The 242,528-nt window shown below is 38.5% G+C and overlaps 2 protein-coding genes across 2 annotated transcripts; one reads left to right on the forward strand and one right to left on the reverse strand.

Moving 5' to 3' along the window:
* Positions 1-11,729: 11,729 nt before the first annotated feature.
* TMEM117 (transmembrane protein 117) lies at positions 11,730-225,728 on the reverse strand. Its single transcript, XM_071549985.1, has 8 exons — positions 225,426-225,728; positions 223,212-223,516; positions 195,713-195,845; positions 138,121-138,220; positions 99,433-99,530; positions 62,015-62,174; positions 22,989-23,118; positions 11,730-13,901 (listed from the first exon to the last, which is right to left on the reverse strand). The coding sequence occupies exons 2-8, from the start codon at positions 223,486-223,488 to the stop codon at positions 13,264-13,266; spliced, it is 1,536 nt and encodes a 511-aa protein (XP_071406086.1). The 5' UTR covers positions 223,489-223,516; positions 225,426-225,728; the 3' UTR covers positions 11,730-13,263.
* Positions 198,586-207,728, forward strand: LOC139669189 (P2Y purinoceptor 1-like). The gene is made up of 3 exons (XM_071549636.1): positions 198,586-198,655; positions 203,357-204,374; positions 207,488-207,728. The coding sequence occupies exons 1-3, from the start codon at positions 198,586-198,588 to the stop codon at positions 207,726-207,728; spliced, it is 1,329 nt and encodes a 442-aa protein (XP_071405737.1).
* Positions 225,729-242,528: the final 16,800 nt, after the last annotated feature.

Genomic DNA, 242,528 nt, shown 5'->3' on the forward strand with positions numbered 1-242,528 from the left:
AAAGTGCTTTCATTAAAGACTAAAGTAAATAATTTTCGGCAGAGAGAAAGGACTTCACCAACAAGCTTATGAAGTTTATAGTGAAGACCTTTTATTACACAAAGCAGACAGTTTATATAGGGTTAGGACTACAGCTTATTGGCTAAAAGATTAACACACCACCACGCCAGATACTTCAATTGGTTAAAGCCTATCTCTCACAAGTCCCATGTTTATATTATTTCATCCTGGCTGTTTTCATGCCCCTGCAGAGTCCTGTGAATTCCTACTATGTGAATTCTTGGGGAGTAACCTCCTCCCTATCAGCCAGCAGCAGCTGAGCTCCTTGCTGCTTCTAGCTGATAGCTAAGTGTTACAGGGTTTTTCTATAGATCTGAATTGCTCACTTTTGATTTTACTGTAACAACAAAAGACCAGCTTTCTATTCTATCTATATTAATATTATCTCAATAGTTCTTTTCTCCCATTTTATGGAACACCAAGGAAGTATTGGGACATTCACACATAGGCCTGAAGGCATTTGTCCCTTCTGATGGGGCATAAAGAGTTCAGCTACATTGACATGAGAGGCAGCTGTCGTGTCTTAGAAGGCATCATAAACCATCACAAAGTGACTTCAGACTTATTTCTGAGGCCTTCCACCAGAGGACTGCCTGTGATCCAGTGTTGCAATAGACAGTGTAAAACTCCCCCACCAGGGTAGGTACAGTGGCATTCCCGTGCAAACCAAAGTGTATTGAACTTTGTGTTTTGTGGTCCTCCGCCACCCACAACGGATCAAGACGGCCACCATCACTTCCACCAACAGTCACTGAATTACAATAATCAAGTCTCATCGCTAGATGCACAGGTGGTGATATCTTTCTATTCTTATCCTTTCTTTCTCTTTCATTCTCTCTTTCTTCTCCTAACTTCTCCTCCAAACGTATTGTAAGCCAGGCTAAAAAATTCCAGCTAATGCCTTAGTAAGTGCATTGATGTGTCTGGATAAGTTAAAGTTGGCTAAGTTTAAGTTTGTTAAGTTAAAGTTTGTGAAATGCCTTGCTTTTTCTAGATGTTGTTTTAAAATTTGCCAAGAACCTTATTCTACCTTAATGTCCTAAAATTTGCAAGTAAAAGTTTGTTATCGAACCTCCTGTTAATTTTGTTGTTTCTCCCACATGCTGCCCAGAATGAATTGAACAACCTTCCCCCTACACTGCTGAGCAGACTGGGGCATAACACAGGGTCTGTTGGGAGCCCTGAAAATTTGGTTTACAGGTCATAGGTGATCACTGCCTTAGATGAGTTTAGCACTGAAGTTAGACTGTGCGAATATGTGAAAACTGTGCTTTTGAGCTACAAACTGCAGTGGTCAGGCTTCATTTCTTCTCTGACTTGGAGGGTGTACCTCATCCAAAGGTCGTTTTCCCTATACACATGCATTAGAGTTGTAGCCTTGATGCACTGCAGCATGCTGATGCTTCCTGTTGACTGCCAGATGTTACAGTTCTGACAGAAAAGAGGGAGAAAGGCTGAGTGCTGGAAAAATTACTTTTGTCATTATAAGAACAAGTACCTGTATAGCACCTCGGTTCAAGATCTTTTCAGCTGAAGTTCAAATCTGTATTGCCTAATGACACACTTGAATCGTATTTTGCCACCTACATGTATAGTCCTGTTCTCAAAAGAGCTGAGCACCTATGTCCATCTATACTTGCAGTATGCTTTTATAACAGGATTTTACTATGTTGACTCAGACATTTTCCTCCATTTCCAGAAGTGATTACATCTTACATCTCTGTAAGGTGCTCTAACAAGTCATAGTAAGCCATTTTAAAACATTAAAGAAGTTACAGACCTGACCCTTTTTGCTCCAAATGCTCTGTGCCCCTCTCTGCTATTTGAACAGATTGTTGCCGGTGTCAGCTTTTGACACTGCACTGCTAATACGCTCTTGATAGTGTGTTACTGTCTGGTATTTGATTCTACTACATGCTCTATTTGGGCCACATCTGATGTCTCTGTAGGAAGTGTATATACTTGGATCCAGGTACCTGCTGACATATTACCATGGTAAGTCCTAACACTGCACGAGGAACTCAGTGTGGTCACTCTGTGAGATAAAGACTGCTCAAGGAACCTAGTCCTGGCAGTTATGGAATATGACTGGTAACAATTTTAGGGTAATTAGATTGAGAAAAGAAAAAGATGAGTTTCTGTGCTACCAGGGATGACCAGCAGAAAGCCCCCTTAGAGCAAAACTAGAGCTCACAACACTCTAGGCAGTTTGAAACTCTTCACATTCTTCAACTCTTCAGTTTTGAAACTCTTCAAGCACTGCTGTGCATCTTCAATGACACCCCATGAAATCCTTTCTATCCTTCCTAGAAATGTTGACTCTCAAGTCACTCCTACTTTTGCACTTTTCCCAGGATTGCAGCCATCATCTCCCTTGCCGGGAAATGCAAGGTGTAACACTTTTTGAATTAGGTAACACAATAAATTATCTTGAATTGACTTAATTTTTCTGATGGGACTCAATTTCCCAGGTTCTGGTGAAAACCAAGCATTTTGTATCCCTGGGTGCCTCCTGTGAGCACCCTCCAACCCATACAGCTGCTCAGAAACTTTCTATGGTGAAATTAATTCTGTTGCATCATTTCAGAGGAATAAGGTTTTTGGAGCCTATGCGGAGGACAGTGCTCTTCTGCAATGGGGCTCACATCCAACAGCCATAGGAAGCTAGGGAAAGCAAATGCATCTTTGCTTCCACACTGAATTCAGGGACATTGCTTAAAGGGCATCATCCTCTTGAGTCCAAGGATCTGTGTGGAAAGTTAATCACATATTAGAGAGCAGGCACAATTCAAAGAAGTCTTTTTAGAAGTGATGCAAAACAAGCCAGAGGAAGTGGGATCAAAGCTGTACATAGAATGCAGTAAGTTCCTTTGTACCACAGCACCTATTTCAGCTCTGCACACAAAGTCATGTTGTCAGGCCATATCTGCAGGAAGGATTGAGAAATTTCAAATTTTCTGTAAATCCCTCCACTGTGTTTGGGCTGCAAGGCACATCTCTTACACCGGTCCCAATTGCAGACAATTCCGGGATTTTGGTCTTGATTTCTTTCAAGATCAGATTGTGAATCTGCTCACAGTTCAAAGTCCTACTTTCTACTACTACAAGACAGTGTCATATGAAGTAACCTCTTCAAGTTTCTACAAACTGTCAAAATAGAGAATGATTTTCTTATATTGCAGTTATCTAAGAGGCTGATGAGTTTTAGTTTCCTACCTTTTAGATTTTTTTTAGGTTTTTGCTATTTTTTCTTCAGAGTTACAACTCTGATTGAAAATGCTGTTATGCTAACTGGTAAATCTCCCATGCTGTGAGGAAAAAATATGCAGGCTTTATTGACAAGAATATCCAGTTTAGCTTATCAAAACTGGAGGCATCATTGAATTAATTTCCAAAAGTATTCAGTCAGCAGGACAAAATTCTAGCAGTCTCATATCATGTAACGTTGTTTAAGTAAAGTTTTGGCAAGATTTATGAGGAGGAAGAACAGCTTAAGTCTGTCTTATGCGTTTAGCTAGAAGTAGGCCTGAGACTATCAGCTGACTTAAGCTGGGCTGGGCCAGCTGACAGCTGACTACTACTGGCCAATGGTATTCCATACCATATTCTGACATCATCTCAAAATAAAAAAGCCAGAGTAGGAGCACCTTCTCAGTTGGCATCATGATTGCAGTAGAGACACAACATGCAGCTGCTGTCTTGCTGAAGTGAGCCTTGGCTGCTGCCTGCTGCTACTTCACATTTTGTTTTAGTTTGGGGAAGTAAACATTTTATTGTTATTCTTTCTTTCTGTTCCTTGCTAAGTGTCTTTTGAAGTGAAATCTAGAGTAGATGGAATCTTGTTTTGGTGAGAGGTAGAAAATTATTGTTATATCTAACTTGTGTGTATGTTATATTGTAGTTTTCTTTTATCTTTTCTGTATAAATGTATATAATTAAGTTTAAACCTGTTTTGAGTTTCCAGATTTTTCCTTTCTCCCTTTTCTCATCAGTAGAGGGGGAGAGACTGACACTATGCATTGGGCAGTTGGCATTTTGCCAGCTCAACCCAAGGCAGTCTGGAGGATAAAGCTGCCAGCAGATATATTTGTTTAAAAGAATTAAGTCTTGGATGAGGAAAAGAGTCAAGGTACTTGTCTTATCTGACCAAGGAGGCTAAACTTATCTTTGCATAGGTGGGACAGTCTTTCATTACAGTTAGCAGGACCCCACCCACACAGAACTGAATCTGATTAAGAGAAAGTGGCACAGAAGTAAAGACATTAGATGCAATGCAATGTAATTTTCTTTTCTTGCAGTTGTACAGAGAAAGTGTCAAATATTATTTTTGTTATGAGTAGGCTTTTTTGTACAGGTGAAGAAAAAGTTTCAGATCCTATTCACAGGTCTTGTAGCCAATGATAAAACAGCAGTGAGAGTTATTGCAACACTTTTTTTCCTAAAAGCCTGTGAGTGCCTATTTGTAAAGTGAAAAGCCTGTGGCATTCCTTTTTGATAAATGAAAATCCTAAACAGTTTGTGAGGAGCTGCAGGTTTGCTGACATTGTGTTAAAATGAGGCAGATTGGTGGTTCTCATGTCTGCTGTCTGGTAGTGGTCCATACATTCAGCAGCTGACCTGCAGAGGCAATGCACAGCCCACCCCATACCATGCCTTTATGGCACTTTGCACAATACCAGATGGTAAGGACACCTTGGATACTGTGTGAAACACCAAGAGATACTGTGAGAAACATCCATGCCAGCATCCTGCTCCTGCATCCTACTCCATGCATCCAGGTCCTCCTGCTTGCAGAGAGCCAAGCTTTCTTCTCCCACCCATGGAAATAGCTTAGCAATGGGATTACACTGCAGCAGCAGGTCTGTTAGCACTGACTTCTAATATGCTTTCAGCAGCAAATTGCCAGGCAGCCCCAGTTCAGGGTTTTGCACATCCACATCTATCTCTACAGCTGCCCAAGCATGTCGCTAGTGCTGTGAGGTATCACACATCAAAACAGTGCAGCATTTCTCCCACCACCTTCTTTTCACCATTTATTCTGTGATGACAGATTGATCTTGATTGGCTAAACATCCCAACCTGGCTGAGACAGAGTACATTACTTGTTACTTTCTGCTGCTCACATGCACTCTGACTGGGATAATGTTTTCTCTCATCTTGTCCCTAAAACCAGTATTTATCACTGTGACAGTGGCAGTACCCTTCTACATCTCAGAAGAGACTGTTTGTCAGGACTCTAGGTGCAGAATCTCACTACAAATAGATTGTTCTTTTGCAGGTCTCTCTGTTTCATCCTTCAAGCAAAAATTAATGCACTCACAGTGTACATGGCAGGAACATGCTGGAAGAACATATTTCACTGCTTGTCTTTTGAGCTTCCAGCATTGCTTCTCAGTGTCACTTGATACAGCTGAAGAAAAATCTGATACAAATTCTGCAGTTTCCATCACATGAACACTGGCAGTCCTTGAACTTACTATGAAAAAGAATTTAACTACTTCCTTTTTGCAAAGTATCATTTGCAAGGAAAGAATAGGATGTCACTGATTGAGGGAATAAAAGAGCAGCTTTGTAACTTCTTTGCATGTTACTTGCTGTGATTGGAAGCACTGTTGAAGTCTGTTTTACAGACTTACACTATCAGAAACCAGACTGGTTTCTTCCTGGGGAAACTGCAAAAAGCTGTTGAGGAAGAAGTGCAGTATTTCCACTTCCCATAGGAGTTATCCTGCAGGCAGTTTCATGGCATGAGGCAACAGGTGTCTGATGCTAACAAAACTGACTTCTCATTTGAAAAACTTAATTTCTCCAGCTGGAATATATGCCAGGGTGAAATATGCCTAATCCTGGTCCAGGAATATTTCATACAAAGAAAACATTTTGACAGCAGAAAGACAACTACAAAGACTGACATCCTAATAAAAGAGGCAAGCAAGAGGATACCTGACTTCTGGGAAGTTGAGCAAATTATTTAGCCTTTTTTCCTTTTAACCTTTTGCATCTCTTTTGTGTTGCAAATTCTTCAGACAGTTCCTTTCCAATCTCTGTAGTCTTGTTTGTCTGAGGGACTTACATACAATGGTGGTACAGTTAACAAGAGCAATATGAGAGTGGATAGTTTTAAGAAAATACGTTTTTCCAGTGACCACAGAAGATGGGGCAGAGAGATCTCTAGGAAAGGTCTTATAAACTGCCTAGTTCACTTCTCCACAGAGAGAGGAGATATTTTTCTGATGTAAATTTGGAGCCTTTGAAATACCAAGAAGGACATTTGGGCTATCTGTATTTATTCCTTCATGTGTGTTTTGAATGGCACTAAAATATGTCCAAAAAAACCATTGATGCTTTTGAAGTCTAGTAAGACCAGTATTACACTGTGTCTTTGAAATACTCATTAGAGCAATAGAACTAAGTGTTCAGGTGACCTAAAATAGCCATATAGTGTGCATGGACCTGAGCTTCTATCTTTGGATGGCCCTACATGAATTCCAATAACCTGTTGGCACAGACTGGTTGCCAACTAAGGACCCATCACTGTGCTCTCTTATCTGACAAAAGTATTGCCTGGGCTTGAAAACTGAAAAAACCCCACCCACACATTTCCATGGAGTTTTCATGAAATACTACATACTAAGCCTACCTGTAGTTGGTAAGTTCAACAAATAATTATATTGGCCCTTGCAGGCTGACTCGCTGTTAAAATGGCCCAGGAGGTTGCTGTCAGATTCTGCTGTATCTGCTCTAGTTGCTTTTATCTAAATAAAAAACTCCAAGACCTTGGAAAGAATTTTTTTTTTTTGAATGAATGAATGATGCCTGAAGTCTCTTCAGGACCCTGTAGAAAAGGGTTTGATCTCTGTTTCCTTTGGGATTATTTCTGAGGAGTAGCTTTGCTGCGGATCAGCAGGTCAAAAGTGATGGAAAGGGTGAAAAGAGTAAAGAGATGGTACAACAAAAGCATAAACAGCTATTTTGTCTATTTAATTTTAACCTTGCAAAAATTTTGAAAGACCTTCTGGTTTTTTATAGCTTCATGAAGCAAAAATAGAAATTTTTCCAGTAACCATGGAAACACAGAAATAATGATTACTTGAAATTATCTGTACTTGTGGGATCAGGTTTCTGTTATTATTGGATGACACAGAAGTTAAGCCACACATGTGTCCTCAGCAGTGCAATGCTGCCACAGCTGACAGGCAATGAACCTCACAAAGGTCCTCAAACATCTGAAGTAGCTGGAGCCACTGCAGTTCTGAAATATATTAATTCTGGCTGCTCTTGGCTCAAGCTATATCTACTTTCAGCAAGTGATTTTGTGAAGAATTAAATACTGAAACTGTAAGCATGTCAGAGTATGTGCTTTGTTGTCCAACAGACCTAGTAGCCACCAGCACATCAACAGCCTTTATGTCCTGCCAAATGTCTCAAAGGAAAGGTCAGGAAGGCATGCAGTGTCTCAGAAGCAGTCACTATCGACATTCACACCTGCTGAAAGGGAGGGAGAGAGATACAGATGGTACTGCAGTAACAGTAACAGCAATTATGGGTCTTTGGAGGATGACTTGCGGTTTAGGTCATTAACAATAAAAATCTACTGGAAATAAAAACAGAAGAATGAAATGAACTTGGGGAGGGGTGGGGGGAAGACAAAAAAAGGAAGAGAAGGAGGATTTAGGCTGGTGAAGGGACTGGAGCCTAAGTCCTGTGGGGAGAGGCTGAGGGACCTGGGATTGTTTAGCCTGGAGAAGAGGAGGCTCAGAGGTGACCTCATCACTCTCTATAACTTCCTGAAGGGAAGCTCTAGCCAGGTGGGGGTTGGTCTCTTCTTCCAGGCACTCAGCAATAGGACAAGGGGGCATGGGCTTAAGCTCTGCCAGGGGAAATTTAAGTTGGATATCAGAAAAAAATTCTTTACAGAGAGAGTAATCAGGCATTGGAATGGGCTGCCCAGAGAGGTGGTGGATTCACCATCCCTGGAGGTTTTTAAACTGAGATTGGACGTGGCACTGAGTGCCATGATCTAGTAAATAGACTGGAGTTGGACCAAGGGTTGGACTTTGATGATCTTGGAGGTCTTTTCCAACCCAATCGATTCTATGATTCTATGACTTCAGTATAATGAGAAGTGCTCCAGATATCACAAACAGCATGAGACCAAGGTCTGACACCTGCCTGCAGGAACCAGGTAAGCTGCTCTTCTGTGGACCCCAGATGCTACACATCAAAGGCAAAAGCCTGAGATCAAAAGTATCTCTGTGACTGTGTTGCTGATGTAAGATACATTTCTGAAAGAATCTGATTTTGATACTTCACTCCCCTTTGTAAAGCAGCTGGATTTATGCTTTTCCTCTCTCCAAGAAGCAGTTTGCTGTGGCGAGTACCAGACTCATGGATCTTCTACCTCATAATTTCTATCCTACTTCTTATTCAGAAAGCCACTCTTTTCCCCCAAACAGGGAAAAGCTGCTGACTTGTCCCATGCAGAGGAAGTGTTAGGAGGGAACAAAGATGGCATTGAAACCTAGTCACCCAGAAGAGCTACTCATCCAGAAGTCATCTGGAAGCTGAGAATTGTTTGTGAGTATTTGGGAACAGATACTTATGGTTTCTTTTTGAATATCTTCAGAGGGTGGAAAGGATTTTTAGTGATTTGCTGTCTCTCTATTTGTCCCTTTGTGTTCCTGTGGAAAAGGACTTCCATTTATAATAATTTGCCTCTGAAATGATCACATAAGCTATTCTTCTTCACCTCAAAGCTGTGAAACTCACAGACCAGACTTCCCTGTTTTACTTCTCCTTGGTTGTCCTATTTGGAATTGTATATTAGGCATCACAATGACATGCCATCACACTCAGAGAGCCCAGACTCCCCATAGGACAGTTTTAAGAGCACAGGTAAAGGAACAAATCCTTTCTCATTTGCACCTTAGAATGGATGGACAGGAGACAGACCATATGGCAAAAGAGCTGGTCTGTCTGGTGTTGGCAGTGGAATCTCTGTTGATAAAGGGACTGCGACTGTTAATAAATACAGTTTGAATCTTTGCATGTCACTGTCTGTAATCCCAAGCACAGGGTCACTCAAACATCTGAAAAATGTGTTTTCTCTCCATCTTGTGCTGGACAGCAAGAAGTGAATTGACTTCTTGTTCTTATTCTTAGTGTGGTCTAATTTTCATGGTTCTTGCAATTTGCTCAAAGTTTAAGCTGGTTACTTTTAATGCAACCTACGAAGTTGGAACACTATGCTTGCAGGTAACTACTTCAACTTTATAGCCTGAGATAAAAAGCCTCTCGTAGGAGGTTGTTAAAATTAAGGCCAGTGTATTAAAAATCTGTAACATCTTTAACTACTGAGTCATAACCTGTTCACTTGTGGAGAAATGAGCTTTCTAGTCTAGTAGGGAACTGAATTGCTGCCTTTCCAATCTTTGAGAGGGGTCTGCCCTTTGTTTCCAGGTGTTTGTCATGATGGATGCTATTCACTGCAGGAAAAGCAACAATATAACACATACTGTAATACAGTGCAGTAGCCCAAAGTATGATGATACTAGTTGGAGAGAACAGAAATCTTTTAAAGCTCACCAAATTTACTTTCTATGTGAATTAGAGAAAGACATTAATTTGTGGAAGAAGATAGTGTAATTAAATACTCTTTTTTTTTTGTTTTTATATTTACTTGGCAAAAGAAATGGAGGCAGAGAAAATGAAACAACCTGGAATAACTCACTCATGGAGCAATGTAGCATAAAAAGGGCAGTAGTAAAGTGTCTGCTGAAGAGACTCAGCAGTTTCCCCAACAGAATTAACTAATCTCTAGGCTCCTAACATACATACACATACGTATGTTATACACGTGGATTTTAGAGATCTCTCTTACACTTTCATGAGCATGAATATTATATTTAAGGTACTTTCTGCAAAACGTTTTACCTTCCATTTGCTCCATGTCATTTCCATCTCAGTAAAGGTAATTGTTGAGGATGCTAAGGCAATTTATAGGCACATGTGGGCTCATAAATCTTATATGCTTATCCTAAAATGTGTCTTCTGTGTACGCTATTTTAGGCAGTTTATATCATCCATCACTATACAATGTATCTATGATAGGGAAAAAAAAAGAGAGCTATTTTACCCAATCTGATCTCCAACAAAGCAGACACAAGCCAGCCCTGTAGTGATGGCAGCTTCAGGTTCATTATAGAGGACAGAATGGAGTGAAAAAACTGACACTTCCTCAAGTTTCTCCCCTTTTATGGGTTCTTCAACTTCCTCAGGAAAAGAAATAAAACCCTTTCAGGAGAAGATCAAACATCCATATTAAGGTCTCAGTTACAGGTACATGACTAGAAAGCATTTCAGACTGGGGTTAGTGAAATATTTCAGGATATTAAAAATGTAGAACAGTTGAGAACAATGAATGTGCTTAGAGAAGGAATATTTCCAATTTGGGAAGAAGACAGAGGATGACTCTGCTTTAGTAGCTCTGCTCAGGAATGCAGTCCTGATTGTGCCCACTTAGTCTCCCCTGTCTCAGATGGCATGGTCTCTCCATGTACTCCAGCCACTATCATTCAGTCCCTCTATTAGGACCAAGCAATAGCTAAAACTGATGTAAAGCCCTGAAATGCATAAACTGTGGGCACTGGGTCCTCAGCACCAACTTGTTTCACTCCACAAACCTATTCCCACTGAGTTGCACTACTCAGTAACGCAGATAAATTACTGAGTTAGGTACTGAATCACCTTCAGAGTGCTTAGCTCCCAAGTCTCAGCCTGTTTCAGATGGAGTTTGGGCTAAGACTAGCCACCTAATTCAGGCTTCTCAAACTTAACAGTGTGAGTGGAGAGTAGAAATACTCCTCTCTTTTCCTGTCTGTGTTTACAAATGAGACTCCCACACAACTCAGGAGTCCTTCCTCCTTTAATTAATTTAATGAGTTGACCATATTGAGTAGCTACACTGAATCTTTCAACTTCTTATAATTCATTATATAAGCAGTCTCTCTGCTTGACCATTAATTTAAATATTCATGCAAAATCCAGGATTATTTGATGCTTTTCTCTCTTTCATGAAGGATTACAATGACCTTAAAAGCATTAACTCAGTATGGGGTCACAGAATTATTTTAGCTGTGAATCGGTTGCCTAATAACAGTTTCCTCAGAGTCATGTAATCATGCAGGCTCAAGTAATCCTTTCATTTTTCTGCCTACATATTAATGTATTTAAGCACTACTCTGCACAAAAAGGAGAAATGAGTTAACAAGAGATTTTCAGTACTTGGGTTTACAGGGTCCAAAACATACATAGAAGCTTGTAACTATGAAATTAAACAGCTATTTCTGTAACTACTTGGGCGATCAATTGCTGTTTGAATTTGAAATACCAATATTATCACCTCTTATATAGTAAAAGTAGGAACTCACACTATTTTACCACTAGTAATTAGTAGCTTGTCTTTGACTATATCATGAGTCAACTAAGCAAGTTTACAGGCCACAGTAGGCAAAAGCTAATAGATTTGTTTTTAATAATAATTTTAATGGATAAAAATTTGGTATGATTATAAAGAAATTTCTCCTGATGAAATATTAAATGTTTCATAAACAAAATATTTGATTTTGACATTACTGTGATGTTATGTGTCTTTTTTAGAGTCAGAAATATTTATGAATTTAAATAGGGCAATGCATAGGTAAAATGTTTTAAAAATTGCAAAACTAACAGAATGTATTCCTGCCTCATAACAAACAATTGTTGAATGACGTTTATGAAACCTTGCTCTCAAGTGACAGTTAATAAATGCATAGTTCTATTATGCATGCTAAATTCAGCATTCTGAAAACTTAAAAGCAGATAGATCAAAAACAACAGAGATAAAAAAGTCACAAAGACAAAATACAGCAACACCAGGAAACGACAGGGAAATAATTCAGACTTAAAAATTACTTATTATTTAGTAACATGTAACAACAATTTACAGAACTAAATTAGAGGCAAATCAGAGTCTTTCTGATGTTTTAGATATGCAATTTCTCTAGTGCATTTAGTTTGATCATACAGCAGAGAAAGTCACATTATGATGTCCCCTTCAAAAAATTAAAAAACCCAGTTTCTCTCTATTTCTGATTCCCGGCTACAAATATTCACGGACAATGAATGAAGAAGAACAAAAAGGTTACAATTAAATTCAACAATTAATCTATTTTAATTAAAAACCTTAAACATTTTTTCAGTATTTGGAGAAGTTAGACAGTCAATATGCAGTGTATTTCTATGTATGTTTCACATATACCAAGACCATATCTGCACTGAATTGCAAAAATATTGGATTTAATGGGATTTGTGTCCTTTACTGTAATCACTCCATTGGCTCTTTGATGTTACATACGTTTGCAGTGATGATGGAAAGAGTTGCTTCAACCATAGATTTTCACCTTTGTTTCTAAAAGGTGAAGGGCAAAACTTTTAATCAAGGAGCAGTTTATCTTTAATTAGGAAAAACATAATTAGGCATTATCATCTAATTGCCATTACTGATGGAGAAACTCATATTTTCACAAGTAGTGACCCGTGCTGTATTATGTCTCTGCTGTTTACTGCATAATAAATCGGTATTTGTGTTTGGCAGCTAGCCAGCAAAATTAAAAGGTAATCAACGGGCCTCTCTGCAGTCTGGTCATCAAAGCCTCTGGCTTCAAAGATGAGCAAATAACAAAGTCAAGTTGTGAAGTTCTAACAGAAAATTTTCTTTGGGAATAACTATATTTATCTCTTCTGTCAAGACATCAAATGATACTTGAAACAACCGTATACAAAAAGCTTTGCAAAACAGATGAGAAGAACTGTGCTATACACCTGGTCTTGAGTTAAAAAACAGTTTAATGTCTCAAGGCACCACCACGGTAGAATTTTATACCTGCAAGTAATTATCTAGTACACTATTATACAGTTAAGGTAATGTATTAATAAATAGCTTGTGCAATTTTGGGAAGCAATCTATAAAGGAATGTTAGATATACAATAGGCACGTACTATAATACAAATAAAAACCAAAATTCCTAGAAAAAGCATGCTGAGCACCTCTTGGTATAGGCTGAGTTCTTATTCTAAACACTATGTAAATATTAACTTACAAAAGGTAAAACTGAAATCTTATAGTAACGGCTTATTTAAACTGATTTTCCTGGGTTTTTGCCTCTATGTCACAGGATTACTTTTAGGGACAGAGGACTCTGGTACTGGCTGTAAGGGGCTATCTTGTTCATTCAGCTGTGCATTCAAGTTTTCAGAAGTTAGGAGAGAAGAATTAAAAACTATTTCACTTAAGTCTGATTTTATGGATACCAGATGAGGTTCTTGAAAACTTAATGGTTCTTCTAACACCTGTGTATTTTCCCGTGTCATTCCCATATCTGATGGTGACTTCCGTTTCATTCTTGTGTATGATTTGTCTAAATTTTCCATGCCTTGGTCAGTTTTCTGAAATCGCCCAAAGAACCAGATGAAGAAACCAAATAAAGCAAAAGCCAGCAAACTTGGAATAAAAGCCAGGCATTTGACATCAAGGCTAGAGCCTGTAAATCTGCTGTGCAAGAACATGTCCCCTTCGGCATAGGTCCGGTTTGTCAGAGGGTTAGTGTTATTGGATCTCCACTCCCAAGATAATTTAGTTCTATTAAGGTCTTTCAAGCTTTCTGAGTCCTTCACGGTGTAGATCTTCTGTCCAGGACCGATATACTGTCCATATTCATGAGGTTTGTAAAATATTTGGTTCTTCCACATGTTCAAATCCAAGATTAAAACAAGGAAGATAATTCCATAGTTAAACCATTTGCCTGTTTGGAAAGAGAAAGTTTGGTCATCTGATACATCCATTTTAAAAGCAGTACAAACGCAGTCATATGTAAAAGCTACACAGACAAAAAGTCCTTTTTTATTAATCTGTAAAGCAAAGCTGTAAACAAATTTCCATCATAGTCAGATTTATGCTGAATATCCCTTAGTATTTTGCAATTAGGTCTGGTCACACAATAAAATAATGTTAAAACATAACCACAACAGTATATCAATTCAGTTGACATTACAGTTTGTAGGTGATCAGTTGATTAGACCACTAGATAATGTGGTATAGATCAATAAACCTAGAAAGCACGAATTACAGGGCATTAAAAATATTCATAGGGAAATTTTCCACAAAAAGGCCATATTTGATAGAACCATTTATATTTCAGAAATGACTGGAGTGACTGAACTTTCTGAGGTAGGTAATTATGCGATTTTAAGAGTATATACTTATGTTGTTTGATATACCAACCACGGTGTGCAGACATATTCAGAGGGGGGCAATCAGATAAACTGGGATTTAGAGATATCATGGCCTTGAGAAATAGCAAGGGCTGACTGCAGACTTCAGAGTCTAGTCAGCTTTTCTTATAGTCTGTGTGCTGAGAAACTCCTGCAAGGAGTGACTTGTAGCCTAACATGAAGCTTCTGCAATACTGGAGGAGGAAACCTGTCCCATTTTATTATTTAAAATTGGTCTTTTGCATGCTTCCTCCAGGTATCCAAAAGGCATTAAAGATAACTTTATGCAATTGCAAAGTTGGCCCTGCTTTGAGTAGGGTTTTTGGAAGAGATGAACACAAGGTTTTCCTTCTAACCTGCATTTTTCTATGCATAGACAAAACAAATTATACTATTTTCATAGTCAAAGCATGTCTAACATTCCAGCTGGACATACGCTAAGATCTTGCCTGTGCAGTGATGACTGCCCACCACCCAATAACCTGGCAAATCTACTTGTCAGTATTATGTGAAAAGATGTGCATGGAGGAATGTTCCTGCTGGTGATGAATGATATTAGTCTATGCTGGAATCATATTTAAGTATGTTTCCAGTGAAAAAGAAAATTAATGTATCAAAGGCCCTATTAAATCACTTAGGCTATTGACTTGCAAAGAATCAATCAATTAGAGTTCCTGAAAATCTGTGTGTTCAAACTGCATAACTAGAATTCTCCAGGAGCATAAGGAGAGCAACTTCTTTTACTTTAGCAATTATGTTTAATAGTTTTTTTCAGTTTAGCTTAAATAGATTGAAAATTAGCAAGAATATTCATGCTCTTGCATTATTGTCACTGTCCAGAAACCAAATTGCACTGAAAAGACATTGCAGTCAATCCCATAGTTTCTGAATAACTCCTCTATCAAAGCCAAGTTGGATGGGCCTTTGAGCAAATTGATCTAACGGAAACTATTCCTGCTCATGGCAGAGGGGTTGGAATCTTTAAGGTCTTTTCCAACTGAAACCATTCTATGATTGTTCCCTGGAATTTTTTCAATATCATAATTGACTTGTTAAAGAAATCTATCACTTTGGAAGATCAGCATGACATTTTATAATATCTAAGTTTCTTAAATCAACACCAAGACACTGAAAGTGATGCTAAAACATGAAATAAAACAATAAACAATAAAATGTATCTTCAGGTTTCCTGTGGATTTTTGCCCTGCATTTCATGTTTACATCAGAATAACTCTAGTTTCTCCATCATGTCTGTCTTTCTACAGAGAGACACAGGATGTATTCTGCATAGTGAGTGTTGATAGGCTGCTGGGACAGACATATTCACTGGTCAATGCCTGTTGTCAAACAATATAATGGCTGACTTCTTGCTTTATTCTCAGCTGGGCACTAACTTACATGATACTATACCTAAACAGCATTTCTTAGGACACAATGATAGTGTCACTATTCAGATTCCCACTGCCTGAAAATGTTTTGAAAATGGTCATGGGTTCAAAAGCTATCTGGTCCTGTGTGTTTGATAGAGAGAGTGAGACCAATCTACACAGAGAACGCAGTCACATAATTCTAATTTCCTTAGGAAAAATAGGCTAAACACAAATTACGATGAAAGAAATATTAGAAGCATTATTTTTTTATCTATGGCCAGTTTGCAAGAAAAATCAATTCCTTAAGCCATATACTTTTTCCAAGGAAAATGCATCCTAGGCCCATTCAAACAAACCCCTTCCACTTCTTTTGTTATTGGCATCTTCAAAATATTATATGTGGCACATTGTATTTCTGTAGAGCCAAGTGACTCCCAGAGAGATCTGCTAGACACCAGGGATAACACGAAGGGGGAAAACTCATGCAGGACCAGAACTGCTCTTTTCCTTCAGCTAGACATTATAAGAGTGAAGATTTGTAGGGAGAAAGATCAAAATATGAAGCATAATGAAATGGAGACATTATTGAGATGGTGTTTATAAAAGGCCAAAATGCACTGTTATGGTTTTCTTGATCATCAATTTCAGCTATGACTGACAAAAGAATACTTGCAATACTGAGTTATGACATAGATCCTCTTTAGGTATGATGACATCCACTGGATTACACAGCAATCTCCTGTGTGATCACATTGTTCTAAGTGTAATTTGTGTAAAGCAAGTCACATAAGGAGTAAGATCTGAAACAGCAGCCTGCTGCTGTGAAGTTGACTAAGAAGATAGTAGAAAGCACTAAAAATGCTGAATTGCCCGAGGTCATTGACAGGTGCTTGATCTCAGGTTTTATGTAGCCTCTGTTCTACACTGTGGTTTCATAATTGTGAATTTCATTTTAAAAATGCTTCACCCTTTAAACATTAAGAATTTAAGTTGCCCACCTGATCAAAGAGATATGTTATTCCTGTTCCATAAAAAGCAGGAACTTAAAACTCACTCACTCAGCTCCTAGTCAGAGCTAGGGATACAGAAGCACAGCCCTAAGCTCCACTATTGGGATTCTTGAGTCAGTGTGGACTATACAAACATCTTAGATCCTTCAGCCCATTTAACAAAGATGAACAGCAAGCTGTATGACTAAGTGGCAGCCAGTTGTCTGACAACTGCTGCTGTTCTGTTACTGTAGATTTTCTCATAACTCCTCAAATTTCTCATTTTTAGACAATTTTTTCATCTTCTGCATCACTGCCATGCTTTCCTTTTCTTCTGAATACTGTTGTCGTCAGAAGCAAATGCTGTGTATGAGTAACAGTCTGACTATCGCCATATATGAAAGCAATGACATCTTTCTGCTTCTACCCAGAAATCCCTGTGGCCAAGGGCTGAATTAATTCCCTCAGACACAAAATGACTGTGAGGTAGTGCTGACTTGGTTACTTAGAGAAAGTATTTTCCTCTTTTCTAGAATGCAGTGTCCTCTGCTGTCTATCCATTTTCAAGACATGTACTTTACTGCTGTACTAGCAGGCATGATAAGTCTAGTTAACCAAGTAATTTTCTAGAGCAGTGATGTATTAAAGCAGCCTGAAATAAGAGTTCTGATGATGAGACTTAATATATTAACCAAAATTTAACATTTTACATGTTGATAATCTGTGTATATTAAATGATTCCCTATTACAACTTAATTTTAGCTTTTTATAATGCTTTTTATATATATAATGCTTTTTATAGCAAACTTTAACTCATATATCAATCTCAAGCTTATCTAGGAAATAAGCTTGATGAACTAGAAATCAGTCATGAGCTTTCACCTTGCACATAAACAAGCTCAAGTCTGTAGTTTTCAAAGGGTCAGAATAAATATATGATGAAGCTATAGATATTAATTTTATTCTAAAATATTTCAAGTTTCATTCCAGATGAAAAGTGGTAAGGAAAAATGGAGCCCCACACTATGAAGTCATTTAACTTGCCTTTTTACCAGTTTCTGTAGGATCAGTATCACTTTTTCTTTAAGGCTGGCTCTACTCCTGTGAAATCTGTGTGGCCAAGAATGCTGGCATATACCTGGTCCCACTTAGCTGTTCTTGGGTGGAAGGTGTATTTCTCACAGATGAAATTTGAAATGGAAGGATACGGTAAGATCAGCTCTCAAGCCTGCAAGGCTAGTCAATCAGTTCAGCAAACTGAAAAGAATTATACTCAGCCTTCAATGAAATTGCCAATGAGAGAAATGATGGGGGAAAATAGGTTGTGTCATTCAGCCATGCACTACCTAAAAAAAGACCTGGTTAATAATTGGTTTTCACAGCACTGACATTCTTACATGCTACACATCATTTAGAGAGAGACAGGAATCTGGTTTGGTGTGTTTGGAAACATGGTGCAACACCAAATTTTGTGGCAATAAAGATTCTCCAAAGGAAAAATTTGAGGGGTGTAGATAGTCAAGATTATGGGTGTCCTTGTCAGGCTGTGATGCAAACTGTGAAATGTTTTTATAGGTATTGTAGCCTACAACCAATATTTGGGGATGGAAAGTCATTCCTGGTTTTCTGAGAAATCAGGGCTGTTGAAGAGGATTGTATCCTGCTGGCTAGGGCACTCACCAGAAGGGAAACCTCAACCCTACAACAACCTCACTTATGGCAGCGTGAAAGTGCACCACAGGTCCATGCTCTGAATACCAGTCTGTACAGAACTCTGCCCAGAAACAGTATCCCCTCCCTGCTGAAGCTGAACAACTGTGCACTGCAAATTAATGCCAGGGGCCTTCTCATGTTGAAAGAGGTATGGGGGTTTTTTTCCCTTTTTCCAGAAATTCACGTTTTCACCATCTGAACAAAATTTTTGGGCAATCCCATATGCAGCATTTGGAATATATCCCAATATTCCAAGCCAGCTGCTGATTCTAGACCAGTTTTATTTTTTATGTCCACTCTAGAACAGACCATTCATTTCCCCAAAAAATGGATCTCCTGTAGAAGCCACTTCTCAGCATCCTTCCTGAGGTCAAGAAGGAATGTGAAAATTCCACTTAATAAAGCTAGATGGAAGCACCCTTGTGCTGTGCAACCATAGTCAGAGGCTAGTGTAGGAAATATTGACTTTAGACTCTTACCTTAATTGTAATTTGTTGTCTAAAACCATTCAGAGACCTCTATAAAACATTTGAAATGTTTTTCATATCTTCTGTCACACTGGTGTTATTAGCTAGATACTTGCATACAGACAGACCACTCACAGCTGATCTAAGCTGCAAATCCTCTGAGGTTTTTTTCACATCTGTGTCCACCAACAGCCTGTTTTTACCTCTAACCTTTGTATTTTTGCCCACAGGCTCCCTCAGGCTACTCTGTGTAGGCAATGCTTGGGCTGAATCTAGATACACTGCTGGTTAACTCCATGACCATGCAATGCTAGGCACTCACCAGCTATGAAAGTGATGACTTCTCCTTTGGGTGGAAGGGCACTTGGACTAGATCAGCACCCAGAAATACACTGTAAACAGCCAGAAAAATCTACCATCTGTTCTGATACCCAAATCTTAACATTTCCTATTTGAAAGTTATCTGCATACTTGACATTAGATGCTCTTAGGTTCCAGTGCTGCTATTAAAGGGTACCAGCCAGGCCCCCTAGTGCCTTTTAACCATGAAAGAATATGAAGTAGCAAAATTTACTTTTAAGATTTACAAATTTCCCTGGGTATTACAGAAACTAGGATAGACTATGTATTTTCATAAACATCAGCCTAAAAAGGAAAACACACACTTTGCAATGAACCATCTGTCAAGGGAAATCCAGATGAGCTAAGCAGATGCAGGAATTAAAGTTATTTTTGATGTTCATAGAAAAAAGCAGCTACCAAAATAGGATGAAAACATTTACTACTCTGTGGATGCTTTCTGGGAGTTCCTAGATGCAAAGAAATGTGAGTAAAATGAGATACTCAGTTGCCAGTAAAAAAAAGATATGCTTTTCATAGTAAATTTAAAATTACAGTGAAGCATATTATCTATGGGTTGGAGATGTTAATTCAATATTACTGTCAACTTAAAACATCCAGAAATCACAAGTCAAACCTAAGAAAGCATGTTATTAGTTTAAAGTAGCAATATGGGTTGAAATAATATACTTCCTACTGTTGTATATATCTGTTTATCTGCCTTTTTAGAGATTGAATTATGCAGAAACCTTTAAATTTTTTTCTCTGCAATTATTTGCTTTATTTCATGAAAGCCAAAATTCCTATGTAGTCAATGTATTCAGGAGATAAGACTTTAAGACAAAATAGAAAAAAAACCCCAAAGAAATAAAATATCCCAGCTGTCTTGACTTGTGATAAAACCAGGAAAGTTGGCAACACAGTGCATGTAACTGTGAAATCCTTCATCTGCACAGAACTTGCACAAAGCCATTAAGCACAAACCAATAGAAAAATGGCTTGAAGACCTTCCTCATCTGAATATCCCTTTCCTTAGAACTGCTTTTTTGTGGGACCATTGCTTATTAGAATAACCAGTATTGCATCGGGCTGCTTTTATTTGCAACACTCAACAGTGACGAAAAAGACTGTAAAAGAACTAATGAAGAATAAAATTGGGCAGGAAAAAGACAGCAAATGGTATTTCAGCCATGCTTTCTTTCTCTTTGCTATTTGGGAGAAAACGGTTTACAGTTTCTAAAAAACAAAACACAGGTCATAGATTTACAGTCTGGCTTTATGTATATAGCTAGTATTAAAACAAACACTGTTCCGGCCTTAGTCTTCTTTTCCTGCTTGTTACTTAAAAGAAGTCCTATTGTTAATGTTAGCATTTTGGATTCCGCGCATTAAAAGGAGTTTAAATAGTGTAGGCTTTCTGCTGTTACCACTGTCCTACCTGCATGTCATCTGCTGCAGTTGCATTCATGCGCACCACTCTCTACTCTCATTTTATATGAGATTATATTAATCTTGTTATATATGTATATATATTGAACTAGTTCTTTCCTTTATTAGCTCCTTGATTTGAGTAGAATATTACAAGTATCTACACATCCACACAGTAACTAGAGCTTGAAAATGATCCAGGATGATGCCCTAACCTAAGACAAGAACTGATGGCAAGAACAGATGGTTCAGAAAAAACTTACCCAAAGGGATATTCTTGTGCCATGTGTTACGGCTGTTTATTAGATCTCCTAAAGGGTGGCGTAGCACTGAGATACAACAGGAACTCAGTAGACTGGGTACGTGATGTGCAGTCAAATGGATTGATTTGTTTAGTGAATCTAATAAATGGATCTTATTAATGCTGAGCAGGGAAAAATTTTTCTCATCCCTCCATTCATTATCTCATCCTCATTAAAAGAATGCCTTCTCACCAGAAAATCAGACAGGACTCCAGTTCTCTCTGCAGAAGACTCTACAATGCATAAATATTGATTTCTCTTGGTTGGCCTGTTTTCAAACAGCAGCACTGCTAGCAGTTGCATTTCTGTTCCCCAATTTATGTTCTTTGCTGTTGTATATTCTTTCTTCTTCCCTGATGATCATCAATGCAAAACTGTTCTTTGTGCTTCAAACCCTTTTCTACCACCCATTAATCATATCCTGAGTTTCTGATGGCACTGCCCAGCCCATCATACCTCAGTCATTGTTCCTGCTCCTCTGTGCATCCATTCCACTACTTTTCTTTACACAAGGGCATCTGGGAACCTTATGGGACTGAGCCCCTCCAAATTCATGCTCTAGTCTTGAGAAAAAAAAACTTTTTTGTTTTCCCTGAATATCATACATATAATTCACATAATATATTTGTTGCTTAAACTCTTTTTTTCCCACTCTCCTTCCCTTTTTACTCATTTGGGAGAGAAAAATGTGTCCATCACGTACACATCCCATCTCCTTTCACCCTATACCTTCTAGTCACCGATCAAGAGTACATTTATTTCATCCTGTTCCATAAACCACCACTGGCTCTGATGGTCTCACTCAGACATGTCCCAGCCCTTCTTTCTCCTTGCTGGCTGACTGCTGTCTCTCAGCATTTCAGCAGGGCACCTACATCAAAACGTGAAAAACCTTCTATCCCTCTGTCTGTATTTCCAACTGGCTCATTTGCCTCCCCTCATTCAATAGTGAACACTTAACTTCTGCACTAATTTTATCTTCTTTACTGATTTTTAAATCTCATTTCTACCTTCTCTGCTGAAAATACCTCTTCTGAGGCCTCATTCAGTCTATCTTGACACAGCACTGGATTGTTCATTCTTTCCTCCTCAGCACATTTTCTTCCCTTGACTTTTGCTGTCTGTTGAGCTTGTGACTCATCTGCTAGCTCTTGGACCTATCTTTGTATCATCTCTGAATGCTCCTTTTATCCCTGATCCACAGGAGTTTTATAATGCTCTGTCCTTGGATGCTCTCATCTGTCTTATTCCTGTGTGGTGTCATGTGCTGTGACTGTTTATTATTACAGTTAAAGACCCCTGCCAATTCACACCTGCATTGTTCTGCTATTCATTATTATCCATCTCGTCTCAACGTAGAGAGAGGACCTATGTTCCTTCTATATAGCTTGAGGGTAAAACCAAAATATTTATCCCTATTTAACCTTCTTCTCTTTTCCATTCACTATTGTTAAAATACTGAGCCACAGTATGCAAGGATCAGGTCCTTTTTATCTATACATATCATCCTTTGAATAACTGCAATTCTATTTCATTTGAGGTTATTGAACTGTCTGCTTCTGGTTAGATGACTGATGGATATATGTTTATGAGTGGCCTTTGCCAGATGAGAATGTCCAAAGTTATGAAAAGGTATTAGCATAAATCATAACAAAGGCATCTGAAAGCATAAGAGATCCGAAGATGAAATAAGCTGCTAATTCCCCTGGAGAGCAATTTTAGATAAAAAGATCTCTGATGCTACATTAGGTATTACTTAGTGTCACACAAAGTCACTGAAATCCATGAAAAATAGCAGGTTTCTGTGATTCATAGGATGTAGGTTCCTAATTTCCTCGAGATGTTTATATATGGATGATATGGATATGGACAGATGAAGAGAGAGAAAAAAAAATCTGGGACACACACAGAAGTATAGGTTAGGCACATGGTTAAGCACATGGTGGAATATATTTATTACACAGAAGCAGTTTACTGTATGACTGTGTCACATCCTGTAAGATTACATACCTGTTATATGTATGTGATATTCCTCTTTCAATATCTTTTGGAAATAAGGTACTTTGAACTGCATGTGTGCAGAGGGCAAGCCTGGAAGATTCACTTCAACATCACCCATAAAATGTGGAAACTCCCAGTCCTGTTAAAAAAAAAAGAAGAGCCTAAATATAAGATTTCACATATTAAATATTACAATATCACTTTTAACTCAGTTCCATGTAATTCTATATTTAAAATAAAAAGTTTACTTCAGAATCCCAATATTGAACCCACTGTACCAGCTGACAGTAAAAACCAGTCTAAGGATAATATTTAATCCATTTAATAGGTTAGTAAATAGATAATATCAAACCTATTTAAAACCTTACAATACTAAGAATACCTGTACAAACCCCAGTTAGAACTGTCTTAATTTGTAATTCGATGAACAGTTTACAGGTAAGAAATGGACAAAAAAGGCCTGAGCCTTTTAAACATTACATTTATCTGTATTCTGCTTATCAACTTATAGGGTGTGTTCTATATTTGGCCTTAATGTATTTAAATAAACACTTCCTGTAACTGTAGGCCCTTCACCATGAATTAATAGAAGCAAATTTTTCTCCATGGTTGTACTTCAGCTGACAAGGCAATCCTGGAAATGTGGAAGCTCTTACCTATCATTATGCATATTTTCGTAGTACGTGGTAACCCAGCTGAGGAAGAGATGCATTTAAAGGAATTTTTCGCTTGGTTATCTGCACCCACCACCCATTTGAAAATGGGTATGATAGCATGGCTCATTAGAGGCCAAACAAACTCTAGCAAAAGTGCTAGAATCAGTGCAAATTACTGTCAGTGTCATTACTCCGTGCTCTGCAGACTGTTGGTGATCTGCTGTTAAAAACACACTGCCCCTGTTCCCATGCATACCCCTGATTTGTACCTAACAAGCTAGTGCAAAAAGCACCAGAATTACTAAAAATAAAATAAAGGAATCTGGAATGTGAAGAGCTCTGAAAATCATCCCAGCATAGCCATCTCCCCACAAGAACTAATTCCACTTTTTTATTACCAGTTTTGTAGGTATGGAAAGTTTCTTTCCAGAGTAATGGAAAAAATAAATATTCAAAACTAAGAATAATCTACTAAAGTGGGAGGAGCTGTTGACTCCCTCAAAGGCAGAAGAGGCCCTGCAGACAGACTTTGGTAAATTAGAGGGCTGGACAAACACCATGAAGTTTGTTAAAGGCAAGTACTGGATTCTGCACCTGGGATGGGACAATCCTGGATGTTCTTACAGACTGAGACACTGGAGAGCAACACCACAGAAAGAGACCTGGAGGTCCTGGTCAATGGCAAGCTGAATATGAGTCAGCAGTGTCCTGGCAGCTAGGAGAGCCAACCATATCCTGGGAGCCATCAGGCAAAGCATCACCAGCTGGTCGACGGAGGGGATTGTCCCACTCTGCTGTGCACTGGGGTGGCCTCACCTTGAATATCGTGTGCAGTTTTGGGCACCACGATATAAGAAAGATATTAAGGTATTGGAGAGTGTCCAAAGGAAGGCAATGAAGATGGTGAAGGGCCTTGGAGGAGAAGCTACATGAGAAATGGCTGAGGTCGCTTTGTCTATTCAGCCTGGAAAAGAGGAGACTGAGGGGAGATCTCACTGCAGTTACAACTTCCTCGTGAGGAGAAGAGGAGGGGCAGGCACTGATCTCTTCTCTGTGGTGACCAGTGACAGGACGTGAGGTAATGGCCTGAAGCTGTGTCAGGGCAGGTTTAGGATGAATATTAGGAAAAGGTTCGTCATCCAGAGGGTTGTTGAACACTGGAACAGGCTCCCCAGGGAAGTGGTCAGAGCACCATGCCTTACAGAGTTCAAGAAGCATTTGGACAATGCACTCAGGCACATGATGGGACTCTTGGGGTTTTCCTGTGCAGGGCTAGGAGCTGGACTTGGATGATCCTTGTAGATCCCTTCAACTTCACAATAGTCTATGATTAGATGATCTCTGAAAGATAAATCACTATCTATAACTTCCAAGAACTGCTAAGCTCTCCAACACTGTCTAAAATGGAAATGAAATGGAAGAATTTTATCACAGGGAATAGAATGGCCCAAACACTAACAGCAGCTGATTTGTGCTAACTCTTGTGACACTGAGTAAAATGGATTAACAGGAGTGCAAGCAAATAAAAAAACCCTCATACTTTTTACCTGGCTCTTAATGTTCAGAGTGACACAGAAAGTGCCAATTTAGAGATGTTGCAGATAAGAGAAATAAGGATGCTCTCCTTTTGCCTTATCTCTAATGCAAGACATGCACTCCTGGTCATCACATATGGTAATACCTGCCCAGTTTCACAGTCCCTTACCCTGCATCTGCATCTGGCAGGTGCTAGACATTCAAAAAATGCCCAAAGATAAAAATTCTATGTGTGTACACTTTCAGTTCACAGTATCCAATATAACTCTCTCGACTGGTGTCTCATGATAAGTCATACATACTCTTACTTAGGAATAAATAGAAAGAAATACATTACATATTTCTGAAGATAAATGAAGGGAGAGCTGTGGACTCTGCATTGAAATAAGCAAACTTGGGACTATAAATCTGGCCTTCTGCTCCTGCCTTGCCCCAAGGCTCCTACTGTGCCTTTGGTTGATTTACAGATAAAATTCCACCATGCAGAATTTTGTATTGAACTGTGTCTTTGCATTTGAGTTTTTTATCAAAATGTTTTTTTCTGATCTGGATGAATTTTATCTGATAATAACATTTTCTACATGTATGCCCCACACTGTGTAAAGCACGCCTAAATTGTATCATGACCCCTATTACCCTGCAAGGCTGTAATAGGGTGTTGCCAATAACTATAGAGAGACAGGCACAGACTAGTGCTGGAGATCTCACAGCTATAAAAAACTCACTGGTGTTCAGCTAAAGAAATGCAGTTCTGGGCTGAGAAAAACTGCTTTTCAGGGTAACAAGAAGAGCAAACAAATATCTAACATATGTGAATGGCATTGTGTACAGTAAACTTGGCAGTAACATGGAGCTTCAGATTGAGGAAGAACCAGTAAGGTCTAAAAGTGTGTTAACACACATAAAAACGGCCCTAAGAAGATCCTAGTGTAAGGAAAAAGAACCCATCATGATGAACATCATATCCTTCCGAGCAAAGGACTCCAGATGACAATAACATGCCATAATGCCCCCACTGAAACCCACCAGACTGAAACTATCCATTTCAGGACCCACAGGAGCAGAGGAAGGGTGGGTAAAGAATCAGGAAAAGCTGTAGAAGCTAAGATGTGTCTGTACAGCAAGTTTTACAACATTATTATTATTATTATTATTATTATTATTATTAACATTTTTCTGCACAAAAGTCTTATTTTCTGTAATAATCAGATCTCAACTAACAATGATTCTTGGATTACACTGTTAAAATTTAATACTAATAATACATTCTTGGGTTTATATATAAAGGTGTTCCTTCCTTGCCCATAAATAACTTATTTGAATGTAACACCTTTACCAGTATGATTAGAAAATCTGTTCTTTAAGAACAGTTCCACTGAAATTACAGAAATAAAATTAAAAATTTTTAAAAACTCAACAAAATAAACCAAAACACAATAGAATGTATTGAAAATCAATTTTTGTTTTAAAAAAAGAAACTGAAATAATGAGTTAAACCTCCTGAATTCTGTGGAAGTCACTACAGCTGCAGCACTTAGGAGAATGAAGGTTCAAGTTAGGTGATTAAATAGTCTTCAGGCTTCATTTGACTCACAGCTTTAGTAAGTGTGAGTGATTACTGTCCATGCAGACACATAGCAATAGTATTACTATTGTGCTGCAGAAAAGCTGACTATTATCTTTTTGGGCTAATGCAGTATCAGGTTGTCAGATCCAAACCCAAAAATGTGGCCATTTTACTATCTAGATTGCAAAAAAATGTTAAAATCTTCAGGCTCTGTTAGAATTGATTTTTTCCTTACTGACAAGTAAAAGACAACTTAATTTCAGCAATATCCAGACAAACTGTTTTTCTGAGAAATCAAGGTGCCTATTGGTATGATCAACCTCATTTATTAATAGGTTCACTAATATTGCAAACGTACAAGCCCATAAATACAAACATTTCCCACTCTGGAACATAGCTCAGGCTTGCATCATTCTTCCCTACTCTGTGGTCTCTGATATCAGCCTGTGCTCACCTCTAGGACAAGAGTGCCAAGTGCTATGTTCTTTAAGTTCTCAGCTCATAATTATGCAAAGTTCACTTGAGCAGCTTTAGTCCTTATCACTGAGATGCCTGTACTCTGTCAATTTGGGGATCTCACTAGGAACTGGGCCAAAATACCATATTTAGAATGTATTCCTACTTGCAGAATTTGAAAAGCCCTGTAACCATACTGTTAGCTCATATATGTACCTCTCATACTGCATGAACAGATTGTTTCTTCTTTAAATCCATTAAGAATTAGATTTCTAATATTCATCTACTTCAGTGGTTTCCAACTGAGGGTGAGGGATGGCACTGCAGCACACATCTATGTATGTATGAAAAAGAAGTCAACCTGGAACCAGAAAGCTTAAATCAGCAGCACAGAGGTCTCTAACCTTACCAGTAAGCTCTGTGGCATGTGCAAATCAAATGAGGTTATTGCTTCATTTTACTCTAGTCATGAGGAAAGGGTAGCCAGGGGATGAACTGAACATCACTGAGGGATTCATCCTAGTGTCGCATTGGGCAAAGGGAGCACCTCTGAGTTCCATCAGCTGCCTCATTAAATGCAGAAGCACGATAAAAACCCGAGGAGGTCATGGTATTTTGATTCTCTTCCCTCTGCTTTTAGATACCCATGCCAAACAAGTGCATAATGCCAGGTGTTGGTTTAAGATCCTAAAATGGAGCTGGCAGCATCAATTTGGTATTTCTTTAAGTAAAGATATTTTTTAAAATGGTAACTGAGCACCAAAGCCAAACTTTCTGATATGATCTGGCCCTTTTCTGACATCATCTGAAGAAAAGAGAAGGCATTTTCTGGGCAGCCTGTCCTGACCCCAAGCCAGGACACACAGCTGCTCAGGGGCATGCTGGCAATGCCCACTGTCCTGGCTGGCTGCAGGATCGCTCCCTGGCAGTATTTGTTGCAGGTTCTGGGCCGTGCCTCCTAAGTCCAGAGGACCGGTACCAATAAGCCAGGATCCTTAGCAGTCTGGGAGGGGAGTGCTAGGCCCCAGCAAACCATATCCATTACTTTCATGTACACACAACTCTACCTCCCTTAGCCACCAGCCCCTTTCCACCCAGGGAAAAGTGCCACAGAGAAGGTAGGACTGCGATTTAAAAGCACTGATGACTTACGGTAGACAAACATGCCATATGTTCATCTCTCCTCCTGTTTGAATGTAGTTCATAGGGTGTTTGGTACACAGTAAATATGAAATAACACTAAAAATAATATAAACATCGTACAGATATAATCAGGAAAGACAACAAATGCACACTGAATATTTCTGCTTTAAGTAGTTATGATATATGCTACATTTAATGCTAGAAGCACACTTGTCCTTTAAATGTCTCAGAATAATAAATAAACAAAACCAGTGCAAGAACTGAGAAAATGCATATACGAATAGGTATATGTGTTTCAGGAACTACCTATAGCATTATTTATTTATTTATTAAAACCGTTGAGGTGAAGACTGCTTTCAGATATCTTTGCATCTCAGAACAGAGCAGAGAGGCAGACAGCTAGAGGAAATTTAAGGTGAGGCTATGGTTCTATATGCTTTTGAGTGTTTGAAGTAAGAAATGAACAGCTGGAATTCAGAGACAAAGGTTCCTCTGTGGTTATCTCTAACTTCATTGCAGTGCTGCAACTTGTAGTGATCTCTGCAGCTGAGATCTCTGCAGCTGTGAGCTGCTAAAGTGCAAACATGATTATAATGTTGCATTCAAAAATATATGAGAAGTCAGTAGCCATGACTAGACTCACTTTCATGCCTAAGAGATCAAACTTAGCACTCAGCTTCTGGCCTTCTGTTCTTTGCCAATACCTTATTTAAAGAGGAAGAAAGTTTGATAGACTTTGTTGGTTTTTGCCCTTGTTAAATGAAAAATATACATCTACTCTTAATATTACCACTTATAGACTTGAATGACTTCAGTGGGGCTATTTAGCTCCCGCAATGGAAGATAACATTCTTCAAAAGACTTCCTTCTTCATGTTTGTGCTATCAGTGCTAATCTATTCATAGTTTTCAAGTCCAGAAAATTTTATTTGATCTTCTCATGTGTTTTTGCTTCACCTGCCTGGACTGTTACCAGCAATAAAATCACAAAACCCCATCAAGAACCATGGCACCAAGTCCCTAACTGCAGACACTGCTTGACCTTTTATTGGTTAGTCTTGATTCAAAGAATTAAAAATATGGAAGAATCACTGTAATGGTGAAAAAATGCTTCCAGCTGAGCTCCAACCTGCTGAGGCAGAAGACTGAAAACACATTCCAGGATCAAACAATGATATAGAAAGGCTATGCCTCCACTATAAGGCATGAACATATAAACAATGCTATTGTCGTTCTCCATCATCTTTGTGCTCTTCCCTCTTCAGTCTTTGCTTAGCTTCTTCAAGCTCTTGGCTTTTCTCTAGAAAGACCACTGCAAATCTTGTTAATTTTCTCTCTTGTTTGAGAAAATTATAATAAGACAGCAATAACTCCCTCCTTGAAAGTGAAAGCAGTAATGCATGCTTGGCCTTGAATGACCCTTTCCATTAAAAAGTCATTACAGAATCCTTCAGGCTATTATCCATTTCTGGTTATTTAAATGCAACAATTCCCAGGCCACACAGGACCCAAACAAGCTTTTTGCACTCTGCACTCTTTCAATCTGAATTTAGACATTAATGCATTTTGAGCATAGACAAAGCTGTGCATGCCCATATTCTCCATACAGTGCCTCTTGTTACTGAACTATCTGAATTGGTATTTAGCCTTTTCACAAGAAGTTCAAAGTAATGTCAATATTTCAGTCTACCTAAAATAAGAATTGCTTGCATTTCATGGAAAGTCCCATATCCATGCCACTTACTGGCAGATTACTGATTCATGATAGATGGCACCTCCCGTCTCTCTCTCCTGTAACTATAGCTTGCGTATTTTGTTCTGTTCACTCCTTACAACCTCGTAGTGCCTTAATACTGTAGATCTGCTCTGCATAACATATCACAGATATGGAAATTTCTACCAAACCCCAAAGCTAAAATGTTTACCGAGGCTCCCATCATCTGCTGTTCAGTTACATCAGCACCCTTCCCTCTGGCCTTCACAAATGCAGTTAATCTCAAAAAATACAGAAATGATTCTGCAAAGATCATTCTCCTAGTCCATTTCTTTGACCATAACAATTTTCTCTTTCATCCAATAAAATACAGGCATGCCCTTTTATATTCAAATTCCTTCAGATCATTCAGTACTCTAGGTACAGACTGTCTTTATAACAGCTGCTCCTTCAATCAGTCTATAAATTCAGTCTATGATTTTTTTCTCTATTTAAAGAATTTTTCCCCTGAGCAGTTTCCCATCAGCTGCAGAGCTCTACACTTTCATTCTTTTTTATACTTCTTTTTTTGCTATGAGAAAACATTAGGATGTCATGCATTAGGTATCATGGATTACCAATCATCCTGACCAATAAAGTCACTATTGCTTGTACCCACCTGCTTAACCAGTCATAACTCTTAGATTTTCTTTAGCAATGAAATTCTCTAGGACCAGTGTTGTATTTTGGCTGTCTTTGAGCATCATCTAGCACAATACTGCTCCAGTCCTTAATGACCATTGCCAGTTTCTTGATAGGACAAATATTGCAAGTAGTGTGAAGAATTAATGGCTATCCATTTCTCCTCTTACATTAGGAACAAATAGTGTTTTAAAAAATCAAGCCAGCTCACAAGAAAGGATGGGCACTAGAAGATCTCACACCTTGAGACATGAGTGACCAGGAACAACAGTGATCACTGCTTCCTGCTGAGGGTATGAACTGTTCTGTCTTACAACTATCCTTTGAGTTCTAACTGCTTATAAGTGTCAACCAGAAGCAAGGTGAAACCACTTTATCCATTCCCAAGAAGCAGCAACCTTTGTGCATTCCCAGAATGTCCTAGGAGCACGTCTACCATCAGGCAAATGTGAGGTCTTATATATCTAAGTGACACTCTGAGGTTCCTCCTCATTGTAACTCACTCTCACTAGCTGAATAGCTATTCACAACTGCTGAAAATGCTGATATAAAAAAAACCAAACCCAAACTGCTCAAAAGTAAGTGTTCTTTGATTTTTTTCTCTGAGTTTCTCCAATTTTTGTAAGCTTTTACTGTCTCACTCATGTCTGACCTCAGTGGAGTTAAATAGCTATCAGGTAATTTGTCTGGATGAGAAACAGCAGTGAGAACTTTTCCAGTTAAATCCTCAGCCGGTTAAGCTGCTAAGTGAAGTGGCAATGTTACAATATTATGTATCTGTAAAAGATAAATCAGCTTCAGCAAAGCAACTTTTTCCCTACTTAAAACTTCCCTAAACCACCAGCAAGTAAGTTGTAATGGTTTTTCTAACTATCTCAATGACACACTTTATGAAAGCCAGTTCTGTGGTGAATAGGAGAAATGAATATTCACTAATAATAAACAATACTTATTTACAGATTTACCGAGACTACAGCCTGCTGTCAAGGGAAATCACTACACAAGAGCCAATCTTTCTGGTACCTTAGAAACCCAAACATCTGACTATGATATGGAGAATAAAAATAAATTTAAAATACATTGTTACATAACTATCTTCAACAATATGAGTACATTTCATCAGCACATGCATTAATACACATACCACTGCATTGTGGGAAATACACCCACATTGCATTTGAACAGTAATATGATATCTGGAGCATTTCAGGATTTGTAAACTGTAATGCCATTTGTACCTATTTGAGAACAGTAAGCTCTACTTAGAGTTCTGAAGTCATTTTGCATTAAGGCAACTGTTTCCAGCTAATTTCAGCTGCATTAAAATATATATTGCTCCTTCTCTTTCCAAATACCCACATACATGAATTTCCTTGTTGCTGATATTCAAATCTTAATGGTGTTTTTTAAGTAATGCCTAAATCCAGGAAGAGATATTGGCAGTAAAATACCTGAGCAGATATTTCCTTGCTGTAAGCTTTGTGACTTAATAACAACGGTGTTATAAAAATAAAGACTATGTGGAGCAAGTGGATTACTGTATGTTCCTCACTGTAGATGGAAAGTAAATCAGCTGCCTCAATGTTAGAACTGGATGACTGAGGACCATTCTGTTCTAGACAAAATTCCTTCCAATCATAAGTGCTCTGAAGAGTTTTACCATCACCTGTTTTGAATTCCCCAAATTTGGGTCAGGTTACAAACAAAACTATAATCTTGCCCTGAAGTGGCAGGTTTTGACCAACAGTCTCAGTTTGAAGCTTTCAACCAACTTGTTTTGGTTTAGCTGTAACTGTAAATTACACATGTGCTGTGATTAAGATAGTCAAAGAGCAATATTAATCTTCTACTGAAGAAAAAACTAGGATTATATGCTGCATTTGACTGATACTGAAAAAACCAAAAGATTAAGAGGAAGACATGAAGTAAAAACACTGGATGCATATGGAACACTGGGAAAAATGTGTCTCATGAACTTAAATGTGGGGTTTGTAAACTAATCAATATAAATTCCCTTTCCCCTAAAAAAGGTAGTAACTTTTTCCAAAATTATTTTCCTTCTTATGTCTTATGTTAATTAATATACCATTTTTAATATACAAGGAAAGATAAAGGAAACAGTGTGCAAATATTGAAAGAAGAAAGGCTGACTTTGCAAAATATGGCTATCTGGACTTGATTTTTTGTTTCAGGGACAAGAGTAATATGGAATATACTTGGTCTTCCCAGCTTCCTCTTTCATTTTTTAGTTGAAGTTCAAATAACTTTCTGTGTCCTGAGTTTTAGCCTGCTAATAGGATTAGCAGTGGTAGCATACTGTTAGCAAACAAAACCTAGTTTCCTGAAGGTAACTTATCCCATTCCTGAACCCCATCTCCAGGATTTGGGAAGGGTTCTCCCCACGTGGGTGTGCCCTTCCAGCCTGTGCAGTGGATTTTTTAGGTGGGGCACAGCATGTGCAGAACTGGCCCCACCATTTACTCCTGAGGTCCGAGCAAGCTTGGACAGTGATAGTGAAGTGCTCGGGACTGTCTCCAGCACCTGGTACTAACCAGGGCTGACCCTGTTGAGCATCCGAGATCTGACGGGATCGGATGGCAGGGAGACATTGAACTGCCAGGGGACGGTCTCCACTGAGACTTGAACTCACGACCTTGGGATTCGGAGTACGGAGTACTCTCCATTACACCATGGGACTGCCCCACGCATCTGGGTAGCAAATGAGGAAATACATAAAGCTTAGAAGGCATGCACGTGAAAATAAAATCATCTCTGCTGGCATATCAGTATTCTAGAATATCTTTTTTTCAAACACATCAATAATGTAGAAACTAAAAGAAAATGGATATATGCTATATGGGCATTTATTTTGCCCACACTTATTTACATTATAAATGCTTCCAAATCAGTCCTTACCATTTATTGTGTGGATTAGATTGCCATTCACCAGAATGGGAACGAGCACATATCTAGATCCCTCATAGCCACCTACTTTCAGGGGATCTGTGTTTCAAGCTGAAGAACACTTTGCGTGTTTTAGTTGAGTCCCACTCCAGAAGCCTGATGAGCAACTCCCACCTTGTCAGTACATGCTACAAAGCAGATGTCCTTTCTCACACTAAAGTTCTTCAGAAGCCCTAACTGGCAACAATGTCTGATCTGATATCCTCTGAATATCTTTTCTGTATTTGTCATGATTTACCTACTTTTTTTTCCATTAACCATAATTTTAATAACTACACGAGACAGTTTCTCTTGACCCTTTCACCTGGTCAGGAGGCTGAACAGCAGAACACTCCCCCAGTTGCTCTGGTGAGGTGCCTCCTCATCAAATGGGAGCATTGTCCTTTGTTCCCTCAAATTAAAATTTAGTACAAACTGATGCCGTGAGAGAACCCAAAAACAGGACTCCAAGCCAAGTTAATGTGGGATGGGATAAAAAGTTAGATTCTTTAATATCAGGCTAAGTGCCCACAGGAATACCAATATCTTTTTCAACAGAATTTGAATGGAATGACCCACTCTTCTCATAGAAATAGATTGGAAAAGTTCCAGAAAAGTACAAATCCATGAAAACAAAAGAAAGAAACCTTCTTAACTGTGCTGATATGAAATCCAGTCTCAGTTCAGTGCATGAGGCATAGACGAACAACACAGAGCTTCTAAATTCAGCAACAATGGACACAGAAAACTATGTTTGACCACAGAACTGAAACTGCCAGCTTTAGATCCTCAGCAGCTTGTGGTGCCCAGAGCAGGGTTTGCATTAAAGAAGAGACCAAGATGATGAACAGGAACTGGATCTTCATCAACCATCTAGATAAGGATAAAGGAATATGAAACAAAGGTGCTACCTCCAGTTTAGCACAAGAGACTGTGAAAGATAAAACAAGAGGTTCTCACACCAGTAGTGGTACCATCTTAGATGGTTTCTGGTGACTACAGAACGCAGCACTGGATCAAGGCCTCAGAGTCATGTGTAGTGTGTTTTTATAAATGAATCTAATATTAAATTCCAACTGTGTTATTCTATTACATTAAATAGTTTACCAATTTCTAAAAAAACCCCATTAATTACAAATAAATTTACTAAACCAGATACCAAACACACTCATTGTCATCAACACACAGAAGTAAAATTATAGGAAAATCCAGTTGTTCTGAACTGCTGTAAGATCTTTGTCATAAGACACCCTTATTTCATTGTATTGTACATCATTTGACTAAAGGGATGTTGAGAAGAATAAGAAAACAATAGTGTCCCTATGTAAGTACAGGTCTACTAGTTTTATTTTCAGTAATAGTAAGAGGCTACATAATACTAGTGTGCTGCTGACATTATTATACTCTGTCTTACTATAGTTCAGTGGCATGAAATATCCTCTTGTTAGAGAGAGTGTACGTCACTTAATAGTTGTAGAAAATATCTGCTTAAGCTCTTTCCTTCCCACCTGTCCTCCTCTCTCCAAAAATCCATTCATTTCTTATCCCTTGAGGAAATCATGCTAGTACTCTATGTTATACATACATAAATTACCTCCTTTATAGAAATGAACAAAATCATAACCCAAAAATATAGCCTTCAATGTGAATAAAAATTAGGGAAGATAACTCTTCTCTACAGACTCCTCTCTGACCCCAATGCAAAAGCTCACTTCCTGAGCATGGGAGAGGAAAAATGCAATTTCAGCTTTTTATACTAGAGCAATATATCTGCCTTTGCCAAGCACATGCAGAAAACATGAAGTTCATCCTAAAACGTTTTCAGTGTTTAGAAACCTCCTGGGAGAACTTGTCAAAAACACAGCGAACCAAGTTCTAATTGCACAAACTCACCCTGGTCTTGACAAACACAATTGCTTGGTCTGAATTTCAAAACTCTTCCTCTTAAAATCCTTGGGAGAGAAGAGAATGTTATTGTGGTGTCTTCTTAAATCTCAGACAAAATCAGAGGCTGGTGGTATGCAACAAATCAAAGTGTTCTGGTGAGATTCAAATCTAAATATAGCAACTATGCTGATCACTTGGAAAGGCTGAATTACTATTCAAAAAAGATGAGACAGGGTGGACAACCTCAAAAGATTTGAAAATTCAGTGTAGATAAGAAACCATTTATACAGAACTTGTCAGAAGCTTATCCAAACTAATAGATGCTTCTGAAGGATGCCCTCCTGCGACCGTTGCAGTCAGTCTTTACTTTTGATCTGCAAGAAATTTCCCCCCTTGCTGCTGATGCTACTTTTGGAAGACAACATGTTAATTTCCATCCACAGAGATTTTTCTTTGAGGAAAACTGCAAGTGCCTCATGAGTCCATCGTTTTGTAGGGGAAGGTGGTCTCATACTATCTGTTGCCTTAGAAATTTGGTGCTCTCACCCAATCACATAACCTTACATCTCTGTAAGCTTTGCCACCAACATTAGTACTTACATGCTTTTCCCCTTACTGTCTTTTCTTCCATAATTTTCTCCTTAATATCTACCAGTGATAGACCTAATTCAGAAGTTCATTTTTTTAATTTTAAAAACTTTCCTGACAAAATTTTTGGGAAATGATATGTTGCACTTTCTCAGAGACACTGTTATGAGGAGAGTAAGCAGATACAGTATCCTGCCTGCAGATAAATGCATTGCTTCCAAACTTCCAAGTGTAACTCCAAAACTATTAATTACTGCCATCAGTGAATGAAGGGACCTACATTACAGCAGCTGAGTGATTACTCTGTCACTGTGATTAATAGACCAGGTGGGATTTTAAAGAAAGGTTCTGCGTGTGTATATGCAGGCAGAGGAGAAGTAGATGCTTGTGGTTTTGGGGGGAGTTCCAGTTTAACTAGTCAAAGCCACATAATGGACACAGTTACTGAAACATTCTGGATGGGAAAATACAGAATTCCAGCATTGTTTTCAATAGTGTAAAGAAATGCTAAATCAATTTTCTCATCAGAGGAGCTGTTTTTAGAGCAATTCACCAAGTCAAGATAATGAATGAGCTAGTCTTTCACAGTGTTCCTCAAGGAGGAATTATCCCAAATGATATGGTTACTTAATACGAACATTTATAAAGGGACAGTCATTAAGTGAATTATTACATAACTTAATTCAACTTTCAGTTTATAGCGGCACTTCTATCTTTTTTCATTCAGTGATAAAAAAGGCATCAATTATAATTCTCCTAACATGTCTACAGAACAAATGTCTGCTACTAAAGTTGCTGTCCTCACTCAAACATATAATTATACATCTGAGGGCCCTGGGCAATCTACATTTACCAAAATAATGAATAGATAAAAACTGCACACTTAAATGTAGCAGTTTAGGTATATGAGAAATGCACTACAAAATATTGTCCTAGTTCAGCTGGAGGGACCAGCTAACCCTGTGTGGTGGTGATCAAACCTGTGTATTCCACCCCCTCTATTCATTCCCCAAGGACAATGGGCCATTAGCAGCAGCTGCCCAGGGAGCCATTATCACTTCACACCCAGCCTGAGGGGGGCGGAGCTGCTAATGGGCCATCAACAGCTCAACAACCCCTGGCTCCCAGAGTTAATCACCCATTGTGTGAGTCCCCGCCCAGGGGGAGGGACTGAGTGCTCCCTGAGGGCACATAAGTGGTGGGTAAGAAGACCTCAGAACCTTCTTGTCGGATCCAGAGCAGCAGCAGGACCTTGACAGGAGGAGATCACCGCTCTCGCCCAGACCACAGCCCTCGCCTGCACCAACAGGTTTTTCTTTTCCTTTTGCTCTGGACTTGGGGGAGCCACAGGGGTCTCAGCACAAGGGCAAACAAACCCCCTTGGGTTTGTGCCCCAGGACACTGGGTTATATTGCTGGGGTATTGTGAGTTGAAAGCAATTTCCCTTGTGTATCAGTGTTGTTATTGTAATATTATTATTAAATTTTAGCTCTGACTTATAATCTCTCTCGTGGTGAGTTCATTTTCCCTTGCTGGTTCACCTTCAAACCAGCACATCTTTTGGCGCCCAACGTGGGGCACGAGAGAGAAGTCAGAACTACAATTTCATTTTGTGTATTTGGGTACAGAAACTCCCTGACTACCATGTTGCTTGATGTATTCATGTGGATGGTGTATCTGGGCCTGTTCATATTTCGACACATGGGGAACCATGTGCCTGTTTTGATGCTCTCTTTAATACCAGGGAGAAGGATCAAAATTGCTTTATTAATATACTATGTTTATGTTGTCATAACATCAGAAGCAATGAATTTCATTGTGAATGTATGTTCAGTCTGGTCTGCCTGTCCTGGTTTGGGTTGTTACCTCTGGGGTCTCATTAAAAATAGCACCCAGACTGTGGGGAAAACAGGCGGAGATGGTTACTTCCACCTTTTCACCTCTGCTACAACAATCATTGAAAATATTGAGCTTCCTTTTGATGTTAGGGACAGCATAATCCTGCTGTTAGTGTTGCTTTGTCTCCTCTGTACTGTATACACCATGTTTAGGGTCAGAACTGGGCTCTCTAAGGAGACTTGCTGGAGGCCTGCCCTGGGAGTGGATGATGTTGAGTGGCACGGGAAGTGGGAAGATATGGGCCAGTATTTGGAGACCTTCTCTCCTCAAATGATCTGGAAATTCACCCCGGAACAACTGCAGGACCCTGCCAAAATGCTAAGCTATGTGAAAGGAAGATGCTCTGGTAGTCCCAGAGATGTGCAGCTCACAGCAACCTGCTGGGCCCTGGCCACTGCCTACCGCACACTGCTTGGTGTGGTACAGCATCATCAGGAGGAGGAGAAAAGGAGCAAATCCACAGGCACCATGTCCACCCAGACCATGACTGAGCCAGAGAGGAAGAGAGATACATCAACTAGCGCCATGTCCACCCAGACCATGACTGAGCCAGAGAGGAAGAGAGATACATCAACTAGCACCATGTCCACCCAGACCATGACTGAGCCAGAGAGGAAGAGAGATACATCAACTAGCGCCATGTCCACCCAGACCATGACTGAGCCAGAGAGGAAGAGAGATACATCAACTAGCGCCATGTCCACCCAGACCATGACTGAGCCAGAGAGGAAGAGAGATACATCAACCAGCACCATGTCCACACAAACCATGGAGGAGCCAGAAGGACAACAGAAACCGATAGCAGTTGCCCCTGTCCAGAAAAGAAAATCAAAGACCAAATCAGTTCGTATAGTGCATGACGAGGAAGAGTCAGGACCTTCATCTCAAGCAGAAGAAATGGAGCCAGAAATAATCACCCGGTCCCTATCCCTGGGAGAGCTGCGTGAGCTCCGGAGAGAGTTCACACGACAGGCAAATGAGTCCATCTTGACCTGGCTACTTCGAATCTGGGATGCTGCAGCCAATGATACAATTCTAGATGGGAGTGAGGCGAGGCAGCTGGGATCCCTTTCTCGAGATGTTGTCATTGATCAGGGCATTGGAAAGAGACAGGAAACTCTCAGCCTCTGGCGGCGACTGTTGTCAAGCGTGAGGGAGAGATATCTTTGTAAGGAGGACCTCCACGTACAGCAAGGACAGTGGAACACGATGGAACAAGGTATCCGGTGCTTAAGGGAATTAGCCGTACTGGAGATAATCTTTTCAGAGGATGAGAGATTCCCTAAAAGTCCAGATGGTGTCCAGTGCACATCCCAGATGTGGTTAAAATTTGCACGACTTGGGCCAGAAATGTATTCTCGCTACCTTGCAACATTGCAGTGGAGAGAGGGAGAAGACAAGGTGGGTGCACTGGTCAGCAAACTCAGGATTTATGAAGACACTGTCACTGCTCCATTACGAGCCCATGTCTCAGCTGTGGAAACAAAACTGGCTGAACTGGAAGAGAAGATTAAGGAAGGACTCTTCCATATCTCTCCAGAACAAACAAGAGTCTCCGCCATCAGAAGCAGGCGTCTTCCAGCTAAGGAGAAAGGGTACACTCCACGCGGCAATCTGTGGTTTTACCTCCATGAGCATGGAGAAGATATGAGGAAGTGGGATGGGAAACCCACCTCTTCCTTAGCAGCTCGGGTACGTGAATTGCAAAGAGGCACAACTAACACAGGGAATTCTTCAAGGTTGAAGGCTGCTCCGGTCTCTCGTGGGCAAGGCTCCAGACAGTATAGGAATGATGATGTTATGCCCGATCCTCTTGAAGGAACCTCCCGGTCATATTCACAGGGAGAGCGCAGTGAATACCATGACCAGAACTAGGGGGGCCCTGCCTCTAGCCAGGTAGAGGAGAGGGACAATCGGGTTTATTGGACTGTGTGGATTCGGTGGCCTGGCTCATCAGACCCACAGAAATACAAAGCTTTAGTGGACACTGGCGCACAATGCACGTTGATGCCATCAGGATACGTCGGGGCAGAATCCATCTCTATTTCTGGGGTAACAGGGGGATCCCAACAGCTGACTGTACTGGAAGCTGAAGTCAGCTTGACTGGCAAGGAATGGCATAGACACCCCATTGTGACTGGTCCAGAAGCCCCATGTATCCTTGGCATAGACTACCTGAGGAATGGATATTTCAAAGACCCAAAGGGACTGCGTTGGGCCTTTGGCATAGCTGCTGTGGAGACAGAGGAAATCAGACAGCTGAGCACCTTGCCTGGCCTCTCAGAGGACCCTTCTGCTGTAGGACTGCTGAAAGTTGAAGAACAATTGGTACCGCTGGCCACAGCCACAGTGCACCGTCGGCAATACTGCACTGACCGAGACTCTGTGACCCCCATACACAAGATGATTCGTGAGCTGGAGAGCCAAGGGGTGGTCAGCAAGACTCACTCACCCTTTAATAGCCCCATATGGCCAGTACGAAAGTCCAGTGGAGAGTGGAGGCTGACGGTGGATTACCGTGGTCTCAATGAGGTCACACCCCCCCTGAGTGCCGCTGTGCCGGACATGCTGGAGCTTCAGTATGAGCTGGAGTCCAAGGCAGCCAAGTGGTATGCCACCATCGACATTGCCAATGCCTTTTTCTCCATTCCGTTGGCAGCAGAGTGCAGGCCGCAGTTCACTTTCACCTGGAAGGGGGTGCAGTACACCTGGAATCGACTGCCCCAGGGGTGGAAACACAGTCCCACCATTTGCCATGGACTGATCCAGACTGCATTGGAAAAGGGTGAGGCTCCAGAACATCTACAGTACATCGATGATATCATTGTATGGGGGAACACAGCAGGGGAGGTTTTTGAGAAAGGAAAGAAGATAATCCAGATTCTCCTAAGAGCTGGTTTTGCCATTAAACGAAGTAAGGTCAAGGGACCTGCTCAGGAAATTCAGTTCCTAGGAGTGAAGTGGCAAGACGGGCGTCGTCAGATTCCAACAGAGGTGATCAACAAAATAGCAGCTATGTCCCCACCGACCAGCAAGAAGGAAACTCAGGCTTTCCTAGGTGCCGTGGGCTTTTGGAGGATGCATATCCCTGAGTACAGTCAGATTGTAAGCCCTCTCTACCTTGTGACACGGAAGAAAAATGATTTCCAGTGGGGCCCTGAACAAGAACAAGCCTTTGAGCAGATTAAACAGGAGATTACCCATGCAGTAGCCCTTGGGCCAGTCAGGACAGGACAGGATGTGAAGAATGTGCTCTACACTGCAGCCGGGGAGAATGGCCCATCCTGGAGCCTCTGGCAGAAAGTACCTGAGGAGACTCGAGGACGACCGCTGGGATTCTGGAGCCGGGGATACAAAGGATCTGAAGCCAGCTACACCCCAACTGAGAAAGAGATCCTGGCAGCTTATGAAGGAGTTCGAGCTGCCTCAGAAGTGATTGGCACTGAGGCACAGCTCATCCTGGCACCCCGACTACCAGTGTTGGGCTGGATGTTCAAAGGAAAAGCTCCTTCTACCCATCACGCCACTGATGCCACATGGAGTAAGTGGATTGCTCTGATCACGCAGCGAACCCGGATAGGGAATCCTAATCGCCCTGGGATTTTGGAAATCATCACCAACTGGCCGGAAGGTGAGAGTTTTGGATTGTCCTCTGAAGAAGAAGAGGAGCAGGTGACACGAGCTGAGGAGGCCCCACCATATAACCAGCTACCAGAAGAGGAGAAGCGATATGCTCTCTTCACAGATGGCTCTTGCCGCATTGTAGGGACAAGCCGGAAATGGAAAGCAGCTGTATGGAGTCCTACACGTTGAGTTGCAGAAGCAACTGAAGGACAAGGTGGATCAAGTCAGGTTGCAGAGCTGAAAGCTGTTCAGCTGGCTTTGGATATCGCCGAACGAGAGAAGTGGCCAAGACTCTACCTTTACACTGACTCGTGGATGGTGGCCAATGCTCTGTGGGGATGGCTGGAGCGCTGGAGAAAGGCCGGCTGGCAGCGCAAAGGGAAACCCATCTGGGCGGCTGAGATGTGGCAGGACATCGCTGCCCGGGTAGAGAAGCTGAGTGTGAAGGTCCGTCACGTAGATGCTCATGTACCCAAGAGCCGGGCTAATGAGGAGCATCGTAACAACGAGCAGGTGGATCGAGCTGCCAGGATTGAAGTCTCTCAGGTAGATCTGGATTGGCAGCATAAAGGTGAATTGTTTCTAGCCCGATGGGCCCATGATGCCTCTGGTCATCAAGGCAGAAATGCAACATACAGATGGGCTCGTGACCGAGGGGTGGATCTAACCATGGACAGTGTCTCACAGGTTATCCATGACTGTGACACATGTGCTGCCATCAAGCAGGCCAAGCGGGTGAAGCCTCTATGGTATGGTGGACGGTGGTCGAAATACAGGTATGGGGAAGCCTGGCAAGTTGACTACATCACACTTCCCCAAACACGCCAAGGCAAGCGCTACGTGCTGACCATGGTAGAGGCAACCACTGGATGGCTGGAGACATACCCCGTATCTCACGCCACTGCCCGGAATACCATCCTGGGCCTTGAGAAACAAGTCCTGTGGAGACACGGCACCCCAGAGAGAATAGAGTCTGACAACGGCACCCACTTCAAGAACAGCCTCATAGACACCTGGGCCAGAGAGCACGGCATTGAGTGGGTGTATCATATCCCCTACCATGCTCCAGCTGCCGGGAAAGTTGAGCGATGTAATGGACTGCTGAAAACAACCTTGAAGGCGTTGGGTGGGGGAACTTTCAAACACTGGGAGCTGCATTTGGCAAAGGCCACCTGGTTGGTCAACACCCGGGGCTCCATCAATCGAGCTGGCCCTGCCCAATCAGAACTCTTGAATACTGTAGATGGAGATAAAGTCCCTGTGGTCCATATGAGAGGTATGTTAGGAAAGACTGTTTGGGTTAGTCCCACCTCAAACAAAGGCAAACCCACCCGAGGGATTGTCTTTGCTCAAGGACCTGGTTGCACTTGGTGGGTAATGCAAAAAGATGGAGAAACACGTTGTGTACCACAAGGGGACCTAATTTTGAGCGAGAAGAGTTTGTAATGTTTCATTGTATACATGTGTATATATATGTATAGGTAAAAAGGGGGTTAATTTGGGAATGACTAGATGGAGTGGAATAAGGGGTGGATAATGTCCTAGTTCAGCTGGAGGGACCAGCTAACCCTGTGTGGTGGTGATCAAACCTGTGTATTCCACCCCCTCTATTCATTCCCCAAGGACAATGGGCCATTAGCAGCAGCTGCCCAGGGAGCCATTATCACTTCACACCCAGCCTGAGGGGGGCGGAGCTGCTAATGGGCCATCAACAGCTCAACAACCCCTGGCTCCCAGAGTTAATCACCCATTGTGTGAGTCCCCGCCCAGGGGGAGGGACTGAGTGCTCCCTGAGGGCACATAAGTGGTGGGTAAGAAGACCTCAGAACCTTCTTGTCGGATCCAGAGCAGCAGCAGGACCTTGACAGGAGGAGATCACCGCTCTCGCCCAGACCACAGCCCTCGCCTGCACCAACAGGTTTTTCTTTTCCTTTTGCTCTGGACTTGGGGGAGCCACAGGGGTCTCAGCACAAGGGCAAACAAACCCCCTTGGGTTTGTGCCCCAGGACACTGGGTTATATTGCTGGGGTATTGTGAGTTGAAAGCAATTTCCCTTGTGTATCAGTGTTGTTATTGTAATATTATTATTAAATTTTAGCTCTGACTTATAATCTCTCTCGTGGTGAGTTCATTTTCCCTTGCTGGTTCACCTTCAAACCAGCACAAATATATTTAGGGATGTGCTGGTTTGTAGCAGTGCTACCTACCATGTGGTGACTTGGCCATGCACTTCTGCTGTTAATTATGTAAATGCACTTAGAGCCCAGAGAACAGTATGCTTTTTGCCATGCTTTTAAAAGAAAATAGAGACCACTGCTTTGATGTCTACTTACACAGTATATTTTTACTGATGTTTATCCAGTTTGCATGTACAACGCATGGCTGCAAAGTATGCAAATATGAAAGGAATACGAGCAAACCAGATTATAAACAGTATTACTGCAATTTCAAAGATTCTATAATCCCAAGTGGAGAGGTATCATGAAGGAAAACAGTTTAGAACCACATCACAGGTTATTATTACAGGAATGTACTATCTAGAAATTAAAGACCACTGGGCTACTGGTCTGCATTTGCATTCCTGACAGCAAAGGTTGACCAAATATTCTGATCCACCCAAAATACAATTTTACTGGATTCTGCAAGCAGAAATTCAAAAGCTCATTTATTATTAAAGTAACATTTCTAATGTACTTTAGCAAAGACACTGCTAGATCTTGCAGATGCTGAAAAGATCCGAATGCTCCATCTCATAGTCTTTTTACTGCAAATCACATTCACCAAAGAGAGACTTCCCTAGCCTCGATGCTACAAAAACCATTCAACAGAACAAAACTTTTTTTTAAAACTATGACTCAGGTGAGCCATAGAGGATTAGAACCTGCTATAGTAACACAGCATGGGAAATCCATGATGCTTGAGGACACAAAGTTCATTTTAACATTTCCCTGTCTTCTTGTGCTCTTGATCAATATAAAGGTTGATCAAAGTACTGATTAATCCTTAACAGTCAGAGTGACCAATCCTTTTTTTAGAAACTCAAAGTAAGAAGTTCATGAAAGTGGTAGTAGGAATTAACTGCTCCTTCCTAAAACATTCTTGAATTTTCCCACTCTCATGTTATTTCCAGTTCTCTTCTGATTTTTTCTGCGGTCAGCTGACAAACTTCTTTCTTTAAAAGCTGAGTCAAAATGCAAAGAAAATATCTTTCATTTAACTCTCGTATAATTTGTAGCAACCATTTAAGAAGCATGCAGTCTATTCCCTTCTTGAGAAACATAGTAGTCCAGTCTATACTGCCTTATACCTAATTCTAAAGACTTAATTGTTTCCTATGATTTCGTACTAGATACATGGAAATCCTTATGTTAATAAAGAGAGAGTAAAGCCCCATGACACAGACTCTTTGACAGAAAACAGAGTTATTTTAGGCTTACTACTTAATCGGCACTAACGACAACATTCTACTTCCCTGAGAAAACACTGAAAGCTTTCATTGATTTCTATGGTGTAAAGGCAATTACTAAGCACATAACTGATCTCTGAAATTCTCTTTTTATAAGTATGATTCTGCACAAGGATTTCTACCAGAATGTGTTACCTTTCAGAGCTAAATCACTGAGGAAAAACAAGTGCATGTTCTCATTTTTACTTTAATATTATACAAATCTATAATTTCAACATAAAAAACAGTAATAATTTCAATTAATTTTCTTATAGAACCTGGAGGCCCATCTAGCTTGTACACCAGTATGGTTCTGTGAGGCTATCCCCAATGGAACCTGTGGTTTAGCTATTATCTTCTAAGACTCTCACTACTATTCTGCATTTTCAATCTGTATCTTATAAACAAAAAATACTACTAATTGATAGAGTAGATAAAATGTATTTTCTGGATAATATTGTCCTGACAGATAGTCCCTTCAGCAGTACTCACTGAAGTGCTCTTTACAGAAGAAACATCACAACTGTGTATATTTGTATTGGGGGACACTGAGAAAATTTATTTACCAGCTCTGTGTAGGGAATGAAAACTTCAGTTTTCAGATTTTTTTGAGAGTTCAGAGTTGCTTATACCTACAAGCACTATCTAAAGGAAAAGTGAGAGTATTATGGTTATAAAACTGAATACAAAAATGAGGTTGAGAAAGGTTACATGAGGTGGCTACGTAACAACTTTGCTGAGACTCAGAGCATCTCCAATATGAACTAGGCATTTTTGCTGCAAATTAACACACACTTGTGTCAAGTTGGAGTCACTGTCTGAGTGAAGGCTTAAAATGGAGCCAGGATGCTGGAACACAGGCCTGTAGAGCTGAAAAAAGCTTCAGCTCCATTGACCTGAAATTCAGCAGGTCAAGGGAGCAGATGCTGTTCTTCCTTCCAGACCCCTCCCACAGAGCGACAGGGTGAGAAAATTTATGGGAAACCTGGTGGGTTTTGCCCTTCTCAGTCCTTAAGCATAGTTTTATAAAAGCAAAAGAAATTCAACAATCTCTTTGTCCGATGAGAAGATATCCTTTTTGGGTTCATTTGGCTATGAAATGGCACCAGAGGAATTCATACAACCCATACCACAGGGCCACCCATTACCACTGTGGCAGGTGCCATATGGAACAGACAGAAATCACATCACTGCTGCCTATCATGCAAGTGTGCCTGTGCACAGTATACTGGTCTTATTTGCTTATAAATTTCCCAAATTTAACTACCTGGGTTGGACACAGCCCATGCCTGGTATCTGCCTCAGGTTGGTTTGTTTGTTTTTTTCCTATTTGGTTCTATGTTTCTGTTTTAGGGTTTTGACATTTCCAACTAGCACCATTCAATCCTGAGAGTGAGACCAAAGAGAAAATAAACTGGTTTACTTTGTAGAAATGTCTCATGCTTTGAAGTGGAGACACAGTTTAGCAAGGGAGTAACTTTGTGTCAGACATGTGCCTTTTGCTTCCCTGTGAATACCTGCCCCAGACTGGAAGAGTTTAAGGTACCTTTGAAAAGTCAGTAATTTTTGTACTTGCAAGAATTTAGCTAAAGGTTCAGAAAAAAGTTATCTTCACAAACTGTGCACCACTCAGGATGCCTAAGTATCTCTCAGCTCCTAGAGCTCACCATGCTGTGCCAACCTGAGAAAAGAGACAGAGCTTCCTCCATTCCACCTTTGCCTCCCACTCCCCTTGCTGCTTCTGGCTGGACTCCGAGCTGCTCTCAAACATGGACTGAGTCGGCCCTGCACTGCAGCCAAGGGATGGAGAACCAGCTTTCCTGTGATCACTAATCCCAAGTACTCTGTGTGCAGCTGGTGCTAGGCATCTGGAGCTGTGTGAGGATGCAAGCAGCAGGACTCTCAGCTCTGAGCCTGAGTCTGAGCCTAGCAGGGACTGTTTTTTAAAATTAATTTCTGTTTTTAATATTGCATAGAGCACAACACAGCAGTATGTGCTTAAACCTTGTGCTGGTTGCATCCAGCCAGGAGCACAACTTTGGACTACATGTACTGCAACAGGCTGCCCAGGGAAGTGGTTGACTCACTATCCGTGGACATATTTCAAAGATGTGTAGATGTGGTTCATAGGGACATGGTTTAGTGGTTGACTTGGCCCTGTTAGGTTAATGATTTGACTTCATCTTAAGGGTCTTATTTAACCTAAACTATTCTATGATAATTCTGTGATAAACCCTGTCCTCCTCTCTCCCCACCAGTCCTGTCTATGAGGTTGAGCAGAAGGCTTGGTGTGTCTTTGTGCTTCTACACCACCTGGGCCATGATGTGAAAGGAAATGACCACAGAGAAAGGTTTGAGAGGAAAATCAGAACAGACTACACAAAAGCAGTGGGAGGAGGGGAGGGTGTTGGAAGTGGTGGTGGGTATGAGAACAGGAGGTTGGTACTGGCTGGTTAAGCAAAAAGGGACTGAACTAGAGAGAGAGAGACAGGAGAAAAGGAGTGATTTTGAATTGAATAGAAGGTGCAGAGTAGGTATGTACAATCCACTGAATGTGAAGCCTACAAATGACAGACTTAAAGACTGAAAGCTGGAATTAGATGCAAGTAATGAGATATGTCACAGAACCAGACATGAGGAGGATCCAGGATGGGGGCAGAGAGGGAGACAAAGAGAGAGGATATGGAGATGACAGGAAGGAAAAAACCATGATTGGAGAAATGATCAGAAAGTGTCAATGCCTCTATGGCTCTGGAGTTTGAACTCGTCACCATGATTCTAATTATCACCACCCTCTGCTGTTCACAAGCAGATAGGTAGTCTAGAGGCAAAGTATGTTTCTTCTGTTTCTTCTGAAGTGGCTTACTGGAAGAAAAACCGCACACTGTTAGTAGCAGATCTTTGGAGAGGCTTTTGAAAGTGTTATCTATTTGTAAAAAATATTTGATATATGCACAAAGAAAGTTCTGCATTAAGGCAACTGCCTGAAGGTTTCAATGGTGAAGACTCAAGTTCTAGGAGATGTCAGGCTAAGGCTATCTGCACCTTGTGTAGGCATGGTACAGTCCTTCCTTAGTTGCTAGATCACACACAGTTTGTTGCAGAGAACACAACCCTTTTTCACTAACGACTATCTAACATGATTGTGAGGTGGGAACATATAGTGACAGAGAACGCTGTAGTTCTCCTGCACTCTCTCTCTGCTGCACAAGCTGAAAGGTGTGTGGTATAAATGCAAGAGACAGCAGCAGATGTGAAAATATTTGTCTCTTATTCCAGGGTCACTGCTACTAGGAGAAACTAAATTCAACCAACTCTGCTATGACACCTCTAAGAGATACTAAGCAGATTTCTGAAACCAAACTATTTACAAGCAGTTATAACTTGTTTGCCTTTTTTTTTTCCTATGTAATTGCCTCCACATCCCACCCAAGGTTAGGTTTGTTTAAGTGACAAGCACCCATGGCTGATATTGAACCCCATGAGAACTGCACCTGAATATATCATCACTGGGGAAGAATAAGATTTGACAAAATATCCATAGGGTAGCAAGAGTCCTGTAGTGCAGAGCACTACCGAGATAGGACTACACTGTACTCCTTGAAGATCAGCATAAACAGGAACTAGACTCTTTTTATGGAGCTGGATTAATATGTCAGTTTTCGCCATCATTCAAAACAAGCTAAGAAACTGCCTTTAAAACCATTTGTATTCTGTGAGAGAAGTAGGGCTGTCAGTGTAATAATATTTAAGATTACATCAAGTAAATATGTGGCACTGTCTCCTCCTAATATGCTAGACCCTCCTCTCTCAATTAGGTAACTTTTCAGATAAAAGATGGGTAATAATACACATTTTCATAAAAATGTCTTCAGACATCTCAAATTAGGGGCCCTTTGACTTTAATTTCTTTGTGCCTCAGTATAAAATGTGGACAATAATGGACAATAATATTCCTATTGCGAAGGCTATTGCAAAGATAAATATATTAATGTTTGAGAAGCCCTTAGGACGTACAGTGATGAGTGTCACAAAAAAAGTCCACAGGGAAATGAATGATTTCATCTTCATATCAAGGTTCCAATCATGTGCAGTAAGTAAGGCCTGGGGGCACAGGCTGAACAGAAAAGGTAAACCAAAATAGTGAATAGGTTCTCATTAAGTGAACACTGTTCATCCAGTGCAGCAAGTGAGACAGAGGTCCTATGGAAAAATGGGATGTGAATAGATAATTAAAGATTGTATCACAATGCATGCACATAATAGGGGTGAAAAGTTTATACTGGAGACTTAATTCTGGCAACTCCTAACTTCTGAATGCATGACTCTGCAGCCTCACAAGTATCATCTCATTTTTAATACCATTTTTTATGTGTAACTGTATTTGCGTTGCTTAAATTATCATCTGCTCATTTCTGATACTAGCCTTGTGTGATGCTTTTCTTTCCCTCAATTGCCATATTTGGAACACTTTGTCCAGGTATGAAAACCTTTTCAGCCTGACCTTGAGGAATAGTAGGAATTTGTATAATTTAGATTAGTGCAGTAATTGTTCGGCCCAGATGCCCGAAACATCCTCAAGGGTATTAAACATTATTCAGAAGATGTAGCTGTTGCTTTGCAATTTAAGGTCAGGACAAAAGGACAACTAACAGCCAAGAGAATGTACCACACCTTTTTTCTGGGAGATGGCAGCTGCAGGTGGCTGGGGCACCATCAGGCAGCTGCCTTCAGAAATATCATGAGGCACAGCCTGGGCCAGTCTGAGCAGCTTTTTCCAACACACAGTCTGCGGAAACCAGTCCAAGTCAGGGCCATCAAAAAGTACACTTGCATTCTCAGGAAGGGACAATCCTTTTAGCTTCATCTAACTAGCTGTCTGATAAAGCAGATCACTTAATCACTTCTTTTCTGTCATCTACTCCTAGATAGATTGTGTGCTATACATGGGATCAGTGCTGCTGTTGAGGATTATTTGTTTCTCCACTTTGGGCACACAGTTCTGAAGTGGAGGGAAATTTCATTATATACCCATTGTACATTGTATATAGTCAGGCCCAAAAAACACCTGAGAGAAACCCAAAGTAAAGAGCGATCCAAGAAGGATTATAGGATTATATCCTTAAATCTATAGTGAGATACATTAGAAAGAGATGTACACTGTTTTCTCATTTTCATCTACAGGTGCTAAAATGGATTACCTAGCCACAAATTTCCATCATTTAATTTCTTGTGTGGTACCTGATGTGGGAAACAACATTAAAGCAGAGCTCAGTGAGAACTGATGAAGAGTGAACTCAAAGATGGTTTTATATGAAAGGAAGAGCTTCAATGTCTCTCCTGAAAGATGAAAGAAAATCACAGCCCACAATGACAAGTACCAGCCAGAACATCTACAGTGCAGTCTTCTGAATTACTGTGTCACTAAATTAATGCCAGCAGGGGTGCAAGCACTGAGAAGCACAGTGCTCCATAGGCTTCTATGGTTGTTGAAAAAGAGATGGAAACAGAGCTGGGCAGGACAGAATAAAAGCTTCTTGAAGGTATAAGCCAAGGGTTGGGTCACTGAAACCACGTGAGTACTTCCCTGGGCAGGTGCACTAATACCACAGAGCCTTGGCTCTGTGTCTCCCTCTGCCACTGCTGCACTGTACAGCACTGCTGGATGGAGGGAAACCATTCCAGGGGATAAACCCAGGTTGAAGTCTCTTCACTGATGTGTTACCCTGCAAAGCAGGGCCATCTGGCTTCCACCCATGTTCTTTCTTCAGAGACAGGGAACTGCTTGCCAATGTCTGCTACGAGTTGGAGGTGGCCAGGCCTGGAGCTGCAGCCATGACTGTGGGGCCTGGACTTCTCTCTACCTTGTGGCCCTTGTGAGTGCTTCAAACCACTTCCAGCATTGGGCTGCCTTGGGACATGCACTGCCTTCCCTAGAGATAATCCTGAAAACAGCTCTTCCCCCACCCATGGAGAAAATGGATTCCATGCCTGCTGTGACTGAGTTCAGAGGCCCTGACAGATTCACTTTGCATTGGCTGCAAATGGATAGTTCCCTCCATGCCTGTGGCTACCCTCCCTGCTAATGAAGTGGGAGATGAAGGCACATGGTACCATCACATACTACCTGAGGCTGTGTTGTTCTGGCTTCAGAGGTATCAAGACAACTTTAGCTTTACTGCCTACTGCAGCAATCAAACAGAGGTTGGCAAGAGTGAGGTGAAAACTGTAGCTCTTTGCCAGTTTGCTTAACATCAGTCTCTGTTCGTACCATTTCAACAATAGCAACAATGTATTGATGCACCTACAGCACCTGTTGGCTCAGGCAGGGCTCTAAGGAATCCTAATGAAAAATTAAATTGCAAATACTATCTAGGTACTAGGAAGAAATAGAGAGGAGGGTAATTACTAGGGGACCGGCTGAAACAAAGTGCAGTCCTGTAGGGAAACAAACGACGTACGAAGAATGGGAGCAATGTTGCCAGCAATGGATGGAAGAGGACAGAGAAGAAGCAGAGTAAGTGGGAATTGGATTTGAAGCTCCAGAAGTTTGAATGTCAGGTTTTGCATCCCTACTCACACGGTTTCTACACCCCCAAGCTCATTCCACTCTGTGTGTTTCCCCTGTGGTTTTTCCCAATGAACTATGTTGCTGCAGAGGTGCAATTCCCCCAGGCCAAGCTGGTCCCGCCCAGGCAAGTTTCCTGCTGTGGGACCGCCTGACTCCAGCTGCCACCGTGGCCGGCTACTGCTGCTGCCATCACCCAATGACAGAGCCATGGCCCCTCCACCTCCACCATGGAGTGCCACCACGCCTGTGCTGTGCAGCCCAGGTGGCAGGGGCAGCAGCCACAGCGTCCAGGATGCACCAGCATGTCCAGGTCAGAGTGGCCCCTTCCTGGGGTACTGTCCCTGTGCCTTGTGGCCAGCAGTCCACTGGAAATGCACCTGTATCTTCCACCCATCCTGCCCCAATTCTTGAGTCCTGGTTGGTCAGTTCTGTCATTTGACAGGTTTTTCTCCATTGGCTATTGGGGTTGTCAGGTAACCACTTTGCCCCTCCCTTCACCCTATTGTGTTCAAGTTCCAAAGTCCTCCCCTCAGACCTCTGTTCTTATTGAATGTTTGTCAGTTACTGACACACATTTCACCCAATCCCTTTTGAGTTTTCACCCCGTCCCAAGTACCACCCCGAACCGACCCCTTGTAAGTCAGCTCCTCCACTAATGAAGTTCTTTTTGGTTTCACCCCCAGTCAGTTTCTGTTACAGTCCAAATTCAGCTGCTGTGAACTACTGAGACCATTTGGGAGATGTTATAGACATGTTGATTTAGTTGCTTTGCTGCTCCACTGGGAAACACAGATTCACACTGTTAAGCAAAGCTGGTTCCCAACCTATCTGTTGGATCTGCTAAGTGTTATGCTGGGGAATCTCCTTTCCCTAATAAGCATTACAGGGTGGGTAGGTGAACATTCTCAGAAAAGCGAATTTTTTTAGCTTCTCAGAAACTAGAAATTTGGTTTACTTAAGGCCACACTTCCACATCACTTATGACCCACAGGGACATGATGCCAAATACAGTATAGCTGAGTAATTAAATATTAGTTCAAAATCAGAAACCATTGCAACTATAATTTCAAATCACTAAAAGCGCTAGGGAACACTTTCCCTCCTCTATACATATGAGAACAAATTACTCATTGAGAGGTTCAATAAATTCTGATTCTAACATGCATAAATATGTAATGCATTCACTATCTCAAGACACTCAGTAATTACATATGCCCCTTTTGTTATAAAAAGAAATGCAGCAGCTTTTCAGTATGTTAGAAAAAGTCAAAGGTAATAAACATAAGCATGTCTTTTTGTTTCTGTGTCATATGAAAGGTTTCAAACTTTTCAAGGAAGTATAAACATCTGCCATTCAATCAGCTTTGCAGAAATAATGCAGCTAAGACCAACAGTATCAAGCATATTCTTATTTCAGTTCCCCTCCAAGATTTGATTAAGAACAACCAAGCTGGTTTTGCTCCATTTCCTTGCTTGAACACAGTATTGTTGATAGGTGGATCTATATGCCCTGTACAACCTGTCCCTAAGGCCTGTGAATTCAGTATGCCATGCAGCCAAATGTAAGATATCGATAAGCATAAAACTTGTTAGAAGGCAACACTCTGCCTAATGATGGCAAATTGAGGTTTATCTTTTTCTTTTTAACTCACATGGTTGCATAAAAATTGCAAGCAGTTCTAGCACTTATAAAGCAGCTGAACCAGTTTGATCTTATCTCAGATTTTTCATTTTCAGATAAAAACCTGTGTAACATTCATAACAAAGCAGATTTCTACAATCTAATAATATATTCCCGTGCACTGCTTTGGAGAGTTTAAGTTATCTGAATGCCACCATTACTGTAATATCAACAAATCGCTCCTCATCATGGCCAGGCTTTGTGAACAAAGATTTGGGAAGGGCATTACCCACGTGGGTGTGTCCTTCAAACCTGCACAGTGGATTTTTTAGGTGAGGCACAGCGTGTGCAGAACTGGCCCCGCACTTTAAAGGTTCATCTGCCACAGCCGCGCGAGCTTGGACAGTGACAGTGAAGTCCTCAGGATTAGAACCTACAGCCCCCAGTATTCCCAGAAGGTCTCCCATCCAAGTACTAACTGGGCCTGACCCTGCTGAGCTTCCGAGATCTGACGGGATTGGGTGTCACGGTGGCATTTAACTGCCTTGCAAATAACTCCAACGTAGTCTTAAGCAACCCAACACTTCTCAGACATATATCACACAATAACAAAGGCTATCACACACTGGTTACAGCAGAATACGTGAAAAGGCTCTCCCTGCAACTGAAGACAAAAACAGTTCTGTGAAAGACTTGCAAACAATATCCAGACTTTCTTTTTCCTAAAATCCCATGGATTTTTTGTGTATTTGGGCTGGATATGTGGGTTTCAAGTGAAAATGCTAGGTCTCCTTTTGCAAAGTGCTTCATTATGTCAGGCAAATACCTGCACTGCCAAAGAAGGGCTTCAGTGTCACACGTATGGTATGTACCCATTGTCAGGGTAACAAGGAATGACTGTGACAAATGAGAAGCTTTTTCAGCTAATTCATTTTGTGTGCAGTCATCTCAGAGGCAAGAGGCTCCAGTTGGGACTGGTGCCCGATTACACTAGAAGCTGTACCAAGTCAGACAGTCTCCTTCTCTGAGCACCTTGGGAGCTAAGCAGACAATCACACAGCTAGCGGAAGAAAAGAACGACAGTTATTCCTTTTCTACAAATGAGGAACTAAGTGACAGAGCTAAAAAAAGGGCTCAGCCTTCAGTCAGTATAAATTGGTACAAGAGGATTCATGAAGGTCAGCACAAATACATCAAGTTAGAGCAGCTGAAGAAAACACTGGAGTCGAATTTATAATGCCTGAGATTGTATTTATCCAAGCAAGATTTAACCACCTGCAACCAGTACTTAGAAATACTGTACTTGTCTTGTTTGAGAAAAATCATCAGCATAAAATGATAGTGTTGATTATCAAACTAGACAAGCACTGAATGATAACACTGCAAGAAAAAAACCAGCTCATTAAAAGGGGAAGTTATATAATATGCAATAAGGGACAAGATACACCCATCTTTTCTCAGGAGAAAATTCTTTTGCTTATAAATTCTTAGCCCCAAAGTAACTGAAAGACTTTAAGAAATAAACTATACAGTGGGTTCTGGCAAGGGGGCAAAGGAGTGTTTCAAGGATTTTCAGAAGGAATTTATACATCCCTCTGGATCTTGAAAATGCTTCAACAGAAACTTCTGGGTTTTAATTACCTGTATCAATGGCTGTACTTCTTGCCCCTTACTACCCTTTTACACAAACACTATGTACACGCCCATCAAACTCAAAGTGTTTTACTTCAAAATAGAAGCATTGGATTACAAATGCAATATTTCATTCTCTGATCTTTGAGTATAGCACATTTCCATTCATTTTGCCATGTCCTCAGGAAACAATAACATGAACAAGGTGTGGAAGGTCCATGCACTGGTTCTTCAGAGCCTCACTTCCCTGCCAGGAGGTGGACAGGACATTTCACTCTGTGGGACACTGACTTCATTTCTGCCTGCTTGTTACTGAGCTGGTCATTTCTAGGACCACACTAATTTGTCCTTCTCAGTACACAATAGCTGGGAAGTAACCCACTTCCTTGATACCAGTCACAGAGAGATGATAAAGGGAAGTTAAGAGAAAACAGATGTCTAATGGATGAAAGTGGAGCTCAGGAGCTGTGTTCAAAATGAAAATGAGAAAGACTTGATATCACTCAAGCTAGTGACTCTCAAGGAAATAAAACAAAGCATTTTGGGACTGAGAAGTTCAATGCAGATATAAATAGCTGAGTAACAGCAGTAGAGGCAGATTCACGAAAAGGAACAAGTTTAGGATATGCAAGAAAATTCTGCATCTGATCCACTAGAAAGAAATGTCATGTGCCAATAATAGCTTGAGAAATATTATCATTTTATTGTTTAAATGTACTTGGCTCTATCACTTTTAATTTCGTAGTAAGGACAAATAAAACAAAGCTTTAGATTAAGATTGTTCCTTTCTAGTCCTTTTAATTCACTTTTATTTTCAGGATTATTTTTTGATGTTTTACATCAGTGATGATAGGGAACATTTCCACAATCCATAGAAGGATGAGGATCTAAAAAGGACAAAGAAGAAGGAAAAGTATTTACTGTGTTAGAGACTTTGCAGGAAGAAAAATCTATTACTTGTTACAGAGAGGTTTCACCCAAAGTTACCTCAGTTGAACTTGTCCCTTCTCCTTCAGAGTTCTGCAGGACACATGAAATACAGCACCACAAAGCCAACCTTCACAGCATGATTCCTTGGCAAACATTGTACAATTAGCTGAGTACAAGTATATCTTCAAAATGGTTATCCATTTCTGTAATGCTGTTTGACAGGCATGTCTGAAATCTGCTAGTACTCTGAGTGGAATGAAACACTCCACATTATGTCTGACAGAAGTAGTCCAGGGTATATGGCTTCTCCCTGTAAAACCTTGCCATATGGTAACAGCTGAGGACACCAGTAATGGAGCTGAATAAGCCATCAGTTTAATTAAAGGTGAATTCCCATCAATCCTGACTTATCTGAAAACCCTGTCACTGGTTACCTGCCCTTATGTCTAGGTTCACATCTTGAAAGGACAAGGAGCACATGATTAAAAACCCATAGTAACCTCTCACATACAGAAATTTTGAATGTCAGAGATGATGGAAAAGCTATTTGCTAACTTGACTAACATAGATGTTTCTTAGGGGTTTTGACTTGTCTTTTATTATATTGCTTTCAAATGTTACAAAACTCATCAAATGTACAATGGGAAATACCTTGACATTCACATGCTCACTTCTTCAGAAGTTTTTGTGCTGAATGGGAGGTTTTTAGAAGGACATTTTAATTCAAAGTTTGGTGACTTCCTCAGGAACAAACTATGCATCAGTACTTACTGCTGTTGCATACCATTCTTGATACATGTATAGCTGAGAGTCTACTTAACAGGAAGGACAAATTATTTTGTACATCCTGTTTTGTCTATGAACACACAATCATGTCTTGCTTATGTTTCAAAGGAAAACTACAATATCTGTGTATCCTGTTTAAAGTATAAATCAGGATTCTCCTCTTGTTTGTATGCATGTAAATTTTTTCTCTCAAATTACTGAGTGTAAAGCCAGTTAAAAGTTAGATCAAATTACATTTCCAGTGTTAAATTTTCTAAAAAATCTCAACTCCAAAAATCATGGCTTTGCAAACTTTATGTGGACAAGACCATACTTCTACTCAATCTTTAATTATTCAAGCAAATTATATCTTCTTCTACACACTTGATAGTGTGTTCTGTTTTTTAATGTGCTCGCACATGGCACTAGATTTTAATCAAAACATTTTGATTGATAACATCTCTGTGTTACTCTTTAACAATGATATATACAAAACATAGTTAACATTACAAAGTAGATAAATCGACTAGTTTGTTTGTGTTTCGGGTTTTGTGGGTTTTTTTGTTTATGTTACCCCTCATTCCAGGGAAATATAAAGAACTGGAAGCAAACACACAGGAAAACCTAAACAGCTGTTAAGTTTCTAATATCCTTTACAAAACTTTATGAAAGACAGAAGACCAAACATTCTGCAGAAAACAAAACAAACAAACAAAAAAGAAATGACAGACCATCCATTAAGTATGCTGATTTCCAACTGCAGTGTCAAGGAGTGATCTACAGTTACATGTTAAAGTAATTTACATACAAAAATATAATGAAAAATAGATTTGAAAAACAGCTATTATTAAAAAAATAATCCACCAGCTGATATTCTAATATCTACATATGCAGAGATCCAGCACTTCTTTTCTTTCAAGTTACCCAGAAGGACAAAATTCTATTCTCTTTATTTACAAGTGTACTCCCATTTGATATTAATGGGATTATTTTGCTTTTTTGAGTAAAGATTCAGTTACGAGAGCCTTCTCAAAGATTCTCTGTGATACATAAATGCTGCCTGGCTTCTATCTATTCCACTTATCAGCTACTGAGTTTCTTCAGGTTGTTGAAGAATTCAGTTGGTAACAAATACTATTTTCAGGTAGCTTTTAAATCACTTAGACTTTGTATCTGATTGTAATGTTAGATAAATAGTTGCAGTAAGTCTTAAGAGTTGCAAGAATTTATGCCATGGGACTTCCAAAGTAATCAGCAAGTGAGATACAGCATGTAAATCCACACGATTCTGAAACACTCCATGGTCTTTCACAAATTTGGAGAAACCTGTAACCACTCACAAAAGACACTATAGAGATGAAAGGATTAATCTACATTAGACACACAAGGTTTAATAATCCAGGCACGACTGTCTCCTATCCATTAGCAAAGTCACTAAGAACACGGCACCATAAAAATTAAAATAAATAAACATAATAAAAGGCAGTATATAGACTAATGAATGAGTTACTTCTACTTGTTCAAATAGAGACATTTGGAATGTGGGATTATAGTTCAATTTCTCATATTTACTTCATTAAATAACAGCTTTTCCTTTCCATCTTTGAGAAAGAGAACTAATTATGCATGTTTTTTATGAAAATAGTAAAAAGTTCTATTACATGATAATAGCATTACTATGTATCCCGCTTTACTATATGTGCTCTTGTACTCAGTCTTAAACTAATGTTAAAAATATGAGGCCCATGTACAGCAGTGAATGCTATGAATGCCAGAAATAAACATATGTTGGCATCTTGCAATCTCAATTATGAGAGCAGAATAATGTAAGACATTGTGAAAATTACTTGACTTCATCACTTCCATACTGTGAAAAAAAACAACAAACTTGCAGGGTTTTTACTTTCTTACAGTAAGCAAACATATGTCCTTTGAAATGAACTGATGCTCACCTACATTTTGACTGAATTTGATCTGTTGTTTTTCAAAGAGAAAATAGGGAATCTCTATATTTAAATGTGAGATCTTTATACTTAAAAAGAAAATCAGTGTTTGTATTTACACTGGGTAATGTCCTGATAATCACAACTGGAAGAGGACAGTGCTGCTTCTTAAACAGTCTAAAATGGGTGTTAACTCTGATACGCTGTCCTAGACACAATGAAATTTAAATTCCTTCCAAACCATGGCTAGACAGCAGAGGGAGATGTTGAGATCAGCCTGCCTGTAAGAGTCAGACATGCTCCGAAGATGTCTCCGTGATAAAATACTAGCAGAGAAATGCTACTTTGTCTTTTTACTAGGTGTGGAAATAGCTAAGCAGCATCCTTTCAGGGCTGCAGCTCTGGACTTAAGCCATGCCATCCTTATAACATATTTTCTGGATCTGACTTAGGTGATGGTTCCTCTCAGCTCATTATTTTGAGTCTGTTTGTGCTCAGTGGAGAGAATTGTGTACCTCTCGAGCATGCTGCATCTCGTCCTACTGTACATGTTTAAAAGCACCCCAGCTATACTTTGATCTCTCCATTGACTCTAGGACACAGCAGTTAAAATCAGGGGATGTATACACAGCAGCCACTTAAAACAGAGACTCATGGTCCTTTTTTCTTCATTCTAGGGATGGCAGATGTGAAGGCATGTGTCGCAGCAAGGTCAGCAGAAGCAGCAAGAGCACAGCTTGAGTAAGAAGCCAGCCACGCTATCCATGAGGTCCTCTTGTTATCCTGCAACCTTCTCCATGATCTTTTTTCTTGGATTGTCTTAATATTTTTGTAGTCATAACTTTTACATTGACATTTTAGTCATGTCTCTGTCTTCTACTCTGTTTCTCATTTGTGCTTGTCTCTCTGATACACCTCTAGAACATCCAGTGGACTGCTTAAACTAGAGGAGACTTTGCACACTAGAAGGAGAGTGGGACTGCTAGGCAAACAAAGTCTGTTGCAGAATGGAAACCAAAAGTAAAAAATGCACACAGTCTTAAGCATCACTCATATCCCTCACGTACAACTGTCTGTGTAAGATTTGGCTGTCCTGTTCTCCCTCTTTACCTGTCTGCCTGGGTTACGTTCAATTGAAAAAAGGCATCTCGTCCGGGTAGAGACTGCTCGTGACTTTATTTCTTTTTTTGCTTGATGCAGGGCTTAGATAAATGTTGAATTATAATAATACTAAGAGGCAAAGCCAACATTTATAATTATATGAATATTTGAGACTGGTTTTCTGAACTCAAGTGGTTTTCTCTTGTTGCTGAACACAGTCACATTTGCAATATGGATGTTGCCATTAGAAAGAATTTCTAGAGACATGTAATTCTAAAGCATACTTGAGTCAAAGGATCATGATCCTAGTGGTTTCCACTTGTGTTGTGGAGGGCAATAAAGATGATTAAGGGACTGGAGCATCTCTCTTACGAGAAAAGGCTGAGTGGAGCCTGTTCAGCCTGGAGAAGAGATAACTGAGAGGGGACCTCATCAATGTCTGTAAGTATCTGAAGGGAGGATGTCAAGAGGATGGAGCAGGCTCGTAGTGGTGCCCAGCAATAGGACGAGAGGCAATGGATAGAAAGTGACACCCAGGAATGAGAAAGAACTTCTTCCCTGGGCAGGTGATCAAGCACAGGAATAGACTGCCCAGAGAGCTTGTGGACTCTCCCTTGCTAGAAATATTCAAGAACCATCTGGATGCAATCCTGTGTCATGTGCTCTAGCATGATCCCTCTTGGACAGAGAGGTTGGGACCATATGATCCACTGCAGTCCCTTCCAACCTTACTCATTCTGTGATTCTATGTGATTTAAAACTTTGCTTTCTCAACACCCTTTTATTATAGAGGCAGTGTAAGATGCTAGAACTGAACTGTAAAGAAAACACGACAACATAATTTCATAGTCCAAATAAATAAATAAATAAGTCCATCATACAAATATCAGTTAGAAATGCAATTAAAAAGAGCCTCTTGCTTTGTGTTGTAAAAATATAAATGACTACTCAGGACAAGCTATTTCACATAAAATTCCTCCCTGTATTCAGCAACTTCAAGGCTGGAATTCCATTTTTCAAAGTCAAAAGGATGGTTTAGTAATTATTTTGTATGAAGACAGCTCTGTTTCTCTATCCTGCATGCAATATCAAATTCAGTACAGCTTGATACATCCTGTATTTTCATTCAGACTTTCCTTACAGCCCTGTAAAGTACAATAATTTGTTATATATTCTCTTGAATCATTTTGAAGCATCAAACAAAATGCAAAATTCAAGGGAAGATAAAACAAAGCACCAGAAACCTAGCCAAAGGAACAGTATTCTTTTTCTTATCCTCCTAGTTCTAATCATGAACCACAGTGAGCACTGAGCAGTAGTGGACACTGAAAAACAAAACTTCACTATAGGACTCTATGTAGCTTTAAAGTCCTAGTACAACAGTGATAAAACCTGAGTGTCACCAGTGTTACTTCTAAGATAATTGCTCAAGCAATAGATAGCTCATTAAAAAGTACTAAGTGCCTCAGAAATGGTCTTTGCTAGCAGAGGCAGTTACTAATACATTGGAGAGAAAGGACCCATCAGTTCTTCTCAAATCTTCAGTTCAACAGTCAGAAATGTCTAGGACTAAGAGCAAAAGTCACTTGGGCCTTCAATACTCCTCTTCAGTGCCTCAGTCTAAATGACCTAAATTTTTACAGAGCTTTGGGGAAATTATTCACATAAAGTTCAAACCACAGACAAATATAAAGGGGAGAGTATAGTATCAGATGAAGGAGGTTTTTTGGCCACATACTTCTGACCCAGATTCCTTTCCTAACAGCTAGACTCAAAGGTGCAGACATCAGGCAGATTACAGTGAATCATATCCCCAGTTAACTTTGCTGGCAGAAGACACTACAGTACAAGGATCTGCGATTAAAGTAAGGAAATCTTCATGTAAAAGTGGAAAGTTGAATCTTAATAGAAAATTTTCATTTACTGAAGTGCTGTAATGTGTGTACATCTAATATTGTAAATGCTTGAAATATGGAAATATTTCTTTATCATTTGGCTGAATTTATTTCATCTTCCTAAGAGAAGTTTTGGATTTACAAAACAGCTTCTGTTTCCTTTTCTGATGTAATTTTTTCAGAAAACACTTTCTTATTTGGAAAGTCATGCAGTTCTTACCTGGCAGTCTAAGAGAAATCAGCAATGTTTTCACAATAAAAGGCCAGAGGCCTTTTTGCAAAGTCACTGAGAATGATGCCATAAAATGCCACTACTAACAAAGACAGCGAACAAAACATTTATTTACTTTCATATAGCCTTAGCTAAACACCATTTGCTCGAGAGGAAACAGTGACCAGGCAGCCTCAGCAGCTTGAATGAAACATTAGGAGAGTGTACCTGCATGACAATAAGAAGGTCAAACACCAAGATGAAAGAAGCCAAGAAGGCTCTTGAGACCTCATCACTTGGCAGAAATCCACGATTCAGCTTGTCCCAGCTGATCCAGTCAGTAGTGATGACAAGCACAACTACAGAGGTCAGAGTAAATAGAACGGTCCTGGAAAAGGGAGAAAAAAAATAATTCAGAGAGAATACGATAGTAATGAAGATGCATCATTCTATTTTATCTGTCAACTAGTACTTTTCCACTGATGAAAAGAGATTGAAGAAAATTAAAGTAAAAACAAGTTTTTCATTTCAAAATAGGAAAGCAGTCAGTATCCTCAGTGAAAAGAAATTTAGCAGCTAGTACTAAGCATGTGGCAAAATTAGTCTGGAGTATACCACTCCTGTTCTTCATTCAATATTTTTCACTAAAGATGCAAACCAATTAACTAAAATAAGAAAGAAGTAAAACATACAAAGCCTTGTGTGGTCTACACCAAATTCAAATGAACAAATTGAGAGAACATTGTCTAAGGCACCACAGACATTAGAACCTTTGAAGATCTCTAAGCTGTAGCGCCTAGTGACCTCTAAAGTCTAACTTTTTAAACAAACATGTCTGTATAAAAGAAATTTTAACTGAACTAAATTAATTTTTAAAAAATTCTGGGGGCTGTAGAAAGGTTTTTTGTGTCTTCTAAGATCTTTTTTGTACAAGTTTTCAATAAGTTTTATGACATTTCTGACAAGCCATGAAGAGCGCACTGTAAAAGTAAGAAAGCCTCAATTGAAATGGTACAAGAATTCCAGAAGACACATTTGACTAATTCATACAATTTTGGAACACAGTATTTAAGAAAATATCCTTCTAAACTCTCCCTGCAAAATAGCTCTGCATCATTTCCAGCAGCACTTTGGTGATCCTACAGAGTTGGCAACAGTGACTGACTGAATTTCTGCTTCCACAGAAGCAAGAAAACGTATGGTAATTTGAGTGCAAACAAGACTTCTCCCAGTACCAATGGTTTCCAGTAAATCTGTGCTATGATAGGGGCATATCAACATCTGAATGCATGCACATGGCTAAATAATTGTGGCAGGCTGAATTTTATTTTATTTTATTTTATTTAACAGCAATAATATCTCATTTTCTTCAGCTACAGGGTTGTAAAACAAAGTGAAGAATATTTTCTGTGACACTTCCAAACAGGACAAGTATTCAGCAGAGGAAAAGAGAAATCTGTACACCAGTGGTCACAGGCTACCAGTCTGTACTCCCTTCTTTTTATGCAGCAGCCTGTGCCTGTGCAGGAAGGGAAAACAAATATGCACATAAGCATACACATAAGTGTACATATTTGGACTCTTAAACATCACTCTTCTGTGGTATGACAGGCTGTGCTTCTTCAGAATATAATGAGACAGAAAACGACTTGATTGCTATCACCATTACCTTCAAATTTTAATTTTAGTATTAATAAATTGATTCAGTTATATGCAACACTATGCTTCACACCTGTCTCGGGTTGAGCTGGCAAAATGCCACCTGCCCAATACAGAGTCAGTCTCCCTCCCCCTCCCACTGAGAAAAGGGAGAAACAAAAAAAAAACCTCCAATATTTAAACTTAAACTAATTATATATATTTATACAGAAAAGAGAAAAATAAAATTACATTATAACACACACCTACAGAAGTTAGATATAACAACAATCTTCTACCTCCCACTGAAAACAGATCCCATCACTCTAGATCCATAAAGCACCTCAAAAGACACCCAGCAAGGCAAAAGACAGAGAATAACAATAAAATGTTTTACTTCTCTGAACTCAAACAAAATGCGAAGTAGCAGTGGGCAGCAGCCAAGGCTCACTGCAGCAAGACAGCAGCTGCTGTCTTGTCTCTACCTTGGCCATGAAGGAACTGAGAGAACACCTCCTACTCTACTGCATTTATATCCCAGTTTGCATCATGAGATATTTCTTTGGTTGCTTAAGTCAGGTGACATCTGTCTCTCTTAATCTACACAGCATTATTAGTAGCATTATTTGTACTAAAATTAAGGCCTACATGTAAGCCTAACTAAAACTACCACATCACCATATCAATTTCCTTTGAGAGTATTACCAGCATCTGGGAAAGGACAAAAAACCCAAAAAACCCAAAAAAACCCCCATCAAAACAAAAAGAACCCCCAAACCAAACAAAAAACCCCCCTAAACCAAAAAGATGTGTATTGGACCTAATTAAACCTAAGCAATAGTGAATCCTTATTCCAAAACATTTGCTTAACTACCATGTCTCCGGTCAGACCTTGAACCTGACTGACTTTTCGACAAGCTACACTTTTGCACATAACCAGAATAGTTTACTTTGGAAAGACAATTCATTATAGTACTCTCTCTTGCATATAGTTTGTTGAGACACACCTTCATATCCGAAATTCACATGAAAGTTAATGTTCGTACTTCAGCTGAGAAGTTCACCAGAAAGAAAACAGTCCTCAGCCCTTGTCTGCCACCAGGGCACACTGCCCTAGCCACTGGGTGCCCTCGTTGTCCTCGACCTTTTCCTGTGGAACCACATCTCCTGAGCCACAGGCAGTTTAGAACCATAATTCAAATATGAGTATTTTGCTATGGAAACCATATACCCAGAAGTTATGCTCAACACTATCCTGCCTCAGTCCTTTTGAATTATGCATTTGCATTTTGGAGCAAGAGTTCAAAGCATGGAAGGTCAGGCTCTGGCACGCAGGCAAGCAAAGGCAGACATATTTTTATTCATGCTTCGTCGACATGCATGCAAAGACCAATGTTTGTGCTCCAGCCCTGATTTCCTTGAGGAAATGCATATGCACTTAAAAAACTGCTTTGTTATTCATTCTGAAATGTCAAATAGGGAGGGAAAGAAGCATAAAATGGGATGCTAATAGAATAAGAAAATGTGAGACCAATAAAAAAAGGTTAGAAACAGACTTTTCAAAAGGTTGCATTAAACAGCAAAATTAGCACTCAGTTGTATTTTTGACCTATCACACTGGAATACAGCAAGATTTCCAATACATGCTTTTGGAGTTATTATAAACTGAGTTTATTTGGGTTACAGTTCAGTTCACTTATCGTGAACCTACAGTGTCCTGGAGATTAAGGAAAAAAGATGAGGATTTCATTTAACTTGACATAACATATCAGATGAATCCATGTGAGCTAGTCTGCAATATTTAGCCCTGTGTAGTTTGCTCAATACTCTGTATTAAGAAATGCAACTTCTACCTCTACTTCACAAAGGAAATACACTTTTGTATTTCACTTCTAATTCTGGCTTGTTGTATTGAATGATTTCGTGCCCTGGGCACCTATTCAGCTGCAATAACACACATTTTACAACCTAGCCCATACTCCTCAAGAGTTTGCAAATTAACACTGTACAGGCCAATTGCATGCTGAAGAGTTAAAACTATTTGGGTAGGTCCATAAAAGTCTTGAGCTTATCACTACCAGTGATGACCAAAAACCTCCAGTGCTACACTGAACTAAGGGAAAGCTTAAAGAGAGGAATTTTTACTGCCAGAAACCTCTCAAAAAACAGGTCATCTCTGATTGTCAGGCCTGAATTTGGTCTTGAATTTGTCAAACTGAGTCCATACTACTGGGTTTCATTTGCCAACAGAAATTTAGTTCAGTTCTCACAATCTTGGCAAGATACACCTTCCCTTCTGCAACTTTCTACAACACCTTTTTGTACTATAAGCTTTGACCAAGATAACCAACCACTTAAAATCTATCATCCAGCATACTGTACATTATGAGAGATTACACACAACGTGAAGTAAAAGCCTGAGCAGGTTTTACTCACTGGTGGGTTGCTGCAGACAATGGCAGAGAGAGTCATGATCTCAATCTTGTAGAGAGCAGACACAATGTACTACAGTGATCTTATGTCCTGGATTCTTGGAGACACCCTCTTCTGCTATTTTCCATGTCTGATCTCCCACATAAGGAATTCCCTAAGCAGTGCCCATGAGGTCGTGATCCTTTTGCAGCCTCAATGCAGTACCACAAAACCATTCATAGGACATCCCCTGCAGACCTACACCAGAAGTATCTTTGACTCCTTCCAGCCACATCTTTAGGAAACAGTCTGTGTTACTTGCCTGTACTGAGTTCAAAACTGAATAAACCAGAACTTGTCCCTGGAAAGATAAAGATAAGCTATGAAATGTATACAAGTTTACAAAACATTTTATGCTGGAAACAAGAACTCTTTCCACTCTGAGTCTCCTGATTCTTCATGTCTACATCAGCAGGTCAAAATGTACAAAATCCCAATTCTGGTCTGTCATGGAACCTCATTTCTCAGACTGTCACATAGTGAAAATGAAGTTTTTCATTCAAATGTTAAATGCAGTTCTTTGCACAACCATATACAAGGGGAAAAACAATACACAACGTTGACTTGCTCATGGTTAGAGGTATTCAGAATTTTCTTGTCTAGCATGACCCTCTGCCAAATCCTTTATGATGCTACAGCTTTGATGATCAGATAGCAAGAGTTCTTCTAAGACCAAATGAAGAGATGAAAGAGAAACTTTAACTATTTTCCTCATCTTCATTTTGTCTTTTTCAAGAAGCAAAAAACCAGTATCTCACACTTTGACTACACCTTCTCCAGAAAAAGAAAGCCTACCTGTGCTTTAGCCAAAAAAGCTCTTAGATTTGTATGACAGTATTTTGAGAACTTTTCATCATTGTCACTAAGTTAGGTTATTAAAAAAAAACATTTAGCATTGCTAATAAGCAGTCCAAGTGTTGCTTAATACAGTGCCTGTTTGGGACAGGACACATAAGACAGGACCAAAGAAACTGGTTGCACTCCTTAGAGCTGCCCTTTGTGGGAGCTGGGTGTCTGTGGTTACCTCTGTCCCCACCCACACCACACTGACAGCTCCTGGCAGGTCTCTGCATTCCCCTGGAGTTTGCTCAGCTCAGGAAACCACCCCAAATGCCACAATCCATTGCTCTGCTGTGGAATGCACATTGCCAAGGCAATCAATACCAACAGTTTATATGGGTTTTTCTTCATTAATGTACCCCAATACTTGCAAACACCCTGTGAAAACAGATACAGAACAGAAAGGGAGGAATAAATTTTACTGTTCTTGATATTTGAAAATACTTTTCAGTCCTCAGGAAAGAAAGATAATCCATCAAGTTAAATGCTCTACATAATTTTTAATTCCAGAATCAGCACTGTCCAAACATATAGTCACACAGTAACTATAAAGAACAATGCTATTGCAGATGTTCATATGCAAATGCCAACACTTTTTATTTCACCTGCTTTAATTAAGAAGGGTTCTGTTATTTAATCTGTCAAAAGTAGCAACTCTAAACTCATTTAAAATCAAATATTTAGTCTATCTGTTGCTTGGTGTCAGCACCACTTCAGCAATTAAGCAAGTGTAAGGACAGATGCTCTGCTGGTGAAAAGCATCTGGTTTTCTGGAGCAGCATAGCTTCAATCCTCCAGCTGGCCAGTGCTCTTCTGTCCCCACAGCACAGTGCTCTGAAAGGAAAGAGAGCAGAGACTCGAGAGTTCTGCCTTCACCAGCAGCTACTGCAGCGCAATGGGGTACAGCAGCGCCACAGAGTGACACAGTTGCTGCTGAGGATCCCATATTCACCCTGTTTCCATATTGTGGGCACCCATGAATAACTGCAGCATACTAAGGGAGATCACAGAAAGTAGTTTCCACTTCGTATGTGCCCAGAAAAAACTCACTTGTGCACCCCAAAGCAATCCATACCATGACCAAAAGGGCAGGTGGAGAGATAATTGGCAGATCCACTTCAGAAGTGTGGTACTGAAACAAACTGGTAATGCATACACACCCTAGAAATCAAGGAATGTTTGGAAAGTTAATTACAGTGGATCTCTTTTGTTAAAATTAGGTCCTTGTTCCCCTGATGGGGACAAATATGTGGTAGAGATATGGAACAACACTACTGGCAGATTTCAGAGCACCACACTCCCCAAGGCATGTTCTGCAGGCTTGAATAAGTGGGAGAAATTACATTCATGCAGATTCCCATCAAAGAGACTTAATTATATGAAGTTAAGTATCAATTAGAAGAAAATAGTTTATAATTCAAACTTTGAATTGCATTACCTTTTCAAAAACCTCAGCACCACAACAGTGTATGTCTGACTTCTGTCTTATAGTGCGAAGTAATAGGTAAGCAATTCAGTATTTGCCAGTAACCAACAGTTCTGAAATGTCTATCCAGATCTGCAGGTTCTGAAATACTCCTGATGTGACTGGCTCATAAATACAGATGAAGAGCAGATACTGCACATTTTAAGAATGCTGCATTCCTAGTTAAGTCTTCTAGGCTATGCTTGTTGTTATTCTGTGGCATGAGCTGAAGAAACTGGACACCACAGAGTATAAAGGATGTCCTGAGTTTGGCAAAGCTGGAATTGTTTATTCTGCATTTTTATACACTCATTGTACTTAGAAAAGTTAAGAACAATTTTATGACTGTAAACAGTACTACTTTATTTTTTTTCCAGCTATACCAGTTTGTCAAACAAAGGATACTACCTCTCCTACAAATCTTATTCTACTCTTTTTCAGTTTTAATAGAGTGTATCAGTATGATTCTAGAGCTACTTGTGATTTTTCCACAAAGATTTATATAAAGCCTGAAATTACATTTAGATTAACGGATAGAGGAAATATTTTGCTATGTTTCATATAATAAAAATTATAAGATTAGGTAATGTAATCATATGGTGAAATATTAGAATTCTAGAGAGCATCACTTTTTTATTACAGGTAGAAGCATCTTTGAGTTTCCTTTTGACACAGCATTAATTTACTAAAACAAAAGTGTCACCTATTTCAAATAGCATACCATTTAAATTAAACTCATCACCATAAGCTTTAAGTTTCAAATGCCATTTCCTATCTGTGACACAGAAAAGCAAAAACAGTTAAGAAGGTCTTGTCAAAGAGTTTCAATCACTATGCATTGTATGTAAGGAAGTACAGGACTCACACAAGTTATATCCAAGGAACTCTATTCCATGTTCAACTTCCAAAGTTAGAAGTTAATAATTTAGTTTCAGTAGAAAGTATTTTGAAAAAAAACCCAAATAATTCTATATTATGTAAAGAGAAGTCATTTTTCTGGTTCACTTTCAGATGGATACATCATTTATTCTACCAACAGAATGGGTAGTGGAAGACAGCTGTTCAAGAAAAAACAGAAACAAGATTTTTTAGAAATATTTTCAGAGCATCAAATGTGTCTCAGGAGAGATCTGCCTGGTTTCAGTGAAAATGGTTCATGTTCAGACAAGGGCAATTCATCAATGCATGGAATTTACCTGTCAAAACAAGGATTTCTGTAACATGAGGGAAGCTATGTCAGAACTGGGCACAATTCTTGCACCTTGCTCTGGTTGAAGAGCTAGGAATTAGGGCAACATCTCAGCTGCAAAAGATGAATCAAACAGTGCAGGGACCAATACCTGTTCTGTGTGATTCACACCAGCTCTTTGAATATTAGTGTTAAAGACACCACTGGATGCAATAAGCAGGTTTTTGCATGCTACAGGGTACTATTTGTTCACACTCTCTAGCTGGAGTTGCTCTACTTTGTATACACAAGTTAACAGCACAACTCTCTGGACGCAGATCTCCTACACCCAACTGTGCGCCTTAGTGATTAGTTATTTGCAGTCCCTGGTAAAAGTGAGGTAAAAGACTGCTCATGGCATTGGGAAGATATGGGATCCTATGCCAAAACATAAAAAACAGAGACTTGGCTTTTCATGTTTCCAGCATCCCTCATAGCTGCTAGAAACTGGTTATGAGAAGAAAACATTATTGGTCTCCTTTTCTCAGTTATCATGAAACACTCAGTGAAGTCTTAAATTCATTGCAACGTAAAGCAGGAAAAAACTTTTGAAATGAAAAAATCCTGTCTACATATAGAAGTGAAATCTCATTTCAATGCATTTAGATGGTAAATGAAATGCTACTCTAAGAGCCAAAAATTAAGCTGTTTCAGACTTCTAGCAGGAGCTAGAAGTATGTCCCAACACCTTTTTGATTTTCCTGAGTTGAAACATGTTATTAAATTCTAGTTTTATAAATAAGAAAGAGCGTAAGTGTGGATTTAATGCCATATTTTCAAGCCTATCTATGATCTGTGTTATTTCGGTTTTTAGACGGTTGATTTAAGGCAAACTGATTGATTTTCAGAAGACACAGTAAACAACATGCAAGTCATAAAAGTGTTAAAAAACAACTAATTAATAAGCTAATTCATTCATTAATAAATAACTCCATTACTTGTTCCCAACATACTGTATTTACTAGCATTGCTTGTGTTCACAATTTATTTCATAATGAATTGAAGATGAAGTCTGGGTTGTGGGCAGCTTGGACTTTGGCCTTGAGTGGATTTAATTGTGGCATAGGAAAGCAGAGAGGAGGAAGAACACCTGCAAAATAACAAGATGTGCTTTGAGAATGGCCAGTACAAAGCTTAAGAACTGCCAACATGTAGAGAGGTATCAGCCACCTATCAAGACTCAAGACACGTGAAGAAAGACTTTTAGCCAATTAAAATTTATATATGTGCATGTGGACAGAGAGAGTCTACAAAGAGTTAAGGCTTCTGTTAAGCGAGGCTGCTTGGGCTCCTTGGGCTCTTGGGCCTCTGGGCTTGCTTGATGCTTGTAGTTATTAGTTGTTAATAAAGTTGTTACTTGCTGGCAGCTGGAGTATGTCTCAATACAGTGAATGAAACTTCAGTCCTGACCCATGTTTTACTACAGAGATAACAATGAATGTTTTCTTCAGGACAAAGATTCCTATTTCTGTTATGCATTTAAATTTTTCAATTTTTTTTCCCAAATCACATGTGAAGTCTAGAGCCAAGTGAAAGAACAGTAATTTATTTTAACACAGAATTTTTTACATGTGGGTTAGTTCTGTGCCATTAAAACATTTTATAAGGAATTCAGAATCAGTCAGAAACCAAACCATAGATGTTTTTTTTCAATATCTACATGTGAGTTAACATATCTAATCTCTCATTACAGTCAACAGAGATGTAGTGCGAGATTTACTTGTCTAAACCGAATTTAGTTTACTGTGATTTGGGCCACTGTGGAGTACCCTGGCTGGTCTCCAGAGCCTGCAACAGAAGGTCTCCTCTGAGTCCTGTTCATGTCTACCAGGCCTGTGCACTATTTTAATACCCTAAAGCATTTCAAATTGTAGTCAATGCCTATGTTTATGCACCTTCAATTGACGAAATCTGTAAAATTACTCAGGTGACTAAAGGCAAATTTCTACTTGTGGTGACCTGAACGACCACTGGTCAGAGCTCCATCCACTGTCGTAGGAGCTGGCATGTTGATAGCCACAATCAAGGTATGAACACCAGAGACCTGAACCCACAGCCAAATCTCAAAACCAAAGGCAGTTTTTGAGATTTTAATTTCATTGAAGAAAACAATGAAAAGCCTGCTTAAATTGAAAAACAAATAAATTTTATTTAGGAACTATCAAAACTCATATTTGAATAAAATCACGGAAAATTCATTTGACATAGAAACTATCAAATGAAAAAGATGCCACTGTAAAGTTGGAATTTACTTGCTTTTTAAAACACATTTTTGAAAACTGAAACAACTTTGCAAAGAATTTTTATGTTGTGGAGCCTTAAAATTATCCTTGCAAGTTTTTGGCAAAACCCAAGAACAAACCCCATAAAATTTCCCGTTGCTTTTGTGATAACTGAGCTAGCACTCAGTCACCAAGGTGAGCAGCTGTGGTGCAGGCAAAATTCCCAAACTGGGGAAACCTTGGGGGACACAAGGGAGCTGCCAGGAGCCCTCAGCTATCATTACAGCTGCTGATGGGACCTGGGCTGTGCCAGAAGGGACATAATCCAGGCCTCCCACATGTATAAAAGAAGCTCTTAGGAGCACCAGCCACCAGGAGCAATGCCAGCAGGGCAGGGACATAGGTGAAGGGTGTCAGTTTGAGCTCTTGTCATGGAACAATATCCGGAAGGGGTACTGAAGCCCTGCCAGCTTGACCAGGAAGCAACGGAACCCACCCCACAGCAAGTCACAGCCTCTCTGAGCTCTGCACCACCATGACTGACTGCTGCAGCTGCACAGACTGAGCTCAGCTTAAGGGACTGAGGGCAATGGTGAAAAATCCATACCAGATGCAGCAGGTGCATCTCCTCTGTGACTGCCTCATCTCCTCAGGTCCTATGGCATAACAGTGTGGCTTTGCAAGTGGAACTCAGTGATGATGAAGACCGTGGTTCATTCAGCACTGAGGTGTTGCCTATGCCTTGCTGCAATATCAATTCAATGACCTTTTTGTCTTTTCGAACCCAATTGTTTCTATGATTCTGGGAAGGATTAAGGATAAAGAGTCTGATTTTATCTATGGATAAAACATATGGAACATGTTGTCCTTGCCCAGACACTATCATGTTGCTACTCTTAAAAAACATTTTTGGTAAGAGTGGGTGGAAGGGCTGTATAGTACACACTTACATTCTCAGGGCTTCTCAGACAATATATATCCAAAACTAAACCTAAAAATTACAGTTAAAATTTAGAATAAGCTAAACATAACAGTTTAATAGCTTTCTATGTTCTGGACTAGATTAGCTGTATAATTTAACTACAGTAGTTTTACATAATAAGGAATTTCTCATTATTTTAGGTTTCATAACATGGTATCTATGGGATATAATTTCTCATCCATCAAGATGTTTTGCCTTTTATATCTGTGCAAACCCTATGAAAGTAAATAAAATTACAATTGTTTTGAACTGCTCCTTAATTTTTTTCAAAAGCATTTTAAATAAATACAGGATCTTTCATCTAACAACTTGATTATATTTTGATTAAACGTATTTCCAAAACAACTCCAACACACACACAAAAGAAAAATTCCCAAAAGCTTTAATCTTGCTTCATGAGCAATGCATTTTTATGTTTAAAATCTTTCAAATAATACCAATTTTACCCTAGTGAAGAAAGTGCATTAGTAGACAGGAGGTTGAGTGCATGCTGGGCATGTGTGCTGGCAGCAAAGAAGTCCCAACAGTGCCCAGGGCTGTAATAGCAGAGGTATGACCAGCAGATCAAGGGAAATTACTTCCCTCTACTCCACACTTGTTAGATCATATCCAGAATATCACATCTAGATTTTGGCCAACCATACATAAAACGCACCAATAAACTAAAGTGGAATTTTTTAAAGCTTCACTGGTAGGACTTGGAAGCAAGCACTTGTCCTGTGAAGAGAGTCTGGGGGATGGCAGACCCTGACAGCTGCCCCCCACCAGTGCCCCTGGGTAGGTTAGTAGCTTTCTTCAAAGGAAGTCAATGGCAGGATGACAGGAACCAACGCGTATGTTGAAACAAGAGAGATTCAAACTGCCAGTAAGGAAAAACAGTTCTGATGAGTCACTCCAGGCTGCCTAAAGAGGCTGGCAATCTCCATCCCTACAGGGTTTTTGAGACCCAACTAAATGGATAAAGCTCTGAGCAACCTACTGTCAGCTCAGAGATGACTCTGATATGAGTCAGACTTGGTAATTCCTGAGATACTGGACTGCAGTCTGAATTACCCTGCAATCCTATGCTCCTATGAAATGAAAAAAAAACCAAAAACAACCAACCAAACAAAAACCCCCAAACCTACTAGACAAGCATGTAATATAAGTTACATATAATTAACTTTTTTTTAAGAAAATATGACCTTAATAATCTAACAAGCAACACCATTTGCCTGCAGAAAAACATGAGCAGCAATGGCACTAGCCCCAAAACAGAAAAGTATTACATATCCTTCAGAAAAATAAAATTATACAAGCAAAACTGAAGGGATTTTTTTGTGCACAGGACTTGGGAATTTCAGCTGACATTGTTGCTCCAGCTAGGATGTTAAAAATGCAAACACTCAAATCTTCTCTTTACATTTACAGTAATTCCAACACACAATACTTTTTGCAGAAGATTCAAGAAGAATCAATACCAACTCAAAAGTTGCCTAGAAAATAAAAGTCAATATGCATTTTTCCACAGGTTGAGCCAATTCCAGTATAAGGCTGACACATGTCTTCTTAAAACTCACACCCAAATTACTGCGATTTTGACCTCCTTGATAGTCAACCTTTCTAAGAATAGAACAGGGTTAGAAAGAAGACTGAGGAAAAAGAAGCTAATAAAGAGACTCATCAGAACACATTCTGACAGCCAGTGCTAGTCTGATAATTATATACCCAGTTCTGTAACAATATGAAAATTGTCAATTTTCCAGTGAAAGATAAACACCAGGAATTTTCAAGAAGGTGCATAAGAGAACTTGGGAATTGTCATGGCTAAATTCATTAAGATGACCACACAAATATTTGCTTAAATTTTGAGTTTGCCAGGAAATTGTTATCCTCCTCAACCAACCCCCTAGGAAATGGTTATCCCCCCATGTTCTATCCTGAGACTAATTTGCTCTCTTTTCCAAATTGTTACAGTAAACAGATAAATCCTAGAAGAAATAGCAATATTCGGGGAACTCAGCAAAGATGCAGTAAACCCAGGTGGATGCTTCTCCCTTACCTCTCCCCACTGAGAAGTGCAGGGCCTCAGATTAGCATTCATCCATGTGGGTTTGATCACTGTGCTCCTGGCTACTCTGAGGAGACTGAGGCTCTCACTAGTTTTGATGAGAAATTCTTTCCCATAGATGAGAAACATTTATGAGTGAAAATATAATCAAAAATTATGTTCCTCTGAATGTTATGGTTTTCTCAAAAAATAGCAATCAAAAGTTGTAGCGCAGGATTCCCAACAAGGTGTGAGCAGAGGTCCCTTTCCTCCTGAAATAATCTGTCATCCTTTACCTTCCAGCCTTGGTCTAATGCCCTAAAAAGTCAGACTTAATGTTAAGATGCTCAGAATTTGCCATCTCAGTCACGTATAATTTGCTTTCAGCTGACATTCACTCCTGGCAGTTAGTACTCTTCCAGTTTGCTATCCTTTTCTGTCTCTTTCTGTCTGGTCTTAGACCTGCTTCTTCTTCCTAACTTGTCCACTTGACATGACCTAGTTCTGCATAAATTTCCATGTGGTCTGTAACCTGTAATATGGCCTTCCTAGTGGCAAAATCTGACAGTGTTCTTACAGAGTTTAGGCATAGTTTTCATTTCCTCTGGAGTATAATCAGTGGCATTTTTTGGTTCTCCCACAGTCTTCTTGTGTGGATCTCCATTTGGGTTAGAACCATCTTGCAGAAAGACCTAAACAGTCGATAATGAACATCACACCTCTTACACTTATCCAACAAGGCAGTTCTTTTGCCAGAGCCAGACTACAAGCTGGGGATAGCCCACTTGCCTTGCCCAAAGAATAGATGAGCTGTGAGAACAAGGGACCACATCTAGGTCAGGTTAGGTACCCACCCAGTTTATCTTCCAGACACTCAAATACTACATCGAATTTTGCTTTGCCTCCATGATTATACTGATCTCAAAATAGCTTAAGTAGTGCTAAAGGGACCCTGAGTTTAATTGAGACTGTGCTCACCAAATTGGTTAAACACCCTTTTCTTCTGTAAAACACTTCAAACGTGTTTGACAAGCATAATAGCTGACAGGCTGCCTCCCTACCACCTGTATGATTGCTCAGTCAGTCTCCAGCAAGAACCTACTGTGAGCAGCTAGAGGAATACATTTGGAAGGGCTATATTTTGCAGCATCTCTCTTTCTAAACACAGAATCTTTGTATTTTTGATGAGACTAACATAAATCAGCATTTGGAATAGATGGATGCACTTGGCTTCTTTGAGAGACTAGAAACAGCCAAATATTTACATGTCTGTATTGCAAATAACTGCATTCATTTCACAAAGACTGTAAAAGGGAGGACAGCTTTGGGGACTATAGTCTTTCAGAAACCTTTGTTTAGTCATTTTGATTAACTTCATTAGTGTTTTCTTCAGTTTCCTCCTAGGTCATTCAGTCATTGTACAGAGTTGACATTAAATTAAATTAAATTGGCCAGTTCTTCATTGAGTTTTTTGGCTTTGTATTATTCCTGGGACTCTCAAAAATAACTGTTATCTGTAGTGAAGAGGCCTTGAAAGACAAATGTGACTTACAATCATGCCTGGGCCTTTCCAACCATCACTGGCAATCTATCACAGAGATTTCTGAGTTGATAACCCCATCTATGTCTACTCAAAAATAAAAAAGGAAATCCATTTCATTTTCACTATGCAGTGGCTGCATTTTTATATTCTGCTAGGGAGAAATGGACATTACCTTTAAAACTCCATGAATATTATTAAATACCACACTAGAACAGATGGTATTTTTATTTTGAAAATTGTTCACAAATGTTATAACCAATGACTGCTTCTATAGGCATCTCATTCTAGAATTAAAGGTGGCTTCAGATAAGGATCACACAGGTCTGGGGTAACCAACAGTTGTGTTATGAACAGTAATTGCAGAATGTCACATCATCTCTGTAGCTTGCTGTGTGCAAAGCAAGATGTCCATAAATGCATTGAGAATATTCCATAGCCTACTAGTTCTTGAGAAAATGCTGAATCATAGAATAAATTTAAACAATGCTTCAAATGACTACTGCTGTTACCAATTCCTCTGCCAGCCAAGTGGTAATTTCCCTGAATTTGCACAGATCTAAATGCCAAGAAAACACATCTTTAACTCCATTTAGATTTCTGGAATTACATTTGTATCAAGTTTGTTTAAAAAATGGGATGTGTGGCTCTGTAATGAATGACACTAGCAAAGGCCTTGCTGCTTTGCTCGAATGGGCAGAATTGAGCATATGAAGGTTTTTGCTTACAAGTCAAAGGCATACAGATCACCTCTTTCTTAAGGAAAAAAAGACAAAAAAAGATGGTTTCATAGTTCAGTTTGAAGAAAAAAGACTATTTTCTACCTGGAATGACGATATGGAAAAATGTGCTCAAATTTCTTTTAGAAAGATGATAAAAGAATAGCTCCTGGAGACAAGAAGTTTGGAATAAACTAGGACCTTAACACCTGTAAAAACTGCTTAAAATCTCAGCTCCTGCTTAACATACTCTGCTGGCAATGTGTGCCTGCTGTGCTGACACCTTAGACCTTGCCATCAATTTCATTTAAAATAGCTCTGACCTAAGTGCTCTTTAAAAATGAATTGTTTAAAAACATCTCCAAGAGCTTTCTACCTATATTAATACACTTTGCAGCGATTTGTTAATCCAATTCTTTTTGTAACCCAAGGCATGCTAATGATTGTTTAGTTCTCATTCATTTATTACTAAAAAACTTAATAATATGTAGCAAATCAAAATGCTTCATTAATTTTGAGTTGCCTTATAACATAGTCACACCTGCTGCCAATTAGAGTCTTATTAATGCTCATTCAGTTTGCTCATGTTGCAAAGAGAGTAAAACTGAGCCTAACAGCCAGTGTCCTAATGAGCACACTGTGTCACAAGGCCAAAAGGTTCCTGAAACAATTCAAAGCCCAGATGTTAGAAACCATTTGCAAATAGGGTAATAATATCTTCTTTCTTTTTCTGCTTATTTAGGGAGACACAAGGAAGTTGAATCCTTCCTCTCTCAGTTCAAGGAGCTCTGGTTTTGTCCTTGTACTGGGAATTACCACAATCACAGCAAGTCACATCACTGCAGATATCCATATATCATGAAGGGTCTTAAAAACTAAAATAATAAAAGTGAGAAGGTCAAAGGAATAATGGCATTACAAAGTAGTGATTACTCTCTCAATTTTTTTTAACCTGTCTCTGTATCCAAACTGATAAGAAAACACAAAACTGAACATAATAAGATGGTTTGGCAAGATGGATAGCTAAAATATGTGAAATTTTCACAAGGTCCATGAAAAGACCTTATGATACAACTTTATTTTGTGTCTGAAGCTAGGACCCTAAATCCATAGCCAGGGAATTATATTTAAATGGTCAGATTTTCTGGAGTACTGGAAGCCCCAAAAATCTGACAGAGGTATTCTGAAGGAAAATTTTTATACATTTAGATACTTAAAATAATAATAAAGGATTGTTAGTTCAGATGGCTAAGGTATGAATAATTTGGCTATGACCTGTTTTCCTGGAAGGGTAAAGTATTTTTCCTATGCATCCCTTTCTGAACACAGATATTATTGCCAGCTTTCTTCATCAGTCTGTCTGTTCTTGGTATTGTGAGGCACAACCTGCTGTCACAAGACACATTACAGTTTAAAACCTTACTACACAAGGTAAGCATGGAACTTCTGACACTAAAAGCCAGATTATTTGCCCACCAAGCACAATCAACAATCCAATTAGGTTTCTGATACAAGAATCATAAGGATATACATCTTAAGAATAACATTATTACTCAAAATCAGAAAATAAGTCTTCAAGAAAAAACAAGCCAGTAGCAAAACACAATAACAAATGTAAAAAGGAGCCTGGTTAAGTGGACAAAAACCCAATAACCAAAACCAAAAACCAACAACCAAAAAAACCCCCAAAAACGGGAGAGAACCATCCACTAAGCATCAGATTTTTGCTTATTGACTAATGAGAAGATATGAATTGACACTGTGAAGATAAATATAAATTGCAAGCGGAAATACTATCAAATGTGAGAAAAGATTTTAACACTAAACTAATCAAACAGCATAGCTGTCATTGTAAGCTTCAGAAATCTATTTTTATGGATACCATGGAGATTATTAACTACTTGAAGATAAACAACCCCTAAAAATAACTGGAAAAAGTTGTCAGTATCTAAAAGAGGATTAAAGTGTCACAATTTTACCACTGACTTTCAAAAGATGAAGGTCAGGTGCTCATTTCAACATACTCATGCGAATGTTCCTTTTCACTAAGAAAAGTCAGTCATTTAATGATGGTTAAAGTCAATATCAAAAACCATTGACCTCAACTATCCACAGGCACAGAAGTTTCTTTAATTTTGCAATATCACCAAGATTGCTTATCCTACGACTGAACTGAAAGTCCTAAGTTAATTCTGCTTATCTAGAGAATTATATGACTTGTCATATTGCTGACATCTTCAGCAATAGGGATTCTTATTAACAACATTATTTTTCATTAAAATTATTTACATTATTAGCAGCTATAGATTTAACTATACATATAAAAAGATTTTTCTCCAGACCTAAAGAAAATCTACTGGGAACTTTGTGGCCTCAAACTCCATTACCTTTAATAAAATAACTATAGTGTCACTAGGAAGTAAATTTTGCTTCAGTAAGAGCCCTGAAATTATACAAAGAAATAAAAGCACATTTCTGGCTCTAGTTCAGTGTTTACTTCACACAAATGCCTCTGTTTCATTGTGCCATTATCCACCAGCAGAGTATGCCATTACTGGAACACAAACTCTCATTCCACTAATGTTATTGCTTAAAGAACATATTAGGATGCTGGTGGTTTTGTACAAGAGATATCCATACATCTTCCACAAGTAATTACATTACCAGTAATCCTTTTAAAAGATTGTCTTTGCTCAGTCGCTTTGCCAATAGCTCTAAGCTTTGCTATATGACAATCCCACTTACTCATAGCACATGAATTGATAACAGATGAACCAGATAATACACCAGTGTTCTCTGATCAGTCACAAATCACAGAACTTAGGCCCATCAAAGGAAACAAACTCTATCTACAAAGCCTCAAATAGTTTGGTTTTATTTATTAATGAAAAAAGTAGAGAAAGTATGGAACTGCTGAACCTGAAAATAGCATCTGTTCTTGCATACACTTTGCAAACAACAATTTTCAGGAAATACAACCACCATTTTTTTAAAGACTGCCAGTATTCACAATGATACAAAAAACAGCCTTTAATGACAGCACAAGGATAAAAGCAGTAATATGGAATACACGTCATATCATCAAATACTCTAATTTGAAGACCTAATAATGTCAGTAGATACTGACTAAGAAGTTTGACTAAATATTCAAACACTGTTTGAATTAATTCTAAAGACTATTTTCCATACTGTGAATTATGTCAAATTTATTAAGGAATAAAAACTGTTAACCCGAATACTAACCCTGCATTTTTCTTCTCGTCTACTCCTTGTTCCTGAGACAGTGATTAAAAATAGCAACTGTCACTGTAGCTGTCAGTCAGCGCATACATACATGATGCAGGAGCACTGTGCAAGAGTGTTTTTGAACCATCAAGCACAGAAAGGCAGTGAATAAATTAAACCAAAAAATAAGCCTCAGGCTGAAGTGTTTGAACTTCACTGCAAATATTCCTCATACATATTTAATTGCTCCATTGAGACTGTGACTGTTCTGGAGATGTTCCAGGCATTATTTCCATTCCATTAGTACGCTTGCAGTATGTGTACTCCTTAACCCAAAATGATTGATTCTATAAATGTCTTCCCACTTACTGACCTGAACACTAATTGAGGTTGTGTATAGATTAAAAAAGAGCGTATGCTTTTTGAAACCAGCCAAAATATGTTGCACTCACAAGAAAGATCTTGTGGCACAAGAAGAAAGTGGTACTCCTAACTGAACACATCAGTTTATGGCTTCACATAAATGTTTTGGGTAGGAAGAGATGGAAATTATGCAATGAGTTGAAAAAATCTGCTAAACGACACTTTAAACCAAAGCTTAATTTGAGGTCCCACCTTTCTAAGACATAACACACTCATTCTTTGACATACAATTATTATACACCATATTATATTATTATAAGTTTAGATAATTTTATCAGTTCAGATGCACACAAGGGGAAAAGTTGAATGTTTTTAAAACATCTTAATTAAAACCAAGATAATGTTTCAGACTGTAAATTTTTCTACTATGAACTAAAAATTTTCCTCTTCAAGTCCCCATCAGCTCAAATTTTGAGTAAGCCACTCAAGTGGAAAGGAAACAAGTGACAGAAGAGGAAACAACCTCGAGTTGCACCAGGGGAGGTTTAGATTGGCTATTAGGATAAATTTCTTCACTGAAGGGGTTATCAAGCATAGGAACAGAGTGCCCAGGGAAGTGGTTGGAGGTATTTAAAAGACATGTAGGCATGGCACTTAGAGACATGGTTTAGTGGTGGACTTGGTGTTGGGTTAATGGACTTGGTGTTGGGTTAATGGTTGGACTTGATGAACTTGGAGGTCTTTTTTAACTTAAATGATTCTATTATTAACCTGAAAGCTACAGGCAGTCCTAAAACCTTAGTATTCAAGCCAAGAAAATCCTTATATCTCAGCATGAATAAAAAAAAAATCCTTATAACAGAGATATATTCATGTAGCTTGGTCAAAATTGTATCTGACATTACAAGAATCACTGGGAAACATTTATTTTCATATTATACTTTATTCATAAAATTTTGCAAAAGTATGTTAGACTACATGTAGCAGAATACTGGAGAGAAGCTTAGAGAAGAAATCTGGACCTGCCCTTGACAGAAGTTTCATCCTGAGAGCTAATGCACTAAAATGACATTGCCATTACATATGCTGTCTTCCTTGAGATCCTCCATTTAAAATTCATTCAACTTAGATCTGATTGTTTTACACTTAAATTCCAGCTCTTTCAACTCAGTGTATCATTTAAAAGTCAAATAAGATACTTTGTGCTTGTTTACTGTCATTGAAAAGATGTCTCACTCTATTTTCTTCCCAAGACTTATGCTTCCTTTGCTATGCCAATTGGCCTTGAGTATTTCCATAAATGAGGTCAGGTCAAAGCACGCAAATAAGAAAAAGGTGAGCATGTGTTGAAGGCCACTTTTTTACTGACACACTACTTTTGTGAGCAGCAAATATGCATTTGTAGATCAGGGATTTAGCACATCTTTGTGCCATGCTTCCTTTTAAAACTGGAGTTCCAGACAGTAACCTCCCTGGGATAGGGAGTTCAATTCTCTTGGGCTGTGCAATGTTGGCACAATGGAGGACCCAAGTGAGAGAATCTAGTTTTGAAACCATGGTCATTACAGAAAATTCATTTACTAGAGCTTATGAATTTACTAATCAATCCAGTTTATAGTAGAGATCATAGAATCAGAATGGTTTGGGTTTGAAGGGAGTTTAGAGATCATCTAGTTCCAAGTCACCCTGCCAACCCCTTTCACTAGATCAGGTGGTTCAGAGCCGAATCCAACCTAACCTTGGACAATTCCAGGGATGGGGCATCCACAGCTTCTCTGGGCAACCTCTTCCAGTGCCTCACCACCCTCACAGTGAAGAATTTCTTCCTTATATCTAGTCTAAACGTATCCTCTTTGGTTTAAAGTCATGTCCTTTGTAAAAAGTCCTATCATGTCGTTTGTAAAAAGTCCCTCTCCATCTTTTTTGTTGGCCCCTTTAGTCACTTGAAGGCTACTGTAAGGTCTCCCTGGAACTTTCTCATCTTCAGACTACACAACCCCAACTCTCTCAGCCTGTCTTCACAGGAGAAGTGGTCCAGCCAATCTACAGCAAAATTTCAACAGCTATGTATAAATGCAAATAAAGATTTAAACCAACCTGTTTAAATTAAAAGTACCATGTACAAAAAAGCCAGAACGGCTTAGGAACTTGCACTCAACACAGTTGCATAATCTCAAAGACAACATTTGTTCAGCACTGGGAAAAAAGCTGTATCTAGTATCTTTAAAATAAGAAAGACATTTTTTAAAATTTATTTTCAGCATAACCTTGAATAAATTAAAACTGCCATAGCAAGTCATGAAACTGAAATTAAAATCTCCTTCATTTTAATGTAATAATTTTACTGTTTCTTGGCCTTTGTCTTTTACCTTGCCAGTTTTAAGATATACTGTAATAAATGAAATTAAATTCAAATTGTTCTTCAGCAGAACTAGTGGATTCTGGTAGGGTGTGTAAGAAAGAAATGGGAAAGCAAAAATCAAGAGTACTCTTGTAAACAGCAAAAAGCTGTAAAGAAAGCTTTGAAAAATATGAGCCTTTCTCATAGCTAGATTATTCCACAGCCTAGATTATTCTCAAGGCTGAATAATTTTTTCTCAAATTGTTTTCACTGGCATTGCTTTACCCCTTCAGCTATCACAGACAAGAGCTGATGCCCTTTCCATTGAAATTCAGAAAGATTTACTCTTTGTTTTCATGGGAAGCAGCACTGTGCTCACCAATATACCAACACAATCAGTAATACAAAGCAAACTCAGTAAACTGAAGTCCAGGTGGTTTTGATTCCAGAATAGATTATGTCAATAGCTAAAGAATCTGCAAACATGGAAGATGTCTAGCACTGTATTAATCTACCTTTATTTACACACTGTTTACTGAAGCTCTTTGATTAGTCAGTATCGCAAATTCGTCATGTTCAGCAGGATAACTTCCTGCTAGACAAAGTGCTTTAAACATGCATGGTCTGAAATTTATTTGGCTTTCGCAATGATTTAACTGCTAACATGACTTTTTTGTATTGGTAAAAAAAAAAATCTAGCAAAGATGCTAAAATATCAAAACATACATTATGAAACCAAGAGCCCTGCAGGGAACCTTTTTTTAAGAACCTTTACTGTGATTCCATTGACAATTTAATCTACCTTTTGTTTTAGGCCTTGCTTTTTCTACAGTCACAATTGCAGACAGATAACATGCAATTACCTGAAATAAAATTATACTCACAATATTCTCATTATGGTACCTAGCCTAAATAAGATATTATAAATTGAATACCTTGATTAAGATATCTATCAGCAAATGTATTTCATTTTACAGCCCTACTGATTTTTTTAAAGTAGAAGTGCAAGTGAGAAACTAAAGAATTGCTCCTTATATCTAAAGTGCAGTTTTATGTGGAGAGAAAGAAAGATTTTTGAGTTGAGAAAGGGGCTTTTGGAGTTGCAGGCAGGCTCTAAGGCCTCCTGGCAGGTGCTGGATTAGTTCTGTGAGAAAGACCAACAGCTAGCAAAAACAAAGGAAGATAACAAGGTTTTGGGTCAGCCTGCCCATGAGAATGGAATTTTGAAGAGATAAGGTTCTCAGGGCAAAGTGAGCATCTGTCCAAGAGTGTCATCCAATTAAAAGCTGTGATGAGTTTTACAGACACTGTGATTCAACATATGAGAGGAGGCTATGGGTGGGAATTAAGGATATATATTGTGTAATTTGAAGTTAGAGATTAGCTTTTTTCTTTTATCTGTTTTTCCCTTTCTTTATGGAGTGATTTAATAAACTATCTTTGTGTGTGACACCTGTGAGCTGTGCCCTCATTAATTATCAGCCACCACCATCCACAGCATATTCACATTCGTACTTTAACAGTTTTATACAAGGACTAAATAAGCTTATGTACATATATATTTATAGTTCTGTAAAGCACATCCTGATAAAGTTTTCAGTTTTATTGGAATGGCTCTATTCTGATAGTGGTCATGGGTTATAAGAATCTGAAGGGAACAGAATGAGATAGAAGATGAAGTTTGGCAGTATTTAAATAACTTCCTGCTCCACCTTTAAGTCCAGTCTTTGTGAAAGACAGAGTCCTACCATTTTTCTGTTAGGCCTAAATAACTGAATTTGGATATACCAAGCTACTTTTCCTTTCTTTTAAAGCATCACAGGTTAAAACGTACAGCCACATTCTAAAGCCTGGCAGGCTTTGTTTGCTGCTCCTTCAGCTATCAGCAGGCGACTCAGAGGGGAGTTGGAGGCGTGGCTTGCTCGTTAGCAGGAGAGTGAGAAGGCTTTAAAAACATCTCTAGGGAGCGCAAACAACCTGGAGCGTGGCGACCTGGAGCGGGCAAACAGGAGTGGGGCACGGCAGTGAGGGCGTGGCACGGCAGTTCGCACAGGCAGGGCGAACAGACAGGGCAGAAGCCTAGGTATTTCTGTGGTCTTTTTTTTTTTTCTCTGTTTGTTTGTTTCTCTTTTCTACCTTTCCCCACAGCTTAAGGCAGTCATGCCTCCCAAAAAAATGAAAGCTGTTGCTCCTGTTACCAGTAGAGGGGTGTCAGTGCAGACAGAACCCTCTGAAAAGGATGCAGCCACTCAGGCCTCTGGCTGCATAGACTGTTTGAGACTGGACCTACTCCCAGAGGACAGTATGAGAAGCGCCTGCATACGATGTGAGCAGGTGAACGATTTGCTGGATCTGGTGGCAGAGCTAAAGGAAGAGGTCGATAGGCTCAGAAACATAAGGGAGAGTGAAAGGGAAATTGATTGGTGGAGTCACACCCTTTCCACTCCTAAGGAAGCCCAGCAGGAGGTGGTGAAGCCCAGCCCCTCCTGCCATCAGGCTGACAGAACAGACCATAGGGATGGGGACAAATGGAAACAGGTGCCTGGTCATAGAGGCAAAAAAACCCCCTCTCGACCCCTTTCACCTGCCAGGGTGCCCTTAAAAAACAGGTATATGACCCTGGACTCGGACAGTCTGTTGGAAGACAGTCAGGAGGAGGATCTGTCTACAAGGTCTTCTGGTTACCCCCAGTCTACCGGACGGGTTACAACTACAGGTAAGAGGAAAAAGAGAAGGGTTGTTGTAATCGGTGACTCCCTTCTGAGGGGAACTGAGGGCCCTAGATGTTGGCCAGACCCGTCCCACAGGGAAGTTTGCTGCCTTCCCAGGGCCAGGGTGAGGGATATTACCAAAAGACTTCCTAAGCTTATCCAACCCTCAGACTATTACCCGCTGTTGGTAGTCCAGGTTGGAAGTGATGACATTAATAAAAGGAGTACCAGAGTAATTAAAAAAGATTTCAAGGCACTGACCCGATCTCTTCATGGGACAGGAGCACAGGTACTAATTGCCTCAGTTCCTGTGCTAGCTGGGATGAATGAGGAGAGGTTTAGGAAAGCCCAGCTTACCAATAGGTGGCTTAGGGGATGGTGCTATCATCAAAATTTTGGGTTTTTTGATCATGGGGCAAACTCCATGTTGCCCAGTCTCGTCAAAGCAGATGGGCTTCATTTATCTAGGAAGGGCAAAAGAACTGTAGCCCATAAGTTGGCAGGGTTGGTTAGGAGGGCTTTAAACTAGGTTTGAAGGGGGAAGGGACAGCAACTGGGCTCTCCACAGATAGGCCTAAGGGCATAGAGCCTGAGTTGAGAATGAAATCAATGGCCCAGCTGAAGTGCATGTACACCAATGCACGCAGTATGGGAAACAAACAAGAGGAGCTGGAAGCCATAGCGCAGCAGGAAAACTATGACATAGTTGCTGTCACAGAAACGTGGTGGGATGAGTCACATGACTGGAGTGCTGCTATGGGGGGCTACAAGCTCTTCAGAAAGGACAGACAGGGAAGGAGAGGTGGGGGGGTGGCTTTATATGTTAGAGAGTCTCTTGACTCTCTTGAGGTTGAGGTCAGCAGTGACAAGGTTGAGTGCCTGTGGGCCAGAATCAGGGGCAAGGCCAACAAGGCTGACACCCTTATGGGAGTCTGTTACAGACCACCCAACCAGGATGATGAAGGGGATGAATTATTCTACAAGCAGCTGGCAGATGTCTCAAAATCTCCAGCCCTTGTTCTTGTGGGTGACTTTAACCTGCCAGATATCTGCTGGGAGCTTCATATTGCAGAGAAGAGGCAGTCAAGGAGGTTCCTGGAGTGTATAGAGGACAATTTCCTTCATCAACTGGTAAATGAGCCTACCAGGGGGAAGGCCCTGCTAGACCTACTGTTTACAAACAGAGAGGGGCTGGTAGATGATGTAGTGGTTGGAGGCCACCTGGGGCATAGTGACCATGAAATAATAGAATTTTCAGTCCTCAGGGATGTAAGGAGAGCCACCATTAAAACCTCTACCTTGGACTTTCGGAGAGCAGATTTTGGCCTATTCAAAGAACTGATTCAGAGCACACCCTGGGAAACAACACTTAAAGGCAAGGGGGTCCAGGAGGGATGGACATTTTTTAAGAAGGAAATTTTGAATGCACAGCAACAGGCTGTCCCAGTGTGCCGAAAGGCCAGACGGAGGGGAAGACGGCCAGCTTGGTTAAATAGGGAGATTCTGAAAGAAATCAGGGATAAAAAGAAAGTTTACAGACTATGGAAAAAAGGGCTGGCTACTTACGAAGAATTTACAGATAGAGCTAGGTCATGTAGGAAAAAAATTAGGGAAAGAAAAGTGGAATTTGAAGTAAATTTAGCTATTTCAGTTAGGGATAACAAAAAGTCCTTTTATAAATACATTAATAACAAAAGGAGGGGCAAGGAAAACCTCCATTCTCTGTTGGACTTGGAGGGAAATATAGTTAAGGAAGATGAGGAGAAGGCTGAGGTACTTAACACCTACTTTGCCTCAGTTTTCACCAGTAGGACAGGTGGCCCTCAAGACAACTGGCCTCTGGAGCTGGTAGACAGGGAGAGGGAGCTGAATAGCCCTCCTGTATTCCAGGAGGAAATACTTACTGACTTACTGAGCCAGCTGGATCCTAACAAGTCTATGGGACCAGGTGGGATCCATCCCAGGGTGATGAGGAAGCTGGCAGAAGAGCTTGCCAAACCGCTCTCCATCATCTTCCTACAGTCCTGGCTCTCTGGGGAGGTCCCAGATGATTGGAGGTTGGCAAATGTCACCCCAATCCACAAAAAGGGCTGCAAGCAGGACCCTGGCAACTACAGGCCTGTCAGCCTGACCTCCGTGCCTGGCAGGGTTATGGAGCAGTTCATCCTGAGTGCAATCACACAGCACCTTCAGGGTGGACAAGGGATTAGACCCAGCCAGCATGGGTTTAGGAGGGGCAGGTCCTGTCTGACCAACCTGATCTCTTTTTACGATCAGGTGACCCAACTGGTGGATGAGGGGAAGGCTGTGGATGTGGTCTATCTGGACTTCAGCAAGGCCTTTGACACTGTCTCCCATAATATACGCCTGGAAAAGCTGGTAGCCCATGGTCTGGACAAGTGTACCCTCTCCTGGATTAAGAGCTGGCTGGAGGGTTGGGCCCAGAGAGTGCTGGTGAACGGAGCTGCATCCAGCTGGCAGCCAGTCACCAGTGGAGTTCCCCAGGGGTCTGTGTTGGGTCCAGTCCTGTTTAACATCTTTATTGATGATTTAGATGAGGGGATGGGTCCATCATCAGCAAATTTGCTGATGACACCAAGCTGGGAGGGAGTGTCGACCTGCTAGAAGGCAGGAGGGCTCTGCAGAGGGATCTGGATAGACTTGAGAGATGGGCTGATTCCAATGGGATGAAGTTCAATAAGGCCAAGTGCCGGGTCCTGCACTTTGGCCACAACAACCCCCTGCAGCGCTACAGGCTGGGCACAGAGTGGCTGGAGAGCAGCCAGGCAGAAAGGGACCTTGGAGTACTAATTGACAGGAAGCTCAACATGAGCCAACAGTGTGCCCAGGTGGCCAAGAAGGTCAATGGGATTCTGTCCTGTATCAAAAGTAGCGTGGCCAGCAGGACCAGGGAAGTGATCCTTCCCCTGTACTCTGCATTGGTGAGGCCACACCTTGAGTACTGTGTTCAGTTCTGGGCCCCTCAGTTCAGAAAGGATATTGAGGTGCTGGAGCGAGTCCAGAGAAGAGCAACAAGGCTGGTGAAGGGACTGGAGCACAAGCCCTATGGGGAGAGGCTGAGGGAGCTGGGGTTGTTTAGCCTGGAGAAGAGGAGGCTCAGAGGTGACCTCAGCACTGTCTATAACTACCTGAAGGGAAGTTATAGCCAGGTGGGGGCTGGTCTCTTCTCCCAGGCACTCAGCAATAGGACAAGGGGACACAGGCTTAAGCTCTGCCAGGGGAAATTTAAGTTGGATATCAGAAAAAAATTCTTTGCAGAGAGAGTAATCAGGCATTGGAATGGGCTGCCCAGAGAGGTGGTGGATTCACCATCCCTAGAGATTTTTAAACGCAGATTGGACATGGCGCTGAGTGCCATGATCTAGTAAAGGGACTGGAGTTGGACCAAGGGTTGGACTCTATGATCTTGGAGGTCTTTTCCAACCCAATCGATTCTATGATTCTATAATCCTGTGCAGCACTTTGAATCTCAAGCTGTGATTTCACTGGAACTACTATTACTCTGCTGCTATTTGTTTGCCTGTTTCCATCATAAAACAGGTGAATATAGTGGAAAGTTTTCCTAAATTCTATTTGAGAAATTGATGCCCAAAACATAAATCATGTCATCAAGAACTATCAGGAAATCAAGAGGAATTAGACTTTTTTAATGAGACAACTTTTTTAATGGATGACAACTGCTATATCCTCCTGAAACCTGCAAAAGACTAATAATCTCATCCCAAGTGTCCCCAGGGATAATGATCTCAGGCCTCACTGTTAAACTATTCCATTAATGTTAGTGGAAAAGTTTCACTGTGCTAGTGCATCCAGTTACACATAAAATCCACAGGTCTTAAAAAACATAGTTCCCAAGCTGACTTTCACGGAGCACAAATCAGTTTCAGAATGGCTTCTTCAGAGGGATCTGAAAGCCAAGTAACTCTTGACAGGATCAACATTTCTTGCAACCTTTGCTATGAAAAAAGTTTGTAATTTTATGTATTCCTTTGAACTTTACAGTCCAGAATGTGCAAATACTCAATACTTACAGAAGACATGGGAATACTTATTTGTCTTCATTAAGGAAAGTTTGATGACTGAATTTCTGTGATCTTCTATCATGGGGTTACAGTATTGACAGATAAGGGGAGAGTTACTACCATAATCTACCCGGAATTGTGCAAAGCATCTAACATTGTCCCACATGACAACCTTGCCTCTAAATTGGAAAGACATGAATTTTAAAGATGAACTACTGAGTGGATAAGGAATTGGCTGGATGGTGGCACTCAGAGTTGTGATCAATGGCTCATGATGACTGGTGGTCCTCAGGGGTCAGTATCGGGGCCAGCGCTGTTTAACATCTTTGTCAGTGACACAGACAGTGGCATTGAGTGCACCCTCAGCAAGGCTGCCAGTGACACCAATCTGTGTGGTGCAGTGAACATGCTGGAGGAAAGGGATGCCACCCAGAGGGACTGAGACAAGGCTGGAGAGGTGGGTCTGTGTGAACTTCATGAAGTACAACAAGACCAAATGCAAAGTTCTGCACCTGTATCTGTGTAATCCCAAGCATGAATACAGGTTGGGCAGAGAATGGATTGAATGAATTTTTCCCTTGGGCAGAGGAACCCTGGGCAGAATGACTTGAGGTGTTGATGGACAAGTCACATGACCCAGAAAAGTGCACTTGCAGCCCAAAAAGCCGAGTGTGTCTTGGGCTGCATCAAAAGCAGCATGGCCAGCAGGTCAAGGGAGGTGATTCTGCCCTCTCTAATTCACTCTTGTTAGACTCTACCTGGAGTTCTGTGTCCAGCTCTGGGGCCCTGAAAAGAAGGACATGGATCTGTTGGAGCAAGTGCACAGGAGGGCCTCAAGGATGATGAGACTGCTGATGAGATGATGATGACTGGAGTACCTCTCCTTTGAAAACAGGCTGAGAGAGCTGGGGTTGTTCAAAATAGAGAAAAAATGCTCCAGGGAGACTTGCAGCCTTTCAGCACCTAAATGGGCTGACAAGAGCTGGAGAGGGACTTTCCACAATGGCATATTGTGCTAGGACAAGAGGGAATAGCTTGAAACTGAAAGAGGGTAGATGTAGACTAGATATATGAATAAATTCTTTCCTGTGAGGGTGGTGAGGCCCTAGAAGAGGTTGTCCAGAGAAGCTGTGGATGAACCGTCCCTGGAATTGTTCAGGGCCAGTTTGGATGAGTCTTTGAACAACCTGGTCTAGAGGAAAGTGTCCCTGTCCATAGCAGAAGGTCTGGAACTAGATGATCTTTAAATTCTCTTCCAACCTATCCCATTCTATGATTCTGTACAAAAGATGAGTCAGCAGCTCAGCCAAGTGCATCAGCAAATTCTAAGGGACAAATTTAAACATGTCACTATGAAGAAATACAATTTAAAAAAAAGTACTGCAGTATTCCAGGAAGAATAATTTAATTACTCTAATCATGACATTTATTTTACAAAAGTCAATTGATTTTTGGAATCCCTCCATGACAAAGTCTATGAACTCTGGCTGTGAACACAAGCAGCTGAAGCACTCACTTTCTGATCTGCATTGAACTCTGGGCTTTCCGAGTTCACATCTTGCACAAAAATACTGGCTGAGGCTGCGTCTCCTCCATGCACCATGTCTTTGTGTGGTTTCTTTACAGCTTTCCCAAAGAAACACGTTTGAGTTTAACTGACCAATTTTAGGCTATTATTTGCTAGGCCTCTGCACATTGAAGCAAGTATGCAAGACTGAATTTCTGTTTTAATAATCTGAATGTGTCCTTCTGCTTTATGAGTAATAGTCCATAACGTGCATGCTGACCTAACTGCAATAGTTAGAACTTCTGTCTTGGGATGGCTACCAAAATTACCTATGTATTTATATTTTATATTATATATTTATTTATTTTTCTGCACTTTTTTCTGTATTCAAGATTACATAATGCATATTATCTGACAGACACTCATCCTGATTTTAGAGTGGACCTGGAATGAGGCCCAGGCTAGCTGTAAATGCTAAAGTCGTTAGAAAAAAAAATGTTTCTTTCTAATAACAGATTTATTCTGTGAAAGAGGATGAAAGGTAAAGCACTTAAGCAGAAAGAGGGCACTGATGGAACAATAACCACATCAGTGATTCTGCTCTTCTGGAAAATATTCCAGGGTTTGAGTGGAGGTAGAGGTATCTCCTGCTCAGCAAGAACTCTGCGGAAAGTGGAGAGAAGTGCTAAAAGAATACTTGCTCCAACTGTGACTGAAATGAGGACTGCAGTTGCCTATTCAGAAAAAAGAACTTTTTGAAATTTGCTGAGGACAATTTTTATTAAGAATTAGGGCTTTTCATGTTTTGGCATAGAATGTGATTTTGTGAAAGCATTGTCATTTCAGAGTACTATTACTGAAACATTAGAGACACTGTACTTAGGAAGTTTTATTAAAGCTATACACTGGATAAAATATTTTTAGTAATTGTTCATGATATACCTCTTGCTCACTAAAAGAGGTAGAATAAAATGTACTTTTAAAAGAGGTGAAGATGGGTTGCCATATCCATTCAATTACGAAGGCTATACTTAGGAATCTAGCAATTATGTAGGAATAAAACCAGCCTTTTTTTCTAACAGGCTATCAACTATTGAATTGCAAGCAGCTACCAAATATACCTCAAAAAGCTTAAACAGGCTGAGAAACTGAAAAGATATGAAATACATATGTACTACAGCAGTTCAAAATATTTAAAGCCAAATCAAAGGTAAAACTCATGTCTATGGGCCCAGTCCAAAATGCCATTGTAGCTAAAGGGTGATGCTTTTCTATCTTCTATGTAACTATCTTTCAGCCATATTCCTCTGTGAATATGTTTTTTAAACCCGAGGACATTAAATGCTTCTACACTAGAATTTATGTATTTGTGCAGGGCTCTTAGGAGCTCCCTTTCTTCCCTCTGTTGCTGTCTTGAGTGTGTGGTTGCATGTGGATGCAGATGTGTATGGGTGCCACGCTATACTCACTCTTCCCGTCTGCCAATCCTTTTCTTACTCAAGCAAATACAAGTAGGAAATAACATGGTTTTTCATTTGATCTGTAGGAGTCTCCAGCAGAAAAAAATAAATAGGATGAGACCACTTTTTGTAACATGAACAAGACAAATAAACCTAATGTTCAAGCTAAAGTGATCTCACAATTAAAGTTGCTTGGTTTGGGGTTTTCTTTTGAATCTGACACCTCAGAGCTCCTTAAACTTAAACTGTGTCTCCCTCAAATGCTTTTCCTTCTGAGAAGAAGAGTCAGATGAAAAATGATTTGTCTCACTATTCTGTCTATCACAACTAAAATGTGGAAAAAAGTATGATACAGTCTTTCCAAACATAAATGGGCACAGCCAAGATACAAATTTCTTCCTTGCAAGTTGAGACAGATGGGAGACTTTCACCTGCACTCCCTCCCCCAGGCATACCTTCTCTCTGTTCATATATAAGTAATGTCATTCAAAGCACCTACCTCTCATGCAGTGCATTAGTAGTCTATGAATAACACACCTCATGTGGCCGCATGGGAGGCTTGTGGATTGACTGCATTTCCTAAGATGCCCCTAGAAAGGCCAGGAAAATGTTGAGACAGACCACAACATTAGAGCAGCAAATGCTATCTTGGAAGCCAACCATCCCACAGCTGATCTAGGGCCCCGGGTCAGCCTTGCTCTTTCTCTCTTGCTTCTACAAACACTGGCAGCATTTTGGGCTATTGCTGTGCTGGAGAAACAAAGGAAGGTGTGCTGGTTTAAAGGTAAACCGGCAGGAGAAATGAACTCAACATGAGAGAGATTATAAGTCAGAGCTACAATTTAATGATAATATTACAATAAATACACTGACACAAAGGGAAATTGCTTTCAACTCACAAAACGCAGCAGTATAACCCAGTGTCCTGGGACACAAACCCAAAGGGGCTTGTTAGCCCTTGGGCTGAGACCCACGTGGTTCCCCCAAGTTCAAAGCAAAAGGAAGTGAAAAACCTGTTGGTGCAGACGAGGGCTGTAGTCTGGTCGAGAGTGGCAGTTGTAGTCTGGTTGAGAGCAGTGGTCTCCTCCTGTCAAGGTCCTGCTGCTCTTCTGGATCCAACGAACTATTCCCAAGGTCTTTTTACCCACCACTTATGTACCCTAAGGGAGCACCCAGTCCCTCCCCCAGGGTGGGGATTCACACAATGGGTAATTAACTCTGGAGTCATGGGGTATCCCTGAACTGTTGATAGCCCATTAGCAGCCACGCCCCCCCAGGCTGGGTGTGAAGGTGATAATGACTCCCTGGGCAGCTGCTGCTAATGGTCCATTGTCCTTGGGAAATGAATAGAGGGGGTAGAATACACAGCTTTGATCACACACACAGAGTGATAACTGGTCCCACCTGCTGAACTAGGACAGAAGGCAACAAGGAAAAGGACAGATATGTTCTATTAGGGACTGAGAAACCCTTCCAGTGAAAAACAGTGCTCACTGGGGAAAGCAGATTGGTGGGAGAACCCTGAATTGGTGATACAATATTCTTAATGCAATGAGTGGGGGCATCTGAGAGCATAGTCCCAAAATGTGTCTAACTCATGGCTGTCAAATTTAAACCATTCTAGAGAGCTTTGACCTCTTTTACTTTTCCATACTAGGCAATGTAAAAGCACTTTGCTGTCCAGATGGAAAAATTTTCTTTACGATAAGAACCAGAGTTTATACTGTAGTAAACTTAGATTTGAACAAAATTTTTATGCAAATATTTTTGATTATTACAATATTTTCATATTTTAAAAACATTCAAATATTGAAAATAATAAATAATGAAAACTAAAAATACACAGTAACCTTAAACAACTACCCTTTATACGAAAGAAAGTACAGTGGTCTGTACTATGATGAATAATTTTCAACATTTTTTCATGTTAACAAATTGTCATTTCACAGCATAGATTACCATTAATAGACAGCACAGAAATTAAATAAATGCTCTCAAAAATACTTTAGTCATCTCTTGAAAAATGATAATGACATTTCTCGACTGCCAGCCTAAATGTAACAATTACTATTCATGGTTGGTTTTATCCTGACAATATATTTAAGAATGCCTGTTTAGATTAGTACTCAGCTTACTCAATATAAATAATCTGTGGAGGATCTTAATGAATGCTTTGTACTGAGACAAAAAGGAAACAGTGACAAACTTATTTATTGTCTTGCTTACGCAAACTGAAGTAATTCACTTTGGTTATAGCATAAGAAGAAAAGATTTACTCATAGCAATAATATTGGAAAATGCTTTTTACATTCTTTTATACTATTTGTGGTATTTACCAGGAAATCTTCCTTATCTTCCAGATGATTCCAGGTTTCTATTCAGTAGTCAGTACCTTATCCCAAGATAAATTACTTAAATATGAAAGAATTAATAGGTGAACTTAAAAACCTCCAAAAGAGGGGGGTATGTGAATCTAAATGCACATATATTATAGATACAATTATTTTGTTGCTTCATGCAGTTTTATTTGTGTGACTGCATCACAGAAACTTTTACTCAAGCTTAATGAAAGGTTTGTTTACTTTGTGTTAGTATATAATTTAGATTGACAAAGCTACAATGTCTAATTAGGTTTTCACAGAATGGATGTTTTTAGAAGCTGTCTTTAGAAACAAATTTATGAACTACATTCATGTATGTAAAAAGAACATAATTGTTCAGCACTAATTTATCATCTTGATATGAAAACATAGAATATGGAAACACAACTTATAAAACCAAACACTGAAATAGGTGCATAATATGAAATCTCTTTAGAAACTGTTTTATTTCTGCATGAAAGACGTGGATCTCTAAGAAAGCTTTATCTGCTTCCAGGGTACAAAATGTCCAGTTAGGAATACTGTATAACCTATCTTTGACATAATCCACTATAAAGATAACAGATGTACATGAATGAGTACTCTAGCAATTCTGCACAATTACTTTGAATAAAAGCTTTCAAACCTATATTACTAGATTGATTTGCTAAATTTAGGTCCTGTGCTTGCTAACATACATTTCTGAGCATGTGCAGTTTTGTTTTATATTAAGGAAAGCTAGCAAGAGTTTATGGAAATACATACAAAAGCAAGATTATTCAGTTTGCAAAGTCAAACACAGCAAACACAGAGAATCATAAATTTATAATTGCCCATATTACTTTATTTCTTCTCCATGTTGGTATCTGTTTGGTACTATTTCAGACAGGAGTCTTTGTCAAAGATGTGTTATTGCACCAATGAAGACTGATCATTGTGTACACATACAATAAATGTCCAGCCAGTGTCACTACAGAAATGGATTCCAGCCTGCTACTTGCATATTCAAGCATTCAGCTTGTATATATTTTTCTGTCACCCTGCCTGCAATCAAGATTCAGCTGCACAATCTGCTGTTATCTCTACAATACCCCAGTCTGATAATCTACCTTTGAATATAAATTTTCTGTTACCTGGTTACACAGACCTCAGCAGCTCTTTTCCTCTCTTTCAGTAAAGTAATTTATTTTTGTTGGTGTTCTGTTTTTCCCTATAGCTAAAAGTTCACATGAAGAACTCTTTATGCCTTGCTCATTATAAACACCCATCCTCTGCTAGGAAAGCTTTGAGGACAATTAATATTGGAACAGTCTCTCAAAAGAGAGTATTCAGGTCTTGCCTTTGTTAACCAAACCACATTATGTAGCCCAGAGATGTCCTGGTGACTTTATTCCAACTACTTACTATGCTTGATTCTCCACAGGATGGAAGACACTAATGAGAAAACAGTGATTTCAGGCACAAATTATGCAGAGGTAACCCCAGGCTTTGGTGGCAGAAACCTGTATATTAACATGGGCGATGACTATACAACCTGAGCACATGTTGTGGCATTTGTGTGTGCTGCCTTTAACAATGTCACCTGTATGTACTGCTGGGGAGAGCTTGCTCCTGTACAGATGTGTAGGAAAGACCTTTAGTGTAGGTTGGACTTATCCCATGCTTTCAGGGAAACAAAAAAAATTATTCACAAAATAATTGGTCTTCTCAAATTCTCCTTCTCCCTCTGCTTCCTCTGATATCCAACATCAAAATTAACTAATGTTCTATACTGTCTTATTTATTTATTTTATCACTAGCTACTGCTATTGGCTTGTCATCGGTCTTTTCCAAGATCTTTTATTTAACAAACATTGTTTTCTTTTTGCTTCTTTCAAATGCCAGTCCTTTCATGTCATATATAATTCGTCTTTCCTAAACCAGCCAAATTATCAACATAGCCAAAAAATATAAATTAGTTTCCATTCATGCTTATAAATTTGCAATCGTGATGGTAATCACAGAGGACTGGAGATAGTGGTCTGTAGAGAGACTCATCTGACTGCAGATGGCACAAGATATTTAACTCCGCGTGAATATCTTTCTTTCATAACCCACACACATCTGCATATCCTAGTAATTCCACCAGGGTTCGAGATACTTTATTGCCTTCTGAAAGCCCTCTTTACAACACACTTTTCTAAAGAAAAGTGAAGAAAAGTGGCTGTGACCAGTGACTGTATTGTCTCTCATGTGTTTTCAAGTACCTCCCAAAATAATCTTCTCCAGAACTTTACCAGGCACTGAAGCAAGACTGACAGGCCTGTTGTTTCCAAGGTCTTCCTTGCAAATCAGGACAAAGTTCACCAGCTTCCATTCAGTTGGGACTTCTTTGGATTCCCAAGACAACTCAAAAATCATTGAGAGAGGTTTTGCAGCAACATCAGCCAGCTCTTTGAGGATTTGGTGATGAATCCCATCAGGCTGCATAGGTTTGTAGGGATCCAGCTGGAGCAGCAGATCCTGCATAGTTTCAGGGTTGACTGGGAGTTGATTATTCTCACAGTCATGGTTCTCCAGCTCAGGGCACTGAGCCCTACTTAATAAGTAATCTGCATTGAAGACAGGGGCAAAGAAAGCCTTTTCTCTGTCCCTGTTTGTGAGGTGACCAACCTCATCCTGTAATGGGCCAATGATGTTTCTACACTGCTTATTGACATTAATATATTTGAAAAAATTCTTCCCATTGTCCCCCACATTTCTGTCCAGCTTTAACTACAGCTGAGATTCGGCCACACAAATTTTCTTCCTACAGCAGCAAGCAGCATCTCTGAATTCTTTCCATGTCCCTTGACCTTGGTTCCACTGGGCATACACCTTCCTTTTTTGCTTTTTTTTCAAGACAAGATCCCTGATCAGCCAATCAGGCCTTCTGCCTCTCCTGCTTGACTTCTGACATTTGGGAATTGCCTGCTCCTGTGTCCTTAGGAGGTGATGTTTGAAAAGTGACCAGCTCTGATGAACCGCAACAGCTGCAAAAACATTTTCCCAGGGGACCTTACTCACTAATTCCCTGAGCATCCTGAAGTCTATTCTCCTCCTGTCCAGAGCCAAGGTTTTGCTGGCACTTTTCCTCTTGTCAATGGAGATTTTAAACATGGTCATTTTGTGGTCACTGTGGCCAAGACAGCCACCATTGCCTTATCAATGTAGGAGAAAATTACTATTTTATTCGTAACTTTCACTGCCCATTTCTGAAGTGTGCTAACTTCTAAATGTTAGCACACTTAGGCTTACTAGTTTTCTTAATTGACTTCGATAAAGAACTTTGTCAAAATCTTTGGGAAAGTCCAAATAAATTACATCAAGCATTTCTTCCTCATCCATTATTTTGATGACATGTTCAAAGAGTTCTAACAGATCAGAGAAGACTTTCTTTCAGCAAAGCTTCCCTGGCTTCTTTCAGCAGAAACTAATCTAGATCTTTGTTCATAATTCCATTATTGATGATATATTCAAACCATTTAGTTAAGACTGAACTCAGACTTATAGCCCCATAGGATAATCCTAGCTTTTTGAGGAAAAAAAAACCAGCAAAAGCAAAACAATATCCAAATTTTAACATTCAATTTTTCAATAGGCAAGTTTAATCTTTAAATTTCTCTTATTATTTCCTTTAATTGCCCCAATTTAATATAAATGCTTATTTTTTAATACTGTGAAAGTGTAAGATACTTAATTTTATTTTCTGTAGGAGAATCCATATAAATAAATATTTCAACTTCTCTGTAACAATTGTTTTAAAATCTGCTCTTTAATAAACAGCAGGTCTGATGATACTTTCTTGAGTTTTTCTGTTTCTGATGCAGTCAGAAAAATCTTTGCTATTTCTTTCACTCTAAGTTATAAGGTCTTCAGACTGCTTCTGAGAATATGTATTGTCCAAATTCCAGTTTTCCTGCCATAATTTATGTTCTGTTTCAATAGTTACACTTGGTCTGAATTTATCTGGAAGAGGCTACATTTGGAGTAAAATAAACACATATCCCTCAAAAACTTTTAATTGATTTTTTAATATTTTTCATAATTATCTGAGACTGACTTGCAATTTTAACTCCTAGTCATGTGGCAATTCAAATAATTTCTATAACTAATATCATGGTCACAAAAGGAAATTCAGCTCTCTACTTACCTTAATTAAAAAGAATAACAATGGGACACCTGAATATTATATACAGCAAAAATTTTGCCACTCAGTTATAAACAGAGTCAAAATATAATACAAAAAACAGTATAAATCAATTTTAAAATTACATTTTTACATTGATTATTTTGATTAGGAATTGTTTACTCATGTACAGTTTTTGTAATGTTTAATTTTCTATTAGATCAGGTTTTTAACTTTCTTTTTCAACCATGTACTCTGTTTATATGTCTTTCTGCCACTGAGAATAAGAAGATATGGTTTTGGATATTCTGTAAAAGGTTCATTTACAATAATTTGATTTTACTATTTTCCTACCAGAATAAAATGATCCTAATGTTTCCTTTCTTCCAGAAAGCTCTGGCAGACTTTCCCCAGTCTGGGTAGGGTTTGTCCTGAAGCATCATATCTGTGACCTGTAGGGAAAGAAGAAATAGTAGGCAGTGTAACAAAAGACAGTACTAGCAAGGACTTTAAGAACACTTTTGGTTTATGTATGGCACACCTGCCTCAGTTCTGATAATGTTAACAGTTAGACAGTACAATAATAGTATGTCCAGTGTTATTTGCAATCAAAAAAAGTATATTGGCCTCCATATTCTGCCTCTAGAAGTGCATGTGACCCCTTGAGAAACAACGAAACCTGTAGAGATCCAAAGGTAAGAAGATAAGAGGAACCATTCTAAAAGTTAAAGCAACCAACAGTACAGAAGTTACATTCCTCTGCGGCTCCAAAGCTTTCTGGCCCAACCTGGGAGAGAGGATCTACTTCCTTGAGAGGAACATCAGCAGAATTTCCACTCTTGAAATCAGAACTGTAGCCAGGGAGTGCAAGACTATGAATTAAGCACTATATGCCATTTATAATCTCCTCTCACTTCTTGGAATCAGTAAAAAAAAGCACACTTGAGACTAGCAACAAAAAAAAATCTTGAAACTCACACAAAGTTTAAAAATTATGAAATATTTACCCTCATTTTCATAATTCCCATCTAAAGAGACCATTGGTTTCTCTGTCCAGTGACTCATATGTATACATTACTTCTGGATGGTACATGAAAGTATTAAAAATTACTTTCAGCTCAATGAGGGAGATGAATATCCCTCAGGTACCTGTAGCTTTGGGAAGCTCTGTTTTCATATTAATTTACTTCCAATTAACTTTACTAAGAAGCACCAGAAGTTACATTACGATAAACTAATCAATTCTGTTGTGCAAAACACCCAGAGGAGTAGAAACTCTGCCCATACATAAAAATTTAAGAAATAATTGAACAGATAAAGAAAAGGGGGGTGACCACCTGCTTCAAAATGCAAATAAAGTAGAACAAATTTTATCTACCATTGGTATCAGTACTGAGTGGAAAATTGCTATCTGTTTTGAGCAGTATGAAAATAACTCTTACAAGGTTTCAGAAGGAAACAACTTCAAACTGAAGACAAAATTTCTTGATTTTACTTTCCACACTGAGGTTTTAAAGTCCAGTTTACCATCCAGAGTGAGAACTCCCACTTTTAATCAATGGCATTAAGATCGTTTATAAAAAAGAACATGTGGCCCATGAATAAAATAGAACTGCATTCAGCTGCTAAATTTTGGCTTTGAGTCCATTTGGGGTTAAAACTGCTCAGCATATTAACCTGAAGGGCTGGGTCTGTAGCATAATGAATATGTTAAATAAATAGAAATACACATTCGAGGATTTTATGATTCTGTTTAGCCTAACTTGAACAAAGAACAGATAATATCCCAAAATAGCACCTTTACTAATTGTTTTATGTGGGTAAATCTTTTCTCAGATCAGCAAGTTATGATACTTTCATGTAAGATCCCTATTATCTAAATAAATGTTTCAATAAATATTTAACGCTGAATGAGACCTCTGTGAAGAATTAATTCACTACTTTAGTATCACCTTTTTTCGTCTTAGGAAGAATCTACATAATAATGCATATTTGCAAAGAATAACAGATATTTCAAGAGGTTTTATTCATGTTTCAAAATACTTTCTCCAGATGCTTCTGGGAAATAGTTATGGTAGTTGGTAAAAGGATGCAATTTGCAGCTTCAGGACCAATTTTTAGAGTAGCATGTTTCATAAGAATGACATATAAGATGGAGATATTTTCTGAGGAAAAATGGCAAGATCAGGGAGGAAATGTTCTTCCTGATATCAAACAGTTGATCTTTTATCTCCCAGCTTTGGCATTTATTTCAAGTCATATCACCAGATCAAAGTGAGGTCAGTTGCAGCTAAATTGGCTGAAAAAGGGACAGTCATTAAAGGGATGCATTCCGTAAAGAGAAATCCAATTACCTTTTGCATTAGAGAAATCAAATTAATTTTCTGGTTTGGTCAAGGACAGTCACTGTGGAAAACAGCTCACAGAAGAAAAGCAGTCAGCATTGTCATAGAGCAAACAATTTTAAGACAGAAACATCAAAAACTCATTGCTGCTGTTAAAATCATGTTTTCAGAAAGAAAAGAATTATAAATTTGAATTCAATTTGCAGAACTTAGTGTAAAGAAATATGTGACTTTTCTCCTCTATTGGTATTTCGCAATGCAATCGCTGGACATCAAACATTTATCTCTGTTTTACTGGACTATGTTTGAAAACATTGCTGACACATGGAAATAAATAGAATTGATAATTTCAGTAATTGTCAGTGTGCAACTTACATAATCAAGATAAAACAGGAAAAGTCACTTACAATGTAACTAATATATTTTTTTCTTGACCGAGGGGATGTAATATACTTTAATCAATTATTACACTGCTTCAATTCAGAAAGGAATGACCCCTACATATAGTTGCTATACTCCTTCATTTTATTTAGTGTCTCTTGAGAGAAACAGTTACACAGTATTAAACTGCAGAACCAAAGCTGCATCCCACACATTGCCTGACTTTTTAAGTTATACAACTGCCACAAAAAAATTACCATTAATAATTAGTAAGTCCTGTATATATTATGAAATCTTAAATTTTTCTTTACCTTATAAAATATGGCTTTATCAACTCTTCATATTATTCACTTTATATTAACTGTGAAGCTAGCTCATAATGCTTTAAAAAAGGTATATTACTATAAAATTAATAACAATATGTTATGATGTCCATTTTTTCTTGTTACAGAAAAATAAATTGTTCCTTTTTGTATGTTCCTTTTGATGTTTGATACAATCATAAAATCATATAAAAGCTTGATCTGGAAGGGATCTTAAAGATCCTCCAGTTCTAATCCCACCCATGGGCAGGGACACCTTGCACGAGACCAGGTTGTGCAGAGCCCCATGTAACCTGGCCTACAGTACATACTGCTATATAATAAACATGACAATAATTTGAAACATTACGTCATACCACACAGAATGAAGAACCTGGGATTCAAAGTTGTACTCAGAGTAAGTAACTTATGCAGACAACAAGTGCAAAAAGGAAAGTCACAAAGGTTTCAAAAAAATCCCTAATCAACAAAAGACTAAGATTCCTAAGATACCTGAGATAAACTAAGTAGAGCCATAAGACCCCTTAAGAATCATTTATTGAGCCAGTTTACAGGATGCTCTACACATACTTTAGATCTGTCCTTCTTAGATACTCATGTCAAACAATGCTACATTGTACATCACAGGGTCCTTCCCAACACAGGCAACGTCTGCACCAGGAGTTTCAGGTAAGGCAAAGTATCTCTGCTATTAAGTTAACTGCAAGTAAAACTTCCTTTAAAACAAACAAACAAACAAACAAACAGAAAAAGAAAATTACCTAATACTTTGGTCATGCCCTCAAAGTATCTTCCAACTACTTCACTAGCAGGAATTATGCTATCATCTTCCAAGCACAAGCAGACGACCCAAGTAAAATTAACATTGCACAGGCTGCTGGCCAAGCTGTTTTCATCTGACAAATTGCATTGTTGAAATCTACAAGTATAAAAATACATCAGATGGTTTCATAGTAGCATTTCTTCATGTAAGTAGCTGCAGAAACTGTTTCTTGCAAGAGAAATGGAATGTGGACTCTAGAAAATGATGAATGCTAATGCTGCAATATTCATTAACTGGAGACTAACTGTAAGCAGAGGGTTTTCATTGCTTTATTAATATTTGGATAAATAATCAAAATAGGGTAAAAGCAGCCCTCTAGAATTCAACAGAAAGTGGAAGAAGCCAAGATCCACAAGAAAAGCCTGGAAACACAAACCAAATGGTGAAATCGGAAGTATTTTTTATTATTTTGATACAGCAATGAGCAACAAAAGATGTAATGGACAGTAGGACTCCAACGTCTAATATCAGTAAAAAAGTGGTTAGTATGTAACTACTCAGCCAGGAGGACATGATATAATGTTGTTATTGCAGGAAAATGGAACAGCCTGAATAACTGCATTTGGCAAAATACATCTATCTACCACTGTCAAGTACATGACCCAAGGATTATAAGTTTCAATTTTTTCAATTTTTATAATTTTACAAATTTAAATATCTTATTTTAAAACATAAAACCTCCTCATACGTAGGATTAAATTTATTTCACTTGAAATTCAACCTTTAAAAAGTTTATAACCATCACTTTTCCACTCTCTTTGAACCTTTTACACAATAAGCATTATTTTCAGTCCCACAACTGAGACATTTCATTGACAAGAGAGAATATCATAAATTCTAAAAGCTTTCAGAAATTGTAAAGATGCCATAGTGTCGGGACAGGCCTGAGGGCAGTTTCCCAGGGCAAGAGCATGAACATTGCATCCCTTATCAAAAGAGTCTATTGATAATTTTGCAAAGACTTAGCACCACTTATGTGTTTCTGGAAAGTATGCAGGCTTTTCTCTAGAGTGGGGCTAAACCAGGTTAAAGTAATTATGTTTCTAGAAGTCAGAGTGTGAAGTCAATGAGAGCTAATGCATACCACTGAGAGCATACGCTCCTTTCGCTTTGCTGTTATGTGCTTTTAGTAAGAGCTATATATAGGTGTCCCACTAACTGCACATCAATTCTTTATCATATCTCCATCTTTAAGTACTATACTACATCACAGTAATTATACACCAAACTAGGGAAACAGCCATAACAGCCATTTAAATCTTCTATCCATCACTTTTCTCTTTTTCTTCTTTGAGGTATTTAAAAACTGCAGTGCTGTTCACTTAATGTACAAAAGTAACCTATATGGAAAATGCTTTTATGCTTTTTTCATGCGGATGTTAGGGAGAAAATTGTCTTCTGTGAATGGCGACCAATCTGACAGTCTTCTCTGATGGCATGACAGGATGCGTTGACAAGGGGAGAGCAGTGGATGTTGTCTACCTTGACTTCAGCACGGGTTTTCACACTGTTTGCCATAATATTCTCATAGGTAAGCTCAGGAAATGTGGGTTAGATGAATGAACAGTGAAGTGGATCAAGAACTGCCTGAATAGCAGAGCTCCGAAGCTCGTGATCAGCAGAGTAGAATCCAATTGGAGGCCTGTAGTAAGTGTCATTCCCCAAGGATCAGTACTGGGTCCATTCTTAGTTAAACTGTTTATCAACAACCTGAATGAAAGGATAGAATGTACCCTCAGCAGGTTTGCTGATGATATGAAACTGGGGGCAGTGGCTGATACAGCTGAAGGCAGTGCTGCCATTCAGAGAGACCCTATAGGTTGGAGAATTGGACAGAGATAAACCTATTGAAGCTCAACAAAGGCAAGTGTAGGACACTGCTCCTGGGAAGGAATAACTTCAAGTACCAGTACAGGCTGGGGGCTGACCTACTAGAGAGCAGCTCTATAGAGAAAGAGTTGGGAGTCTTGGTGGATGACAAGTTGACCAGGAGCTGGCACTGTGCTCTTGGGGCCATGAGAGCCATTATTCTCCTGGGGTGCATCAGGAATAGTGTGCCCAGCAGGTTGAGGAAGGTCATCTTCCCTTCCTACTGGGCTCTAGTGAGGCCAAATCTGGACTACTGTGTCCATTCTGGTCTCCACAGTTCAAGAAAGACAAGGACCTACTGGAGAGGGTCCAGAGGAGGGCTGCAAAGATTATTAGGGATCTGGAGCATCTGTCTTATGAGGAGAGGCTGCAGGAGCTGGGCTTGTTTAGTCTAGAGAGAAAGTTGAGAGGAGATCTCATTAATGCAAGGTAAATGCCAAGAGGATGATGCCAGACTCTCCTCAATGGTGCCCAAGTGCCAGGACAAGGAAGAGTGGCCATAAACTAAAACACAGGAAGGTCTATTTCAACATGAGGAAGAACTTTACATTGAAGGTGGCAGAGCAGTGGAATAGGCTGCCCAGGGAGGTTGCACAGTTTCCCCCTCTGGAGACATTCCAAACCCACCTGGACACATTCCTGTGTCACCTGCTCTAGGTGACCCTGCATTGGCAGGGGGGTTGGACTAGATGATCTTCAGAGGTCCCTTCCTATCCTAACTGCTCTATGATTCTGTGATCAAACCTCAACACTTGGGTAGTTTACACATGATAATATGAACTGCCTCTTTTATTTCTGAAATTGTTTTGATAGTTGAGATATATCAAAAACTTTGTTACACATGCTTCAGAAACAACTGTTAATTTATTTCAATTCCCTCTGCCGCATTTTGGAATATACACAATGTGTAACTGTGTGAAAACAAATGTAGCAAATTAAAGTAAACTAAAAATAAACGGCAGAGGAACTGGACTCCACACAATCTATGAGATTCATAGTGAAGACATTATATTACACATAGCACACAGTTTATATAGGGTTAGGACTACAGCTTCTTGGCTAAAAGAGTTACACACCACCACACTAGATACTTCAATTGGTAAGGACCTATCTCTCACAAGTCCCATGTTTATATTATTTCATCCTGGCTATTTTCGTGTACCTGCAGAGTCCTGTGAACTCCCACTATGTGAATTCTTGGGGAGTAAACCACCTCCCTATCAGCCAGCAGCAGCTGAGCTCTTTGCTGCTTCTAGCTGATAGCTAAGTCTCACACAGCCTTCTATAGATCTGAATTGCTCACTTTTGATTTTACTGTAACAACAGCAAATATTTGTAATTAGGCTAATTAGATGTATAAGAGAGATGACATTTTTCAAGCTAATAATTATTAATCAGCTGTAAATACACTGCTAGATTTTAAATAGGTTTTGTCTGCTTCCTGCATTTTGGAACATTCCTAATTTGGTTTGATTTCTACCACGGAAACAATAAAGCTTCTTTTAGGTTACTTCTTCTTCAATTTAATAGCAAGAAATTCTTTTTATATTTGCATTTTCAAAGCAAGAGCCATAACAGAGACAAAAATGACCCCTTCAATTTCTCATTTTAATCAGAGCCAGCACATTGTTCTTCTCTTACCCACACATACTGTTTTAACAATAGATAAATACTGAAAAACAACATTAAATTGCTGTCACAATTCAGTGGTAAATATGAATGATAAAGAATATTAGGGTTCACTTTAGTTACTTCTGCAACAGTTCCCACTATAATTTTGTGCATTTTTACATTTCCCACCAATAAAACGTTTCCTAAATTCTATTCTTAGGAGCTGTTATTCTCCCGATCCACAACATTTGCACATGTGCATTGTCTTACACCTTTCCACCAAAAACAGTGAAAGAAATTCTTTTGTACAAACACATAGGAGGCTTTTATGAATTATTGCCATCTTTGCTGATCCATGCAAATTTATTTCTACACCCACTGAGGAAGTAGCAAGCTCTTTTTTAAGCCAGCAGATCTTGATTTGGTTTTGAGTATTGTCACAGCAGTTTTTGCAGAATCCGTGTAGGGATAACAACTCAACAAGATGGCAAGAACAGCTAAAAATACATATGCTCTAGGCTCAACTTTAGAAAAGTACCTTCTGCCAGCACTTCCTTTCAATTCCAAATTAAGTTAGGACAGAATGCTCCACAGAGCTAATGTCTAAGCTCACAATGAATTTCTGGTAAAAAATCTTTAGATATCAAATGGTGAATTAGGAATACATTTATTTTAGGTCTATCCAAGTTATTCTGGAAAGTATACTCTGTATTTCAACACCAAGAGAAATAATTTCTAAATAAATTTTGGATTTTTTAGAAGCTGTATCTAAAATAAACAAAACCCCACACCAAACCAAACAAACAAACACAAATTTTCTTATAACTAGAAATTCCTTGACAGTTCATAAATATAAATAAAAGTTTAGAAACAATTTTACCATTGAAGCCGAGTTTCTGCAGAAAAGCCCTACACTCTGCCACCTCATTTCCCTCCATGTTTCAAGTCCCTACTGTGTACACAAATTACTATATATGTGCAACAAAATATACTGGCTGCCATGTGGCGAGCACTTGCTGTTTATATAACCACTGACAGCACATTTCAGAAGACTTTTCTTCTTGCTTTACAGTTAGCCTTATTAGTGTTACAAATGATGAAGCAGAGGTCTGATTAATGTCACGTATTACAGACAAAGTGTGAGACATAAAGCCACATCATGATTTTTATTTAAGGCATTCAACTCAGTTCCATCTTAGGCTGTTGTGGTAGGAGAGCTTGCTTTAGTCATTTATGGAACACGGTGGTTTTGGTAAAAGGCCAGAGACAGAAGTCATGGCACGTTTGGTGCACATATGCCGTACACATCTAGACCAAAGAGGATTTTTTCATAGTCAGCGAAAAGAATAAAGTATTTCTGGGCTGAAATTAATTTCAAAAATAGGTTTTGTTGTAAATATGTGCCTGTTTTTCTTCCCAGTATGGTTTCCTACATTTCTTAGTGTTTCTCACTGAAGTGTCATTAACCCAGCTAATGAAACACATGGTGGCTCATAACAGATGAAGTTTTGTCATAGGAAAGGGCCATATTCACACATCCTATACCTAAGAATTAGGATTGTGCCCTCAGCAGGCTGTTTAAGACAAAGAAACTCAGAGAAGCCTTAGATTTCCTTGGGCAGGTCCTGGAAAGGAGCAAGCAAAAATCATAAGAGATGACAAGTCATATCACAAAAGTGTATAATCCAATCCAGTGAGCAGAGCCAGTCTGTGCAAATACCAGATACAGAGGTGCTTGCCTGAGTGCTTGACTCAGGTTTCCAAGGAAGTGTTTCTGTATTTTTGAGATTAAATCTGCAGAGTCCTCCAGGGAATGATGCCAAAGGTGCACTGGTTTACTTTTATGCAGCAGACTATTGCTTAAAACAGTCAAACTAGTGTGCCCACTTTTAGTCTTGTATCTACCAGTGCTTATACTTTAACCAATGTTACAGGCATTATCCATTGACTTTAATTCACCTAGCTAAGAATCAGCCTTCAGGCGTACCCATCTTCTGTAGCTGCCAATTTAGACACCTGTTACGGGTTTAGCTAGGTGTAGGCCTAAATTTAGGCTTTAGATTTCAGAGTAGGCCTGAGACTATCAGCTGAGTTGAACTGGGCTGGGCCAGCTGACAGCTGACTACTACTGGCCAATGGTAGTCTCAAAATATAAAAGTTGGTGTGGGAGTGGCTTGGTCAGTTCCTTCATGGCTGTGGTCCCAGGAGGATGCATTGTGCTATCCCAGGAGGGAAGGGAGGACCAGGCCCAGCACTGGCTCACCACCATGTTATCTTAGGGAAGTAAAAGGTTTGTTCTTAGTTTTTCTCTCTGCTTGAGTCTGTCCCTCTGGGGCTTGAGTTCCCTGGAGTGACTGGTAGCTAAAATAGTGGGATTTGTGTTTGATGAGGAGTGGGGAGTTATTTTTTGTTATATCTAACTTGTGTAAGTGTGTGTTATATTCTCGTTTTCTTTTAATTGTCTCTTTTCAGTATAAATATATATAGTTAGTTTAGATTTAAACTGTTTTGATTTTCCAGTTTTTTTCCTTTCTCACTTTTCTCAGTGGGGGGGGGGGGGGGGGGGGGGAAGGGAGACTGACACTCTGTATTGGGCAGGTGGCATTTTGCCAGCTCAAACCAAGACAATAACTTATCCTTTCTTTAATCCTATGAATCTTGAATGCCTATCTACAAAGCAAAGCACTGAAGAAAAAAATGAGCTGGCATGAGATTAGCATGGAAGCAGCCTACGATACCTTGATGGAAATGACAGAAGGTTCCAAATCAGATCCCACTGAAAGGGAATTTTTATGCAAAATGCAAGTAGCAGTTTTTAAATTAGGATGGGATCCATAATATCTTGGAATGTTGGAAGAATATAAGCACTTCCCCATTTGCCTCCAAACTACAGTAATGTACTGGTTCCAGGCTCTGAGCTGTATAGTCACATCACATAAACACAGAAGTTTGAGCATATATGAAACTATATACCAAATGGTGACACATGGTAATTAAGATGTGATACATCCTCTGAGATTGTCTTAATCTAATCAAAATTTTTGATGTCGGAATGCATCTGTAAGTCACAGACAATTTCAACTGCCTGGTCTCATAAAGGATGTAGAGCTCAAGAAGGTAATATCTGCAACAATGGTAAACTGGGAACAAATTCTGGTTTGATTTGGCTTAATACAACACGGATGCTGAGCTGTTCTGCCTAGATTGCCAGGAGTTCTGGATATATTGACAAGGAGCACTTATGTCTCTAAAGACAACACTTCTGTACTTTACAAACAAGAAGCTTACCACAGTACCTGCTGTAGAGCACACTACCAGCTTAGGCATGTGAATAAATGTCAATTCCCAAGACTTGAAGGAGTCCCATGCCAGACAGGTTCACAAAACAACAGTTTCTACTGATCAAATTTAATTTCAGGCCTGTCTTCTTTCAACATCTCCATCTAACAATTTTCTCAGTAAGACTTGCACATACTCACGTGCTGTAACAGAGGCAGAGCACTTTCTGCATGAGCCATTAGCTTTTATACTTGGGCAGTGGCATCATTTTTACTTGTATCATGATGCCCTCAGAGACTTACAGTTAGAGCTGTATACTGTCCATGCAGCTTCTGTGTAGTCTGTTTTCATGTGCCAGAAGGTCATAATTTACTGTTCTGACAATTGCTCTTCAGAAAAAAATTGACAACACACGTGCCACTTGGTACCTTTCACTTGTCTTTCCCCTTCCCACAAATAGTTTAATTATATTTGATGACTTAAGTGATGACAGAAGATCAACAAATGAATAGGCAACACTTGCAGTGAGGACACAGCATTAGGGTGAACCTGTGGCAGGTGAGGGAGTAAAAAAAAACAAACGTTTGTGACAATAACATATTTCTAATGAATTATTTGAGATGTTGCTGTTTTCTTCTCTAACGTCCACTTAGTGACTAATAAGGGAGGAAATATAAGTAACATAAGCATATCTTTCAAAAGTCTCTGTTGGTGTCTACATAATGCAGAACCTAGTAAAAATGAATTAATCAGTTTGAATGAAGATGATGATTTCAAGCTCTGATGTTTACTTTCTGTCTTCCACCACTGTCCCACACTCAGGCATGTAAGCCACAGGAAAACCATGTGTACAGTGAGATGCCCCCAGCAACAGGCAGGAGACACACAGGACACTCTGCTGAGACACTGCCCTGCTTCCTCTTACCAGAACAAGGAGCCTAATTAAATGAAAATCCATCTCTGTGCTGCTGACACCATGCTGCTTTTCCAGTTGATTCAGAGCTGCAGTGTACTGACAGCTCAGAGTGGTTTCAATCCATTTCACTTCTTTACAAAAAGCCTTCACTTTAGAAAAAGGGGAACTTGAAACTTCCTTCTCATGGCCTTTACTGTTCTGCACTCATAGCAAACACAGCTACTATACAACAATATTTTCACTCTAATAGAGAATGAGAACAATTCTACACAAAACAAGTTTCTCATAAAAACTCTTACCAGAAAACAAACTGCAAAGATTCATGAAGCACTTCTGAAAAACCTTCCCATGGTTCTTTCCAGGATTTTCTTTATCATACTATAAGGGATTATAGAACTCAAAGAATGTTCATGTGCAGCTGCTGGTTGTTTGCCAGATTTAGGGGCAGCATCATTAATTGTTTTAAATTACTGTTTCATACTGAAGCTGTAACTGAGAACACAATCCATCTACAGGTTAGAAATCCTTCTATTTGTTCACATCTCCTGTGCAACTCTGCACTTGAGGGGCAAGCAGGGTCACAGTTTTGTCCCATTCTCTTCAAATGGAAAAAAAAATACTTTGGACTTACTTCCAGAATAAGGAGTGCTCATGGAAGGTACTCGGTGGAAGGTAATTAATAACAGTTTCACTTCAAGAGAGGAAAACCTCCAGACTCTGTTACAAAGTCATTTGCTATTCAGAATAACAAATTTGTTTTGAAAAGTCAGTAAACTTTTTTTTCTGTTGGATTATGCTCTTTAAGAACATTCAGGCAATTTTTAAACACTTCAGATTATAATTAAAATGTAAAAATATCCATAAAAATTAAAAAATTTGCAGCGTTTTTTTTAGAAAGCTGAGGAATAATAATTACTCTTAAACTGTATTGGGATTTTTCAAGGTATTCTCAGTGTTAAAAGAAGAACACAAAATTATGTTTGGGATTAAATATTCAAAAATTTGAGATCACCACTAAAGCTGTCTCTACTAAAGCATCATAGACCTTTAGAGTTTCAAGTGATATTGCTATTCCTTTAAAATGATGCAAGTGACTCAGGTCAGATTCGCCAAATTAAAGATATTATCATTAAGTTTCCTTTTATTTTCATTCAAGTTTAAAATTTCATGTTTTCAAAGACATCCCACCAAATATGATGCCTTGAAATAAAGTGAGGTATAAGACACTCCTCTATCACACAAAACTCCACATTTGCTTTAAGATAAAATTCCTGCTACTGCAGAGTCAAGAAAAAAATATTACAAATTTTAACAACTCTGAATATTGATATCTTTTTGTACAGTGAACACCAAAGGGAAAGCTGGATATTAAACATTAATGGATACAACAGAAAATGTTTCATACTGATCCTTGTTTGGGAAGAATATTGAAAACACACAAGGAATAATGGTTTGTGAAGAATTCTTAAATACTTGTTGGGTTGCTACAGGGTATTTTGGAAAAGAAAATACAGTAAGATGAGAGCTGAGAGAAATTGTGGTATCTATAGGGAAAGGATTTTACACTCCCTTCTAGACTTGTGCTGAAAGAGGTTGCACAGCTAACTGGACAGTAAGTAGATAACAGGTTTTGCAGACTGGGAAGTCAAGGATTGCCTGAAATGATTGGTAGTAACATTGCTTCCTCACATCCCCTTGGCTGTAGAAAACAGTCTTTAACCTAAATGCTTAGTTACTGAGTATAGGCAGGACTTTGTACTTTTGTTGGCTCAATAGGGAGTGAAAGAATGCTATGACCTCTGGGCAAAGATAACATTCAAAGAGAATGGAAGGAAACTTCTTCCACTTTTAAGAATACTTGAGAACACAATCCTTAATATACAGTAGTTTTTCAGCCTCGATATACTTTCTTTTGAAACTGAGTATGTCTTATATAAACAAAGAGTCAAGATTTTTTTCACTTTTTCTTTCCTGGCTTCATATGCATCACTATCTATCTGCAAACATTTATCCCATGAGGAAGCAGGATTGATATCACTTAGAAGAAAGCAAGTAACCTTAGATTGTGGTTGTACAGTTATTTGCTATTTGTTTGACATGTTTATTCTTTATCTACTGTCTACACACAAAACTATATTAAGTAGGCTAATGGTCACTCATTAAAATATATATTTGCCTTATAAATATTCATAAAACACACTGTAGCAAAAACCAATATATTCTTTCAAAAAAGAACAAAGGAGAAAAAACTCAAGGAGACCAACTTTACATGAAAGAGAAAGTTGCTTTTCTTAACAGTTCAAATGTTTCAAATTAAAAAACGCTGCTTTATCAACATGGTGCAAAGCAGAATCTTTTATCTGATTCTCTTTTGAACAACAATTTTTCGTCAATTACTACTTCCCACGTGGACATTTCTCAAGGCTGAGCCATACTGTGTGCACAGCTGATACGGTACAATCTTTGCTCTACAGCTGGTCTTGTTTGTCATCTCAGCTTACTTGATTAAGCATTTTAATCAGAGCTTTGTGTAAGACTGTGCACCTTCTGTTGAAAATTGTCTGGCTGGTATTTATTTGAAAACCAGTTGACTTCTTAACATCTTACTTAGACTTTGGCCATTTCTCACTCCATCATGTTTGCAGGGTTTATAATGAGTATCTTAAATTCTTGCATTCTTACCAAACAATAATGAATGTTCTCCAGTAATTGCAAAATTCTCTACTAATAATATTGGTAAGCAGCTTCCATGAAGCTGCTAAGCTGCTTTACATTTAGCATAAAGTCATGGAGAGTATATAACAAAACTGCCTTGTTTTGCTATAAGATTGACCTTTTTGCATCTAAAAAATAAAACACTGGTTTTCATAATATATTTATCCCTTATCTTCTGACTGTTTTGTTGTCATCCACTTCATTCACCCAGATCAGGTGTTTGCAGCATTTTTTTTGACGAAGTAATTCTGCCTTTTCTCCTAGAGTTCTCAGGAAATTAAATGCAGATTATATTTACATGCTCGAATTTGCTTCTATGTACAATTTAAAATCACCTTTATTTTATTCATCCTGTCTATGTTTGTCTACCTTATGATATTAACATAACCCAGGAGCGCTATCATTTGGGCTTTTCTTGCTAGATCATTTGTGTGAGCTCCATTTCTTTGCTTTGCTCTCTTGGCACAAGGAGGGAAACACCATATTTTGGGAAAATGTAAGTCCACCCTCCAGAGGCCATATCATATTGTCTTACGACCTTCTAGAAATTTTTATCGATAAATAAGAAACAAAAGCTCTTCAATGATTAAGCATAAACAGAAGAACTTAAAAAAATTACATCTTTGTCTTGTAACTGTAAAGAGAAGGCAAAGATTTTGTTAGATTATTAGTGCTCTCAAAGAATAACTACATATTCTCAAGGAGTATGAGACAAAAAAAATCAGTTTATCTGGGAAAAGATAAGGATACGATATTTACTGGATATCCGCTACTTTAATATATTTACAGGTGATTTGTTTATATTTAAATTATATCACCTCTAGATCAAATACATACTTTCAGCTTTACTAAAGTCTCATCCTCCCTGCCTTGACTACAATAGGTCACCTTTGAAACAGTCCTTAGAGTCCAGTTTCAATGCCCCTGAATTCTCACTGTTAATCCTAAGTCCTTGCTCAAAAAAATATATTTCAAAATTACTCAGCCCAGGACTGAGTAGCCTGTTTGTATGAGAACACTGTGACATTGTACCTGACAATTCCATTCCAGCTCCAGTTTGACAGTCTGTTGAAAACTAAGCTAGTGCTCATGCACTTGCATTTTAGCCTAGGTACACATAACCTAGGAGGCATACTGCTGGTCTAACTACTACCTAGCTGAATTAATGTAGTAACACTTCAAGCATAAGTGACACATGTAAGTGATGATGTTCAGTATATGTATAATGCATAAAGATGAAATACAGATTGCCTGATTTCTCTTGTCACATCAACAGGAATCTCGTGAAAATGTTCACGTCGGTTGGCTAAAAAATGGGAACAAAATTTTTAAGGTTTATCTATATGAGTAGGGAAACATTTATCTACATATGCTTGAAAACTAGTAATATCTGTAAAACAAACACTTTTATTAAAATTGCATCTCCTCTGTGTATATTGGCAAAAATGTTTTATAACAGATGAAGAATGAAATATGATTAGAGTTCTAGATTAACTAAAATTGGTATGACCTTATGTATAGTATGAAGTATTTGTCATGCAAAAATACAGTATATACAGGCATTTTCAGTTTGCATTAGGACTTCCTGAATCCTATGCAAACCCGAAGTTTAACAAAGGTCCTTATCCGCTTTGAAAAGTCTGTTCATTTTTTGATGGGAAAATGAATCAAGAGAGCAGACAGTCAAAGATGACTGAAACCAGTTCCAGAAAGTACCTTTATGGAAGACAGGGAGAGAGAGGTGTGGAAATGATAGAATTGTAAAAATGAGAGTATAAGGTTGAAATAAGCTCAGTAAATTGACATACAAATGTTTAGCTGGGAAAGAATGGAGATCCAGTTCAGGGCTTAGAAGTACTTGTTTACACTTCCTTCAGCAGAAAGGATTGACACTGACAGGTAGATTATCCCTACATTAGAGAAAACTACAAATACAGCTTTAAACTAGATACTAGAATATTTCATAGGACATCTCATTCCTGAATTGTTTCAAAACAGCTGTTCAAGTAAGACAAGAGATCAACCCACAGGAGAAGAACCAAGCTGAGCCAGACTAAAGACACGACTTCCAGGAGGAGAATGTTCAGATCCAAGACCCAAATGTTGTCAATATACGAGAGACAGACAGAAATTAGATACTACCTGAAGTTATTAATTATAACAAACTCCTAGCCTGTAGATTTCACTTTCAGGAGTAGTTAAGATATCTTCAAAATACACAGAACCCAGAGCTGTCATGTGAATCATGGAAGAATCAGAGAAATAATGGATAACTGCTTAGTAATTTAGAAGCTTTACTATCTCACTGGATAATTATGTCAAGAGACTTCACATGAGTCTTTGAGGTCCACTACACAGCAATGCTACAGTACAGAAAAGAAATCTCTAAACTGGCATCAACACAAGCCAGGGTGTGATGTAATGAAGGTAAACAGATTCATTATGTGATTTTTTTAGTACAGTTAATAGGCTAACAGGTTAAAATATGCCATAATCCTGTATTCAGCAGACAGCAATAAATGTAGTTTAGCATGAGAAGACTCCAGAGTTTTTTCTTTCCTCTGAATGATGGACTATAAACTGTTGATTCATTCAGGCTTTTTCTGCACTACTGTACGAACAGGAGAGTGGTGATTAGCACTGTTGAATGAAGGTTCTCTGTGCCAGATACCTCTAATGATGTATCTTCACTCATCCTAGCAACAACAAAACTTTTGGATTCCAATAATGTTGGACATAAATTTGAACAGCTCTTGAAAACTGTGTTGTAAAGCTACCCACCCCTGGCTTTTCATACCAATGTACCTGCTATAAAGACTTTTCATTACAAAAATAAGGCTGTGAAATATCTGGAACAATCCTGTAAACATTTTATACACAGAATTTGCAGACAAGTCAGGGATCAGGAAATGGAAGGACTGACTGCAGAATCCCACTGTTTCATCTCATTTCTTTAACAACAGCAGAACACTCAAAGTCAGTATTAGAAAGCAATAATTCAGGCATTTTTTGTAATTTTTTTTTCATTTCTGAAACAATTACCAAAAAAACCCCTCAACGCCACCCCCAAAAAACCCTGGCAATTACCAATGACAGTAAAGAGAACACATTTAGAGCAGTTACTTTTAATCTGGTGCATACAATTGATGAAAATAATCAGAAAAATGCCTATTTGCTGTTTCATTGTAACAACTAATGTAGCACAAAACCAGCAAATGAGTGTTTGATTTCCTGTGCCATATACTTATATTATATATAAATATATAAGCATACTGCCTCTGTCAGATACTTATATTAAGCTCTCTTACAAGTAGAAAAAGGGGGGATGTAGGCTTTTGGAAAAATAAATTGCTTGATGGAGTAAATTATTTTTTTTCATTAATGACTAGTTTATTTTTATTGGTGAATTACTAAAAGGTGATAGTCAGCTTTAGTTACCACACATGCAAATGCAAATTTATACATAAAGGACAGGTGCTTTTGAATTTCCTGTTTTTCCCTTTTGTTTATGCGTGTATCTGATGCATAAACGTAGGATTAAATATTTCATATGCATATGCCTCTCTGGCCTAAACAGAGTGCTCTTAAGATCTGACTGGCAGAAACTAACACCCTGAAAAATTAACTTAGGTCCCAGTTCCACAAAGAATTTTTTATGAGCAGCAGTTTACAGACTGTAAAGTCAAATGCAGTCAACTATCCCAGGTTCAAGCTCTTGCCCCAGTCTCAGGCAGTGAAGTGTATTGCACTGGATTACTACCACACTCTTACTGAATGACCCTCCTCCTATCCACCTGCCTCCTGATAGGATGCCATCCTAAAACTGGTCTCACTGTGTATCTTCCCATTCCTATAATGAAAGAATGTTACCTAATAAATAAACAATTATCTAAAAAGCATAAGACTTTTTTTGTACAAGCTCAGAGGTTGATTTTGTCCTCTGTGGGTTTTTCTCCAATGAGTTCTGGTTAAAGAAAATTATCTAAAAACATTCTTTGGGAGTCAATGAGAAAGCTCAGCATATTTCAAATTTCTGGCAATCTGCATTGTCTCTACACTGTCACAACTCCACTGCAATTATTAGTTACAAAATAAATTCAGAAGTCTAGGAAACAAAAATGGGCAGTGAGAAAGTGCTTCTAGAAAGGAGAATGAACCAGAGTTGAAGATGTTATGCTGCTGCAGAAGCACTACAGAAAAGAATGAACTACTTCAAATGAAAGAATTAATATCAGGTTTAAGTGCATACACAAGCAAAACAAGGCATATCTACATTAGCTGTATCATCACAAAAGTCCTCATTTGACCACAGAGAAAGATATTTCTGAAGGGTGCTATTTATAAAAGGCATTTCTGTGCCTAAACTCTTTTATGACATCCTAAATATATGGTATGTACACATCTATACAAATTTTGTAGCAGAATGCCTAATCAGCACAGACAGCATACATATGGTTGCTCTAAATAAATTATTTCACAGTACTCATTCTGTTGTAGGAAGATACTGAAATAGAGCTAAAATACATTTTGCCTCTGCTCATTCTTGTTTTTGTAACTGTCACCTGACTATTGGATTAATCTGAGTGTGCCTTCTTTCACATTCTAGTCTTTATATTTTTCTGATCCAAGAAGTTTCTGGCTTTTTAATTTTTGTGGTATTTTTATTAGCAAACATTGTACAAATGTGTTACCCTTCAGAGAAAATTGATTAATCATAATTACTTTAGCAGTTTTTTAGAAGTTTTATAGGTAACTTATAACATTTTATTCTTTTAATAGTGATAACAACAAAATTGCATCTTGAAAGTAATTGCTGTGGTTTCCGAATACACTTTTATCATTAACTGCACCCTAAATTAGAAACCCAACAAAAATATTATGGCACGATGATTAAAAATGGATTCAGTTGCCAGTCAGAACATGACTAGCAGCAGATTCCTATGGCTTACATTGGTTTTTGACCTTTTCTCCTTATGAATAAAACTGAAGACTTTAAAATCTGTGGTTACCTTTCTGACATTAAAATAATAAAGGTTTGGCTGCATTTTAAACCCTGTGACTTTGCACTGAAGCTGATGGAGAGGGTTTACATGAGCCATTTTGCTGCCTCCTGTGTGTGGTTGTAATACCTGAAACTGATGGATGGTAGCAAAACACTGAAGAGACCACTTAAGAAAGTTCTGCATGGCCATGAACGTCATCATTTCCACACTTCTGTCTGACCCCCATATCATCATAGTAATAAGGACATGCTGCTTTATAGCTTCTGAAGGGTACAAAAAATAACCAGACAAGCCGTACCAACCACACAGAAAAGTTAAAGAAGGCCACTCAGACAGTTTGCTATACTGGAGATTTCATTGATTTTTCATCACAGTAAATACCAAATTATGGGCATATTTTGAACATGCTTTATTTTTTCTAGAGTTGCCTTTGCAGACACATGCTATTTGTCTTCTCTGTGAAAAACATTCTACAATTACTTGCATTTTAAATAATTTTCTAATATAACAATACTTCTTGGCCCAGATCTCTAGTCCAAGAAGATTATGGCTTGGGACCATCCAGACACCTACTGGAAGGTAAACTGGTGTGAGAAACTTCCCAGAAAAATCTAGGATGCTGCATATAAATGCAAAGTAGTATATATTTCTGTGGAACTGCCCTTTGCAAAGTTAACCTTGTGATGTTTGATGTGGAAGAAAAACCCCAGATGTTCTACACATGGCAATAGAAATGGGTTTGCCAAAAAAAAAATGGAGGCATTTAGGATTCTCATGGAATCACAAAATACCTTCCACTCATTTTTAAGGTTAACAGCAATTCTGACTCAGGATTTGCATCCTGCCAAAAAGTTTCTATGAAAAAGGATGAAAGGGCTAAATTCTACTTTCCACTACACAGCTGTAAACTTTAGGGCAAGCCCATCAGTGTGAATGTATGGCAAGAATGACCATTATATCCATCTAAAAGAGAAGAGTTCAGCCTAAAGACTTTATAGTTCTTTCTGCATTCTTGTCCTTCACAAGGCAGCCAGACTTTCCTGTCACAGTTTATTACATTTCCACTAGAATTGTTTGATATAAATTACAGATCTGACACTCTTGGTGTCTGTCACTTGTTCCTCATGAACAATATGTAATGCATATAAGCACAATTAGCATTGATGGGGATCATATGCTTAATTTAGAAACAGGTACTTTATAAAGTTGCTGGAAAGTTCATATGAAATACAGAACTTAAAATGACAAAAAAATCTGCATTAGCTAAACAAAATTAAGAATTTTTTTCAATTCTTACCATAGAACACAGTTTAAAAATTTAGATAAACAGTTTTAGAAATTATACCAACTGCAAAACAGTTTCTAAATATTAATTAAGGGTTCTATTTAGAAATATTTGAAATGTGATTTCCTTACCATCTGCATTTATAAAGCTTGAGAAGCAGAAAATTGTAACAATCTCTGGTTAAAATTATTTGAAAGTACTAATGCTACGCTGCTTGAAACTAAATGCAATAAAGTCACCCTCCTTAAAAAATTATTCTTTTCTAGTTGAAAAGACTACCAATATATAATTTGTCTAGACTTGTCATGTGTCTACAAGCTATGTTTACTTAATCCCACAAGGCTTTATCTTGATTTATGTTGACAAAGGAATAAGGCTTAAATATACAGGATTTGAGCTTCTGTCAAGATACACCCTGTTTCAAAACTCATTGTTCTTGCACAGCTGTTTCCTTTAAGCAATTGACTTAAACACAAGTTTATTATTCTTCTGGGCTTATTACTGAATTCCTCAGTGGTTGCAATTAATTGTCTCAAAGCTTTACATTTCTAGACAAGGCAAGAGAACACAGCAGAAATGTAACATGATACCAAAATGTGATGATGTGGCTTTGGGAACTCTCATTCAATACACATGGCTGTTTTCTGGTTAGGTTTTCTTATTCCCATGTTCCTGTTTTTCAGAATATACTTACAATATATTACCAGATTAAAGTGCAACTGCTACCTGCATTGCTTCCAACACCTTTTAGTTACAGGCAGCAATTATTAGTAGTATTAAAATAAAGTTTTGCTTCACATCTCGGACTTCATTTTACCTTTATTGTGTCTCTACTGAATGATGAAAAAAGACTCTACCAGCTCTCTGTTTTTCCTGTACTAATAAACAGTGCATCTCAACATTTTATAAATAAATATTAATAATTTCTAACAGATAAACATAACATTTTTATTCTAGTGTTGGGTTTTTTTAATAAATTTTTTTCACACATGCTATTACATTCTTGGACTAAATTAAGTCTGGAAACTGCCCTAGAAACTTCCTTGACAGAATAACAGTTTTTCTAGACATTTTAACACACTCAAAATGTTATGCATTTATCTATTTCAAGACCCACACAGATAACCTCTGGTAGACCTCATATAGAAATACATTTTATGAGAAGGTTAACCACAGATCCATAAGTCTAGCAAAATTGTACGTACAACAAATACATTCATCACAAACCAAATCTTGGACTTCCTTCTAAGTTTCCATTTATGTTAAAATAAAAACCTAAAACTGGACTTAGAGAACACAGAAATAAAGATGCTTGGTATTGTTCTGTACCACCAGGGACCTAACAGACTTGCTCTAGACAACCTCCTTGCAGAGTCAGAACAACAGGCTTTCCTTCATCTTACAGAAATAATTAATCACGGATCCAGTCTGATGGCCTCTGTGGAATCAGAGCACTCCCCTCTGTTTTGCATCACTTCTCAGTAGCCTATGGGAGTATTATGGGACTCGCTTGGAGCTATGTTGCTACTGATGAAGGGATAAGTAGCCAGTGTGATTCCTTCTACTAGCTCTGGAAGACAGGAGGGAAGGAGGGAGGAAGGCAGACACCTACTACCAGAACAGGCATGTATTTACAATCAAACAATCAGGGTTTTCCTTAGTCACCTCAAGGCAAATTACTAAACTAGAACTGCCCTGGTATAACAAAATAGATTATAGTTCTGAGAGGGATGACAACATTGTTGCTTCTCAGTAGAAAGGATGAAAGAACTATTTGGATCACAGATGAAGGATTTTTTTTTAAGTTGGATCTCACTAATGTAGAAAATCAGCATGTGAACACTGAGCATTCCTGAATTCTACCTACACATGGAGATGTCCTAATAAAACAGCAACATCTGTACAGCATAAAGGAGATTTAAGCTCTTAAATAATTTAATTACAACCAATATAAGCACAAGGAATAGACGATGTAAAAAAGAGTAATGTTTCTCTTCAGTACATGCATTTACATCCACTGCTCTTCCCTCATCTACCCAGCCACTCAGTTCACCATAGAAGGTATGATATCTGATAAGACTGGTCAAAGATGATTTCCCCTTGGTGTTTTCTTTCTACCAATAGTGCATACAAGAGCCTTCTTTTCTCTCAGAAAATTTTAGAATTTAATTGCTGTGTTTGATGACTCGATAACCGACGTAGCCACTGTCAGAGGACAGTCAGCTCTTGGACAGACTGAACTGCCATCTGAACGGAGACAGTTGCAGTCTCTCTCCACTGTCTAGAGAGAAACACAAATGTGTTGACACTTTGCACATAGGTGCTAAAGTGCTTGAGTTAGCAAGTTGGCTTGCTGAACATAACACCAGGAGATTCCTTACTTTCAATTTCCACATCCTTTCTGCTCAGCATTCTTCACCAAGAGTTTTTTCTCCTTGTTTTTAACATTTATGATAAATGAAGCATTGCTAGGCTGCCTATGAAAGTCAGTAAGGTGAACAAATACTTGAAAATAAGTGATTTGCTTGTTGCTACCAACAGAAGTCAGTGTAGGAACATCCATAAAATCCTACAGTAATGCCAGAGGTGACAGTAGTGCATTTTCTTCCTTTTATTCAGTGTCTGTGTGTGGCAATATATACTCTGCAGAAACACAGTTTTGAATAATCCTTCAAGGTCTTGTTAACTGCTCTATGTAAAAATATTTCAAAAGTATGACATGAACACTGTTTGCACAGAATAGTTAGTCAGACATGCTTGTGAGTCTCCTCTCTTTACATTTAGAAAAAGAATACACACACTTTTTTCTTAAAGCACCAAATACTTCAATGGAAATACTTTTTATTTGTTATTGGCAAGCAAATTAAAAGCTAAAGGAAACTCTGGAGAAGAACAGAAAACAATGAGATTACAGAGGCTGTTGTTCTTTAGTTACGCATCTCTGAATACAGAGAGCATTTGAACCACAGTTCTTAACAGGAAATTCCTAATCATCCAGTCAACAATTGCCATCCTACAAGCAAACTGGGGAACACATAAACCTCAGTCTATACCCATGGAGACTGTGTATCCTGAGGATGTATGGTACACACATGGTGCAAGAACCACTCCTAAATCAAATCAAACAACTACTTCTTCATCTTCACCCACAATGAAGACCACAAAGAAATGAAGACAATGTCACCTTACTGAACATCAACTTATTTTTGAATGAAGTACTGAAAAATATCATTCTCTTCAGAATCTATGAGACAGAGACTTGGCAGCAGGGATCCACACATCTCCAGACTGATTACTGCATCTCATTGTATCCAAGAATGAAAAATATAAATTGTGAAAAAACCTCCCACAGCTACAAAATGCAGCCACTAGTCTGCTTAGCAACACAAGCCACTGTGAACACATCATTCTGGCATGCTGATCTCTGTGCAAACTCCCCCATGACTTCAGAGTCCAGGTGGAGGTCATTGCCATGTTCCTCAAAATTCTCTGTGAGGCTGGCCTTAAGTACTTGAGAGACTGCCATCCACTCTGCAGGGATGACCTTCTCTGACAGCTGTGTTCCCTTGGAACAATGAAACTGTCAGCCAGGGGAGGAAGCTCAGCAATGCAGAAGACCTAACTATACAGAAGCTAAATCTTGGTGAGAGTGCTACCACTCAGAAGAGGGAAATGACTAAATCTCACCAGCTGAAATCCTCAGTCCTCTATCTTGCCTTCCCCTATAAGTTTCGTTCCCACCCAACTGAACCCTGCAAAATGGATGGATTGGATACCAGCCTTCAGTGTATAATCACTGTCAGATGTAAATACAAAATAGTGAGAGGGGTAATTTACTACCATAATTTCTCTTTTGTGGTTTCTAGACTAGAAAAAAAAAGCCGAAAAGACTGCCTATCTACTCTGTCTCAAATGTGCCTTATATTGAGGCCAATGAAAATCCCTGAAGACTGAACTTCAAGTCATTCTTCCCTGTTCTCTGAATTGTTGGTAATTACAATTTAAGTTCTTTCCCTAGAAAGACAACGGTCTTTACAGCCAGTGAAGACACTTCTCCTGTAAAGTGCTTTTACTTTTACATTGGGGAACTAGTCAACAGTGATAGAAAATTCTAAGCAGTCTTCTTAAAAGCTCTGTTTTAAAGAGTACAGTGTTTGAGATGGATAGAAAATTTCCCTCTTGAGTATTTCTGTAAAAGGACAGGAACAATCAGTCTCAGAAAAAATTTACTCACTTTAACAAGACTGGTTAGCACATGCAAGAAAAATTGCACAGGCTGTCATAAACATTTATTGGGATCAGAAGAGATGAGCCTGAAATTCTAACACTCTTTTCATACTATCATGATGTCACACTTAAGTCATGGGACTTCATCCTTACCTGAGATATGTGTGTTACTGAGGAAAAGTGCTGCATGGACTTCAAAAATGTGCCAGCTGGTAGAAGCAACAAGAGTGACTATAAACCTTAGGGTAATAAGATGACCTGGCTTGAATACAAAAGTATATGATTCACACAAAGGATTACATTTCTGACATCATAAACTACAAGAGCACTGCCTGAATGCTTTATGGACAGCAGCGGATCCCAAGAGCAAAATCAACACTGCTCTCTGAAGTCATTCTGTATTTTAAAGAGAATAGACCATGAACCCTTCAAAATTTGACACTCAGAAACTTTTAAAAACACAATGAATAATTCAATTTTTCTTTCAAGTGACCTTAGTGAAATGATGGTGGGGGCTGGATTCAGCATTCATAAGTGAACTGAAACTAGAGCAGCAGTTAGTAGTGCTACAGCCTAGAAGGAGTGGGAGCCCTCTTTAAACTTTTAAAGGGCTCCTACTCACTCCTTGGTGTGTAGGCTTGGTCTATACACTACCTTTTACATAAATACTGCTGCATTGGTTGTGGGATGAGCATTCTCAGGTTGTTAAAACAGTTTTGATAGGATGCAGTTATATTACTACAAGCATGCATGTTGAATCAGCCTTTTCTTTTAGAAATATCTAAGCTCTAACTTCATCAGGACTAAAATGTTCTTTCTGACTTTATCCATACTATATTGAGGTCTCACAGATCTTTTCCAGCCTAGTTGATTCTGTCATTTTGTAATTATGTAATGCTGACAGTTAGGATACTTTGCACAGAAGTTCACACACTACAGCCATGTGGATGGCACACTGAGTGCTTATGGAAGGCAGCACGTTGTTTTTCTGCCTGGTAACATATTCATTAATGAATTGTACACAAGCTAATGCAGTGAAGAGAGTACATTTTTTTGTGCGCTACTATCATGTTTTAGAGTTTTTGTTTATTTAAATACAAGTGATTCAATCTGCTCCTCTTCCAAAAATGTACTGATCATTTGATGCAATTGTACACTTAATTCTGAAATGCATTATGTTGTTAGCAATAAACTTTACTTAATGAATCACAATACCTAATGCCAATTTGAGTTTTCTCTGAAAAGTTGTCCCTACATTATAATGTCACAGTCAATGTATTTCAGTCGGCATCCATGCATCATTACTAAGAGCAGGTGTAAAGGCATAGAAAGCACCACACTCACCAAGTCCCACCTCATGCAAGTCTGTACAAGATAACAGGCAGAGCTAGTGTTAGTTCAGCCCACTGTGTCTTCTGTAACTTCCTTTAACAGTGTTATGAAATTATAGCCATTAGAATTGGTTAGTGCATTGCTGTGGTCATGCCCCTGCTGTATTCCTGTCAATCTCCTAAATTCAGTTTCTTTTGTACAGTATGGTGAGTCACTTTGATTAAAACCTCAATAAAAGCTATTCAACCTTTTACATAATATTGACACATTTGACAGAGGGGTCTCTCCTGGGCATGTAGATATCAGAAAATATGCATCAGTGCTGCACAGTAAGCATCAAACAAACCACATCATTGCAATGAGTAAACAGCATGCATGGTGGGTGTGCACGACTTACTCCATTGCCCATGATACAGGAGGAAAGTGAAGAAATTGTGCTAATGCTAAAAAATTCAATCAGCACTGATGTTTATTATTACAGCATGTCCTTAAAAGTGTATAGCTTGCAAAAAACCCATACAAACAACAGTCAGTGCCTTTTCTACAGCATAAAGATGTCAAAAATTAAACATAGAAGACAGATGTACAATAGATGGATAGATGAAGTCATCATTAATTAAGTGGGCAAAATTTTAAACCCATGTGAAAGAACTGATGTTTCATGTGTACTGAGAGGCTGTTCAGTATAAAAATACTGGGCAAGGGGCTCAGAGTGAACAAATGACTAAGACAAAGGAAATATGAGGAGTTTAAGACATCATTGTGTGGTGCACAGAAAGGATGACAGGAAGAGGCACAGGCAGAGCTAGAAATAAAAGATACTTGGGAACCACTAGGAATATCCCAGAATACCAACACACAGACATAAGAATAGAAAAATATGATCTTTTTTGCAGCTACAGTTTGAAATGAATGACAGAATTAAAAAACAGAAGGCAACCTAAGAGCAAAATGCTAATTTCAGAAGTAACGGGTAAGGACAGCATCATTCAATGGCTAGATTTCAGAGCTTTAAATACAAATCCCTCTTTACATCTAACTTCTCAGTACCTTCCTTCCTGCTGTACACTGCGCTGGTGAGGCCTCACCTTGAATATTGTGTGCAGTTTTGGGCACCACAATATAAGAAAGTTTTTGAGCTCTGAGAGATCATCCAAAGAAGGGCAATGAAGATGGTGAAGGGCCTTGAGGGGAAGGTAGGTTAGCAGCTGAAGTCACTTGGTCTGTTCAGCCTGGAGAAGAGGAGACTGAGGGGAGACCTCATTACAGTTACAATTTTCTTGTGATGGGAAGAGGAGGGGCAGACATTGATCTCTACTCTGTGATGAACAGTGACACAACCCGAGGGAATGGCCTAAAGTTGTGTCAGAGTAGGTTTAGGTTGGATAGTAGAAAAAGGTTCTTCACTTGGAGTGTGGTTGGGAACTGGAATAGGCTCCCCAGAGAACTGGTCACTACACCAAGCCTGACAGAGTCCAAAAAGTGTTTGGACTCTTCAGGCACATAGTGTCACTCTTGGGGATGGTCCTGATGCAGGAAGGATTTTTGATTTTTGATTTTAACATTTTATAGATTTTAGGAACATGGTAGCTGTAGCAAACGTAGTGTGTTAATATTTCTAGCAGCTTAAGTTCAATGTTTATGTATCCTAACCACTAGCACATATCAGTAGCTCAAATTCTTTTATTTAGCCTTGTTTAGACTCTTCAAGGTAAAGAGCTGAAGACTATCAGAAAGGCCTGCAGAACAAAACACAAACACAGGGCAGAGTGACCCAGAAGTCAGAACACTGGAAAAACTCCAAAAGCCCGAAGAAGAGGAGGAATGATGAAGAGGAGGTCTCAACGACCCCAGACTCAATTCCTAGGGGATGGAACAGGGGTAGGACCGGGGCTGGACCGAGAGATGTATAAAGTAATAATTGGATGGATCATATTATAAAAGCCATAGAAACTAGAGCTTAGGAGGTGCATGTGCATGTCATCATGTATTCCTGTAGGCACTAGGCCTGTTATTAAAGGACTTTCACTTTTTATCTTATCCCATACTAACTTGGCTCAGAGTCCTGCTTTGCTGGGGTCTCTCACAACATCTCTATGCCTTTCCAAAGGAGAAAGGTGTACACCTGACCTGAGAAGAAGCCAGAGATACATCCCCACAGAGGAATAGTCAACCAGTGCTGGCCTCTGTTCTGAAATCATTCCCAAGTATCTAGCTTTGAGCCTCATGTGGCTGATTCAGGCCTTTCATGCTACCTCAAGCCATTTAATAGTCCTTCTTCTACTAAATAGCATAAGATAACCTTGGAAAGATGTTAAATCATTAAAAACAGTAGGTTAGCAAAGCATAAATTAACATTGTAGATGATATAGGCCCAGACTGGCTTTAGTAATGCCAGTATGAAAATGCCTGCAAATCACCCCAGGACAGGAAATTCAGGGGAAACCAATGAGTCAAAGCTTCCTGTAGCCACAGAACAGCTTAGAAATAAAAGTTTGCCTTCAATTGCCTTTTAAAAATTAAGCTTGTTTTGTGCCAATAATGAAAGAACTCAGAAAGGCTGCCTCTCAGGAGCAGTGCTGAATGTACATGCACACACACAAATACACATGCACAAATGTTTTTTTTATTAATGCCCAGCAACCTTCTTTGAAATGAGTCTTGAAATTTAGATAGCTTAAATAACATTTCTTCTTAACAGTTCTGCTAACTTCAATGCAAAATTTAAAGTTCCAGAGGAAATACTGCTATACTTGTTCTCATTACCATAAATACAATCCTTGATTTAACATTGCTGTTGTATGTGTATTCTTCCTGTTTTATTTGTGTTGTGGTTGAATTTAATTTATCACGACATGAGCCTCAGAATTCTTATGATGTTCTTTCATTGTTTCATCAGGAAAGCCTTGATACTCTGGAAGTATTCCTTTACCTTCCTTAGTTCCCAAGGAATGTTTATCAGTAAACCATGTCATGTTTTAACTCTGCTAGTTTGTGGGACAGGTTCTGGCATTTCTATACTCCCTGTATCCAGACACAAAACTTTAATACCTTGAAATGTTAATATCTAAATCTGAGTCACACTATAATTCCTTTATTACCAGTGGAGAGAAGTGGTTTTATAAAGTGATTCATTTCAGATGTCAGCTACGCTCCAATGACGTAGTAGACCTTTTACTCTCTGTTGATGGCTAAGAAAGCCCAGAAAATCAGCTCAGATGAAAATATCAAAATCTGTACCTTTCTAAATGTAAATCTTACCAATTCTGTGACCAAACCACCACCTGGTCCCAGAAACCATACCTTCATTCTCTGGGTCAAGTACTAACCTATGCAAAATTCAAATATCCCCACTTCCCATTTCTCCTATAGTGAAGACCATGCAGCAAATGGATAATTTAGGACTTTATTGTTAGGTAGTGTAAAGCCATACAGAATAAAGACTGTTCCTCATCAGCCATGGATATTCTGGAGATCTATGAGATATAAAAAGTTCTTGAGAAATAAGTCTGCCAGTGATACGCTAATGTAAACATACATGATTTTTATTTATTCTGACACTCCTTCTCAGAGGACTCTGTCCATTATGGAGGAGATTATGTTGTCTAAAAACTCTACTCGGGTTGTTTCTTTACTATAAAATTGGAGTGTTGAGTGATAGAACTAATTTTGCGCCATCATATAATGAGCCAAAAATTTAAGCAGACCAACTAATTTCAAGTTAAGAGAAATGGAATATGCGCTTTGATTGTCTGCAACAATACATTAGTATAAGCCCCATCCCTTTGGTAGAGTTACACAATCATAAAAGGAATGCAAAGCAGAAGAGAAGACTGGCTTAGAAATGAGCACAGAAAAAAACGTCATTAAAAAAAAAAAAGACGTACTCTGTAGTTCATACACAGCTGAAGCCAGGAGATAGGAAAGCAAAGTCCAGGGCATTCATGACTTGGAAGCATCACCAGTGCATATACATGCCATTTCGATTTTCCATGAAAGAAATTATTCTGTTACTTTGCCGAGACAGGTACCTTTTAGATACAACAGAATGCTGCCATAAGTGGGGATAGGGAAAACAATTTTCCTTAAAGATTTGAGAACAGGGATGGAATGAATATAAAGCTGAGAGCAGGCTCTTAGCTCCATCACCAATTCCATTTTTTCTCTTCCCTTTTCCTTTTTTTCTGTTCTCTATTGTAAAACAGCGGCATATTAGCATACCTATCTCCAAGAGTTGCTATAAAGATCAATCCCTAGTGTCTGCAAAATGCAAAACCTTTTTTATTACTGCAAGTGTAGGAGGTAGTGATTTCTTTTGTGATTTGGAGAAGTATAGTACTGTAAGAAATTACAAAAATAGCTTTTTAATGTAGGTTTTAAAGTACTTACAAAAGTTTAAGTGAAACTTGACGATCTTTCTATCCATTAAAAAAGTACTTCAAGTTCCTACTTCAAGTAATGTGAAAGAACAATAAAAAGAGACCCAGAAGATAGTAGACTCATCTTACAGTGTCCTCTATTAAGTTTTGTAAGGAATTTCAATTCAAATCCATAAAAATTTTTTATTGTAATATCTCAGTTTTTAAGAAACAATTGTGTATTTTAAGTCTGATACAGTCAGCAGAATTGCACTAAAGTTAGACTTGGGTTTTGGCAACAAAAGAGCTTTTGGAAACTGACATATCTGAATTTTTTCCATAGAAACTGTGTTTGAATATACTGAATTTTCAATGTTTCTTGAGTACAGCCACAAGTACAGATACTGAAAAAATTACCTTCTGGCTACAGTATCATAAGTGTAAGTTTGACAGTTCCTAAGTGTAGGAGAAGAAAAATGGAAGATATTGGCAAGGAGGAAAATATTGGAATATTAGCTCAGGGAAGTGTCTGCGGCTGGGAAAAATGCAGCTCTTTCCCATGAATGGGGCTGTGTATGTTCTCTCTGTTTGTCTGCAGAGAAGTAACTCCCCTGATTCAAGGACAGAGAAGATTCTCACAGACATGGCTAGGGGCCATTGCTGGGAGTCAGGCAGGCCATAAAACAGAGGAGAATACAGCCTTGACAAGGTCATGTGCATGTGAAAGGTGTTCTTACAAAAGCACCTAAAGGGGTGTCCTGCTTTGCTTTTTCCACCTGCTGTATAGCATTCAGTGATGTGTTGCAGTGTATTAGGGTCTCAGACTACAAAAATAAACCCTTCCTTAACACCTTGGCTGTAGCCTTGTTACTGGGGTTGCTTGTGTGCATATCAGTTCCCACATTAGGATTTCTTCAGTTTAGTCTCAGCTTTAGTTATCTTTCACACATGCAAGGTAGAGTTAGTGATTTCACTTACAATTCAGGAATCCTCAATCACAGCAATTCAGGGTTCATGGCAGGGTTGTTAAAGAGAAGACTTCTCACACTGTATTGCAATAAATTCACATAGAATGCAGCACTGCACAGAAAATTAATTCTGCACTGTATTTACACAAGCATTTGCTTAATTGCTCTCCCAATATATGATGGGTTGATTTGACCTCTGGTAACAGGGAATACAACTTTTTAGGTACTGTAGCTGTTGTGAGAATAATCTTCTTTCATTTTTAGGCATAATTTAACACAAAATGAATCATATTCTGGTAACTTGAGTGTTTAAACATTACTTTCTGGCCACATTCTAAATACATTTTCTCTACAAAACAGCTGAACATCCACCCCTCTAAATAATGCAATTTAAAATTAGCTATAGTATCTTCCTTAGTTTACCAGTTTCAATCACACTCTCCTTCGTAGAGAAGAATGGATTAGGTACAACATTTTGTTAGGTAAGAGGGCTGGGATATGTTAATTCATAATAGAACATTCGTTTTTCCTTCTTTCCCTTTGCAGAGCGTCTAACAGTTAATCCCACAGATTCTGAAGGAATTCAGAATTAAATAAATGCATTGCTGTGTACCACTGCCATCTGCTGCTAATCTCTCTGTGGATACAGAAGGTCTTATTTCACCCTGAAGTGGTGTCAGGGGAGGTTTAGGTTGGACATTAGAAAAAGGTTCTTCACCCAGAGGGAGGCTGCGCACTAGAACAGGGTCTGCAGGGAAGCGGTCATAGCACCAAGCCTGACAGATCAAGAAGCTTTTGGACATGGTGTGATTCTTGGCAATGGTCCTGTGCTGGGGCAGGCGTTGGACTTGATGATCCTTGTGGGTGCCTTCCAACTCAGCATATTCTGTGAATCTGTGAATTTCATTTTCAGCAAGAAAATTCTTTTCTTCCACTAGTCAGTGAAAAAGGTTTGTGCTTGCGATCTCATGCAGAACCACACTGTTTCAGAGAGGAAGTGTCCATCTTAGAGACTCCAACAGTTTACACATTTGCCATCTGTACTCAAAGATCTTCAGTAAGAACATGTTATTCCTAGAGTCCCACTTCTGTAGCACTTCTGACACCTACTCATTCACACCAGTTTTAAGGAGTACATCATGTCAGAATGCAGAATTGCTGCATAGTTCCTTTAATTTATATGGTACTCTGATTTCAGTTTCTAAATACATGTAACCAGGATACATGAAAATCTGCCACACAAATATCATTAAGAAGCAAATACAGTTCTACATGAAAAACAGCAAAGGAGTGTATGATAAAGAGGAAGCAAAAATAAAGGACCTTGAGTCTCATTTATAGCTGTATGGCTAGTTGAAGCTACAATACAAATCCTTTGGACAAGACCTGAGTTGCAGAAAAACATATCCTCTACTTTACAACTTGTCTTTTGAAAAAGATGAAGCTATATCTTTTGTCTACAACATCTGGAGAACAGCATACCTCCCATTACTATTTCATATGATCTTTCATGCATTTTTAGATAGGGATCTAGGCAGCATAGAAATGTGTGTACAAGGTCACAAAAATATATGTAGGAGTTCATAAGCCTTGAAATTAAAAAAAAATAATGGAGAAAACTTCCTACTTATTTTAAGAAACTCCCCAGAACTGCTTTTGTCTTTGAAAGATGTCGGTGGCTGCTTTGGATAACAGTAGGATATATTTTGGGGCTCAACTTTAGGGTTTCCATTTCTTACTCTTGAGCTCTGAGACAGAGCTGGCTGTGGCCTTTTTCAAAAGAAAATCCTGAGGCTTTTACTGCTAGATATACTAAATGCATGTTTTAAAGCCTAGACAATGGTTGTCAACCAAGATACCTGATGTGACAATGAGTTGAAGGAACTCAGTGACTGGGAAATGGACAGGGATGAAGTAACACCTCTGGCAATGCCTGGTCTGAATTGAAATGACAAGGTAACAGGGGAATACAAAAAAAGATCAAGCTTGCAAAGGCAGATAATTATAATCTAGAGCATATGAACAGATGGCAACACCATCAATCAATGAATAAATAATAGTGCAATCTGACTTGATGGGATGATTGGATGAACTCAGATGACACCAGGCACATTCTACCTTATATAACTAAGTGGCAGTCATGAAGCAGAGCAGGATGTGAGCACATTCATACTCTACAAAATTGAAAATACAAAATTAGGTCTTATATGACTGGATATATTTGAACTGTGATTGTGATGATGAATTTATTTATGGGTTATCTCCTGGAGACAAAACCGCTAGTTACAGAATGTCTCTGCAACTGGACCGGCCCATAACAAGAGGAATGAAAAACAAAATAAGGAACAGAGATGAACAAAAAGGGCAACTAACACTGTTCATTCTTCTCTGAATGGAAAGAAACATGTTGCCATTAATAATGTTATTAGTCACATCCTTATGCACTCATGGCAAGTGATTTTAGTAACGTGTCATCCACTTTTGTCCTTCCAGTTCATGTTTTATAGTTAAATTTCACTTCCCACTAGTGAAGTCCAGCAGAGTTGTTAACTGTATGGTACTTTAGATGCTGCTTCAAATTCAGTTACAGTTTTATACTGTCGTTTGATATGTCAATGGAAGAGAAACAATCAAGAAGATTGACACCAATCATAATCTGAATTGTCATGCCCAGTCTTTGACAGAGACATAAGTTAAAAAAGTGTCAGTCATTCAAGACTCCTGACTCTCCAAACTACCTTGTAATGTGCATCAAAATGGTGGATTCTTCCCTCTTGTAAATAAACCTATACTTTATTCTTTGTTAAACAGAATTTCCTAGATAAAAGAATTACTTTTAAAGACTCACATAATTTAAGAGCAAACATTTGTGGCTATTATTTTAGTTTCAAGTTACATACAAAATCCAAGGATTATTTTTAGTGATGTTACGTTTTCTTTCAGCATATATTTTATACTGGTGTCCTTCCCTATACTAAAGAAGATTTTATTTTTTATTCACATTAGTGTTTTGTTTTATATCTATTTTCACTGCTATAATTGAGTGTGTCTGCTGTTTTCAGCTACATGATAGTATTTGCAGCATCAGTGTTGCTCACTTTGTGTGAACACACCCTAGCAACACATATACATTATGTGAGTAAATAAAATAAAGAGGTAAATTAAGCTACTTTCTGCACAGTGGCAATGAATTCTCCATTAGTCTAGAATGTCAACATAGATAGTTACATCAGAGAAAATGAGAACAATAATAATATTCTCTTTTAATGGACAAAAGGAAAGCACTTAAAAATCATTGATTAACTTACTCTTCTAGTCTACAAATAAATGGTGTTTTTCACTATCACAATGGCAGCAGTCAAAAGGAAGTATTTCCAAATATTGATAAAGCTCTTACCAATACTCTTGCCAATAGATTGCAAGCTGCTAAAATGTTTTAATGGCAATAAATAAATATCCATTCTTGTTACAAAAAATAGTAAAGAAGAAAGTACACCGAGCATAATCTACAGGTACCAGGTATCTACCAGAAGATAACATTATGTGATGGGTTTATTAAAGTGTAATGCAAGGGCTTCGTTACTTCTTCCTACACTGTGTAGTATGTTAAACTATTATGCTTAAATTTTTTAAATGCTAGACCAGCATTTATAAGGTCAAAACGAAGTGACAAATCAGTATACACTTGGGGCAGCTGAGCACTTCCATTCCAAAATACAGCAATTAGATTGTGTTCACTGCCTGTACAGCAGGGAAGGAAAAAAAAAAAAAGGTGTTTCTCAGTAATAAGACCATGGGGGGCATAGATTCAAAGAATTACTTAGGTAGACACATGTTCCTTTGTCCAAAATTATGATTCAAAAATTCTACCTATGAAGGTGCCTGGTTCTGCAAATGTCAGGAATGATGATATTTCAGAACAGGACTACTGAATGAGGACAACAAAGCTCATAGATAAAGGAGATGTGGTTGAAACAGGCTAACCTGAATTTTCTAATAGTCTTTTGAAAAATTCTTCATCAAAGGCTTCTACGGAAACTCAACATTCAGAGCTTTAGGGAAGGTTTTTCCATTGATAAATAACTGGTTAAAAGACAGGGAACAGAAGGTAAGTAGGTTAGCCAGAGAGCTTTAGTAATGGAGGGAGGTCATTAGCAGAGTTCCGCAGGGATTTGTGCAAGGATGCAGTTATTCATCATATTCCTAAGCAACCTGGTAAAATGTGTGAGCAGTGAGGTGAGAAAGCCTTATGATGATATTAACTTATGCACAGTGAAAAGGATGATGGCTTGCTGACTTTGAAGAATTAGGAAAGATGCTTATGGAATAAAACCCCTAGGCAGATGAAATTCTTTGTAGTTCAACGCAAAGTGATGTACAGAGAGCAAAACAATTCTAGCATCAAGAGTTACTACATATACAAAATTGCATGGATTTTGAGAGAGCATTAGAGGGCCCTACCACATATCCTTGGCTTGTCCTTACTCTCCTGGTTGGCTTCTGTGCATAGTCACAGTTTGAGGGAGCATACTAGTTTGGTTGGATTTTTGATCAGGCCAGGTTAAACTGTTGCATTCTTACACGTGTAGCCTGAGTTCTAATGTGCTGTACCATGACAGAAAGACTTTCTGGTTTAGGACTCTGCAGAGCTGCTGTGTACTTGCGTGGCAGTAACCATTAGCCTAAACCTGTCAGCCATTGATGCTAATAGCATCAAGGACCCCGTGGACAGGTTTCAATTCTCTAGAGTGCTCTTTATAAACCAGCTCAAGGTCCCTCTACTGGCTACACTGTGACCGCCCTGTGAGACATGTAAGTCACATAAAATGAGAAAATATAGAAACTTTCTTCACCAGAGGATGAAGAAAAAAAGCGTTTAGTAGAGAAATGTAAATGGAAAAAAAGAAAAAAAGAAAAAATCTATTTCTTTCACAAGTGGCAAAACCAGAACACAAAATGGTGTGAGATTTGTCCTCTGGAATTATAAGACAAAACAAGACATTTGGCCAGACAAGTACATTTCCTGCAGCTTTTACAGCTAATGCTGAAAATCTTGGAGAACAGAAAATCCTTCTTGCAGAAGAGATAAACTTTATCAAGAGGAGCAACATTCCACCACAAGTTATATTTCAGGACGTGTAGGCATGATCACCTAATGAAGTGATTCTCTGGAAAAAGCCTCTCTGCAAAGATGAGCAACCTGCTGCAGCTGTGTTTTTTGTGAGGGACACATTCCTGATCATGTGTGGTAAGGCATGCTTAGGGAATAGCTACAGGAATGGGTGGCACTGAACACAGAGGGCAGAGTACTACCAGAGCCTCCTCTGTTCTTCACAGCTTCCTGGTAAAGTGGAACAACCTCCTTCTTTCTTGATTTGATAAGCCACTCCTCACTCTACTAGGGTGATATTACTAGTTATTGACTACTCATTTTTAAATTGGAATCCCATCTGTTCTGCTTTATTTCTGCTTATTACCAAAGTTTCCAATTAAATAGGGAATAAGATCTTAATTCCAGTATAGTTCAAACACAGTGAAGTGAGGGCTACAACTTTTTATCTTCTGCTTTGGAGTCTATGGATGGGTGGCTCCTTTAAAGAAAATTTTTCAACATTAGAAAATATAAGCATTGCTGTGAATGGGAAGATGTGCAAAAGTTTGTTCTTTCCTGGCTTGAAATAGGATGGGGAAATATCACAAAATATAATAATACCACAAATAATTCATATCACTTTGACATCAATTCCATGCTGGGCTTTATATGCAGAAAGTCAAGCAAAGTCAAATATAAATAACATGACCATTTCTGTTCATATAGCATAAGATAGATTGCCTAAGTTAGACTGGATGGGAGATTTGCACCAATGTACATGCCCATGCACCAACGTACATTTCCAATCTCCCCTGTTACTAATATCTCTCTACCTGAGAACTTTGATGTTCGTAGGCTTAGCAGCCCTTAAACACTGGTTCATATACTTGCCTAGATTTGCATTGCAGAAGCAATTATCTCTATTCTCTTTTGCTCTGAAGATCTAATCACCAATCACAACACCTCTTAATTCTCCCCATGCAATCACAGAATGTCCTAAAACACACTGATCTTCTAACCATGTACTCTGCTCTTCATGAAAGCTAATAGAATCAGCCTAATTTAAACAGTTTCCTCCATCCAAACCACCTCTGTAGTCTCTCCCAGTCTGTCCACCATTCTTCATTGATAATTCCATCCACCCCTGGAATCTGCTCCAGCACAATCGAACTGTGCCTCCACTGCTGAAAAAACCTGAGAGGGCTTTGAGTACACAGAAAGGGTCAGGATTCTCGTGCCTCTTGAATCAACCATTTCCATGCTTTATACAATATGCATTTAACAGAGGTTTTTTTCATGGAAATGAGAAAAGAGTGACTGAAAAAAATACACATTACCTAATGTAGTGCAACTTGTATGTAATCTATAACTGGAGCTCTAAGTAACTGATGAACATGACCTCTCAATTCTGCTTAGTTTATGTATCATATCTTTTTCAATAGTGGAATAAAGCTGTGGAATCCCATGGTAAAAAGGGTCAAGCTAAAGGTATTCAGAATTACCCATGAATTTTAATACTGATTCACAAGAAATCCATGTTAATTGTCAACATTGGTCAATGTACCAATTTTGCAATGTCCTCACTGTAAAGCAGGTACAAATTATCTGCTCTGCACTTGGTTTTCATAGCCACCATTTCACATAGCAAAATTTTTCTTGGACAAACCATTGACATATATTGAACAATATGATGAAAAAACACTTGATGCCCTTTTATCCCCCATTCTGTCTATTGTACAGTATGTTAGAAGTATGTGGACTATAGAAGACATTGTTAAAATGCAATTGCTAAAACTCTTACCTACCCCAATCATAAAAACCTTACCTAAAACAAACAAAAAAAAATTAAATTCAACTTTTATCACTTTTTCCTTTAAAAATGCTTTTCCTGAACAAATAAAACATGCACATGCTTTACTTTGCTGCTAATTAGCTGATATTTTCTGGTTCTCTTCCAATAAACTGATCTTTGGCTTGCACAAATTTCAGAAGAAAGTCTTTTTAACAAGTATAATCCAAGTGAAAAATTTATTTTTCTAAATCCTAAATTAGATACAATCTTAGTATGATAGCTTCACAGCAAACAGACTACCTTCAGCTGTCAGCATGTAACTAGCTTGCTTCCTATCTCCCATCTCCATTGCTCTTTGTCTTATCTTTCCCTTTAATTTTGCTTCTCTATCCTTCTCATTAGACTTATTTATCTTCAGCTGTTACTCACTGTTTCACCAGAGAGCAAGTCATGATGTTATTTCATAGTGAAGAAGGACCTAACCATGCTGTCCTACCAGCAGACAATGGCAAAATTCCCACTCACAAAACAAAAAAATTAAATATTGCCCTGAAACTCTTCTGGACTGCCAGCTAATTAAACACCCTAACACTATGAGTTTGTTTAATTTTTTACATTTCTGGGTTGAAATACTTGAATACATCAAGAAATTTAGTTCTCTCCTCTCTCCCTTGAAAGCATCAAAATATTCCTTTCCTTTTAAAATGTAATTATGTTTCTTACCATCCACGCTGTGACAAAATCTCCCATCCAAGTCCCAACTGCAGCTACCTTCATAAAATTTTCATTCCTGATGCCCATGAAGTCTGTTATAATGTATGCACTGCGGAAACAAGAAAACAGACTGTAAGCGATACACATTTGCTTAAAGCAGTTATAAAGAACTTGAATTAGTGACAAAACTAATGATCAGCTCTGAAAGATTTCCCATTCTTTCATAATAACTTTCTCTGCTAGATCTGAGTCCTAACATTGGACTGAATGAACTCATATGGGTCAATTCCAATTAGATATGCAATGTGAATCTGATTTTGAAGCCCATGTCTCTTCTGAAGGTGCTAAAATAGCAGTTGGCAAAGACTCTAGGATTACGTAAGGCTTCTGAAAGTAGGAACTGTTTTACACATATTATCTCTTCCTTTGAACAAATGGAATTGTAACAACCTTGGAATTGGTGACTTTGGAAAAATTTTATGAACAAAAATGCAAATCTTCAAGTTGTCTTTAAAAAGACAATTGACCCACTTGACTTTTCACTCTATCAGCTGTACAACCATTTATTTTTTTAACACACTAGGAACAAGCTTTGCAGAATTTCATTGAGATGTCACTGTTTCTAGATTTATACAATGTATTTTCACAGATATATTTTACTTAAATCTAAAAGAAGCATCTCCAATCTGCTTAAATAATGCAACAGATAGGATTTAGAACCTAGAACCTCACATTATACTTTGACCACTAACTTCAAGTTCATCAAGATGCTATGAGGACAATTAAGAAGGGAAAGTTAATTGTGCTGGATTAAAACCATTCTGAAAAAAATACAGCTTTTAATATACTCATATCCTTTACTGAAAGATTTTTCTAATGTTCAAGAAGAGGTGATTCACCTCAAGCGCTAACACATTGAATAATGATGGCAATTGTATTTTAACTTTACAAGTGTTTGTTCTCAAGACACTTGTAAATATTGTTTATGTAATGTTTTACCTATTTAAGGGTATGCACAAGTGACATAGTTACATGTAAAAATGTCCTTGAATATCCACTATTGAAATGTCATCATTTTTATATACCAAATATTGCAAGTCTAGGAGCTAACAGACCATATCCCTGCAATTGGATCAGTGCAAACTGATACCACTTTCTGGGCCACTTATGTTAAAATCTAAATATCTGATCACGATAAAAGACCTTGCTAGCACAAATCAATGCACAGCACAGTATCATTTCTTAGACACACTTTAATATGCTCTACGGAGAAGGCAACAGCAGAAGCCAAGGAAGACTGAGAACAGCAAGTACACCCCTTCGAGATGCTTTATAAGTGGAAAACATTTGGAATGCCTTTCTTCATGCATCTTGGGTATGCTGTTCTTGCAGCATCCGTGAAGGCACAAAATTATTAAGTCTGCATTCCTTAAGAAGGTGTCTTATTCACAAAGAAGACAGGGTGATAAATATCATTTGAAAGGACTGGTCGTCAAATGCAACCATATCTTAATCTTTTCCATCTGCAGGAAAAACATACAAACCCCCAGGGTTCTCACCTTTTCTCACATACATTACACATTCTCGTATGTGTTATATATGACTGCAGGCATACAGTAAGCAAACACTTGCACAATGTTGCCAGAACACGGGCCACTTGGGTGACTCCTATAGCCCCATCACATATAGTGGGCTGCTGTACACAAAACAGGTTATCCAAAAAAGGCTGAGAGGTCATTGACCACAGAATATGGATATTACCTAGTAGAAGAGATATCAAACCAGACATAAACTATTGTTTTTAATGGCAATTGAAATTCTCAATGTAATCACTTTTTTCTTATGAATTTTAGAAGCATCAGGAGACTTACAACAAGGTCAGATGAGCTGGATACAATACTTAAATATGGAGAAAGGCCTTGAAAGCCTCACATCATTCTAACAGTTCTTTTTGTAATTTGACAGATGAAAGCATTCAAGAAGCCTACTATAAATTGTGCATCACAGTCTATAAGTAATGCCTAAATTAAATATGCAAATTCACAGACCTTCAGTTAGAGTCAAAATAGCATATTATTACAAAGAAACTCTTAGAAACACAATCTGTGCATGTTTTAAATGCCCTTTGTGGGAACCACAGGGTGCTGCACTCCAGATGTCTGGAATGCCTGGATAATCAAAGAAGAGGATTAAAGGAAAACAAGAAGATATGTATCACGGCCTTGAGCAGGTCCAACAGGCCTTGTGTGCAAGGGAGTAATGAAAGGTCAGGCTGGAAATCTGCCTGTGGTATGGCTGCGCAGAGAGCATGTCTTGTGACTGAAAACAGGCGCATCCCGTGTGAACCTTGTGCCAGGGCTCCTCTTTGGCCTCATAGCTCAGATCAGTATCTGTAGGATCTAAATCCAGAAGCAGAAGTACAACAGTTTGCCTGATTGCACCTCAGAAGCCTGCTCTCGGATTTTTTCTCAGCTGCCGCAAATGGTGTCCCGTGTGAGGTTCCAGTAACCCCTGTCTTTGCCTTGCTGGAGCCGTGAGGGAGTTGCCACACTCGCTGCCTCCCAAGGTGTGGCATTGCCTCCTGATGTTTGTGAATATAACCGCACCAAAGGGGCAGAGATAGGACTTGATTGTTTAAAGGTTTGGTTACAGTGTTGCTGTTTGTTCTGTTTTGGGGGGGGGGGGGGGGGGGTGTTGTTGTAGTAAAGAATTATTATCCTTTTTCTCTACATTTTTTGATTGAAGTATCTTAATTTCAAAGATTGTGGTGGGTTTGGGGTGAGAAACCCCCTTCCCAGTCCAGAAGGGTTCCTCACTTTTCTTGATAGACATCTTGCTTTCTTTTAAACTGAGACAAAATTAGAGAGACCACCAGTTAGCTGAATCCCTTAAGGCTAAAACCAAAGGAATTGGATGGGTTGTTTCACCTATAGGACAGGTTGTAGTTCTGCCCCAAGTCCTTTGAGAGATAGCTCTGCAGGGGCATGAGGCTACTCATTGGGGAAATGAAAATCTTTTGAAACACCTGAAGAAAATAGTAATAGGAACAAGAATGACTGAAATTGTGCAGTCTATAGTAAGCAATTGTGAAATCTGTTATAGTAACAATCCTGATACAAGCAAAATGTTATAGTAACAATCCTGATACAAGCAAAATGGTAGTGCTAGGGCTAACTAAGGCTGGAGACCTTCCTGGAGATTATTGACAAACAGATTTTGCTGAGCTACCACATAAAGAAAGATACAGGTACATACTGGTATTGGTTGATACCTTCAGTGGATGGCCTGAAGCTTGCCCCTATCATGCTAACACAGCAAAAGAAGTGGCAAAAATTTTGCTCAATCATATAATTCCAGGATTTCGAATGTCATCAGACAGAGGATCACACTTTGTTGCAACAGTAGTGGGGGAGGTTAGTCGTATTCTGGGTATTGTTTGGAATCTGCATACTCCCTACAGACCTCAGGCAAGTGGCAAAGTTGAACATATGAATGGTAGTCTCAAAACACAAATAAGCAAAATCTATCAAGAGACATTTATGTCATGGGTCCAGGCCTTGCCTATATAGTCTTACTAAAAATTCACATACAACCAAGGTGGAGAGATAACATAAGTCCCTGGGAGGTATTATACAGCAGGCTGTATCAGATCCCTCATCTTATGTGAGACATTCACATGAGGGGGAAAATTGATTTGTAGAAATATTTAATGTCTCTAAGTTCTACTTTGTAGACACTCCAGAAATTTCTCATGTTACCCACATCTATAGGATTGGACACTCCCGCTCATTCATTCAGCTTGGAGACTGGGTCTATACTAAATTGTGGGATAATGATCCCCTACAAACGAGATGGAGGGGACCATTCCAAGTTCTGCTAACCCCCCTCACCGCAGTCAAGGTTGCAGACAAAAGACCCTGGATTTACTGCTCCAGAGCTAAGAAGGTCTCTGGTCCTGGTACAGCTACAACAACAGAGACTGTTACAGATAGAGAAAATGTGTTTGAAACTACTCTTTCTGTATGTATTTTCTGTATTGCTGGTAAGCATGAATCAGGTTCAGAACCAAACTTTGCATTTGGCTCTAGTCCAAAATGTCATAAAAATTATTATTGGATTTGTATTATGAATTTGGCTGAAATTTGGAAACAAATTCAAACTCTACATCAGGTAACTCTTAAAGATGTCTTACTAAGCTTTGAAGATATCTTCAACTAAGTTATTTCATGGTTACCAAACTGGACCTGAATAAAACTGTTTATATTAGTTATATTTATCATTACTGTTCGCTTAATAACTTGCTGCATGATTCGATGCTATAGTTTTTGCTCATCTTTATGCTACAATGTTAAGTATAATAGAGACTAGACAAGATAGAATTTTTTGTCAAGTCTTTGTAGACTTGAAAGCTTTCAGTAAAGAGCTACTCTCTACTTTAACCAGATTAATACTGTCTTGAAAGTTTTTGCTCGATTTTAGGCAAGAGTGGAAGCAACAGGGTGGCTGACAACACAGTTCTAAAACAAATTGCAAAAAATAAAAATCATTAAGTATTGTCTACATGAATGTTGATGCAAAAGGTATGTTAATAACCATGAGTCAGTAAAAAGATATAGGAGCTTGATGTATTTGATCACTTTTCTAGAGTTAACAGCAGAGTGTTCACAGAATGGACAGAGAGGCAAACAACAGCATTAGCCCAGGGAAATCATTCAAAGATATCAGAGCATTTTTTCAAAGAACATCACCTCACCAGCTGCTAAAATGACAAACAGTCTGAAAGTAAAACGAAGTTTTTTAACCTTACATTGGATAAAGATGCACAACTCACTGTGATGCTGCTGACACTGTTGCAGGCACTGGAATAAAAGTCATGACTGAGACTCAGTGCTGAGATGGTGTTTTCTTGACCATCGTAGGATCTAAAAATGGGCTATAGCTTGAATTTAGACTTACATTTAAGTGTCAACCGGGAAGTCAAACTCAGTGGAGCTTAGTCAGACTAGTAAATGCAGATTAGAACACGATTTATCCTTCTACTTCTGTCTAGAGTCTGGGTCAGTGACTTATGCCTTACATTACTGTTTGATGGCTAGCATGTCAAAACAACATGTTCCATAATCAAAAGGCATTGTTAAACCTGTGTGACTAAATGATTCCCAGTGCTGTGACATAACTTGGCCGCCAGATGATAATCCTAAGAAAACTGGATCTCACGTGAGGTCTGTGACCCAACTGACAACTTGGACATCCAGACATGTCTGAACTACACTCTGTGTCTCCAAGGACAGCAATGAGAGTATAGACACATTGTAGAAGTTTTACTCACCTTTCAAAACCATTTTAGTGAGCTTGATCCATCTTAACTAAACTTCAGCAGGCTCTTTATACACTGTAGAGTACAGAAGGCACTGAGCTGGCACATAACACACAGGGCATGTTCTGTACAGAGCCAACAAGAACTGCACCCACAGAAATTAGTAACTTCATGCTCTTCAAAAAGGAGGGGAGGCCTGGGGTTAGGGTTAGTTGTTGAGTAACAAAAAGTCTATACATGTTCTGCAGTCTGATATGTGCTTTTCTGAGGTTGCTTTATTACCTGGCATTCCCCCTAAATAGCTGATTATCTATATGGTACTCATCTTCCTTGGTACATCTGACAAAGTGAAATGCTTTGACATTGGCAAACAAGTGACAGCATGGGAGTTCACACAGGCAGCAAAGAAGTATGTGTTTAGACACAGCACCACAGGCTTCCATTACTCTTAATTTAGCAAAGGCAGAGATTGTCAGAATAGCTGAAAACATACATAAAAGACTGCAGATACAGTTCCTGATCTGTATTTGTCACTCTAAAATGACAGAATGGCAAATGAGACACTTTGTAGCACTTTGCTCATCTGAAATGCTATTCTACCACTAGGAATTGAAGTCACAGTCACAGGGAACTGGAAGGTGCACAGACACAGCAAGACCTGCTGTCTCATAAACTGGCATATTATAATGAGGATGGCATAATGCATAGCTACCAGCAAACAGTATAGGGAGCACAACTAGGCATCGAGTCCCTAACCACCCCCATTGCCTTCTCTGTAGATACAGATGAAACTTCTGTGACACCAGAGAGAATTCAGAGGCACTGAACCAGGACTTTTGCTTGACAAGACATCAAAGAGGTAACAGCCATAAGAGGCTCAGTGACTAATCTCCAAGACACAAAAAAATCTAGGATGCAAAAACAGCTTGGCAGGCAAATCCACAGCACAGTGAAGAACACCTGAGACTGGCAGACTGATGTTATAACTGAGCATCACTGGTCGGTAACTTAGTTATACACAGTTTTTCGAAATCAGGCAACAGAGCTGTGATTCTGAAAAACTCAGCTCATCAGTCTACAGGTCTGAAGGCTGCCTAACATACCCTGGGGACTTGGCTTTTAAAGCTCTCAAGCCATTTAAAGTTCTGCTGCTAAGATATACAGCAGTTGCTCACTCTCCATTGAACAGGCCATTGGGTTTGTAGCTTTGAAAGCCTGCCTATAAGACAAGGCCCACTGAAAAATGCAGCAATTGCAATTCCGTCTGTTAATGTAGAAGAGGTGTATGCTCATAACTTAAATAGTAGGGAAAACACATGAGATCCAGTCCCTATTCCAAGGAACACTGATTCAACACCCTCCAAAGTTAGAGAATTGTGCCTCACTGTCACTTGCAATAAGAAAAGGTGATGACAATTTCTCCTATGAAAAGAAGGGCTTTTGTATATGGCACTGTCCAAAAGGATGAGAAATGCGTTTTTCAGCCTCTATTGGGTGAGATGCAACTGAAGCTGTATATATTCCGTGTCTTGTAAAAGTATCATCTTTCATATATGTGAGAAACATTCCCTTTTCCTCACTTTTAGAGAATTGGAGTGAATGTCAGTGCTCAGAATAGCTGTTTGGACTAGATCACAAGTACGGTCCCAATTAAGGTGCTTAAGCAAATTTGGATAGAATTTAAAATATATTTCTGTCATTATGCAGCTTTTTTAAAATGCAAATTGTAGGAGTTTCCTGTGTAGGTTTTTGTGGACCCTATTCCAAGAAACCCTCAAACACTTGATGCTCAACCAAGTCTGTACTTCTCAACAGGGATCAGGTGATATTCACACAGATTAACTTTTGCCCAATGATGCTAGGCTTCCTAGACTGTCTCCATAATCAATGGATTTTATAGAAATTCAAAGGAGGTTGTTAAATTAGCTGATTTTATTTTATGGCATAGTGATGCCATACATGAAAATGGCCAACACCTTACTTCTGATGGACTTGCAAAAGGTAACTCCTAATCACAGTCCTACTCCCAGAGGCTTGTAAGAGTCTCCATCTCTACTGGGAAAATCTTACGGATCTGCAAATTCTAAAGTATTAGGTGCTCCACTATAGGAGGAATGCACTCTCCCTGGGTAAAGGTATACTTTGGTGAATGCTGGCACATACTTCCAGCAAGTTTAAATGACAGGATTTGCTACACCTACATGTTTTCGTGTGTGTGCCAAACCCTACATGATATAAATGAAGTTGGAGACAACCACTGGATAAATTGGGAATTGAAGTCAGATTTCTTCCCTCAGATGAGCACCTTTCTCCATCACTATCTAAGTGCTGTGATGAAAATTATATATTACCCCTACAGATTCCACTACAAGGCATTTATGATGGATAGGATAGTTTGAGGAAAAGAATAAACAGTGCCTGACAAAAGAATTAAACAAACTGATTTTTCAAATTTATTATGTCCATGAGACATCTTTTATAATTTTCCAGGAATTTTTGTTATTTTTGCTATTTTGCTATTCATAAAAAATTTACATTTTATTTAGTCAGAAAAAAAGAAAAACAAAGGTTGCCAAGTGCATTTACCATCTTTCTGCAGCAAAGGAAGGCTAAAATACTTAGCCCAGGATAGGCTGCAGAAACACTTCTAACATTACTGTGCTAACAGAAGGATGCTCACCTAAATACCCATAACACAGCCCTACCTGCCCCCACCACACACAGAGACACAAGCACTGCAGTTGTTTATATGTAGTTGTTTATGTTTCTGCTTCAACTCTATGGCCGCTGCATAGGTTGTTTTTACTGAAGCAATTAAACACAAGGTTGCTTCTTACATGCCAGTTTGATACTACAGGATAAGATTAAGGTATTTTTTTAGTACTAAAGTTAATTGCTTATTGAACATTATTGTGGTGGACAATGAAACAAGTTTAGAGAACTGTGACAAGCTAAGGGAATCACGTCACTGCTAAGCATCCCTTTTAACAGGCCAGTAAAATTCTGTGACTAATCCACAACACTGGCATATGCTGGTACACTGGCCTTATTTGATTCACTCCATTTGCCTACATACTATGATATCAAAATATTTTTACAGTAAAAAGTTCCAAAATGCTAGTTAAAACAGGTGCTCAGGGATACAAATTTAAAAAATGGCCTTAGGCATACCAATTTTTTGAGGGTTTTTGAGGGTTTGAAGAGGATCTTGACTCCTCAGTCTGTAACACATTTTTGCAGTCTCAGCTCTTCTTGTATGAATCCTGAGAAGGATAACAAGGGCTAATTTCCAACAAGATGCTAAACAGCAAGCTAAATTATACACATATACATTGGAGAAAAATGTATCCTCAGAGTTTCTGAAATACAGAAAAATCTTATAAATGGGGGCGGAGGGGGACACAGGGCGGGGACAGTTTACATTCAAGATTTTGTAAAATGGAGTGGATATGCTTATCTTAAGATACAGATAATTTGTTGTGTAATATTTAAGAAATTGCACTAAAATTTGAAAAGAGATTTGAAAATAGCATCAACAGAAACTGAAGAATATAACAGGCAATGCATTTAGGAAGGTAAAGTTAGATTAACAATTTAGAAAGAGAACTGCAGTGAAACATTTTCTTTTAAATAAATAATTGCTTTGGTTTTCAATGTGACAAGATACTGGTAAGAATGGTTTTGAGTAATGCTGAGCTGGCTGAACTCTTCAGAATGGGACATGGCTTACACACATGCACGCCCATTACTGATTTTTCAGCACAGATAAGAAGGGATAAGGACAGATGTGTAGCAATATTCTCAGAACTGGCAGTTCAAAGACAAAAAATTTATTCACTTAAAAAAAAAGAGAGAACTGTTCATATCATCAACAGAATATAAACAAAATAAATAATGTAGCTGAAACTCTATCACTTTAACCAAGTGTTTCAATAACTTTAAAGCTTCAGTGAATTTCAGAAAAAATTTGTATTTTCTATCCATTTCAGGTTAAAAGCATTATTACAATGCTGAATAAACTAGTAACTGCAGTATTATTACTGTTCAGAAGGCGAATTAGGACAATTTGCAGTTTTTAAAAAACATAAATGGAATTAGCTCGTAAGCAGCAGTTCAACTGGAAAAGCAAAAGCAGAAAAATATTTTAGTAAATTTTAGTACAAAATTTTAAGTATTAGCGGATAATGCAAACCTTGCATATTAATAATTATTTAACTTATTAAATTTCCCTGACATACAGATAAATAGAGTATTGTTTTTAAATTAAAATAATATAATGGAGGAGAACTATAAACAAGTTAACAAATTGGAACTGAGGGAACAAAGAAAAGCCAGCACAAAATCTCTGCTAATGGATTCTCAGTGATAATAACTGAAAAGAATTTGAGCTGGCTCTGAAAAAAATTGTAAGCCCATAATGTAATATAAAATTATGAAAGTTTATTTTTTAATAATTTATTACAAATACAGCAGATATTTTTCTTTATTTAATGACAATGTTTTAAGGTTTTACAAAGACTGACATTTGTTTGATTTCAAGGGTCTGCTGTAGTGACTGGGTGAAGCAAAGACCATGTGTCTCCTCTCAACACTTTATATTCCGGAATCACTGATATCCTGCAACTGAATGACAAGTGGCCAAAGGACTCTCCTTTCAACATGGACCAGGGGACTTCCAGGGTTTTACTGAACCCTGGAAGACATTGAAAGAGCCTGTGTATTAGTGACTGGAACAAGGTGAGATGTTTTACTACAATATATGCTGAACCAGTATTTGAACCTCTTAGACAGTTTGAATATGAGAAGTTATAGGAAATACAGATGCATGCAACCTGCATATGGATGTCCATTTTTAAAGCAGTGGCATCTGACACATGACTCACAATTTGCATTAAAGTATGTCAAACATATAGTGGGAGAGAACCATTGCTATTAAACTGGCTAAAATTATTTGGTTGGTTTGTTTGTGGGGTTTTTTTTAGTACAGCAGTACAGAGAGAGGAGTTTTAATTTTGACATTGTTGTTTCCAAGGTTTTGCTGCAGAGATCTGTCAGAGTATCTGAAGATGAGAAGACATACTTTATAGGTTAGGAGGTGATTTAACTGACACACAGGCTTTAAATGACAATTTCAAATCTATTCATATTACCTTTTATATAAGATATGAAGATATTCCATTTGATTTGTGTGCTTGTACTGCCAATGCTGACGAAACCTCTGTCGCTTTCCTCAAAGTTACCAGGACTGAAAAATGGTCAGGAATATTTTACTATTACTATAAAATTGTAGGTGATGCAAAGCCAGCAATTGCTTGAAGAAACATACTGCTTTTAATAGACTAGGGGGAAGCATTATGAATCTGAAAATGTACACGTATTTACAAAATACAAAAATGTGCCATCTCTCAAATTGAAAAGAATCTTGTAGTTTGATTTTAAAATTCAATTACATATAAATATTTAGCTTGGGGTTTTTTATCTGTTTCTATGGTAACTAAAGCTTTCTTTCAAAATCTGAAGATTGTAGGCTTTTTCATTATTTTAATTTCTTTTGCCAGTATGGGACAGGCAATCCTTCTAATCTGAAAAATTCTTGGGAAAAATTGCTTCATACCCAAGTCACTTTGGATTAGCATTTATTGTGCAAGCTTTTTCTTTCAAAAAATTTATTTCTACCCCTATTATAGAATAAGGCCAAATATTCATTTAGAGAATTCAAAGTTTAAGTACTGATATGAAAATATTCATCCTTCAAAAGTAAAGTTATTTAAGGCTTAATTATATCTGAGTGGTATCAAAATTGATTTATTGGTTTTTAAATATTATTGTTTCACAAGAAACTTCTCATGCTTTTTCATGAACTAAGTCTACAGAATATAAGCAAAGTTGTGAGACACTGACTGCATAGGTCCTGTAACCACAGTTTCAAGTTATCTAAACCAATCTGGGACTTTGTTTCATGACTGTTCAAATTGAGAAAAAACCCACAAAAAACACAGAAGTGTCAAGGCTGTAGAACAGGTGATTCAACTAAATGAATCTTTTAAAAGTTAGCATTTATTTGATCATTCACTATAAGACAAGTAATACTTGAAATGAATGAGACAGTCAGAAAGACCAGTTAGTGAAAATATCTGAGACTGAATGGATGGATGGTGGGGCTACTTTGCATTGCAGAAGTATAAATTTACTAAGAAAGGGAGTCTAAGTAATACCTGCTGGGAGCTTGTGGGATATTTGCTCAATGAGTAGGAAGGAGATAGGACTTCATCATAGTTTGACAATAAAATGAAGATTTCTTAAGTATTAAATACTGAGAGATTAATCAAATAAGCAATTATTAATAATTAAATAAATCACAGAAGAAACTCAATGGATGAATTTGTCCAACTCTTACCTGTACTTAAAAAAATGGGGGGTTTAAGACCCATTTATTTAAACTTTTTTATTTAAACCTAAATCCTTTATGAAAAGCAAAGTTAACATTATCATTAATATTAACATTAAAATGTCTGAATAAAATTTAAAAGGGCACTAGGGAATAAGTGCATTTTACAATTGATTGCTCCAAATTTCTAGTTCAAGTGGTGTCTTTCTATTATCCCAAGACCGTACCCACAGTCTGACAGCAGACAAGGATTTGGCATAGAGCACTTTTATGCAAACAGCCAAGATTTTTCTCTTCCTATTGGGTCATTAGAATTCAATAAATTAAAGTATATGCTGCTATACATCACTCCAAACACTTTGAAGAAGACAACTTCATTTTTAACTCCGCATTATTACATAGTTTAGTATTTTTGAAATATCGTCCACAAAATATAGGTATTTCATAGTAATATAAATAATACAAAAGTTAGCCATACTCACAGCCATTTATTGCTTATGCAGGATATAAGTTAATTTTTTTGATATTCAGAAACAGAACAAGTCAAAATGCTATGAGTAAAACATGAACTCTGCTTACTATAGGATCTTTCTGCTGTATACAGGCAAAGCCTAAAAATAAGTGTAGCAAAAGACCTTGCATAGTCTCTGCTTAGTTATTTCTTCCTGACCACTAATGGCATGCACACCTACTCCATGGTTTCCACCAGTAGGGGCTGGGATCTCTCAGCATGCCAAGTTACTGAATGCTGAATTTGTCAAGGCCTACAGGGAGACCATCAATCAGCCAAGACTAGAGAAAATCATACACAATAAGGGAAGAAGAATATTTTAAAATATATCTAAAAGAAGGAGAAAGCAAAGGACAACTGGGAAACTGACTGACATTTTACGGAAGGGAAATGATAAGTATACACAGAAATGCAGAAATATATTCTAAGTAAAAAGTATTTGTAAAAGAAGAAAAAGGTCATAGCGCGAAATGAAACCAATGTTATCACAATCCTCAAATGTTTTTAAGAGAAATATTTCATTTCAGCTGTATTTGCTACTCCTTTTCTAAAGACTGAACAGCATAGAATCTCAGCACTGTACAGCAAGTGTCACTGCAAGAGCTAAACAGAGAGTTGCTTCCTTCTCTGAAAACCACTCAGTTAAAATCTTAATTTCAAACAAGAAAATATGCCCAAGCTTTCTGTAATGTCATTTTGGTGCTTATAGTTGCCTGCTGACCCTTTGCAGTACTAAGGTGAGTGCATATAAACAGAGAGTGAAACTGCAGTTTGTTCAAGGACTTGAGAGTTTATACCAGCCCAGAACATCAGAATAACAGAATCACAGAATGGGCAAGCAGTCTTAAAGATCATCTCGTTTCAACCCCCCTGCTATGGGCAGAGACACCTTTCACTAGATTAGGTTTCTCAAAGCTCCATCCAGCCTGGCCTTGAACAGCTCCAGGGATGGGGCATTCACAATTTCTCTAGGCAACCTGTTCCAGTGCCTCACCACCCTCACAGCAAACTTCCTCCTAATATCTAATCTAAACCTACTTTCCTTTAGTTTGAATCCATTCCCCCTTGTCCTGTCACTCTTGTAAAATGTCCCTCTCTGTTTTTCTTGTAGGCTCCCTGCAGGTACTAGAAGACTGCTATTAGGTCACCCCAAAGTCTTCTCTTTTCCAGGTTGAACAAACCCAATTGTCTCAGCATTTCCCCATAGGAGAGGTGCTCCATCCCCCTCGGAGTCACTCTGTTGGACTTACTGGACTCACTCACTCCATTTCTTTCTTGTGCTGAGGACCCCAGATCTGGATGCAATACCCCACGCAGAGTCTCACCAAAGCAGAGCAGAGGGGCAGAACCCCCTCCCTTCACCCACGTCGCTTTTGATGTAGTTCAGGATACAGTTAGCTTTCTGGGCTGCAAGCACACATGGTCAGCTCATTCACCAGTGGCGTGAAGGGGTCTTATGAAGATCAGAAACAGCATTAACATGTCAGCTTTACTAGGCTTGTCACGGAATTGTCTCAACAGAAACAATAATTCAGGCCAAATAAACCAAAAGTTTATTCAGATGGAGAATGGATACTACAACTTGATACAGCTACAAATGAGCCCTAAATAAGAACCTTCTGAAGCACATCCTCTGCAAATGGTCAAAATGTTCTAAAACATTATCTAAGTTCTACAGCCTGCAGACACTGCCAATATTCTGTGGATAGATCAAAATTAATTAGGAAACAGTCATAGGAGAAAAAGTCATTATTTAAAAGTACTTACAGGTCCAAAGACCAGAAAATATCTTTCAGGTTGGATGGGACTTTGAGCAAGTTGGTCTAGTGGGTAGCATCCCTGCCCATGACAGTGAGGTTGGAACAAGATGATCCATGGAGTTCTGTCCAACCCAAACCTTTCTAAGATTCTGTTATGTATGTTTGGTTTTGAACTTGTTGAAGACGACTAGTGTCTTGGTACAAAGAAATGAAACGTGAGCAATTCAGATCTATATGGACCCTGTGAGACTGAAGCAGCTACCAGCTAACAATCAACAAGGCCACAGTTGCTGTTGACTCGTAAAGGAGAAATCACTCCCCGTGAGTTCTCAGCAACTCCCCAGAAGTTTCTCATGAGAACTCTTCAGGTTTCCCACAGGACTCTGGAGATGTACCTGAAAATAGTCAGGATGATTTCATCAAAGCACTGGACTTCTGAGATACGGATTATAACCAATTAGAATTTGTAGTCTGATGGTGTGAGATTCATACAGCCAATAGAACGTAGCCTTAACACTATATAAACTGTGTGTGGTGTGTAATTAAGGTCTTTCACCATAAACCATGATGGCTTGTTGTGTGGAGTCCATTTCCTCTGCGTAAAATTGTTTACTTTACTAGTGTATATCAGTCTTGCTGCAATCTGTAAAATCAGACAGAGATACAGAAACTGCTAGAGTTTAAGTAAAAAATATCTACCATGCTCACAAAGTACTTTTGAGAAGAAATGGAAGGAAAGTGAACTTGACAACTCAGGAGCTGGTCTGAGGATTTGGTTGGCTTCACTCATAATGTACTATCAGCAGCAGATTGCAGAGCAGATGGACAAAACTAGACTTCAAGCAATGTACAAATTAACAAATTGAGGAGATTGTTTCTTTACTGCATTACTTGAAAACTGTATATAAAGAACAACTGGGTCTAGGGCCAGTCATTTGACAAGAGCTGGCATGTAATAGGAGCAAAGAATTTCACATGGAAAACACAGTGAAGAAGACAGCCTGTTCTTCCACTCCTTGGCTGACAAACCAAATATCTTTATTGTCAACTCTTATCCATCCAATGGCTTATGTCAGTCCAACACTTGATCTGATATAACTCTGCTCTATATTGTACTGACTGCTGTATTTTCTGGTCTTTGCAGTACTCAATATTTTAAATTAAATTATCATTAAAATATAGAGGGAAAAGAGTTATAAGTTTTTTTGAGATTTTATCTTCAAAACAACATCTCTACAGCAGACTGTCTGCTTTACAATACAGTCTTCTTTTAATGACTTGAAAATGAGTTAGAAGACAGACACATCAGAACCACACACTGCTCAGGTTTTTGCTCTGGGACTGTCACTCCTAATACAACTTTAAAACACACAAATGAAGAAAATACACAATTTTCAGTCTGGACTTCACTGTAAAGAATATACTTCTAATTTTTCCCAAGTAAGGGACTAGCACATCATCAAACAAAAATGAACTGAGACATGTATGAACACACATTTTTGATAGCCAGACACTAAGCTGGTTTTTGCTGTATTTCTAACATCAGTTACAAATATCGTGTTTCATCTCAACTACAGGTTTTAAAAAAAATACCAATTTCAGCTAGTAATTCTAGGATTGCCTAGAAGAGTCAATTTCTCTCCACAAGCAATGGAGAACAATAAGCACTTTAACAGACATGATTCATCTATCTTAAACATCTGCACTTGGTCTGGCTGAGATGGAATCAATTTTCTTTATAACATCTTGTATGGTGCTGTCTTGTACATTTGTGACCAAAACAGTGACCAAAACAGTGTTAATAACACACTGATGCTGCCTGTTAGCTTACCTTGTTAATGAGCAAGAACATGTCTGAATTAGCTGAATCTTCTGGGGATTTCAGTTCAGTTAAATGTAAAAGTAGTTGGTTAACTTTGAACTCATCTTTACTGGATTCTTAAAATATTTTTTAAGACAGGCACAGCTCAGATTACTAGTGAAGGTCTAATATTCATAAAATGGCCTTGCAAACCTACACTCATCTCAAACTGCAAGTAAAACCAGTAACATGCTTAAGTTAAAATATATAGTTTGGAAAAAAACATTCTAACTGAAAAAATTTACCTTCCACTTAGACATAAGATTGAAAAAGACATTTCCAAATAGTGTAAAAGATCACCTAATAGAATTTTGTCAGTAAGAAACCTGTACAAGAATGAGTAAACTGAAATTAATATTTCATTAAAATAGTAAGTTAAATCAAAAGTTGAACAGATGGTTAGCAGGACAGACATAACCAGAATTAAACACACCGTGGAGTAAATATTCTATCTTTGTCTTTGCTCATTGTGGAAAATACTTCAAACCGTTCAATGATAATCTGATCCAGAAATAGTTTTATACTGCCTGAAAGGTGTCATCTACATGTTACTAGCTGAAGCAAATAGTGTTCTTATTAAGGATACCTTGAGATCTCTACCTTGAATGCACCCAAGCTTCAGGAACACCACCAATGCATTTTATGGTATTTCCTGAGTTTACTCATTGTTTATGTGGGAGATTTTGTAATTAAGCTGATATTCTACCCTGATGAATGGAAGAAATAGAAGGTTGCTGAATGGCTTGGAAAAGCAATGCTAAACCCTTTGCTCAGGAAAAATCAACTAAGGATGTGAGAATGGTTAGAATTGACTGGTTAGAAGCAGATAAGACAGAATGTAATTCTTTAGGTAACAACAAGTCTTTTAAGCCTTGTACAACAATATTTTGTCTTTTAAAGGAGAAGATAGAGATAGTAAACAGCTCAGTTTCAAGTAGTAGGACACACCACTATGAAGGTACAAGTCAGTAAAATACTGTGACACGTAATCAATAGAAACTAATGGCTAGAGAGAGTATGATTAAATTTCAGGACTTTAAAATCCCATTTGTACTTAACATTTATATATCTATCTTTCTTTAAATTTTTATTATTTTCCAAAATAAATATTTTGCTAGTAATATGTCAGATATATTGCCCACTTTGTGTTATTTAAATATCTTTATGACATGCTTTGAACAGAAACAAAAAAGACTTGCATATCTAAATACAAGTCACAGCTTTAAATCAGACGTAATACTGCACACATCTCCTTTTGGTATATGCATTGGGTCTGGTTGGCATAGACAACTTTCATTATGGCAGCCCATACGGTCTTGTGCTTTGCCTTTGTATCCGCAGTGGTGTTGATAACACCCTGGTGTTTTGGCTATTGCTGAGCAGTGCTTGGTCAGCATGCTGCAGATGGGCAAGAGGCTGGGAGGGGAGACAGCCAGGACAGCTGATCTGAACTGACCAGAAAGATATTCCATACCAATGCATCAGACTCAGCCATAACACGGAGGGTGGGAAGGAATAGGGAGGGACATTCATGGTTATGGTGCCATGTGCTCTGATTCCCTGCTTCCCAGGAAGTCACTGGACATCTGTCATGCTGGCCTGAAGTGGAGAACAACTTTCATCTTTTTTCCTTCCCTACCATGTGTGGCTTTTGCTTTTCTTATTAAACTCTCTTTACCTCAACCCACAGGTTCGTTCATCTTATTTTCTTCTCTGTCCTCCTGAGGAAGGAGAGTGAGAGAGTGGGTGAGGGGGTCTGGCAGCCAGCCAAGATCAGCCTTCTTCAGTGTAGTCTGTTCAGGATTTCTAGTAACAAAAGAGGTCCACAACTAATAAAATAGTACTGTGATTTAATTTTAATAATAAATTAAATATTAATAAAGCAATATTTTAAATACGACTCTTAATGCAAAACTTCTGGTAGGATTTTTCATAGATCCCCAGCATCTACATTCATCATATTCATCTCTCAATAGCATACTGTTAAAATAAATAAGATTAAAGATTTCAAAAAAATAAGCAATCTTCATCTGCTAAAATAAATTATTTACCAAACCAATACCAAGAAGTCCATAAAATTACATTTTCACATTTTGTTCAATTCCCCTTACTCTAGATAGAAGTACTGCATTCTTATTTATAGATTAACTTTGTATCATCAATTTTTGGCCACTCTCTGGGACATTTACAACATTTATATCTTGAGTTCAAAATTTATGAACCAAAAACTTTCACAATGCATGTAATTATATTTATGATAAATGTATCAACCTAGTGAGAAATCTCAGCATTAACAGGATAATGCAGATGATTTACAAAACCCTAAACTAAGTATCACCATGCTTGTGATTTATCTCCTGCAATGTTTAAAGAACATTTTCTTGTCTTTATTTGAAGCCTGTTCAGTCAGTAGTCTGCCCCATTTGTGAACTGAAATTCCATTTCTTGTTCTGTACTGCAAATGAAAACAAAATCCTCTGCTAGATAAGAGAAAAAAGAATGGATTGTGACACTGTCTCTCTTGATTTACTGGTTGTACAGGCACACTGTGCATTACACTGAGTCATCTCTTTAATTTCCCCAAAGATTGTATCTCAGATCTGGCAGGGGATCTGCCTCTTGCAGGAATCCAGTTTCACTTTTCCACATCCAGTTTTCACATTTCCTATTATACTATAGTGGGGGAGTGGGTGGGGTGGGGGTCATTTGCCAGCACTTAAAGCTGATGGATTTTTACTCTTTTCTGTGCTGACCAGAATTCAACTGTTCTACACTTAATTCTTTATTCCAAATAACCCCCCAGACAATTAACAATGCAAAAGAATTAATTGTACATATTTTTATACTTCTCATGAAGAGGTAGAGTAATTTAGGTTGGAAGGAAACTCTGGAGATCACCTAATCAAAACGCCTGCTCAAGTCAGGGCTGATGTCAACCTGATCGGGTTGAGGGAAGTTGGAATCTTCCCTCAAAAGCAGAGCACAGCCCTGACTTGCTGAAGTTTCAGACCTGCACAGCTGCTGTAGTCAGAAGTGAGGAGCAGAATAAAGGATAGCCACTTCTGCACCAAAGATGCAACTTGGGAAACTGTTTAGGGTTTTATTAAGGTAATAGTAGGAGTATCCCTGCCCTCTTTCGCAGTTTGGATGAGAAGTTTCAAGAAGACTGCCAGCAGCAAGAACTCCAAAAGGAAAGTTTACTCCATAATCTGCTGGTTTAATTACTTTAAATATGTTTCAACTGATCAGATTTGGAACGATAAACATGAACACTCCATTCAGCTAAATTTGAAGTGAAAGTTCTCTCTTGTTTTTATTGCTTTTTTCTCTCTTTTTTTTTTTGTCCAAAATGTATCAGTTTGTTAAGTTTTCAAGGGTTTTTTTGAGATAAACATTCATTAAAAATGTGCAGTCAATTTATGAAAATTTCAGATGAACTACATTCATCCTATAAGTTATCATGTTGTTAGATAAAGAAAAACACAGTTCAAAGTAAAACCAAACGTGTCAACTGGTTTTTGAACAGAGAAGCCTACAGGGATTTCTTGTTAAGCATTCACTAACAGAACAATAAAGAAACAGTTATACTTTTGGATAACTAACAAGAAATCATCACTGTGCTGGCTTTGGTCTTTAACTGAACTGCTGAAATTGGGAGCAATTATAATTTTTTAGTATTTCTTTTTTTTTTTCTATTTCCTTAAAGAAAAAAATAATTTGGCATTAGACCATCACATTGTCAGGAAGCTTTCCCAAGGCTGAGAGAACCCTGTCTTATGAATAGATTACTGATGAGTAAAAGAAACCCTGCCACCAATGAGAAGTACTTGAGTGTCCTCCACAGGACAGCTGGATTCTTAATGTGCTGTGGATATAAAATATTTTCATTTATTTTTCCAACACACTGTTTCACCTTGTGCTATCTCTAATCTGCTGCAGGTTTGACAGTGTCTGGCAGAGCCCCATTTCCATTCTGCAACTCGTATGGTTGGCTGTAATAGTAAGTACAGTTCTGCCTTCCTATGCGAAGGCACCTGTAGGAAGACAGCACAAGCCATATGGCTTTTTCCAGACAGCAGAATAAGTTAGTGTTTGGAAAATAAGTACATGAACTCTGCTGGTATTGTGGTTTCAGTCTGCAAAAGAAACATCCAACAGAAGTTTTCTGAGGGTTTTTTACCACTTTTCTTATTGACCTTTATTTACTGCAGTCTATCATTACATGCATCTCTCTGTATGTCTCTCGGGTAAGATTTAGTTGTCAGCCCTTCCATTTATCACAAAATGTTATATGACTACCATGAGATAAAGCTGAAACTACAAATGAAAATTTATTTACAGAAAATACAGAAATAGAGCTTTTTGTCCACAAAATAGATGACCATTAAACCAATGTACAGCTTTTTTCTTTTTTCTTTTTTTCTTTCTTTTCAATTGTTGACACTTCCAGATATATAGAAGCTAGTTTTAAAGCTTTTTCATCTACTTAACATGAGAAAATATTTTTCAATTGAAATCAGTGATTATTATTACTTTATTATTTACATTACAGAAATGACATTTAATTATGTAAATGGTAGCAAGATTTTATTTAGTTGCAAAACAGGTGATTGTTCTTTGAGTCAATGTGGAAGTAAAGAAACTCCAAATTTTTTGGCCAGACAGGCAAGGTACAAAACAAGTTATGCTTCAGATGCACTCTCTTATCAGGAAAGGTTTTACTAAAAAACTTTCATGGTTTTCATTTAAAAAGATCATGTTTCCCTTATGGAAATTTCATGGCAGAAGTATTTCCTCATTAAACAAAAGCAAGTAGTTCACTTCAAAACAATTAAGACAGGAAATAGTGGTTTTAGAATAGGACCGATAAGTTGATCCTATTTCTCTTAAAGCTACATAGACTGTAGAGACAGTGTTTTAAGTCCTTCAAGAGAGAAAGTAATCAAGAGACTGGAGTTTTCTTGATGCCACCAACAGTGCTGCTTTGGAACAAATATTAGCTTTCAATACTCCCAGGTGACCTCCAGGGCAGAGAAAGAGTTGGAAGTTGAATGGATTCTATGTTACTCAGAACATTTTTTCCCACATATAGTCTGGGGGTAAATTCCTCAAAAGATGAGAAAGACAAGTAATATACAATGATACATGTTTGACAGGCCAAATTTGGAATGCTGACACTTTGCGTTCTTACTGTTGTAATATACTGTTTTCATACATTTAAGAACTTTTGAATACTTTTTCTGAGAGATTTTTAAATAATTAAAACAACTATGGTCAGCTTGAATAGAATATATAGGAAGTACAAGGTAAAAATAGAGTCCATGTCCAACACACTTCATCCTGAAGTATTTCTGGGCAGGGCTGCAATAAAGCAAAAGAATCTGACTGGAGACAGTAGAGTTTAGCTATAAGAAAACATTGGCAATGAAAAACTACGCCATCAGTCTCTTCTCTTGGGCAATGGAGGCACAACAGTGAGCTTTTGTACTGCAAGGAGACTTTTGCTGCAACAGAGACCATTATTAATAGGTAATTCTTTCAAGAACTGATGCCTATGGCTGCACAAAAAAATTTATGTTTAAGACACGCAAAGTGAGTAAGTGACTACTGTTTATTGGAATGAGAGTCATGAAACAATAGTGTGGCAAGTAGCAAAAAGGAAAATGATACTGAAAGACAGGACCTATTGTATATTTGTAATTTCAGACTTTGTGTGGCCTCTAGTCTCACTCATCAGTCTTTTATTAATGGAGTGAACCTACTCATAATTGACTAGTTTATAAGTGGAGAAAAAGGAATGTTCATGCACCTTGATTTTTGCAGTACCAATTTCAGACTCTGACTGTTACTTCCTCACAGATGCTGCCTACGTAGCTTTGTCCTTACCTGCATGTTGTCCATCAGAGCTGAATTTCTTTCACATTTCAAGTTTTAAACTACTTTTTAACGTTGTTTTGACCATAATATTTCAGTTTCAAATTAAAAATAAGGCATGTGATGATTAGTAGCATTGTTACATACCAATTCAAAGAATTTAAGGCTGTAAAGTGCAAAGCACAATAATCCACTTTCATCTGCATAATACAGGTCATAGAGTTTCTGTATAGTAATTCATATCAGAAATGGACTCTTTCTAAATGAGGTTGAGTAGACAATTTCTATTTCATACTTTAAGCATATATACACAGAATGATCATATCACCTGATTTTTTCTGAAGAAACAGCTCTTACCTATGACTCTTCTAAAACTGTGAAGAAAGTGAAGCACTTCTGTCTTTCCATTTAGTTTACTTTCCTCCTTCTTCAAAGTCAACAAAGAAAAGAAGGTTATTATAGCTGACCTCGATCCCACCAAATTTGTTTCTGCCATTTCATTTGGATGAAAACATTAGGAAGTCACCTGACTTTACTGAAAAAAACGGTTCTACAGTCCTTGCAAACTAAGTCCCTGAACAAAATCAAACCTTAAAGTGGAGACAAGTAGAAAGGCCAGATCAAAGTTGCAGAATGATCTGGGATCTCTCGTTCTTCCTAAACCTCTACAAGTACAATACACATGTATGCCTACAAGTGTCAAAGGACTGATTTTTAGAGGCATTTTTAAGAAAGATATAATGTGGATGTTTCTGTCCTTTCTGAAACCAGAAACCTCAAATACCCTCATTCAGTCCAATTTTGATTTATGGTTAAAAAGATCTCTCGATGAACTCATTAAACAGGAAGTGGGGCCTGAGAATTGGAAAACTGAAGTTTTGGGAAAAAAGTGAAAAAATTTCTCAAAGGTCAGTCCTAAGATAACAGACCAAAACTAAAAAGGTTAGCACAATAGATTGCTAGTTTTCCAGATCAACCTGCCATTTCAAGAGGAGGAATATGAGCTCTGCAGGTGGGGACAACACTCAGTACAGTGGAACACCAATCTGCTACACTTACAGCCTCCATCACAGAATTTCTGAAAGACTAAGATCCTGAAGGGAAAAGTGTGAAGTAGCAAAGTGAAGCTGCCCCTGAGAATGTAGGTGGTATAAGCCAACACGCTTTGGTTTAAAACAAATGTTTTTTACTAAAGCAGATGAGGATTCAACTCCCAGTGGGGAAATTGCTCCCAAAACAAAGTTCTTCTGACTGAAGGAGAAACTAATATTGAAAAGGAGGAGAAGAAACTCACAATAAAAAATTAATTGAAAATAATATTTAAAGCAGCATCAAATAGATATACCAGAGTCTGAACAGCAAATGGCAATACTAATAACAGATACCATCATTACCGCCTTTCAGAGCCTTGGCTTTTTACTTTGTTTACAGGTTCTAGAAACAACATGCCTTGTTGTTCATTAACTCCCCTCTGGAGGTCCAACTCTTTCTGTCTTAATTAGCATTCTCAGTCTTGAGAATATAGAGGATAACTCATATGCCAGTCTAATGACGATCCACACTCAAGATGTATTTGTAAAGTTAAACCAGAAATGGAGTAAACATACATATAAATACCTGAATAATATTCATACCTACATTCAGACATTAGTGTGTGTGAGGCATTATGAGCCTGATTTTATTTAAGTGCTTTATGGAAACTAGACTAAGTCATCTCTGTTCCGTAGCATTGCTCCCTCCTCTCTTCCTGACAATATTTTTCACAATCTTCTTTAATGATGTTGACTACAGTGCATTACCATTCCTTTTACAATTCTAAATATTAAATTATATTAATAAATACAGATCCGCATATGTAGATACAGAAATGACGCACTTCTGCACAGAGGAATTTAAGCTCATTTCAGACTGACATAATCTGAATAGGTTTTTACTATAACATTTTGGACAGAAGGCTGTTATGAAACAAGACTAATGTTTCTCAAAATCTCAAATCAAAACACAAGTTCCTTTAAGCTAATCTTGTACAGAACTCACAATGTTCTTGTGTTAGTAGAATCCAACCTCGATCATATACAGGCAACTTTACTGGAAAATAGTTTTGTAAAGTCTGCTTTTCACCAAATCAAGACTACTGTTAGAATGAAAGATCAAGTAACATAGTAACTGCACGGGTTATTATTTAACATCAACAATACCTAAAGTGGTTTGTGCAATGGATTCTTAAACAACTGCATTATATTGCCGTAAAACCCCCTAAAATATCAGTATATTATTCATCAATTTATTCTGACAGGAATTCATTAATGGAATTGCAAGGCATCCTGTTACTAATCTGCTAGGCTTCCCTAAAATAACCTGCAAAATGGAATTAGGGATTTATGTGTATACCCTGTCAGAGGGCTCATAACTTGGATCCATTCCAGCCTTGAAATAGGTCCCATTGGGAATCATTTACTTTCAAACTGGTAATAGTCAATAATTCTAGAAGCCAATTTGAACAGCTTCAAGTTAATGCAATCTTACAAATAAATTCAAAGATTAAGATGCTTGTTTAGTATGATCAAGTTATGGGTTTTCAGTTAACCATCTTTGTCAGATGTGTTCTAACTTTGGTAGTTTAGAAACCTACACTCAACACCACAACATGCCTGAAGTAAACAATATCCCAGGAACAACAGTATTTCCATAGGTTTATAAATTATAACTAAGATCAAGTACTGAGACAAAATGATGCATCAGGGAGTCAGTGAAAGGATATATCCAAATGAAAGTCGCAGCATGTAAGGAGTAGTGAAATACATGACTGGCCCCTACATTCATGTGGCTCCCAGAGGGAGAAAGGGAGAGCTTAGGTAGTTTATTAGCAATTAAGTACTGAAATATCTTTTTTTGTTTGGAAATAAATTGTGCTGCATGCTGACTGCTGTAGTCTGCTACAGCAGAACACTTACGTTCAGGTATATTATTAAAGCTACTGATATCAGGAAGTGTGTACTTAAATTAAGTGAGGTCTGCTCAGTCACAGTACCTTGGTGAAACCAAGTTGCTTTGAAGCAACCTAATAATTCTGGGGGAAAAGTGGCCTTTATTTATCAGCTACTACAGAGCACATGTTTCTCAGCTGCCTTAGGTGATATAGTCTCCAGAATGTCCTCAGCATTCACATATAAAAAGTGAACAAGACCAGAATTGAATAAACAATCAGAAAGATTTAAAACAACTGTTACAAAACTACAAGCAGTTACAGGCACAGTTTCACATATACAGGACTTCACAGAAATACAAAGCTACCAAGGAAAGTGGTTTACATTTTCTTTGGCAAATGACTGGATTACTATCAGGAAACTGAATAAAAATTCCTTATACACATAGCTAAAATACAAGCTAAGACCAAGTGAAAATATACAATCATGTTAGGAACAAACATGATACAAAATAATTTATAAATAATTTATAAATAAATGTAATTAAATGTAACAAAACAAAATGTAACACTTGCTGATCCTGTCAAGATTTCTATGTAGAGACTTGCTTAAAGAAAAGACAAATGTAACTACAAGTCACAAACACTAGATCAGATAGTCAGCTAAGAAGAGCTGCATAGCTCCTTGGATTTACAAATTTAAACAACTTATGATTTCATCTCAGCTGGCCCTCATTTAAGTGAAATCCTTGCATTTTCAAGGTCACATAAATTGAAAATAAACAGCAATTCCAATTTTATCACAAAGGGCTAAGGCTGTACACAGACTTTTAAGTTAACAAGTACCACTGTAAAAGCTTTCACCTAATTAATCCGGCAGTAGACCACCTATTCTGGACCACCACAAGGAGTAAAATTTTTTAAAATTGCAAAATTCAGATCATCAGTGCAAGTCCATCGTAAGTTTTCAGGTATTACTTTCAAAATGAATTAATGCAGTAGACAATTAAGCAAAAGCAAGAGATCACAATGAAACAGCATCTGTTCCTGACAGATTTACTATTAAAAGTAGTTGTCAAATAAACTATAAATAAATAGTTGGGTATAGCTGTATTTCTATTTGGAATTGTCAGTTTCAAAAGAAAACTTCACTTTATCTATTGACATACAATGTATTTTGAACATTTTAACTGAACTACAGCTATGTGTTGGCTTTATGAGTCAAGTAAGAGCAAAAAGAATATCAAGAATTTAACATTCAAATATGTAATTCTGAACTTCTGCACAAGGTCATGAAATACTGCAAGTAGGTGTGAGCTTATAGGTAAACTGGACTGCTCTGATTTAAATTCTCTGAGGAGCTGACCCTACCTTTCACATTTATCTGATTTCATTAAGGGACCAATGATCGAAAATATCCAGTATAGAAATAAAGAATCCCAATATAAGATAGACGATGGTCAGTTACCTCGTTATTAAATTGCATGGAGATTGATTTCAACAAATACTAGCTATAACATATAATAAAAGGCTTGAATAATAATACTTTAGAAAACTGTAAGATGAAGAATAAAATACCTACAAATTTAGGACTATTACACATTTGAATTTGCTCTGCTGAAACACCCTCATCGGCAAAGTGTGTAAAGGCACTTTTAACTTATGGTAATTCCTCAGTTAAGAATTAAACACATGTATTTCTGATCTTTTTTGAATCTGATGTAAAAACAGTCACCATACTGAATTTCCCCTCATTTATTTTTTATCTGACTCCCTTATTCACATTCCCATTCCTGAGTCTTTATCTACACCTTTTATTTATGTGCTTATTTCTGTCATCTCCGTCTTTTGGTTTTCTATTATTTCTCCTTATGCCACCATTCATCTTGCCTGCTTAGATTGTGAATTACAGTACTGGAGTGTGAACTAGGAGATGCTGACACTGCAAATCTGCCTGGCTGAGAAGGAAATAATTCTGTTAAAAATTGATATCCCAGATACAGACCAAGGAAACCACATGGAGCTGACAAGAAATAAATAAGATTATGTTGCTAGAATCACTTGCCTTGCTCTAGAAAATGCCAAAATCAGAAGGGCTGACATTCCTACTAAAATGTCAAGGTTCTAAACATAAATAGAAATAATTTACTTTAACTCCTTGTAGACAGACATTCACTCTCACAAAAGCACTGAATGTAGTTGAGCAATGTAACTGATTGCATTTCAAATCAATCCAAAGATTACAGGAAAAAAGGGAGATCTATACAGATTAGCACAAACACACAGTTCTAATCAAATTCTGCATTGGAATGGGATATAGAATCGGGTGTGTTTATGTCAGAACAGTTCAGGTTGTTGCTTACATTTCTACCAATTGCAAACTAATTCTGGTGACGGAAAAGAATGTATATAGCTTTGGGATAATATATATTTTTAACTTCCAATAAATGACAGCCTGGGTTTCTCCGTCCAATGAAAGGTGCAAAACTAAACCAAAGGTCAAATGTACTTGGGCATTTAGGCACATTTCAGAATAGACTGGAATTATTTGGGTTGGAATGGGTCTTAAAGATGTTGTAGTTTTGGATCAAATAGGAACAGAATTCAGGAGCAAATGCCCAACCTCCGTGCTGCTAGATAACAAAAGGAGTAGCCAACTGCTTTGATTCCAACTTGATTGCTGAGGAGGTAAGGGAGGAGGGAGAGGTTTCTCTGGAGGGGTGGGACATCACTTTTTGGCCAGCTGCCGTGAAGGGAAGCCACCGTTTGCTGGACTCATGGAGGTGTTTGGAGGGAGCTGAGTTGCCCTGGTGTTCGGCCACCCGCGACTCCAGATCAGCTCTAGTGCTCTGTATTGCTCATCACAGGGAGAAAGAAGGGAGAGCCGTGGCCACTGGCTTGGATTCTTGCTATAGATCCCTTTGCTGAACCAGCTTTCCATCTGCAGAGGAGTGAGCACCACCAGTGCCAGCCCCTGTCCCCAGCCTCTCATCCCTGAACGGAGGACAAAGAGAGGACTCTGCATTGCCTGCCAGAGAGTTCCACTCCATCCTCTTCTGTGGTCCCCATCTCCCACGTGAGTCAGCGCCCCGCGGACTACCTTTCGTCTTTGTCTCACCAGAGACCTGAGTGACTTTGCTGCCAGCCGAGGTGTGGCAGTGACCCCTGCTGTCCACAAATTTAATTGCACCAAGGGAGCAGAAACAAAAAATTCAGTTTCCTTTAAAAGGTTTGTTCTTTCCTTTGGGAGTAGAGTTTAGTTATTTGTTCTGTCCCAGTTTTGGTTTTTTATATATATTTGTAATTAAGAACTGTTATCCTTTGTTCCTATACATTTTTCTGATTAAAACTCCTAAATTTCAAAGTTGTGGTGATTTTGGGGGGAAGCCCTTCTTTTCTGGTCCATATAAATATCTTAGTTTTCTTCTAAACTAAGACTACTACTTCCAATCCCCCTGCCATAAGCAGGGACACCTTTCACTAAACCAGTTTGCTCAAACCTCCATCCAATCTGATCTTGAACTCTTTTAATAATGGGGTATCCACAACTTCTCTGGGAAACCTGTTCCAGTGTCTCTCTGCCCTCATCATAAAACATTACTTTCTTATATCCAATCATTTTCCATTTAAAACTGTTGACCTGTCCTGTCATGAAAAGTTTTGGTACAAACTCTCTCTCCATCTTTCTTATGAGCTCCCATCAGTGCTTTGCTGATGGTGCTGTTTCAGTGGAGCCAGTTCAAATACATAACAGGCACAATTACTGAAAAGCTTCTGTAAGGTCTCCCTGGAGCCTTCTTGTGTCCAGGCTGAACAATTCCAATTCTCTCAATCTATCTTCATAGAAGAGGTGATCCAGCCCTCTGATCACCTTTGTAACTCTTCACTGGGCCTGCTCTAACAGGTCCATGCCTGTCTTGTACTGGAGTCCCAGATACAGACACAGTACTCCAGGCAGAATGACAGGAGAACATAGTAAAGGGACAGAAGAACATCCCTTGACTTGCTGGTCATGAGTTTTTGATGCAGCCCAGGATAAGACTGGCTTTTCAGGCTGCAGGTGCACATTGCCAGGTCATGTTCAGTTCCTTTGGTAATGCAAAAAAGGTCTTTGCCACAGTGATCCCAGAGATATTTCCCACAACTTTACTTACAAAAATGCCTAACTTCAGAGCCACTGTGAGCAAAAACTGTAATGGAGAACAAAATACAGGCATGCTTCATACAAGCAGTGATGTTACTGAACTGCTTGCATTGCTTGCAGCAGGCTAAGAATAGTAAGCCTTTCTGGCTGCCAAGGATGGTAGATACTTTCTATTTGTCATCTCCCTAGGAACTTGTCACAGTGTCTCATGGCAAAGGTGTTTTTACATTCTGTAGGTTGATAGGTAAAAAATATTTTCCTGAGATCACTGATAAGGTTATATATGTCACTACTGTGCAGCATTTTAAAGTTTGATTTTAGAAATGGTTTATAGCTAAAAGATGACTAGTTCTCCCCTGAAGTACTTAAGGGCCTGAACATGACCCCAATTTCCTGGTTGTGCCTACTTCTAATAAGCCAGGGTATGCCCTGCTTTATCTTCCTATAGCTGCTTTAATGTTATTTTTGCCGACAAAAGGCTTGCTCTCACTATTTCAAAGGCTACAGACCCTGAACATTTTTTTGCACAATCTGAATGACTAATAGAAGTACAGTGGTGTTTATAACTGTCAAACTTGAAAAACTTAAAAGAATACAGCATCAATCGTAACACTCTACTGCATTTGCAATTATATATAGTTAATTGATCTCAAATACCTGCTGCAAGACTTTTCATTCCTGTATATTTTTTAATTATTCCATTTCATATATTCACATCACGATCTGAATGGATTCCAACTACTAACATACAAAGCATGCGTTTTGTGAAAAAGTTATTACAGGTGCTATATCCTGTTATTGTGTGGTTCCTAGTGCATATTATAAAGGCCAAATATGTAAAATACTCTGTACTTTATTCCAAGGTTTCAGGAATTTTTTCTTCTATTTAAATGAATAAAAAGAATCCTAAACAAATCTTGAATTAGTTGATCACTTTATATGCAAGTTTAAGCTGGCAAAAAAATTAACTTTCCATTTTCGATTAAATTAACTATTTCAATACTCATTTTTCCCAGAAATTGGGGCAAAAATTTGATACAGGAGAACTTTCTGAGGGCAAATAAATTCTGAAAACTTTCAGTTCCAACCTGTAGTTTTGGAAAAATGTCTTCTATGCTGTGTTGTGGGCTCTCTATCCCTCTGCCAGAGAAGTTATAGTACATCATGAGAGGTCCAGTCTGCCTGCTGAGCATTGGTGATGGGGAAATATGATGACACGAGTTATCCAAACCGTAACTCCTATAATCTCATAAGCCACCACAATGCTTAGATTCATGCAAGGAGTAATGGGAAATTCTTTTAAAAGCCAACTTTAAAACTACCTTTCCTTAAAGGTTAAAAAACCGTAAACACTGTCTTGTTGAAAATTTTATTTTGGCATAAAACTCAGTTTCTGAAGAAAATTCTTAATTAAAAGTTTTATCCAGTTGTAATACAAATTTATGAGGGTTGGCTGGTTGCTTTTTTTTGCCTGCTGGGTCTGTCTGTACTGCCAGTTTTTGGTGAAACAGCACACTTGAAGAGCCAGAGCACTTTCCACCTTGGTCTAGCTGCAATTATCTTGACAGCAGATGTCAAGAAAAATCTGCTGCAGGGAAATCAGACACATATGCAGAACAAAACTGGAGAAGGACTTCAGGAATGGCAACGTAAAAACATTTTTAATGACATACTGCAGGAGTGCTGAAAACCAGTAGTTTGAGAGTTTCAACCCACTGTTGAAACCAATACCTTTGTAAATACAGACATGTCACCTAAGTTCTCTGCCATACTTTCTCCAGTAGATTTAGTGGCTGATAGAAGATATAGCTCCATAATGAATATAAATATCCTTTTAAATTAAAGAAATTACATAACTGCTAAAGAGCATTACTGTTTTTACAACAAAATTTACTTATTTAAGCATTAGAACTACATTAAGATGCTGTAAGGGTTCATTATTGAGGTATCAGTTAAGAAGCCACAAGGAAATAAAAGCAGAAAATGGGCTATTTTGAACATCAACTTCCATGTCTATCTAGAAGAACATTTGACAGAGTTCTATGACCTGAAAGCCCTTTTGTAAAAACTTGTGCTTTGCTATTTCCATTTCTCTTTGCTGTTGTCCTCATACAGTTATCACTCTCCTAGCTCTCAGTGTCTGAAGAGGCTTCTCAAGAAGCTTTCTACCTTCACTCCAGTTTTGCAACTCTCATGCCAAAACTGCATGTACATAAAGTATGAGTAAAATTCTCAACAATGTCCACAATGAGAAATAAATGTACCTTCCCTTCTCCTACTCCCTCTTCTGAATGTATAAATTCACTGAACATGCTGTTTCTTTTTGCCTTATTAGTGATCCACAAGCAGGAAGATATCCTTGGAAGGGCAGTATTTTCCATCAGACTGTCCCTTTCAAAGCTTTCACTACTGAGCAGTAGATAGAATAAAGCTCTTAAAGTCTCATTGCAAAACTTATGAAAAGAGGACACACCTTGCAAAATTAATGCTTTGTTCTGAAACTCAGTCATCTCATGGACTTGCACAGAGCAACCACTCGAAGCAGAACTCATCATCAGCTTCATAGAAGAGTGTATTTTTACTTCATTGCACTCTGAACTATTTCAGTTTATTTCAACTTTAAAATGGCAACCGCAGCACAGTGTTACCCCTGAATTTTGATGCCTTGTACTCTGTTCAAGTCATTTGTTCATCAAAGTTTCTTGTTGCCTTAACTGGTTTGCCTGTGGGTATCAAGATCAAATTCTTTAAAATTAACATTCTGTGATGGTGTGAGCAGGGGAAAAGCTTTTGTTGTAGACATCGCCACTATGCAAATCACAAAAAATACCACATTTTGGTCCCAAAGCCTTAATAACCTTTCTATTGACAAATAGATTGGCAAAATGTTTTTAAATGTTTTGAAAAGAAGCAACAATCTCAACTACTGTGGGTTTTTTTATATTAGGAGTTAGAATTACCAGTACAGTAGATGTAAAGCAGACAGGATAGTCTTTGAAGAGCTGTTTGCAATAGGAGCATTCCTTCCTGAGCCAGAACAGCATTGTTGTCCAGTAGATTGAATAACACCATTTTAGTCATGATGAAACAAGGGATATACAGGAGAAATAATACAACAGAGGAAATATGCAAAAAATTATTCTCTCTGCTCTGCTCCACTTCACTACTCTCTGGGTGTAATAACAATCCTTTTTTCAATGGCAGTAAGCAGAATTTCAGCTTTCTTTTGCAAGGTGTCTGGTGCCAGCTAAATTGCTGCACTAATACATATGGAGGAATAAGAAATTCTGTGGGAGTTACCTGCATGCAGATGTAATAAAGGGAAGAAAAATGCACATTGTGACAAGTGAGGGAATTCATCTACCTAAAGTCTATGAATTACCCTTTATGGCGATTTTTTTTAAATTTTGTATGTCTCAGAAAGTAAATTCCATTTTATCTACATTTTCTTATGTGATCCTTCCTTCGCTGTAAACTGAAATTTCACCTGGTGATGACCTTGCATGTACAATAATATCATTAACTGAGGATGGCCATTGTCCTCCCTGTCCTCCTCCTGCATTTTCTTAAACAAATTAGTCCCCACTTCTTTTTGCTGGCTACCACTGAATATAATGCCATTTTGAGGTTTAATTGGGGCACTTAGGAGAAAAGAAAGTAAATAGCAGCAGAAGACATAGATTATAAATTACAAAATTATAAAAGGGGAAACAATATGAACAGAGGGTATTATTCATTCTCTTCCCTAACACAAAAACTAGGAAGATACTTGCAGGTATTAAAACTAAAAAATTGACTTCTATGATGTGTGTAAACAGCTATAAGTATATTGGCACGTAAGTTTACTTACACATGTTTAAACTGGAGTGGAAAGAATTAGTATCACCAAAGAAGTTTTTTGTTGTTGCTGAGTCCCAGTGAAAACAAACATACAGCAACAGTGTTCTATTTATGTGCATGCTGACAACAACACTGACAAATTATTTATTCATGTCTTACTGTTCCTCCTGGTACAACACAATTTCATCTAAGGACACCCTGGAAAACTCCACAGAGTAGCTAACCACTGTTTGTCTGAAGTGCAGACAGTTTCAGAACATTTTTTTAACACGCTGTGGTACCACTGTACGTATTTTAACCATAGTAAATTACACCAACAACTCTTCTTTCAAAAGAAGTTTTTCTCCTTAAAAGAACAGCAGGACAGTCCCTCTGAAGTTGTAATGGTCTTTGTCATACAATACCAACAGGCAATCATAACTTGGTGCACCTATTGAACAAAAGATACTTTGACAAAAAATACACAATATAAGTAGACAGGAATCAAAATTTGGTTATCTCAGTTTAGCCCACACTTCTCTATCATATTGCATCCAGAGAATCACTTGTTTTCAGATGTCTCATTTTAGTGAACCACTAAACTTCAGAGAAACTACACAAAAGGAAATTATTATTATAACCAGCCTAACATCCTGGAAACAATGTGCTTCTTTACTTGTTCTGAGACAGAACAAAACTGGAGCTTTCACTGCATGTGATCAAATGCTGTTCTACATCTCTCTATAGAGCATGTGTTTGTTTTGGGTCCTAGACTGCAGCTGTCTCCCAGTGGTGAGAAATCCAGAAAGTGAAAGGAAAAAATTGAAACTGAAAGGGAAGGCTGACCACTACTAGAGGTCCCAACTTTCCACTCAGCTCCAGCCATCTATGCTCCTGCAATGGCACTGGTGCTCACTCCAGGACCAGTCGAGAGCCAGGGTAATCTCCCTCACACACGCAACATACAATAAATTGCATGTATAGTGAGGACACTCAGCCCTCAGCACATTTTTGTCTTTACAGATCCACTCCTGTTTTGCCTCACAGCTTGCTAACACAGATAGAGGGTGCACAGGTTCCTTTTGCCTAGTTGGAAGCAAGATGAGTCTGTGTTTATTCTTATTCTTCTGAGGAGGCTAGAAGTTATAGTCTTTGCTTAGCACAGAGCCTCTTCCTGTCACTTTGTCTAGCTGCAAAAGAGGTTACATTCCATGCCTTTTCCTTTTCCAAGCAAGGGCAAATTTTGTCAAGATAAACTGGGCAAAACGATTTTGTAATAGATGTAGACTTTCAACAGAAAAAAGTTTTGATATCCAAGCTCACAAAATCTATACCATTTCAGCAGGTAAGTTTTCACAGTGGGTGTCACAATAAAAGCCAGTTCTTTGTAAGTGGTAGATCTTACCCCTGCAATGTTGAGTCCATGATGTATAATAAGCACAGAAGGACAGGGAACTAGCCAAAGACCTGGTTTTCTGGGTGATGCAAACAAATTTGGGGAAGCAGAAAGAGGGCCTCCATCAAATAAGTAACAATAAGGAACAATACTAATCACAGCTCTTTCTGACTGTACCAATTAAAGTGGGCCCAAGAAGGTAACACAGGCCAGAGCACATCAATTAGGCTACTCATATGAAAGACCTATACATAGTAACAAATGTTTGCGGGTTTTTGCTGCAATATGGACAACAGGAGAAGAGACTCAAAATGGTGGCCCTGAGGTGGCCCTAGAAGAGAAGTTGAACCATGGGAAAAGAGTCCATCATGTCCATATTTAAGAATTTAGCTAGATTTAATGATCTGGGAGAGTCATATATGAAGTCCTTGAACTATTTAAGTACACAAGAAACATCCCTTCTTATCTCAAGGTGGTGAGCAAATTGATCTGTCTGAAGAATTTGTGCCTTGCATGGTCTGCTCTGTAACCTGGCTACTTCCATTCAGATTTCCTGTCTGTTAGGAGGTGGCGGCAGAGGGCTCTGTTTCTCAGGCTCTACTCTCTCCCCTCTTTGAGTCTTTTCCATTTTCCAGGTGGGAAAGCTGACCTCTAGCCAGGAAGAAAAAAAAGGGTTCCTGAATTAACCAAGATACCAAGTAGCCCTCGGTGGCATGCCTGCCTCTGTTCCTTCTCTGAACCTTCTCTCAAGCGCTTGCCTCTTGAAAGGCAGAGCCGTGGCCAAACCAAATCAAATGCTCAGCAATCTGAAGGAGATTTCCACTACAAAATGGCAACTTAAGTCATACTCGAAGGAGTTTGCAAAGCAAAAACTGATTTTAAAACAGGTACTGGCACATCTTTTGGTAGCCAATGGTTTACTAATACTGCATGGTTTACTACTGAAGAAAATTTGTGGCCTGGAAACCTGAACTACACTTTGGTCGGTCTCCCACAGATATTTTCACCACCCAGCTATCTGTGCACATTGTTCCTGTGGTACTATAATTTCTAGCTAATGAATTAATTGCTTCCAATTAACAGCGAGCAGCCTCATTCTGTATTACCAAAGGATTACAAATTAAATATTAATTATGCTTCATTTTGTAGGAGAAATCAAGTTAAACATAATCAAGTTAAACACTCCATTACAAAGTAAGTACACTAGACATTTTCCAGAACAGATGCACACTGTCCAAATTATAGTCAATTCTGATATATTGTAAACAAGCTAAGCCTCATTTATAAACTGAAAGTATCACACCTCCCACACAGAAATGCAAGAGACAAATGTTTAAAGCTTCAAATTTTCACAGATGGTAGCAAAAAGAAAACACTCTTATAAGACAAGTATTTCATTCCTGCAGTCTTTAGCAAGCACTGGTGTTCCACGGAAAGGAAACCAAAATTTCCAATACAGCTTTTCCTGTACCACAGCATCAGTCAAATCACTTAATTGTCACTATGAGTTCAGCTTGATATCATGCAGAACTTCACCCATAACAACAGGCTGCCAGGTACCTAACTCTAAATTGCAAAGATACATCTGAAAACAAGTTTAATGGTTGTTCAGAGAAGAAAATATGCTGCAATAAAGAGCATCTAAATTTTGGAAAAAAAAAAAAAGGAGTAAGAGAAGAAAGCTTAGAGAAGTGGAGCATATCTTCACCAGTGCAGTGCCTAGGAGAGGACAGCTCTGTTTTCCTCCTCATGTTCTGTGAAACTCCACCCGTTCTGGGAAAGCAAGAGGAATATTTTTGGAAGTAGTGGGAGGAAAAAGGATAAAGCAGAGACAGATATCTCCAGAGCAACACTTTTTTTTCTCTCAAGAGATTGACTTCAAAACATCTGATTGTCAACCTACTCAGTGAATGCAAAATTTATTACAGAAGCTGAGCCAGATCCTTAGCTGATAAAAATTTATTTAGCTCCACTGATTTCAGTAACAGGAGAGGTGAGCTTTTGAGGGGCTGAGAAGGACAGCACCTTATACAATGGTACTGCCTATGGATTTGATTCCCTTTTAAAAAGTTACTTAATGCATATAAATTTTTAACAAAAATCCCAACCAAACAAACAAACAAAAAAGGAACCATATTTTGAAATGCCTGAAAATGACTTTACTTACCACCATTTCACTCCATGAGTTATCACTAACAACCTGAAAAGAACCATTTCAGTATATGACAGACATCAAATATATAAGTATTCTCAAAATACTTATGTAGGTGAGTCGTCTCAAAAATTCTGATTTAAGAACCCCACCAATAGAGGCCATCTTTCAAAGACATACACCATGTATAGCAGCAACAGAATACAACCCTTCTAAATGACCATGTCTGAATGCAAAACCAAGTCAATTTTTCACAATTGATATCTAAAAGAACAAGCAGTGAATTATTTTACATTATAAGATGCAGTCCTTTACATACTGTTCCAGGGTTCTGCAAGGTGAGTTGTCACTGACTTGAAAACACTACAAATTTACTGTTAATAAAATTGTAGATGATACAGAGCTATACTGAAAATCATAGGCACAATTATATCATCTGGATCATTTATTACATTGTGTTCATTCAAATAACATTTTAGTATTCAATAAAATAATCCTAATCTGTAAAACAAGAGGGATATCATCTGGGAAAGCACAACATGAGCACCTTTACAGCTAACTAAACCCAAAGTCCCAGTGCAGTACTACAGCTAATGGATAGCAACATCCCTGGGAATACAAGCAGAGGGATACCTATCAAGACTGCAAGGATGGTATACCTCCTCGGTATGGAGGTCTTTTTGGACAGCATGTGTATTTTCAGAATGTTCTGTTTGGTTCTGATGCTCTGAAGGAAAACACCAGGAAAAAAAGGTTAAAATACAGGAACCACTAGATAAGCAGAGGGCTATAAATCCTGCCTTACGATGACAGACTTAAGAATTTGTGTCTATGTGATCAAAGCAAAGATTAAGAGGGGACTTGATTACACTATATAAATACTTACATGGGAGATTATTGGTACTGGAGTTCTCTTTAATCCAGCAGAAAAGCAAGTAACATCATTAAATGGTAGAAAGATTAAGTTAAACAACACAAAGTAGAAACAAGGTAGAAATGCTTAACTGTTAAAATCATTAACCTTAGAAATGCCCTGACTCCAAAAGCCTATGAATTATACATGACATAAACTGGTAGAATTTATGCTGGCAGAGATATCTCCCATCCACTTCAGTTTTTAAACTTGCCACTTTTTTAAGAACAGTTTCAGACAGATAGCTTCCTGTCATTCTGATGAACAAAAATCAGGAACCCATTCATTTCATGTGCACTGCTATAATATTTTATTAATCCTCTGTGTTTATATTACACAAGTGCAGCTAAAATTTAATCTAGTGTCCTGCATCCTATTCCTGCACAGGTAAATCTTGAGGCTGAGGCATGTGTTTCTGAAAACACTGGTACACATTACTAGCAATACTGAAATACTGCCTTTCAAGACCACGAAGAAGCAGAATTATTGATATTCTTTCTGTGAACTAATATCCTCTGGTTCAGTAAAAGGATGGGCCCCTAACTGGAGGTCATAATACTATCACTGATCTTCATGGAAGATTTATACTGACATGCATATAGGCATATCAAAAAGAAATACATGCACACATCAAAATCAAATTATTGCTGACAATTTTTCAGGCTATACTGCTGCAACTTTAAATTTATTCATCTTCAGTTCTCACATGGGACCTGCAGTATAATACAAGATGCTGCTTTATGCACACTACAGACACTTCACTGTCACTTAGCAGTCTGACAACAAAACCAAAATTATACTAATGACATACAACAAAAATGTGTTACCTACATGATTTGGAAAAAGGAAACCATAATATGTGTACACTTGTGGTGATAAAAAGTATGAAAATTGTGAATACAAGGACAGATACTGCACTAATTTAAGGGTTTGAATCTTTAACATGTTTCACGACACATGCGCATGTGTATGTGTGGGTGTCAGAGAAACTGAGAGAAGTTGATTTATGCTGTCAAGCTTTCAAATGTTTCCTTCTTTGGATATTTATAAGATGTCATTCTTAGGGTTAGGGTTCTGATGGCTTATTTAATTAATATTTTAGGACTGTAGGGAAAACATGTGATGGAATATATTCAGTCCAGCATCTGTAAGGTGCTGTGTGAGTGAGGGAATGAACTGGAGAGACTGACTGAATGAAACAGGCAGTTTGTCTTTAGTATAAATTTGTTAACAAATGGGACAATTTGGAGAGTGTACCCCAAGGAATTTACAAGATTATCTCTGCTGTACCACAAAAAACTTTCAAAAAACCTTTCTGTTTTCATTTTCTTACATCCATGTTTTTGCATGTTTCTTTCATTTGCAGTCTTTCAAAGGAAAGAACAAGATTTTATACTAAAAGACTAGTAAGCAGTGTGGCAGTAGTCAATTCATAAGCTTGTTGATAAAAATAAAATATCTTTATGAAGCATTCCCTGATCTTTCATGCATTTCTCACATAGCACACCCTCTGACTTGCTCTTTCACAACTTTGTTAGATTTTGCATATGATCCTTCCTATGTATTTTAGCATTGTGAGAAAGAAAATACTCATTCTCTAATGTATACTTAGTAAACTTGATCCAAAGGCCCTGTACTTTCTTCAACGCTTAAGTAATATATACTGAATCAAAAGCTACTATTCCAAATAGAATAGCATATAAACAGAATCTCAAATGGGTAGAATCTCAAAACCAGAATCTCAGATGGGTAAATAAACACAGGCCAGCATTTCCAACCAATCGCCCTATTTGTCAGTCTATATACATGATCATCAAACAGGAAATTATACTTTTTCTCCTGCTTATTTGCTAAGCTTCCTTTCAGCGCCAAAGCATTTCCAGATTTCTGAAGTCATCCCTCATGACCTTATCAGCAGTTCAGGTATCTGAAGGATAATTTCTATCTTTCATGAGATTAGTTAGAGAAAGCCTCAAAAAGCATGAATTTTTTGTTTAGAGAATGGTAGAAAGGGCATGTTGGGGATGTGATTAGTAATATTCTTCAGTATGTATTTCATACAGCTTAATTTGAACATGACACTTTATAAAATATCTCTTTTATTATGATCTAAATTTTAAGAGACACAATGACACAACAGGATATAATAATGGCTCTACTTTGCCAGATTGAACATCTGTCCCTCCCAATATTTCACTTCTGTCAGATGACAAAAGAAAGTATTAGAGTAGAGAAACCCTATAGGTGATACCTCCCCATCCCAGCTGTCAGCTCAAGAACTTTCTCAGACAAAGGTGATATCATTGCATGTAAAACTCCAATATACTTTTGTTCCAGGAGTTTATGAATTGCTTTTGTATCCACACAGACATCTGCTATTTTCTGTGGCAATGAGTTCCATTGTCACATGTTGTTGCATGTGTTTTTAATATTATTTGATATAATCTAAATTTTATAGCTGGATAACCAGTCAAAAATGGTTCTTAGACAATTCTCTCTGTGCCACCCATGATTTTATAGCCCTTTTCATAGACTTTAGTCTACTTAACAGCTTGTTACATGGAAGGTACTTCTTTGATCATCCTTGCTGCCTTTCTTTATGCATTCTTGAGTTCTTCATAGTATTTTCCGAAGGAGGAACAGAATTGTGTACATTACTCAAGATGCAGAAGCATTGCTGGTATGAGCAGTGGCCCAATGACTTCTGTTTCTTGTTCTAAATTCAATTTCCTGTTTTCGTCTCTTTTCCTAGTAACTCTTCATATGCTGTTCCTTGCCCTCTGGTCACCTTTGCACTGACAGTTTTCATTCAACTACCTATATTAACTCCAAACCCTATTTCCTGAGGGGGAATAGCTTGTCACCTGCCATTTTGTCATCTACTAACTTAGTGTTGTGAAATCCTTCTGTATCAATTTGTGGAGCTTTCATTTTTGCTGTGCCTAACTCAGTACTATCAAAATCTTTGCCATTCTGCTCCTTACCCTCCTTTCCAGTATACTTCTGCAGATACCAAGTACAGATCCTAATAATATTTTTTCATTCTTGAAACTGACCATTTGATACTACCCTTTACCTCTTGGCTTTTATCAAGCTACTCTCTGCATACACCTTCCCTCTAATCCTGACTAAGAGTCTTGAAAGGCTTTGATAAGAGATTCCTTGAAAGCTTGGAAATTCAAGTAATTTATACTTGAATTGATCTATACCATTGGAGTCATTAGTCCACATATTCAGTGATGCCTTAAGAACTTTAACAGACTGTTAAAGGCATGACCTCCCCCTGCAGAAGGATTCTTTTAGAGTCATCTTTAGTACAGCATGTTTGTTTACAAAATTTACATCCATTGGTCCTACCAGCTTGCCCAGTATCAGGCTTCTCAATCTATGGCTTCCCTGTTGCCCCCAAGTGCATTATAAAGGAGTAACTGCAGAAGTGCCAAAAAGTTTATGTTTATTTTGAAATTTTAAATTAGTTTGATTTTCAAACTATTCACCACAAAACTTTTTCAACTACAGTAACACTGTCCCTCTCTAAAGCATGGTCACTGAAATAGACAAAAATCTAGGAATTGCATGCCTCAACTCTACAGAGCCCTTTCAGAAAGTGCTACTCTGCATTTTAGTATAGTTTAATGTTCTTTCAAAGTATATTCCATCTGTGAATACGTCAGCCTGTTGAGTGTGATGCTAGAGATGAAGTTTTTTATACTTTTTCTGATGGTCTATCTTTTGTATTGTTTCCACTACCTCATGTACAAATGAACTATATGCCTTTTTAAAGTTCTTATTTGCCAGTACTTTACTTTCAGATTTTTAATAGTAACATCCAAGAATGCCTAAACACTGCCCTGGGTTCCCTGTTTCACTGTGGCAACACAGTTTCATGAGATTTCAGTATAGCAGGTTCAAGACCACTGCAGATCATCTGAAGATACTTGGAGGAATGTGAATAAATACTCGATGTTAAAATCAATAACCTGTTAATTGTAAGTACATTTTAGGACTATCTGGAACCTGTCAGGATACTGAATTTTTAATGAGTTTAGTAATAGCCACTTTTACTTATTAATGCAGCAATCAGAAAAAAAAGTTCTGTCTACTGTAAACAATGGGGGGAACCGCAATACTAATAAATAGCTCCTACTGAACAACAAATGCCTTCAGCAGGGAACAAGGTCATCTCCCATAACTCTAAAGAGCTTCAAAAGGCCTTAATAAACAATGGGAAAAACTCAAGGATGGAGGAAGTACAATTATATGTGAAAACCCCCATCATAACAGGGATACTTTTAGTCCAAAAGTGACTACTACCTGTACATTTCCTTACTAGCATGAGGAGTGCCAGTACAGGGCATTCAAACATCCTCCTTGAGCTTTGTGCCACTCCTACACAAATCTTACTGCTGTCTCCTTCCCATGTCACACAATGCTTTTGCAAGACAGTTGCTGGGCACTAAGGGCATTTGACTTGCAGTGCACTTATTTCAGTATTTGTTCTACCATTTATTAAAGCAAGTCACAAGAAGCCAAATACTATGCTCTGCCTCTGAGGCACTCATCTATGCAGCCTGCAAGGTTCATTATTCTCCCATCTCCCAAAGCTTTCCTTGTAGCACCGGGAGTACTTCATGCCCCACAATGGACTCTAGCAGTACACAGACAACACTCATTCTCCTACAAAAGACAGGCACCTTTACTGCAGAGGTTAGAAAAGGTTTAAACTAGAAGTCCTTCTGGCCATAGAAAAAACAGAGGAAAGGAATAAAACTGCACAGCATGAAGCATAGCTTGTTTTCATTAACTGTTAGATGAGCATTGACAGAAGAAATCAAAACACTAAGGGGCCCAGGTGCCCCCGCAAAAGCCTTTTCTTTCTGTACATCTTTCAGTCCAAGTGCATGTTATCAACAGAGGACAGGACTCTTTGATGTAGGTTATTTGAGTGCTGTCAAACTCATTTATGTTCAGAACTAGGTGATATTTAATGGCCCCCAATATATGGGCAGTTAGATTGAATAAAGGGTAAATAATATCGTCACAGACAAAGATCAGTGGACTGAGAAGCAAGTTCGACTCTAAGAGTAGGTTAAGGGAGGGCTTTCACCTGAATCTCAGGCTGCAGTATAGTGAGAGCTCTGTGACTGGGCTCTTGTATGCACATAAAGGCCACCTACATACAAGACAGGAAACTGGATATACACAATCCTCTTCTAACATTTCATTAGTAAAAATACTACCTGAAAATCAATCCCTGTCTGTCTTCGTTTACCTGGGAAAGACTGTTATCAGTATAAATCAGACTTGGATCCATCCTGCCTTTCACAACACCTATTTGACTATGATGCACAAACAAGGAAAGAACAGGTGCAAGAGAAAGTATTTCTATATGTTTGGTCTTATAGTACCTAGATGTAAAGTATATTGTCAGCAATGACAGAGAATTATTACAGGAACGAAAACTGCTCACTGGGTTAAAGGATTATCAAATAATCAGAATGAAAGCAGTTTTCACGTTTCATTACATGTACATGAAATCACAGTTTAAGTAGTCACAAAACATTGCTGCAGAACATTAATCCTCCTGGTTCACATTAATTTCTCTAAATAATAATGGAAAACCAGTTCTTTGGAGACTTCTGGGATTATACAAAATTACACTTACGAAATAGGTGTTTTGCACAATGAACTGCTGGGAGGACTTCTATTTAGAGCATGCACTGTACTGAATCCCTGAGTTAATCTAGTTTTGCTCTTTATACCACAAGACAGAAGGGAGCCAAAGAAGTCTCCTGTTGGACAGAGGAAGGGAAAAGAGAGAAAAACAATCCATTATATGTTAGGTTGCCTCAAACATACCTCAGAATGGACAGAGCATTAATATAGAGAATTTACTTTTACATTGAGACTCTGATTTTTAATGAGAGGAATCAAGTATCCTGGATTGAGCAGGTCAGTTTGATTCTTTCATACATACCCCAACAGACCTTCATTTCCTTTTGGTAGTTTATTATACAGTCCTCTCATTGAAAGTAAAGAACAACCATACTGATAAAAATCAGACAGCTTTAGCTGATCTTAAAAAATCATTAGTTTAATACACTTAGTGCAACCATTTTTTTAAGTCAGCACAGTGGATTCCAATTAACATTTTTAAAATTATACTTTTCACAATAATCACAGAGGTAGACAGCTATTGATACAGTGACAAAAATTCAATACCTATATTTACTGTTTGCAAGCCTAGTGCAAATTCAGATGTTCTACAGGATATACGTCATGCTGATGCAAAGGTGAAGACATATAATTTTCAACGACACTGGAAAACAACAAGTCCAAAAATCAGGAGTAGGTTCAATCATAATCAGCCTGAAAAGGAAAAATCTTACTCCCTAAGGACAGAAAAAATGTTATCTTTGCCTTGAGCATTCAAGCCACCAACAAATTCACAGCCAATAACTGACTCAGCTTTTACCTATACTGTATCTTCCTGAATAAAACAGAGACAAAAGAGAGGAGTTGAGTCATGGTGCAGCTGCAACACCCAGCATGAAACTGATCCCAGCTGAACTGCACAATTGTGAGCAGTTACCAGCACACGCCAAATTAGGTGGGATTAATAAATTATTCCATCAAATAGATGGTGTAATTAAGTAACAGCAGTTAACTGTTATGTGGTTTATGTAGATAAAAGCATTCAGACATGCCAGATGTAAACTTTGCATTAACGAACCTTATATATAGCCATGTTGCATCCTCATGAAGTATTTAGCCAAGAACTCTCAAAGTAAGAAAAATAATGTCATACATCCTTTGATTGTCAACATTTTTATATATGAAACAAAAGCTAGCACCTGAATCACTTATTTGAAATTTCATCACAGCCCTAAATATCTCAATATGCTTTTCTGTATACATTTAAAACCAGATTTTGTAAAGCTTATGTATTTTTGCCATTAGCTGTGCATGTATCACTTACACAGCAGAGATTACACTGTGATTTAGAGTGGATTATCAAGCACCTGACTGATTAATTCATAGCAGTTTGGTTATAAACAGAATTGGTGTACTTGGCTCACATAAGAACCAGTTCACAGTAGGTTGTTCCACTGGTGTAAATGAAGTCACAGGAGGGCAAAGGCATTCCTTGAGGAAATCAGTACAACAAAATCTGACTTTAACTCCAGCCTTGTGTGTTCAAAGGTTGCCATTCTCAGTCAGTCAGAGTCTGGAATCTTCCTGTGTTAAAATTTTCAAGAAATACACTTCACAGATAAAATATTGCTAGCTATGTGTGAAGGAACTTATCTGTAGGAATATAAATTTATCATGAAACTGCAGAGATAAGAAGAAATTATAGCAAGAAGCCATGAGTTTTGAGCAAAAACAGAGAACTGTTTTCACCCAACATCTGAAGTCTTGATAAGCCAGATAAACTAACAAACCTGTAAACACTGCTGATAATCCCTTTTAATGACTTTGTTTAGCTTGCCCCTTGAGTGGTTGTAACCACAGTGGAGAGTACTAGCACGCCTGCTCCTCCCCAAAACCGTATATATACTGAAGTTTGCATTCAATAAAGATTGTTCACAGCAAACTGTGCCCATGAATTAATTATTCTTTGCTATGCGATAGAGAAATTAGTCATTACACTTTTCAGCTTACAGAAACTGTTTTACTGTTTCCCAAACATTCAGAGTGAAGACCAAACAAACTTATAAAACAGCATTTTATGCATTTCACTGAATCCATGATCAGGGAAGCAATTTTGAACATATATAGGAACATCTCATCTGTCACTTATTTACATACATAAAGATTATAGTACAACATATGGATAGCAACTTCTCTTAACAATTATTTATCAGTTAGACAAATGTGAGGAATGGATAGAAGATTTCAGGATCTGAAAATGTACAGATGGCACTGTAAATAACTACATAGTTTACAGTCAATATATTCTTTTGTGGGGCTTCAAAAATGTTTTTTCTGAATATTTTTCCTCTTCATCCAAAAGCTCATGAAAGACACAAACAGCATATCTTTCAAATGCTTTTTTAACAGTAATTTTGATGTATTCTAAATATAACAAAAGACACAAGGGGTAACTTTAAAGCTGTTGTTAATTCTGAATTACAATTTATGTCTGGCAAGTAAATGAGGTCCTGTTAAAAAGCAGATTACAAATGTTTAGCCACAGTGCCCTCTAGCTGCCTTAATTCTGACTTTAGAATTTCAGTATAGTTTTTCATACACGGGAGCAAAAAACCCCTGGATGAACCACCAGCTTTATACCAGTACAAGATTACTCCTTCACAGCTACATTCTATAACAAGATGCACTTGGCTTTTTTTTAACCTTTAACAGTTAAGATTACTTACATATGAGAATGTTTTTAACCTAAGTCACCCTTGTTTCCAAAAAAACAATAGGCACTTGCAGATTTACACAAAATAAAGATCTGTTGAAACTATTCTGCAATGAGTCATCTTCAACAGTGTGCCCCCAGTCCTTCTGAAAGCCTGAAGCCTGGCCAGCGCTTTGGAGAAAGCAACGTTCCTTCCCTGGCTTTCTTCTTCCAGGAAAGGTAAGAGGAAGGGGTGAAATTGGATCACCTAGGTTGAGAATCACAGAGGTCCTAACAACATTTTAAATTCTCTATTCCAGCCTAGTGCAATTTTTAATGTATAAATCCTGAGCATAAGTTTGTGGTAAACAAAACATTTTATTTATTTACAGGCATTTTCATTCTGTTCTCATTTTAAAATGAAAAGCAGCTGAAACTAATAATACCAGAGGAGCACATACAATTCTTTGCAGTGCTGATAGCTACAGAATTTCATAGCAAGACATCTCTCTGACACTGTGTACACTCTATTTATTTACTGCCTGTGATTCACTCCATTTATGCAGCCGCATAATAAGGCAAAGCAGAAATAGGAAAACTTGGATCTTAATATTCACTGTGTGAAAATACCCTGGGGTATGGCCTGTCTCCTGGACACAAGATGATTTCAGCAATAGAATAAAAACAATGTTTTCCTCAACCCCACAAATACAAGAACTGGGCATTTACCCCCCACTTCTTGGAGAAGATAGAAAATTCTTACTTGAAAAAGTCAAAAACTGAAATATCTAAAAAAATCAATGTTTCTGAGCCACAAATACTAATCATAGGTAGATGGGCTGTGGTGGTGTTATGCTCCAGCTTACTGAATTTTGGTTTCACCTTGCTGGCAGGATTCTTTTTTTTCTGCATTTTCCCTGTTCTAGCCTACATTCACCTTTTTGCATGTGTATATGGAGATCATTTCACCTTGGAATGCTTCTAGTGGGTAAATGTGACAAAGGCATTTTTAATTATCAACAATGTAACTCTGAAAAAGACTAGAAGATATCTTCGTAACCCCAAGTACTATATGTTGCTACATACGGCTAGCAGTTAAGAGGCATATTTTCAGCCCTGGATAATTCCAGGCTTTTTTGCTGTTTCTGAAGTTTCTAAAGTGAAGTTTCCTTTTCTTTTCCTGTCCCCCCTCCATTTTTCTGTTCAGTTTTTTGGTTGGTTGGTTGGTTGGTTGGTTGGGTTTCTGTTGTTGTTTTCTTTGTTTGTTTTTATTTGTCTTGGAGCCAGTCCTGCAAGCCTCATTACTAAGCCCAAGAAGCACAGAACATGCAGGTTGCTAACAGGTGATGTCACAGAACCAATACTGCAGGTTTCTTCCTTTGCTCACACTGGTCAGCAGTGGACCTGCCACACAGGGAGGCCCCAGGGGGCACACACTGGACCAGCTTTCACTCCTCTCACACAAGAACAAAAGCCCTCTGCAAGTTCCCTCACTGTACTTTATACAGAGCGGGGTGTCATCCTCCTGGTAATGCAGAGTACTAAAGGAATATTCCCTCTCTTAGCCACACAAGCATTTTAAGGCTAGAAAAAGGTTCTTTTGATTCTATTATCATTTATTCCTCTCTGTAGGACTGATTGTACATGTCAAATGCTGCTGTCACCTAGCATCATTTTACATTCTCATTTGCCATTATGTGTTAGACAGATTCGAGGTATTACAATGGGTCACCTGAAAGAAGCAGAACCTATTGTGCATCTTTATTTTTCAGAGCATGTTTCCCTGAAAGCCATTTTATCACAATTCATTTTACAGGTTGTTTCCAGTTAGATAGGTTCTAACTGTGTCATTTTCAATGTTTCATTATACTCAGGTTTCAACTTCTACAACCAGCGGTGCTCTCCATCACAATCATGCTGATTCTTTTACAGCAAAAATGTCTCTAAAAATAAATTCCCAACCTACGCTTTCCTAGGTGAGCACTGGTAAGTGGAACAATATTTCTAGCCTATACTTGGTGATTTTCTGCAAAAAATCTTTGCATGGAAAATTTTTGGACTGGAAAATGTTTGTATCCTAATCTACATTATTTTTTTGCATGCCTATATAAATACAACTTCAGCATGCAACTTGGGAACATTTGTACTCAGTTATTTTCAAATTCTTTCATTCCTAAACTGGTGTAATGCATTAAAAGTTTTGCATACTTAAAAAAAAATCTTCAGTAATGCATTTAAGGAAAGATACACACACATACAGAATAATCAAAAAAGTGTCTTTTCATTTTTTCAGAAATAGCCACATATCCCAATTTCTCTGATTCTACATAGATATATATATAGGTACCAACTCACAAACAAACTAAGCCAACACACTAAATTCTACTGTTCATTCCTTCTTTCACAAAATATTCCTGCAGAATGGACAAAGTAAATATCTCACTGGATGTAACTGCATTTTATCTGAATAATACTGAAACTTTCATGTTAATTATAAAGCTTTAGTACTAAATTTAATTGGACAATGATAACATGGAGAAATTTTTGGCTACATTAATTATAAAAAAGTAATATTCATTAATTTAGCAATTTTTTTTGGCCATCTGGTACCACCATAAGTAGTTTATTTGTATATTATTCAAAATGATCCTTGAATTCTTGAAGGATTTTAGACTGTTAACTTCTTTACAGTGAGCGTTCAATGTTTTATTCAAAATAACTGCTTCAATTTGCTGCGGCTTTGGCTACTTATTTGAATATGAAGTTCCTTTGCATGATGAAACTACATAGTACACAGTTTGGGCACAAATACAGAAAAATAAAAGAATGGAAGTAAGTCCTTTCTCAAAACTTTGTACACAGATACTGCGCAGCAAATAAAAACATTCGCTTCAAAACCTGTAGATAAGTAGTAGGGAAAAGGCTCAAAACATGTATTGCAGTGAAAAAGGCTGAAGACTAAGACACTATTTCTTGTTAATCAGTAGAAGAAAGTAGAGTGCTGCAACTATTACCAAACAAAAAAATCCTGGACCATTCAGTGGTTATTCCAACTAAACTCAAAATTTGGCAGAAAGACTCAGAGAGGAAAAATAGCAATCTGCGTAATCAACTGGGAAAAAAAATAAATAAAGCAAGAAAGCCTTTAAGCTCCTCAGTATTTTTCTAGCCTAAATTTTCTTTATAAAATCTTGAAAATTTCTCTTCCCTCCCCAAATTTACTGTCTTTTTTCCTAGGATCAAGGTTTCACCATACTATGAGTATGGCTAAGAGAAGATTAAGACTTCAAGTCTAATTTCATAGTGAAAATTTTGGATTAACTGAAGTTAGTATCAATTACAATAATGAACGTAACAGGAATGAGAAGCAGGATCGCTTTACCATCTTAATTTGTGCTCTTTACTATCTGGTGAATATTTCCAATCTCTCCATTACTTCCATGGAGGTTAAAATGTGTATCAAACAAGTGCATTTTCAAACATTTTTCTTTTACTAGAATATACCTGTGTTTTTTTTCTAAAAACTCAGAAACGGTTTACAGCTTCCATTTCATAGTCAAAATGTTAGAACTTTCTAGACTGGGTTAAAACAAACAAACAAACAAACAAAGCAAAGATTAAAAAATATACAATTTCTAGATTGGATAAAGGTAGTCAATTTTTAAATTGAATCAAACATTTAAAACTTCAGATGTACAAGCATATCTTTTAGTCTGCTGATTTGTAAAGGTATGAACGTGTTAATGAAGAGGTGTTACCTACAAGTGATACCCTGTTTTAGAAAAAAAACCTGCATTAACCCTGCAGGTTAATCACTAATGCAGTTTTATTTACAGCACACTTAGAGATTCTCTTTAAGCCAACCCAGAAAACATGCAATTGCTGAAAAAGGCAGGTAAATATTCTTTAAATTGACAAGTTATTTTTGTTACAACTGTAGTTTTAGGATCATTAATAGTTATACCACTGGATAAAGCAATGGGGGACAAGCATTATCACTTGCTAAACTCAGATGTTTCTATAAAAATATCTGTGCAGTGATTTTTCAAGATGACACCAAAATGTGTCATACAAATGCATGTACTTCTGGGAGGGATTGCAATCATAAATGCTTAAATAAACTCAAGTCCTATTTTCTTGGAAAGTAAAACCTGGTTTTCCATTTTCTTCCATTTTCTCTTGTAATACTATATGATGAAAACAGATACTTTAGATTGCCCTCTCTAGCAAGAGTAGGTTAAAAACCAGCATTAGGGCCATAATCTTGGCAAGAATTATCTCAAGTGCTCAATTCACACAAGCAGTCACATTCAAACACAAGGGATTTGATGCCCCCAGGGCCTCAGAAGGGCACTACAAGAGACATTATCCTGTGTTACCCTGTGGGAGCTGAAAGCACAATGTGGGCCAAATTTCTCTGAATCACATCAGCTGCTGCTACTGCTGCTGCCAGGGGAAAGTGAATGCCTGCAAAATTTCTTCCTGCACTTTCCAAATCTCTCTTTTCCCTGACATAGCTTTCATGTTCAGCAGCCTCCAACACAACTGCACCATCCCCTCTAGCAGCCTAACAGGGCCAGGAAACAGACTGCCTACCCATCTGCTGGTACCACGTACCTTGCTGCTGGCAGGGATGCGAGGGACAGGTGGGCTCTCTTCTCCCCACTTCTGTTAGGATGATAAAAAAAGAGAACCCAACAGCAGTACATAGAGCAAGCAAATGTCTCACTAGGGTGGCAGCTGGGCTACTTATTTTTCCATTCCAGGTACTTGATATCTTCAGGGTTTTCAGCCAAAATGAAGAAGGATGATGAGTGTTAGGAAGCCTTTTCTTTTTTTAAAAAACTGCTTTTTATGGAAGCGCTTTTTATTAAATTTCAAATTTTTTTAACAGTATTTATCTCAGTATTCTCCCATAAGCTAAAAGCCAACTCAAGAAATGAAGATAGTAATGGACCAGCTCTTCAGCTAATAGAAACTGACAGTAGTTCCTCTCTGAAGATAAAGCCCGATTCTAGTTTTCCCTGGAAAAGAAATAACCTTTTAGCAGTACAGATTACAGTTTTACAGATTTCCTAGTTCACGGTGAAAAGAGATGGCCTGAGGACCTGATTTCCTATACAAGACACTATGCCCTTACTCAGACCATTCTGAACGGCCTATATCCTAACAGGCCTCATGAGCTATCTTTGGACTTACAGCCTCCTACACAGACATATTACCTATAGACACATGGCCTCACCTAGGTGAGGGAAAAATATTTTTCAGTCTTCAGGAGACTCTACTAGTGTGTGTTATGGCCAAAGAAAACCAGACACATAAGCAGCAGCAATGCTATATTTCCTGAGCTGGTAAGAGGCCTGACAGAGCAGAGCATTTTCACCCAATCCTATGGAACAACGACACAGCAACATTGGCACAGTGTGACTAAGGGACAACAGTCTCAGTGTCTACATATTGATTCAATCCAGAGTGGTATGAAATAAGAAAAGCACTGTTGTAGCCATTATCTGTGTCTTCAAACAAAGAATAAAATATGTCAGTGAGTGCCCAAACAACAGGCAGAGGAAATCTGCCTTGTTATTCTATGTCTGATGTGAACAGAAACACTTCAAAAATGGCCAACTTTACCACATCATCAGAAAATGAACAAGTTTCTTCATTAACACTTACATTTACAGTTTCATATTAATACAAGCATTAATTAAACTTTTGAATATTTTAAATTGTGGAATTTTTCTCACTTTAAATAAGCAATTTTTTTAAGAATAAAAAGCAAATACAAAATATGTAACAGCGCCATCAATTAATTTTTGCATAAGGCTTAACTACATTGTGCTGTGATCAATTTACCTTGTCAGTTATCCCTAGCACTAGAAGGGGTATTTATTTGACAGGAGGAAAGGTTCCCACAGTCACATCAGTCTCACCACGGCAACACCACAAGACAGCTATGACACAGCCACAGGGCTATTTGGCCCTCTGTCCTGGGCTTGAGCAAGACCCCTTTGCTGCTGGACATGCCTTTTCCTCTCTTGTGTTTCTCTCATCACGGTGTCCAGAACCCTTTGTACTTGCTGTTCCTAGCTAACAGGTTTGGCTGTGCTCAGCACTTACAGTTCTTCCCTCTGGCATCTATTATCAGTGACAACCTTCTTAAAACCAGAGTCATTGATTTTGGCAATAGGAAAAATGCTCTTAGAGAAATGTCGTTCTACAAGAGTGCTACAACTATAATTTGCACATAAGCACTTACAAGTCCCTGAGACTAATGCAGGCAGCCCACATAAGAAGTACCTAACTCCCGATCTGGGCCTTCTGCTTATGTCTTCACAAAGAACTCCTTTCAGAACTGGTGTGTGTCACTTGAACCTCTGTAGTTTGGCCTTTGCTCCTAAGCTACCTAAAAGAGTTTACAGGAAAATAATTTGGCTTTGGTAATTTTTTTTCTCACTGTTTGGTTTTCTCCACAAACTCCTATTAATTTCAGTCTTTCTGTCCAAGTGCTTCACATTGCTTTCAATCTTATCAACCTGTGTTACGGATACTTCATTATAACAAAGTGCCAGCTGTGCCACAGGATTTTTTTGGCAGCCTTTGATCCTTATGACCACAAGGTATACTCCTGGGATGTTTCTATGGATAAGGGAGCTCTTTGGTATCCTGTCTACATCCATCCTCCCTGGGATCTATAAGAATTCTATTCCAGTTGTTTTGTGATGTCCAAGATCTCCTTTGTCCTCTCTCTGCACAAAGAGTGTGGTTTAGGGAATGAGTTTCTTAGTCTTTAAAAGGCTTTATATTTCAGCATCATCACCTTGTAATTGCATCCAAACTAAGCATTTTCTGTTCTTTGCCATTTCCTGTCTTTGGAGAAGGAAAAGCTTAATGAAGTCTACTTCACAGAAGACAGAAGAAATATGGCAAAATTAGCACATGGAACCAAGAGGTACTTTTTGACCAGGTGATATGACTGGGAGTAAGTTCAGCTATAAAAGTTGAAACACCTGGAACTAGCTTGGAATTTTCAGTTACTTTAATTTTCAAGTACTAATCCTGGTTCAAGACACCTTTCAATCACAGTGACTTGGAAAATATGGTTTCTTCTACTGATATGATCTCTTTAGACACCTGTGCTTTAGGACCCCAGCTGGGGGGACAACCTGCAATAAAAAGCCGAACTTACAGACTGTAGCCTTCTGCATTCTTAGAGCAGTATTTTATATCCATCATTTGTATAACCATATTAAACTTTCTGCTTCTATATACATTTACATAGTGTAAGCCTGTCACAGCCTGTACTGTTTAGAACCTACAAGTATTCTAAGAGAGTCCATATACTGTTTGACAAATAGACTGCTTGAGAAAGACTCATGATGGCCTCAAAGGATTAGTCTCTGATAATGGCAGAGGGCTTATGGATTTGGAACCTTTCCTTCCAGCAGTTTACAAAAGCCTGAACTTTCTGAAGTTCACAGTATAACATTATTAACTTTGTCAAATATTAAGCATGACTACGGTATAAGTACATGACTAAAACAAATATATACAAACAATACATCAACATAAAGGTCATGAAACATATGGCTACATAGACACAGCTACAAAGGTAGCCTGGCAGGCTAATACAAACCCACTGCAGGCCTTGCAGTTCTGTAGAACAGTAACTGTGGTTTGAAAAAACACAGTCTTGTTTGTCCCTAAGTCTTGCTCTAAAAATTATGCTAATGATGACTAATCCTTGACTCTAATGAGCAAGAAAACAAACTAAATCACAGAATCCTGAATAAGATATGGTATAAAGCCTTCAGTAAATAAACATATCCAGGGATAAAATAATCTGTGTCTTAGGGGAAAAGGAAAAGGAGCAGTAAGTAATTTGGATAAATAGAAAGCTATTATTGTAGTGCTTATATAAATAAATAAATAAATAAATATTTATTTATTTGTGTGTGTGTGTGTGTGTGTGTGTGTGTTTACTTGTTTCATCTTGATAAATGAAGTGTAAACCCTCTTCTTATGCATTTGTCAACTGCAAAGTGTAACTGTGTCCCAATTCATTAAATCACTTGAACCTTAGCTAAAAATAGAGTAATTTTTTTTCCTAAGGAATTTCTGCCAGTAATGTAAACTGTATTGTAATTTCACACTTTTTCTGTGAAAGAAATGAGCAATAAGAGAAGACTTTCCCTTAGCGCTTAATAAGAATTTTGACAGAATTCAAGTTGAACCCTGTCCTGACACATTCAGCATTCAAAGCAGACTATCTCGATAACTTGTATTATTGCTACACTAATCTGACAATTAACAGTGAAAGAGAAAATAGTTTTGCATCTATTATTTCAATGACACTTTACAGTGTTGAATAATGATGTACCTGTTTGGTCAACTGAAAATCTCTTAATCTATGACAAGACAGCTGACATTTGTGAGACAAGCAGTCACAACTACGATTTTTGGATGTCATATGAAAAATAGATCACTGTATTATAAATTTAAATATCTAAGCATTATTTACTGACACATGCTCCCAAAGTAGAGAATTAATTTCCTTTAGGCAATACATTTTTCATATACAAATGACAAAAGACAGTCCCCGCACAGTTCAAGACCTAGAATTACTTTAAAGAAAGAGACAATAAATTAAAGGCTCCGAATTTGCTTGTGGCTCAGAAAATTCCAGACAAAAAGTTTGATAGCAAGGATCCCCGTACACTTCCTCGGGCTTTAGCTTGTCAAACTCTGCCCTTTGCTGCCACCTCGTGGCATTGCCTCAAGACACTTCTTGATTTAGAAAAATAAGTTTCCTACTTTCATTGACGTTTCAAATACAGCCTTATGTACATAAGCAAGTCATGTTGCTTATCTGTTAGGTGTTAGACAGCTCAAAATCACTGTTTAAGTTTAAGAATCGAGATTACCTAAGGTAACAATTAAGAACACAAGTCCCTCACATTTTAAAGTATTCGATGTTACTTTGATAACAGACATAGTCTCCAGATGTTCAACTCTGACTGCAAGAGCAGTGACCTCATGTACATTGTGTGAGTCAGTGCCATAAACTGTGAAGTATCTTAAGAAACATCACTAAAAAAAAAGAATAGGACTTAAAATTTAAAAAGATACAGCCCAATCTCACAAAATTTTTATTTCAGTCACACCTTCACTCAGCAAACAGCTGTCTAATTAATATTCAAATACTAGCAACTTTCTCATAGAATCATAGAATCATTAAGGTTGGGAAAGACCTCCAAGATCATCAAGTCCAACTGCTAACTTAGATCCAGCATGTTCACACTATACCATATTCCCAAGAGCCACATGCCTTTTGAACACTTCCAGAGATGATGGTTCCACCACTTTCCTGGGCAGCCTGTTCCAATGCTCAACAACCCTTTCTGTGAAGCACTTTTTCCTAATATCCAAAATAAACCACCCCTGGTGAAATCTGAGGCCAGTTCCTCTCATCCTGTCACTTCTTACCTGGGAGAAGAGACTAAACCCCATCTCTCAGGTAGTTTAGTTGTAGAGATTGATAAGGTCCCTCCCTCCCAAGCCTCCTTTTCTCCACACTAAATAAATCTGGCTCACTCAGCTGCTCCTTCTATGACTTACTCTCCAGAACTTCATCAGCTTCCTTGCCTTTCTCTGGACATGCTCCGACACCTCAGTATCTTTTAGTAAGGGACCCAAAACTGAACACAATATTCAGCATTTGCTCTTCCCTGAAAACTACTGCTACCATTTTTTAAGGGATATATTCACACCTTTTAGGTTTGCTGCACAAAAACACATGTGAAGTGTCTTTAAAAACACTTTTTAAAAAAACCCAAATCTTGGCAACTGTAAAATATACCATTTTTAGATATTGATATGTGACAGAGCTTTAAATCAGATTTCTCAAGCCTTCAAAAGGATATTGCTTCTGCTGTGATCATCCATGCTGGCATGAGGCAAGATGTATGACTTTCCTACTTGTATGCCAGCCAGGGATTTCATTGATGAGACCAAACATCTGACATGAAGAAACTTGTCAGAATCCCTCTCCTGCCAGCACCCAGGGAAAGGTGAATCAGAGATGGAGCAAGGACCAAACACACGTGGGGAAAAAAAAATTTTTTTTCCACTTAAGTCTTGTAGATAGTAAGGCTTTTGCAGTCCTTGTATTGGAACGATATGTCATCTGGATGCTTGTGTTTCATAGGAGTCCATAGGCATAAAGGTCAGTTTCTATCTACAAAGGCTGTAACCTTCGTGCAGGTAGACTCTGACCTTCATCCAGGAAACCAGTCTCTCTGGTATCAGTCATTTCAGTAAGACACTGTGGCAAAAGGTGTAGACAGAGGTGGGTTTTTGCACAGAAGTACAAACCATGAAGAAAATATCTTTCATAAGGATTAAATTTACTCAGGCAAAAATAATCTCCTTGAAACACTTTATTATGGCAACATGAAGCAGTTGCCTTTGATGAGGTTTTTGTTGTAGAAATCCTCTTTTCCAAAGTCCTACACATTGTTCTACCCCAGCTTTGAGAGGACTGATGCAAGGGCTCTGTTTGACTGATGATTTAAGTTCTTCTGTTTGAGATTGAAACTGTTTTCCATATCTTTTTTTGCTTGAATGGACAGTCAATTTATCTCTCACAAGCCCTCAATTCACTTCAAAAGAAGTTGTGCAATTCCTTAAGCACAGCATGGTCAGCTTCCCAAAGCAATCACAACACATCTAGAGCTGGGGCCTAAGCTCCAGGAAAGGAGAGGTTTCAGGCTGCAGAAAGCAAGAGGACACATTGACTGACACCAGCTGTTTTAGTACTAGGTTGGGCCTATTTCCACAGATGTGGATGCTGCTGGCCATGCAATCTCTTCTGTGCAGCTAATGGAAACTTCTAACAGATACAGGGAGCAGGAATGTTGACAAGAACAAATGAAATGTGATTTCCAGACATGAGTCAAGCTTTCAGAATCGCTAATGCTTTTTCTAACAGCTGGTTACAGTTTATGGAGCATTAGAAATAGCAAATACAAACCTTAGCATAATACCAATAATAGTATGACTGTAAATAAGGAAGCCAGAAACCTGCAATGCTCCCACCATCCTCATCTCAGGGATAATTATCCCACCTGTTACTGGGCAACTATTCATATTTACCATGTCATTACCGTAATCATTTCATGACACAGTCAATGAGTCTGCTGCTTTACCTGCCTTGCTCAAATCAATACATTTAGTCTCCATATCACAATCTCATGATTATCCCAGCTGGTCTACACTTATGTTCATTCAGCGACACTCAGTTTGCCTCCTTTTGCTTTATGTCACATTGTTTATATGACTTTATACACTGCACATTTTTGTTGACGTGCTTAAGATCTGTAACGTAACACATCAGGGTCCATTAAATAACTCACCATCACACTGTTAGTATGGCTCTGATATTCTGCTAAGAACATTCAATGTAATTATTTTCATTGTTCTTCAGCTCATACATACTTTGAGTTTCTTACTCCTTGCTAGAAAGTCTTCAGATGCTATCTTGCCTTTCATAAACAACATTACTGTGTATTTTTTGTCCAATGAAATAATTTTCTGTCTATTAGATGACCAATAATGTAAGTTTTTGCAGGAAAATCAACACATGAAAGTGGTTCATTTTGAGACAACATGAGAGCATGTCTTAAGACAGAAAATTAATATAGAAAGCTCAATTTAAAATAAGCTGTTCATCCCTCAGCAATCCATAATTTTGTTCTGTCAAGCACCTTATGGGAAAAAAAATTAAGAATATTCTAAACAAACTGGATCAGCAAATATTATTGTGAATAACCAAAATAGCACCACACTAGCCATTTAATGTGTGCAAGCTTCCTCAGTTTTAGATGTTTCAATTTCTTTGAACTTCCTGCTCAGGCAGAATAGTAATGCTTATACTTGTAAACTACTCAGCCCTTCCTTCAAATCAAATTTGTTTAGCTATAATTTTAAATTTAAAAAGGCATTCATTATTACCCTGATGTAATAGTTGCTATCATTAGTCTAGGACCCCATTTTATGTAACTGATACTTTCATACCCTTGGCTAATTAACCAATTAAATTACTATTCTATCTAAATTCAGAGAGTAGAGGAATAAAAAAGTTTCCAGTAGAATATATTCTAGAACAAAAGAGAAAAAAATAAACTCTGGAACCTACCTCATATTCCCTGCCATAATGAGGAACAGATTATAAATGTGAGAAAAAATGAAGAGGAAGAGGATGGTACTGAAGAACATTGTCATCCAAGACCCATGGTCCTCTCGAAACATTTTCAGACGGAGCAACTGACCTGTGGTACAAAAATTATGAGGAAAGTGTATTTAGTCAGTCAGTAAATACATGCTTACATGATAAAAACCACTTAAATAAAGTACTAAACTGTATTTCTTCCAATATCCAATTATTCCACTGAGTGGGGGAAGGGCAGATTTAGCATCATGCAGCCAAACCACTCTTCTGTAGTTCAGCATGAACAGATAGCATTCCTACAAAAACACAAATTACTTGCAGTCCAGAGGGAAAAGAAAACAAAAAAAAAAAGAAAAAAGACTGCAGGCCATTACAATTCATTTCAAATGCTAAAAAAAGGTTACTGATTTATGCATGATTTTTCTTTTCATGCCTGAGATAGCTTTTCTCGTGTGAAGTATCTGAAGTATCTGACGTACATTTTTTTGTTTCCATAATTTTATGTGGAAATCAAATTACAAGTATATGTAGAATCATGTGTGTTTTTCTTAGACCTGATCACTTTAATCATATGGTGTGTTCTACTTTAATCTGCAGAGAATATTTTTTCAAAGAATTATGGCATGTCTTGTAACTTGAAAAGAAGCTCTGATTATTCTCACTCATGGTGATAGGTGAAACTTCTGTGATGTTTTTGCCAGGAACATATTTTTCCTGGGCTAGCTTTCCTTCTCTGTCTTCTCCTACTTCTTCCTCTTCACCCTTCTCCATTGTCATAAACTAAGGAGTCTCACACCTCTGTTTCCTGTAGCCCTTTACCCTTCACACCTGCCGATAAAATTTCATTCTATCCATTTTCCAGATCTTCTTTTTATCTTTTTCTCCTCTGAATCTCTCCATCTTCCCTAGACCTCTCCTTTCCTAAAACAAACATATCTACTGGGTTTTAGCATTGTAATTTAGCCTCTCTACTTCCTTCTGCAAGAATAACTTATGACTCTTTTGTCTTTCTTCTCTAAACTCTTTAGGTACACAGTTTATTCGGTATCTGGATTTTTTCACTTCTGGACCTCTACAAATCTAGGACAGCTACTTGAGCTGCTCTAACCAGAATTCCTAAGGACCACTTTCTAAAAGCCCACCCATACTAGTAGGCAGTTAAATACCACCCTGACGCTCGATCCTGTCAGATCTGGGAAGATAAGTAGGGTCAGCCCTGGTCAGTGCTTGGATGGGAGACCTCCTGGGAATACCAGGGGCTGTAGATTCTAGTCCTGAGGACTTCACTGTCACCGTCCAAGCACGCTCAGCCGTGGCAGATGAACCTCAGGAGTTAAAGAGTGGGGCCAGTTCCATGCACGCTGCGCCTCACCTAAAACATCCACTGTGCAGGCTCAAAGCACACACCCACGTGGGGAAAGCCCTTCCCAAATCTTCATTCACAAAGCCGAGCCATACATACATACACAGAATCATACCCATACTAGTTCTTCCTCATCTGGGTGAGTGTCATGCATGTCAATTCAGTTGCTCACATTCTTCTTTACATCCTGACCTCCTTTTTTTGCTCACAACTCTGTCCTCTAACAGTTCTCCTTTTGCCTCTACTGCTTTTAGGAGATAGTTTGTATAGTTCAATACCTCTCACATTTGCATGCTCCTATAACTGACAGAGTATCATTGTTTTATTCTGGATTACCACAGATGGTCTACCCTTTTCCCAGATGAAATTTTGCTTTTCTAAAACCAGGTAATGTGTTCTTCAATTGTTTTGAGTATTGAAAACCTCATCAGCACAAGAGATGGGAATTTGCTTTTGCAGGGTTGACAGTGCCAAGAGCAGTTAAGGAAGGTAACTTGTAATTCAAGCATAAGGTGAAGGACAGCATCTGTTGAAGAGATGGTGTTGTCAGGTGCTAGAAGATGTCAAAATAGGGAGAACAGAAGGAAGATGAGGAGCTGGACAGGAGGTATGAAGAGAAGTGATATAGCAGACTGAGATGTGGAATGGTCTGGGATGGAGGCAATTTCTGTGAGCTGTTTGATGAACTGCCAAGTCCAGTCTCAGCTTTGATTAGGGGTAGACACATGGGGAAGCTATAAAGTGGGAGAAGTTAGTCAAAAAATTTGAAGTGTTCATTTAGGCAATCAGACAGGAAAACCCCAGGACTGGTATGTGCTGCTGAAGAATGGAGACACAGGTCTGGGGGAGGAACACTGGAGGACCTGGAGCAGGTCATGGTTTATGGGCTGAAATGATAGGTAGGATTTGAGCTCTGTAGTACTACTTACTCCTCTGTAGTAAGTGAAGTTGAAGGATGGCAGTTCTCTGACAAGGGTGAGATTCAGAATGATGTGGGAACCGTGAGGCAGGAGAAGTGATAGATGGGTACAAGGAGGTGAATCAAGCTCTGTGATGGCGCAAGAGCAACACTGGTCCACAGACCAGTCCAGTAGTAGGGCCAGAATAACATGGATTCTGGCAATGAAGAAAGGGGGAAAAAAGGGGAAGAAAGGGAAAATGCAAACACATGTATAAATGCCCCAAGCCTCTGTACTCTTCCTCTCTTTCAGTGCTGAAAACACTGACAGCCCGAGGCCTACCTGGACAGAAGATGTATAATAAGTCTGTCTGTTCCTAAAAATCAAGCAGAAGCTGCTATGGCAATAGCGTATTATCCTGACTTACTGAGAGGAGGGGCTTAATGATAAAAGATATTTCCCTCGCAGTTTGATACCTGCTTTCTGAACAGCTGCCATTGCATATGGAATATTACTGACGCCTTGGGTTATAAACAGGACTCAGAAAATACAGTTGTGATTTCAGGAGGTCCAGATTAATGGAGAGAAAAACCACAGCGTGGAATCTAGACTTCTGTAAAACAAACGATTCCATCCTTTCTAAAACAGGTAAGAGAAAGATTTAATAAATATTCATTTCACCTGTACCCTGCAAAGCAGTAATTTGTTCCCTATTTATTTATTGCACACTGATTAATATATAAACATATGCATAAATTTAATATTTTTAGAAGAACTATTTCATAAATACTGTCTTCAGTACGAAATTCGTACATCTTAACTTTCCTTCTACTGTAGCTTATGTTTGCCATGTAGGACTTCACTAACTCTCAAGGAAGTTGAATATATTTTTTTAATGAAAGAAATAGTACCTTAATCACAATACTGATCAACTCATTAAGAAGCAAGCAACTGGATATTAGTACAATCTTCTTACCTAACTGCATACAAATACTACTGATGTGACTTACTGTTCTCACCATACTGGTATGTATAATGTGCTACATGTAGTTGAACTACAATACTTTAAATTCTCCACTTAATACTCATATTGCATTATATATCCTTTCATATCAACTCAGTTGCAATTAAGATGGAGTGTATTAGATGATTACCTAACAAGTAAATTGTTAAAGTAATAATTGCACATAAAGCTATTTATTTTTATTAAAAAACCTAGGACTCTCTGTATAATGCTTTATTAATTTGATAAAATGAGCTAAAAGGTTATGCTTTCAAAGCACACATAACAGACATGTTTGGTGTGTGAATGGCCAAAAATTTTGAAAACTTATCTAGTAACTAGAATAGATTTGTACTAGATTAAAATACAAACAGCCAAACAAAATTCTTAGTGTAAATGCAACAAACAAAACAGTACAAGCAAAACTAGGGCTTTTACTATAAAGAATAGCAAGCAAAAAGCAGCAGGGAACAAAGACAGTGGATAAGGAATAATAATACACAAAATAAGGTGTTATCTTAGTATTTTTGGGTTTCATTACTTCAGGACCAATTAATAGCTTATTATGACCTTGTTAAAAATACCCCAACAGGTATGACAGTGAAGAACATGGTTCCTAGGGTATATTTGCACATACAAACTATATACTTAAAATAACCAAATAAATGTCTTAAGCCTAATGGAACTTTCCAAATAAAAATTCAATGCCATATGAATGACCACCAGAGATGAACTGTGAACTACAATTAATTATATACAAAAATCAAGATTCTTCGCAGTGACAGAATGTTTCTTAGCTCCACAAGAAGTTTCCTCAAAATGTAATTTTTTACTGAAAACAGGTTTTCTATCTATTCCACATCACAGGTACAAGGGGATCACAGGGTAGTAGAGATTTCAGGTTTAGGGTCCTGAAAGAAACCAGGCAGTAAATCAACTCATCGGCTGAAACCTGCTTGACTTTCTCTAACAGAATGTAGATGCTGCCAGGGACAATGAGAGAGAGCTTGTAGATATTGTCAGAGAATCACAGATCTAAGCCTATTTCTTTCCAGTCCAGGAGAAGAGATAACTCAATAAGCAGATACAAAACACTGAGTCAAACAGGTCACTTTTTAAAAACGAAAGCTTTTCTAGCATCTTTAGATCCGCAGGCCATAGGATGGTTGGATTCATTAGACTGCAGAAGTGGAAACAAGAGAAACATTAAATTCTTACCCATGAATTTATCATGCTTTCTTCTCTTAATCATGAGTGATGGAAACCATAAATTTCAACCCTTTCCTGGGCATATATATAAAGCTCTTCATTAGATGTATTCCTCTAATTTTGGATGCCCCATATTATGATTGCTCTTTGTGTCCATTTAATGTTCATGGTCATCTCCAACAATGGCTGAAATTATTCAGATGAAAAATTAATCTCAATAAATGGAAAGTATTTTTTAACCTTGAAAACTAATTCCTACTTCCATCAAAGTTTGTCAAGTCTGTTCTTAGCACTAACAACATATGCACAATATAATGCCATTGCGCTCTTACTCATTCTGCCACTCTACGACATGTGTATGTGTGTGGGTGGTTCTGTTTAAGAATGCATGGACTTAGCAGTGAACACCGTAATGTTCAGAAAAAGAAAGTTTTCTTAATCTACAGATGCAAACTTTTGGATTTGAACTGTGAAGACAATCTAGTCACATCCTGTAGCTTGAGTTATTCTGTTAGTGCTAAGACAGTAGACAGAAAACTTGCTATTGTCTGATAGAAGAAAAATGTCACTTCTGAAAATCATTACAGCACATATGCAGATCTATTGGACATCAGGGTAGCTCCACTGGCCTTAGGATAGAGCAGGGCATGCTGACTGTTTTCCCAGATGCAGTCAAACTGTGTCGTCAGTTGTGTAAAAGTTCAAATTTTTCTGACAGAAAACTAGATCTTGTTACAGCAGCAAACCAGGAGTCTAATCCCTTGTGTTTTTCCCTTGCTTATTAAGTTACCTCAGGAAAGGTTCATCTCTGCACCTGTTCCCCTGTGTCCACCCTGTAAGACACATCAATTGCAAAGCACACTGTTTCAAGTCTTGTTTGTGCTCTCTAAGCTCTACTATAGTACAAAGAATTATTAGGAGACAGTAGAAGTATTTTAGAAAATATAGAATCCCAAGGTAGATGCCTGGGAAATGCCTACACAAACACGGACATACTTTCTAATGGCCCTCTGAGCTCCAAATGCACCTTATACAGCTGGGCAGCTCCATCCCCTCCAACTACATAATTAACTTCATACAGCTCAATGCTGAGTGCAGCCCAGTAAACTGAAGGTGATGAAGGGGATAGGGGATTTATTAGTTCCGGTATGTGACTGCCCTAATGCAGTTATAAGGCTACACATCCAGGTATTATGCAACCAACTTACAGCAAAGCAGAGCAGGTGGAACAGCTGTTTGCCTCCCTCGATGTAGATCTGTCTTTGTCCAGGAACTTGGTAAGATCAGGAATCTGGCACTACAATTCCCTCATGCAGCTATGGCCATGCTGTTTGTATCCAGCTTAGGACTTATTTATACCACCAACACAACTTGGAATCAAGTGCTTAGTGCCTTCATTCTTAAGTATTGAAAAGGAAGGCAGAGAGGTAGAAAATATCATTTCTCTCAAAGAACACTTTCCTATACATGTTCAAACCCCTTTTAATTGAACGCATCATAGAAAAATATTACTTACTATGTTTCACCTATTAGGATGGCTATTTTAAGGAATTTACAGGGATATCTTACAAAAATCAGCTGAAGGAAGAAGTTACAAAGTTTATGTGATTTTTTATATTCACAAAGGCTATGGAGAAGGGAAAGTATAGTTACACTAGGCTAAAGTCCAGTGCTTCAATACTTGACAAACACTCCCTACCTGTGAAACACACTGTGAGTAGAACAGATGGATTTCTCTCCATATTAATTTCCTTGAAAGTCATTTTACTGCCTTTGTTGCTGAACTTCTAGAGAAATTACTTTCCTTCGTAATTTCATTGAAAACTGTCTGAAACAGCTTTTTGTCAGGTCACTGAGTTGACTATAAACTTGCAAAGCACGATAACATAGTCTTCATTTAGAAGATTTTCACTGTAGCTCATGTTTGTTATATTTTGACCCATGTCTGTGAACATACCTTTGGAAAAGTCTTACTGTATCAATGTTTACACGACAGCAAAACATTCAATAGAAAAAAACACCATTACCAAACTAACAGTTAAAGATGTTTTGAAATTTTCAAGGAATCAATAACATTCCAAAAAAGTCCTTTCTTCCCTTCAAAGTGTGGTCTGTACTGAGGAAAATTTTATCCCATCATCCTGTCAAGCACTGTAGTGAACTCTGATCTATAAATGGCTATTTGGATGATCCTCATACAAAGTTTCTTCTTGGACAGATGTTACAGTTTGGCACCTGTTGCATTGTTTGGAGTGTTTCTAGAAACATAACAAACTGCAACTGATGACAGCTCGTCCAGCCTTTGTTTTGTTAGGAGTAAAGAAATCACTGGAATTAAGCATAAGACTTTACAAGCATAAAAACCACTGCAGATCTATATTCCACGTACTCCATACATGAATTGATACAAAGTGGGCCATAAAGAGTTAGACAAAATTAATTCTCTCTAACCCTACCATAAACACAATGTTTTCAGCATGGGAAAATTATTTACAGAAGAAAATTAAAGAAAAAAGGGGGGGAAAAAAGGCACTTCATCCAGTGTTTTAGATGGAAAGGTTGCTATTGCCTTTACCACAAACAGAGTTTCTTCACAATTTGTTTTGATGCTATTTTGTCCATTTCAGTTCTAGTCCACTGCACAACTGCCCACATAAAACATGCCTCTAGGCCCAGTATGGATACTCAAGGCAATCAAAGCAATGATGGAACGAGCATGGGCAGTTATTGTCCTTGTCATCTCCTCTGTTTTCTCCAAAGACAGATACAGAGAGGTTAGAGGCCAGCTTAATGGTTGGCCTTACTTGAGAGTAAGGCCGCTCTTAGTTGAGAGTGCATGCTTTTTCTTTCTCATCCACTGTACACTACGGTAAATAGCAGAGAGGAAAGTATATGAAAGCTTTGCAAAAAAGTTTATGAAGACCTGCTTGTGTGGATGTTGTAGAGTAAGCTTTAAGTGTTACCTATTTAGAGTTTACATTTTTTTCAGAGAGAAGAGAGGTTGTACATCCTACTAAGTTCTGAATACTTTTGCCAGTTCAAACATACCAAATTTAACTTAAAATTTTTGAATTGTAAAATCAGTACATCCAACTCAATTTTTATTTAAAGGCTGTTGGTCTTTCTTTTCCCTTCAGGCATACTCCATGGACCGATGATGAATGGTACATGCACTATTTTGATTTGCAACAGAGATCCTAAGTTGGAGTGGTACTGTTATTTGCTGGTTCTGGTTTGCCTTTCCACTTTATTAACAGGATTTTTAGGCAATATATTTGCGCTACGACATTATGTTTACTGCATGAAGACATGGACTACCAATACCATATTTCTCTTTAATTTGGCACTGTGTGACTTTACTTGGACTCTTATGGCACCTTTTTCAGTATATTATAATATCCAGGAGTTAGCTGTCTATTTCAGTCAAGCATTTTATCAGATCATAAGACTATTTTTTAGTATTAATGTTTATGGAAGTGTCTATTTTCTGACACTCATCAGTTTTGACAGATACATAGGTGCTGTCCATCCTATCACTTCATTAACATGGTGGGACAAAGGAAAGGCTGTGTTTTGTACCATTGGGGTATGGATCTTCGTAGCGATAGCATCGATGCCTGACATCTACTACACAGTTGCAGCTAGAAGACAGCACGACATCATAAATTACCTGGATGGCACTGAAGGATCTTTACAATTTGCAGTGCCATTCACACTCTCCAAGATTGTATTGAGATTTCTAATTCCAGCCATAGTCATCTTTACATGCTATATGTTGACTCTCAAAGCATTACTACAACTTAGTAAACGCCAGCAAAGAAGGAACAGACTTGTAAGGCCTCTGTTGCTGATTTCAGCTGCTATGATTGTATTTGCTGTTTCTTTCACACCTTACCATGTTATGATGATGGTGATGCTAATTTACAGGGTTAATTGTCAACCACCCTGTGGGAACGTAAGCACATTAAGTGCCATTTACAAAGTCACAGAGATCATCTGCAGCATCAACAGCTGTCTTGATCCAATCATTTTTACAGCAGCAAATAAGACATTCTATCAAAGAATTAGAAGTATAAAATGTCATCTCAAATGCCAGTGCTGCTGTTGTCCGACAGGAAGGGTAAGAGACATTGTGCTGTCCCCAGGAACAATTAGGTAAACACCAGTCTACAAAGACCTGCATCTCCAACTGCCCATTTGGCATTGTGTCATCAGACTCATTTGAAATTTGGTCTTCTGTATTGTACAGCTATTTCTTGAATAAGCAATAATACACAGAAATGCAGAGCAAAACCTAACGTGAAAAGAAACACGAGCAATTCCTAGCTTTACAGAATTGGATTTTTAAATATTCTTGTTATAAGTATACCCTGATTTATTGTGCAACAGCACTTCTACCCATATGTACATGTAACATGGAATGAAAAATTATGGAAAGTTCCAAGTAGCTCCTTTAATTCTTGGTCAGAAGCAGACAGTGTTGAGGAGCCTCCTTATAGTTTCTGTTAATTATTTTTTCATGTTTGCAAGGGCTGCTGTGATGGGATTGTGCAATTAATAACTATCATAATGCTTACAGCTGGACTCCTCAAGTATTTGCAGAGAGGCTTTCTCTAAGTATTTCATTTTAATGCTGCTTGCACTAGAGTTCCACTGCCAGTGGAACCCCATTAACTCAGTGAAGTGCAGCACATTTCCAAAAGCAAAGAAAAAAGAAATTTTAAGATAAAGCCCCTGCAGATAGTCAGAGCCACGGTGATTCTGCTCATGAAGTAAACAGGCATGGATTAAAGGGCTTTGCTAAATCTTTCCCCAGGCAGCAGGGGTTCCCAGCTGATAGGGGTGTTCCACAAATCCCATGCAACTACAGCTGTTGTCATTAGTGTTCTGCTCCAGGGGAGCACATGTTCTGCCATGAACTCTGAACTCCTCAAAAGGGAGAAGTGTGCACTGGAAAAGTGTTCTGAAATACAAAGGTGGCTGAGCTGCAAGGGTAAGAGATGATGCTACACAGGACTGCTTCTCCTGTTGTTCCTTTGGGGTCTTAGCATCACAGTTTCAGGACAGTCTAAGGTAATTAGACTACAATGCATCTTAATCATTAAACCAGCACAAAAGATAGTCATCAGAACATCCACCTTCAAGAGTCATATGTTCTTTCATCATACTGTATGGGCAAAATAATCATATGCCAATAATCAGCCACCTGCTGACTTGTTTTCTTGCCAGGTTCCACACATTTCCTTGGTAATTATAAAAGCCCATGTATTAGTAAGCATATTAACTTTACTTTCAAAAGGAACTGGGGAAAAAGTACATTTTAATACACTTCACACAGTGTCTTAATTCTTTAATTTCCAGTTTTAATATGTTGCCTTCGCATTTTCTATTTGAAAATAATTCTATTCTACACAGGTACTGAATGTCTCTTGTTCTATGTTTCAATTGTATAAAATCCAGAAAAAAACTTCCTTTCTTCAATCATCTGTAACTGTGACGTGAAATGAAGAACCTGGTCCTGATAATCTGAAACACTTTACAAACATTTGGATGCACTAGGACACTCACAAAATCCCACAGAAAAATTGCATGTCTGCATTAGAAGTGCTGGGCTTTTTCCTTTGATAATTTCTTAATCTTTCAATTTCTCTTATTTTAAAAGATAAATATTCACTTCTTTTTTGTTTTGTTTTGCTTTGTTTTTAACACAGGAATTGTCTGTTGGAAGCATGAGAAGGTTATTAACATTGCACTGGCTTCCATAAGAGACAGAGCTTTTTAACTCATGAATGGCCACCCATGGGCAATTACCTACTACAACATACACTTAAATCTCAGACATATACAGAAACAATGGCAATGCCATTTAGTGACAAAGGTGTTCTCGGTATGAAAAGGATAGAACAGGATAGATTAGTGTGAAGCTCTGGGCTAAATGAGTTTATTGCTCCCACTAGATTTCACCCAAGCTTGTAAACTGCAAGCTATTTCTAAAATTAAACACTTGCCACTTTTATCTTTCAATCTATCTTTAAAGGCACTGATCCATTGTTTCATTCTCCTTTCTCCACCTCAGTATTGCTATTCAGAAATTTTGTGTCTGTGTTTTGGCTAGGTAAAATTCAACAAGGAATCAAAATATGTTTTTCTAGACACAAAATTAAAGGTGAAAACTCAGTGCAGTCCTGAGGTACAAAAGATAACTTCATACCTCTGGGACTCAGGGATTCTCATCTTTCACACGCCAGGACTTCCAATATGTGAGCTATTCCAGCACAAACAACAGTGGCCTATACAAAAAACTTGTCTACATTTTCTTGAGCTTTTTAATAGAAAAACAGTTGTTTTTTCTGTTCAGACAGATAATTTTATTTTCACTGGGTAATATCTACTATATAGAAGTTACTGTTACTATTATATATTAAGCGAGCGTCATTAAAAAGATTTGTTGTTAAAGAGGAAAGAAACATTCAACTCAGAAGAAATTGTGAAAAATATTATCAAACTCACTTCCTGATTTTGGAAAAAAAAAATTGATTTGTTTCCCCTTAAAGTGCTGCCTTTACAACACACATAAAAGCAGACTGTGCTCAAAAGGATAAAAAAGAATAGTATAGTGTATATAAAAGAATAACATTAAAAATGTTAAGTAAATATTGGGTTGAAAGCCTCCAATGAGCTCAAGACAAATATGATAATTAAAGAGCTTCACAAAAAAACCTTCCACAACTCATATGCAGTATCTTTTGCAAGCAGCATAAATGTAGGTTGCAGAGATTGTCAAGCCAAGTCTAGTGGTGTAAAAAGAAAAACTAAGGTAATAGTAAGGAAATGTTTTAAAGTCAGTGTGAGTCTGACTCAAAAGAAAAAAAAAACAAGCAGAAATTTCAATCTGGTCAGCTAATCAAAACATAAAATGCATTTAACTAAACAAGGATGACCTTTATATTTTCAGTGTGCCTGAACTATGCAATATACTTATATAGAAATATGCAAAGTGAGATGCTTTTCACTTGTGTTGGGATCACCCCACCAAAATGCCCCATGGTTCAGGGCACACATGATGGAGCTACACCAGCAACTGTCATCATGGACCTGGGACAGTATCAAGGAGCACTTACTGCACTGTGCCAGCAACCAGAGAAGGGCCGGGGGAGCAAATAGACATGGATACATTTTTGCAGGGGTAATTCCAGACCTCAGTCAACTCAGAAAATAAAAATTACCATGAAACAGTATGTATCTAACCTGGTCTCCTTCTATGACAGGGTCACCCATTTGTTGGATGAGGGAAATGCTGTGGATGTTGCCTATTTGGACTTCTGTAAAGCCTTTGACACTGTTTCCTACAGCATTCTCCCGGAGAAACTGGTTGCTCATGGCTTGGACTGGTGGATAAAACCGTGGTGGGATGGCCAGGCCCAGACTGGTAGCGAACGGTGTGACATCCAGTTGGCAGCCAATAACCAGTGGTGTTCCTCAGGGCTCCAATATTGGGGCCAGTCCTAACTAATATCTTTACCAATGATGGGAATGAGGGGATCCAGTGCAACTTCAGTCAGTTCACAGACCAAGCTGGGTGGCAGTCTTGATCTGCTGGAGGGTAGGAGGGCTCTGCAGAGGGATCTGGAAAGGCTGCATTGGTCGCCCGAGGCCAATTGTATGAGGTTCAAAAAAGCCAGCTGTCAAGTACTGCACTTGGGTCACAACAACTCCATGCAATGCTAGAGGCCAGGGGCAGAATGGCTGGAAATGGGATCTGGAGGCTTGGTTGGCAGCCTGAACTTGCACCAGCAGTGTGCTCAGATGGGCAAGGTGGCCAGTGGCATTCTGGCTTTCATCAGAAATAGTGTGTCCAGCAAGACTAGTGAAGTGATTGTTCAGCTGCACCTTAAATCCTGTGTTCAGTTTTGGGCTCCTCACTTCAAGAAAGACACTGAGGTGCTGAAGTGTGTCCAGAGAAGGGCAACAAAGCTGGTGAAGGCTCTGGAACACAAGTCTTAGGAGGAGCAGCTGAGAGAGATGTGGATGTTTAGCCTGGAGAAAAGGACCTAGTGCTCTCTACAACTACTTGACAGAGGGTTGTAGTGACATCAGGGTCAGTCTCTTCTGCCATGTAACAAGCAACAGGACAAGTGGACATGGCTTCAAAAGGTTATCAAGCATTGGAACAGACTGCAAAGAAAACAGGTTGTGTAACCACCCCTGGAGGTATTTAAAAGATACGTAGATGTGGAACTCAGGGACATGGTTTTATGGTGGACTTGGGAGTGCTGGGTTAAATGGTTGAACTCGATGATCTTAAAAGTCTTTCCAAACTAAATGGTTCTATGATTTTAACCAAGACAATACTGATTTTAATATCCTTTGATCCTCCCCGCCTCGCAAGAATATATGCAAGAGGCACAAACAGCATGTTCCCAGCAACCTCTTTGCTGGGAACAAGCAGGGTCAAGCTGGTTCACTTATGTAGGACTCCAGTTCACTTACGTAGGACTGAGTAAGGGGGCATCCTAACTTCTCAGTTCATAATCAGTTTTCTGCATTGCTCCCTGTGTCTCACAAAAAAAAAAAAATGGAATGAACTGTGTATGTAAGTAAATCCTTGCCTCCATGTGTATCCTACACAGTCCACACAATCCTATAAAGCTCATTAATTATCTGTCAATAAAGCTGTCTATAATAGAGGTCCCAGGTACTCACACACATAAAAGAAAATGGGGAAGGAAAAGTGAAGAAATCACCTTACGCTTCTGAAAAGATTAGTCTCAACCAACCCTGAATAATGAAGAACAGAAGGGAAAAATGCAGATGCAGGCATTGCTACAAAACACATCTGTGTCACAGTGCCTCTGTCATCTGTTCTGCCATCCTGGACTTCTCTCTCAACATGCCTTGTCCTGGGCTGAGTCTAAAGGCACCATGTAATCTTCAAGAATACATCTTCAGGACACAAAACTCTTGAAAAATTCTTCCCTTTCTTCCCCACAACTAGTCCTGTTTCCCATGATACTCAGCTGTGAATACACCCTAGCAACTGACAAGAGTACTAGACATTGGTTTTCCTGTTTATAAATGATTACATAATCAATTAAACACACCTTTTTAAAGCATTTTTGTTCAACTAGGCTGAACTAATGCTAGTGTTCAAAGAAAATCAAAGGTTTTCAACTAAATAAGAGTTAAAGGGCACAAGACATCTGCTCATATTTACTCAGTCATATTTTTACTTTGACATACGTGCTCCTAAAATATTGTATTATAATGTTACCAAGATAGAATGACATAAACAAATAAAATTAAATAATCTTATTCTATTTTGCAACAATAAGGAAGCAATAAACTAAACAGCTAAGAGCCAAAGTCTACACCGTTTACTATGACAAGTATGTTGCAATACTGGTTTCATACACATCTTTGTTTAGATTAAATCTAAGGACATAGCATCCAGTTAAATGCCTACCTATTATGAGTTTGAACACATTATTGATTGTTGTAATAATATATTAGCCTACAAAAGTGGCTGCAGATCTAGATATCTTTCATGTACCTTATCTAGATATTCTAACATCTTTGTAATATTCTAGAGGAACACAAGACAGAGATTTGATCTCTTATGTACATGCTCAGCTGTTGCCAGAGCAACAACCTTCTCATTTACTACTGTAAATTCAGCATTATTTTCTAAGCAAAAATTGTTAAAACAAAAATCTCTAAGTTGAAAAGATATGTCCCAGAGCTGCTAAGGAAAGCAATCTTTACATTCTCTGTTTGTCTTTACAATATTTTCATCTCATAGGGAAATTACCTGAAATGTTCACTTATTAAGATGGAAGCTTATAATTTTTAAATAAAAATTTTCAAACATTCCTGAAAGTTTTGTTTTCTTTTCAACATACATAAACAAATGTATTCTCATACAAAAGCTTTTCTTTTCCATGCCTCAGAAATATGTCTCTTGGCAAAAGGCTGTAACAAACACTATTAAAATGCTTCACCTTTGTACACAGCTTTCATCTGTGGAAACCAAATCTCTTTAGGCAGAAATAAAAAATACCTCTATACTGATTCTACAGCTGGAGGGACCTCAGCAGAAGCAGGTAATATGGCTAAGTTCACCATCTGCATTGTAAAGAAATGTAGCTTCTCTGCTCCTGCCTTAGAGAAAGATCCAAGACTCTGAGTGGCCAAGTCTCCCTGTGCTCTGCCTGAAGCCCACAGTCAGAGATGATAGGATGTGCTGTTCTCGTGCAGGGACCTACCAAATCCATAGCCCTCCCAAGCTTCCCAAGCTTTCTTTTCAGGACTTCTCCCACCTTAACACTTACCAGCTCAGTCCTTTCCTCTTCACATGACTCAGCATGGATGGGACTTCCTCCAGCTGGGAAAGGTTAATCTTAATCAGGGAGCACTGCCATTCTCAGCTTTTGCAGTCTAAGGTAAAATGCAGCCTAATATCATAAAATGTAACGGTCAAGGTCTCAGCTACAGACCCACCTAGAACATCCTGTGCTAGGACAATGGGAACTTAGGATCTCCGGTTTCCCATCAGCTAAGCCAACACTGGTCAGCAGACTGACATCAAGAGCTTGATGGTTTTCCACTGGGCTTCTTGTGCAGTCCATCTTGCCTGATTTTGGTGGTCTTAAGGTCCTGATCTGAACTAGAGACCACAGGTGAGGGCATGCAAGTGAAATGTATAGCACTCTGCCTTCCTTATGGGAAGAAATGTCACTTTAGAAATGCCACATAGCCTTTAAAGATTGCTTGCTATTTCTCAAAGAAAAAAGTAATAGAAAAGTTCAAAAGAAGGCACATTCATCTTTTAATACCAAAACAAGAACAGGAGGATGGACTTTTGCTGCTGCAAGGAAAGGGCTGACATTTTCTTTTCTTAATGGATTACCCAAAGGCAACCAAGAGCAGGGTAGTGATGGTCAGTGCCAACTGCAATATCAAACATTGCAGGGGGGTTCATGAAGGCACCACAACTCACTCTTTGCCTTTCATTAATGTCATTACTATTAACTAGAAGCCTTGTCTCAGGCTGCTGTTTTGAAAGAGTTGTAAAATGCAAATAATGTTGGAAAACGTAAAGCTATGCCAGAATTAAAGTCCGTAGACAGGCTTAATACTGAGTTTTTCTGCATCTGTCCATTTCTATTATACAGACTTAGCATTTAATTTTAATTATGGACTTCACTATTACTGATGTTATTATTTCAGGTTTAGACAATTATGCTGATGCAGACAAAAGGAAATCTGTAAAAATAGATATTGATTTCCTGTAACGTTTTAGTGCATTTTTAGTGGGGAAGTAACTGAAAACCCTGCGTTAGCAGTAGAAAATGCCAGTGCATTTGTTCATGAGGTGTAACTTTTAATTTCTATGTGAATGTATCCCAGGTTACAAAATTCATGTGGAAAAAAATTTCTCTTTAGATGTCCTCAATGCATAATAAAAGTTGGCTAGAGGGCATGTGTAAGTATTAATTATATTTTTCCATTCTTTATCCTTTAAGAATTTTTAGCATTTTTAAGAAAACTGTTTTTTTTTTAACTGCCAGGCCTACAAAAGGGATTTCATGATTCTCCTTATTTTTTTTTTTTACTTTAGAACTACAATGTTTCATCACCTTATATGCAGTGCCTACAGAAATTACATTTTTCTTCTTTGAATTCATTGGAATCCAAATTTCATAGTGGATAGAAGAAACAGCAGTATTTATAGCCTATATAATGCTGATGCTGCACTCTGAAGGACAGTACTCTAATCTCTCTTCTTCAATACCAGTTTAATGATACTTTGTAATGACTTGTCAAAATAATCAGGTTTTTTCTATACTGTTTGTTCTTTTCTCCTGAAACCGATTCGCAGGCTTATTTTAACAGTAAATAGAATTGCTTACACTCTATCTACTACACAGCCCTTTAAAATAAACATTTGTAAAGCATTTTTGAGTCAGAAAACAAAGCAGATTAAGCATGGGGTTTGTTTTATCTTTTTATTCAATAAATATTTGCAACTGTGCTGCCTGTTCTGGACCCTGTGACTGGACCTCACTGCGGACAAACAGGGTTCCCAGGGGTTACTGGGCATGTCTGCATTTCCAGTGCAAAATACAAGTGGATAATTGGTTTTGAGGGATAAAGAGGAAGCACATTCCTGTGACAAAAAGATGCTCTCTACCACACAGTGAAGGATATGCACTTAGACCTGAGCCCTTCCAGACTTGGTGAAAACTGTTGTTTCATAAGCAATATATTTCTCAACTAGCACCTGAAAATGCTTCCAAATCAACACTTGCCTGAGCACCAAAAAAGGGTACAATTAGTTAATCAAGTCCTATACCAGAACTTGATTAATCAAGTCCTATACTGCTGAACTCAAAACAGTCTTAAGGTTAGGCAGTCATACTTCTAACAAGTAACTGTGTGGCACTTGCAATATTTTGCAGAATATTGTGCCCAGAGTTACAGGAGCAGTTGACAACTCCACAACTGCATTAACTTGGCTCCAGATTTCTAGTTGTCTTAGCGCTCCTTTGCCCTCCTACCATGGGATGGAGGATGCCAAATTACTAGCTGTTTCAACAAATCTAATTTATAATGGTGCCACCATAACAAGTGATATGAAATGGGCTTTCACAGGTTAAAATGTTCACAAGATCTATTTCGGCTTTGGACTGAAGTTTCCAAATGCTTAAAAATTTCTTCAGAAAGCAAAAAGGTTAAGTTTCCTACTTTGAAAACCTAGGAATATGTTTACAGAGTTACAAACCAAACAGCTGTGTCTTCTTTTAAGCACCTGAAAATCAGATTTTTTGTACTTGACATTTGTTCACACAACTGCAAAATTCAGAGGAACATTGTGAAAATCTAAGTATGAATACGTTTCATACAGTTAACTTCCACTAATGCACAACTCTCCTACAATCACATAATATTAAGTGTTGCTTATTAATCTTAATTTGCCTTTCTAGAAATAGTACATCATTCATTTGTATTATGTGGACTATGTAATCGTGTCCAAAAAGGGTTATCTAATATATACAAATTGAAAGAGTAGAAGTCCACAGTTTTGACTAATCCACAATATTTAGTAGGAAATTTTTTATGAAAAATTGCCTTTTAAGTAATTTGATACTAAGTTATTTGTAAAATTAACCATAGCAAATACTATACTGAGAAAATATATTTACCAGAAATACACTGCCGAGAGAAACTGTGTTAACAATCAGTGAAACCGAACAAAATAACAGTTCCACAGCAAATTTCCTTTGGATCTAAATCAGATGTATAATGAATCCAAATTTTCATTACTAAAAAAGCCAACGGGTAGGTACATTTCAAACTAGAACACACAAAAATACTGTTTCACAGTAAGTGCATAAAACCCTAGAATCTTAGTAGCTTGGCAGGGGAGAGTGGAGGAGCAGGGAACAGTGTCATTGAAAAATGTTTTAATTTTTCCAAATATAAGCTTTCTCTGCTCTGGCTTGGTTTTTCCTTTATGTTTAATATAATTATTTAATCATAAAAATATTGAACAGAAATATTCATTAGTGTTCTTTGTCTAGCATATTAACATCTCCTTATTTAGAGAAGTTTAACTACCAGCTATATTTATTCACTACCACTAGAAGGTGCTCCTCTGTTGAAAGATAATTCTTTCTGCCTGAACTGCTGCTAAAAGCTAATTTTCCTCCAGTAACTTTGGTTCTGGCCAGTTGTTTGAATAGACTGTAATTGCAGCAACTGCCCCTGTTATACAACAGCAGGATCTTGTATTCTATAACCATTATCACAGCATGAAAAGAACAGATCTGTTATTACTCATTTTCTGATAAATCAAAATCCCAGCTGAGCAGTTTTGCTGGAAGATGAGGCATCAAAATTGTGGTGGAGCTAACACATTGTAAAGAGCCACATGTTTTGTAGTCAGAAATCACAGAATCGCAGAATTTATGTTGGAAAATACTCTTGTGATCATCGAGTCCAACCATACACCGAACACTGCCAAGTCCACCAACCCCATTCCTGGAGTAACCTGAGGCAGAATGCATCCCTAGAGAGATATATGCACACTTGTCTGAAGGCAGAAGGAGAGTCCAACATTATTAAAAAAAAAAATAAGACAATCATACAAACACAAGCATATAATCTACAGCAATTCCACATCAACAGTATTGGGATATCAAGCTGCATCTAGAAATCCAAGGATCAATAATTCATGTTTCATACACAACCTTATATGAGCCTCCATCAAGTTCTGATTTAGTCTGATACCTAGAATGGCATTCTGACAACCTCTGGGTACACACAGGCTGCCTTGGTAAGCTCTTTGCATATGCAGAATAGCCCTTCCCTCTGAAGAGCCCACTGCATTCGCTCTGGTATGTGCCCGGCCACAGCAATGAGAAACACAGTCTCAAGAGAAATTTGCTTTTTTATCTGCAGCCTAAGAGATTAAAACCTGTAGACATCCCTAAAAGCGCAGCACTCCTGTTTTAATCTCTGCATTTAAGTAAGTCATACAGAAGTGATCTCTGATTTAGAAAAAAATTGTTCCACCTTTGGTTTCCACAGAGAGGAGGCTCATGGGATATAAGCCCCAAACCATTTCAAAGTAATCTAAGCTGGTATATATCAAGGAGAACATCAAACAAAGTGGTAGGCATGGAGAAAACTGTTTGCAAAGACTTTTTTACTTGTATGAAAGTGACACAAAATTGAATGCTGTGTAAAGTCCTGAAGCCCCCAGGTCAGGAACTCCACAGAAGTTCCACAGAAAATACTAGTTTTCAGTTTCTCCTTCCTTTTCTATACCTCCAGCACATTGCACCATTGGGTTTTCTCTCACTTACATCTATGAGCACAGATTAGCAAAACAGCTAGGATATTTGTGTGGCTTTGTTAATTAAAACTGCAGTCTCACAATTTTTAGACCTTTTACTCAAGCAAGCTAAAATTAAATATTTTTGCTGCTTTGACTCTCTAGGAATGTTTTCTTTTATCCTGCCTCATGTCTTTCTTCCTCAGTGCCCTAATTATTATTTTCATTATTTGGTTAGCATGTCTGACTTTAACTAATCTTGTACAGACTTTGTTTCTTCTTTGCTTTAGTATTAAACGAAAGTATGTTTCTTAGTAGATGTTGCATCAGTGTCCCAGAAATAGAAAACATTATTTGGCATGTGCATAAGAGAACCTGAAAAGCCCTAAGCAGCCAGCCACTTTGAAAGATCGTACCCCTGTGTTGCAGATGAATTCAAGACTCTGCAGCTACCTCTAGCCAGATGTCCAGTCTGCCCTGGGAGACTCCCTTCCCACCTGAAGGCACCAGGGAGAGTGTGAATCCTCAAAGCAGAAAAGTCTCTGCTGTTCCCGCCATCCCCTGGCAAAAGCTGCTCAGTGGGCAAAAGGGTACTGCTCTCCTCCGAGGAAAAAAAAGAAAGCAGAAAATTCTGTTTTCCAGCATCTGAAATTAGGGTATGTGCCTCATACATCTCAGCAATCACATCTAGAAATAGCGTGTTTCTGCCCTATCTGTGCCATAGGGAGAAATTACTGATCTCTCATTCTTGAAAGTGACTCTGGTTAGCAAGTACACTTACAAATTCTTTTCACTTTTGCCATATGTAAAATATGTATAAAAAATGTATAAACCACATTTACTAATTGCTAAATAGTTCTTAAATCCTGCGAATGTATTCAAATTTTAAGACCCAGAATGTTGAGGATTTTTTCATTTTGCTATTGAAAAAAAAAACCAAAACACAAAACCCCATAACTTTTTAAGGCAGGTGCACAGGCTGACTTAGAGTCCCATCAGAAAAGAAACACACAAAGAGAAATGTTGCCTTGCATGGGAAAGACCTTCATGCCACTCTGACCAAGGAAATCATGTTCCCCTTAGGGCTCTCTTGCAGGCATATCGAAGTGATGTTCCACACTAACATCCTCTCCATCTCCTTGTTGTATTGAATAAGGATGGAAGAAATTTGCCCCTGCACTAGGCTGCACCTGCACTATGCCCATCAGGCTGTGACTACTAGGAATAAGGTCACTTCTATATCTGGAAATTAAGGAATGGAGACACATTATTCCAGTAATGGCAGGCATCATTCCAAAATCACTTGCTGTTTCAAATGGAAAGAAAAATCTGAAAGTCATGTCAAAAAGATCAAAACACAGATTTGACACATCAATAAGAAGTAGCAATGAACTTATTTTTAGTTTTCAGTCACTGGATACTAAATATTATCTAGAGCTTCCCCACTGTGGAAAACATGACGTGTAGTTCTTCTCACATTCTCATGCTTCTGCTTGAGGAATGGAACATGCACCTCCAGCAGAATCAAAGCTTTCATTAAAGAGAGAATAATAGTTTTTTAACTATTGCCTGTATTTCTCCCATTAAACTCTATAATTTACTACCCAGAGATTAATTCCACAACTAAGGCTAAGTGCAGACAACAGCAGTCTTCTCACTGTGCATGAAGAGAGAAAGCAGTGAGATGTTATGGCTCTTTTAAAAATAAAAGAGTAAAAGAAGACATTAGGAGGTCACTTGCATGCTTTTCATTTATATTTGAAAGGTCATTTGTGGTCACCCTCCTGAATGATGTAAAGTTTAAAATAAACTGATATCTTAATTACTGGCAACTTGCCAGAGCTGCAATCTGATGAGCCTGCACTCAGTGGCTGGCTCTGAGCTTCTTCTTTTTATGTTTGTTGGGGGTTTTTTTCTGTTGTTGAGGATTCTGGCTCTCAGAAATGCTTGCTCATAGTCATTTGTGCGCTATTATTAGCAAGCTGTTAGACTGGCCCCTTAGCACACATTTTGTAGGACCAAAATAATTTTATTGTATTGCTCCAAAATTTTACTGGAAACAAAAGAGGTGAATAGATTGTGAAGCAATCACAGTAGACCTCAAACACGTTCAACAGTATTAACTTAATCACTCTTATCAAAATACTGAACAGACTTTTGAAGATAGTACTTTTTACCAGCTATGAGATTAGCTGCTTTCTATGAGGCTGAAGTCATCAATGGAAAAGAAAAAGCAGGCACAAAGTTGCTGGGTCTTACGTGACAGTTCTTACTGTAATGTAAGACAGAGCTGACAACTGAAAAGAATATGCTCTATCAGTCAGTTTAGAATTTTATACAAGCACTGCCACACACCCATCACTTGTTTCTACAGATGGTGGTGCAACTGTTCCTATCACTGCTATCAAACAAGAATGGGAAACAATCTGGTTGAAGAACAACCATGCAAATATCTTATCACATCTATGGGAAGGTTTTTTGCAAAACAGATTACATTTGGTTCACCAGCTATTGCACAAACACCACTATGAAAGTGACATGTCAACTCCAGTAGCAATACCACTGGCCAGACTTTACACTAACATGACCCCTAATATATTGGGATGCTAATTAATCATAGATGTACTATATTGTATGAATTTATCCTCTTACCACCTAATAGATTTACATTTCCTATTTAGTGCACCATCATCCTGACTAAATCCCAGCCTGCCTAATTTCCTCTATGAATCTGCATACATTCCTTGCTTCATTGGATACACACTTTAAATTTCAGCATAAAAGCAGACACTGAACCGTCTGGTTTTGAGAGGTTTGCAACATCTTTTAGAGCCTTCCAGATAAGATGTTTGACAAAAAGAGTAATGTTTCCAGACAACAGGTCCTCAGTGGGTGTTTTCTTTGAAACAGTCTATCATGAAATTACTCCCAGCATGGCACTACTATCCATTAAAAAATTTGCAAAATTCATGTATATCCACATCTCAGTGCAAATCCTATAATGAGTGCTTTATTTATGTATCCTCGTGTCTGTGAAGCTCAGATTATCATCTAATTTTAAGCAAACTGCATACTGTGAACATTTGTAAGAGAGCAATCCATTAAATTTAACATTTATTCAACAGTTCTAATTTGCTTGCTGTATTATGATGATTATACACCTTTAGTTCTATATATCTTGTTTTCTGTATTTTATTCTGTAACACATTAAATATTTAGTTCCCATCCACATCACTTAGAAAGGAACTTACAAATATAAATCTAAGCACATTCATTGGTAATTGAATAAAATACAGTCTCTGTAATCAGGCTTTTAATCATATTTTAATACATCTTTAAAATCAGTTAGAAAAATGGGCAGGTACACACATCCATGTTTCGTAGTAAGTTTTTAAAAACCAATGTATCTAATTTGCAGCATAAGGTAAGGATTAGTACACGCAGAAAACAGTTAAAGCAAAGATGCTGGACTGAAAATTAAGATACTATTTTTCCAGGTATACTGCCCATTTATGCATACTGCTAAAAGTCTATTCAAATGAAAGATTATTTTATACTCAAGTGATAGATCATGTTTATATACAATGATGCAAAATGCATAGCCTGAACTTTTGGCCAAAATACTTCCCACTGAACTTAGAATTCAGGCCTGAAGTCATAGTGTAGAACTGCAACTGTGCATATGCTGAACAGGTGCCAACTAAAATATATACTTTCTACACACTAAACACTGTGCTATTTTCCAGACAATGCTCCAGAGCAATATGAAAAATGTGCAAAAGCTTATTCACGGATTTCTTTTAAGTCAGGATTTGAATGCATTTTCTGAGTACATAGTGTCATCAAACAGATAAGTCTGTAAGCTCTTTTTGATTTTAATAAAGCAGAAAATTAATCAAGAAATCCCTAAGTGAGCACAATGAAATTACCACCTTCATCTTCATCAAGTAACTCTCTTATACAGAACATATATATCTCTTTATTTTTCATTTCTCCAAACTTTCAGTATCTATCTATGACCTTTCATTTTCCATTTCAAAATAAAAAGCATGGCAGAACACATTATCTAACCAAATAGAAAATATGCTTAGTGATGAATCAAAATAACATAGTGGATAAGAGCCAAGAGACAATGTTAAAATTCTACTTGTTCTGACTACATGCCATAAAGATATAAAGGATGTCCTAGATAAGGGATGTTTTCCTTGCAAATACTTATCATAGGAGCTATTTATCAAATGAAGTAAGCTATTTCTTGACTGAACAGCAAGAAATGTAATTGTTTTCTAATCTTGTTTTAAGTCATGAAGGATTCCATGAAGAAGTTACTGTTCAAAGGTTACTGTTCAATGAATATTATCATCAAAAAACATCCCACTATGTCCTGTAGTCGAGATCTCTACTTCTAATCAGTGTAGTTCAACTACTCCCCTATCTCTTTGTAAACTGAGTGAGGAAACTTAAATACTGTTTCCAGAACCCTTCTCCTTCCACTTTTAGACACTCAGCCTGCTTGAACTTATTTATTTTTACAGTCCGTGACAGTCATGGCTATCAGACAGTCTCTGTCACAGATGGTAAACTGTATTATGACACAGTTCCAGCTACGCTATTTTTTTAGTTCATATGCAAACTCAGCAGCAAGAAATACAGAAGACAAGGGACAAAAGAGCAGGAAGGGCATTGAGAAAGAAAATCCATTCCACTCCTCTTCATCTAAAGTGAGATGTGCAGACTAATCCTTCTCAATCTCAATTTCCAGCCCACACTGTGAGCCAAGATCTGACAGGGAAAGATTGACTGGTGCCATGTGGTTTCCTGACCGCAGGAAGTTATACACAGGCCACAAGAAAAAAAATAGTCACAATTTCCTCTACAAATAGAATGTAGCCAAGAAAAAAACAAAATAAATGAACAAGGATTAAAAAACAGAATGGTCCCAAGCAATTATACATTAAAAAAAATAGCAAAAAAATTTCAGAAGCATCAGCTACTTAAGAAGATAGACTAGGGAAACTTAAAACAATAAAGGAGTGAATTAATGAAGTGTTTTATGCCAGAAGATCCAGAGGATATACTCAATGAGGATCTCAACAAAAGGAGGGATTTCTAGGCAGTAGCAAATAACTGGCAGAAAATCTTTCTGCATGGGCTGTACAAAACTTCTGGAGACAGATACTCTGAAGCTGTAAATCCACATCATCATCTCCTAAAAGCAATTGCCATTCACACTAGCTAGTTTACAGCTAGCATGACCACACAGTCAGCAATACAGTCAGCTCTCCAGTCACACTGACTGCCATCTGCTCACACTGTATCACAAGCAACAGCATGTTTCCACTGACACACTGTGTGGGTGCAGTCCCACAGCACTCAAGCCAACACAAGGTATGGCTGCCATGGCCCCCAGCTATCTTGGCTGCACAGTCCTTGGCCATTTCATCAGCACTGGCACTCAAGCGATCATATCGGTTCAAGGAGCTGCCATAGATGACAGCAGAGGCAACTGGTTTTCCATGAGATCAGCTGCCTGCACCAGCTTGCTGCTCTGTCACATTAACAGTAGCACTGGCTCGAGGGAGACACCAAAATGACATGGCTGGGGTTAGGAGAGTGGGGCTGTGACGGATCTACATTGGCTCAACTTGCCATGAAGCTTAATGGGCAGCAACTAGCCTCAAATCAGATTGTTCCTACACCCATACTGGTTGCCCAGATCACAACCACAACTATCTGTAAGCCAGCACTATCTTCAGGGTCAGGAATCTCTTGTCTGTTAGTTTCCTCTCAATGCTAACCCCATCTTAGTGTTGCCACAAACATCAGTATGGTCAGATGCGTGATTCTTACAGAAACAAAAGATCGGTACTGCTAATGTGGGTAAGTTCCCTATCTAGTTTCACTGAGCAACTGCATAAATGCACAAAGCAGCAGACACAAGGCTGGGCAGACCTTCTCCTTTTGACAGTAATACTGATTCAAGCCATTTTAAAATGTATGTTTAGCTACATCTTATCTATAATACACACTTAAAAATCAAGAAGGAATTATCATAATAACCTACCTAGATAAAAGATAATTACTCTGTAGTCAGATGAATGTATTCTCAAAAAGAAAAATTCACGTCATGATGAAGTCACATCCTATAACAACTTGTCCCACTCAATGTCTAGCCTTTCAGATAAAAAAAAAGTTGCTGGCTATTTGCCACTTCCACGCACTGGACCTTGCAATACATTTGCTGAACAGAAAGTTCTGTTCTTCAAATCAAATTTGAGCAAGTCACCCTCTAATCTTCCCTTTATGCTCCCTTTATCCACTCAATCCTCTCAGTATAGGGCTAATTTTCCAATTTTATCGTCAGTTTCATTACTTTTCCTTAATCTTCTATATAACAAAATAATTTTTCAACTGTGGAAGCCAGAATTGAAAATGATACCTAAATATTTTAGTATATATTTAGTAGATTTTTGGGGGTTTATAGGTTACATGGATTTTCCTGGCTGGCTCACATATCAGGTGGTATTAGAAGTTACTAAAACATTTTCTCATACATTCTTAAGCTCTCTCAAGGACATGCTGTTTTGAAGAAGCCACCTTCAAGATAGTTTGGAGACAAAACACAAGAAGAAGACCTAGAGGTCCTGAGCTTCTCCAAGGGGCAGTTCTGAAGACCTCTATGGGTGGGGCTCCAATGGAAATGAGAATCATGGTTGGTCACAGATATCTCATATGTTAATTGCTGGAGAGGTTATAGAAACTGAAAGACCCCTGCTCACATATGTGTATGTATGGGCCTCTGTGCGTGTGTGTGTGTGTGTGTGTGTGTGTGTGTGTGTGTGTGTGTGCGCGCACAAACCTCAGGTGTGCACCTTGAAAGCTTTCAGTAAAGGTATACCATCTATCTTTCTCCATTATTATTGTTTCTGAGTATCTATTTCCACAGGAACTTAGGCAATAGGAAACAAAAACATCCTTGTGACAGTGCTTGTTCTAGGTAAAATGTCCTCTTTATGGGAACATTTTACATTTACCATGACTCTGTGGTAAAAATAGTGAAATAGCCACCATGACACTTATTTATTTTTCAGAATAAATGCTTCAAGAGAAGTCTGTTTTAAAAGATGTCTCTTAACGTGGCTTTGCTTGTTCATTCCTTCATACAACAGCTTTACATTTGATTTATTGAAACACTAGTGTCTCTCTCTCAATCTTAATAGAAACAGACAGACTAAGGAAATGGCCTATTGCTCATGTGTTTCAAGGTGTTCCTGTAACCATCCATCCTGCAGTCCTACCAGTATAAAAATATGGGAGTTGTCTATGTAGACCAGCAGCGACACACCCAGAATGAGATGCTTCAAAGAACAGTGCAGCTGGCGGGAGTGAAAAAATGTTTTCCATCATGTCTACTTATCTCTAAAACAGAGAGATAGTCCTGAACCCTCAGATGCAACATTCTCTGTATACCAGTTACGACAACAGTGGATATTTTTTTATCTCTATAATATTAACACCTAAATTCTCAGTCTCAGGATTTAATCCAGGGATTTTCCATTCCTTTCACTCAGTCCATGTGCAGCATGTTCCCCAGTTAAGTCCCATCTTGTGTAAGAAAGCATTTACTGTCATGTTTATCTCCACTCCCTGCCTTTTGGTTTTACTGACTCACTCTGTACTGAGACAGGTCCTGCTTCTCCAGAAGTCCCATTTCCACATGGGAGCTTTTTAGCCCAGCTCTGTTAAAACTTACAACAGCCCATTGTTCCACTTACATGACTTTTGACATGTACTGTTTTCACCCTTTTCTTTAAATTGCTGAGAAAGTTACATAATAAGATTTAAAAACTGGTCTGAAGGTGCAAAGGAGTATTTTTGTAACACTGAAAAAATGAAAATTACTGACCTCTGAAGTATTTAAAATATGTCAGCTTTCACTATTTCTATTCTTTTTTGCCTGTAATCATTGAGAATTATGCTCACATAAGTAGACATGGCATTAATTTCCACAATGATGTAAGCTTTGATGTGCTGAGTCCTATACAGCTCTAAACAGCAGAAGCAATAAATAGCAAAGCTTACAAAATTGCCATGAGCTGAAAGGAAAAGTCAGAAAGCCATTACCAGGAAGTCAGCAAGTGTATCATGTAACTTACCAAACAGGCGCTGATGGAAGAGAAACTTCCCAGCTATCAGTCCCGTGAGAATGGCAAGCAGCCACAGAAACACCTTCAAAAATCTCCAGCCTCCTCCTTCAGGGTATTTATTTGTTACAAAGGAGAAACAATTACCAACAACAATAACATTGGCTTCTGTCTGACTGTGAGATACTGGGTCCTCAGCAAATATTAAGAAGTTAAAGAAGATCACTAAGTAAGCCACAACTAAGCGAGACCACGGGTGCTGGAAGTAGTAGCGGAAGTCTTTATCCATCCTCAGATACTGCAGAACTGGTTTTGACCTGTATGTAAAGACACAAATGCACAATATTAAATATGCCTAGAATTCTCAAAGCTTAGGAGAGACCTGCACATTACAAAAATCAAATTACTGCAACCTTGTCATGAGTAATTTTTAACACTTTAGACTTGACTAGCAATGAAAGTTAGATCCAGGCAGAGAAAAAATTTAGTTTCTGCCTATTCCAATGTAAAAACAACAAACAAACATATATAGATTATAGCACAGGATTTTTAGCCTTAAATATGCTATTGCTTTCATGCCCCTCCATAATGGGGCATGAAAAGAATGGAATAGGTATAACAACATGATAGGCTACATGACACTTAAGAGTGCCTCTCCAGCTACATTCCAAAAAATACAACATAGATTTCACAAATGTTTATGCTAAACCTAAATTGAATACTTCTCCTTACAGGAGGAGGGTGAAATGAGCCCATAAGTCCAGTGAGGTCTTTTACTGGAAGCTTAAAAGCATGTACCTCGGGAACATCAGAAACTTGAGTTCATATGAAGGAATAACACATTGGAAAAGTTGGAAAAGCTACAATTAATTCTTGCAGGTCAGCTAAGTCTGTATAAATCTTTTAAGTGACTTCCCAGGGAGTATACCTATAGTTAAGCATATTTTCAAAACCAGAAAATAAAAGTGCCCGGAGCACACTGTATGAATACAAAAATTCTACTTTGAAACCTGCCTACTTATGAAGCACTGCTATGGAAAAATGCAACTGAGCATGGTTAACATTTCAGTTGCCTGTCATTTGATTTCTTTTTCTTTTATTCACAACCAATTAGTTGTTTCATCCTCTTGAACCACTTTGTATGCACTAAGATACAGGGCCTTTGTGTTCTGGAACACCACAATTATTCAAGGGACACAGAGTGTAGGAAGAGAAAAGAATTCATCCAGTAATATTGCTTCTTTATTACAGAACAATCCTTCAAGGATACAGTGACAAATTTTTGCAAATGTCATATGCCCTTCAGAAAGAAACAAACCAACCAAACAAAAAAACACCGCAAATTGCAGGAAAACACCTAAAACACCCAATCAATTACTCATCCCTTCTCCAATCTCTAAGTATCACTTTGCAAACTTAGAAATGGCATGAATTGCATTGTCTCCCTTTAGTTAGTCCCTTCAAAATTATTTAACTCTGGAATCTGATTTATATTTGTAAAATTACATGGAACCCTGTACTAAATAAATTAAAAGGATAAAATAACCTCTCAGCAGATTCAAACGATGCATTCAGTGAATAATAAAAAGGAATAAGGTCCCATTATGCATAAATTACTTATGAAAAAGAAAAAATATGACAGAGTTAAAAAGTTAGCACAAGGAAATGTCAGTCCTTCAAAAACTATGGAAAAAAGTGATTTAAAGCAAAGACCATTGCCTAAGAAAATCCTGCTCTGAGGAGATTAAACTGCCGTTAGAGCCATAAGGATGCCCAAAGCTAATTGTTGTTCTCCATTCTTACTGTTACCGATAAGAAAAGTTTTGGTTGTTCCTTATGTGTATGAACCATCTTAAAGCCTCAATGGAGCTGGAGATAAACAACCAAATGTCCTGGTGTTTCTTTCTGACAGCTGCCGGATACCCGAGAGTTATCAGACACCCAGCTGACGACGCAGCCTCCTAGGAAGCGTTTTATAGCATCAAAAACTAGTATTAGCAGTAGCAGCAGTGCTAAATCGCTAATAAAAATCCTGCTCCTACTACCTCAACGCCAAAACCGCGGGTGCCGAGAGCGCCGCGCACCACATGCCCAACGCAACCTGTTCAACCGCCCGTGTCACGCTGCCCCCGGCGCAGACCCGGGGCCGCGGCCACCCCAGCGCCGCGGGGGCACCGGGACACGGGCCCTGCCGCGCCGGGGCCGCCCCACGCCCGCTGCACTCACCGCGACGGGGGATCCGGCGCCAGGGGTGCGGCGCCGCTGCGGCTCGGCTCGGCTCGGCGCCTGCCGCGGTACGACTCCCGGCAGCGGCGGCCCCGCTCCGCTCCGCCGCGCCTCGCAGCTGCCCGCGGCCGGCAGGGCCCCCCAGCCCCTCGGGCGCTGACAGCGGGGCTGGGTGCCGCGACGTCCCGCCCCCCGGCCGCCGCGGGCACAGAGCGGGGCGGCGGCGGCGGCTGTGGCTGTGCTCCTCCTCTCCCCTCCTCTCCGCTCCGCTCGGCTCCCGGGAGCGGGAGCCGCACCGGCAGTGCCGCAGCCGCGGCGGCAGCGGGCGGCGCCGCTGCGACAGGGTCCCCGCGCCCCGGCGCCCGAACCCGCCCGTGCCCGCCCCTCCTGCGGAGCCTGCCAGCAACGACCCGAAACGGGCGCGCTGTGCTCGCGGATGTCGTTATTCACCCTGGAAAATGGTGGCCTGGCGACCACGGGAGCTTACCCAGCCACGGGGGCTTATCCAGAATGAAACCCGAGCATCACTCAGTGCCCTTCGGTCAGACTTCAGTATTGAGCCAATTAGCTGTAGAAAATCACAAATACGGGAAATAGGCAGTCAGATCTGGAGATGTATTACCCCAAAGCAAAACCACAGGGTTGACAATAACGGCCAAATCACTCAGGACGAGTTAGGAAAACCTTTATGTTTGAGAGGGGAGGGAGGTCTATACTCAATTTGCTTACTTGGGGGGGGGCTACCCTGGGGCCACGGACAGTCTCTGGGGTGCACAGAGTCTGTACGGTCACTGTGTCAGACGAAACGCCTCTGTGCAGCCTAGCAGAGTTGTTGACATTGCACTTCAGCCGAATTGTCAACCAAAGCCTTTTTATGTGGGATGTGGTCCCTAGTGTCAGTGTGCTGGTATTGCTGACATCTCAGGAAAACGTTTACAGGATGCTCTTAGCATTGCAATATGACTGGCTCTTAAACTTGAAGCTGCTAGACACAGCCTAAATATATTGTTGGGAAAAGTCAGATATCTGAAATACAGTGTCAGACGTCTGGCTGCTTCAGGCCAAGGTAGAAGAGTGTGGCTGAGATACACTAAGGAATATAGAAGCGTCTTTAGGAGAGTCATATTGCAAAAGATCAACACAACCAGAGCAAGCACCAGATGAAGACTTGAGAAACTCTTCTGTACATCTGTAGTTTTATGTATTTTTGTACAAAACTATAACTGTTATTGAAGGTATCTAACATAATCACCACATTATCTTCCTTAGTGGAATAACCTATCAGACCCTCAATTTTACACAGAAAGATACAATATTCAGTATTTCACACTAACACACCCCAAGCTATCTTTACAGGAAAAAAAAAGCAAATTCAAATATTCAGAGATAAAAAGTTATCATGTGCAATGTGAGAGTACAGAAATACAGTGTACAGCACTGCCTGTTCATGCAACAGTGTGTGTGTACTGCCTGTCTTCCAGAACTCTATCTCCTGTTCAACAAATGAGAATCCACAGAGAAGGAGGTAGCACCCACCACAAAAGAGATCACACTCTTCGTGCACCTACACAACAAAAATTCTCTTCGGCTCAGATTGAAACCCATGATACAACTACAAAGCATCCATGGACATTTTTTCAGATAGTAAATCAATGAGCAAGTTTCTGAAGCCACTAAGTCAATCAAATGAAAATCATCTACTTTTCCATTAAAGTAAGAAAAATCATAAGTTCACTATACACCTTCCCCAAATTTCATCTGTCTTAGAGGAAGCTAATATTTTTGGAAAGAAATGTAATGTTTCACTCATATATAAAAAAACTGGACACCCCTATTTCTTCTTTTAATCAAGCAATCAAGATTCAGTTGATGAAACACATACCTGCACAGCAACAATTAACAAATAATCTCAGCAGACAAGACTAATCAGGCCCACTCACTGAAATCCAGGGACTGACAGCAACAGAAGAATATAAACAAACTCCTACCTACAAAATTGTTGGCAAATGAAAAAGCCAGCAGTAAAACCAGGAAGTTGGACCTAAAAGGCAGGCTGAATCAGGACAATGAGTCATCTTGAAATATTAGTTTTGATACTTGTGAATGAAACTATTCTATCAGAACTCCTACTACAAAATAGCACTTGTGTAAAGGCTATTGTTTTACACCTAGTTTTCAGCAGAGCTGTGGGTCTTGAACTAACAATATATTGATACTACTAATTGATACTACAATATCAATTTCTGTAGAGTCATTTTACACTCAATTATGAGGAATCTGCCTTCTGCACATTAGTCTGTAACTGGTAAGTTCTCTTACAGGATTCTGCTGCCTCAGATGACTCTGGTGCACCAAGCTACAGTATGTTCCAAAATAATGACGCTGCACTAAGAGACAGGTTTCTTTGGTTTTCTATGCCAAGTAAAAATGCTAATTTTGTCAATGAAAAAGCTGCAGATCCAAACTAAAAAGACTCATGTAATCATTCCATTAAAAAAAAAAAGAAAGAAAAAAAATAATTACTTATACAATCCTGTGTATCCAGGACTGAAAAGTAATTCTGGAGCTTGTTAAAAAATGCTACAGCTTCATCTGAGAAAGCTCTGATATTACATGTTGTCTGTGCTATGTGCTTGGCTGCTTGACCCACAAAACTGTGCATCACTTAACACCTATGAAATTTCACAGAACCACAACATAGCTGGGGCCAGAAGGGACATCTGGAGATCTTTTAGTCCAGCTTTCTGCTCAGACCATGGTTGTATCATCTTGTGTAACCAAGGATAATCAAGGTTGTAGACTCTACAAACCCTCTGGACTTGTAGTTCCAATCTTCAACCATCTTCCCAGTAAAAAGGTATTTTCATAAATTACATGGAACTTCTTGTATTTCAGTGCCTGTTGACTCTTGTCCTCTCACTAGACAGCACTAAGAAGAGTCTGGCTTCATCTTTACTCCTCCTATCAGGCTTTTAGACACATCAATAAGATCCTCTCCCTTGAGCCTCCTCTTCTCAAGGTTAAACAGTCCCAGCTCTCTCAGCCTGTCCTCCCACTCCTTTCATCTGTGGTTGCACAATGGCCTTTTCCCTGGCTTGATGCTTGGAAAAAGTGCCTCATTCTCTCAAACCTCAGAACCCCATTACTCAGGGATTATACTCCTAATGTATTTTTCTTCCATCGTGCTGTTGTATGTTGACACATCCAGCAGGTAAGTACTCACTAAACTGCTATCTCACTTCTCCCTGCCCCTTCCCCCAACAGGACAGGAGAGAGAAAAGGAGAAAAAGATTGAAAACCAGTAAGAGAAAGATGGCTCAATAAGTGAAAGGGGAAAAAAAGGTAATTTTCAAATGTAATAAGTAAGGACTAAAACCAAATATGCTAAGGCAATCACTCACCAAGGCCCATGAGCAGACAGACCATCAGTGTCTGATAAACACCTCTGAAACCAACTCCTATCTCACCCTTTTCCTCTACTCAGTTTTATTGGTGGCCATGACATTATATATTATAAGTAGTAAGCTGTCCCAGCTCTGTCCTCTCCCAAATTCTTGCCTACTTGCTCGTATGGGACTGTGGGGAGAGCAGGAAGGAGAGACCTGATCCTGTGCAAGCACTGCTGAACAATAGTCCTAACACTAGCAAGTTTTCAACACTGTTGTAGCCACAGACCCAAAACACATACAGTACAATTTTGCTGCTATGAAGAAAGTCAGCTTAATTCTGGGCCAAATTCAGCACACTTGCAAAAACATTCTTGGAACGAAAGACTCCCCAATTTGAAACTTCTCAGCCATGGTTATAGCAACCTGTCTCACTATATCTATTCTTTTTCTGCATCCCCAACTCTCTTTTTACCATCTAAAAAGAACAGAAAGCAGCCCACTGAAACATGAAACAAATGGAGAGGTGGGGGAGGAACCAGGGAGAAAGAAGAGAACCACAAAATCTGGCAACAGATAACTGAAGAGTTAAACAGTTTGAGAACTTGGATGAAAGAAAAGGCAAATATATACTGCTGCGTTACTACTAGATGTGAAAAATAGAATTGTATGAAAGAATGTGGAACAGCAGAAATGTTTCTATTGCATATTTGGAAAACATAAGCAGTAATAGTGTTTTCACATTATGTGACATCAAATGCTTTCCATTAAATCAATAATATGAAAAGATAGTGAACAGCAGCAACTAAACTTAAATATTTTTTAAAAATAAGGTTGAAGAGTTATGAGAAAAATAAATGAAAGATATGATAGACAGTAATGTTAATCATTAAGGTTGTTTCCTAACAACTGCTGAAATGCTGAAGAAATTTCACAGAACTAAAAGAAAGTAAATGTTGTAACAAGTGAAAAGGAGAAAACAAACACACACACACACACACATTCAGGCAAAACAAAAAGTGAAAAAAAGGGCTTGGATATAGATTTTAACAAATACAGATTATGCTCTAGATAAAAATGTTATTTGAATCTTGGGATGTGGATGATTAATATGTACTTTTTGATCCTTGTCAGGCAAGTTTTAGTTTATCAAGAGGAACTTAGGGGATGGTTGTATCATTGTTGATAGGTTAAATCATGAAAATAAAATTTTGAGCAGAATGTAATACATATATCTAATTTTGCAATACTAGTGAAACTTGGAACAAAAAAGCAGTAGGAGAAACCCCACTTTACATGACCTTTTACATATTGTCAGACAGAACTTTAGTCCTAGAGTCAAATGATACAAGGCTTACCAAGGTTAAAGCAGAAGCTGTATGAACAGTTTTGAAGATTAAAGTCTAATGATAAACCTTACACTTGAATGAAGTACTTGCTTCTCTTCATCCACACTAACTTTACTCCAAGTAAGCATGGTTCTACTTTAAATAATTCATATTGATGTCAAAAAAACAGGCAATACACACCTAACTTTGATGAAATCACTAAAGAAGGACTTCAAGTGAGGTGAATTTACACCACTAATTAAATACCTTCTAAGTGCATCTGCTGTCCATATGGATCCTTTCAGCTGGTAGAACAATATGTGACTTCACCACTAGGCACAAAAAAGGGGAAAAAAAAGGAATAATCAGCTTGCAGCTACTTTGATAGTTTCATGTACAGAATTAGAGAAAACACAGATTAAGAAAAAGTGGAATCTGTGTTCAGTCTTCCACAGATACTGCTTAACTATATTGTCCAAGTTGGTTGCAATGGTAAAAGAAGACTTCAGAAAAATAGAACTAAGCTGAAAGATAAAAGGTCAGAAAAACAAGTGGCAACACAAGGTCTTTCAGAGAAGAAAATATGCTCTAATGTTGCTGAACTCTTGGTGGATAAGGAATTGGCTGGATGGTGGCACTCAAAGAGGTGCAGTCAATGGCTTGATGCCCAAGTGGAGGCTAGTGATGAGGGACCCTTCCGTGGCTGATACTGGAACAGGCACTGTTTAGCATCTTTTTTTGGTGACATGGCATTGAATGCACCCTCAGCAAGTTTGCCAATGACACCAGCCTGTGTGTTGTGGTTGACATGCTGGAGGGAAGAGACTCCATCCAGAGGGACCTGGACAGGCAAGATGGGCCTGTGCAATCCTCATGAAGTTCAACAAAGCCAAGTGTAAGGTCCTGCACCTGGGTCAGGGCAATCCTAAACACAAGTACAGGCCGGGCAGAGAATGAACTGAGAACAGCCCCAGGAAAAAAGACTAAAGAAGGTGTTGGTGGACAAGAAGCTCAACGTGACCTGACAGGGTGCGCTTAGAGCCCATAAGGCCAAATGTGTCCTGGGTTGCATCAAAAGCAGTGTGGCCAGCAAGTCAAGGGTGGTGATTCCCCTCCCCTACTCCACTATCCTGAGACCCCACCTGGAGTACTGCATCTAACTCTGGGGTCTGCAACATAAGAAGGACATGGACAGGTTGGAATGAGTCCAGAGGAAGGCCAGGAAGATAATGAGAAGGCTGGAACACGTCTCCTCTGAAGACAGGCTGAGAGAGCTGGGGTTGTTCAGCCTGGAGATTTATTCAATACTAAATACTTGGAGGTTTATTCAATACTAAAGAAAAATTTGGTGTCTTGGTTTGAGGGGAAAAACCAAAATGTTTACCCACAAGCGGGGGAGGGGGCCTCCTCCACAATAATCACACCACTCTATCAAATTTAAGAAAAAAGGAATTTTAATATAAGAAGGATAACTGTTCTTAACTGATATATATATATATATATATATATATATATATATATAAACAGACTAGTGCAAACTGCTTCCCCAACACCACAAGAGAAAGAAAAAAAAAAACAACAACAAAACCCAGCAGGTTTTCCTCCAGGAGGAAAGTTATACTTAAGCAGTGTCAAATGTCACAGTCCGGCTGGCTGCAGAGTGAGTTCCCAGTAGTTCCCAGTCCCTCTCCAGCGAGACAGAGTGGTGAGCTCCCAGATGAACTCTGTGTCTCTTGTCCCAGATGAAGGAAAAGGAAAGCTCAAAGTGGGGAACCACCACGTGTCCTGCAAAAGCAGCTGCACACCTCTCTCTCCCGGGTCGCTGCCCCAGCCGGGGTGGGCAGGCCGTGACGGTGCAGGCGGTGGCCAGACTGGAACAGAGGCCCCGGGATCCCAGATGCAGGAACCAGGAGAAACAGCCGCGGCGAGGAGAAAAACAGCGTCTCAGCCAGAAGCCCCAGCAGTGCCAGCAGAGCAGCTTCCCTCCTCGGCAGCCACCGCTCCCGCGTTCCACCGAGCTAAGAAAGGAAAGATGTCCCCAAAAACAAAAGAGACAAACCTGCCCCCATCCAAGTGATCAGCAGTTAACTTCTTCTTTTGTTAACTGCTGGCATGGGCAGTTAGTGGCAGGGGAGAGAATTTACATAATAATCCCAAACTACAACATTTGGTTAAAAATAATGAGAAGTAATCTCTTAACCTTATGAAAAAACATAGAACAAAAAAAAAAGTCAAGTTTTCAACACAGTGTATCTCATGATGTTCTTCCAAAGTACAATGAACAACTGTACTTTCTATAGCTACAGTATAACAATACATTGCCTCTGCAAAAAAAAAAAGTCTGAAGGCTTCACTGTGTTGTCAGATTAATTCACTGTGTCTTGGTCCTGTTTCTGTTAGAACAAAAATAGATGTGGCATGACATAAAAATTTTGCAATTTGACAGAAATATTTTTTGCATCTTGGCAGAAGTATGCTCTTAAGATCAAGTGTAGTTTGGTTAACTCAAACAACTAAATAACTTTCTTTTCAAATCTCTACATACTTGAAATTGGAGTATGTAATTTATTACAATAAAAGGACTCTGAGAGCTGATCATGCACTGTCATATACAACTGACTGAATTGGGTGAACAGAAATGCAGCCAGGGCAGGGAATACTATGAGGCACTGTTTGCTGCACTGAGTGTCTTGACAGATGCTATGGCAAATTTCACTAATATAAATGACGAGAAAATCTGATGTTGCAAAGCAGACACATGCAGGCGTCTTGTGCAAAGGATGGCTTGTTCAAGCAGTGGATCAAACTCCAGGAATACAGGTGATCTACACTTGCTAACTTCAATGTGACTGTCCAAATGGTAGCACTTGGTGAATCAGAACTATAATCTCACTGAAATAACCAAACTTACCAATATTATACATGAGAAAGCTAATCATAGTCTGAAGATAATTCATAAGAGAATCATATATACTGCTATGCCTAGAGAGTTGAGATTTTGTTGACAGATTTTTAATTTCGAACAAGTGATGAGAAGACCAAGTTTTGTGACCTTTCCTTAAAACTTCTTCTCTTTGATTACAGGGATATGTAGTACCTATGATGCAAATAGACATTTTTTCAGTATCCAAAGAATAGCCTGTGGCAAGTGTCTGTTATTTTTATCTCACTCTAATGTACTGTGAAAAAGCATAGATATGCAAAAAAGTCCTTAAAATGATAAATGTAATAATTTATTTAGCAGCTGGAAATCTATTGAGAATGGACAGGCACTTTGTATAAATGCTCAGGAGAACAAGCAAGGAAGCACGGTGCGGTCAAAATGTCCTTTGTTTGTTTATTGAATTTCCTGCCATTTGTCAGAGCAGTGAGTGCACTGTAGAAACTCTTGGAATTAAAATGAAGTACTGGAAAGCTTCAGCTTATGCTGAAACACAGAATATATCTGTGATGATCTTATTCTGCTGGGAAGTAAGTGCAAGAAGCTGAGTACTAACAGAGCAGTCTTAAATGCTAGAAAGGAAAAATGCAACTACTCATGTTTCACTACAAGTCTTTCTCGTAACTGTCTTCCACATTTCTATTTAAGAAGTAAGCACTGCAGAGTAAGGATTTATGTAAAGTTTTCTACCGACACATCTCAGAATGCTTTCCACAAACAATTATTAATAAAATCCCTAACTGGCTTCATGGAGCTCTTTTGGGATAAAACTTCATATGTTTTCCTGCTGCTATTATTAAATAGTAATTTATGGGTAGAACCTGAGTGTCACTTGTGAGTGACTCAGGAGAAAAGCCTGTCTGACTGAACTCCTCTCCAGCAAGTAGGACTCCATGAGTAGGAGGAACCCTTTGTCCCAGGTCTTCCCATTCTTTCACCGATAGACATATCTCAGGTCTTGGCTGATGATGCATAGATCAAAAAGTGGAATTATCTAACAGCAGTTAATATTCTTAATTTTGAAATTTTTTTCTTAACTTTTTTGGAAATTTGAGTAATTCCATAAAACAGCAATGAGAAATGTACAACAAGCCATTAGAATTAATTTGGTACTTAGTGGATAAAGAATTCATTGGATACTTGCATCTAGACAGTATGGTCAATGTCTCAATGTCAAGATGGAGATCAGTGATGAGTGGTTTCCCTGAGGGGTCTGTATTATGATCAGTATTATTTAATTGTTCATCAGTGACCTACACAGTGGGATCAAGTGCACCCTCAGCAAGTTTGCAGACAACACCAAGCTAAGTGGTGAGGTTGACTTGCCTGAGGAAGGGGATGCCATCCTGCGGGACTTGGACAAGCTCCAGAAGTGAACCCATGTGAAATTCATGAGGTTCAACAAGGTCAAGTAAAAAGTCCTTCACCTGGATCAGGGCAATCTCTGACATCAGTACAGGTTGGGGGATGAGCAGATTTAGAGCAGCCCTGCTGAGAAGGACTTGGGGGTACAGGTGGATGAAAGAAGTAGCCATGAAACTGCAATATGTGCTTTCAGCCCAGAAAGCAAACTGTACTCTGTACTCTGGGCTACATTAAAAGCAGTGTGGTCAGCAGGTGGAGGGAGGTGATCCTACCCCTCTACTCAGCTCTGGTGAGATTCCACCTGAAGAACTGCAACCATCTCTGGAGTCCTCAGGAAAGACACGGAACTGTTGAAGCAAGTCCAGAGGAGGGCCATGAAAGTAATCAGAGGGATAAAATACCTCTCTTACAAGAAAAGTCTAAGAGAGTTGGGGTTGTGGAGAAGACTGCTCCTTGCACCTTTTCAATACTGAAAGAAAGATGAGAACAGTCTTTTTAGATCTGTAGTGATAGGAAAAGGGATAATGGTTGTAATAGGTTCAGACCAGATACAAGAAAGAGATTATTTACAATGATGGTGGTGAAACACTGGAACAGGTTATCCAGAGAAGTGGTACATGCCCCATCCCTGGCAACACTCGAGGTCAGGCTGTATGGGGCTCTGAGAAACCTGATCTAGTTGAAGATGTATGTGCTTGTTGAAGGAGGTTGGACTAGATGAACTTAAAAGTGCCTTCCAACCCAAAATATTCTATGATCTATTAGATCACAGCCATATATGTCATGGAGAAGCAGGCAGAAACCTAGGATCTCGGAAAGGATAAGCAAAATGTCAAAAGTAATATATGACAAATGACTACAATTTTGAACTATTGGTACTCCTAGGCTACAAGGAAAACAATCTCAGCAGGGCCAGAGGGTCTGCAACACTCTGATTAAGAAAGGAAGTGACTTAGGACTTTGTGTCCTTACAGAAAGTGCAAACAATGCCTTGGCCAGAGTTGCATTTGCTTCATTTGGCATTAGTTTGTAGTAACTGTACCTCATCAAGAGAGGAACTACCGACTCTGTAGTAGTGGAAAACAAGGTAAACAACTGCACATAATCAGCATAATGCTGGTATTTGAGCTGATACTATTTTACAATGACTCAAAGTACTCATCTAAAGTCAATATTAAAAGGAAGTGGAAGTGGGTATGAAAGGAATGTTGCCCAGCATCTCCCTTTTGAGTTCACCAGGAAAATTACTGGATCCATGCAAGTGCTGCACCAGTTTATCATCCTAGATCATCTGCAAATAAAAGTAGTTCACATGCTCCCTACTAGTAGAGTCCTGTCTGCAGCAAAGTCAGTGAGAGAATTCTTAATGATTTCAGTAGGGTCATGATATCCTCCATGTAATGTTAGGAAAAACAGAGGTATAATCTCTAATTTTTGTAATATGCATTTTCACCTAATCATCATATCTGTTTTCATATTATTTTTTAAATGTTTGCAATAACAGGACTGTTTGAGTGAGGAAAGAAGAGACTGGATGTGGCACTTAGTGCCATGCTCCAGTAGGCAAGATGGTGTTAAGTCAAAAGTTGGACTTGATGATCTCAGAGGTCTTTTCCAACCAAGCTGATTCTGTGATTCAGTGAAATCTTTGAGAAAATTACTACTTTTCACAGTACCCAAAGCTACCTACCAGCTAATTAGATCACATAAACTTCAAATACTGCTCTACATTTAGATGTGACTGCTGGCCAAACAAGCCACCCCTGCAGGAGGTAATTAAAAACCCTCACAGATAAGATCTACACTAAATCTAGACAGTATTGTGTTTGGTGGGTCTCTGCCAAGACTCACTAGCTTTCTTAAAGGGATCCTTCTACAGTCACCATGTGCTGGGCTGTCAGTATGGTCATCCAAATGGAATTGAAACAGTCCCAAGCACATTTTCTTTGTCATCAAGAAATAGCTAGCAAATCCAATGGAGAGGAAGAAGAGGCTGCTGGAAGACATCAACTATACCCACTCTCTTAAAAAATAAATGGATATTAGAAACATTTTTCTAAATTGAGATCCAGAGAAAAGTTTTACATAAATGCAAACAGGAGGTTGTGTTTTGCCTTGGAGATTTTTCCAACACAAGGTCTCCATTTTTAATATATGTCATTTAAATGAAGCTTCTTTTCAGCGGCACGAAGACTGGCTTCATTCCTGTTGAATTAAAATAGTAATATGGCTGCAGTTACTGCTTTGGTACCATCTTCAATCCGAGCTACAGCAATGTAATATACCCTGCTACAAATCTCTAGCCACTTGCCCTACTGGAGTACATCATGTCCTGCTCCTGTTTTCTGTGCAGTCTTCCCGTAAATTCCAGTAAAATTTAAAATCTTGGTATTTATGATTGTGAGAGACTGGATTTGCATCTCACTGCTTTATTTCTTGTATCGGAACAAACTGGGGGCTGAGGGGGGGAGGGCCAGGCCTGCAGCCCTGTGGCAGTCATCACTGAGTGCATGGGTGCCATGTGGCTGTCCTATCAATCAGAAGGGCCTGGTACCCTGCCCATACCACCTGCTGGAGCCACCCCACACTCTGGCTAGGAGGGCACTGAGTGCTCAGTGAACCGGATCTCCCAGATGGGAGGGGGACCCCTGGCAGCTGAAGCACAAACAGAGGTGCACAGGGAAAGCCAGGGCAGCCTCAGAGCTCCATAGGATTATTTGGAGGTAGCTATTCAATTCTCTTATTCCAGCCTCTTTCTTTACTCCCTCTTCTCTTAATCTCTTTTCTTCCTTTACTGTTTCCTTAATCTCTTGTGGGTAACTTAAAACCAATGACTTGTATTACACTAAGTTGTGGGCTGGTGTTTGCTGGGTGCTTCCTGGTTGTATGTTACTGCTGTGAACCGTTGGCCTAAAGGCCTACTTTCTCACTAAATTAAAAGAAGTCTATTGGAAAACACATTCTCTTTATGCAACTTTAAGGTATTAAGAATCAAAGGCCTTGCAAAAAATGCTGTGGCGAATTATTTTGGAGTCTTAAACATAAGTAAAATGCCTTGGCAGTTTGTGGCTTTGACCTAGATCTTTACAATAGTTAGACAGATGATGGTCTGGGAAGAAGGCACACATGCATTAGCTTGGAATTTAAATTGTGACTTATAAATCTCTTCCAAAGGCCTGAGGGTCTTTAGCAAAGTTTCTCTTCCTTTCTTTGAGCTGCGAATCACTTTGAACATCATGTAAAAAGATTCCTAAAAAACCACTGGGTGCTTTACACACAAAGAATCTTCTTGGAACATATCAATAACTAACAAGCAAACATAGGTTTTAAATAATGAAAATAATTTTTCCCACTGGAGAAAAAAGGCAGAATAGAGAACAGCAGAGATACCAGTCTTACTGTTTAATGCACTTCAGAAATGCATTCAAATAATACATCATGGATGTAGAAAAGAAAATCATAAGAGCGGTAGAAGGGATGACTGGATCACAAATCATTTTGCACAGTGTTTTTGCAGTGGTATTTACATGTTAATCACTATTACTAGGGAAAGTATATGAAAGAACTAGCAACATTTGAGAAATTTTGTAATTTAAAAATCACTGAGAGCATAAAACAATTTGACCATGCTATTGTCCATTATGATGTGCATAGAGAATGCAGAGATGTAGTGTCTATCTACAGATTTACCAGATCAGCATAAGGACTAGAAATAGACAAACATATTAAAGAAAAAAAATGTTCAGAATCAACCACTTGATAATGTCTGGAAATATTTAACAGAAGAGAAAGACAAAACAAACATGGAAGTCCCACCAGTGGTGCTTTGTTCAGTTTATTTCACAGGACATTTCATCTTATTATCAAAGCATATCAAAACATGACAAAAATCAATTGTCTACAACTTTTAGGACAGCAAAACCTATTGCTGCATATCTCAGTCTTGGCTCTCTACTAAATGGCAATTCAATTTAAAATAGTTGTCTATCTAGCAATATCCTGGCCACCCACAGAAATCACCTACTGTGTCAGCTGTTTAAGCAGACAGACAGAAAAGCCCCTTAGAGTATGGATATTAAGGGAAAGGAGTTAGATAGTCTATTTGCTCATTTATGAGAAATGAACAGAAATGCCTCAGAGCATAGAGAAACAAAGAGATATATTCATACTTCTATAAAGAGTTACTGATGAACATAAAGTGAGAGCTGTCCACACTGCACCGACAACCACCTCCTCTAATGACAAGAGAGCAAGGAGTTCTTACAGCAATAATTCTTAATAGCAGACCATCCACTAGCTCTGGTCATAACCAAGTTAATACCTTTTATTTGATTGGAACATAGAGTGTTGGTGGAATGGACCTACATATACTGAGGCTTACAAAAATATAACACTGGTATGCTTAGAAATCAAAGTCCATTTACTAGGAATACCTTTCACATGTTCTCAAAGTTATAAGTAAATCTAACTCTAGGAGTGGTATGATTTCTAATTTCTCTGTTTAGCCACCTACGAGTGCATTGGAATGGAGATTACTAAAAGCAAACAGAATTGAAGAAATTAAGTTTTCACCTATTTCTGAAGGAGGTAGTTGATACTAATTTTTATTTTATATGGAAGAAAGTTCATGTTGCTGATGGACTCTGTAATACTTTAATTATCTTAAAATATGGTTATTTTTTAAAAACAGGCCAATGGGGGAAAAATAATCTAAGCTGAAGTTTTGAAGAGCATCAGGATAGACATCTACAGGCAATGGAGCTCCTCAGCAAGAAAATGAAATTATAATATTGCCCAGTAAAAAGAAAGGTTCTCACTCTTTTGCTATTGGAAATTACTTTAATGTTTTAGGTGTAACCTCCAGATAGGTATGGAATACAGTAATAGAAATTATATGTAAAGAAATAACATGTATTTTCATTGTCAGAGGGACAATTATAACCAAACATGGAACAGGGCTTCCTGGCAACATCACAACAGGAGAAAATGCTCACATACTGTGACAGAACTACAACAGAATGAACTGATGATTCCATAGAGATTATAACCACAGCATTTTATAAACTGGCATAAGTAAATAGAGCATTGTTAAATCAATGTAGACATAAATGTTTAGGGGAAGACAATAAAGACATTGAAAAAAAAGACCCAGAAGTCACACAGAAAATGCTTCACCCAAGTCTATTAAAAGTATTTCCTTTTTTAAAATGTCATTTATTATTCGGTTAAAAAATGTTATTAAATTCTGCTAAACTGCAGTATGTTGTCTCTATGAAAAAATCACAGATTTAATTAGATACAAAAATCTACTGTCTACTGGAAAAAATAATGCAAGTATAGAGAAGAAAATACAACCAATAAAAAGAAAAAAGTTACTTAATACATATGCTAACAAATATATCTCCCTATCCTGACAACCTTTATGATTTGGATAGGAGTTTAATGATCAAAAACATATTAGTAAGATTCTGGAGGACACTAAAATTCAGAGGTTTAAGAATCTTCATTAGACATTTTCCATGCAACATGTCTTCTTTGTCAAACATCAAACACTGTATTACAGGAAAATATTTTTGACAACGAAATTTTAATGAAAATACTTTAAACTTTCAGTTTCTCTTTTTGGCAAAAAGGTGCTACAAAACCCAATCTTATTTCATATAAAAGTAATGTTAAGATCCTATATAGTCAAGGTGATCTGAATATGGTGATAGATGATAGGTATACTCTCATACCACTCTGATATTCCCAGTCCAAGCATGGATTTCTGTTGAAAACACAGTTCCACAGTCTTAGCCACACATCCTTGTTACCACATTGTGACAATAAAATCACAGAATATGCTGAGTTGGAAGGGACACACAAGGATCACTGAGTCCAACTCCTGGCCCTACACAGGACCAACCCCGAGTCACATCAGGTACCCGAGAGTATTGTCGAAATGCTTATTGAACTCTGTCAGGCTTGGTGCTGTGACCACTTCCTTGGAGAGCCTGTTCCAGAGACCAACAACCTTCTGGGTGATGAACCTTTTCCTTATATTCAACCTAAACCTCCCCTGACACAACTTCAGGCCATTCCTTGGGTTCTGTCACTGGCCACCACACAGAAGAGATCAGTGTCTGCCCCTGCTCTACCCTTCATGAGGAAGTTGTAACTGCAATGAGGTCTCCCCTCAGTCTCCTCAAGGCTCAACAGACTAAGCATCTCCTCACACAGCTTCCCCTCAAGGTCCTTCACCATCTTCATTGTCCTCCTTTGCATACTCTCCAATAGCTTAATACCTCTCTGGTATTGTGGTGCCCAAAACTGCACACAATATCCAAGTTGAAACCGCCCCAGTGCAGAGCAGAGCAGGACAATACCCTCCCTTGATTGGCTGGTGATGCTTTGCCTGATGCCCCCCAGGACACGGTTGGCCCTCCTGGCTGCCACGGCACTGCTGACTCATATTCACTTGCCATCAACCAGGATCCCTGGTCCCTTTCCACAGCACTGCTTTCCAGCATCTCCTTCCCCTGTCTGTACAAATACACAGCAGTGCTGCTGGAAACACATGACTAACTGGAACAGGGAACTGATTTGTCTTTTCTGGACATCTGTCTCTCAAGGAAAACTTTTTTTTCCTTTGTAAATTTTCAGGCAACTCTATCCTTTATAGGCACTAACACCTAGAACTCAGAATCTGTGGCAGCTGTGGGCTAAAGTGATGTAAAATAATTGTGATAGAATCGTACCTGTGGTTGCCTCTCTGGGTGGATCTCTAGTACTCTTTTCCTCTTGAAAAAGCTCTTCTCCAAGAGTTACTTTTTCTTTTTTTATAATCCCTGTGCTCCTGGAGGTTTATAATAGAGGAACTAGAGCTGATCTCTGAGGTGGTAGGCACCACCTGTCTCTCATTTCTTGGTTTCACATGAAGTCTTTTCCCTGTTTCTTTCAGACTCTTTGCTAGAAGAAGGATAAACTGAAGCTTCTTTTTCCCCAACTGCTGTTAGTCCCAGCTCATTAGCTGATGATGTGTCTTCATAGTGACTTTGTACGTGCCAGATGAGCACAACATGGCACCATTCGTATACCAGTCAGAGTGCTATTTCACATTTCCCAAATAGGACACTAAATCCCTCATGTTCTTTAAACAGGGGATATGAGAAAGTGCAGGCATTCACATTTATCAACACAGCTGACTTCAGAAATTCCTGAGCTGCAGTGCTCTGGAGGCTGGGAAGGTGAACCAGGGAAAGATTATCATGCATTTGTCTTACTCTTCATTTCTTGCCTGGTCCATTGGGCTGGATATTTGGCATGCCCTATAATAGCACTTCTTATGTTCTCAGGTTGAATAGTACCCCATCAAACCTAACTTCCAGGAATCTGAAGGAATCACTAGCATTAAATTACTACGGCATGCACATTTCTCTTGTAGACTCTAATCCAGACCACAGCACAGAGTAAAAATGCTAACTACATGACATTGAAGTGATTTTTAAAGAATATATAGTACCCATCTTTTTGTTAAGAGGAAGGTGCTTCTCAACCTGTAGACGGACGTGTCTGTGAAAGAGCTAGCAAAAGCAAATCTACCTTCAGAGTGTGTCTAAATTCATGACACAGGACTATGTTTCACAGGAAACTTTAAAAGAAAAAGCTGACGGTAACTGTATCAGCACAGGTTGAGAAGGCTTAAAAGCATCTGGCTGTGTGGTTAGGGCGCTGAGAAGCAGATGCACCCTTTTTGTGCCTGGATCCGTGCCCTGCCGAGGCAGACGAATGGCTCAGTCGCCAGATCCATCCCGCAGGAGAATAAATCTTCACTGCTTCTGTAGATGCAGTGTCACCACGTACCAAATACTGAAAAAGTAACAGAGAAAGACTGCCTTGTCAGGGGCAAGGGCTTGAGCTGAGCGAGCTGTAGGTCTGGGCTCTGTGCCATGACTTGTGGGGCTCTTTGTCAGGGACTGTTTAACGCAAAACTTAAGAGTACCCGCAGGCAGCCCTGCTGTCACACCTGATGGCTCCTCCCCTGCTGCCCTGAGCGAGAGCGAGAGGTCTCCACCACAGACTCCTACAGAACAACTAAAATTCA

The sequence above is a fragment of the Pithys albifrons genome, chromosome 3 (genome assembly GCF_047495875.1).
Source record: "Pithys albifrons albifrons isolate INPA30051 chromosome 3, PitAlb_v1, whole genome shotgun sequence".
Lineage (NCBI taxonomy): Eukaryota > Metazoa > Chordata > Aves > Passeriformes > Thamnophilidae > Pithys > Pithys albifrons.

Coding starts and splice junctions, on each gene's coding strand:
- LOC139669189 (XM_071549636.1), top strand. CDS start 198,586: ATGGAGAGAAAAACCACAGCGTGGAATCTAGACTTCTGTAAAACAAAC. Junction 198,656..203,356: donor TTCCATCCTTTCTAAAACAG/GTAAGAGAAAGA, acceptor TTTTCCCTTCAG/GCATACTCCATGGACCGATG. Junction 204,375..207,487: donor CTGTCCCCAGGAACAATTAG/GTAAACACCAGT, acceptor CTTCTATGACAG/GGTCACCCATTTGTTGGATG.
- TMEM117 (XM_071549985.1), bottom strand. CDS start 223,488: ATGGATAAAGACTTCCGCTACTACTTCCAGCACCCGTGGTCTCGCTTA. Junction 62,175..99,432: donor ATTAGGATCATTTTATTCTG/GTAGGAAAATAG, acceptor TCCCTTTTCCAG/GACCGTTCTATTTACTCTGA. Junction 13,902..22,988: donor ATATCACATACATATAACAG/GTATGTAATCTT, acceptor CTTTCCAAACAG/GCAAATGGTTTAACTATGGA.